Raw genomic sequence first — 238,208 nt, forward strand, 5'->3', positions numbered from 1 at the left:
TCTCAATGGAGGTTTTTCGTAACAAAGGCATTTATGTCTTTGAAACGTCAAACCCAATTCCCTACGCCTCCTCTGAAAAGCATGCCATCTGATAATGCCTCAAAACCTTTGGGGTAAAATACTGCCAAGAAGTGAGATCCAAAAATGAGTCGGATAATAAAAGCAACATAAAAGAACGAAAAAAAATCTGTTCAAACATGATATGAAGAACGTCCCTGCATTCTTTTTCAACGCCAATGCAACAAACACATCCAAGTCAACCCGAACATATTGCAAAATTAACACCAAGCAGGAAGCAAGACCTGGTTCTGTCAGTGTCCCCGAGTCAGGTCTAGTATCAAAGACAATACGATGTGAGTCATCTGTTCCACGGTGAGGCTTTTGTTTGAACTAGACTTAGACAAAGGAAGTGATGGCTGTGAGACAACAACGAGGAGACGGCTCTCTGCGGAGAAACTAATCTTCTTGATGGTATTATCATCCACTCATCAGGGCCGCTATACCAGCATAGGTCGTGCTGCTCGGCTCGCCATGACAGCCGGCGTCTCTAAGTTACGAGCATCTCATTACTGGTGCTGTTTTGCAGCCTTATGATGGGTAAATAGTAAAACTGGGTAGGGGGGGGGGGGGTGTCAAACGCTAGCGCTGACAGCCATTGCATTGCCTCCTGCGTAATCTGGATACGCATGAATGAAAAAAAGGATCATAACCTCAGCATACTGTCATATCTTTTTTTTCATAAAGAAAAGCTGGCTCCATTTTCAATTTCCGATTTGTATAGTTGGAGATTGAGATCGTAATTTGGATTCTGATGTGAGTAGGTAAACAGTTGCAGGTATCGTGGGTAATGTATCGGGGGGGGGTTTTCCCCGCAACTTGATTTGCACCCAATTCAATAGCTGAGCTGAGGAATCAGTGAGTGTAAAAGTTCATCGCCTCTGGCAAAATCCAGGTTGCAATCTGACTGGCCGGATGATCGAATTTTATGGTCGCCGAATTCCAGATGGAATGCATTGTATATGTTGTGGCACTGCTCTTGTAGTCCTTGCGGAGGGTCTGGAAACTCGATCGCTCGTCAATCCATCCTATGAACTTTTTATTTCGACAGAGAGAGTTGAGGTTATTGTGTTTTTGTCCTTTACAAGGCAGTGTGTGGAGGGACTGGACACTAATCAGATTTCAGGAAGAACGCTGATGATACCGAGGGGAGTCCTTTCTCAATGTTTATTTTATATCGGCCAACTTGATACATCTATTGAGAAACGTTTTTCACAAGCAAACATATTTATATTTTATATTCATAATTACCAAATGGATGTTTGCATTTTTATAGGACAAAAGATGGATCTTGCAACAACCTCTTGGGACTTATCAATAAATACACATTTACAAATGAGAGCCAAGAGTTGTATCTAAATGTCTGGCTGTCTTCCTATCTATTTTTTTCAGTTTAATAAACAATATTGTAAACTTTGTGGAGCGGCGTGTCATATGGGCAAAAAGAATAAATGGGTATATTACGTCACAATTTGTCATATTTTGTGTTATTATCAGTAGGGATTGATGAACGTGATTATTTTTTTTTTTAGCCCGAGGCAGATTTTTAACAAAGTACAGATCACAAATTAATTTGCTGATCAATTGAAAAATATAGAATCCATAGAATAATTGCGTCGATTAATCGTATCGGCACATAATTTCGCGTAATTAAATACTCAATTGTCTTTGTGTTCAGCCTGGAAATAAAGAAACGTACATTTAATTGACTGAAAGCATTTTTAATGAAGTATTCTCCAAGTGCATCCAAATTTGAAAGATCCAGTTTGGAAACGCTCTTGTGAATATGTCTGTCTTTTTTGGCAAGTGCGTTTAGGTCAAATCAACCGTGATCTTTTGTACTTTGTTCTTGGCTCAATGACAGAGAGCCCATTTGGAAAGATGCAAATCAGGAGCATTGTCAGCGCTACTAATTCAAGGCTGCTCTTCTTCCAAACCTTTTCTCCATAGAAGAAGTCCTGACAGAGACTAATGTCGCAAACAGTCAGTTCCACTCAATGGTCATTGAGTTAAGTCATACAGTTTCGCTGACTCATCAAGTCTTAAACATGGTTCCTAAATAAAATAAAGCCAATTAACTTGGATTCATGCATGGTAAAAAAATGAATTCTAAAGGAAGAAGCTGTAATTTGAATAGTTTGAAATGAGTACCGTATTTTCCGGACTATAAGGCGCACCTAAAAACCTAAGATTTTCTCAAAAGCCGACAGTGCACCTTATAGTCTGGTGGCGCTTATATATGGACCAAATTCCTAAATTGAAACTGGCCCGAAGCATTGTGTCATGAAATCAATCATAAGTGGCCCGCTGAAGACTATGAATCATGAATCAAAAAGACTATGGATCATTATTTTGTGATTATAAAGTAATTTGTTGCGTCTGAAGTTGAAATAAAAAAGATAAAATGGAGAATGATTTGATTTGGATTAAAAATCTGACAAGATGCATTAATGGTGCGCCTTATAGTCCGGTGCGCCTTATATAAGGACAAAGTTTTAAAATGGGCCATTCATTGAAAGCGCGCTTTATAGTCCGGTGCACCTTATAGTCCGGAAAATACGGTACCTGAATTTTAAAAATATTGTCAAAAGCAATTTCAATATGAACTTAGAGTGACTCAGTCATTCATATCTGGTTCAAGTAAATATTCAAGATGAATTATGTCACAAAATATCCAGGCCAGCAAGAGTAGTGACTAAATCCATGACATGACTAAATCCCTGCCTGCCTTCTAAACGTTGCGCAAATCAGCCATCTTCAAGGCGAGCCACAGGGTTTTAATGGAATTGTCTTTTGGGATTTGTTCACGCCGCCAGTCGTGTTTGAGGCACGGAGCACGTCAAGGGAGAAAAGATCTCTTTGAATGTCGGCTGAAAGAATACACGCTGCCTCAAGGGGGAAACGGCGGGTCCTCTTATTTCCTCCCTTTAAGCGCACATATTGCACATATCACACCTTGAGCTCTTCTGTTGCAGAGTGTATCAAAACAAAGTTTGCAAACGTACAAGGTAAGCTTGTGTGACAAATAGATCAACTTTTTGGAGACTTATTTCAACAACTTTTTACAAAGTACTGTTTGCGGAAATATCTCACAGGTTGTAGCTCGCCGAGTAGCTACAGTGCTTTCAATTCTAAAAAAAGAAGCGTGATGAAAAAAAGCTTCTTTTTTTTCATTACAGAAATGCTAATATTGAAAGACTGCAAGCTGTGACACATTTTATGAATTCATAACTTGATGTCATGAATTTTTATCACTCCAGAACCACTGACTGGCTCATGTTTATAGAAAGACGGCACAAGTGACGAGTCGGCCGTAAAAAGGTAAGATAATTAAAGTTCCTATGAATTGAGACTTTTTACTTGCAAATAAATGGCTAACGTGACATATAAAAAGAGTGCAATAAAAAAAAAATGGTGACACTGTATCGCTTGCCAATTCTTCAACTGTGTCAAAGCAAAGTTGGGCCAGCATCTTCTCATTTGACCCTAAAGCATCACAGCATTGTGCCCCACTTAGCTCTCACTGCAAAGCAATTATACACCACAAGTTCCCGGTGTCAGCGTCAAATCGCTGTAGTTACAAATAGGGCCTTTGGGTCACATATTAAACTGAGGGCAAATTATCGGTAATGAACAGAGTCGTGATTATGATGCCCGACGTCTATTGAGCTGTCACGATGACGTGCGATTATTTTTCTCTCGTTATTAGGAAGGCAAAGCTTATGTTACAAACAAAGCTAGCGTGAAGTCTTCAACTTGTAATTACTATGCCACTCTTATGCTTTGATCTACAAATTTGTGAGCTTTCTTCATGCATGACTTTACAGATAAAACATTTTGCGGGGTAAAGATGGTCCAAGAATGATCATTTTTTGAAGTTCATGCACTAAGAATATAAAAAAAAAAAACTGTAGCACCAAATCCACCCCGCTAAAATAAATAAATAAAACAAATCAAAGAGGCTTCAACAACCTAATGTCATAATCGCTTCCACTTCATCAGAGCGCTGGAACCGCCACCGTGACGGCTCAGCTCGCTTACCCCAGCGCCGAGAACACTCAACCATCCAGCCTCATCAAGCCTATTTATCAGAGTGATCGCCTTTAAAGTCAGCTCTCCGCATGCAGTCGCCCTACTTAAAGCCATGTCGTGTTAGCGCCCGTCGACGCTCTCCCTCAGTCGCTCGGCCACATCGCCGCTGTGCTTATTCTCTCATTACACGAGCATCGACTGGGCCTTGGTCGGGATTAATGGAAGCGGATATTTTGTCAAAATGTATGAACGTCTCCATTTGAGAAAATTCTGTGTCATTGCGTAACTCGCAATTATCAACCAGCACCACTTTTGCTTTCTGCTGGAAAAATGAGGTTAAATGAGGTTTGCTTGAGCATTCAGACACATTTGGAAGCAATGGCTCGTCTCTTGACATGTTTGACTTGATAGGAATAAATACTGTAGAAATTATAAAGGAAAGCTGGCAATTGATGTCACTGAGACCAGAGCGAAGAATAATTTACAACTTGGACAAACTCGAGGGCCCAAAGGACTTCGGTTATAAACAATAATCACACCTCTAGTAAAAGACAAACCCTAAAAATCGCACAAGGTCAAATAATTTATGTGGATGTTTGGATAATCTAGCGTTCATCACCTCTAACCTCAGGGCAAATTGCACACGGGTCATAAAAAAAAGCAATCCGTGTAATAATCAGCAAAATGGAGGTAAAAAGCAATTTACTAAATAGTGATGCGATAACGTCACGGTGAGTATAGGAAGACATCGTAATGATCGAAGAAGCCTCCTCGTGTGTTTGGCTCAAGGTGAGTGTGCTCGAGACGCTTCTTTACAGAACCTTGAAATACCATGTTTTATTCAAATGAACTCTCCACATTAGGATTTACATTTGAATTGCTGTATTTTTCATACTCAAAAGCACGTTGGTTTATAAGAAGCAGACCATTTTGGGAAATGTCCATTTATAAGTTAGAAAGTACACAGAGTAATAGAAAAACATGTTTTCTCAGTACTTTTTTGACTACGTTATTTATATATTTATTTTTATATTTCATATTTATTATTTACTATATTATGTACTTTCATACATATTTATTTATAATTATTTTTATATTTAATATTTATATTCCATTTCCAGATCTATTCACATGAAGCAAATCAAACTGAAAATGCACAAAGCACGGGGCTTAACAATTATAATGACGAGAGAAATAATGATTCAGATGGAAGATTGGTTATTGAACTATCGAACCTCTTCTTAATGCACGTCGCGTCCCGCTGATTGTCACGAAGGATTCCTCAGCATTTCCAAAGGCTGTAATTATTGATGATTTAGTGGGCTCGCAAATGACTATGAATTACATTGATTTCTGGAGGTAAACAAAACTGAAAGTTGCATATTAAATATCTGACAGAATTATTATTTCATTTATAGCGTTTATATTGTTCCATGTTACAACAATGGTCACAAAAGGTTTGGTTACAAGGCCCATGGACATTTCTTTTTTTGTCCACCTGCTTTTCTCATTTTTCATGACACACTTTGCTGTGGGGAACTTCATGCTTCGTAAATGCCGAGTCTTTTAATGGATCCTATAGTGAGCATCCTTCATGCGGTGACGGATGCAGTTGCCTTGGAGCTATTTATGGAACATGTCTTCACAACACGATTATACTGGAACTTCAATAAAGAAACAAAATTGGACAATATTTGCTAAAAATGCAGCAGAAAAGTGCTAATGTAAAAAAAATCGCAAGTTGAATTCCAGTGAATTATGGAAATGAAAGAAAAATGAGGACAATTAAGAGAAGTTGGCCTGTTTCTATGTAGCTCACTGATGCTATGTAAAATACCGTATTTTCCGCACTATAAGGCACACCTAAAAACCTCCAATTTTCTCAAAAGCCGACAGTGCGCCTTATAATCAGTTGCACCTTATATATGGACCAATATTGAGCCACTACAGCAGGCGTGTCCAAAGTCCGGCCCGCGGGCCAAATATATATATGGACAAAGTTTTAAAATGGGCCATTCATTGAAGGTGCGCCTTATAATCCGGTGCGCCTTATATATGGACAAAGTTTTAAAATGGGCCATTCATTGCCTTATAGTGCAGAAAATACGGGACTAAAATTATATTAGCATAGAAGTGCAAACAACCTTTTTTCACTCGACGCCCTCTTTAAGTATGAAGTTCAACAGTGGAGTAACTTATTTTGTATTTCCATTTTCTAATATTGGCTTTTTGAATGTCATAGCAAATGCCACCCTGTCAATTGCATTTAAGTCAATGTATGTGGCCTTAGTGAATATTTTCCATTGACTTGGTCATATGATTTTCCACAGCCGGTGGAAAATATAGACTTCAAGTAAAATGTCGGACTTTTTTTTTTCCATATCGGACAAAAGAAGAGTGCACCGTGGTGGAATATCCTCGAATGACTCCAGCTGGACGTTGTGGATTACTAGACTGTATCGGGACATAAATTGAGTCGTGATGGGACAGTAATATTTTTCAACGTGGGAGGAAACCCTGAACTCTGAGATAAGCCATGAGGGCTTGACATTTGCAAAAGTGTCTTGGGGGAGAACCTATTGCTCTCAGTGTGGAGGCTTGTAGACATCCTTGGCTGCCCTAATGATCCATATTCATCTTTAGCTAGTCAAGCACCGATACACAATGCTCACGTTTTTTTTAGATCCCCGTGGGAGCTGACCTGAAAGGTTAATAAAGCATCAGTTTCTATTTTTTTATCGATGTACAGCTCTGTGGTTATTTCTAGAATTGAGTCAAGTTGGATTTTCGAATTGTTTTATTTTACTTATTAATTGATGGATTTAAAGTTTTGCAATATAAAGCTAGCCACGTATGTAAAATGTGGTTCTCTGAAGATAAATGTATAAATGCATGCATTTATTTTCTATTGGCTCATTGGAAACAGTGGTGAGCTGAATTGTTTGCAATCATCACATGTTGGCTTCTGCAGCTTCTTATTTTGTTTGCAAATCCAAATATACTGCAGCCAATTCATCTTTACCAGTGGGGTGGTAAATTAGACTTCAAAACTTTAGGGATGAGATTTGTTCAATAGTATATTGAATTTGATGTCCACACTAGTCAACAATGTCGAGCACAAATGTACTTGTTTGTTTTTCCAAACACGTGTTTTTCATCATCTCCCCCCCAAGGTGGGAAACAAATGCTGCTTCAGTGCCTCTGAGAAAACAAAGTTGGTCGGTATTGTACAGCATTTTCATTTCCAAGGCAGGATTTTTGTTGTTGTTGTTTTGGCATGAACAATAACAGGCGTAGGGCAACAAAGGGTGAAGGCATTGCACAGGAGATGCAGGAAGGGTGCCAGAGCAAGACTAGACTGCAAATGATCTTTGGTGAAGCATCTCCGAAATCAAAAAGGCCGGGAATGAAAACGCGACTCTGCATACACTCACAGCATGAGCAAGAGAAAAAAACTTGTGTTTCAGTTGCTGCATATGATGAAACATCCTACAAGAAAATGTATTTTAAAAAAAAAACGGTGAAATATAATCACTTTCATTCTTTTCGTTTGTTTCTCACTTCATTCTGCACTGCAAAGTAAAAAGTTAGGCGAACTCAAACTTCCAAGGCAACAAATGATAAACTTTTTAGTTGGGTAATTCAACAAAATATTTTGCGCTTGTATTTTTGCCTACCCTAAAGACAAAACTAAAAACAACTTTTAGGGCAAACAGCTAGCTAATATATTTCAAATCATATCTGACGATTGCAACACACTTGACTAAAAGTATTCATGATGCAAACTGTTTGCCTTCATAAAATAAAAATGGCGTCCAATAGAACTGCGCCGGTTTGGGATGCTTGTTTTCTGTTCCTCCACAAATATATGTGTTTAAAAAACAGTTTCATAGTAGGATGGAGTTGGACTAAATATATGTAAATATTCCACTTGCATCCACTCTCAGAGGAGAAGTTGGAGTGAAAAGGATGGCAGAAGTGGCTGAGCATGATGCAGAGGCCATTAAGCCAGAAGAGCAGCCGACAGCGGGAGTCGAGGGGAGCAGCGATGGCGAAACTCGGCTGCCACTCCTCATGGGAAATGACAAGGGAAGGCGAAGCTGCTTAATTGTATCTCACGCTCCCAATCGATAGCAACCCAAAAACAACCGGCGAGAAATCTGTTTCGGCACGACGGCGGGGCATTAAGGAATCGTGCCACGAAATTGAAATCATCAATGACCGTCAGTGATAGCCTCTACAGGTGATCGGTGTCCACATTCAGCCGCCATGGAGCAATGTAAGAAAGTTAGAAAGGTACTCTGACCATCGAGACCATAAAATATAAATAAAATATAAAATATATAAAAAGATCTATAATATGTATATTATATTATGTGTAAAATTATTTATATAAAATGCAATAGAAAATCTATATATAAAGAATATATAAATTATATATATTGAATATTATATAAAGAAATTAAAGGATTTTAAGTCTGAAAATTAAAGGTACCGTATTTTCTGCACTATAAAGCGCACCGATTATAAGGCGCACCTTCAATGAATGGCCCATTTTAAAACTTTGTCCATATATAAGGCGCACCGGATTATAAGGCGCACCTGCAATGAATGACCCATTTAAAAACGTTGTCCATATATAAGACATATACATCTGGCCCGCGGGCCGGACTTTGGACACACCTGCTGTAGTGGCTCAATATTGGTCCATATATAAGGCGCACCTGACTATAAGGCGCACTGTCAGCTTTTGAGAAAATTGGAGGTTTTTAGGTGTGCCTTATAGTGCGGAAAATACGGTACTGCAAACTATTCAAATCATATAAGATGAACTCGTTTTTTTTTTTTTTTTTTTTCTGAAACGTCTCACCTTAGTCCATAGTGCGGAATATGTATCAAACATGAAATGCAATCTCCCGCCTAAGCTTAGCCGGGCCGCTGGGAAATGCCACGGTGGCCTTTGTACAAACTGTAATGTTTTATTCATCTCCAAAGTAGCCTGTAAATGTGTCTTTTCTATGCCACGGAACAGGGGACCAACGTGTCACCGTGCACTAGCTGATTGAACTTTAAAGGTATGCTCGGGTTTACGGAGCATCTGTTTTAACCCGTCACTTCCGGTGGATAATCAGATGGATAGATTTTGACACAGTCTGAAATGTGTTGTATTTATAGCCCACTGGGCTGCTTTGGACTACAAAGAAATACATGATGGGGTTTGTGATTACTCAAACCGAGTTGGCTGATAGGGGAGATAATGAAAGAAAACATTCGAATTGGCATCGGCATTCGGATGATCCACACATGGAGAGTTCACGTATGAGTTTTAGATTTCACTAGAGAGGCCCACTTAATGGCTTATCCAAAGGAACTCTGGGGCTGTGGAGCCCTTAAAAAAACAAAACAAAAAAATGCCTGAAACTATTAACTAAAACGTGAGCTTCATTTGGCCTGACATTTTGTTATTTCCCCCCCCCCCAGGAATTAAGCTGGACAAGCTTGACACAATGGTTTGAAGACTGTCCACACTCGTACTATTGCAATGATGAATGAAATAAATACAAGTCAGGACAATTTACATGCCTCAGTATTGCCTGACATTTCCTTGGCTCTGTCGTCCATGTTGGAAATAATCAAAATATATCAAAGCAGTTTGTATTGCCACTAAAACTATTGTGATTTATTCCCAAGGATCTGGCTCAAGATTTAAAACGACCCACCCACTATTTATTGAAAATATTTAGATCTTTTCTTATTTTTTGCTGTTTAATTTTGATTTTTCAGAATATGTCTTAGGTCTAGCTCTCAGAAAATGTCCGACTTAAATCTCATTAGGCAATGCTGGCCTGCACACGAGAAAGTGCGGATAGATTTATCGAGCTTTGTTTTTGCATGTCAATAAAGATAACGCAAACCGCATCCAGCGTGCACCTGTGTGCACAAACAAAGCCAGTTATGTGAAGTATAAACACCATAGAGAAGCTTCTATTGGCGTGACTAATTATCTGAAAGCCGAAACACTATATTACTTGCATGATTACTGAGCTATCTATAGTTAATTATACAGCTTGCTCTTGCCTGACCTCTGCCAGCATGATCCATTACTCAACTCCACTGTCCATTCCTTCATTCACCGCCATTATTCTTTTGTTGTCTCATTTAAAGTTGCCTTCAACTCCCTCTGTAAAAAAAAAAAAAAAAAAAAAAAAAAGGTGACCTTTCATGCCTTATCTTAACAAGACAAAAAAAAGAAGCATTTTAGCTCTAAAGCCCCAATTAGCATAACTATTCAAATTGTTAAGTCACTTTGTTCTATGTTTTCTACATGTTTGGTTGCTGTCTAATAGGCCCTTTTTTTTTTAACAATTTAAAGCAGCAAACGGGACACTACAAGATCCCTAAGGAGCTTTTCGTAAGTCTCATCACAACTAGAATCAAATGCATTATTTATTTCAAGCTGAGTCACTGTTATATATATTTTTTCTCTCCCTCCTTTAACCATGTTTGTACATGCACTGTTTGTTAGTTCTTTTGGAGTCTCGAGGCAGTGGCAATTCTTTGAAAATATAATGGCTGTGATCTTCAAGGTCTGCTGAAAAAACATGCGGGATAAAGGGCAACGCTAGCTCGTTTTTTAAAAAGGTTTGGTTGGTTTTACATAGTTGACCGTTTATTGTTCAGTAAAATTGTTTTAATTGTGTTAGCAACACTGAAACACTGATTTGACTAACAAGTTCAGACAGAGGAACAAAATTTGACATTTAGAAGCAGTTCAATGCAGATAGAAATATGTGAAAAAAGGGAAAATTATGTGCTTGTAATAATCAAAAACATTTTAACGTCATCATTTTATCTTTTTTATTTCAACTTCAGATGCAACAAATTACTTTATAACCACAAAATAATGATCCATAGTATTTTTGATTCATAATTCATAGTCTTCAGCGGGCCACTTATGATTGATTTCATAACACAATGCTTCGGGCCAATTTAAATTTAGGAATTTGGTCCATATATAAGGCGCACCAGACTATAAGGCACACTGTCGGCTTTTGAGAAAATTTTAGGTTTTTAGGTGCGCCTTATAGTCCGGAAAATACGGTACTGCTAATGGCGGGAAATGGCAATTAAGCAAATTAAAAATTTTAGAGTAAAAGTACAGGTTGTTGGGTTTGACCGTAACATAAACAAAAAATCTCTTTAGTCCTGTAAACATTCGTCTTCCAAACAACCAAAACACCTGAGGAGTTTGACTTTCATATACTGTGGCTTTTTAACGCTTCCAATCTTCTTCTGCTTTAAAGCCTTCCCAAGCTTAGAAGCTTTGCTTCAGCCTCCGTGCAATTTCATCACATAAGAGGAGCGATTTCATCTTCTAGGTTTCACAGCTCTAAAGGGATAACAAGATAGGAGGAGGAGGAGGAGGAGGAGGAGGAGGAGGATGTGGAAGAGGTACAGAGTGCAGCCGACCACCAGGTAGTGACGGAGCAAAAACCAAAAGCAAATGAGATGACAGTGTTGAGAAGTCAAGGTGAGCATGAAGCTTCAAGGATGACTTCAAACAGGATTGTAGGGACCTCAAACTCTGGGGAAGTCATTAGCTTGGCGGGCTACAGAGATAGACCAAACCTTACAAGTGCAACATAAATAGTGTGGTTTGTTCGCTTTTCACACCTGACCGACAATGAATTACCCTGAATGTGGAGCACAGCATATAGGAAAGCAAAAAAAAAAGTGAAATTGCAGTCGAGGTCCATTGATTGGCAGCGAGACAAAAGACGAAAAGTGCGAAGCGGCGGGAGGTCGGGGTAAGAAGAAAATCTGCTCCAACATGGTAGAAAATGGAATGTTGCAATACTGCTAAAGCTCACGGCCCATTTTGCAGGGTCATTATTGAGCTACACGTCATGCAAAGGGTTTTTATTTGTTTCTTTGATTGCTACAACCAAAACAAAGAAATAAAAAATCCGAGACTATAGAAGCTGTCCAGCTTTGTTTTACCTCTGCTTATACATCTCTGCTATTAATGTTTCATATTATGTACTCTCCTCTTGCTTTTTACTTTTTACACTACCTGGTTGAAAGTGGTGCTTACCTGTTCTATAACACGTGTTGCTTTATTTAACATTGAAGCTTACAGGACAAAAAAAGGACCAAAAGCTATTGAGCATCTTGAGAAATTGCTTTTAAAGACAAGTGGCAGAGGGCCAGAGAGTGTTTTGCGCTATATGCTGATAAATGGAAACTGAATGTAACTTTATGACTTTGACACAAGCCACTGGTTAGCCGTGCTGCAGATCATCCGCAGCACTCAGCTAAAAAATTAATGGCGCTCGTTCCATTCGCGACTCTAATGCGTTCTCTGAAAATGAAGATATAGCGAGTGAATCTTCATCAGTGATTCGGGTTTTTCTTTCTTTATTGTTGTTGTCGCAATAGCTGTGCAAATGAATCCATCTGCTTTTTAATCCCAACAAGAGTATTTTCCGAATGCTTCACCAATAATCAAATCCAACTTCATACACTACATTTCCTTTTACGTTCTCTCGACTTAACTAAACATAGTTACTTCCCCCGACACATATCGAGATTTGAAAGAGTCTCATTTGCTCAGTCAACAGCGCTGATGGCTGTGTGAGATTAAGAGACCCCCTCCATTTTTCCACACTCTTGCTATTTTGAGTGACACCCTAATCCTTTCAATCTTATCAACGATATGTGAGAAACTCAATCGTATGTGGAGGAGATTAGCGGCCAGTTTTGCCCTTCGATATTAACGTTACTATTGTTTTCTTTAAAACTTAGTCGACTGAAAGCAAAGTCTTTATCAATCCTTAACGGGGGACTTATGTTCTTGAGATAGCTCCTCGGCGTCAGATGGCATTGTTTGCCCGTTCTGCTTTCTAAACTCGCATTGTCTCATCCTTCACTCCTCTGAACACCAATAAAAATGAGAATCCAATCTACTGATGCATTTTGAAGCACGGGGACTGACAAATGAAGCCCGATACAGACAGACGAAAGACAAACAAAAGAGCGTAAAGAGGCAAGAGAGCAGCGGAAAGTCGGTAAAGAAAGAAAAGTGGAAGCCGGGGGAGAGATTTATTGCCCAAGCAACGGATGAGCTGAAATGAGACAAAACACAGCGAGCTGAGAAGTGGATTATGGCTGTTCTGATTTCATTTCTATGGCAGATATAATGACGGTTAGTTTTCTATTCATATTTTTTGGATCAGTGGCGGCACAGTAGTCAAATCAGGTTTCAGGGTCTGGCCAGTGGGCATTGACGAGGGCCATTAAAGTGTCATTACCATTTTGTGCCATTACTGAGCTGTTGCGCCAGAGGAATTACCTTGCTAATGAGATCAACCTGAACCCGACGAATGCTTGCGATGAGGATGACGAATTCTACGTAGGCGCAACAAGCCACACAAATACACGTGAGGTGGTCTCGACTTTAAGATTTTGTTATTAATCTGATTGTAGTTTTAGATAAATCCAGGAATAGCCCATCTTATACATACACATTAGGGTTGTGCATCTCTTCACAAGAGACGATTCAAGGACGGTGAGAGTGGAACGATTCAATTCGGTCTGATTCGGCGGGATTACGATTCGATTTGATACGGTGCGGCTTAGCTCGAGAGGCTATGATGCAATACATTTTTGTTGACATTTTATATACATTTACATGAACTTGCCAGTACTGTAAATGTGCAATTTCCTTCTATGATATCTTTCCAATAAAATAGGATTTGATGCGTGTCGTGATATATTTCCAAGTGAAAAGATTTAATTAGATGCTCTATCATTTTTAAAACGAATTTTTCCGATTGGTTTATGTTACAAAAACAATAAAATAATAGTTTTGTCTGTATTTATAGAATAGAACAGAATAGAATAGAATAGAATGCCCTTTATTGTCATTCTACAACTTAGTTGTACAACGAAATTCGGAGAGCTGCTCCCTTCCTAGTGCAAACATTACAAAATTTAAAAAAGTATAAAAGGAAGTCTGAGAATAAAAGTGAAAGATCTTATTTACAGTATAGCTATTATTCTAAGAATGAATTTATTTTGTTATCTTTATAATTTTAATCTATGTGCTGCTGCAGACGCTCTTAAATGCCACACTACCAAAGATGATCCAAATATTATTTGACTAACACATCTTCGTGTCTGTTCACACTTAGTGCTTCTAATTAATGACCCGCCTCGTATTAACAGTGTAGAGAATGCTGAAAAGTGTTGGTTTTTTTTGCACCGAGAGGTAACGTAAAGGCCAATGCCAGTTAACGTCAGGGAGGACACTTGGCTGAGGTACAAAGTGGCAAAAAAAAAAATAGCCATTGGAGTGGAGGAAAAAAAACCGACTTCAATCTTCATTTTTTGACCTCATTCATCAACCTACGAGTGGTATTTGAAATCAATAGGCTTCATACTTTGAGCCATAATTTCTTAAGGAGAAAATAATTGGTGGCACTCTACTAATTAGACTTCGCCCTACAGTGCAATCATATTTAATACATAAACCGAATTTAACATAACCCATCTCTACTGATCAGCATCTCAAAAACGAATGGATGACAACCTAAAATTGCATGTATGTTACTCAAAACATTCCACTTTTGAATAAATAATCCCCACTCTGACCCGGAATCGTGCCTCTTTCACGCAAACAATTCCAATTTCCTCTGTCTCACTTCCAATTCCCCGTGACACTTATTGAGAGATTTACATAGAAAAAAAGCCAAGTGGGGTGCTGCTCTCGATTGGAATGTGGGAAGAGGTTGGGGTGTGCGCAAGTGTCAGCGCAGACAGATCACCAGCCTGTCAGCGGGAAGCCATTCAGCCTGAGAGGTGTCAAGCATGATAATCCCTATGGGAGAGCCGAGTCTGCAATAGCGGCCGCAGATGAGCTTATGTGAAAATATGCCATCACTGTATGCATTTCAGAAATGTAGGTCGAACGATATCGAGTCTTTGTCAAATATGCATGCGTTCTGACTCTAACATCATCCTGTTGCTCCCCATTCCTCCTTTCCAGTTTCTTCTCAACCTTCTCCCAAATTGCAATGTTGTTGCAAAATACACTGCAGGAGTTATCAGGCCGCATAATGACTTCATTCTGTTTTCTCTATGAGTCATTGTTTTTGTTGATAGTCTGGCCCCACAATTGTATCTAATAAATTCATTCAAATGTTTCCAAGCACACTCGCAAACTTGTTCAGCCTCCCGTCGTTTTTTTCCGTATTTATTTTAAATGCACTGTGAGGACAAACATTGTAAGCATTGGATAGAAATGGGATAAAATAATATTCACTGTTATTATAATGGCGAGCGGATGAGAGCAAGCTTGCGCCTGATCCGAGCCAACTGGCCCCTGCGGCGCCCTTCTAATGTCAGAGTCAAGCTGGCAGCGGTGATATGACTGTCACAGAGAGGCAGAAGGAGGAACAATTGACTTGTCAAGTAAGAGTCACTTGACAACTTCTCATAGATCAATTATGGGGAATTTGCTACCTGGGCCAAAATGGAGGAAACCTGGATTTTGCATTTCATATATGGGCTAGCATTGAAGGTTGAGCTCTACGGTAACATCGTTTTATATATCCAGCATTTTCCGCCGATATAATTAAATAATGGCACTAGCCACAAATTAGAAAAGAGGTCTTTGCAGAGAGGATATTCTGTTGGTTGTAAAAGAGCAAATGGTCTGTACAAGAGGGGCCTGGAGGCAAAAACATAAATGAGCAGCGTAAACCTGTTTGCAAAAGCGCTAGACAACGACAATGAGGAAACGGAGGTCACAGTGGAAGGACAGAGGGTTATGGAAACAAGAGGAAAGGCTCGTTGATAGTCCTAATGTGACGTTTTAGAAAAAAAAAAAGTACTGAAGGGATTTATCATCTTTTTTTTTTTTGTAATGACGGCAACTTTATTTTTCTGCACAAATAACGACATTTTGTTTTTGGTTGAAGAACGGGAGAAAGGGCTAAAGAGAAAAGGTATTAATCCATTTAACGCTTGACATTTCAGACTCACCCATCCTGGTCCCATTTTTACACCCCCCAAAACACTTTGAGATTTTTTTCTTTTTTTTTTCAAGAGCCCAGAAAACACTTAGAGTTATTGAAAAAAGTTACGGGCTACAACCCATTTGGAATATTGCATCTAACATCTTTTATTTGCTCCTTTATATTAATTCAAGAGAAGCTAGTTATCGACGCCAATATCTGATTTACCCCTGCTGGGCCTTATGGGCTCAGTCGAAAAGCAAATCTGTTGCTTTAAAGGACTTGTTTGTGCGCATTTTCCAATGACAAATTTTAATTAAAACGATCAATTTGGGACACCATGTGGAGTTTGCAGCTGCCAATGGCATCCAGCAGTGAAGAAGAGGGAAAGGGCTTATTTTGTGTGGTAGGACAAAACATTATTTGGCTGTCATTTCACACACTTGTGTGAAACTGTGATTGCCCTCAGTTTACCAAATAGGGAAAAATATTTGGGAATATGAAACAGTACACATTCAGCATTTACTGTAGATGAGATGGAATTAATTAAAAATAACAACCTTGAGGTCAACAACCAGTAAACATAAATATATTATGTTTATTCCCAAGTATCCGCAACACTTCACGAGTCTTCAGCATCAATAGTTTAACGATTTTTCTCGGCGGGAGTTTAAAGAGATCTTATCATCTCACTTATAAGGTAGCAAAGAGAAAGCAGAGGGCGATCATAAATGTTTTTAATGTCCTTCAAAAACCTTATTTAGTAAAGAATCTTCCCGGTACTAAAGGCAACAATCTCCGGTCCCCAGGTAATTACAGTCTGCATCTCCTGACTATATATTATCGTTTAATGGGAGGCACTCTTCACTCCTCTTGTTTCCCTGAACGGTAATTAATGGGATGGATGACGCCAAGATAAGGAGGATGAAGAAAAGGTAAAAGGAAAGCAGAATGGAAAACTTCTCTTATCTGATGACCGGCCGAGTGACCTTTGAGTTTCCCTTTCAATCTCCCCACCTCCCGCCCTTGTTGCTCTTTTTTCCAGTGTTCTCTTTGACAAGCTGCCAGATCTAATGTCCTCTGTGAAATGTGCCTTGTCAACTCCCATAAACTCTTATATCCATCAAAGTTACCCTCTTTATCCCCCAAAAACACCCTCCATTACAGAGAGTGATTAAAAATGATCGCTAATTATTGGGACGGTCGAAGCTACGGTGAGTTTTAATAAAAGGAATAATGGAATTATTGTTTGCATATTATTACACCGAATGGTAAAAACAGATGTTGACCCACAAATCTGACGTAAGGATATTAGCAAGTATTATTGATTGAATAAAATCAAACTCCAGCTGAAAAGGTATGATGCAGAAAAAAAAAAATTAAGGGAAGCAAAAGCTACCGTATTTTCCGCACTATAAGGCGCACCGGATTATAAGGCGCACCTCCAATGAATGGCCCATTTTAAAACTTTGTCCATATATAAGGTACACCGAATTATAAGGCGCACCTTCAATGAATGGCCCATTTTAAAACTTTGTCCATATATAAGATATATACATTTGGCCCGCGGGCCGGACTTTGGACACACCTGCTGTAGTGGCTCAATATTGGTCCATATATAAGGCGCACCTGATTATAAGGCGCACTGACGGCTTTTGAGAAAATTGGAGGTTTTTAGGTGCGCCTTATAGTGCGGAAAATACGGTAATTAGTACATAAGATTAGAGGTCTTGTTGTGAGCTCTAAAGCGATTTTGGCCAAATACGGCCAACGTAACGTGAAGCTAAAAGGATCGGAGGCATTGCAGAGATGAGAGTGCATGAAAAGATGAGAAAAAGTCATCATCTATTCTGGTAAAGTGCACCATTGGACATCAGACAGAAAGTATGATGAGGTACAAACGCTTCCCCGTGCATATCAAACAGATGATTTTGTGATGCCACCGTGGTGTTATCAACTGTAGTGAGATGGTAATGCAGGCGGATGAAGAAGTAGGTTGGTGAATTTCTTGGACAATGCATACCAAATGAGATCGACAACATTGTTCAGCTTGGCATTTCCTACGCTTGCATCAGTCCATCTTTGTGCCAGTACATTTTTAAATATCTTGTATTCACAATAGTTTGAGAGGAGTTCTGTATGGAAAGTAATTTATTTATTTTAATGAGGAAAGCTAAAGTGATCAGTGAATAGGGGAAAAACAAATGTTGACCTTGGATTAAAAGTTGTAGGAACATCAAGGGGGGGGGTGACAGATTGGTTTTGCTATCCCCTGAGATGTGCCACCAACAGGGTTTGAAATGCCATTTTCTGGCTCCGACATCTCACGTAATGACATTTCCAACTCCAACTTGACTCAATAAAATGGTAGCAGAATACTGGATGTAATCCAGTTACAGTAGTGAAGACACGTGCACACATACTGATTCGTAACATCAACCAATTGTTGAATTGAAACCCGCCAAATGATGCCTTTAATTTTATGGTCAAGGGAAAAAAAAGTAAATTACGATAAAAGCATCCAAAGTTTTTGGCTTTAAACATTCAACTGAGTTCCCTGAAAAGTGGCCTTCCATGTCCTCAGCCTGTGTACTACTTCTTCCTGGAACATCACGACGAAAAATCATAAGAGACTGGCATAGATTTACGAATAAGAGCAAATGGCTGCAAGAAATAAGCGGGGACAGAGTGTAATGTTGCACGCCTATCAAGTAGCAAAGTAGAGAAAATGCGTCAGAGACACAGGATAAATCTGAAATGATATTCCGATTATACAGCAGTGATGTATTTAATTGTTCGACTAATAAATGGGGCGATGCATTGTTTATATTCCGCTAATGATTATCAATGTCTGTACACAGCTAAGGCCGCGACAACGACATGTTAATCAGAGGGTAAAATTATAGCAATTTATTTCATGGCTAAAAAGAAAAAAAATGGTTACCATAGAAACAGAAGTAAATTGGAAACATTTGGTAAAGGCTCAGTTTAGTGCGTGGGGGGGGTACTTGTAAATATTGCAATAGACTACACAGACTGGTGGAGAGTGAATGTGGTCCAGGTTGAATATGTTCAGCCATCCAAATATTCTACATCTGCTTATTTTCAGCTGCTGGATTCGTGACACAAGGTTACGTTCCCAAAATGATGTTTAGTGCTGAGTCACTGACTCCATTTTCTTAACGCTCCCTTCCTCTGTTCTGCTTCTCCGATGGAAAAAGTGCACATGTTCAAACAGCAGACAAGAATCTTTCTGATGCCCACTTGTCAGTTTGAATGAGTTAATTCTCGACACAGCCACAACGCCTGTTATAAGAGGGTGTGCGCATTTGTGCAAAGACAAAAGGCAACATGGGATTTTCTTTTTGTTTATTGATTTTTCTTATTCAGATTGAATCTGAACTAATTGACAAATAACATGCCAACATCACAAGTGACTTCAGTACGTGATCCCCATTATTTCTCAATGAGATGTCATGTTTATAATTGAAAATATTATGTCACGGATCACAGCTGCTTTTGCTATCATCGTAATTACCCCTGTTGTGTCATTTAGATGTTAAATTGGGTGATTGTTAGCCAACATAAAACAATTCATCACATTAATAGCATCCTATGGGATTGAATGTTATTGAAGATTTTTGATGCACGTTCCGTTTCAGCTTGAGCAACAGCGCTGATGCGCAATAATACGGAATGAGACGTTTATGTCAGGGTTCAAAACCGTTTTTTATTTTTGCAATTCTCTTTTCAACTATTGTCCCAAACGTTGTCATGAATATGAATGTTGTCTAGTGAAGGCCACTTGCCAATTTTAGATAGCGGATATTTTCCAAGTGGTACGTGCTAAACAAAAATAGATTGGCAGCCTTTGCCAAGGTTTGTACTCTTTTGTGATTCATTTATATATTTTTGGGTGGAGTGACCTTCAGTAATTTCTTATTGGGATGTCACAGAATCCAGTGAAAATAATAAAAAATAAAATTAGCAGGTTATTATTACCATCATCATCAATATTGATTTTAAGAAGGTGTTGAATGTTTGACAAATGTGTTTATCTGAGCATGTTTGCTAGAAGGAAAGCAAACAACTGGAAAGAAAAAGAAAACAAATTAGAAGAGTGAGCACAATTCCCAACACACACATGCAATCACGCACACACTAAGACAATCCAGGCTAGATAATGAAGAACTGAGGCCTATCGCTTGGGGTGATTAATTATCCATGTCACCAGATTGGAAGATGCACAAACAAAAACTAGTCTGTTTTTCTTTTCCATCGCTAAATGCAGCTTGAGTGAGGATTCGATTGGAGTAATGACAGCTATTTGTTGATGGATGATTGCAGGTGAGCATTTTTGAAAAATACAGGTTGGGGATGTACAGTAAATTCCTGCTGCATATTGGTGAACAGTGTGGCACTAAATGAGCAAAGCAAAAAAGTAATACTATAAACTAAATATAGATTGTGATGACGAAAAATTGTCATCTGTTGTCATTTTCATTTCAAATTGTCGTTTTTCCCAGGTCCCCTGTTAAGTATCTACGCTCGCCCGAATACAAAAGTGAAGATGTGGTATGTATAAAAGAAAAGAGGAAATTGAATTCGGCGAGATGCCGGCAAGAGTGACCTCTTCATCTATCGATTCCTCTCCTGTCTGAATGGATCAGCGTCGGGGTGTGAGGAGAACATTAATTTGGAAAAGTGTGAAGGCAGCTACTTTTGGAAAAACTTTAGACAGGAGCACATTCGTTCACGTTTTGTTATATACATTTTTGCAAGCAATTACCCAAGTTAGTTCCAGATTTTTAAACAGTAAAAAAATAATCACCAGCATAAAATACTCATAGTGATAAAATGCAAATATTTCCAATTTTAAATTTTAACACATTTAGACATTCAATATAACAGTACTCACAGTCATATCTTCTTTATCCTCTGCCAAAAGCTGAGATGTCAATACTGTGGAGTAATTTTTCTTTCCTTGTATCTTAAGGCACCACTGTAACACAAAGCAAATTTGGCCTTTAAATCAAAAGTCAGAGTGTCAGTTTCGCTTCAAGGCAATCAAATAAAAACGTAGACGTGTCACGGTAAAATCAAACGGTGGGTTCGCTTTTTTGTCTGCAATAGTCAATACAACAACAACTTGTCTCTGTTGTCACTTACTGTAGCTGACAAGTTGCTATGAAATGACATTTTGCTCCATTAGCGTCAAGGCCTTGGCTTGCTTTCTGACATCTCAACATAAAGACATGAGTAAAGAAAACAGCCTTTTGTAGCTGTTGCGTCAGAATTTGATTAGCATTCCGAGTGCCGCTAACCCACAGGAGTCCTCGAAAATACGATTTTCAATTTGTGGCATTAAAATGGTAGTACCTTCATCCTCGCATCAATTCCAGACAGGATGTGTGGAATGTTAATAAGATTATGATTTAAACCCCTTTGGCGATGCACCGCATGGTTCAAACGTTGGATAGGTGGCGTGCTGAAATGTTAAATTGTGCAGCCAAGTGTACTTGTGGTTGGGATTTTTAGCATTGTTATTGATTGAAGTACATTAAAAAGATGGATGTAGTGTATACTTTATTATTTATTTTTTATCATTTTTATATTTTATTTATTTTTATTTGTTTTTGTTTATTTTTATTTATTTTTATTGTATTATTATTATTATTATTATCCTTTATTACATTTGTGAATTTGTTGGTATGGTGTTTTTTTTTTTTAATTCCCATAAAGTCAGCAGAAGGAGACAAAAATTAAACAAGGAGAGATAAAAATAAAAAGATCGTTCTGTGAAGTGTAGATCAGGTTTTCGTTATATAAATAAAGCAGCAAGTGGTTGGATTGGGAATCTTCAAGTATGTCAGGAATAAAGAGAATGAACAAATCTGTGATGCAAATGTAAGAAGAAAAAAAAACACTTTTGTCTATTTATAGAATTTGGAGTATGTGATGGGTTCACAAGAGTTCCCGTTTGTCTTTAGCTTTAATAACTCTTCATCTAATAAAAAAAAAACGTCAATGTTTTATTGAGGTCAGACTTGAGCTGTGACAATGGCAGCTGTCATCACTCAATTGTGTGGGATAATCAGTTACGGAACTGTGTGCAAAAGCAACTGCAACGTACTGCTTCACTTACCGTATTTTCCGCACTATATTTCCGCACCTAAAAACCTCCAATTTTCTCAAAAGCCGAAAGTGCGCCTTATAATCAGGTGCGCCTTATATATGGATTCTAATTTACAATTTGATATGAAGAGCAAAGAAAACAATCAAAAAGATCACAATGCTGACAAAGAGCACTCATCAAACTTGCTGATATCCCATCCATACTTTCATGTCATGGTCAAAAATGGAATTGCCGAGTCTCAAAAAGCACAGTAGAGTGACGGCATTGTTATTGACAATATATCGCTCAGCCCTCAAGCGTTTTCCCTGCGAGGGAATTCAGTTTGCATATATTATGTCAATGAAATACAGCATCACAGCAGGTGATATTACCTTGCCCGGCCATGTGTCTCTCCCTTAAGGCCTCCTAAATGCACTGAGTAGTCGTCAAGGGACCCATTTATAGCTGTCCGTTCCATTCGCGTGAATTACATCCCACATAATTTCCATCTTTGTTCATGCACGGCGCTGCCAAGAGCCCGTGTGGTTGACACTGGGATAAATCAAAGCAGTCCGCCATTTGAATTAAGGTTCCCCGAGTTACAAGCTATCATTGGAGTGAGTCATGTCGTCAAGTATGGAAGGCAATGGGCATTTGCGAGAAACCGTGCCAAGAAGGGATAGCGAGGAAGTCGCACAAAGGATGTTTATTATACTAGCCGATTTATGATTTAGCATGTTTGCATCAATCAAGAAGAAAACCGATGCCCTTCAACGGAAGGGGGGGGGGGGGGGGGACACGGTGCATGGCCTCACAGCTTGCCAAGATAAAAAGCTGTGGAGCAAATGTTAACACTATTCGCATTCCAATGAGTGTTTCACTCATGTATCGTGGCTATGACGAAGGAACGAGACACATTTTTCCAAAAGCTTAATTATTGAACAACATCTGTCTCCAAAATCTCCTTACGTTCCATTCTCCTGGCTTTATCTGTCATCCTGTTGATTTCACGAGACACAAAAGCAAGCAAAACAAACAAAGCTCTCCACTCCAGGCTGAAAACAACATATCACAAAGTGACAACAGAGCTATCCAATTTACTTTGACACAAGCTAGACTACCATGAAACCGTTGTATTAAACCTTCAACAGCTGAAATTTCCCAAGGCAAAACTACCACGCAAATATCTCTACTGTACTTTTTTTAAACAATCCAGCTGCTTGATGAGAAATCATTTTTGAATCATCTGGACTGAACAGATTGAAATGACAATGTAGACTTTTGGTGCAGATTTTTGCAATTACCGTATTTTCCACACCATAAAGCGCACCGGATTATAAAGCGCACCTTCAATAAATGGCCCATTTTAAAACCTTGCCCATATATAAGGCGCACCGGATTATAAGGCGCATAGAATAAATAACTCAACGTTGCTCAAACGTTAATGCAATCACAATATAGTAAAACTCGAAATAGTGAAAACAATATATCAATAACTCAACATTGCTCAAACGTTAATATCACACAACACACAAAATAAACACATAAAGCTTACTTTTATAAATTAGTCCTCATCCACGAATCCAAATTGGCCCATATATAAAGCGCACCGGATTATAAGGCGCACTGTCGGCCATTGAGAAAATTGGAGGTTTTTAGGTGTGCCTTATAGTGCGGAAAATACGGTACTTTAAACAAGGTATGAATCCTGAATAAAAAACCCAAGGCCATATATATTGTATTATATTGTTGCTCTGGAAAAACTAAATATATATACTGTGTGTATATTTTTTGTCCTCCAGGCTTGTCTGTGTCTTCATCACTCTGCCTTGTACGCTGCTGATGGCCTCGGAGGCAACACACACTTCTGTGTGAATGCATCACTACTACTTGTCAGGGCAGTTGGAAAAGATTTTGAAGCCAATACGACACGACATATTGCTGGAGGACATGTGAAACCTCAGGCCTAAACTCGAGCTTCACTGGCACGAGAAACCGAGTCCGGACAATTGGACACAACCGCAGGAGAGGGTTTGAGTCTAATCTGCAATATATTCACCTGTTTTGGCTCTTATATGAATTTAAGAAAATCGGAATGTCTCAACGGCATCCATACAAGGCCCACGAACAATTCCGGAAAAATTAAATGATTCTATGTGTGCCTTATGGTCTGAAAAATACAGTAGGTCCATGAAGATAATGAGGGAATTTGGTGTGGCTGAACATCTCTGGTCCTGACCTCAACCTGACCCACTAGAACACCTCTGGGATGAATTACAGTGGAGACTGAAAGCACATCGGTGTGACCTCACAAAGGGTCAAAAATGCCATTAAACAGACACCTAACCCTTGTGGGGAAAGTCTTCCCAGAAAAGTGAAGCTAAAGGGTGGACCACCGTCCAATTGGACTCGATGAATTATGAGGCAGTCAAGTTGAATGTTTCTGTTGGGAGTTGTAGCTTATCTAAGTTTGTTTATAATGATTGCTATTAATAACAAGTTGATCCATTTTTACTGTATTTGTCTCATTCATTTTGGCCCATTTGATGTCAAATGAACCGTGAGTGTCATTCCGAATAACACACTAATTCAATGTAAACTAAATTGTGACAGATTTGTTTCAAATGAGGCATGAATAGAATATGATAAATAAAACCAATGTAATAGTTTAATCCAAAACTGAAATTTATAAACAGTGAGAGTCTACATTAAATTTCAGCTCCAAAGTAAATTTGATTTTATACGAGCATTTTTACGATCTCTTATATTTTTCATGGTGATGACAACGGTGAAGCTTGCCGAGATGAATTGGATTCATTACGAAAATATAAACTACGTGGCACTTTTCCCGTATATTTATATTATTCCAGGATACGACACTGAGCATATATTTACGATGACATTTTGCAAAAATTGTCTCTTTAATCACAGAAAAAAAAACAATTGGCTGTATTTGTAATCTCATTTTAGTTCCTCGCTAGCAATGATTGAATCTAACAATCATAACTAACTTAACAGTCGTTCGGTAATTTACAATTCTGGCCCTGTGTTGCCTGGTGAATCACAAGCAACACAGTGTTGAATTTGACAAAAAGCCAGAAGCACAGACAATTGTTCTCATTAATTTTAAATGACTGACTAAATCCAAGATGGTTTCCTGCAAAACCGCAGTGTTTTCCGCAGTGTTTTCCAATTAGCTAATCGACTTTAGGTGGTAAGCAACAAGGAAGGCCGTTCATATTCAATTAATTGTTTACGCATAGAAATCGAGTACCGCTTGGCTCTAACCAGCCGAGGCACAACTCGACTGCTGAGCAAGAAAGAACACAGAATTATTGAAATAATCCATCGCAAAATAAAAACCAAGCCATTGAATGAATCTGTAATAAATACCAAATGCAAAATCTGCTTGAACCATCCAACTAATATCGCAACCAGTGAGCGAATACTTGAAGATTTGCAAGCATACTTGTACTGCCAAAACTTTCACCTACTAACTAATTCATGTACGTTCTCTATTAATGCTCGGATAACTTCCGTGGGCGTCTGAGGAAGAGTGAGCGAGAATCTTTCTTCGTCCCAGTGCAGATGGTATAGCTGGTCTAAAAAAAAGTGTTGTTAGTGTTGCAGGGGAGCAATGGCCGCAGCAAGTGGACAATCACCGCACTGAGAGATAATTTCACACTCGCTGCTCTGATAAGTGTCTGGACTGCTGCTGGAAGCAAAACTGGCAGAGTGGCCCTGCAAAGAAATCTTCGCACTCCAAGCCCCAATAGAATTAAGAAAACTGTGCAAGCAGTAAAGCCAGCGTGCAGTTGGTGTCATTAATAAAACTTTTTTTTTTTTTTTTTTTTTTTATCAGTCATTCCCATCAAAAATCACCTCTCACTCGTGGTATAATTGAATTTCCAGGCACCACGCTCGACCTTGAGATTTTAATTATTTTTCTTTCAACAGCAAACAAATTGTACATGGACAGAACATTTTTGTTAGAACACTGATATTATTTTGCATTAAAAAATGTGTTTCAGGGCTGAAAATGTGAAAAGCACTTTCTACTTGACAAATCAGAGGTCAGGCTACATCCGCATTGAAATTTGAGAACATAATGTACCGCAAAAATATAAACACACTCAAGTATGAGCTCACACAGCAGGCAGCAAACCAAATGTACAACTTGCAATTACTGCATTCCGCATAATGTTTTCAGCCTTTAACCACCAACTGCCCCAATATCTAAGACAATATCTTTCCTGGTTTCTCCTCTTTGCTTTGCAATATCGGTCTTCGCATGAGGTAAACCGTGTCATTAAAAAGCAATCAATGAATATTTCCAGCATACGTGCAATCCAAACAGGCACAATGGAGCCAACTTTAAAGGTGTAAAGACTTCCTTTGACTGGCAGGAATAAAAATACACGAATTACCATAAGAATAAAAAAAAACTAACCAGTGACAGTTGTTAATCGCTAAAGTAAAACATGTTGACAGGTCGTTCCCTTAATCCATAAATGTGTTTTACAAGATAGCGTGGCGTTATTACTAAGCCTCAAAGTTATTACGCAATCACATATTTTGTATATCTTTTTAGGACAATGTTGCTATTAAGGCGAGTGAGTGGCACACGTTAGTTAACTTCCACGTAATGCACTGCAGATGTTAGCCATTAGCTTCGTAATGATGATAACCTTCACTCTCGCTTTCATTCCTGCTCACACATTAGAGGAGGTTCTGGTAGCATCAAGTGCTTGGTACATCAGGCTTTGGCTAAAATTAGTCTTAATAACCACCTCGGAGTAGGTGATGGATACGGTACGTGCTACCTAGTAATCATCTGGCTTTTTTTTTTCAAACCTAATTGTAGCATGAGGTATATATAGGTACATATGTGCTACTTGTGTATCGATTTAAAGCGAACATGTCGATTTTTGGATTTGCCATAGGAGCTGATGTCTTTTTTTTGTGTTAACTATCAAGACTCTTCTTTGAGGCCTGCGTCTTGTGCATCAAAGTGATTGGAATGGAGTTTTAATTGCTAAATGCAGATATATTTTCTATTAATAAGGCTTTGGATTGCGGGATTATAAAATTTCTGCCGAATTCAAACACTCAAGAACTCAACATGCTACTTTTGTAGGACTGAAGTTACAGCAGTGGGGAGGGTGTCGGATTTTCATTCCTCTTGTGCCACACGTTTAACATGTACATAATCCTTTTGAAGAAATATTTATGCATCATATCTCAATAAGTAGAGTACAAAGGGTTTCTTTGATTCGCAAAAACAAGGCATGTTCCCAAGATGAGATGTTTTATTTTGTTCCCACTCCTGTTTTCCATTTTTTTCTCATCATCATTATCATTATTATTATTATTCCTATTTTATTATCATTATTATTATTTATTAGATAATTATATATGCTTCTACTGTAAAAAAAGAAAGCGAGTAATTTTATGGCGTGTTAATCAAATTTGCAAACATATATTTGGGTCTCGGCGGCTTTCAACTCTCGGGTACGCAGTAAACAAGTGTTGCAGTCGGAACCAGCGGAAAGGAAATAAGCCGTGTTGAGCTTTGAAAAGCACACGGTGGGGTCTACAGACTAACTGCAAACGCACATTTTTCCCCTCTGGTGCCAAAACAAAACAATAAAAACGGAAAAATTCAACTGCTGGAATACATTTGCTTCATTTAAAATTGCATGTCTTTTAACCGCATCACTCTAGTGGTTGGCATTTCACCCATTCAACTGTAGTCAAACACGATAGTCTCATCATAAACCTTTCCTGGCACTTTTGTCAGGACACATTAAGATGCTAAAGATAATCATCCGCAAGCTCTACCAAAAAAAAAAAACTCCAGTGTTAAGAAAACAGTCAACAGACCAAGCACGCTTCTGCCTGCAAACTTAGCACAAGAGCAAATCTAAGGGGAGTGCTCAAGAGACAATTGTGAACACTGATGAGTTACGCAATCAAAGCAGTCAAGGGAATGCTCATTATTGCATTTTTTGGAGCTTTGTTTGTTTGGCTCATTTTTGGGTCTGTTTCTCTCTGTGGAATACGGTTATCCTGTTCGAGAGCTCCTCGTGGCTTGCTGATATTGCAATTCCCTCTATTTGATGTGAGGTGCCTCTCCACAGTGCCAAGACAGTCACGGCAGGATATCAAAGAGGGCTCAGATGTGTGTGTGTGGGGGGGGGGGCTTAGGTTGAGATGGTTGTGATGAAACGTGAAGATGAATTTGATCGTATATATCACAGGTGTCAAACCCAAGGCCCGGGGGGCCAGATACGGCCCGCCACATCATTTTATGTGGCCCGCGAAGACAAATTGTGCATCAAATTCGTGTCATTACGAGAATTGCAAATTGTCTTCACTTTTAATAATATCTGGGTTTTTTTTTTTAATTTGACCAGTTTTTACTGACTTGAAAACGAGTTATTTGTCAGTTTGTTTTGTAGCTTTTACTGTATATAATATGAGGTGCTCATACATTTATTTGGGTTGACAGTCATAATGGTCCTCCGAAAGAAGCTATGACTACAATGCGGCCCGCGAAAAAAATGAGTTTGACACCCCTAGTATATATCCTTATTTACTTTTAACAGCTACAGGATCAAATATTAATATGGTCAGTAAAAAAAAAAGAAAAAAAAAATTGGCATTTGTTACAGTAAAGCGGGCATTGTCTGTATCATATTAAGTTTCTCTCACGGATTAATTTGTCGTTTTTCACTCAAGTATGTTAAGATAAAATCCTGCCAGTCTTTATACACCCTGGTGTATGCATGTGTTACTGTGATCATACTGACCTAGAAAATCACAGTGAGATCGGGGAGTCTCCATGCAGGGAAGGGAGGGGGGGGAGAATCTGAGCTTCACTGAGCCAGCCTGCAGTCTCACGCCGTCAAGAGCATTGTGCCGGGCAGACCGAAGTGGAGCCTGTGAAACCGTAGGGAGGATCGGCATCAATCAAAAGTTCACCAGACCTTCGGGGAATTTTATTTTGGAATAATTTGGAAACAGCTCGCGTCACACTTGTGTTCCGCATCAAGGACAGTTGCTTCTGAGCACCAAATGAAGCACAATCCAAAATTGGCTTTCACTTTGATACAACAACAAAAATGCTCTGTTCAAGCTGTTTCCAGAAGTCTTTGTGGATTTCGGGTGTAGTAGATCAAGTGAGACAAAGCATCACTTATTTCTAGCTTTTAGCATAATTTAAAATAAGTGTTTCTTTATCATCTGTTATCTGCCAAGCACTGGTGGCACCTGCGAACATCTAAGTCACAGGTGTCAAACTCAAGGCCCGGGAGCCAGATACGGCCCGCCACATCATTTTTATGTGGCCCGCGAAGACAAATTGTGCATCAAGTTCCTGTGTCATTACTAGAATTGCAAATAGTCTTCATTTTTAATAATATCTTTTTTTTTTTTTAATATGTTACCAGTTTTTACTCGTCTGATTTGAAAACGAGTTACTTGTCAGTTTGTTTTGTAGCTTTTACTGGATATAATATGAGGTGCCCTCCGAAAGAAGCTATGACTACAATGCGGCCCGTGAAAAAAAGGAGTTTGACACCCCTGATCTAAGTGGTCCAATTGTTGAAACAGTGTCAGTGTGATGACACGTCGCATGAAGACATTTCATTTCAGATGAATGAATGAATAACTCCTTTATAGATTGCATGCGGTAGTAGTCACGCTGACACCGCCGCTCAGTTTGACATGCAGTATGGTGGAAAATGAGGAATCAAGGGATCACATCTGTGATGTATCATGGCAACAGAGACAGACGGTGAGAAGGGCTGTCATTCCAAGGCACACAATAAATTAGTCACAAACATTAAGCAGCATCCATTAAGCTAGGTAGAAATATATTACAGTGGAAAATTAGATTTTTTTTTTTTTTAAAAAGTCAAGAGGGTTGGGAAAAAAAAAAAATGCATTATCCATAGACATGCCCCCACCCTTGTTTTATAGCAAAGCAGAGCTCAGGTGGGGTTTTGTGTTTGAAGGATCATTCAAACAGACATGGCAATCACAGCGAACGTCAACATCCAACCTGACGTCTCCCGGACTCATCCACTTGTAATAATGTCAAGTGCTTTTGCGTGTTTGGACCGCGTAGAGAATGACAGTAAATCTAGACGAGATGTGCATCTGAAGACACGGACATAGAGATATTTATTTTTGGGTCAAGAAGCTTTAAAAAAAATATTTGTGAACGTGTCATGTGATGTTTTCAACTCATCTCTGACAGGAGATTACATTAAATAGCCAATGTCAAATATTAACCAGCCTTGCTATATCTTGGCTCGACTCGGATCAAACTGGCCACCCGACACAAGCTTTATCCATTTGATCCATTTCATCTCCTCTTCACAAACAGGCTTGGCATTCTGCTAATGTTTGCTATGAGGGGGTGAGTTGACATATTTACAATCCAACTCAGCTACGCCAAGCCAACAGAAATTGGAGACAACAAAAACCCAATATACACAAAAAACAGATTGGAAACTCAAAAGTTGAACATAATTATTTTTGGGTGGACTGATTTGACTTTTTTTTTTTTTTTAAACAATAGAATGTTCCAAACAAAAATTTAGCTACTTTGTTTGTTGTTAATTTGGCCCATGATGGTGGTTAGAAATAAAACAGTTATGCTAGCTATTCATCTTTAATGCAGTCAAAGTCCATGCCACAAAACATTCACATGCAAACTTCCATTTACGGGTTTTGTTGTATTTAATTGTCTGGAGGATCTGTAACCTTTGCATACTTGCACTGGGGATGTGACATAAATGCCTACTAAATATGCTGAAGGCATTAATTACTTACAGAAATCTCCACACTTGGGTTCACGTCGTGCTCAAGTGGCTCGAGATTCAGAGAAGATTGTGCCTGTTGAAGTAGAAGAGGAAAAAAAAGCTGAAGATTACATTGTCGCTGTGAGATTTCTTTTTTTTTTTAATTGTGTGGCTCCAATTGTAAATGTCACAAAATACTGTCCTTTTGAAGATATAAAATAAAATGTATGCTACCAAGGAAAATTATTTAAAATTTACCTAACGAGTTAATTTCTTGGCTTTACCAATATGTAATGTTAAGCAAAAGGAATTATTGAGGTCTAAAATGCCAGAAACAAAAATCTTTAGCTTGGTCTCAGGGCTGACTTGGCAACAGTCTCAAGAATTTCTACCCTATCACCTAAGAAAATTCCTTTGAACAGGAGCTTCTCCAATGTGGCACATATACTTAATTCCCAGGCACTCCGGGAAGCATCACACTATCGCCAAGGTGTCCTCCATCCTCAGCCTGGGGCAATTTATAGCAAGACAACCTTAGCCGAATTGGAGCACTTACAGCTCAAGTGTCAGCCGTGGCTAACAGCTGCACACGCAGTTAGCCAAGGTAAGCAAATTATGTCCAAGAAGCACCAGATGTGACACTAATGGAACTACAAAACATTAGTTGTGTAGGGCACGCGTGCAACACAAGCAAAAATAATGCGAGGAGGACCGCAGCGAAGAAAGAGCAAAAGAGCCACACGCCCCCGAGGTCGTAAAAAGTATGTGGCAGAATGATAAATGATCACAATGAAAGCAGAAATGGTTAAACGACAAGATAATGAAGATGAGTGACGTCGAAAGCGCTTGGAAAAAGTTAAAGAACGTGAAAGTCAAAGCACAAAAGTGTCAAATGTAATGAAAGTGACAATGGAAGGGTGGGGGGGGGTCTATCGAAAAGGGAGTGGGAGATGTAATGTCCGTCGTCTGGGCTGCAATGAGCCTGCAGCGGGGCCGCCCGGTATCCCTGACAGAGTCTTATCTCATCTTCACCCTAGAATAAAACCTATTTTCCAACCCCAAGACAATAAAGCACAAGGTTAAAGGATCCCCCCATTTACGACAGACTATTTGGAGAACGGCTTGGACTTAAAAATGCATAACACCATCCTGGTAGGTGGGCACCTCTGCTTAGCTTGCTTTATTTTAGCTTGTAGAGCTGAGACGTGGTCAGGGACAGGCCGGGCAGCGTTCAGGAGTGGTCGGATGGAGTCAGAACAAGTAACAGACGACGACGAACCGAGCAGAAGTGACGGGTTTGCACGGTAAGAGAGTTAACGAGCCCAGAGTAGGTGTGGTGATGAACCGAGCAATCGCCGCTAATTACAGAATAACAGGACGGGAGAGGCAGGAGCAGAGAGAACAAACTGTCCAAAGTGCTGCTCACTGCCAGGCTGGGCTGAAACCAATGTGAGATAGAGCACAACGCTGTCCATGGTGCTGATGCCGCAATTTAGCTGCATTTGAATCCACTTTAGAATAATGGGTGGGTGGTATGGAGGGTCTCTCAACCCAAAGGCTGCGGGTTTGATCCTGAGCACGTAAGTTGACGTTAGAAACATGCAATAAAAGTGACAGCCCATTTCGAATATATTATACTATCCATGTCCGGGCTTCTCACTGTAGCTTTGAGCTCTTTCTTTCAACATGCAACATTCTGTCACGAATGATTTTCATCTCACATTTTGTTCCTAAAGTAGCCAGAAGCTGCTTTGAGATAAAAGGCTGGAAAAAAAAAAAAAAAAACTCACACTATTCACTGACCATTAGGTACCACCAAAACAACTAGGCAAGGACATTGTTTGTTTGTTTTTAGCTAATGTTACAACCACCACAACACCAACAACTGATAAAATATCAGAATTTCTGGGGGAAAAAAAAAAATCACAACTATTCACCCAAGCACAGAAAACAGTACTTTTTATTATTACCGCACTTGTTTCACATTCGCCCTAGCTCATATTTAAGTATCATCTACAGACGTGTTCAGCGACCTCAACCCGCCCGGCGCAGACGATCGATATGAACTTTGCTGATATACTTGATAAAGGGCCTCCAGTTTGTGCAATAAATCTGATGCTAGGCCAAGATAGGAGCTCTCTCGGTCATTAACTGTAGAATTTGACAAACATCTCGCCGTCCCGGAAGAGTACAGTGAACTGAAACTAGCAAAATACTTAAAACTACCTTGTTAAGAGAAAAACCCGAACCGGATCTTGAATGTAAGAAGACAGTCATGTTTAGGATCTAAAGTCGTTTTCTCTGTGATTTCGAGTTGGTTGAAAGCTTCAATCTCTCGTTATTCGCTCCAGCAATATTCTTTTACGGACACTTTAGTGCACATATGGTGACTTGCTGAGTCATTTTGAGGCAAACACAATCACAGCTGGGTTATAAAAGATGACTGCAAAATGGGGGACTAAAAAGATACAAGGAAGCAGGCAACTGAGTTTTATAGGTTCGGAATTTTCGCACAGGCTTAGTGGAAAAAAAAAAAAAACAGTTTGCAACCAACCAAAATAAACTGAAATTAAAAATAAAATTGTTCCCTTTTGTCAAATTACATCTGCGTTAAGATCGAGGAGCGCAGCGTGAGACCGGGCATTTATAACTGCTGTCGAAAAGCTGACATTATTTGTCAAAATCCATTTATGTCACGTTAGCAGCCAAAAAAAAAGTTTGTTGATAAGCCTCATATTCAAATAGGTGAATATTTCAAGCTTCAAGCCTTTCTGAGCTTTTCCATGGACACACAAAGCAGAACCGTAGAGGCTGTAAATTTGTTTTCATGTGGCTTACATGAGAAGAAAAAAAAAAAAAGTAAATATTTTGAACACAAAACAGGAGTCCGGTGAGGTTTAAACTTGGCATGGCTGAATGGAACATGTTCCAAATAGCAAAGTAATTATTCACAAAAATGTCCTCCCTTGCTGAGTAACAAGCCACTAAAGCATTATCCATCACATAGCTCCAATTAAAGTCCCATTAAACCTATTTAGAGGATAACCTTAGTTTATTCTAACTTCTTTTTTCTTTTCTGAATAACAAAAAATGTTAAAATATCTCAGCTCTTTTTACATTTCTTTCTCCAGCAGTCTGCAGCGTCTCTTCGATTCATATTTTCTTCTACATCTATATGAACAGGTGAATTTGTAAACAAGGACAGAAATAGGTTTATATCACATTTATATTTCCATGGGGTTAGCGTCAGCAAAACACGCAGCAGTCACATAGCCTCATGAATATTAATGAAGTATGGTGGCGTAATCTTGCGGCGCACTGTTTTAACTTTAAAAAACAGTCAATTCTCTCTGCTAAGCTTTGGATATTATTATTTTTTTATATGAAATATATTGTACTTGTTGCAAGGAAAAGTTCTTATAGTGCCTGATCTTTACTGCTTTTAATTCTCACTAAAGACAAATGCTATGATGCCTCATTCTTAATATTAGGCCAGGAAACCTTACAAGCTATTTTGATGAAGGGTGTTATTTTTAAAATGTATTTATAAGCGTATTTTCAAAAGAGAAAATGTAACTTTTCTTTCTTTTAAGTCATGACTGAGTCCATTGTTAACCAAAATGTATAAAAATATACGGATGGGTGCGAATAGATCTTGTGAATATATTCAAAGAGCTACCGAGTACGGTTTTTCATATTACAGATGATCCAGCTGCTTATGCAGAACATCCTTTATTTACTTATTTCTTTTTATGGTCTGGACATATCTTTTCCTTCTTGCGGTCGACAGTATAATGGCCAAGAATGGAACATTAGCAGCTCCTAGAGGCAATAGATTGGAATAACTTTCTGCAGATGAATATTTCCATATAAAAAAAAAAAAATGCTGCAATTACACAATAATGTGGTAAATCTTGCTTTGTGACTTCTCTAATAATTAGCCTAGACTTCTTTGCCATTTTAACCATCTCAAATGAAACCCTCGTTCCCATTTCTCTTTTATCATACAATAATGTTCTGTTTTATGAGTTTATCTCCCATTAACTTTGCATGTACTTTAAAATGTTTGATGTCATTCCCTTTTTTTGTGGAACTTTTCCAAAGGGTGTGTCTGCGGTTCAACTGACACCGCAAAGAAACTAAAACAAAACAATGCAAGGAAGGTTGGCACGAATGACATTGACTCAGTTTACATGCAATTTGCATGCTTCGATTTACCTTCCGTCTCTGCGTGCAAATAAAGAATTATGAACAAACTAATAGTGTTCTTTTTAAAGTTTTACCAAATTTCAGTTTAAGTTCAACTCCTAATTTTATTATACGTGATAAAAGTCGTATGCCTTTGAGTAAAGATGTTATTACTTCCCAGGGCTAAACTGAACAACCTTAGTTTACGATAAGAAACTGTGTTGTGTACTTTCCGCAGTGGCATTTACAGTCAAATGCATTTTTATTTCTTCACATTTCTTTTCCAGCGGTATTGTGCTAAAGAAAATTGATGTGTTAAAAAGCCTTACTACCGAAATAAAAATGGTATAATGTTGTCAAATGCAGCAAGTTAGAACAAAATAATTGCTCTAGTTATTTCCTCTGTTAAGTCTCATGATTGTATGGCATTTTGTTGCTGGGCCTAAATGTCATACGATTCAATAAATCAGTCCCATAATAGCCCACAAAGCAGCACATTATTTTTGTGAGTGATTTGTGATTGAACAATGCTTTGTGTCAAAACACAAAAATATTTTTTTTATTATTATGAAACCAAGTGTGTTACAAGTATGAAGTAAAAGTGAAAGGCAATGCTGTTTTTGTTCTTCCTAGTTTGTCACAAAATATATGCTTAAAAAAAAAAAGAAACTACATTTTCTCATTTACGCTTTCACCTTATCTATGTTAATCTCATGTACTAATTATACTGTATATACAAATACATACGACTAAAGAAAAGTTGATTTAGAGGTTTAAGCTCCACCCATGACATCTTCAGGAAGCTCGAGTAGTTATTTATGTTGCCATCGTCAAGGACATTTCATTTGCAACGCTTCCCCTTCAACAAAGGTAAGTTGTCTGTCGACACTATCGTAATGCTACCAAAAATTTACAATGTCTCTCTATTGTGTGTTTAATCCGTTAAAATACTTTAAGCCATATTTAGAATAAACTGTTATGAACATATAAAGTTTAATATTCAGGTAATGCTCTTTTTTGTTCTCTCTTCATTAAACATAATAAATCCATTTTTTGTGGCAAAAAACTGCAATGGGGAGAATTCTAGTGAATATAAAAAAAATATATGTATTAAATAATAAAGGGGACGGTCTGTACATTTCATAGTTATTATTCAGACGTTTTGACCAAAACTATATTTTGTGGTTGCTTGTTTCTTAAAATAATTCCCTTCACATCTTATATATAATAAACAAAAGCATACCATTCAGAAACCAAAAGTCTGGCAAAGCAGACCGCACCTTCGTATCGTTGTGTGTTGAGTTACAGAGAGATACTGCCTTGGTGATGAATAGAAAGAAAAAAAAAAACTTGCTCGACCTGTATGGCAGGTCACTGAGCAATCAATGCGGCGTCATTTTATGTAATAGTAGCTTTAAAAAATTTAAATGTGCCTACTGAGGTGTTTGTGCTGCAGAATGAATTTGTTTATGTATTGAAAAATCAAAAGTCTCACAGGATCAAAAGCCCCCAAATCAGCAGCATATACTCGAACATCATTTTTAAAACATATCACCCCATCACTATTTTTACTTTCTAATTCAGCCAAAGCAATTTTCGAAGTTGAATATATCACACGGAAGCAGAAAAGCAAATGCAAATTAAATGCAAATCCAGTGCAGTTCAATATAACAAAATTTGTTTAGCTCACGATTTACTCCTTCGACATCAACATTGAAATGTGACTCGACTGAATCAGTTGAATAATCCAAATTAAAAAAATAAATAAAAAAAGACGGTCTTTATTTTAAAAAGGGTGGAAAAAGATTTACTTAACCTACTTTCGTTTTCGGCACTCAGGTTCATCCCACGAGAACTTCATCACTTGACTCGTTGAGGTAGCGGCCATGAACTGGTCTGCGTTGGAGAGCCTTCTGAGTGGGGTCAACAAATACTCCACAGCCTTCGGCCGCGTCTGGCTCTCCATGGTCTTCGTTTTCCGGGTGTTGGTGTTTGTAGTGGCGGCTCAGCGAGTGTGGGGGGACGAAAGCAAGGACTTCATTTGCAATACGGCCCAGCCCGGTTGCGCCAACGTTTGCTACGACGCCGTCTTCCCAATTTCTCACATCCGCTTGTGGGCCCTGCAGCTCATCTTTGTAACGTGTCCCTCATTGTTGGTGACGTGTCACGTCAAATATCGTGAAAAGAAAGACCTGGAGTACAGCAACTCGCATAAGGGAGCTCATCGATATGCCAACCCTGGGAAGAAGCGTGGGGGTCTGTGGTGGACCTACTTGGTAAGGACGGGACGCTTTTAATGCTTAAGTCCTGATTTTAGTAATAAAGCAGATTTGTTCTTATTCCAAATTAGGTCAGCCTGATTTTTAAAGCGACCTTTGATGCCGGCTTCCTGTACATCCTCCATTACATCTACGACGGCTTCGACATGCCCCGGGTCTCCAAGTGTTCTCTAGAGCCCTGCCCCAACACGGTGGACTGCTACATTTCCCGGCCTACTGAGAAAAAAATCTTCACCCTCTTCATGGTGGTCTCGTCTTCCATTTGCATTTTAATGTGCCTCAGCGAGATGGTGTACTTCATCAGCAAGCGCATCCTGAAACACAATCGGAAGAAGAGGATGATGTTGGAAAGAGAGTTCGCCGACACTCATGAAATGACACAGCTCTCTGCGCCCAGGTCTGAGATGAGGTCCAGAACTTCCTTTCGACTGGATCCCACCGTCTCTATCCACAACCTCAATAACCTGACACCTGAGAATGAAGACAAAAAAACTAAAAATGATCCGACATTCGAGAACGGCAACCTCGGGCTTGTATAAGGAGCTAAGAATCCCTCAGACTCTATTGACGGCAGCTGTTCCAAAGATACTCATCGATTCACAGATGACTTGTAAATTAACGGAATTTACTTTTTACCAAAGGCATCGTCTGTGCATGCACTTGAAGGACCCCCACTCCCACCACATCATGTTAAACCCAACGGACTGCCCTGCACCAGGTTTGAATAGAAATTCACAAATTGTATTCCAAAACCAAATTTGCATGAAAGCATACAAGCGTGTCAAATATCGGGGAAAAAAAAAAATCGAGTAATCGAGTTAGGGCTTGCTTTTCATTCGTTATTGTTTAGGTGTGGCTATGAGGTCTCTACTTTGTATACAGTAAAGAAGTTCCAGAAAATTCTAGTTCTGGACATTTTTTATTTGGGGTACTAGGACTCGCCTCCTTTGTGTTGACCATCTTTGATAATGCAGTAAACAGCCCTAATGGGTAAATGGGCTTTCACTTGCGGCGCTTTCCCACCTTCAAAGCACTCAAAGCACTTTAAATCTGTCTTAGTTAGAAATGTATGATGCTCAAGGAAACTTCAGCATGGTCAAAAGGGCTCAGTAGTACCTCTTCCAGAGGCGTAGCCAAGCCGGGGCGGCGCCCCGGTTAGGACTTCCTGCGTCCCGGTTGAAAAAAAAATCGAGCTTTTTCGATTCCTCATTTTTATGCCGTTTTTTTCTTTCGGTCTTGCGCGAATGTGCTTGCGCTATTCTATGTGCGCAATGTTATCCATTCACCGTTTGCCTCCCGTACCCGGATGTTGTTTTAGCGATCAGCGAACGGCGTGGGTGATGTTCGATTTTTTTTCCTGTGGGCGTGCGCCCCTACTGGAAAAATTCCTGGCTACGCCTCTGACCTCTTCAAGTCTCATTTTGGCTCAGTCTTGACAATTTCCCTGAAGTAAAAGTCTGTGTAGACATTGCAATATTTTTGTGAGTATTGTTTCCGTTAAAAACATATCTTCATCTATACATATACACATCTTCCCCTTTTTGTTATAATAGTTTAATGGACTTTCACTCTTTTAATCCAGAATTTGGTTTTGCATCTGTGCATGCAAGTTACTAAGAAAATGAATGTAAAGTTAATGTTAAAGGCACTATACATAACATTTTTCGGTTAGTTTTTCTTTAATTTGGGAAAAGGCAATTCACAACAAATTGTCTTGATAAAAACTAACCAATGGAATAAACTACCAATCTGTCCCATTGAGTCAAATTTGTTTTCCAAGGGTTCATTTAAGTATCTGTTATTATGTAAAAAGCAAATGCAAAGGCGTGAAATCTTAATAAAAATAACTTCGATTAAAAAAATGTGGGAATGCTTGGTATTTAATTATTATGTAATATAAATGTTAGCTCTTTCGATGCTGTACTGGATAAATTTACTGTGAACTTTTAAAAATTATTTTCTTTTCTAAAATATTCAGATAATAATAATAATAATAATAAAATCCAAAAGAAACGTCACAAAAGAAGTCAGTTGGAATGACATCTTCATGACGCGACTAATATGATTGTCCAATCAGAATCAAAAACATGAACGGAGAAATGAACCAATCCGCAGCCCTCAAAGCGAGTAGGTCCCGCCTCTTGGTAAAGGAAGTTTAAAAAAATGAGTTACTACAACGGAGCGGTATTATATATTTTTATTCTTTTTGTGGTGTTTGTGAAACTAAATGTGTCTCCCCGAGCACGTTTTTACCTCTACAGTTTAACGTTTTTGTTATATTTGTAATAATTTGTTTGAATGAAATGTTTAACGTAGTTGTTAGCATGCTAAAGCTACGAGTTGAAATTGTTGATACGTCAGACAAACTATGAACTCCGAAAGCTTGCGCCCAGAAGCCGCGTTTTATTGACCGTAAAAGTAGAATAAATGTGAAATTATATTGAGCTTGTCTATTATGTATGTACAGACTGCACGATATGTAACTGCTACATTCGTTTCGTAGTGGATACGTTTCATTCATCAAAATTCTATAAATGACTCCCATGAATTATGTAATGGACTCTTTTAGGGATACCCAGGGGTAAGATACCCAGGGGTAGGACACCCAGGCCCAAATGCCCCCTACAGTGGAGCTGGTGCTCCATATGGATCTGCACCCTCGGCTCCATACGGCGGTCCACCAGGAGGCTACTATGGCCCAGGACAAGGGGGGCACTACGGAACCGGGCCAGGGGCTGCGGGTTACGGGGGGCAACCTCATGGAGCGCCTTATGGCAATCCTCCTCCTTCAGGTACTGCTCCTCCTTTGTTCTCTCTTCACATCGCCTGCAGTAAAATGATGGATGTGAAATGAATGCCACACAGGCAGGTTCACTTTGTAGCCCCCAGAAGGATGAGACAGCTGAAGCCTATGATTAAAGACATCAGGGTACAACTTGAAGTGCCACACGTCCTTCCTCTTCCTCACACATTTCTCTTGGCCCTTATTCTGTCTTTAGGGAACATTCCCCCCGGTGTCAATCCAGAAGCGTACCAGTGGTTCCAAAGCGTCGACACGGACCACAGCGGTTTCATCAACCTGAAGGAGCTGAAACAGGCGCTTGTCAACTCCAACTGGTCCAGTTTTAATGATGAGACTTGCCTCATGATGATCAGTGAGACCTCCACACACACCCACATGAAAATACACTTTTATTTAAAATATACTTGAATTGCCTGTTAGACATGTTTGACAAGACAAAGTCAAGTCGGATGGACCTTTTCGGCTTCTCGGCGCTGTGGGACTTCATGCAAAAGTGGAGAGCGCTCTTTCAGCAATATGACAGGGACCGCTCAGGATCCATCAGTGGTACAGAGCTCCACCAAGGTAACCCTCTTGAGACCTCTAAGCAAGTCCATCGCCCCAATACATTTATCTCATGCTTCTTCTACCCCCTTAGCCCTGTCACAGATGGGCTACAACCTGAGCCCACAGTTTTCCGAGTCGTTGGTGCGGCGCTTCAGCGCGCATCCCGCACGCCCTGGCATTCAGTTGGATCGCTTCATCCAGGTGTGTACCCAACTGCAGAGCATGACGCAGGTCTTCAGGGAGAAAGACACCACCATGACAGGCAACATCCGACTCAACTATGAGGACTTCCTCTCGGGGGCCATCACCAGGCTCATGTGAATGGAATACCACGAGATGGCGGTTTGTATTTGACATATCATATCCGACGACTTTTTGTTAAAAACAACATGAAAGCTAACCTAGAGAGTAATGTTCAGTAACAACTTTCAAAAAACAAATAATGGATTGAATAGATGACAGGAATTGATTGCGTCATCACCACAGATGCCTATCTGTTTACTACTTGTGGTACCATTTTGTTTTAACATCATATATCAAGACGTTTATTAACCCTCAAAGTTGCATATATTTGATAAATACTAACTATCCTTCCCTCACTAAACTATGCAGTATTTTAGATTAGTAAAAAGGTTTATATGGATAGTTAAGTTATTTACATGGATCCAAAAGACATGTTATCAACTACCACCAGAATATTTTGTGATTGTAGGCTTTAGCGTGCCCTCAGAACCCATGCATATGTTTGCACCTTGATACCATTACTTGGCTACAATTGTAAAAAAAAAAAAAAAAAAAAATGTAGATTGAAACAAAACAAGTTTATTCCATTTGCACTTATTTTACATTCCATTGAGGTTTATACTGTTATTAAATGCCAAAATATTTTGTTTTTGTTGCCAAATATTGATGCTTCATTGCTTTTTTTTATGGTATTGTCATGCTATTTTCCTTATTTTCACTGCACCCCACACTTGAAGGGGGTGCACCTGCAATTCTTTAGTCATGCAGCAATCTTTTACTCAAATGACACCGTAACTTTTTGTAACTTCTGTTTATTGGGTTTTGTCTTTGATGCCATCAGGTAAAAAACCTTAAACACATACACGAAATTATACAGTGAAGCATTTCCAGAATCTAACTAGTTTGATTTAGCAGTGTACACAATATGAATCCATTCATTCATTCAACTAAATCATTATCCAAGATACATGTAAAAACTGCCAACGCCAAACCATTATTCATCAATACAGCTACATAATATAATAAATTATACATTGCAGATTGCCCAATAAATAATCAGCAGCGCATACTAGCGCAGCTATATATTACAACAATAATTTTGATTTGTAGATATTAAAACGATCAGACTACAGCTTTATGAATTAAATGGATATTCACACCTACATCATGTTCACAAACGGTGCCATGGCGTCATAAGCGTAAGCAGTGACTTGAGGTAGTTGCGTCCAACAGTGTGATCTCGAGATGTTAATGATCATTATCTTACCGGCTGCCTTTCCACAGATTGTTTGCCGGTGACCAAGCATTTGTTTTAAGTCAATCAAGACGATCGTGGCATAAAACTCACCAGACAACTACTTGTTTTTGTAGTAACCTCCTCGGAGTGTGCAGTCCGGTCCTATAAAGGGTCCGGGTATCCGCGCGTCAGGTAAAATGAAAACCAATCCTACATTGAACATACTTGAATAAATAAATATATCAACGTCCAGAATAGAAAACTTAGATTTAACTTCATTTTGTGTTGTATTGTTTTAGTCCTCTCATTGCCGCTTAACGGTTATTTGCATTGATTTGGCTCACTTTTTAATGTGCTCTTGCCTTGGCTGTGTATTATTTTGAACACTAGATGGTGCAAAAGACAAGCACAAAGAGTCCTCCAACCGCTTGCTTTAAACGAACAAGAGTTTTCAACCAATCACAATGACGCTCAGGAAATGTAAACACTCCCCCGGAAGTTACGTTTACCGACTGCGGCAATAACGAAGCGTTAAAGGTGAGTTAAATGACAAATTCTTCTGAATAAAACAGCTACGGTAATAATAAATAATAGTAAGAGTGGCGTTTGTATGCTGGTGTAATGTTGACGTTGCAAGCTTACATCACTATGACGTGACAATAATAATGAGGATACGTAAGCACAGAATTATACAACAATACGTTTGTACTCCATAATGGGACATTTTTTTCTTGTTGGTTGTCTATGAAACCCCAATTAAAAACTCGTCATGAAAAGAAATGAACGTGAAGATCAATTTTTGGGGGGAACACAAGGGAGAGCCACCTCTCAAGTAATTTAGTTCAATACAGTACAGCGGTTTAATTTAAGAAAACAATTACCCAAGCTATTATTACAATCATATTGTGGCGGACATTAGAACAGGCCTACTACTTTGTGACGTAATGTGTGTTTTTATGTTATGTCGTTCATTACGTGTGTTTCCTACTGCCACGATATCAGTTTGAATTATGCGAGAAATAATTCTGCTTTTTATTATTCCAAAGTATTTAGATCTCAAAAGTCGTGCAGTCATGTGGCCTGTACTTTGGACAGCCATGCGAACCTACTCTGTGTACCTCACCTTCCCCGTGGCCTTTGTGGTGGGAGCGGTGGGCTACCACCTGGAGTGGTTCATCAGGGGGACGCCCAAACCTCACGAAGAAGAGAAGAGCATTCTCGAACTGAGGGAGGAGAGGAAACTGCTGGAACAAGCCGGGATGGACGGCACACAGGTGCTCAGCCTGAAAGACAAACTGGAGTTCACGCCCAAAGCAGCTCTAAACAGGAACCGACCAGAAAAGAGCTAACACCTTCGTCAAATACAGACATTACGGTATTTATCACAATGACTTCTCATCCATCTTATAAGCCTCTATGCATGTAATCATGTGCTTTGGAGAACAATGTCCTCACTCCTATCAGACGTTAGGTAACAGACCTGTCCTGAAATCTTGTAGAAAGGAAGAATCTGCAACTGCCATGCGTCCAAATACTTTTGTCACACAGTGTACTACTTGTGCACAGTATTTTCTTTCCAATCTCCCTCTAATTGTGTCACCAAAGAATAATTTATAAAGGGGAGGGGGGTCGTGAACTTTTTGATGGTACAGGGAATCAACCATCCATCAATATGGGAGGTTACTGAAAGTTGTCATCTCTGCACAGCGAGCCTTTCCTGCTGTGGGTCATGTGAAAGGTGGATGAATAAAGTTTGAATTGTTGAACTCTGACTTCTTGGGAGTTAATCATTCTGGGGCTAGACTCGGATGGAGAGGAAGAGGGAGTGTGTATGTCTACGTCCTTTTGGGAACAATTAGAGGACAGGTAACAATGGAGCAACTCCTCCAAACTAGACAGCATTGTGGGAACGCAACATCGAGGCTCCTGGGAAAGAAAAGGGCGAGGGTGGAGGGGGGTCCATTGTTCCTGCTGGATGATGGTGGATAATGAGTGATGCTGGATGCTCTGTTTTGTTTTTCAGTCCAACATCCTGAGCGGACAATAGGTGGTGCCTGCTTACTGGAATGGCATCCTCCTCATAAACACATAGACTTTCACCTATCCAGGAAGACAGGTACACACATAAACTGGAGATAAACAGTAAGAACAAGTCATTCATCCACTCATGTTTTTGCCTTTGTTGGGTATTCCAACATTGCTCAAAAAACAATGTGACGTTGTTGTCACTCCAATTTACTAGTCTTGTCACACATTTAATTTCAATGGAGCCTGCAATATAGGTCTAACCACAAGGGAGCACTATGTAAAGCGGTAATGCAATGCATTATAGGATATTTATTGTCAAAATTTCCTTTTTTGCATTACAAATAGAGAAGTAAAAGTTCATGTTTTTGTTGTTTTACTCTCACATGTGTGTTGTTGATGTTGAGTTAGTGCACAGTTCACTTGGCTTTTGATGGGCAGCAACTAACAATGCCAACTGCAGCCCCCATTGTCAGCTTGAATGTTCCTCGGGGAGAAACAATGCTGGAAGAGGAAACAGATTCAGACCCACTTCCTGTTCAAAATCTAAATTTAACGATTGGACCTTTTTTTTATCTAAATTCAGGACTGTAGGTTGTTATGATTACAGAGAGTCGTGTGCCAGTATGAAAGTCCAGGAAACAAAAGAACCCTAAAGAACAACAACCACATAATTACTTTCAAATCAGACAATTTGAACTCAGTCACCCCAATGCCGTTCTCCCCGCTAGGTGCTGATATAACCTTTGTGTGCGAGTGACTGTGTGCTCCGTTTGTTCATTCCTTGTTGATGTGCCTTCATTAAAATGATCAGGCGTTACATGGATCCTGGACTACAACTTGTGGCTTATCAACCGAGTGAGGAAATGCATCTGCAATGACCAACAATCTCAGGAAACACAGTCACAATGTTAGTCCATCACAAAAGGCTTTATGTGGGAGGTCACCAACATCTTCCCACACAGTGACAATCTTAGCAAACTAAAATTAGAAGAAGAAAAAACAGCATTACTGGCAACAAACCAAAATTAAAATGAGAGTGCTTGATTTAAAAAAATAAAAATAAAGCTAGCAAACTATTTTTTTACGTTTAGTAAAACTACAATCCAAAGCCACACGGGTCTGAAAGACGTCCATTAAAATCCAATTTCTGTATATAAAAGTCTAGACATAGAAAAAAACCCAATAAAAAATAACATTAAATTAAAATTATGCTCTCAACAAATAATTTTTAAAAAAACAATAAAATAAAAATATTACTAAAAGTAATCAAAACTTCTAAAATGACGTATTTTCGCCCAAAATTAGAATTATAAAAATGAAACACGACTCCCTATTATAACCCTGAGTGACACCCCTAATCTTTTTCACATTAGTTATTTGTGTGACGCATTCTGATTTCACCCGACACTGATGATGGGGAAATTGCCGGTAATGACAATAAAGAATGACGGCACTTCGTCGTCATCACATTTGCCAGGAAAAACGAACGCTCAAGCCGGCTTTGCTTGGCAGCCTGAATGACTACACAGGTTGACCCCCGCAATCTGTTGAATGCCCCTCGTCCCCATCGCCCCCCTTTTGCTTGGTGATAAGACTCTCATGAACAATAAAAAGGTTGCGCCCATGCAGACGGCTGCGCACACACCCACCTGGACTTGGATAATCGACTGCGTAGGGATGCCCGCCAAGTTTTTGTGAATAGACTTGGAAAGGGGCAACTTTGAATTGTTTTGCAGAACAATATCTGCTAATGGATCTTTGACAAAACAAAGATTCCTTTTTGAAGACTGTCTTCCTATCATTGTGTATATCATCTTTACATTGAACTGCAGTGAAATAATGCCATAAAAAAGAAACATACTTCAATGCCACTCAGTTGAGCGTGAACCTTTTACAAAACCAGTTCTGAACAGAACTTAACTGAAAACCTTGAACGTGAAAGGCCTTTTGTTGTTGAAGATGGCAAGGAGGTAATCGAGTCAACATTCATTTGTGACAATACTCCTCAGTACAATAAATAAACAAAACTTTTTACTATAAATACATCGTGAATTTATTTTGCAGCGTTTTTTGAAGAAATCTTAGGATCTGTCTTTTTTTTTTCTTGTTTTGGGGACCCTCTGGGATATCCTTATCCCACCCCCATCCAAGGAAAAATACAGTACGTGCGTACAAGCATGTATCCGCACAGCCGGCCATTATCCCCATGGGAGAAGCACCGAGACCAGAACATTCCATTAAGCGGCCCGAGAGGAGCTCCAAGGATGACGGAGTGGACCTCAAGGGAATATATTTATATGTATCCCACTTTACTGCTCTTTTAACTACTAACATAACATCCGGTGCCCTCAACACAGTATTTTTGTTTTCCCACAAACATATTCAAGATAATATAAGAAAATATCTCGTGACCGTAAAATTTGTGCTCGCCTTGAAGCGCGTTCTACGAATTAGGTTATCAGTCCAATGTTTGAAGTGAATCACTGCCTCTTAGGCGCTTTGCACACAATGCCGCTCTTGTCTTTGATTCCGGCTCCTATTGGCCACCTCTTTTACTCCAGTGTCATGTGCAAACAAACTTTTTCGGAAAATAACAAAACAGCTTTCATTGAGTCTCAGTCAGACATAGTGCTTTTGTTTTGAGACACCCCTGAGGTTGTTCTTTGTCTTTTGTGTATAGTGGTTCCTGGGTGGACGTGATGTATGCATAGCCTCCATGCAGTTGGTATAGCTCGGGAGGACGTAGTTTCCCGCCTCGGCGGGTCCGCAGTCAACCGAAATGGCCGTAGCCTCGTTTGGCAGCGGTAGGCCCCCGTCGTACAATTCCGCCGTCTCCTCTCGGGGTGCCGGAGCGTCCGGCGAGGCCTCCGCCGTCCGCTCAGGCTGCAGTCGGTACATTCGCGCCTGAGAGCGGTAACGCTTCTTCAGCCGATGTGAAATTGCAAGGTGAAGCAGGTGATGGAGCTCGATGAGGTTGAGCAGTAGGGAGATGGCGGCGATGGCCTGAGTGTAGATGGTGAAGATGGTCTTCTCCGTGGGGCGGGAGACGAAGCAGTCCACCCTGTGAGGGCAGGGGAAGCCGACGCACTCGAACTTGGATTCGATTTGGAAGCCGTTGTAAAGGAACCACAGTCCCAAGATGAAGCCCACCTCGAGAAGAACTTTTAGAAGGATGCTGAACGCGTACGCACATAACAGCCTGCCTTTCAGCTTCGGAGCGTCAGGTTGTCTCCTCTTGGCGACGCTCCCCTTGCCGAGCTTTTCTTTATCCTCCGGCATATTTTTGGCATCCCTTTCCGCCATGCCCTTTGTCTGACCTTCTTCCACCTGCTTGCCATCCTCTTCCTTCCGTGAACGTATGGCCACGTATCCAAAGTAGAAGATGGTCGGCGTGGAAACGAAGATGACTTGGAGGACAAAATAGCGAAAGTGGGAGATGGGGAAGGCTCTGTCGTAGCAGACTTCGGTACAGCCCGGCTGTAACGTGTTACAAATAAAGTCCCTTTGCTCGTCGTCCCAGGCCGACTCCACCGCCGTGCCCAGCACCAGCATACGAAACAGGAAGAGAACAGTGAGCCAGACGCGGCCGATGCCCGTTGAATACTCCTGGCCCTCTTCCAGCAGGTGCTCCAGAAAGGTCCAGTCAGCTCTGGACATCCTCTGCTCCTCTGAGGACAAGGAACAGGAAGGTAAAACATGAGAAATAGCTTTTGCACTAACAAAGACTGCCGTTTTGAAGTGTTCATAATGTTCCATTTAAGAGAGCTCAAATAAAATGAACCAGGTCAACCCGAAACAAAAGGCCCTTTCAAAGCAGCCAGTTTTTCTTCCAGTCATTAGAAGAGTCGATAACTACCACCTTTACATCTGCGCTTGACAAAACAACAACACTTAACACCTAACTGCTATTTGATTTCCACGCCGGGCGTTTTAACGAGCACACGGCTAATGCATAAGTGCAATTATGTCGGTTTATTAAAGTCTTGCAAATGGTCGCCCGCCCTGCATTTTGACTAAGGAGCAAGTCTGGCTTTTTCTTCTTCCATGAGCTCAGTCTTGTTACAATGTGCTTTGTTGACATTTCCGATGATTTTTTTTTCTTAGGTACTGGCTTTGTTGCTTTGCTTTGATTTCTTTTAACTTTCACACTTTTCTTTGTGGCGCCGGCCTTTTCTAGAAGTCTATTAAGTTGCGCTAATGTCATGAATATGTCTTTTATATACCCAGCTGCTAGACACCCCAATTTCCCCCCGGGCTCAATAAAGTATCAATTTATCTATCTATCAATTTACTGATTCATTGTGAACCTTCATTTGGGTACAAAATGATTGCTATAATTGCATCACTATTTAATGTTAATGACTCGTTACATTGTCGGGAAGCAACATGCATACACCAACACACGCACACATACATCTGAGTAAACATCCTGTGACGAGGGGGGGTTCTGGGGTACCGCTGTGACCCTTGTTGACGTATTTAGACTACTTGATGTTTTTCTGTTAGTTCAGCCCTTGAACTAACAGAAAAGAAAGATGAAACATCAATGGGGGCAGAATAAATCCAACATATAATCAACACACATCATTGTGATGGGCGACAAGGTGGAATTCTGGATATTCATGACTAAATTCTGGGTGGGACACTCATTCCCACTATCATTTTACATAATATAAACATTAACTAAAATTATAAATATATAATACTGAATAAATAAACTTTCTTGTTACTGTAAAAAGAAAGAAAGCCAACATATCTCAATGCGTTACAAGCAATACAAATTAAAAGGAAATATTAACACTAATAAAACATGTTTAAAATAATTTGTTTAATTTTTAACATTACAGGGAAGCCGATTAAGTCTGACCATAGTATTATTTATTCATCTCAACAAAAGACTTTTATCCATCCCAAAAACGTTTTACCTTTCTCTCTCGCGGAACGTCTCAGTCTCCTGGTCCCTCTCTCAATGCTCCTCTGAGTCGTATTTGCTTTCTTTAAAAAGATTCCGTGTCATCGGAAAAATAGTGCGGAGAACTTTCCCATGCTTCCGAGTTCACTTTGGCCCTCCCTCAGGAACTTTGTCCAGGAAATGGGATGGAGCAAACGTATATGCCCGTCATTGACGCTCCAAATGCATAAGATTTGAGACTTTAATTGGGTCCATAAAAAAACAAAATCCCTTTTTGTCCTCGGCATAATTAAATTTAGCGTAAAACTAATTATTTCTATGTCAAATTCAGAAATCTTCCATGCAGCGACACAATTGTTTGCCCTCAGTAGAAGTTAAAATGATTTGAACAGTTGAGTGTATTTTCCATTGCGCCACAAGGTGGCGACAGTCACCTAAAAACAATACATTGTATCCAATGCGCATTGGATGGCTTGGATCACTGAAGTTTAGAAGCCATTATTTTCTCATTTGTTGTCTAAAAAGAGTAAGTAGACGACATGAGTTTCAATTACAAATTTTAATTATAAAAAAAAAAAAGCCTGTCTCTTTGTCGGTGCCATTTCAGAGGGTCTTAATGCTGTTGGCTTTCTGGAGCAGCTCTACCGGTGACCTAGCTGTGTTTTTGGTGAGTACTGCAAACATTTCCAAGCTCTGTTTGACATTTTTATGTAACTATGCAGGTGCATTATTATAACATGAGCACTTCGAGTTTGTTTGTTGCTCGCTAAAAAAAATCCAGAATAATATCAACAAAGGTGACTTGAGCACGCCCACAAGTTGCGTGGGCAACAAAGTTGGACGAGTGGCAAGTGCCTGAACCTAAGACAAAAAGAGATCTGTAAGTCAAAAGTCAAGTCAACATTTTGTGCAGAAAAAGCCATGAACCTTACCAGTTCAAAAGAAGAGTTCATGGCACCAAGTGTTGCGAGCTGCATGACCAGTTCTTTGCTGCCTGTCAGAAAATAAGGGAAAAAAATAAAGATTGGAACGAAGTTGTCATGATGATTGTGCAATGAGGCGCATACCACTTAAGTGCAAATATGCCTCACTTCTCAGGTTGCCTTGAGATAAGGTTTGCTCTGGCTTCCGCTGTGAGCAGGTACTCGATGGTGCACCACACTGGACACAAAAAGAACAGTCATTGAAATTTTTAAACATTCTGGCTGAATTAAATGTTCCTCTCTTACCAGCAGAGGGCTCGTCTTCAGCCTGCCACAGTTTGGCTTGAGCTACAGGTGCTTCTACTCCACCGCAGGTGAATGAGCTCACAGAATAGAAGCACCCGTGGCTGGCTTTTTCACTTTCTGGACCAGGATTTGTCACCTCTGCCTGTAAAGAAAAAGAACATTGATACAACTCAATCCAAGTTGACTGTTTTTATTTTCAACTGTATACTGGAACCTTCCACTGCAAACTTTGGTCTCGGACAACAGCAGACTGGACGGACACTTCTGCACACAACAAAAGAGGGAAAGTTAAAGCTGTCATCAAGTTTATTTGCATGACAAACTGAAAATGAAGTTTGCCTTGAGGATTGGTTTCTTTGGCCAGCAGGTGGAAGGTCTTTGTGGCAGAGTGGCCGACAGCATTCTAACTGGAAGCTGCCCTGCATGAAGAGGAAAAGAAAATACAGGTAAGTGCTTTTAACATGGCAGATTTTCAGCAAGGTGTCACCTGTTTGACTGGAAGTTGATGCCAAGCTGCAACCAGCACCACCTGGAACAACAAGCAGTCGTTTAGTAAGTCTTTGCAACTGATTCAAACCTCACTGGAACTCTAATTCCCCAGTCAACCCATGCTCCAGGAAGCTTGTACTTTGGCACCACCTAGTGGGAAGAAAACGCACGTGTTTAAATAAATCTTTCAAACAATTTTACCTGTATGAAAAAGTGTTTCACCAGTGAAGAGCGCAGGGCAGTACTGGATTCCTCTCCAACCACAGCTTGCTGGCCTGAAAGACATTGCAACATTGTAGCTAAGCTTTTAAACTTACGAGCTGGTTTGACTTAGGAACGCGACATTTGGTCGACATGTTTAGCAAGAGGAGACCTGCAAACGTCTCACGAAGGACAGCAAGTTGGCCATTTTGGAACCTGCAGACAAAGAAAAAGAAAAAAAAGGACTGGTAAATATTTGATTTTAGTTTCATTGATTTGATTTCTTTCAATTAAACAGAATTTTTGCCTTTTTGCAGTAAACGTGGTTCTTCTGCTGCAGATGCACACCTGTGGACAGAAACGAGACAATTAGATGCAGTCGATTAAAAGGTTGTGATCCTACTTTAATTACGCAGAAAGTCGGCTTGAAGATTCGTACCTGTTGACAGAAATGAGAGAATTAACACGCATGCATCAAAATGTTTGATTCATTCTGTTGTGAGTAAATAGTTTTATCTACTTACCTTCGGCAAAACGGCGTGGTCGCTCAAACTCTGCTAAATGTTCGTGCAAATAATTTGATAGGTCGTGCAAACGTCTCAGCTTGCATGTTAGCAAGGATTATGCACGTCCAAAGTGCAACTTTATGCTGAAAGAAAGCAAAAGCAGTTAGTTTTAAAAGTTTAATAGTGGCCATTGAAAACTCACCTTGTCCAAAGTTTTAAACGCCGTTGCGCGGAGCAGCAGGTGGACCATCTCGACCTGTCAGAAGTGAGCAAGAGAATGATCGTCGTGTTTGTGACGTCTTTTATAGGATTTTTGTGATGACGTCATTAATTGGCAAAAAAAAGAAAAAAAACTTTTCAACACAGAAGTTTAAATAAAGGAGCAAGGTTTAATTTGAGAATATTGGTCAGAGCAGGTCTCGAACCCGGGTCTCCTGCTCACCGGCGCAAATGTTATACCAGCCGCCTACTCTGGCTTGAATACCTCGCGAGTTTTATTGTGTATTTCAGGTATATGCATCCAAAGTAATGGACAAATACAGACACTGAATGTGCGTTTGTAAGAGATCAATTGGTCTTGCGGTTAAAGCTTTTGCCTTGTGTTCAGGAGAACCGAGTTCGAGTCTCACACATTACTTGGTGTAATAAGTAAATGCACAGAGCGGGATCGAACCCTTGTCTCCCGATCACAAGACCAAGTTTTATACCATTACGCCACCGTGCCGTGAAAATTTCGACTTTTTGTATGAGTGTCTTTCGAAATATGGCAAAAGGTTTTGAGTCAGAACTACCCCTAAGCAGCTGCATGAAGAAAAAAACTCTTGGACTTTGAGTCTAAACTTTGTACGCCTCACAAATCATCAACTTTGTCAACTTGGGTTGAAATTGAAGACGCACATGAGACAAAGATTCAAGTGTCGTTTGTTACTTTGCTTTATTGGTGATCATGAGTAAAGTGCTTGAATAAAACACCCAAGTGTCAGAAACAAAACAATACACATCCATAAACTTCTCGATGCTATGATGACAAGGAGAACACTGCTGGAAGGCTGATGGATCGTGGAGGGGCGGAAGAGGGTCTCTCCTGGTCCGGCAGCTCCTGCAAATTTAAAATACAATTTAAAAACAATGTCCATTTTTTTATTGGTTAAGTTGCATTGTATATATTTTTAATGTAATTCTTTTATTCTTTATTATGTTATTTCTGAACAGGGGTACCGACAGTTTTCTAGCGCTCTGTCGCTACCTTCTGGTCACTATGAGAAATGCAGCCAGTAAAACGAGCCTTTATTTTTTTTGTCTCATGCTATATTACATTTTTGTTTGAGAAGTAAAAATTGAAAATCAAATTCTCAATCGAAAGCTGAGTACTTTAATTTTGTTGTTTGACAAATGCAATGGGGCAGCATAGCTCAGTATCATTATGTTTGTCTCCCAACTTAAATGATGTGGGTTCAATTCCCAACCAACACAACTGTGGCAAAGTATTATTATTTTTTTTAATAACAATACCCACTGACCAAGAGACACGAACCATTAAACACCCAGGTTCATCAGAGGTCATCTCCTCAAGGTTCAACCCAATCAACACCCTACCGCCACATCCCAAAATGGAGATTAGAAGGGCAGCAAAGGCAAGGTGCGCTGTCGAAATCTAATTGAAAGTAAATCATCCTGACAGATCACCGTCTTACTATGTTCTGGCCTCATTCCATCAGTAGACGAGCGGGAAAGATAGTGAAGCACTGGTGTAAGTGTTTGCATTCAGAGGATGACTTCTCAATGTTTGCCTCTCTGCGTGCACAGTTTGCAATTAATCTAATTGCCTGGTTCAGCCCAGCCAGTCTCTCACTGCTCATGTTTCTTTTTTTTCACATTCACTTCTCATTACATCATCAATCCAATGAGCACAACATTGTGGATAAAATAAAATATGAGGCTGTTGAATGACTCAAGTAGAAGAAAGAAAAATGTGCCTTCTTAACCTTAGCAGAGATATTTGATTTTTTTTTAGAATACAAGAAGCACTTTTGCAGTTAGAGAAAAAAACCCGACTCGGGTAATTATGCTAACCATTAACACTTTCATGCTCTCAAACATTCATGCCATGCAGCCGTCAAATGGCCACGTCGGCCTATTGTTAGAACGAGCGCTCGCTCTCTCGCTCACTCCATCTCGCTGACCCATTTACAGTGGTGTCTAAGTTAAGTGCTCGGCGTGGCTACTTTGAATGCTGGGAGAAATATCCGGCATGACACCGGGCCGAACCAAATTTCAATGTGCTGAAGACAAAAACAATATTTCCTGTAAATTAAAATTATTCAGTGAGAGTTACAGTCCACTCTGTACATGTCCTGCCCCCCCCCTTTTTTTTATAGCAATTATATTTGTTAAAGATGGAATGAACAAGTCGTCCAATGGGTTGCCTCAAACATGTCTTTGGGGAGCACTTCGTATGAACCACATATGGAGGGTAAGAGCGAGGGAGGAGGGGTGTGTTTGATGGAGGGAGAGCGAGAGAGAGAGGGGGGGGGAGCGTGAGGGAGGATGTAGCACCGCTGCCTTTCGCTGCTGCGTCTCAATCCTTTCCCACACGGTGGTCGGGGGGGGAGCCGCGCCAAGAGCCGGACGTTTTGTGACACCCCGCTGAGCATCTCAAGCATCTGCCGCAAGGTAAGAAGAATCCGAGGTGAAAGTTGCTCATTTGCATGCTCCTCGAGCATCCCTTTGGTGTTTTCCAAACATCTCTCGAGATGGTAAAATGAAATTTGTTGCGGATGGGCTGTTTTGGTGCATCCCAACTGAGTGGTAGCACTGCGTTTATTGCTGTGGCGTGTCCTGCAGCTGTGACAACTTGACAGCTAAGGGAAAAGGGAAAAAAAAAAAGCTGAAGTTGGAGATGACCTTAAACACGCACGTTCCATCCGTGCGTAAATGTTGGCAGAGCGTGAAAGCGCGGCGCTTCTATGCGGCTGTGTTTAAAGTCCAAGGCAGGAGGCGGAGCTAGGACAATTATTTGCACTGCATTGCACTGTGGAAAGGGTTCAAAATCAATCACGTGGAGGCACCTCGGCTATCCTCCAGGGGTAACGGGGAGTGAGATGCAGCATGTATTCATCTCCCTGCTCGCGTGCGGCTAAATGTGTCCACTTATTAAAAAGCGTCCCAACGCAACCTTTAGCGCACATTTGGGTAATGGTGAACACTTTGCCTGCAGCTGATTTTTCTCAATGAGCTCATTGGCTCACTTTTTAATTGGAAGGGAACATTAGATGTGTTCCAGACCCCAATGTGGGCTGCTTTTGTCATAGGAGGTTTGTCGGAAGTGTTTTAAGGCAGGTGTCAGCAAAAAATATATTTCAAATCTGACGATCAAAAAAAAACCCAAATGTGAGTCAGGCCAATTAGAAATTGTAAGAGTTAATGTCAGAAAGATATGAAGTGAAGAATTGAGCATTTTGTTGCAGTGTTAAACTTGTCAATTAGGGCCCTCAAAAACATGTAAATCTGCCTCCTAGTGGCAGTGAGCGGAAAATAGAGCAATCTGGATGCTTTGGAAGCGCTACAATCTTTTTAATCGATGTGATTTTAACTGTTTGCACGACTCCAACTAATTATCCGAAATGAGTATTTTGTTTTTGATATTTGCAGTCATTGCTGTTTCATAAAAAAAAAAAAAAAAAGAATCACGCTTCATTTGATTTGTCGCACATGAAATTAGAAAGGCCCAGTTAGTCATGTGCATGCGTGGGTGGAGCCATTAAGAACTTTGATGTTTTATGCAGAGTGCAGAAAATGGTGCCTTCAAGCCTGAATATTACTTGCAATAGTAATGTGTGACAAATCATCTAAAACACCCCCCCCCCATGGAAGAGCACCTCAATCATACGCAATTTTCTCGATGTCAGATGTGAGAGGGCAGTGTGACGAATCAGCGGGCTCATTGGGTGTAAGTCACGCAAATGTTCTCATGGTGGATGGATTGCTGACGTATGACGTCATGTTGTTTGAATATGTGACCCTTCGGCAAGGGACCGAGCCCCCGAAACTCATCTCGGGGTCCAGCAACTATCAATCTGACATCTCGCTCTACATGCCTGCATTGTGTGTGGTTTGTTTCTCTCTATGGCGTGGAAAGGGAAATATATACAGCAGAGTGCAAATTGAATTCCCCCTTAAGGGATTAAAAATGATTACTAAATTGAATTAAAAGACGCGCCATATAAATCCTGTTAGTTCTTTTGTCAAACACAAAAAGCCGGGTGATGATGTTTTTGTCTCTCGCGGGCTTGCCGGATAAAGTGTCATCTTGGCGACAGTGATCGGGGGCACTTTGGAAGATGTTGAGTTGACAGATGTGATTTGAGGTGTTCATGATTACGTTTTGGATTTTTTTTTTTTTCGCTATTTATTGCCTCAGGCTTACTGTTAGGTATTGAGCTGGTGCTTTGAGCACACCGACGTTACATGCATTCACATTCCGCCTTCCCATGTTTGCCTTGTCAAACAGCAATTTTTGACATTCTAACTTGTACAGTGATCCCTCGCTACTTCGCGTTTCGTTTATCGCGGCTTCACTACATCGCGGATTTTTTTTCCAAATTAAAAAAACATTTACAAGTCAAAATAAAACTTCTAAACTGAGGAAACCTGTGTCTGACCTTTAGGACAATGTAGTATTGCTCCAAATGTTCGTTTAAGAAGTCCGTTTTCGCGTGTTAGCACGATCGCAAATTAGCATCTTTCCGCTAAGTCGTTAGCCTGCCCAGTACTTCTTGTTGGTACTTCGCGGATTTCACTTATCGCGGGTGGTTTTTGGAACCAATTATCCGCGATAAACGAGGGATAACTGTATATTGAGGAATATTTTTTGAAGACTTTGTTAATTGATCGTGATGAGTTTAACTAAACCACATCCACAACTCACTTTAATAGCCAATGCTTTTAGCACCTTGATTCAAAAATAAACATCATCTTTAAAAGATCCAATTTCACACCAATACCTGAAAATGCGAGAGCGTGAACATACGCCACTTTTTTATGTTTTCCGGAAGACGGTTTTTTTCACATCCTTTCATGAGAGAGCTCGAGATGTTGCATCACTCCACCAAATCCCGTCTTACTGAAGTAAGATAAATTAAAAAGCGTGTACAAAAGATAAGGGAAGTGCATGTAAATGGAGCTTCCAGGCGAGCAGTAAGGTTAAAGAGGCGAGGGTAATTTCTGTAACCTATCCGGGCCGGGGTAAAAAAAAAAAAAAAAGTTTGCTTGTGTTCCCAGTGTCCTCCTCTCTGATGCACTTGGGCATGAAATTGTCCCCCTTTCCATCCTAGCAAGCGCCGAGCCTCCAAGTCAATTGGCCATCAGAGCAGGCGGCCTTTCTGCATGCGCCGTTTGTTGGCTCGGGTTCCTATCACGGCCGTTTATTTGTGTTATCAGCTGACTCTGACGAGCGAAACGCGCAAGCGACCATTATGCGCCGGGATCAAGCGAAACTGCAAATGCATGGTGAGATATAGCTGGAGGAAAACATTGCATTGGTTACACTAGGGAGCAATGCGGCGGTTCCCAAAAATCCATACGGTATGAAAAATATGCTGCGTGTTTGCTAAAGTCATGCTACATGCTGGAGCACCCCAGGAGACGCATGTGGATAACTGCTTTGCATTTTCATGGCTAAATCATTGTACACTTTTCCTTCCCATGACTGTTATTTCCATGAAATTAAGCAGTCTGCATCCAAATATGCAAAGCACCCCTCTTCTGATCCGACTGCAATGATTGCGTTTATAAGATTCACAGTATGTGGAAATGCATTAGGATGATTGCGACCCGACTTGAGAAAATCCAGAACTGGATTTTATAGAAAGTGATTTTAAAATCTGCCTGCAGCAGAACAGCTAACTGCTGCTTCACCCTGTTTGTTTTGAACTCTCCAATCATCGACCCAAGTCTCCAAACGTCATAGCTCAGCTCGGTTTATATTCAATTACAATTCCTCAAATGTATTCAGGACCCTAAGGCACTCTACTTGCACTCCTAATTCTCAAAACGAGCTCACACAATGCTCTTCATTCCCCGTCCCTAAAGATACAATGTCATACGAGAAGATTGGTAATATTAGCTCACGCACTCAACAATGTCATTCATTTAAAAATGATGGTGATTTGATTTAAAACACTCTCAGGTCATTAGTGGTTAAATAAAAGGCTTTTCCATTGAATTAGTCGGATATTTTTACAGAATATTTTTCCCTTCATGCCCGCACCACGCGATAGTATATCAAGGTGCTGGTGGGCAGGGGCGAGCTGGAAGATGAGCCCATCCGTTAGAAAGGGGTGGGGGGGGGGTGACGACCTAATAGAGGGGATGAGCAGCTCTGTCGATGAGTCACGATGAAAAGCTGTCATTTGACGGAGGGAGGGCGGGTGGGGATGATTTTAAATGCTAGGCTTCATCACAAGCATGGCAGCCCGTCATTGTCTCCCGGCGTGACGTGCTAGTTTCTTCCTTTGTTTTATCCTCCCACCTCCCCAATTCATTCTCTTGTCACCCGTCCTCCGTCTTCCAGCTCCGTCACTGTCACCGTTAAGGCCTTCATCCACATTGAATGGCACAAGGTTTTTCCAAAAACTCTTTAGAGTGATCGCAACGGAGCAGGTGGTAGAGTGAGGACACACTTCAGTGGGACATGCTGGCGTTTAGATTTAAATAGATAATGGCAGCGTCCGGGCGCTTGTTGGGCCCTGTGAATAATGCAGGAGAGTCCTGAAGCCATTGTTGCTAGGCGTCACTGATGTAGCAGCTCGGAGAGTTTGCAATATTGATACCCAAAAAGAGATGGAGGGATGGCAAAAGTTAAAAAACGGCTGGTTAAATGGATTTTAAAATCAAACACGGGCATACATTTGAAGATACTGACCCTGCAGTCTAATGGTGAGCCTTTTTTTTTTTTTTTTAATTTCTCAGAATCAGGGTTTAATTCTCGGCTCTAAATTGAGAAGTTTGTCTCTAAGTGCCTCGTGGTTATCAAGCAACCAGTCCGGAGTTTTGGACTAGAGTGTTTCTCTTGTCAGCCTGCAGTAGAATTTACAATTGCCATCTTGGCTTTGTCTCAAAAGTGTCGACTCATATTTTAAGGGAATAGAACGCTACTGTATCTTTTGACAACTCCGAATGCCAATGAGCTCATTTATGCCTTCTTACTTGCTATCAGCTCTGATATTTGTCTACGCTAATTTACAGTTGGTCAGTTTAGCTTTAATGTGGTGCATCTGGAAGATGGCCAGAGGCGGCATCTGATGTGTTCAGAAGTGAAGGAAGTGGGGGGGTGTCGGGTTCCACAGCTGTCACACTGTTCTGACCCGCCGGGCAGATGTTCGGGAGGGCTAGACGAACTCTGGCCCGACATGATACTGCGGGGACCGTGACCTTTGTGTTGAATGTGACCGCCAATGAGGGAACAAGAATTGATCACGACCTTCCAAGTAATATTTTCTTGGCCTAATATTTATGGTATTTACACTCCGTATGAATATTGTATGGCGTGATATCTATTTAATGTGCAAATGTTTCGAAGCAATTCAATGAAATAGCATGTATTCCCTTTGATGGAGAAATTGCCCGCAGGCGACGTTGTTGTTCCGTTGATGCGTATTAAGAAATCTCTCGTCAAGTGTGTGAAGCGACATACACAATGGGAAATGATTACCATGTTGTGTGTTTGCTTTGCCGGGCTGTGATTACTCAAGTAGTGACGAGGGGGTTCAGAGCGCCGAGTAAAAAGAAAGGCGTCGTCACGATTCGTGCGTTGGATTTTCACTAGGTCGCACGGACAAAACAAAAATAATTTCTGCTGTTAATCACTTTTTTTTTTTTCACGTACAACCCCAGACTCTCTGCAGCCGCTTTATGACCAAGGTGAGGGTCGAGTGGGGGAAATGGCTGAGTGAGTCGAGGATCTTGGGGGTCAAAGGTCAGCTCTGACGGAGAGCTGGAGAGATGAGGGATGAGGTCACCAGAGAGTATTCGGGATGGAGGTGAAGACACAAAGTGAGTATATAGGAAGAGAGGTGGGGGTGAGGGAGAAGATGATTGAAGTGGAGCAAAAAAAAAAAAAGAAAATGTCCATTAAATTGTAATTTCTTTCATTCTATTCAATTTCGTCTTGGCCTCCGAGACCAAATATCTTTAGTATTCCATACGTCGCCGTATGTGTGTCACATGTCCGCTCGCCCACCCAACGCATTATTGGTGGGCCATGTTGCCTTTGTCGCCACCTTGACCTTCTTTTTTTTTTTTTGCACTCATTCCATATTCAGAGCAGCAATCCAGGTCAGTTCTAATTATCGGGGTCCAATTGGAATTGACTTTTCAATTTTTGACGCCGTAGTGGTGAAAATCACAATGTGCCAAGGCTCCCCGGCGGCGTGACTTAATATGCTTGATACATTCACCCCACTGCGCCAAGGCTTCGCATGTGTGATGTTAGGTGAAAAAAAGAAAAAAAAGACGGGGGGCAATTATTGTAAGTCACTCTAAGGTCAGCCGGGTGATCGGAGAGGTGTGTTTATATGGCAAACAGCTGTGTGAGTCTTTGGGCCAAGAGAATGCGTGTGCAGTCGAGTGTTAAAAAGGTGGGCGTGGCCTCGCTTCTCTGTCTTTGCTCGGGTCCGCAGTGCAGGGGGAAAGATTAGAACCGAAACGCTTCTTTTGAAGTTTGGTATTATAGAAAATGCAACACGCAGAGAGCAACCGTGCCTTGTAAAATGATGGAATATCAATGCGCTCAAACTGCAGTTTAGCATTCATGGGGCTCACACCCCTTTGAAAAATTCAATAGTGTTCTTTATTTAAATGAGGTCGAGGTGATGTAAAAAATAAAGTCCTGAGGTTGCGGGGATTTGTTGGGACGTCAGTGGCTGTCGGTATTTGTGAAATGTGGTAAATAAGATGACTAATTGTCCACTCACAGTAGACTCAGCTCTAATTAATGAAAGTGGCCTTAATAAGAGCCTGATGCAGAAATACCAAGAGGTCATTCCGGGGTAATATTTTAGTCTTGTTAAATGTCAGTGTCACTTAACAAGCTATGGCTCATCGCCTTCTAAAGTCATTTGGAAAATCATAGTTTGGATTCAAAGAGTCAGAGAGTCACGGGGGTTGTTGTCAGGTGACAAACAATATGGATTCTGGATGATGAAGCTTCTATAGAAGGCACAAACAACTTGAACCCAAAACGATATTGCAGTTGAAGGTTGTAATATTTCCCAATTAAAATTCTCTGGAGTCACGCACGCAGCTTTTCCCCTGCTTGACCTAAAATTCCCTTCTGCTGCAGCAAAAACATTACTAACCTTCCTGCGGTTAAGAGAAAAGCTTTCACCACTGAACTTCTCTCAAGGCACTTTGAGCAAAAGCCGCATTTCGCATTCATCGCCATCGTACCTCATCCTGCACACACTCTCAGCATATGCAAGCGTCCCTAATGAAGTGTCTATAGAGTGTCGCGTGTAGTAAAACTGACTTTGTGTGGCGTTGGCTTTGTATCAGCCCCCCAGCAGAACATTGTTACAGATCAACGACATCGACACACACACACGTACGGCACGCCACGCACACACTGGCACACAGTTGGGCTTGTTTACAGTTTAAACAGCAGGTGGCACAGATAACAACCACTTAATCCGCAGCCATTTGGATGATTGAATGTAACACCCAAAACGGGGGCTTTTCTTCTCTTCTTACTGCCGCTGCCAACGAGGAAGCAATGGTGTTTTAATCGTCATCCGTTCCGGCCATCTTTAAACTCCGTCGCAAGTCACGACTCGTGCGGTCATCACGTTTGCCGAAGTCATTGCAAGCCGACGGCCGCTCGGATCCGCACTGAATTGGATTTGGTTTTGCCCCGCTGTGTTTACAGCTGAGCAGCTTGAGCGGCAAGGTCAACTGTCGCTAAATATTTCCTGAGATTGACCGACGACAAGTCCAAGGTGTAGTTTTACACCAGCTGCGATAGGCAGGCGGGTTTTCCCAAGAGGATTTTAACGGTTATTTTTGATGCAAAGGCAAGAAAATGGTCTAAGTTACCGCCACCCTCAAATTTAATGAGAACGTCCTTGGTATTCTACAAAGCTATCAAAACAAAACGGCGCGAATATAATCAAACACAGACAGCGCCGTTCTTGCAATTAAACAAGCAAAGCTACCAGGTAATACCTTGAACTTGAAAAGTTTGATGAGGACTGGTTGGAAATGATCTCAAGGGACTACAGCTAAAAGATGTCGGCGCTAAAAAGAAGACATCTTTTCAATGCATCAAAAACGTCTCTTAAGGTGGCGGATCGGAACGGTCCTGCTTGTCCGAATCAGAAAGCAATACTCAAGTAAAAATCTCTCTCGGGAAATACGGCAACCCAACTTTTCCCGTGACCAAGCAGCTGTTCTTCTAGTAGCTAGCTTTAGCGCCAGCCTTCTTTCTTCCCTTCCCGGTACTACGAGCAGCGATGAAAGCCAGTTGGTAAAATCTGCCTCTCGAGTTGCTCTTTGAAGAGCTTCCAAAACCTCCTTCTCTGTCGCTTGGCCGATAAAGACGACAAACGTTTTGCGAGCGTCGCCATCTTTGGGACAGCTGCCGCTTGCCTCGTCTTTGACGCCGGACAGATGTGCTTTGTCTTCCGTTCGGGCACTGCTTACTGCGCTTCTTGCCAACCCAGCAGGAGCACTTTCAAGGATTTTTTTTTTTCCTGCTAATGGGAGTGGCGTACGCATGTGCATGCACCATCGCACGTCAAGTGTTTATTGGCAAGATATTCTCCCCAAGCATCAGATCACTCATTTGTTGTACGGCCTTTGCCGGTTTTCATCAATGCCTTGTAATTAGAAAGTATAAGGGAGGAAGTGCTGTGACATATGAGAGAGGGGAAATAGAGGGAAATGGCAAGCAATGGAGCTTGAGTAAGGAAAGCCAGCAGGGGAAGGTTCCACTAGTCACCATAGCAACCCTTTATAGGACCCATCACCAATGCAATTAGGATGCCTTTGATGCAGGCACTCCAAGGAGCTTGGATGGAGATAAATAATACCATGAAGGAACATACATCATAAACAGTGCAGGTGAAGGGGCCAAAGTGTGTATTTAAAGATGTGGGATTTAAAAAGCGGATGCTATGTTCTTCGCCTAGCATTTTCTTAAGTCTCAATACGAGAACTTCATTTATGAGCTGACAAAGCGTATATCCAAAATATATGCAGTAGAAGCAAAAATTAGAAAAAATGTCACTACCTAACATAGGTGTCAAACATAAGGCCCAGGGGCCAGATACGACTCGCCAAATCATTTTACGTGGCCCGCCCGCAAAGACAAATTGTGCATCGACTTCATGTGTCAATACTAAAATTACAAATTGTGTTTGCTTGTTGCTCGAAAATTTTATTAGCATTCATCTTTTTAAAATATTGTTATTAGTCTCTAATTTCAAAACTAGTTATTCATCAGTTTGTTGTTCATAATGGCACTCCGAAGGAAACTCTGACTACGATGCGGCCCGCCGCAAAAATAAGTGACACCCCTGAAAGGTCAGATATGTTTCAAATTTGAGTGACTTTAAACATCCGAAACATCCAACTGTGACATTTTTGCTTTCATTGTGGTATGCACATAAGAAATCTATGGCCCATCCAGAATCTTGAATTCTTTTACCGTTATTTGATTTTCCGCTAAAGCGAGCATAACGACAGCATCAAGACAAAGCTCGCTCCCTTTTCCAACGCTAAAGCGGTGAAAGAATTAATGTTGGTGTGAACTCGCCCACCCCGATAAGACCTCCATTCTCTTCTTCTACATGTCATGCGGTGACTCAACCGCTCTTCCATCCATGTGGAAAATGTTAGGACACGAAGCAACGAGGATATCGAGGGCACGTTGATGACTTGTGTTGCACTCGAAGCGCTAGCGAGTGTTTATAATGTAGCATTTGCACTCCACTACCCAGATCCTGCGGCCCCCACGGGAAAATTGATTCCTGCTGCCTTTTCGCATTTCTATCTTTTCCTTCCATACTCGTTAGTCCTCTTAATGTCATCTACTCTTCATCTCTCACGCCAATGTCTTTATAATTCTGGTTCATCTCATCGCTCACTTTGTTTAGTTGCCTCTTCCCTCTGGCTCTCTTGTCATGCCCGTTTTTATTTGATTGGTTCACTACAGTATCTCAACACGGCCACTATTTTTTGTCGCTACATCGTGGCCTCGCCGTCATCTTTTATCTTTTTGCTGCCCTTGTGTATACACCGAGCATCTGTCTAATCACCAATCGCTTTTTCTTGCGTCTCTTTTCCGTATTCCGCCGCGCCCTCCTCATCCTTCTCTGTTTGCGCCACTGCTGCCAAGTGTTATCCCTTCCTCCTCTTCTCCGTCTGTCTCTGTGTACCAGGTCCTGTCTTCAACCCACAGACTGGTTGACAAATAGATTACATCGCCAAAGACGCCACATCGCACATCTTTATTTAAGTACAAACACCTTTAAAAAATAAAAATAAAAGAGTTCGCTTAGAATTCCAAATACCGTATTTTCCGGACTAGAAGGCGCACCTAAAAACCTAAAATTTTCTCAAAAGCCGACAGTGCGCCTTATAGTCCGGTGCGCCTTATATATGGACCAAATTCTTAAATTTAAACTGGCCCGAAGCATTGTGTCATGAAATCAATCATAAGTGGCCCACTGAAGACTATGAATCATGAATCAAAAAGACTATGGATCATTATTTTGTGATTATAAAGTCATTTGTTGCGTCTGAAGTTGAAATAAAAAAGATAATGATTTGATTTGGATTAAAAATCTGACATGATGCAGTAATGGTGCGCCTTATAGTCCGGTGCGCCTTATATAAGGACAAAGTTTTAAAATGGGCCATTCATTGAAGGTGCGCCTTATAGTCCGGTGCGCCTTATGGTGCGCCGGAAAATACGGTAGGTCTTTTGTATGTTGAAAAAAAGTATTTAATCAAGACTAAATGGTACACCTATATTTTAAACAGACCTTGAAATTCGAGGCTTTTTCTCGGTTGATGTTGGCGCTCCCTCCTCGTGCATACAGTAAAGTACGTACTCGCTTGATTTATTATTTGTGAGCCAATGCAACATATGATGTTGATTGCCTCAGTCAAGGTTTGCAATGCGCAAGTGGCCTATGATTATGCAAGTGGAAAGTCGTGCTAAATAGGTAGCGCAAACTGAGATGGCATTAGCGCTGTAAACAAGTCACTATTGGTCACAGATGCTTTTCCGAGACATGACCTCATAACTGTTTGGGATTTCAGTTCTCCAGTGAGCACAATGAAAAATTACTGAGCGTCACTATTCTGTTGTTGTTGTTTTTTTACTATTTATGTTTGATTGCTACGCTTGATTATGCAGCACGCACTGCATACTAAAAAGTCAGCCATGTGCATAATTTTAAATGAGAGGGAACCAAATGTGTCCCATCCACTTTAATTTGGACTATTTGATACTGACGCACAATGTAATAACATCTTTGTGCATCAATTCTCTAAGGTGGGCAGGTATTCATTTAACCTGTCCTCTTTTTTTTTTTCAAATTCTATTTATTTATTCATTTATTTTTGTGTGTGTCTAACATCAGCTGGTTCACGCCATCTCATTTAATTTGTCATTATCGAGCCACATTTCACGGCACGAATGTATCTTTGCCCCTCGGTATTTCGTATCGCACACATTAAGGTAATGGATATCATTTCACTGTGACAAATGCCCCTGAGGGTGTAGTTGAATTTAGAAAATCAGAAGAAAGAAAAAAAAAGTGAAGAAGATGGATGTCAACGTGTGGTGAGGACACTCAATGGAAAATGTGGGAGGGCTTCTTTGTCGCTTTGGCACATAGACACACACCGCTCCGAGTGTGACACATGTGGCCCCGGCGAGCAGGTGCTTCGGCCATAGAGTGAAAGAGAGTATGAAAAATTGATGTGGCCTACTTAGAGCATCTGAGCAGAGACCGTGGCGAGAGAGAGAGAGAGGGCGCTACGGCGGAATGATATTAGATTTTAGAGTCAAGCAAAGCGTATCTTTGCCTCCTTTGTGCATCACATCACATTGTGTGCACGCAGTTTTCTGCAAAAAAGTTGAAGTACTTTTTGCCCGCAGTCCCACATAGCTCTCATTAGCCCATCTCACACTTTTTCAACACTATTTAACCAAGTGCGGACTCTTTAGCTGCCCCCCTCCCCAACTATTGAAAGGCGATGGGGGAGGGGGAGTCAGCACAACGGAAAACGCTGCATGTTAATCAACGCTCGCCGACTCCACGACAAACAGAGGAAGCCTCCTTATCCCGTTTTCTCCGAGGAATATGCTAACGACCAAACAAGGATTTATTTATTAGCGGTTATTGCATGTTGCCGAGCATATCGGTTGCGGGATTCATGCTGTCGTCAGCAGTTGGCTTACTGTAAAATTCACCTTCGCAAAACTTTCCCATTAAGTTGAAAGCAGCGATTCTCACTAATTAAAAACTTTGCGCAGGGATGCAAAATCCGTTCCAGGGTCAGTTTTTATGGGTCGCACATTAGAGTAAAAGGCTTTATGGCAATTTTATTACTCATCAACCAGATACTTATGATCTTGGCAAAGGGATTTTTAATTGATGTTTTTTTTTTTTTTAAATAAATGAATATCTCCTTAATCATCCGATTAAATATGCCGACTTCATGTTGACCCCAGATGTATGTTAACAGATTTGGACCTGAATATTTTATTTAGGGCTTGGGAAAAAAGACGTTTCAGATATTCTGGAAGTAATACCACCATTATTTGGACTTTGAAATATGAAGCTGGAAGTCTTTTGCTCCAAGCCATTTGCCTGCATACTTTATTTTGCTGGAGGATTTAATAACATATACTGACTCAACCTTGAAGTTAACAGAACATGTCGCTAATTATTTTATATTTATCCGCGGACCGTGTGGAAACTATTCAAATCCACGCAAAAACACCTTCATGTTTTAAGACCTAATTGTCACCGTGACCCGGCATTAGCAACAAAGACAATAAGACTTAAGAAAAACCAGCTGACAGATGGTGTTAACTATAAGTACAAGAGGGTGACCTTTAAAAGTTTTCATTGTTGCAAAAGAGCAGAAGAACTTTTGGGATGATGTTGGTGAAATAATGATAATTAAGGTGACTTTTCTTCTGTAGGTGGGTGGGGGGGAGGCACAAGAAATATTCCACTGAAACTTTCAACCAATCCAGCATTTCAGAACGTGAGTCAAATGACAAGAGGATTTGCTCGCATGTCTTGCCCAATCTCTGCTTAAACCAACGTGCCTCTGAGGAAGAAAAGTTCATTTTGACATGAGGCGCAAATCTAACAGATGGAGATGTAGCTTGCGTGCGAATCCGATGGGTGTGGATTTATTTTGCAGTTCCCTAATGAAAGCCAACACACGGGCACAGCTCATTTCTCCAAATATTTCTCATTTCAGTTTTCACCATCCATCTCCCTTAACGATGCAAAAAAGATATTGATAACTCTCAAATGTCGAGCTGTTTCTTTAAATACAAAACATAATAACTCACAAGTAACCAGTTAATCCCCTACTCCAAGTCTTTTCCTTTTTTTCAAGATGCTGTCCCTTTCCTGACTGCCCATTTAAGGATTTAAAAAGAGCTTCTTCAAGGCGTAGAGAAAATAATCCACTGTTTCCATAATCCTGCGTGGATGGATGCACTCAAGCCATCATTTGCACACATATGCATATTCAAATCAGGACACAGGCACGAGTACTTACACACACTTTAAACATGCTGCAGGCCTTCCTGGATAGTGACAAAATGACGTGATGGAGTGGACAGTTTACTTATGATAAACTAACACGGTTTCTAAAACTCCAAGCAGGTAGTGTGAGTACAAACAATTTTTAGCCAATTAGCACACGATTATTTTCCGTTGTTCACGTCTCCCCGTGATCTTCAAGTGTCAAGAATTGCACTTTAAGTGTAAATTCAAGTGGGAAAGGTACGTCGAAATGCTCATGGTGTACGTTTTGGGGTTGTAATATCACACTTGAAGTTGTGATCAGATCGGAGTTGAGGTAGCAGCAAATTGAGTTCAACGAAAGAGAAAAGCACCAAAAGGAATAATACAAAAGTTAAATGAAGCTTCGGAATGATTTGTTGAACCACAGCTAGCTAGCTAGCGTCTTGAATCAAATATCAGTCAAACAAATGGTATTCTGAGGACAACTATTTTGAAGGTTTGAAGATAAACAATAACTCCGCATTACACAAACAAATACCGTATTTTCCGCACTATAAGGCGCACCTAAAAACCTCCAATTTTCTCAAAAGCCGACAGCGTGCTTTATAATCCGGTGCGCCTTATATATGGACCAATATGGATTCGTGGATGAGGACCAATTTATTAAAGTACGTGTTTATTTTGTGTGATATTAACGTTTGAGCAATGTTGAGTTATTGATATATTGTTATTGTTTTCACTATTTCGAGTGTTACTATATTGTGATGTGAACGTTTGAGCAACGTTGAGTTATTTATTCTATGCGCTTTATAATCCGGTTTGCCTTATATATGGACAAAGTTTTCAAATGGGCCATTCATTGAAGGTGCGCTTTATAATCCGGTGCGCCTTATAGTGCGGAAAATACGGTACATCTGAACCACAAAAGGTGTGCGGTTGCCCAACCTAGTTTGCATGTTTTTCTGTGTAGGAGCATTTATGCGCAGGCACAAAAAGGGCAGGAAGGCTCCCTGAAGGAAAGACCTCATTCCGAGGCCTTGCCTGTCGATATTACTGCTACAAATCAGGGCTCGCCACTGCTGAGAGGAGCAAATACTCACACACAAACACACACACGCCGACTCCACTGGACAAGGGAATTATGACCAATCTGCCTGTTACTGCTCCCCTGCCACTTTAAACTACATGAGAGTCGTTGGAAGGCTCTCAGACTTATTGAGCATGTACATTATATGCTGATGCTCGGGTCCGTGTAGCAAACATGGTGCAGGGTGGGGAAACAGATGTGAGCAAATATAGTAAGCAAAATTCGTATGTTATTGCCACTATTCCTTTTTTTGCTTTCAATTACATCATTGCAAGCAGCCACGGAAAAGTAGTGCAAAAATAGTACGTCTAATGTTTTTGTTTCTCCACTGTATTTATAACTCCAGTATGGTTACGTATTAAACTTTAAAGATGTAGTCGAAATGACTTTTGGCAAAACAGAACATTGGCAATTATTTCTGGAAAACTGACAAATGGGGATGTAGGAAGTTAATTTCCATGCTGAAGTAAGAACAGATCTGAAAGTTGAAAGACCAAAGATAACCGAGGCCAAAAATAAACTAGCAGAGGGAGCCGGATTGGAAATGTTTCCCAATCGTCATACTTAATTAGCATCTTGTTTTCTAATCAAGAACCATATCAAGTTACAACTGATAACATCCCTGTGATAACAAAGGTAAAAGAAAAAAAAAAAAGGTTGCAAGCAAGTCTCAAATCTTTTCAGGGACTGCGCCAGAGAAAGTCATTTTAACGCCTTTTGGGAATTTACTTTTCACTTCTCACCGTGATCCCACTGGCGGACCGCAAAGGGCTCAAACTCTCGTAGCGAGATCTTTGTTATCAGCCATCCATCTGTTCCACAAGCGCAAGACCTCTGCTGACATGGGGGAATTGAGTAAGTGGAAGAAACAAAGACGGGTGCGACAGATAGTGAGAGATCAACAGAGTCTTAGCACCAGTGGTGATAATGTGACTGGATGATTGGTTGGGGTGTCAGACGAGTTTGTGTCACAGCCGTGTCCATCTTCACACAAAATCAGACAGCCCCCCAAAACTCAATATTCCGACATGGCTCTATACTTCCTAAGCTTCAATACAGAAGACATCCAAGTGGTCAATCTGGATGATGACATCACAGGAACTGAGTATTATATTCCTCTACTTGACTGAAACGAATACTTTTGGCATTCTCGCAGACTCTACCGCCCTTGGTCATTTTCCGGTCTTTGATTTTTCCCTATGATTAATTCATAACTACGTATTTTCACATACAGAGACACGTAAAACCACTGTTGGCCATCCGCTTTCAAAAACTTTGAATTGTTATGCATGCCCCGTCGTGTTTTGCTTATTGCCACTTCCCACGGTTTAATAAAGGCATCTTTATAAACGGAATAATTCATCGGCCGAAACGGCATCGTTGCCGGTTTGTTGACAGAAGCCTGTGATACCGTCATAAGACCGTGTTCATTACTTTTTAATGAATACGTTATTACTACTTCTCTATTCTGAGTGTGCTACGTGTTTGATAGATTCAAAAAGAAGCACTCCAGAGTCGAAGGCATCAAAAGGAAGAGCGCGGCCAATGCTGACCTCTGGAGAAGCTCACCTTCACCGGGTCAAATCTGACCTTTGTCTTCCTCCTGCTCCAAGAAGGCTTTGATCCGTGGCGAAACGGCCGCGCTGGGCTTTGGTGACGCAACGGTCCTCTTGGAATTGATTTGGTTAAGGAGCCATTTGTTTTAATTAGCTAATGAATGGAGCTGGTTAAATTGGATGGATACTGGGACGAACATACGGATTGGCTGGAAAGCGAGTCAAATTGAAGCTGCCACTGAGTGCGTGTTGTATAATTTCATCTGGAGAAGATTTGGATTCAATTATTTTATTTGAAAATCAACTAATCGAGTTTAAATGCTCTTCAGAAGAGCTATCAGAAGCGTGATTAACAATCATTCCATGACGCGGAACTAGCGAGTTAATGAAGGAGAAGGAGCGGAACAAGAGGAAAGACCAAAGGCACAGCTGGAGAGGCTGAAGATGAACGGCAAGACAAACAGATGGTTTCAGCTTTCTTGCTTCGGGCATTTCATATTCACAGAAATCAGTGGGAGGTTGAAGCGGGGAGATGAAGATGATGAGTTCAAGTTGTGAATCTACATTTGTGTTTGCAAAAATACGAAGGACTGGTACGTCGGAGAGAAAAGTCAAGACTGACATTGGATCATGTCAGAAAATATACGGAAACAGATCTGGAGGTTAAAGGTCACCGCTTTTCCAGACTTGGTTTTTACCAATCCCCTTCTGGCATCATTGTCTTCTACCTGAACAAGAAGTTTCTCACCAATGACAGCAAATGATTCAAACAGAAACATCACTGGCCCGAAATCCTACGATGGAGTAGCGGTAAATATCTGATTGACAGCCTATTTCCCCTCTGGCACTTCACTTGGACACCCGCACACATTGATACTTTGCCAGGTTAAATGGGTAGTGAATGATGGATGCTCGCGCCCATCTGCTCCGACCCGAGAGACAGCGGAGGACTCGTTCGGCTCAGCGAGCTGCGGGTCCGTCGTGACGTTTGAATACAGTCGACGCCTGGACGAGATTTGCGTCTAGAGAGGAGAGCGTGGACTTTATTAAAAAGCCTCGTGACCTCCGCCGAGGTGATCTTCATTCCCGGTATGCTAATGAACGATGTGTATTAGCCGCGGTGCTCCCGAGCTCGAAACGAATCTGTTTTTTTCTCCAGAGCGGGCACCTTGTCATTTTAATTTGTTTTAATTGCCGTGCTTGTGCCCCGATGCAAATGGACAGCTTGATGCTAACTGTAGCCACTCCAAAAACACTTCTACATCATCCAGTGAGACGACTACACTCGATCTGCCTGAGGGAACATGCTAGGATGTTGTGTGACGAAACGGGGAATCTTAGTTCTTATCCTGTTGGTTCTGCCTTGTTGGTACCTGCAAATGCCGCGTCACAGACTCGTCTAATCCGAAAAAGATCCGGATGATGCAATCCGAGCTCGCTCATCTTTTCATCTCTCCTGCTTAAGACGTCCAGAAGGTTAACGGTGGAGTGTTATGCGGCGGATAGCTTTGCCCTTTATAACAAAGAATCGGTGCCAATTAAAGACGATGAGTACGCCGATGGATTGACCTAAGAGTGTGTGTGTGTATGTCGGGCTTTTTTCTCGCCAGGCATCTCACACAAACACACGGTCTGAAAATGTCAGTTATTCATCCGGGGAGGACGCATTTATTCAAATATTTGCCCGTATTGCCGCTTCCTGCTTTTCCTCCTTCTCCCGTCTCGCAAACTATTTATTTTGTGTCATACTATATCCCCAATGTTTCACATGGCAGAGTTCGGTCGCTAAAAAAAAAAAAAAAAAACGTCACAGCCGCTTTGTATTGTTTCCCAACACAAGAAGGAAAATCACTCGGAGCGTTTTATGGAAGATTTATTTTTTTTTTTTGCTAGTTACGGCTGCTGAGGCAATAGACCTTCATTGCTGGTGTTATTAATAACCCTTTTCATGTCGGGAGTGTGCATCGCTACTGCCTCACATTATTCCGAGCTTTACGATTGTTGTCTTCTGGATCGTTACATCGGAAATATACGTCATAAAGATAGATATTAGTCGCTCATCCATGACCGATTTTACAATCTTTGATTGTAACGTTGCAGTTTTCACTCATAACAATTCTTGATTCTTGTGTACATTATTTTCCTACTGCTAAACATAAATTGCACAAAATCATTTTTGAAGTCTCCATTTTTTTTTTCTTGCTTTAGCCCTATTTCAGTTCATATGGAAAAATACATCCAAGGTCACCTTAAGTGGAAATCTGGCTCACTGGATTACAGTTCCCACTGTGTGTTCAGAAACATTTTTATAAATGCCAACAAAGTCATGCTGCTTGAATGATCCTGATATCTCTTTTTTGAAATCGTATCACGCTGCTACCTGGATGCAGACTCCAAAATAGGATTTACTCCCCGGCTTTTTTTTTTTTTTTTAAACTTTTCCAAGCTAACAGTGGCACAACAAAAAAATGGCTTTGAGGTTTTGCGGATTTCTTTTTGTTTGTTTCCTTGGGTTGAAGGCTGAAGCTCATATCTTTATGCACAAAAGTACGCTACAATTGATTTTTTTTTTTCTTTTTAAGATACAAAGGACATTTTGAACCTATAGTAAGCAACGATCCAGCTCCATCCAATCCATTTTGTAACCACTTTTTTTCAGTCTTGGTACTGACTTCATTTCTGCAGTGGAGAGTAAATTCTTGACATCATCTCGAATAAAACATAAGATGAGGACTATTCGGGTATTCTGCCCATTGCTGATATGTGCATTTTTTTTTAAAGCCATGTAGCTCCCACGGGCAGGTTAGAGAGTCTGCTCAACATTTTTCCTCCTCGCAGCAAAACGACACCCGAAGACCCTTAAACAATTGTGTGGGGGAAAAAAAACGACCCTACAAATGAAAATTGTTATTTAAGCTGCCGGCAATGTTGTCGTGCAACAATCAGGGCGGGGACCTTCCTCTCAGAATGTGAGTGCATAGTAAATAGCGGTGTGCACAACTCGCCCTGGCACAACTCCCAAGATATGAAATATTAATGAGACACGAAGAGGAGGGGTATGAACTCGTGACCTCATACTTCATAAAGAACCATATATGCACTATTCGGCTTGCTGTGTTTCTAACCATGTTTGTGTTATGTGAATGTAAGGATGCTGGTGCGGTGATGTTCTCATGTAAAATGCATGTCACTAAGTGCTGTCACAGGACAAGAAGCATGCCAAGGCGGTGAAGCAAAAGCGGGGGAAATGTTATGCAAGGCTGAATCTCATGACATGGACCGTACATTAAGATTTTACTCAACTTTTCCAAAAGTTGTTTTGCCAGCAAAACAACGACGCGAATTTTAAAAGAAGCTTACAGTTGGACACATGAGATCATGTTCCGGCTAGCTTTAGTGAAAAGATAAACACAAGCAGAAATTGAAAGTGTGCAAAAAAATAATACATTTTTCAACAAGATGCAACACTTTCATTTCATCATTTGAATGTCCTGAAGGCAAATTGGGAACAACGCATCAATCGGCTTCAACTAAATACTCAACCGTGATGTTTTACCTCTCGACGAACCCCCTCAATCACATTTTGCAGTTCGGATTCAACGCAAATCTACTCGTTGGGAATGCAAATGAGATTCCGGTTTTGCTGTGTCCACAAGTCAAACCTCTCAGGCAAAATAAGTAGTCTTAAAACATGCCTTGAGTTCATGAAAAAGACTAGCAAGGCATCCAACAGTGCCCATTTCACATCCTCCTTTTGTAATGTGCCATTTGAAGCGCCATTGTCATTTCCCCGCAAACTGTTTGGTAACATTTTGGTAACAACAATCGTTTTTTTTCTCCCCACCCATTGATTCCTGTGACATTGGTGCAAACAGCCTTTCTGTAATGGAGAGAATCCTGTTTGGTAGAGAATACCTTTTCTTTTCATTGCAAGTCTTAATGCACCGAGATGGATTCCATTCGATCAGAGCGGCTCCGTAACAGCGGGGGCTTCACAGACCAAATTCTTTGCTAATCCCTGTATTGCTTGAGGGCTACAAGCGGAAGCGAGGTGGCATAGCGCACTGGTGCCACATTTCGGAAGGAGAGAAAATGAATGTGTCACTTTCCATTTCTACTTCCTGTTTAATTTTTTTTGCTTGTATTATTTGCGACTTTTGCTAGCATGACGATGTGCAGTTGTGCAAGAAAAAAATATTTGTGTGCACACTTGTAACCTTTGCATTGGAACACACACGCAGAACATGCATATGTAATTAGTATGTAAATAATTGGTGGTCAGATTTATATGCGTAATTACGGCGTGGTGTGTATGTGACATGGCCACGTTTTTTATGGTGCGTGCTGGTTAAAGACTGACACACACATTCTGGCATTTACATGCTTGTAATCGTTCAAATTTTTCACGTGTCAACACAGCTTAAGCCAGAGGTGGTTTATTCTGCCGAGGAAGAGAAAGAGTTGGCCTTTTTATCAAAATGAGATTTGGAAAAAAATGTTGAAATAGTAACCATAAATGAAAAAAAAACTTTTTTTTTTACGATGATGACTGATGAAGGAAAATGAGAAGTCTTGGAGGTTGTGTGGAGGTCATCAGAGGAGTTGGCATCGTCACACAGAATAACATAATCACCTCTCTAATGAGGCGGTTGCCCCACGCTGGGGGCCAACGGAGCCCACAGCAGCCCAAAGCTAACAAATCACACACACACTCACACACACACATGCATGACGACATTTAATTAATCAGAGGAATAGAAAAGGGTGAGAGGAGTCCAAACTGCGACATTCTTCCTTGTCAAAAATCAAAGCCGCCGCTGTGCTTTGCACTCTGTCTCCTAATTAGTACCCAGCCATGGCTCGCTTTCTTTTTTCTGCCTTGTGTGCTTGTAGGTGAGTTTTAACATTTACACAGAGTCTCAGCGAAAGGAAGCCTTTTGTCTTGGAGATTGGTCTATGGCAAATGTGAATCCAAAAGCACTTGGCATTTATCAAAGTGGTAAAATCTCATTGAAAAGACATATTGGGTTGGGTTTGTTCTTGTGTTTCGTGGACTAAAAATGTTTTAAAGCAAAACAGCTCTGACAAAGAGAGCACAGTGGTTATTACAGCCCAACTTTAATAAAAGCCAATCTTCTGTGTGTACATGCAACGAATTAACGCAATGTGATGTTTGTGAGTCTGGATGTGTTTGGTTTGCCCATTTCCTGCATTAAAGGTCACCGGAACATTTGCTATTCGGCAACAAAAAAAGATGGAGAAGGCACTGAGTACAAACCTCCACCAAGGCTCAACGATAATGCCAGATGATTGTACAGAAGAAAAGAAATTGGTCCATTTGGGCTAAGAAAAGTAAAGCAAAAAAAAAAACAAGAGTTGTGAATTGGAAGTGTGCTCTTCTGCTCTAATCTTGTTGAGGTGGTGGTCAAAGTGACCATTTGAATCTGGACAAATGAGGAAAATAGTACATTTTCTGTTAAAAAAAAAAAAAAGAAAAAGACCTAAATGTTTAAAATGTTGCTTAGGTGGAAATATAATTTATATTTGAAGCTATTTTTTAAACATAAGTTTCAGTTTATTTATTTATTTAGTTGTTTATCTATCTACTTTATTTATTTATTTATTTATTTATTGTTTACATTTTTCCTCACTGTCCCACACCTTAACAAAATGCCATGTAAACATTTTTCTGCCTTCATTCTAATCCCCACAATCCGACAAGTCTCGATGTAACTCACTTAAATCTCACCGACGCGTGACATACACGTGGAATAATTCCGCTCGTTCCCGTCAATGGATGAGCGGCTGTTTGACAGTGTCCTTTTTTTTTCCGTTAATGTGTCCTTGAACAGTATCTGACCACAAAAGATGCGCGTTTCTTTTTCGCGGCTGAATTTCAAGCTTTTCAATATTGAACTCTATTGCATTAAACCAAGGGGGGGGAGTCTAAAATGTCTGAATCTCTCTGGTGAAACAAAACCACATTTCACTCACTGTGTCACCTTCAAATCAAGTGGCTTGTGCACTAAAAATAGTAAAAAAAAAAAACTAAAAAAAACTCCAAATAAGTTAAAAGGCATCTGAATGCTTCTTACTGGTGCAAATCAGGCGGCAATTAAGGTCCCATTTGTTCTCTTTTAAACACGCACTGCAAAGTATTTTCAAAAGGGACTTTGTGGGGGAGAAAATGTGAACGCGCTTCGGTGAATATTGCAGGTGCAAACACAGTCGAGTGGTAAAAAATGAAATCATGAAGGCTGACTCACTTAAATGAGCAAAAGCAACAGCAAAGGGACAATTTGATATTTATTTCTAGCCCCGGCCTTTCTCCAGCGTGACAGAATTAGCGAGTGGTACTTTAGAAAGGATCTTTTGAAATAAGCACAGATATTTTTTTTTTGGAGTGCTGTTCGGGAACAAAAGGTTTTGATGTAACCATTACAATAAGTCTTCTTAATACAAGCCAAAGAGTGGTTAACTGGAACACGTAAGAGGGAGCATAGAACTCCCATTCTGGCCTCTGTGCACCTCAGAGCTAATTTTAAGATTCCGTTTATTGTCCTCAAATGTCTAAAAGGTCAAGCGACCTTGAGCGAAAGCCTATGACGTGGTCTTGGATGACACCTTAACCTTCGCTGGTGCCACATTACCAATAATCTGCCACTAATGGACATCCTCTTCATTACCTTGAGACAGTCTATTGGGAACGATCTCATTGTTTGAACCCGAAACACAATTACACACACACACATGCACACACAGGGTTAAAAAGAGGATGCATCATTCCGTTTTGTAATCAGTGCTCAGCCAGTATGTTTGTCTAATGATCTGTAATGCATTAGCAAGCAAGGGATTTGGTTTCAGGGGTGAAAGGATCCAGGCATTAAATTATATTCTGGGGATCACACCAGTACGAAGTTTTGAGCGTTTTCTGACACCCACACACGCATGAATCTTTCACAGGTCACACTGCGAGTAATGACAACGCGGATGATTACACGCAACGTGCTCTAGGCGAATCAGTGTGACTTCTGGATTTAACAGCGGTGGCGGACTGAATTCATCATCAGTTTCGTCGTTCTTCAAGTCACCCGCTTGTTAATGGCGACTGACATGGGGCAACATTTTACGCTGTGTGAACTTGTCATGTTGTGCCCTTGTGGGGACACGAATATGTAAAGCGGTCGGTATAATTGCTGGAAAATGCAGATTTGATGAACGAAAGAGAAGATAGTTGACAGCATCCAATACAGATTTAATAGAATACCTCATTACAGAGATAAACCGCATTAAGAACTATATAAATATTTTTCAAGTCAAAATGGAAAAACAAAACTGTGAATTCTGCCTGGCAACAGATCTTGACTGGTGATTGTGACTAGGACATGCTATTTTTCTCCTGTCGGGTTGTTTGACCCTGACTACCGTATTTTCCGGACTATAAGGCACATCTAAAAAACCTAAAATGTTCTCAAAAGCCGACAGTGCGCCTTATAGTCCGGTGCGCCTTATATATGGACCAAATTCCTAAATTTAAACTGGCCCGAAGCATTGTGTCATGAAATCAATCATAAGTGGCCCACTGAAGACTATGAATCATGAATCAAAAAGGCTATGGATCATTATTTTGTGATTATAAAGTAATTTGTTGCGTCTGAAGTTGAAATAAAAAAGATAAAATGGAGAATGATTTGATTTGGATTAAATATGATGCATGATGCATTAATGGTGCGCCTTATAGTCCGGTGCGCCTTATATAAGGACAACGTTTGAAAATGGGGCATTCATTAAAGGTGCGCCTTATAGTCCGGGGAATACGGTATATATTATATACATAACCTCGTGATGAGGAAAGAAGGAAGAAGAGTTTTACTTATATCTATGACTTATGCATGCAGTCCAGTGGCACCTCCTCCTGCAGGCATGCCGTTAGCTAGTACAGTCACTTGATTTGTTTACAGTCAGAACACATAGCTAGTACAGTCACTTGATTTGTTTACAGTCAGAACCCATCAGGATAAGAGATTTTATTTTTAACCAGGTCATGTTAAGGCCAACAGTTGAACATGGAATATCACACACTGAAGGCTGACTCAAAATATTTGTTTTGTGCTCAACAAACACAGCGAACAAGTGCTCCCTGGATGAATAGTCCCTGATCTTAAGATGAGGCACTCATTGTAGGTCAACATGCCAGAAAGCAGATGCACCATAAAGAGGCTTAGCAAAATTAATTAAGGTGACAATGCAAAGTAGGTGACACCAGTGGCATAATAATGTTTTGCTTTAGAACGCTCAGTTGCTAAATTCAGTCTTAATATTACGCCACATGGAAACTCTCAATATATTTTTACGTGATATTAATTTAGTCGGATTTTTTTTTAAAAATGCACAAAAAGTGCCTAATTCAAAAACATTTTTTTTTCTCATGTGTTTGAAAATAAGAAACATCTCCGAGAAGGACATAGAGGGATTTAATTCTAATTTGAGGTTGACTTGATAGAGAATATTTGGGAGTGAGGGAAGAAAATCTTCAAAGACATGACTAATGTGCACACAGGCTACCAGTGAAGCAACTCCACCCTGTGTGATAACACATTAATGCGATTAAAATCCCTCTGTACTAGCTTTGATTGATCGGACGTGCAAGTGTTCGCTATTTTTTCTTTTTTTTAGCTAAAATAAATCTTCTGTGTTCCCTTGAAGCCAGATGAATGCTACCTGACTGCAGTGGTTAGATCAAATCAAACCGGTTCTCTGCTGGTCCTGGTATGATCTGGACAGACTGCTCAGCCCTGTGGGGAATCCTTGGCGCATGTCTGGCCCTAATTAATGCCCCTTCGCTGCAGCGTCTTGTTGGAGTAGGAGATAGAGAGTGAGTCAGTAGAGAAAGAGCCCATTAAATATTGATTTTATTTGTATAAATACCCGCAGCTTTAAGCCCAGCGTGACCCTTCTTGCTGGCTTTGCATCGTTCTGGCTGAAGCAGAGAAAATTGTGTGGATCTCCCGCAATGCGACATCATGCTGACCCCTCCTCCTCCTCTTCCTCAGTCAAACCATCACAAAGGCCAATAGTTGTGACTGTAATTCATACCAATTATTGCCCCATCAGCTAAACGTTGATTGTCTGGGAAGGTACGAGAAGAATAGCTTGGCGCAAGAGGCGAAGTACTGTAGTCTTACTCGGTGATACTCTGGACATGATGACCAAGAGACAGAAAAATAGAGAAGATAATTACTTTCTGCTCTCTCTCTATTTCTCTCCACACTTGGCTGTCTCTTCTTCACGTTGGCTGCAGTCCCGTTTAAGCCGTCAGTCATTTTAGAAAATGCCTAAATCCATGCGAGTTGGCCCTGATGAACTCCACTCATCATGCAGAAGATAACCAAGAATCTATTTACTCCGCAATTATATAAAGTTGTGGTGTATTGAGTTGTCTTGTATTACTGGGAATACCGTGCACTTTGTAGGGTGCAAGGATTTGCGCCTCCACGTTTATTAACGTTGATCTTTTTAATTCATTTATAACTATGCACCTTCCCCAATGCCTTTGTAATGCAAATGTTTCAGTCTGCAAGGGCAAACGTGACAGGATTAAAAAACAATTTTGAATAATATACACTGTCGATTGTCATGGAAACGCCACGTCGCGATATTCGGATTTTTTTTTTCCAGGAATGTTGGGTGAGATCAAATATATATATATGCAACAAGATGATTTGTGTGCTAGCCAAGCTGATCAGTGTCCATTCGGTGGGCTATGTCACAGTTGACCTATATTAGATGAAAGCAGCTGGATCGGTGGCCTGCAGGGACCGCAAAGGAGTTGTGTTCTAATTATCTCTGCAGCTAGCTAGCAACACATCACTCAATCTCTCACATGGCTACACACACAAACTCCGGCGAATCAATGGAAAGCATCTGCCGCGGTCCCGCACGGCCGACATGACGCCTATCAAAGCCCATTTCAAAATCACACGTTCAACCTTTTGACCTCACCGGGGCGCTGCGTTGACTTTGATTCTTCCCGATGCAAGCTAATCACAAGGAGATCACTGATAATTTATTGGGAATTGAGTCATCTTTTTGAACCGGTTATGGTGTGTGTGTATATGGGCCCTTGTTGCCATGGAGATGCAAGCCCTCACTTTCCAAAGGGCGTGTGTCAGAAGCATAGAGATGAAAAAAAGCCCAGAGAACTCAAGGCGGCTGCTTATACCAAAAGACAGCTACAGTATCTCACAAAAGTGAGCCCCCGCCCCCCTTACCTTTCATTTGAAACATCCCATGATTATTATGAAAGAATGTTCACACCATCATTTGCTCTGATCATCCATTCTTTTTATGACTCCTGGAATATGCTACAAGTGAAGCCAAGGCAGTCAAGGAAAAGGGGGCGGAGCTTTTTCAGGTATCACCAGGGACCCATTTACAGGTCAGACTACAAGGGGAAGTGTGCATTTACCATTACAGCGAGCGAGAAATGCTCTGTCGGCACGTATCGGCTTATGTGTAGCTTCTCTGAACTGTCTTTTTTTTCCCCCTCTCTCTCTTATTTTACAGCAGTGGGACTGTGAGTGAATCATAAACCTGGCTGATCCTTCCCCCCCAACAACATGGAGCGCCATTTCTCGATGAGATTGTGGTAAGTAGCCTATATGCACACGCACACCGGCGTTCAAGTGTCATTCCCGCTGCTTGTCGTCACCTAGCACATATAAATCCCTCTTCTGCCTACCGCGTCCTTGAAATTCATCCCCTGGAGGAGTGCGCGAGCGAGCCCGATGGGACCTCTCAAGGATTAACCCGCCGTGTGTGAAGTAGCTCGAAGAAAGTGCACGAAAAATTCACGCTGCTCAGCTTTTAGCGTCTTAGGTGTGAAGCAGAGTTGTTACCCTCTTGCCGTTTTCTGCTCTACAACTGGCCGTATGTCGGTTTCTCCGGGTCAGCGGTCACATAAGCGTTATTCTTGAACGGCCACAGTTGATGGAGAATAGAGAGAAGCATGTCTGACAAGTTGGAGCTGGCACGATAGTAAATTGAAAAATAGCAGGCGGGGCCGACTGGCCCGAGGTTGTACCGCTATTCTTAGCCATAAGTCTACTCAGTTTTTTTTTTTTTTTCTTTCCCTACCCATCACTGCTCCAGAGCCTCACAACATGGAAATCTGGTGCCTGGAAGCACAATGCATCCATCAGCTCGTGTGTAATATAATTCTTTCATTTGGGTTCACCACTGATTCAATCGTACAACCTTTATTTTCATCGTGGATTATATTTGGAAATTGACTGGACGCAAATACAGCAATGATTTCAATTTTTGTGTTGCCATGTCAATCTAATCTACCCAAGGCCTTCAGAATTCCTAGTGGAGGCCAATGTGACAATATTAACAATGGGACAGTTTCTTTGAAAAATCTGATTTTGATGACGTCAGCATTTTTGCAACCTCTGACAGGCTTGGTCAGGGCTAAACTTCAGTTTCTGGGATTTGTTTACTTTTTTATTTGCTCTACCATCTGGTATTTGAATGCTCAAAATTAGTCTTGAATGATCTTACAACAACTAAAAACATGAAACTCTGGTGACTTTAATGCAAGAAGCATCTGTGGCTTTTGTTTTACCTGATTTCTGGGAGGAATTTGAACTATGCATCAGAAGCATCTCATTGGGAGGCACATTAGTATGTTGATTGTTGAAGACAACAATTTTGATGAAGTCAGCCTGCAGTAATAACATTTATCAGTTGTGTTTTCTCCTTTGTTCAGTGCGGCTTATCAGTTGGAGATAAGAGAATTGGTCTGGAAATTGTTTTCTCTGCTACCGCCATCCTGCATGTGTTTATTTTCAACTTCACATAGTATCAATGCTGTTTAAATTTAAAATAATGTTTAGGTTCAAGTCGGGTTTTTGAAGGGTGAAAATGTGCCGCATTCACTTTCGGGCTACTTGTATAAACAATAAATCTATCTTTGTCAAATGCTGTGGTGCTTTTTTTTTTTTTTTGCACTGCGGCAGATACAGTAAAGAGATAGCAAAAAGGCCAGTGTGATAAATGTGTTTGGGATTCTCAAAACCCTCATCTGATATTACATTTTTGCTATGTGGCTGCAAAAACTTTGTAAACAGAAATGGTTTGCACCTATACTCGGAAAACGTTTCAAAGGCTTCCCTTGTTCGCTCGCCACTTTCTACCAGTATATCTGTTTGTCCAAACATTCAGCACTGTCAAAGAGAGAACGTATTGATTTTTTGTTTGGAAGTGAGAGAGGAGACACAGTCCAGGCAGAGTAGAAAACGGCAAAAAACTAACTCTCCAGGAGACATCGAAGAATCAATGTCTTGCTCAAGGGTACTTTAGTTGAGAGGGTACACCCTAACCTCCTCGCAGTTAGCAGTAGCCAAATGAAAAATAACGACTCATCACGATATAAAATCCGCTCTTCGGCTTTGCAATCAAAACTAATTTTCTGTAAACACCAGTCATACTTCTCTCCGCTTGTCCATCTTTTCGGTGTAATTCATTCTCACGGCCCTCTCTTGCGACGTTACGATGATTTATGGCTATGTTTTATCGGCGTCGAAGCGACCGCTCGTCTTTTCTGAACTACTCCGGTCTCACGGCATCGAGCGGGCGCGTAACAAAACGAAGGGCGGGCGGGCGGGGGGTGGTTTGATCGTCTCGGCCTTCATGTGCTTTAATCAAAGCCATCCATCACGTGCGGATAATTAGACAGCGGCATAGATCTCTCGGCCACGTCCCATCACTTACATGTGCGCACCTGCATGAACACTTACTATCCTTTCTGTACAGATGGAGACGGAGAAGCAATCAAAAATGACGAGTCACAGTCATAGCCATAGTGACACCATCCAGTTATAGCCGGTCTGTCACTCCGGCCAATTAAGCGCCGGATTAACAATGCTGATCTGAGAGCTTTGCTTACTTAAAATCACTGCGGCAAATAGCAAATATAAGCCGAGCCTTATTAGAGATGCCTGGTTCCCCCCGGTTTATTTGCTTTGGGATTTTTTTTATTTATACTCTCAAATCACCTTTCCCCATTGAATTGAATGGAAATGCCACAAATCCAACCTTTCTCAGAGTCATCATAATGCCTGTACAGGCAGATGGTTTTATTTTGCTCTCGAATTGGATATTGGTAGTACGATGTGAGACGTGTGTGTCCACTACAAGTTGATGCTTCTGCTGACTAAGACCGCTTGTCCTTTCTCCCCTCACACACTCTGTGATTGATCACGAGCCAGCGGTGAGGACGCGGCATGACTCTGTTCTAGGGAAGGTGAAAACTCCCTCCATCTTTGATTTGTCATTCCCGCAACACCATTTCGCGCACAATCACACACAATGGGCGCCTGAAAACAAGAAAATCACATCCCACCCTCTCGATGTGTCGTAATCGCCTTATCGCTTTTTCCGCTCGCAGTTCTCCTGGCCGCGTTTCATTCCCGCTTGTGACTCAGTCGGTGCAGGTAATGAGACGGTTTGAGTCTAATACACATGGCCTCGGAACAAAAAGATGGTGAAATACAAAAGGTGTTGTTGTGAAACTTGAAAGGTGGGGGAAGACGGACTGTGTGCGTGTGTGTGCATGCTGCTTACGGGATCATGTTCATTTTAAAGTGTGTGTGTCTGTGTGTGCATGTGTGTGTGCTCTGCGTCCAGGGGGAATTGAGGGCAGTTGGAAATTGTGCTAGCCTCTTGCTCCCTGCCATTCACAGCTGAAATAACATGTCCTTGACACACGACCACACAAATATCTTGATGGATGGAATTTTTAACATCCAAAGTGTGTTCGCCAAACTCTTCAATCTCCTATTAGAACAAATATGATTTCATTGCCTGGATATTTCTCCTCGGTATCAACATATAATTGCATTTTTTAGTAAGGAATATTTACTGTATTTTCCGGACTATAAGGCGCACCTAAAAACCTAAAATTTTCTCAAAAGCCGACAGTGCGCCTTATAGTCTGGTGCGCCTTATATATGGACCAAATTCCTAAATTTAAACTAGCCCGAAGCATTGTGTCATGAAATCAATCATAAGTGGCCTGCTGAAGACTATGAATCATGAATCAAAAAGACTATGGATCATTATTTTGTGATTATAAAGTCATTTGTTGCGTCTGAAGTTGAAATAAAAAAGATAAAATGGAGAATGATTTGATTTGGATTAAAAATCTGACATGATGCATTAATGGTGCGCCTTATAGTCCGGTGCGCCTTATATATGGACAAAGTTTTAAAATGGGCCATTCATTGAAGGTACGCCTTCCAGTCCGGTGCGCATTATAGTCCGGAAAATACGGTAATCATATTAAAACTAAGTAGCAGGAAACAATACATATTCAAGCGTGGTAGTGATTTGAGAGTACGAGCAGTGATGTCAGCAAACCTCTAGAGACACTGAGCATGAATACGCACTCAGGCGATCAATTATTAATGATGTTTTCTCACTGGGAAATAACACACTGGCTCGCCGAATGACATAGTAGCTGTGACTGTGATGTAATGGCCAGGCACTATGTGAATTGGCCTAAAGCCATATTGATGGTATGGTTGCCATGGTGAGCATGAAGTGGAAAGCAGAATGATGCAAAGCATCTTCCCTGGGTTAAAAGTAGTCAATTTTAATATTTTCTAGGAGTGTGCAACTGCCTGACAGAAATGTGATGTGTTTTTTGGGGGGGTGGTGAAGAAAAGATCATTTTGTCATATCGCAACTAACACATCACCCAGTGAGCAATATTGCAAAAATTATCATACAAATTAGTTTCTCTGGAGATGAGGCTTCAAGCTTCTTGAATTGTCACTGTTGCTGAGAGCAACTAAGAAGCTTTCACACGCATAGTTTAGCCCCTCTGCCCTCTTGTTTTTAACGGCGCCACATAGTGCCAATACAAAACAAATCGCTCAAGTTAGAGGACTTGCTTGTCAATCGTATCTCAAAGCAGTTTTTCAAAAAATGTAAAACCAAAACACTACCAATTAAAAAGTCTATTTTTAAATAATATTTTTTAATATATATAATAATACATATATTATATATTTATATTTATATTATATATATATTTATAATATATTATATATATAATATATTTGTATATAATTATAAAATAATAATTATATATATATATATAATTTATATATATATATATAATTGTTTATATATTTTTTGTTTATATTTATATATATATAAACATATATATGTTTTTTTAAATATGATTTAAAAACATATTTTTTTAAATAATTTCAAAGTGAGCTGCCTGCCTTCAATGTCACCCCTGTTCTCACGTATTTTACATTTTCCCCCTCCTTTTCACTCGCAAACTTCTCTTCATATCCTCATTCCACCCCTCTTCAGTTCTTATCTCCATTCCCCCGACTGTTCTGAGACACTCCAAAGCTCTTCTTCCCTCATTAACTCTCTTTCATGTGGCTGCAGTTGACAATAACTGGTTTGGAGACAGTAGACAATGGGATCAATGGGATACAAGGATTATCCCTGGCTCATACCCGACGTTGCCGCCACACCCGCTCTGCATTCCGCCCGCCATTTCTTGTCCCCGTCGCTCCCTCCGAGGGTTAGCGTTTGTCCTTTCTTTCCCCAATCTTTTGTTTCATAATTAATTCCGGGTTCTTATTTTAACCTCCATTATTCATTAACTTCCACTTGAGACTGGCGAAAAATCCTTTCTCACGGAGCTAAGAGACGACTTGTGAATTCGGTAATCCTATCAGGATGGCATACCTGGTTCTGCAAAGTGGCGGTGACGTTTGATTAAAGGGCTTGACAAATGTGATGTCAGCTCTTGAGGAAATCAAACTGTGAAGTGCTCGAACGCGGTAGACGGACGATGAGGATATGGACAAGCCTTTTATTTCCCTTGAGAGAAGTCATTTATTCTATTTTTTAAAATGCATCCTCACTTAAATTTGTTCCTTCTTTATCCACCAAAAATCTCCTTCAAGAAGGCGACAAGCAAGCAAAACTTCCAGTCACCCAATTTCACCTCACATAGAAGACCACGGGTATTTTTTTTCTTCCTCTCACTGTTATCCAATCTCCTTGTTTTCCCCTCATCGGTTTCGCCATCTGCTTTCCGCTCATTTCATTTTTGTCCCGAAGTCAGTCCCTTCGCAGTTCCGGCTCAGCCCGCCCTTTCTCTGTCATCTCATCCCTCTAGATAGGACTCTCGGGTTTCGGTTCCAGCACTGTAATTCACTACCAAGTTCACGTCGAGGGAAGGAAACTGTGTGTCGATACGGTTCGAAGGTCATCTGATAAATTGTGCACTCGATCTTTTCATCAAAAAACAAACCTCGGACCATTCCCACATTTTTCCATCACATCCACCTGATCCTCCCTATCAAAGTCCCCAAGCTTCCTTCTCCCCACAGTATGAATAATAGAAGCATCCCATATGTGGTCGCCTGGAAAACTAGAGCACCAACTGTGGGCCCGAGGAAGCTCTCGGGACGACGAGGGCTGCCCCAGGGGCCTCCGGGTCGTCGTGGGCACGGGCTATGCAGACTGCGGCGCGGCAGAATATTTATTGTATATTTTGCATTCTGTCTGTTTATAAGATCATCCACCCATTCATTTTTCAAACTGCTTGTAGCTGGAGTCAATCCCATCTGACTTGGAGTGAATGAATAGAGCAAGAACTGGACAACCATTCGCAATCTATTTTCCTCCTGCAATTAAAAGCCATCGTTCTGTAGACGATTAAAATCTGCCCTGATTTATTATATGCCTAATTTGGCATTAATGTGTATTCCATTATTCACTAGGGCAAGTAGTAGCATGTGTATTTCAAAATCAAAGCGATTGTGACATAATTCTATTCTTCAAATTTAGCACTCTGAATTAATGGCGATGTCTGAGCAAGGTTTGCCTGCCTCTTCGAATCATCCTAGTGTGCTACGATCATAAAAAATGCAGAATACATCAAATAAATGTTTCTCGAACTGCTCCTGGAACAGAAAGGAGGGGAAATAATGGTTGCTAGGCCGGTAAGTCAATTTCAATCATTCAGATCTCAGCTACATGTATCAATAATAATCATGTAAGTAAGCTTCTCAAAGTCATTCAATCTCTTCTTTGGCTTTCTTTTCTATTGATTTCAAAGTCTATGATTTCTTTGCCGTCCGTTATCCGACGTGCCAGGATACCGTCACGGTGCCGGACCTTTCCCTTCGTTAACGCCAAGGTTGCAGGCGAGCTGTTTTGTTTGTAGAGATGTGCTCGGCAATTCAATTTCACAGCTTCATCTCACAAGAGAGCCCGGATGGGCAACCGGATCGAGCTGGACAGTAATTGAAAGGCACTGAGGCTCATCCGGTCTCTTCTCTTTGTGCGCTTCTCGTAGTCATAGGAGCATTTCTGTTGGCACTCTAATTATTGTTGTTAAACGCTACCGTTGGTCACCTATTGTTAGCCGGGGAATATGCCTGCCAGAAAATTAACTTGGATTTGTCATAGTTGTTTTTGGGTCAAACCATTTTGGTTGGCCCTAGATAAAACGTTTTGGGAAAAAAAGCGGGCAGCATTTCGTATCTGTATTTCTCGATATGACTCTTTCAGTAGTGAGCTCGCTTTAGTTTGGCGGCATTACCGTTAATCTCATCTTAAATTAAAAGTCCCAATGATCGTCACACACACACCTGGGTGTGGTGAAATTTGTCCTCTGCATTTAACCCATCCCCGTGTGATTTTAATCCATCCCCTGGGGGAGAGGGGAGCAGTGAGCAGCAGCGGTGCCGCGCTCGGGAATCAGTTGGTGATCTAACCCCCCAATTCCAACCCTTAATGCTGAGTGCCAAGCAGGGAGGCAATGGGTCCCATTTTTATAGTCTTTGGTATGACCCGGCCGGGGTTTGAACCCACAACCTTCCAGTCTCGGGGCGGACACTCTACCACTTTCATCTATGAATTGTAACAAGGTCTGAATGAGTGTTTTGACAGTGACAGTAACATGAGTGGGATTCCTCTCTGCATAATTCCGAGGGAATTGTAGATTATGCGCCATCTGCAGCCATACCCCGGCGGACCTGTCAAAATTGATCCACAACCCTTGGCCTTTTCCGTACCAGCAGCGTTTTGCAGCCATTCTGTCATATTTGCGTGCCAATGTGTTGCTTTGGATAAACAGACAGACTTTCGACTTTCCCTGGTCTCAGGCCAGATTACCTCATCATCATACGAGAGAGTCAAAGGTCTCTGTCGAAACAGCTAATTCTCATCGTAAAGACCGATGAGAACGCCTCTCGGATTTGCAAGTTCCGTCAAAGTGCATCTGAGTAAACTCTCTCCACCACCTCCATAATCACCTTTGGTTATCACATTGAATCACCGTTTTACTGTCTTGCCACAGCTGACTGAAAAGATACGGCCGTTAAAGGTTAGCGTCGATGCGATGAGCCCAAATGGTTCCGCTTTAACGGCGCCCTTGGAGTCGATTGAGGTCGCACTCTCACAGATGCTTACGTTCATATTGCGATTGTCGAGTAAATAAAAAAACAAAAAAACGATATTAAGACCAATGTAAGTGCTCGCTGTACAAGGTCAGGCGGCAATTTCAACCGATTGTAGTTAATTAGATGATGAGAAGTGTGTCATGACAAGCTGCTTAGTCTGATTAGAGAGATCAGCTTCCTATGACAAGCAGAACTTAGCGGGGGCTTGCCAAGCTGTGAACATTCCGGGCCGGTTTATTTCTGATATCACAAAAACGCTGAACTGTGGTGAAAAGACTTATTCCACAAAACACAGAACCTTCCCGAAGATGAGTCACCGTGTCTTCCGGATCTATTGTTTCTCAAGACGTATTTGATTATAGCACCACTTAAGGCAACCAACAGTGAAATTAAGGGAAATTCAGCATGCCATGACCTCATTGATGCAAATTGCCATGAGCTGCTGCTGCACAATATTTGCATATTCCAGTTTCACATTAATTATTGACAGGGATACTGTAAAGTGCAGAGCTGCAAAAGATTTTTTTTTTTTGGTATATAAGCAGTCCACACATTTTACAACACAAGAGCCATTGTGATGTTTGTAAAATTGCAAGCCGGATGTTTCCGGTTTGTTGACAAAGATTGGCCTATTGAATTGGGATGTGAGTCCTTCAGCCCATTTTGCTCGTCTTACATAAGCCTGCTTTGCCCAACAAACTGAAAACAAAAATGACACGAGTGTGTTGGTTGTTCCGGCCGGCATGCAAGGACAATTAAATGACAAACAAGAGCCGCCATCGACATTTTAAGCCTATCTTTGGTACTGTCTTTATATTTTAAAAGGGAGGGCTTAGTCGGACCTCTGCGTTAACGCTTTCCAAGCGTCTCACTCATCTTTTTACCACAGAAAGCTTTTCAGTCACACGCAATTCACCAGAGACCCAAAGTGCCTCAAAAACTTTTGCAAAGATTGTCCCTGTGAGTCTGTTCTTCTTTGATTGCGGATATTTCTCCGAGGGCTCGGTTGTCTGCAGTGAATGGTGACGGACATCCTCCCTAGCTGACTGACACAAGTTTGAGCTCACACATACATACAGCTTGCTTGTGTGGCATAAAAATAATAATAAGTCCCATAGCACACAGCAGCAGATCTCGCGCGGAGATAAAAAAAAAAAAATGTTGATGAAAGGAGAGCGTGATAAAAATGGAAGTGCACTCTCTGTCATCCACTTTGGCAATTTTTTTTCGGTTGGAAACACGCTAATCTGCTTCTATTGTTTTCCATTACCACAAGGGAGACCGGTAATCAAGTGTTTCCATGAGCTCTCTTCTTATTAACACTCATTTGCATTTTCCCCCCATTCTGCTACATCCTTAATCTGTGTGTTGTACACTCCCCCGCTAAATATATTGCTGGAATAGTTTTTCAGTCTTCGGCATGAATGATTTTGAGAGACACCTCGTATGCATATATTGAAGTCGTCTCCCGCTACGACTGGAAAATAATACACGCCAATTTATATCATCTGCAACCAATTGTATTAATTGAACCAGAATGAGCATCATTGTAGTTGGAAATCGGATTTTGTGTGACGGCAAGTGAAGACCTCTCAGCGACAAAGGGGCAACGAGGTGGAGTGTATACGTTTCAACAATGACATGATAAATGAGAGCTTGTAGCAGCAGCGATTAATTAAGTCTTCATTATCTCCTGTTTCCCCCCTTTCGCTTTTCATCCATACTCCGTTCTACGCTCAGTTTTTCCTGCTTAGATTGCATCCATTTTAGTACTTCATAATGGAAACCGGCACAATAGCGACGCCCCCCCCCCCTCCCATGCACACTTTCCATCCTCAGCAATACTTATTCTTTTGTCTGAGGTTTCCAGTGATTGTCTCCTGAATGTCACCAGCTAGTTTTTTTTATTTTTATCTCGTCTTCCTCATTTTCTGCAAGCAATTCTCATTGATTGTGAACGTTGGTTGGAATGAATGAGGAGACCTTTTCTTTTATTGCGCAACTGACTTTTTGGTGTGTCGTATGAAGGTGTATCAACTAAAGCACCAATGTGTTCATTTCAAAACGTCCTTGTGCATTGTGGTTTTTGCTGGGATGATTAATTGATTTGAGCTGGAGTGCTGGAATGCGACATTATATGTACTCTGACTACTCCATTGGATCGTATCTGTTGCACAAATTACCTCCGGTTAATTCTATTTAGATGATATTAGTCTAATAGAGGAACAGAAGATTGTGTGCAGTGCACTGTGTCGAGTATGAATTGAGCAAATATAATTGTACAATCCATAAGGCGCATCGCTGAAACCTTTGGCTGAGCAAGGAGTCTGCTTTACAATTATTATAATTCAATTCCATGTTCTCATCTTTAACAAAATACGATAAGAGCCGTTAATGACAAAAGCACTGGTTAAAATGTTGCTTGACCTCGACGTACATAAACTCAAATTTATTCATAGATATATTTGTCGCTACGTAGCAACCAGAATCAAAGAACCTACACGAGTATTTTGCATTTCAAGCTCACTTCAGTAAAGACACCCACATTTATTTTGCTACTCTACAGACTTTGTCATTCCCCGAGAACACAATTTAAATGTCACTGATCCCAATGGACAGCGATCTTGTCATCTCTCACCCATATAAAATGCATGCAAATGCATTGTAGCGGTAGTAACCTAGTTCACTAAGTAACCTAGCAACAGCAGAATCAGCTTGTTTTAAGTGCACGTCCATGTGGATGTATGCAGTCGGTGACCATATGCAGCATTTGGAAAGGCGTGATGGAAATGTCTGGCTTCAATTAGAGCAATCAGTAACAGCGTTATGAGCTGCTCAGCTTGCAAGCAAAGTGTGACGAGAGGCTTCAGCGAGCAACGTCTACCTTCATCTGTCTTTGATTATCTGTCAGGAGAGCTTGTAATACAACACAACCTAGACCAGAGAGAAGGTGTGGGCTTTTTTTTTTTTTGCAAGAGGCAGAGGGAAGCAACGGTGGATTGAGACCAAAAAGCGAAAGAGAGTTGAAGAGTTCATTTGCTGATCATGAGAAATGGATGCAAGTCAAAAAAATGATCATGATAAAAATAGATACATGTGTTGGTACTGTAGTTTTTGGGATTGTAAGGCACACTTAAGGGCTTTTCATTTTTAATTTAATTGAATTTAAAAACTCCGTAATGTGCAGAAATGCACCGTATAACCCGGTGCACCTTTTAACCAGATGCGTCTTATTTTTAAAAATGTTCAAAAAATAGACTTGTTCATTGAGACGATCCGAAAAATATTTTGCACCGTGAATCATTAATCTAGTTTTGGTCAAGATGAAATGTTTAGAGATTTCAAATGATGAAAGATGAAGTAGGAGGAGTTCTCAATGAAAATGAGCTAAGTGAGAAGCCAAATGAGACGAGAGGCGGGAGCACCTCAAAAAAAGGGAGAGACGATTAAGACAAAGTGAGATACGAGAGTGGGAGTAATAGCCAAATAAGCTGTGTTTATACGCGGGTGGTCCGAGCAGCGAATGCACTCCCGCACAAGACGCGGGCGTCCACCTCTAATGAGCTGAAACTCCAAATAAGCCAGTTATGCTCTTCACTTATTACCTTTCATCTCCCGTTACACGGCCATCTCATGTCCTCAACAACGTCCCCTCGTGTTATCGAGGCGGAGAGCGAGAATGTAAGCCAATTACGAGCAAGCAGCGCCGTCTAAGTGGCGTTGGTATTTTCTTTCTCATTAAGTCACAGTCAGTCGCGTTCGAAGGCGTTTTCTGCACGGTAAACAGTTTGATGATCATGAAAGGGTGCATATTTTGATATATGGTGAATTTCATTCGAATAATGGTGGTCGTTTTTCTCGCATTGTGATTGGACATCCTTGAGGGATGTGGAACAACTGTTATCTCCAAGACGGGCTCATTTATGCTCATTCAGGTCTCAAAGAATGTATTGTGAAGCATAAAAACAGGTGGAATAGATTTAGAAGGATACAAATATGTATTTATGAAAGTTTGTTCTGCTATATATAGAGGACAAATGGTCAAAGCAACGCCTCCAATCTTGCCTTTCAAGGCACCACTGTATCTATTCAAGCACCTCGATCGAAATCAAGTGACTCCTTGAATTTCTCGATGGCAAGAAAAACGACACTTGCTTGAATGTGTGCTCTAGAATTGATGAGAGAAAATGTGTCGAATTGGAAGTGGAAAATCAGGGAAGATGGAAAAAAAGCAGAGCAAGACTTGGAGGAGAGTAAGACAGAAGGAAATAGCCTCAAGGCTCACTTCCATTTTTCAGAATATTTTCCTCATCTCTGTTCCCTCGGTTCAAAAATGAATACGGCACTATGGAGGTTGGATTACTCGAAAGGTATTTTATGAGACAGTAAAATCCAAGTTCGGTTCATACTGGTTTAAAAATTCATGGTGAATCAATTTCATTTGACAAAAAAAATTAAATTAAGCTTTGCATTTGAAGTTCTCTCAGTCTTTTGTTCCACATAAAAAAAATACTTGAAGGCATAATTCAGTTGTCAGCTCTTGGGAAATATTTTTCATGTCCACTGCATTGGGTAGAATGGCTGGAAAGCCCAAGGAGCCGACACGTGACCATCTGCAGTGCCGTCATTTCACTTCTACCATTTCTCCCTTTGAAAGTCCCCAGCTACAAAGTCTTCATCTAAAATAGATATGAAAGCATTTATCCGCCTTGCAGGTGCTTTGCATTTTTTAAAAGCCAAAGACATGACTTCCGTTCCTGTCTTCACATTTCTCCACTTTACCCTCTTGTCGACCTTTTCCTCTGTATGGACAGAAATGACAAGCTTCTCCTCACTTTCAAAATGTTTCCCATTATCTTCACGTCAACCCGGATCTCTGTGTGTGTGTTCGTATGAGAGAAAAATTACATCGCGTTCATTCATTAGTCATCTTTCCCAGAATTCCATTTCGTACCTCAAAAAAATGCAGAGACAGGTGAGACAATTCTATTTTATATCTGCCACGCTTTTCATAATGGCCATGCAGAGATACGATCTACAGTCTCCTATACGTTCCCCTTCCAAGCTAATGAAAAACCCTTTGGCTGCAATTATTTAAACCGCACTCACTCTCAAATATATCGACATATAATATGAGCATGGAAGCTCACGGTCCATTGTGAGGTCCAACTAAGCTCAACAATGCTCTCTGGCATGCAGCATGAGCCATTTTAATGAAGGCCTGGCTTGCGACTATCCGCTATTGTCTTCTTTAAAAAAAAAAAAAAAAAAAAATGAACAGCAGTACAACAATAAAACAAATTCGCTTCGGGCCATTTCGAGTAAAAGTATGGTTATGATGAGCTAGCACCCGCATGCTATTCAGGTTATAGTCTGCCTCTATGTCAGCTTGAATAGTCTGACAACCCCGCTTAGATCATTCAACAATTTCCACCCAGTCCTTCACTCGCAGCAATTAGGCCTTCGGTATCTTTCCCAAGGATACGTCGACGGGTCCTCAAGGTTTCCGCCTGACACTTTCAGAGTGACCACTACTCACTAGAGGGTGGAAGAAATAAATAGGGTAGTCAAGGTCTTGAAGTTATAGTACCGTACATCAGTGATGTGAAGCACCCCTTGACCTGAAGATAGCAAAGAGAGGGCAGATGCAGCTGTTAGCAAAGTGGGTCAGAGCAGCTGGCATGATGGCATGAATATTTAATAATAAGAGCTCCAGAGTAAAGCCTCCGCAACAGTCAGGTTGATGTTAAGCAGTGTTAAACATCAGCGGCATGACAGCGTGTTGTTGACTCCCAACAGTAGATGTTACTTTAAATACAAGGCGAGGACCAATAAAGCTGCATCGTGAACGGATTGGACATACATCCACGGCGTTCTTCTTCCTTAGAGCACTTCGGCTCGAGTTAGTACATGCCAAGACTGGGTAAGATGTTGGTAGTATGCTGCAAGCAATCGGACATCTATTCCTCAAAGTAGAAGATTGTCGATATTGAGGGAGCTTGATGCCAGATCAAATTGTATGCAATTAAGCATTTGCTAAAATGCAGTGAATCAAATATATGAAGGAGAATACTGTGGAATGGGACATCAAGGATGAATGGAAGTAGGTCAGTAGGAAAGACAGAGGAACAGGTACCATGTGGCGAGAAAGAAATTATGGGAATCGCAGCTTTGTCTTCATCGTTGTGTGTTTCGCAATGATTGGCAGTTTGTCATAAAGCCGCAGACTTCTTGATGAACACAACATGGTTTAATTTACTCCTTCAGGCAGAACGGCACTGCGCACTTGTCATCTATTCATAGAGGAACATCCGCAAATAAGGCACACTGCCAATTAGAATTCCAAAAAGTATTTTTGGTCTGGTCCATCTGCTTTTCTCTATTGAGCTGAATACAAACAGGTCAGTCGCTATCTCTCTCTCTCTCTCTCCACGTTTAAATGAGGGTTAACCTTCTTAGTGACACCTCTCATTTAGCAAATCAAGACCACCGGGCCCCACTCCATACTGGATGATTATCTCTCGTGTGTGCACGAGTATGAGTCCCGCGCTGCTGAGCCAATTTAACTCTAACCACTCTTGAAAATGATGCTAGTGTGCGCGAGTTAGGGAGGACAGTGGTAAATAGAAAGGTGATTATATCAAGTCCAGTCAATAAAATCTATTGGATTCCATTTGGAATTTAATCACTGGTTGTTGAGCATTTGAGGACCACTGCAGGGAAACCTCCAAACTTGAACGCAATCATTCGACTTCGAAGCAATGAAAGAATTTTTCCTTACAGCATCCACTGATGCGGAAAAAAGTTGAGTCATGTTGTAGCCGCAGCTTGTTTACATTTATTGATTTCACTTCCTGCAGTTTTGTTTTTCCAACATGATAGCCCAGTTAATTGCAAGGACAGTAAAATGAAGCTATAACAGACTGAAGAGGAAAAAAAAAAATGATGGGAAGAAAAACAGATCCGCATTTGTCGCCTCTGCAGGGTGCAGCTGATCAATAAACATGCTGTTTGCCTCTGCTGTAAATCATGTAGGTGTAAATGTGCCAAGACCCCCGGTGGGCATGGAGGGAGGAATGAGGCAGACAACGCTGGAGTGCAGTGCTGATGAATATAACAATAAAGAAAAGAGGAAGGACGCAAGAATGGGAAGGTGCTGAGGCAGAAAGCAAAGAGGAAAAACTTGATTTATCAGCCTGGCAGCCATTGAGATAAATGAGAAGAAGAACTGCCTATGGTTGCTTGGTGGGGTCTTTTGGATGGATGATCACCATGTGCAATGCATTTGTTTATTTTTCTGGAACGTAATTTCCCACCCAACTAACAATTATTGTTTTTTTCTGTTTCATACTTGACTATCTTCTTTGTGTCCCTGCAGGTGAGACTTTAGCAGCCCTGTCACGCCCACAGCGCCCCCTTTCTGCCCGGACGGCCCACCACGCCCCGGTGCATATGAAAGGGTACCATGTCAGCCGTAGCTTGTCCCAGCATTCCTCTGGTGGTGGCGGAGGAGGCTCCTGTCACTGTCCGCCCGAGGACTGCGATGGCCCAGGGAGAGACTATTATCACGGGCATAACGACGGCCACTACTACCCACCAGGGGGTCCAGCTGAGGCTTTGGCGCTGGAGAGACACCATTCCCACTCCCATTCCCATTCTCACAGCCACTCAGGTGGGGGTACCTTCCCTCGCTCGCACCCCAGCCAGCATCCGCCTCTGCAATCGTTTGACTCGTGTGAGGAATGCTTGTCGTCGGGTCATGGAGCTAAGATGCACCGCATCCCTCCGAACCTCATGGATCAGTTTGATAAGCAGGTACCATTCCACCCCGATGGCTTCCACACACTTCAGTATCAGCGGTCCACTAGCGGAGGTGCCGAGCAGCGCAGTGAGAGTCCCTCACGTATCCGCCACCTGGTAAACTCGGTGCAACGTCTCTTTGCCAAGTCCCATTCCTTGGAAGCCCCTTCCAAACGGGAATACAATGGCACAAGAGGAGGCGGGGACTATCGAGGTGAGAGAGGAGGGGGTCACAGGAGTGGAGGGGAAGACAGTGGGGGTCAGTACTCCGGCCACCAGTCTCGGTCCGCTCGGAGGAACAAGTCTCGAGAACGCAGTAAGAGCGGGGACTCTCGGCACGAGTCAGGCAGACGACACCGCAGCCGGACAGCCGGTTGGTGGAGCTCCGATGACAACCTGGATTCCGACAGCAGCTACCTGGTGAGTGGCGGCAGGAGAGGTTACCCCAGCGGGCACGAGAGCCTGGATGCAGCCATTCAGGAGCTCACCATGAAGCGACCCAAGGAGCGAAGCGATGGGCAAGGCCCTGCGGAATGCATGGCATGTACCACCATTGCGCTGGCCGGAAGCGATGGAGGTGGACACCACGGTCACACAGGTCACCCTGGTCACTCCTTAAAAAGGAGCACGTGGTCTGCCATGACAGTCAGTCAAGCCAGGGAGGTATACCCTTCTCGGGGCGGAGGTGGAGGCTATGACAAAGCTCTGGTGCCCATTGAAAACAAACTGAAGGAGAGGACTCTGCATTATCTGCAGGTGAGCGTATGGAACTGTGAATGAGGCGAAATGTTTTTAGGAATATGAGCTGATTCATTATGTAAAGACAATATCTTTTATGTTTTCAATTTTTTGATTGTGGTAATTCAGTTAAATACACATTCCAAAACGTTTCCCTCCTGCCTTTAACAACGCCTTAAGTTCCTCTATTCTTATCTGGATCTGGCAATAAGGAATGACAAAAACGACATTATATAAAGAAAGAGCGACACAAAGACGGATATAAAGTGTCAGGTACATTGATGGAGGGAAATATACGGGTGCCGAGATAAGAATCAAAATTGAGGGAAGAGATAAAGTGATGGCTGCTACTGGGACATAACGAAATAAAGACAAGAGCATGATGAGAAAATGGACGCGATAGTGAAAGACCAGAGGGGGTTGGCAGATTAGACCCCCAAACATATTTGAAAGGAAGACTTTAAAAATAGACACTCAGGGGTAGGCCAAAGCTACAGCGCTGAATTGTATGTGTACCTTTCATTGCTTATCATTTTTTTGTGTGTCTTATTATTGTCCTCTCCTGATTGTGCGTTTGTTTTCTCATCAGATTCTCATCCGTCTTCTCCACCTATTATTCATCCTTTCTGTTCTTTGTTTCTCACTTTCTCCTCTTTCATTACCTCGTACGTCTGTCCGGGCATGAGCCACCTCCTTCTGTCTTGTCTCTCTACGTTTGTGTCCGTCTTTCGCTCTGCTTGGCTACCTGCCTTTCTTTGTTGCAGTCAGCTTGCGACTGATGCTTCTTTTTTTTTTTTTTCTTTCTCGCGCGTCAAGTGTTTATCCAGCTGTCAGAGTTTCTCTCTTTCTGTAAGTCGCTGTGTCGCAGTCTCTCTTGGTCGCTTTCTCTCTCTTTCGCTTGGGTACATGTGCCGCTTGATCGCAAAGGAATTTAGTGGGATGTCATAAAATCCAAAGAGGTACTCAGGTAATCAGTTGACGTGCTACTCGTTTCATTTTCCTTCAGGAATCGTGATGTTCCCAACATGGTATGATGATAAACTCTGATTACATTTTCTACTAAATTCTCTTGAGATCACGTTGGCATGCATGTTTTTGTGCAGTCATACTTGTGGTGCATATTTTTTTAACTGCATGTCTACTACATTTTGTGTTTTTTTTAACCACAATAACAGAGAGCCAATACTGTTAATTACTCGTGTGACCTTTGTTTAACTTATAAAAAGACCGCCTTGCCCAGTGTCAACAAGCTTGTACTCTACTCACAAGATACAATTGTATTTTCAGAGCCTTTGTAGAGCTATTATTGATTTTCAAGTGAATGTCATTGCATCTCAGGTTCCTTCAGAAGACTGGGGGGGAGGATACGGCGGCACAGACAGTGGAGGTGAGATTCCGTGTCGCCGCATGCGCAGTGGAAGTTATATCAAGGCCATGGGCGATGATGACAGCGGCGATTCAGACAGCAGCCCGAAAGCCTCGCCCAAGTCCACCCTGATCGCTCAGAGGGATGCCTTCAGACGATCCATCAGCATGGATCAAAGGTCAAACTCGGCATACGCGCTGTTTAGCATAATACCGACACAGCACATTCACGCTGCAATCTGTTTAGTCGCCTTGCTGTTTGTTTTTGCTACTCTGTTGTTGCTGAACTCAGTCTGCCATTTGTCTGTGACATTTAATGCGTCTGTCATGTTTCGATAACGTTGAGGATCATCATGATGATAGGCTGAGGATTTTGTCAGCAAGATTCCGTAATAAATCCAAAGATTATATTGCATAAACTATCTCCATGTCCTCTAACTCTGGAATGACTCACGAGTCGGCTGTGTTTGACTTTAGGTATTCATGTAAGCAGTGTACGGACTCCTATCCGAACAGTCGGACGACACCCAAGTCCCATGCGCGCTCACGTAGTTACACTCGCTCGCTGACCAGCTCGCAGGTAACAGTGACTGACCGTGTCGATGATTTTGAGGACATGCTCTATTGAAGCATTGACTTATTCAGATCTCTGCTTCAGTTGGGAGACACCCTGGACAGACAGTTTGAGGCCGTGTGCGAGACCATGTTCGGGGAAGTGGAGTCCCAAGCGGTCGAGGCTCTGGATCTCCCAGGGGTGTTCCGCACGCGTAGCCATAGCTATGTCCGCGCCATCCAGGCTGGCTGTTCCCAGGACGACGACTGTCTCTCTGTATTTTCTATGTCTGGTCCCCAAGGAAGCATCAAGGCAGGAGCTGGTAAGTTTCTGTGCTATTCACTCCAACAGGAGGATTCTTCCGATGATGGTTGGGTGTAAATACTTATTTAAGGGCAGTAATCTTTGAGTTACGGTCGTAACTTAGTTGCAATTTGTCAACGCAATCTTATTTGCAACGCTCAAATATCCCAAGTTAAGCCAAGCAAATCTGACAAAATAAATGAACGCCTGTGCACTGTCAAAAATCATCTCCTTCACCTGACAAACAAAATACAATCTTTGCTTACAACCATGCACGCTCATCAGATTTGAGTGCATCTGTTCAACCAAGCCGTTAAGGTGAATAAGACGGAAGGGAGGGCAAGGGAAGGTTGGAGGGCCTCATTTTAATATCTCCAAGGAAATTGCTTCTTCTAAAGCCTTCAGCTTGCTCATGGGAAGAGTCAAGTCTTGCATATCTTTTAGAATCGTGCGAAAAAAGGTTTATTTATTCACAACACTCATCTTTCTGAGTCATTTCTCACAGATTTTTCCCTCCCTCTAATTTATCGCCCTTCAAATCCTCAATACTCCGTTTCCGTCCCCTAATTCTTCTAGTCTGTCCCTTTTGTAAGTATCCATCCCTGCCCCCTTTTTCTCTCAACAACCCAACTATGCCTCTGTCTCCCTCTCTCCCACTTCTCTGACACTTCAGTCTTTCCTTATCGCAAAGGTGCTCCTCCCCCACTTCCACCTCGCATGTCCAAGTCTTCGCTATCAGTGAGAGCCCAGAGCAGCACCGAGTCCACCCAGGACGCTTACTACCAGAGTAGCCACGGGCGACCCAAACTGCACAGTAACTCAGTGGACCTGGGCTGCGCCGACGGACCTTCGGGACGCTCTTCCAGAGTTGGCTACTACACCGCCACAGGCCCGGGGCGATCCCGGCAGCACAGTAACTCAGCAGAGAGCCTGGATGGAGGGATCAGGGGCTCGCGGGAAATGGTGCCCTATGGAGGAGGTCCAGGAGTTGGCGTGCGGGCCAAACACAGCAGCTCGGCTGATAGTTTGCTAGAGGGACCACCGAGGCCTGCCAGGGAGAGGGAAAGTCGGGTTGGGGGGAGCCTGGGGAAGTCGGTCTCTCTGCCGCAGAACAGCATTGTTTTGAGTAAAGCTGGAGGGCAGGATGATGGATGCAGTGGAAGGAAGTGGAGGCCGTCTATCGCTGTGCAGGTGAGGAACAAATATGTCTTCATGATAGTGTATTACCGGCAACACCGGTTTATTTAAGAGAGAGAAACCGTTGTAAAACATTTTATAGCGGCTGAAGTATTTTTATGGGAGACTCACAATTCCAAAAAAAAAATCTCATTTATCAGTGGATTAGGTAACTAACTCCACTGAATTATTACAAACATGACATGCATGACAGTACTCTCCAAATACAATGACCTCAGACGATAGGGAAACATTCTGTTGCTTTCTTGCCAAGAGAGAAACGAGATGAGTGATTAGATCGGCGTCTGGCTTGGCAGCTGTGTTTGTCATTCCCAGATCGGAATTTACTTATGATGCATACCGAGCACACATTTTTGGCTGACTCATATCCGACCTTTTTTCAGAACATATTTTTCATTAGCATAACACGTGATCACAAAACACCTGGGCCTTTGATGGTGTCCTGTCTTCTATATCATCATCACGCCATGTCAATATACGCGATATTACAAACGAACAACTTGTCATCAGTCAACTAAAGTATATAACATGGTTCGATTCTGCAATAACTGCAATACAAACATAACTACAAAAAATTAGATAAGGTGAAGGCTTTTACATAAAGGGGAAGCGGAGAGTGAATTGGTCTTTCTCCTTTATTCCAGGTGGACAGTTCAGAGACTCTGTCAGATTCAGATGCAGATGGCAAAGCGCTGACAGAGGTTCATTCGATTGGAGTACAGGTGGAAGATGATAAAAGGTAATATTCAATTATTCTTACCGACTGCTTATACGTGACATTTAAATAAGTGCAAACTAAAAATGTACTCAACTATATTTAGTCCCCAAAATATGTATTCATCATAATTTACAAAAGCCTTTAATTTCGTCAGGACCCCCAACAGCGCAAACACCTTTGGTTGATTTCGCCAAAAGATTCTATTTTACATTTCATCAGACGTCACAGCGTGAAGTCTGTAACACCTTTCGTTTTTTCCAACCATTAGCGTGCACCCCTACTGTTATGGTTTCGTGTGTGCCTTGGCCTCGAAGCCTTTGGTCAGATTCACACATAAGCAGCATCTCACATTAGAGACTGAGCGGTGTCCCATTGTCATTGAGTGTCACACCTCAAACTGTCACACAGCATGGACGAGAAAGGGAAATGTAAATTCTATGACAACATCCGTTGACTCGTTTGTCATTTGCCAGATGATTTAACAGGACTTAGTGAGAAAGTCGTATTGAGTTGCAGTGTGATGCTCACCGCATAAATTACCCAGAAGGGATAAGCAAAGAAATGGAGTCGTGCGATGGCAGTGCGTAACGGATAGCTTTTGGGCCTACTGTGACTTCCCCGTGTCACAGACGGGCCCGTTTCAAGCGCTCCAACAGCGTGACGGCGAGCGTGCAGGCCGACCTGGACCCCGAGGGCTTCCCGGGGCTCAGCGTTGCCGTGCCAACGCAGGATAAGAGTCTCCAGTTTGGTTGCTCCTTCCAACGCCATTCATCGGAACCGGAGTCAGCTGGCCAGTACACGGAATGCCAGCGCACCGTCCATACACAGGGACAATGGGCCTATCGAGAGGTATGTGGCCGTTTGGCCAAATTAGGTCACCCCAATGGTCATTTGAGGGGCTTAATGGGATCGTCCCAAAACTGCCCCTGATTGGTGTCATCGTTTCAGGACTTTATCCAGAGTGGCTACACCACAGAAGCTTGTCCAGGAGACCCACGGTCGCACCAGCACCTTCCTCCCCGTTCTCACTCGCCACTCCCCCTCAAATCAGAACGAGCGTGGGCTGGGACACCCTCCTTGGAGGGTCCCCGCAGCCTGCCCGACTCGGGTCGAGTCTCCCCCTGCATGAGGGACGGCGAATTCTTCTTGCGCCTTCTGCAGACGGAAGTGGAGAGGATGGAGGGCTGGTGCCAGAACATGGAGGGAGAGGCGGAGGAGAATGAACTCCCTGAGGAGAGTGAGTTTGCAAAGGAGGGGAGGTTGCTTTTGAGATCAGTGCAATAAACAATTTCTGTCTTCAACTTCTTTTGTTTTTTCCCCAACTATTTCCAGTTCTAGAGTTGATTCGCAACGCAGTTGGCAGTGCACAGATGCTCATGTCTCAGAAGGTTCAGCAGTTCTTCCGCCTCTGCCAACAAAATGTGGTGAGTTTGTGTGATTGCATGAGAAGTCATGACTAAAACATTACAGCGGTGGTTGAACACAAGATGTAGTCTTCTGATTCACATCATTATTATTCTTATAGAGAACTTTTTGAGGGTGGTCTTTCTTCAAAAACAAAAGTCATCACTTGATACTTGCAGAACAATTGAGCAGTACGCTTTATCTAGTGATGCCATCAATGATTTCTTCCATCCGGAATTCATATTTGATGGGTTTGGTTGAACATATGCCTCGAGACTTGCTGACGTTTACGTCTTGCGTAAATATTTAATCCATTTAACATGTATCTTGTCTCCTCACCCACCCCAGGACCCATCTTGTTACCCCCAGCCCACCTCTCAGGACCTAGCAGGCTTGTGGGACCTACTTCAGCTCAACATAGAAGACATCCGGGTCAAGTTTCAAGATCTCCAGAGGCTCAAAGAGTCTGGCTGGAAACTCCCCTCTGAAAAGAAGGTGAGCCAAACAACCATGGGTTCCCTTCAGTTCTCCCCCAGAGCTAAACTGGCTATGTGGCGAAGACTACCGCAGATGTCCTCAATCCCGTCGCATACTGCGAGAATGCAAAATCACAATGAGAACTGAACTGAGTACCAAATGTAGTCTATATAACAGGAGGACATCTTCTCTCGAACATTCCAGGTGCTCATTCACTAAATTCCGCCTCATCCTGACAGAACTAACCATTGTTTCTCTTTTCCTCTTTTTCCTTCTCATTGTCATTGACCATTCATGTTCTTCCCACATTGTTCCTTTTCTTTACCTAATGAATGCACGACCTGAATTCTTTCAATCCATCTCTCACACAACCAAACCAAACGATGTATCCACACCCATTATCACCTTCGTTGGGCTATAGGAGGATAAGAAGCTTCCTCCTCCCTTACCAAAGAAACCAGCTGGCGGGGTGAGTGGCAGCCTCCGTGCGGATAGCGTCGCGGATGGAGGCGGCGGAGGCGGGTCAGGGGGCCTGGTGGTACCTCGCGTAGGGGGGCACACCCTACCGATGAGGGAGAAGTCCCTGGACCTCGTTGAACGTCAGAGGACAGAAGCGAGAAGGAGGCTGCTGCAAACCAAGCGTACCGCCTCCTTCAGGCAGAATTCAGCCACAGAGAGCGCAGACAGTATCGAGATCTACATTCCCGAAGCCCAGACTCGACTCTGAAATCCCCCTGAGCCACGTCACCCTGACCAGCAACCAAGTCCTTGGCAGATCTGGATTATCTCCAGGTCATAACTAAATACTCCGCTTCCTCCTAGACTAGAGCATTTCCATAAATACACTTTCCCATTACTCTTAATTCAGTTCTCAAGCAGTAACAGCCACTCGCGTGTCTTGAAAATTGCACATATTACTGACACAGAGGCCTAAAACAAAAAAAAAGCAGAGGAGCTCGCAGATATAAATTATCGCCTTTTTTCCACATCAAGACTATTTATTTATTTATTTATTTATTTATTTCATTTTGGGGCTGACGACAAGAAACTTTTTTTTCTCGCAATGGTGATTTGCTGAGGCTCTGGCACTAGTTGGTAGCATGCCCGGTCATGTTCACTGAAAAATAAAAGGGCTCAACAGGCACAAAACCTCGACGACAGGAGATGATGAGACTTCACATATTTGAATTCCTGTTGCCACCCCTGAAGGGGAAAACACTCTCCATTTGTGGGGTGTTCCATTCCCAGCTACATGTATCCATTCTCTTCACTGACACTGCCAGTACGGAAAACGAAACACGGTTCGCTCTTATTATACTAAGCAGCCACCATCTTCTTAGAACCAGATCACAAAGCAATTCCTGTTATTTTTTATTTGCTTTATCATCAAATGCATTCATGCAAAAGAGCAATTGGAACACACATGGAAAAAACAACAACAACCGTACAAATATGCTAATTAAGACTTGCAATATTTAAAAATATTTGATAACACTATGATTTTTGGTTTTGGCCCACACCTCTTTGAACGTTCATCGTGAGGTTTTCTTGAATGAACACTTGCTACCCTGTGCACACTCGTTTTTTGCCAAATGAAGCAATTGCAGGGTAGCAGCAGAGCCTGACAGCAAGAGAGGATAAAAATAGTTAAGTTTGATTGGCTGAAGTGGCTTCTCAGGACTCCACTGAGATAAAGGGGGGGGGGGGCATTCAAATGTGAGATTATAGCACCACTAAGTGGTCAATTTAGGATCTAACAGCAGTATGTAGTTTGAATTTAATAAGATGCCCTTATGACACGAACCGATAACGGAATATATTGTTTTTCCGCCACCCAACGTAGTAGCTCTTGGCAAATATTGACTTAACTAAAAGCAAAAATGACATATCTCAATTACGGTGGTCACAAGATGAAAACTCGCAACTACTTGTGAGTGAATTCGATTTATGGATCTTGAGTAGGAAGCGCAGCACTGTAGCATGACTTTTAATAATTGTGTTCACCCACATGAAAAAGAAAAAAAGAAACTGCAACACATTTTTGATTTCAATATTTTACGTGGACGTTTTGTACAAGGCTTTATGTGAATGCGGCGAGAGAAATGATGGAGACCAATGAAATTCAGCCATTCGCATGATTTTCTTTTCTCCTAATATGGCAATGGAATCTGGCAAATATTTTAACAGGAGATGTATATTTTATAATATAATCTACATTTATAGATAGACTATTGAGTACAGTGTACACAAAGGCCTATATCAAAATGTGAAATACCACTGTATTATTATTAATTATTATTATTACATAGACTTGTGTGATGTTACTGCTGTGTGGCACATGTGAAAAGATTTTCTGAGTGCTGAGTCAGGTTCACAGGGTAAAATATATATCTATATATATGTTAGTTGCCAAGTCAAATCCTTTGGAGCTTCAATGACATATACTCTCTCGTCTTATTTCCGCTTTAGAACCAACGACATGTGCCTAACCAGCTATGCGTGGTGGTTACTGTTCAAGTTTACAGCGTGTAACGTTACGTGCGGTGTGTACATAGAATTTCTGAGATTACCTTCAGATAGAGATTTCCGATCCTTCACTTGGACTCTTTCTGAAATACTTTGTGTTGGCACTGCATGTTTTGAAAGAGATGAATTAGCCTGCTGACGGGAGCTAATTTTGTAGCTTTAAAAATCTTTGTACAGAAATGTTTAATTTTGGTGGCAAAAAGCGGGACGTTAAGTTGACAACATCTGAGTGGCTTATCAAACAAAGCACAAAGACCTGCTTTTTTTTTTTTATACTCTTACTGCACTGTGAAGGACTCCTGACTGGTCTTTTCATGGCGAGGATTCAACAAGTATTTATCCACAGTAGCAACTTCTTCAATTCTCAAGTGGCGGAGTTGAGTGACTCACGTATAGCTTTGCATTTTTTTTTTTATGTCGCCTATTCCACTCTGAGTGCAAGGACCCTCGCTATAAATATCACGCAGCAACACACGAGTCACCAGACTGACTGGATGCCACAAAACACCTGTCACCTCTTCCGAAACATGCAAAACATTCAGAGCCAGACGAACAACCCCCGAGTACCTCAGCCTTTGTGACCCGGCCGGGCCTCTGTCCTCAGGGGATTCTCTATACACTGACACAACCGTTCAAAAAAAAAAAAAAATAGAACAAAACACAAGAGAGTACTTTTTAAAATGATGGTACCGGGAGAGCGCCAGAGTAGGCGCAACAAGAGGGAAGACCGCATCTGGTGAACCTGAGGGGTCTTGCAGATTTGAGTTTTAGGTGGACATTTCTAAGAGGCTGCTCTGATTGGTAAGACGTTTTTTTTAGGGTGTGCTGATTTCAATTTACTTTGTTGTCCTTATATTCATTTATAACATATTTTTCAGATTATAAGGCGCATTCAATATCCTTTAATTTCCTCCAAAATTGACAGTGCGCCTTAATACTTGAATACTGTTTTGAAAATTGTCATTTGAATACCAACCAAATTTCAAAACTGGGCTCACAAATGAAGCATTGCTAACAAATAATCGCTACCCCAAAATTGCCTTTTAGTTTAGGTTCCTCATTATTGTATTGATTGCACAATTGGGACACGCAAATATCATTGTGTTCTAATCCACAGAGCAGCCAAGAGACATGTAACTGAAACTCCAATGTGCCTTTAGCACTGAGATATTATCAACACTGTAACGTTGGAACAAAACGATCACACTAACACCCTGCCACTCTTTTGTTTACAAAAAAAAATGTAAATACGTGTTGCCAACGGACATTGCTCTACTCAATATCACATATATTGTTACTACAATATGATTATTAGTTGTAGTGTGGTTATCGCCATTAAAAAGAGGGGAGGGGGGGTAACAATAACCACCGCTGTCATTCTTATGAACTTATTATTCTATATAACGAGGCGTGAGTCTTGTGTACAATAACTAGCTTAATGTGTTAGGACATGTCTTAAAAAGCGCTGCTAGGATGATGGACAACAAAAGGGACAAGAACTCTGGGACGACAAACTGTATTTTCTCTCTGGGATCGACGACGGACACGCCCACCAGGAGATCACAAAAGAGGGACGAGTCGAACATGACTGCGTCCTCTTGTGAATTTAAAGGCGGAGCTTCCCGATGTTAGTCCACTATATAATGTAGCAAAAGCGAAAAATGTCCTCTGCCCTCGTTCCATCATGTCGCCCCGAAACGCCGGACGGGTTTTTTTTTTTTTCCTATTCTTCTGTTGTCATACAGTGCCAAGACAACATAGTGTACATAGAAACATTCTTTTTGTTGTTGTTGTCATTTGAAAAGAAATGACTAGCACATATAGCAATACCATTAAGATATAAATGTCTGAGAGAAGATGGCGAGAGAAGATGCATGCTTGAGAATCACCACGGTGACTTGGTCGGGGATCATGGTTCATGGTTCTGTTTGTTGTGTTGTGAGTCTCATTGTGTACATACCATTTTGTATTATTTACTGTAAAAAAAAAAAAAAATCATGGCTCCGGATGTGTTCAAGGAGCACGTCTGAAAGCCCCAGAGAGATGGCACACTGTGACGTGGTTTACCCCTCAACACAGAATGTAACGCGGTCAAAACATTTTCTAAAGGCTAATATTATTACTATTAATATGATGATTACTATAAAGCTATTTTAGCCAGTTAAACAAGGCTCTTGTGTCTCCTTTGTCTTTATTTAATGTTTTTGTCTTTCTAGTAAAGGGGGAAACAATTTTTTTTTTTTTTTAGGGGGGGTGATTTGTTAATATGCAACAAGGCAAAAATTATTATTAAATTAATATTTGTAATGTGGAGTCAAACATAATATGGCTTTTTGAATGGCTTTAATGTTTTTGTGTTTCTAGTAAAGGGGGAAAACTGCATTTGTTTTGGGGGGAGGGGGGTTTGTTACCATGAACCAAGGCAAAAATTATTATTAAATTATTATTTGTAATGTAGAGCCAAACATAAAATATGGCTTTTTGGATGTCTTTAATGTTTTTGTGTTTCTAGTACAGGGGGAAAACAAAATTGCATTCTTTTTTTTTTTTAAGGGGGGGGGGGATTTGTTACCATGCAACAAGGCACACATTATTATTAAATTATTATTTGTAATGTAAAGTAGAGCCAAATAACAAAATGGCTTTTTGGATGGCTTTAATGCTTTTGTGTTTCTAGTAAAGGGGGAAAACAAAAGTGCATTATTATTTTTTGGGTGGGGGGGGGATTTGTTAACATGCAAGAAGGCAAAAATTATTATTCCATTATTATTTGTAATGTAATGTAGAGCCTAACATAAAATGTCTTTTTAAATCTGTACATTTTAAAGGTTGTACCTTGCAATGTTGAACGTTCACTTGACACCATCAAGTTTGAGGGTCCAGGCTTTTCCTGCCGTGTCAGCGAGTTCAGGTAAAACAATCGTAAGGCCGGCATTTGGTTTGATAGGTGACCAAGATAAAGGCACCGGGTTCCCCAACAACGTCACCTGGTTGACAGTCAACAATGTGCGATTTAAAAAAAGGCTTCTTGTCAAATCTTGAACGTGGCGGACTTTAATATAATACCTTGGTGTTGGCTGATGTTTTGGGTTCCAAAAGCTGCACAGTGGGCTTGGGGGGCTTTCTCGTCAAGATGGCATAAATGCTGTCCCCTTTGGATGTATACCTAAAAACACCAACAAACCGTTACTGCATCAGAAAAAAATCAAGCAGGAGCTTAACAAACAAAAGCATCTAAAATGACCTACCAGACTGGCACGGAGCTGTTTTCCATCTGAACCCTCCAAGGTTCCGAGGAGTAGACAGCCTCCCCATTGACTTCAAGCCAAGCCCCGATTCCCCTCAGCCGCTCCTCAAACACAACTGGGATCATTCCGTCAGGAGTGGGGCCCACATTTAGGAGGTAGTTACCCCCCAGCGCCACAGTGTGAACCAAATCCTGAGCAGCGAACAAATAAAAAAGTCAGTTTTACGACTGATTATTTCTTTGGCTTGAATTAAATCACCTCTATGATGGTAGGCAGGTCCATCAGGTCACTCATCTTCATGTTCCTACGGTAACCCCAAGATAACTTGTCCACAGACGTGCATTTCTCCCACTTATGCGAGGGGAGCTGACCTGGTGTATATTTGTCTTCACAGTTGTAGTAACCTCCATGTTTACATGCACAGCCGGCTCCCCATCTGTCATTGGTCACCACTGTATCCTAAGAAACACACTACATTAGTTGGAGAAGTAAAAAAAATAAAAAAAACAGCAGTTACAGCTTGATAACGGTGCATACTTTAACAGGGCTATCATTGTAGAGCCAGGCAAGGAACTGCGTGGAATTCCAATATGTGTCTGGTGCTTCCCAGTCTCCATCAGACCAGATCACCTCAGGTCTGTACCTGCAAGCAGGATGCTGAAATTTATTAAATCCCTCTGCGTTCATTCATAGCAGATGAAAAGAAAGATGTAAGTCACCTCACAACCATATTATACAACTCCGGTAATAATTTGTGAAGCACAAACTCCTGAGTTTGGAATCCATTCTGCTTGTCCTTCAGGTAAAGAGGGTTGAACCATTCGTAAAGGGAATTGTAGAGTCCAAAGTGCAGCGACCTAAATATGGAAATAATCAACCACATTAAAGGCAAGAATCATAAAAATCTATAAAGTTAGTCTTGAATTTTGTTGAAACACATAGAGCACACACCGGTTCCGCACAGCCTCCCCCAAGTCTCCGACGAGGTCTCTGTGCGGACCGGTATCGACAGAATTCCAGTTCCAAGAGTTGGGAGATTCCCAGTTGGTAAAACCTTCATGATGTTTGGCTGTCAAGACCACATATCTAGATTGAAAATACAATGTGATCAAATTAATCTGGACTGCAAGGAGTCCCTCTTGTGCACAAAAAAAAAAAAACTCACTTTGCTCCAGAAGCATTGAATATATCCGCCCACTCTTCCGGCTTAAAAAACTGAGCATTAAACTGGGGTGCAAATTCCGGGTAGCTGAACCCAGGCGGGTAATTATTGTCCATATAAGCAACACATTTGGGATCAGGAGGTTTTTGACCTTGCCAGTGCCACCAGAACCACTCGCTGTCAAAAGCAGGTACGGAAAAAACTCCCCAGTGGATGAAGATGCCCACTTTTGCCTCATCATACCAGGAGGGGAGAGGACGAGCGTCCAGACTCGTCCAGTCTGCAGTGTAGCGAGCTCCGCACGCGAAAGTGACGAGTAAAAGGACAAAAGTCAACACGATCATGGTGACATTTGTTAAAATATATGCACTTCAAGGATTTAAGACTAACTTAAACGCTTATTGCAGCGTTACATTTGCACGTTGATCATTGTTATGGTTCTGAATCACGCGGTCCCAGGAAGTCATGTGACTTCCTCACTACAATGTCATTCAAAAGGAACGAGCGCCCTCTGGCGAGCTGTAGGACAAAGATTTGCGTTATGCGCTCCTATTAAAATCAATTACAAGCGTCATCAGAAAATACGTAATACTCCTGTAAATACCTTAAGTACAGTAACATTTATTTGCAATTTGTTACTTGCCACCAATGCAATTCACAGATAAATACTGAAATAATTCTATAACTATTTTAAGATACACTTCGCGGATTACATTTCCCAAGTATGAAAACGTTGTACATGCATTGACCAATATTTCTTCTCATGCTTACAATAATTTTCTTTAATCCTTAATGACGTCGGAAATGTATTTGTCGCTATTGTTTATTTCGTTTGCGTCAAACAAATTTCCCCTCATCAGAGATGTAGACAAGTATTTAATCAATCACATTTTATTTTCCATGCGATCAATATTTTATTGTCTGCTGTCAAATCATAAATCGTGTTCTAAAGTAAAAATACATCTCCAGTAGTAGTAGGGGGAAAAAATAGTAACAATAAATAGTTGTCTTCAGTGGTCAGGATGGTCGCAGTTCTCACGAACATCCTGATCCCGTGAGGGTCGCTCCAACGTCTCCATGGAACTCACGGTGGCTCCATCTTGCAAACAATCCTGGACTTGATTACTCGTTTCCGGACTAGTGTTCTTATTGTGGGTCAAATCAGAAGCCCATTTATCCTTCTTTTGAAACAACGAGCCCTCGTCAGAGGCCCTCTTGCCTTTGCCCGTCCGGGACGAGTCTCGTCGGGAAGTCTTCCAAGTGTATCCCAGGCGCTTCAAGACCCGCTGGGTAGTTTTGATCGAAATGGGCTTCACTGCGGTGCAGTTGTACAACCTCTGGATCTCCGTGAGGGAAGCCTGGTTGTTGGCCTCCACCACTCGCTCCATTTGCTTCTCTCCAAGCTCATCAACGAAGGGTTTCCTGCAGCGACCCCGCTCGCTGCAGGTCTTCTTTTTGGAGCACCAGTCCCTGTACACTCGGGACACGGCAGTCTTGGAGAACCCCAGCTGGCTGACCGTTTCTGAGATGCTGCGGCCAGCGCTCCGGACACCAACAATGAGGCCCCGCTCAAAATCGCTTAAGTCCCGCGACTTGCCCATTTGCCGTCTGGGTCCAAATCCTGAACTGGGAGGCACCGTAAGGTCCTCTTTTGCCCACCTTGTCACTCTAGTTTTGATGCAAGTAAGCTGAGCTCTCACTTTTATTTGCAAGAACACACACTATCTTCCTCGATGGTGTAGCTTTGTTGTACTATGGACTCACCGACGCCCTCTTGCGGCAGCTTTAGGTACTACTACACAGATACTGACGTAATCAACGCCTTTTAACACATTTGGAAACATTTTTATTATTATTGGTGTTAGAGGAATCGTGAATAAAAAAAACAATGAAAGTCAATTCAAATAAACTAGACATAAAGAAAATAGTGCAGCAAAGTATGCTATTTATATCCAACTTAAAAACGCTTTAAAGAAGTTCTTCATTAACATCCATGGCTGGGTGTGAGGCAAAATCCAGTCAAGACTTACATTCAGACAGTACTTGTATTTTTTTAAAGGTCTACTCACAAACAAAACGATTGAAATGTACCGCACGCTGCAAACAAATACAATAGTTGTAGCTTGAAAAAAATCATAAATCAAAATCACATCATAATGTGGATGGACATAAAGTGCTTTCTTTCAAGTGACCTCACATTTTTTTAATCAATATATTTTTAATACTGTCATAAATGTGCTAGGGGTGTATGAGTTCAATATTTTAGTAGTGGGGGGACTCAAACCACTCGATGCAAATGCTCCAGAAGACAAATGAGTGCATAAGCAATATAAATAATGCTGCCAGTGAAATAAATGTAAGACACGTGCAAAACAATGGGATTGCATGAAAGTACTAGTGTAAAAATCAACATTGGTGATGGAGAATAGTGCAAGAAAGTGCATGGCCACAGGCACTGGTGGTCTTCGAGGTCCAGGTGGAGCCTCACGAGCATTCTAAGCCCGCTTTGGTTGCTCCAACCACGGGGACAGTCACACTAGCAGTCACGGTTCCTCTGTCTTGACGAGAAGGATGCAGACTTTTCCTACATGCGACCGCTTCTGTGACGCGGTCCGTATGCGAGGGCGAGTTCTCCACGGCGTCGCTCCGGTAGGTGGACCCCCGGGTGTAGCCCAGTCGCTTCAAGACCCGTTGGGTGGTCGTGATGGAGATGGGCTTCTCCACGTTGAAATTGTACAACGTCTGGATCTCCTCTATGGTGGCTTGGTTGTTGGCCTCCACAACTCTCTCCATCCGCTTCTCGCCCGTCTCGTCGACGAGGCGTTTCCTCCCGCAAGCCCTCCGTTCGCTGGAGGTCTTTTTCTTACAGCACCAGTCCTTGTAGACCCGGGACACGGCTGTCTTGGAGAAGCCCAAGCGGTTGACAGTTTGCGAGATGCTGCAACCGGCGCTTCGGGCGCCTACAATCAGGCCTCTCTCATACTCGCTCAAGTCCCGGGACTTGCCCATGAGCCCCCCGTGTGGTGCAACACCCTCGCTGGAGGAAAACGTGACAAAATTCTCTTTTTGAGGCTCTTTGCCTTCTTTGTTTTGATGGAATCGAGCTCAAACCGGAAACATTAGCGAGTGGTAAATAAAGCTCTTCTTCTTTGGTTTGCTTGTTTGGCACATTTCTGCCCTCCTCGGGTAGGTTTTGGTACTACACGTCTATACGGCATTTGGTGCTGAAAAGCAGCATGGCGATTATTATCAGTAAAAATGGTTTAATTTTCCTTCTGTCCTTGACACTTCATTTTGTTTATTAAATAATCACACAATTGTAGATACAAGTAAGTAAAATAGACATTTAATGTACAATAACAAATATTAGGAACATACAGGCATATTGATGTTACCTTGACAGGGGAATGCCACAAATGCATGCAAACCAAAAGACAATGGTGAATTCCATAACATCACTTTCATCATACAGTCAAATTAAATATGTGGTCATATACTTAAAGTGCAAAAAAAAAAAAAAAATTGTAAGCTTGTACAAAACAATTTCAATAGTATTCAATTATCTATGTACGAAAAGATATTTAAGACCATCATGAAGAAGAAAAGAAACATTCAATTGCTCGCAACAGATTTACATGACTGTCTGAGCTCTTTGAGGCCTTGTTAAATATTAAAAGAAAAATACATCAACAAGGGCGTGCACCTTAAATACGACCTGATTAAATAAGGTAAACCTTAACAATTATATGGTCAACAGATTGTATGACACAATTCACTTGATGATTTTCATAATTTTAAAACTGCATGCTTTTTCATTGGGCACCACACAGTCAGTACGCATGGCAAAAGTGTGCTTTTTAGGGAAGTGCTTCAAAATATCTTATTCTAGTATTTTCATTCATTTAGAAGTGTCTTGATGCTTGTCAAAACACAGCATATGACATTTGAACCGAACTTGACGCTTTTTTCAGTCGGAATACGTAATAATAATAAATAATTGCATTAAGTTTTAAGCACAGCGGTGATGTAAATACTGTATATAATGTTAACTGTAGCTGTCATGCTTAATAAATGCACTTTTTTAGGAATAAAGCCTAATTTTTTTATGTACACATAGTCCGACTACTCTACTACTGCATTACAATGTTGATCATGGTAGTGATACTTCTGAAAACCACTGAGATAAGGAGAACTTTGTGTCCAGGGCTTGAAATAAAGAATTCAAAGTAAGGAAAGAGCCACAGGCACTGATGATCCGAAAGCTCCAGGTTCTCACCAACACTGAAATCCCGGGAGAGGTGTCCCGACCCCGGGGAGCGTCTGGTTGCAACTGACCGGAGCGCTCTCGTATGGCAATGTCTCCTGGTTTTTACTACTACCAGTGTCCTGCTCATTGTTGATGCCAACCAAGTCTGGAGATACAGGAGTCTGTTCTTTCTGGACGGGGTCCTGTTGCTTGGTCCGGGGCTGCGTGGTGCGATGAGCCGAGTCGCGCCGGTGCACCGGCTTGCGGCTGTAGCCCAGCCGTTTCAAGGCCCGCTGTGTAGTTTTATGCGAGATGGGCGTCTCGGCGCTGAAGTTGTACAGGGTTTGGATCTCCGTGACAGTAGCCCGACTGTTGGCCTCCACCACACGCTCCATCCGCCTCTCGCCGATCTCGTCGACGAGCCGTTTTCTCCCACCTGTGCCCCGCAGGCTGCTCGTCTTCTTCTTCACGCACCATTCACGGTAGATTCGAGACACCGCCGTCTTGGAGAAGCCCAGCCGGTTGACCGTTTCCGAGATGCTGCAACCCGCGCTTCGAGCGCCGACGATCAGGCCCCGCTCGAACTCGGTCAAGTCCCGCGACTTGCCCATGTTTTGGGCCTGGCGAGTAGCTCCGATTCCCCTTTTTTATTTAACCGAGTGACACCTCTTTTGTTTCAATGGGATCATATTCGGCCTTTAAACAATGGCTGCTTGTGATAGGGGCTCTTCTTTTATGGCTAATTAATTGCTGTCAGGCCCATGGTTGCCCTCTTGCGTTAGATTTGTGGAACTACAAAAACAATAACTATTTAACAGTAATCGAATTAAGTACACAAGTACAGTTGCTAGGTATAAAATAAATATACGCGACTCGCAAAAGTTAGGGGAATTTGGTTTCTACAGGGAATTCAAGGGTGAACGCAGACGTCATTGGGAAATTACAACAATAAAAAAAACATCTGTTGTGAATTTTGTAATTCAATGAAAGAACAGCAAGTAACATTGAACAGTTGGATGTGAGTGCTCAAATCTTTGAAAACAGTCAAACTAAGATTATAGTGCATTTTAGGGTCATTCTCAAATGTCACCAAAAAGCTTTTTTCTTTATGGAATATCACAAATAATTTTTGGACAAAACTGAAAAAAAAGCACACAAACGTTAGCCTCTTTTATTTATTTGGTGCTCATATTGACAAGAGAAAAATTGGCTCTTATGAAGCCATTAAACAAATGTTCCCACAGAATAACAACAATGTGAGATAATAATAAAAAAGCCCACTTAGCTAGTGATAATTGAAAATAAAACATAGGTGGTAAAGTAAAAGTTTGTCAGGAAAATAAATAAGTCAAGTGACCTGAACAATCTTTGTATTTGTACTTTGCTATTTGAGTTCCTTCTACTGCCATTTCATGATTGTACTAACAAAGTAAACAAATTGTAACTTCTTTTTGGGGAAAGAATTGTACTGTAAAAAGGAAGGAAACCAGTTCCATTTGGCTTCCAAAAGCAAAATGGCAAATTAGCATTGCAAGTGTGTCAAGTCACCACTAGAGAGCGGCACTCTGCTTCTCAAATTTGCTCAAGCCATGCACCAGGCATCAAAGGTTATCTATTGATTGAATTTTTAAGATATAAAAATTACACACCAGATATAGAAGGAAAACAACGCTTACACAATTTAATCAACAAAGTCCATCGAACTTAAGCATGGAACACCAATAACCGATAAGAACCGCATTTTTTGATCCAAGAAGCAAAGGCCTGATTGTCCCAGAGCCACAGATATAGGTTAAAGAACATCAATTAATGATGACCAAGGTCAAGTCCTAAAACTTCACAGGGTATGACCTTCATCATCGCACGCGGTCAGCTCCCTTTCCAGCATCGTCTTCCCCACCAAGTCTTCCACTCGACCAACCTCCACCTCGTCCACGTCGTCCATGAAACTGGCCCAGTCGGCGTTTCCGTCTTCACGTTCGGCGGGCTCGGCGTGAGTGGTGGTCACGCAGTTGCAGCTGTCGCAGATGCCGTAGCGTCGGAACCCCGGCGACACGCTGGACCCGTAGAAGATCCGCCTGCAGCTCTTGCATGACATGGGTAAGTCGTGCCGATGGACCTGGTTGGGAGTTCACAGACGATGACAGCAGTTGAGAAACTATTATTAGGGATGGCCATAACAAAGAAGTGCTTTGCTTCAACTCTTACGCTGAGGGCATGGGTACGAAGATGTTCCTGCCTGGTGAACCTCTTTCCGCACATGGGACAAGGGAAAGGCCTCTCGCCTGTGTGACAGCGAAGGTGGCGCTTCATGATTCCCTTCTGCTTGGCCGTGTACGGACAGAAGGGGCACTTGTGGAGCTTGACGGGAACCAGTAAGCTGTCGCCTGCAAAATTAAAAGAAGCAATTCAAATCATCTATCAAGCTCACAAGTGGCCAATCAGGTGTTCAGTTACCCGTGTCCTCTCCGATCCAATCCGACTGGATTTCCATCACGGACGATCCCACGAAACCCAAACTGTCCTCCATTCGGCTCAAGCCTAAAATGCTACCCGGTGGTCTCTGAGTCATGCGCTGGCCTCCTCGGTCCAGCAGTGAGTTGGGGCCTTCACCTCTGGCCAGCATCTCCATCAGCTGCTTGGCACTGAAAGAAGAGCTGCAACCCACAGAGAAGCGCTCCGTGGAAAAACTCGGGGGAAGCGATCTGCTCGGGTGAGGAACAGAAGGTCCAGGATATGACGCTAGGTCTTTATTGTCAGGAGACTCCGAGAGCTCCTCATCCGGGTCATACTCTATCTTGGGGTTCACTAACTCATGAGTCAAAGAGCAGCGCGTCGAGGTAAGGTTTGTCTGATCCGTGTGGGGTTTTGGTTTTTCGCCGCCGGAATGGAAGTCGATGTCCATGTTTTGGCTTGGGCCTGGAGGGGTGCTGCCCGGCATGGGCAAAGGGCTCTTTGGCGGCTTTACAGCTACTCCATCTGCTTCTGCAACCTGTGAGCGAGGCTCTGCAGCCCCAAAACTACTCGACTTGGATGCTGCAGCAGTGCCGCTGTCCGCGGGTCTGTATTGTCCTCCCTGTCCCGGATTTCCCCCCCCTATTACGCCCTCCTTGTCCTTATTGCATATGTCCAAAGAGGAACTGATGTACCTTTTGCAAAGGTTCACCAGGTCAGTCATTTGCAAATAGCTGGCCGCTGACATCACTTCAATGACAGAGTTGCTGCTCAAAGCTAACCGGCCGGAATAGAGAAAGTCCAGGATGATGGAGAAGGCATCAGCTGTAACTATGTCTAAGGATGCTGTGCTTTGGCGCTGGCCACTATCCTGAAATGAGAGACAATTACGAACATTAAATTAGTGTTTCAAATATTTGAATAATTTGCTTTAATAAGGTGCAATGGAAACTCCAAAGGGAGAAAATGTGATTGTTCGAACCAAAATCGGAGGTATCACAGAACAGACTGTGGTCGACCCACCGCACCTGCAAATAGTGAACCAAAAGAGCTCTAAAGTAGCCGCTTCCAGCAAACAGGACATTGCGGTGGGCCTTGAAGACACGGCCCTCGACCAGGATGCTGCAGTCACAAAAGTAGCCTCGCTTCCGCTGCTCATTGAGTTCAAACAGAAGCTTGGGCAGGTAGCAAGGCACCTCCATGACTAAACTTCAGTGGGCTCTGCCAGGAGAGAAGAAAGGACAAATAATGAGCGGAAATGCATGAGTCTAGTTTCCAGTGAGTCATACAATCTGAAAAAAAAAAAACAATGTGGCAGAATTATTGTTTCCTCACTCTCTTTTTACAAGTCAGCATGCAGCTCGAGGGTGTGTGCAATTGAACTGAGATGCTTTAAAGCTAATCTAATTTGCATGTATAAAAAACTGTAGCCAACATATAAGATCTCAATATAGAGCAACTTCATAGCAAAAGAGTTTATTCTGCCTTTGTTTTCAGCCTAGCTACCGTTGCTAAGGCTAAGTACCTAGTTAGAAAATCATATTCGGCTACTCGGAAGCGTCACTTTGAAAAGCACATGTCATATAAAACACAATCAACTAGAATGACTTACTCGCAGAAACCCTGGGGGGGGGGGAATACTTGATGATAATCCTTGATCTTGAAAATATTAGACTGCTAATACCACTGTTTTCTTCTATTTCTGCTACCCAGAAACGCTTCCGGTAACACGAGATTGACGTTTACGTTGAGCCAATCAGAAGTGACGTAGCCCGAGTACGGGCGTTGACTGGACCAATGAAAGAGGGGCGGACAACTTCGATGTTGATTTAAATATAATAATAATAATGATGATGATGATGATGATAATAATAATAATGAATGTAAATAAACCAATACATGATTATATAAATAAATATACTAACAAATAAATAGATAAAAACAAAAATAAATAGATGAACAAAATAAATAATGTGATAAACAAATAAATAAAGAATGTGTGTAAATGAAAATGACTTTTCTTTGAAAATTAATTCATCAGACTAAAATAAGGTAACACCACTGACCATTAAAAGACATTTGACAGACACTGAACTGTAAAGATGTGTGGTTTCATGACAAACGTTTTTGATAATTGCGTTCATGCTATTATGATTGATTTGTGAACATGTTTTTTCTCAATTGTTCATATTGTACTACTGAGCAGCCAACACTTTCCTAAACTACATGACTACATTATTCTTTCCACCCATCAGAAAGCATTAGCTCCAACGTTGTACTGTTTTCCATTTTACAGAGAAAATAATCCGCCTGGTTCCAAGAAAAAACATTAAACTACTTTTCATTTATTTGCCACATCCACACATTTCATCCCACAGTTCTTGACTTCATGATATTTTCCTATGGCGTGCTGTGGGAAAACCACGTTAATGTTATGACAGCCCAATGAAAAATACGACCAAGAATATTAGCACTAAAAACTAATCTTACTCTAATTAAGGGTTTCCCGAACTTTTTTACATCCTTCCTGTGGCATAACACAATCCATCAATTATTGTCATAATATAAAGTACATATGAGCAAAAAAACAGACAGCATTCAACTATTACAGCCTGCTTGATTAATAAAATAGATTTCAATGCACTGTGATATATTTAACAAAGAATCTATTATGTAAGAGACTTTACTAAAAAGTAGACCTCTGTGCCAAGATATCAGTGAAACTATGTGACCATATTTTTAGATTTTGTTTTCTTCCCCCCCCCAAAAGTGGGTGCATTCCCTCAGTGGGTATGTTGACTTCTATCTTAAAACGTCTTCTCTAATTGTTCATTTGTTTTCATGTTACCGAGCATAGAAAAAGACCATACTTGTGATTTACGGCAGACTGATGGCGGCTTGTGATGTCTAAAAAGTCAACAGCCTTCATGGACGCTTTGCATTGTGTGCGTCAGCCGCACTGGCAGCCACAGTCTGGCGCTGAGGGCCCGCAGCGGCACCCCTCGCTCCTTGTGGTCTGACGAACGCTCGGGCCTGCATTTTCCCAGGCTGAGACAACACACCACGGTGGCAGCGCAAGCCACACTGGGAGCCTGATTAAAGACTCGGGACAATGGAAGGACCGCGGTGGCATTTTCCTTTCCTAGCGCCGTCTCCCGAGAGGGTGGGGGTGCCGTGAAACGTTTGAATTATCCCAGAATCTCTGGAATTCCAAGCGAGGTTCCGCGGGAAGGACCCTCGACAGGGGATCAAAAAGACCAGAGCGGAGTGTGGTGGGTTGGTGCAGAAGCAAACAAGAAAAAAAATACTGAAGCATCGGCCTGTGTGGTTGCATTTGGTGGGGTTATTTGTGATTTTTGGCCAATGAGCAACAAGCATGTGGTGCTTATTGTCCTTTTATCTCTCATGTGCAATCACTGGGAGTCTAATACAGCAGGCGCCCCTCTTTATTCGAGAGACACCACTTTCCTCTCTCATTCTCTCTGTAATTATCATTTCATGTCGTGAGACCGACGTCCCGGCACATCTCACGCTCTTCCCATCACCCGCCGGATAGGCCGAAAAGAATTCACGACTGAAATAAATCTGCCGGCCGTTTTTTTGATTTTTTTGATTGTAAATCGAGCACCGCGGAGCCTTCGCACACCGCAAAACTTCCGGTAGCGAACGGCCCCGAAAAACTGATGTCTTTGCCACAGGCGGATTGCCACGATCAAAGCTCGCTTGTGCTATATGCAGTTAGCCAAGAGCCCTCAGACGCTGACCTCAAACATAGCTTATGTCTGAGCGCAACACTGACTGTGTGTTTGCGGTACTTGTGAGGAAGACTGTGTAGCAATGGTTTCGCGGCACACGTGTTGCCTTTCAGCAAGATTTTTTCTCTTTCGTCTGCCTTTCATGTGAGTCCGTCGACACGAGCACTGAGACGTTCAGACTCGGCGTCGACTTGACAAGTCTCGCATGTTATGCTAATCTCTCATTCACCGACAACTAGACGTCAAACTTCAAAATAAAAATGCCTGTTAGTTGCACTCTGGATAATCTCTTCTGGGAAAGTCAAAAGTGTCCCATCAGCCATGGCAGGTTTACGGCCTTTTTTTTTTTTTTTTTTTTCAACTTATGGCTGCTCCTCTGAGATGCCACGGGGGGTGACGTGTGGATGGATGTCTCCCTGATAATCGGAGGTGTTCTGTTATAAGAGGGATTTGTGATACTAAGGGGCTGTCAGAGCACTGCGCCCCAGGGTGTCGGGTGTAAAACAAGGATGATTCACCCTCCCCGTGTCATCTCACAAGCTTGTGAGCAAATGTGTATTTTGGATACATTCCTGACAATTACTGCCGACTCTCCCTTCCATGCAGCTCGCCATGTGAAAAAGAAATCTTTCGGAGTTCTTCAATTTTTGCCAAGTCGTAAAAGAAGCGCAGTCATTCAATTAAGCACAGTTGTTTTCATTTATCACTTTTTTTTTTTTGTTCTGTGTGGCCCATGAAAGATTTTCTTGTATGTGATGTGCTAGTCACAATGAAGTGATTACGGGCCGGCGTGCCTTTGAGACATGGCACTGAGCGGCATTCTTCACGCGCTTAAAAATAGAAACCGTCTGCTTTTTCAATTTCACTCACTGGAGGGACATTTGGGCATCTCCTTTTTTAGAGAGTACAAACATAACAGCATTCTTTCATATGTTCTCCAGCATGGCGCTTTGATTTTACGATAGGAATCGACTCATGTGGGAGCGACGTGGGAAAAGCGACTTTTTCATTCGCCGGGATTTAAAAGGAATCCAAAGTTGAACAAGATGGTGTTCAACTAAAAATTGGTGGAAAAAAATATTTCCCCATCGTCAAAGATCTACAGAAAGGCCAACGGCAAGTTCAGAAACTCACGCAAAGACCATGATGGGGACATCACTCACTCGGCCACGCCCATTAAAGGCACACTTACAACGCTAAAGTTGTTGGGACTCAGCTTTTTGTGTGTTTGTACAATCTAGTGCTTCTTTTTTAATTTAAAAATATACAGTCACGATGAATATTAACTAAACTCCAAAGCACAAGATGTAATAGGTCAAGCTAATGCTATCATAATTAGCATGCAGCGGAAATGATGACAAGCATGAAATCCAAATGTTTGAAGTTCTCAACAAGTGGCACATTATTACTTTCTTGAAAGCCTTTTTTTTTAGTTTTCCTAAAACAAAGAAGTTAAAGATTCCATGATAGCGATAGTCCGAACCTGGAATAAATAAAATTCCGATAAATTCAATTCTGGAGGTCAAACATCATCCCAGTTGTGTTAGACCTGACGTTAACGACGTAAGTGTTTGAGGAAAAAATGTGGAGAACAAAAAAGGACAACATGAGTAAGACGACAGGAGAAGGGGGTGGTGGAAAACAAATGTGGATGGATTGGTGGGCGCAGGCTATTGGGGGGGGGGAATAACACAGATCAGTCAAGGGGGAGGGATGCAAGAGGGGAAACATTCGCTCTTGCCCACATTAAAGCCATAAAAAAAGAAAACAAACAGAAAAACATGTCTGACATAAAGAGACTGGTTTCCGCGGCGACAGCACAATGGCTGCCTGTGGCTCTTCGGGCCCTCGCCATCTCGTCTGGGACCCGGCACCAGCGAAAGTCACCGCAGTCCCATCAGTAAGTGTGTGCGTGTCTACGCGCAACATTGTGAATGTCATCACGCTCAATGCTGTGGGAACGGCCATGAAAGAGACCCCACTCAGAAGCCACAAAAGCTCCTTTCTGAGTCTCCTCGCCGCCTTTTAGCCTCTCTATTTATCTTTACGCGGGGGGGAGCCGGATGAGGAGGGAGCCCGTGACGAGCTGACCGACCCATGACTGACACCTCACTGTCACATTTAGATCTCAAGAGGCTCATATCAGCTCCTGGAATCAACCTTGGGGTGTGTAGACTTTTATGTCCACTTAAAATGGAGCAAACTTACAAAAGTAGCTTCTTGAGTAATAAAAAAAAAATGCTGCTTGCTTTTGATGCCTTAGCATCATCGGATTCCACTAAATGTAATATAAAAATCGTTTAACTTGTCGGACTCAATGTCGGCGAATGAAAACATCTGTTGGCCATTATGACAAGCTGATCAAGTCAAAAGAAGTCAGTCATGATACCAATATAGTTTGAGATCAAGTAAATTACGTCTTATCAAATTCAGTCCAAACAAATGAGGCAAATTAAGTTAGATTTCAAAGATGCTTCCAGAGAGATCAAACAAAACACGAAAAAATCGACCAGAAGATGTTCAAAGTTTTTTTTTTTTTTAAATATAAAGTATTTGTACTCTCGCCACTTCACGTATATTCGAACCTTTAAAAACAAAACTGCATCCGAAGTGATAATTGCGGCTGGGAGCTTGTCCTTATAAATTCCACCCTCATTCGTGTGAGCGCAAATTGCAAAAGCATGAGCCTGTTAATTTCAACGAGGGGACCGCGGCCTTGTTGTGGTTTGGAGGGATGTGGCGGAGCGACGACTTAAAATAGCAGATCAAGACCGGCAGAAATCTCAGCAAATTCCATCTGATGGCTTCTCAGATCTCTGTCTGTCGTCGCCGCGCCCCGATCCCCACACCATCAAACCGCTCTCATATTTAACTCATTTATTTTTTTTCATTCATCTTCTTAATCACTTCTGTCCTTGTGCGTGTTTTCCATGCGGCTTACGTCATTTTGGAACGAGCGCAAATGCGGCCATCTTAAGCTAACGCACATTCCAAAAGCATGCATATATATTTTTTTTTCAATTTTAATTGGGAAGAAAATGAATGACATCTTCTGACATAACACATTTTTCTCACGATGACTTTCTTTTTTCATTTATGCCCTGAAAGACACCATGTAAATCTGTCTGTGGCTTTCAATTGGAATTGTGTCATTTCCAGTGAACACACACAAATGATCATCTCTGTTCCCATTATCTTTTAATAAACAGATTACCAGGGCAAGTTGACTTTGATAAAAGAGCTTGGTGTTCAAACAAAGCAAAAAAAAAAAAAAAAAGAGCATATAATTGACTAGAGACAGAATCTCCGGCGAGATGTTTAGCACCCCCCGAGCCCCAAAACAAACGCTAATACAACATCTTGCACACAATCGTTGTCGTATGTTTAAACGAACACGCCCTTCCAGTCTGCCGAGCAGGAAGAAACACACTCAAGCCGGGCATTGTGTCAAAGGGGGCATGCCACTTGGCCTGGCTCTTTTCACGCAGACACACACGCTGGCGCGCACAAACACACACGGCGCCGGGCTCTCGTGTTTCCATGGCGATGTGCGCCAGCAATCTTCCCACGGTGGCTGTGGAAGCGATGACTGAGTGTTGCACAGAGCCGCATGTGTGAATGAATGGAGCGCCGTTAGTGCATGCGTGTGTGTGTGTGTTGGGGGGGGTGCTAACCTGTCCAGTGAAGAAGCGAGATGTTCAGACACTCACTGGGCCGATAACACCCTTGACCTTCTGGGTACATGGAGCTGGGCCGCTTATCTGTCATGTTTGACACTTAGCACCTGGGCTGCTATCTTCACTGCTGCCTTGTAACTAAGTACAAGTACTTAGTGATTTCAGGTATATGCACTTTAAATGTGCATTTTATTTTTATTTATTTTTTTATCTCTGGGGAACCAAAGAAGCGTTACAATTAATGATGCAACAGATTCAGAGAAGCAAAGGCCTGATTTCAGAGAATCGGTGGTGGTCACGATTGTAACGATTAAAGATTCTCCTTAATCTGATAACCTTTTTTCTGCCCTTTCTTCATACCAACTTGTAAAACTGGTACAAGGACTGATAATAATTACTAACCGGGGTTAAAGCGAGGTTACTCTGAATTCTATTTCAGAGGTTGTTTTTTTTCTTTGCTTTTAAACACAAGCACTTGTACTTCAGTACAGAGTGTGCCTACTTTTGTCACCTCTGCCTATCCTGCAAGATGACAAAGAGCCACTCTGGGACGGAAATCTAAAACCGGTTCTTGTCGAGAACCGGTTTTAGGGATTGTTTGCTTGCACGACAATTTTGAAATGAAGAAATTTTGCAGCAAATTTTTATTCATTCCACCAATGAATCGATGTAAGTGAATTTAGGCTCTCCGAAGAGAAAATAAACACCGATTGACATAAATTTTTCTACCTCGCGTCTTACTCACACCTAAGTGTGATGGTCCAAGTGGAGATGGAATCCAACAAGGTCCATCATTCCCACACTCCTCACCTCTCTGCCACAAATTAGTCAGGCCATTGTTCTACATGAGCACACAATTAAAGGAGCATGAGAAGAACGAAGGAAGGAAGGAGAGCAGGAGGAGACTGCAGGCTAATTGACAGAGGGTGACTGAGCAACGGGTTGCAAGGACAGGGGGGGTGACTCGCCGGGGAAGGGCAAATTAAAGGGAGGGAGGGAGGAGGGACACGAAGAGGAGGCGACCGCCGCCGGGGGGGAGGGCAGAGGAGGGGAGGGGGGGCTGGTGGAGGGATGGAGCCAAAACTGGCAACCCTGCTTCAACTGCCAAACGTTGTCACTGGGTGCTTGTGACAGGGAGAGGACAAATAGAAGCTTGGGAATTCTCGCCGCTTTGTCATGGGCCCTCGGGGGTCGAGCAAGTGCCACCGCCACTAGTCAAGCGGGAGAGGAGGGAAGACAGTGGAAGCAAGCACAAGGCTTCTTATAAGCCACGGGAGGAGACGGAAGAAGAAGGAGAAGAGGCCAAGGGGGCACGAAAGGCAATTTTTAGCTCCTGTCGACCCGGTAAGGCCAAAATGAAGAGACCACACGATTACAGCTCAGAGTCGGACACGGACGAGCTGATTGACGTGGGACAAGAGGACGGTTACTGGTGAGCATCATCGCCGCTCACCTGACGCGAGGGAACGAGAAATAATCGCTAATTTATACCGTAATGAAATATAATATGCATGATATAGCACAGCATGCAACGGTCAGAATTTTACGATTGCTTTTAATTCCTTTAACGCATTCATTGGCAGCTATTTTTAGACCCATGTTTACCTTTCTACCTGAAAAAAACAGTAAAAGATTTAAAAAAAGATTCAGGATTTTAAAAAACGTAAAAAGTACATCCCTGACAATAAATATTAATTGCATTTGTAACATACGTTTTTTAATTATTTAATCCATCCGTTATTAAAATGAATTTCACTTTTTTACACTCTTAACCGTATATCACCTACTTATGAGTTTGAGGCAATCGTTTAAATTAAAATGAAGCAGAAGCTTGAATGATAAACATTGCACCATAATAAAATTTACGGTTACCACTTATGTACAATAAAACTTCTTTTTTAAATTTTAAATTCAAAAGACTCAATGTTTTGTGTCTTTCATTCTCAAAAAATTATAATGTGATATCATTTTTTTTATCCACTCATAAACCGCACATTTTGACTTTAAATAAAGTGGCTGGTACTATAAAATGTATATTTTTTAGTAATAGGTAATTAGTTGCATAATGCAACCACACAAATAAACAGGGAGTTATATCTTTCTGACTCAAAAAATAAATATTTATAAAGACACAAGTTATTAAGTAAAATCTGTTTCATGACAAACTTCCTAAAGTGTCTGAAATTGAAACATATTGTATCGGTAAGTCATTTTCACATATTGAAACTGTCAACATGAGGGTTCAAAGGTTCCAAAAAAAGAGACAGGCGTGATCAGAGCAAAAAAAAAAAAAAAGCTTCTTAAAAACACGTTTAAAAGAAAAAAAACACAAGAGACAAGAACTTTGGTTTGTCACGAACAAACCCATCCCAGCTTATTAGTCAGCGCGTGTTTGTAGTCACAGGAATTCTGACCACGTCAGAAGGCAGTACGTGACACCAAAGACAGCCTCGGGTCAATCGAAATTTCTGCGTGACACTTCCTTTCAAGTGGAAGCCATCAAAAGGCATCTTAAACGAAAACACACGACTGAATTGGCGCCGTTTACAATCGAATAAAAAAAACAGCAATAGGGACAATGTTGGCGCTCCCTCTTGCAGGTCTGTGCACAAATAAACATTGGCGGACGGGCGGGCGGGGTGTAACCATCTCAACTTGTGGCCCGCGGGAGCCAACGCACGGCCTCCTGGCTGTAAAATAATCTTCTGAAACTGCCTTTTGTCAAAACGTAAAGTAAAACAACATGTTATCCTGAATCACGGCCGTTTTTGCAGCAAATGGCGTTCTGCTGCCTCTGTGTTTTATTAAACAATGCTAATGATAACAATATGGAGACTCACCATATATTCTGATACAGCCCAGTCACCGGGTCCATGTCGCCTGGCAGCGCATCACAGATTCTGGCCCGAAAGAAGAGAAGAGGGGTGAGTTGATTGAAAACTGCTATTCTTAAAAATCTTTTTTTTCCATTATTTACTGAAAAATCAAATTACCACTTTGGTAGCACAAGCTAACGCCCAATTATCTTAATAGGAAAGTAGTACATTAGCAAGTTTTGGTTTAGGGTTGTCATGGTGTACTTTTCTAAGATGAGTTTTTTTGTTAATACGTATAGTAAAAATGACTTTATTTTGCCCTCCATAGATAATTGAGAAGAGGCGGAGGGACCGGATCAATCACAGCCTATCGGAGTTAAGGAGACTGGTGCCAAGTGCTTTTGAAAAACAGGTGACAACTCAAGACAAATGGTTGCTAGTTTGGGTAAAATATACGGTATCAGCAGTTTTGGTAAGCTTCTGTGTCCCAAAAAAAAATCTTCCCAAGATTCCAGCCAAATCTGCTCTGTGACTGCATGCCACAAATATTTCAGCTTTGTGGTCTTGCGGATTTCATCCAGATAAATATTGCGGACTTTCTGTTCTGTTCAGGGTTCCTCAAAGTTGGAGAAAGCCGAGATTCTGCAAATGACTGTGGACCATCTCAAATTTCTGCACGCTATGGGAGGAAAAGGTAATTTATTTTTTGTTTCGACTCTGGGAATTTTTTTGTCTTTGACAACTTTCACTTTGTTCCAGGTTACTTTGACGCGAGGGCGCTGGCAGTGGACTACAGGACCCTGGGCTTCAGGGAGTGCGTTGGAGAGGTGGTCCGGTACCTCAGCTCTCTGGAAGGAGAGTCTCCAGACCCGATAGGCGCTCGCCTGGTCACTCATCTTTCCCACTGTGCAAGCGAGCTGGACCCCCTGGTTCTCCAGTCGCACCCAACCTCCGCTTTGCCCTTCCCTCCTTGGCCCTGGGTGTCCTTCCCCCAGATGTCCGCCGCCCTACCGGCCTCATCCTCACCGCCGTTCCCCAGCGGACGACGGGATCTCGCCTTGATGGGGAGCTACCCGCCGGCGGCGGCCCTCCGCCTCGCACCGCTGGCCGGCTGCCAACGGGGGGCGCCACCCCTCCTGGCCCCCTCGGCTCTCGCCCACAGGCTGCCGTCCCCCGCGGCATCCCCATCCTCGGGCCCACCCAGGCTGACGCAGGTCTCCCCTCGCAGCACCTCCAAGAACTCGCCTCTTCCTCCCGCCCCTTCCTCTTCCTCTCCAACCACCGCGCCACCGCTCGTTTCTTTCCGACCATTTGCTCCTTTGGTATCTTCCGCAGTCCAGCGTCGGGGCTTAGTTGGATCGGGCAAATCCGCTCAAGGATGGGCGACTGAAATTGGAGCTTTTTGAGGACTATTTTTTTTTCTTGTTTCAATAAAATCCAAAATGACTTGTGCAAAGGATACAAAACTCCCATGTAGCAAATGACTGCCTCTTTTTCAAAGGACTCTACAAGCCATATCAGACTGAAAGTTTCTGATCCTTGCCAACAAGATCAAGAAACAATGAAGACAACATGTAAGGACGATTTCATTGTCAAATGGAAGAACATCCAAAAGAGCCATATGTTTAACAGAAAGCAATGATTCTTCAGCTGTTATGTATTACTTTCCAAATCAACTATACATAAGATGAGTATTTACGGCAAAGAATGTTTCGGGAAAAAAAAATCTACATAAAAACTAAGTGCCTTTACCTTTTGCCTGTGTATTTTCTTGTCATTCCCGAAAAGTTTCAATGTGGTCTTAATATTCATTCACATGATTAGGATAAATCTAGCAAACCAATTTCCATGAAATGGAACAGTAGGTGATGAGCCAAGGACAAAATCCTGGATTCATTTATTTTGGGGGATTTTAGTCTTATTCCCGTCATGAATATTACATGAATCCACAAAAGATAAATCAGTCAAACTTGCTATTGATCGTCATTGATCAACCATTAATTAGTGGCGGTTGGCCAATACAAGGAAAGCTTATCAAGATTATTCGTATCCCACATAAGTGAGAGCCGTCTCGTTCGCATCGGCACAGGAGAGCATCTTCAACGATCGGACATGGTAATTTTTTGTTTTTTCGAATCCTGCGGTCTACCAAACGGCTATCTTGTCTGCATCGCTGTCTCCTCAACCATGGGCAAGACAATGAAGATGAGGCGGGGGAAGCCACAGGGGGAAAACAATAAAGATCTCAAAGGCTGGGAAGACGGCCGACAAAGCCACGGCGAGATGAGAGGACGACTGACAATCCCAAAGGGGTCGACGAAAAGAGTGATGGATGACGCTCGGGTCGTTTCCCAAGCAGACAAGCGCGATGGTGTCGTGTCGCATGAAAACACTCGCGAGGGGATGAGAGAGACTTGTGTGCTCGCCGGAGAATGCTTTGATCGACTCCAGGATGCAATGTCTGTGGTTTGCGGTCCAAAAATGTGTGTGTTCTGCAACGTGCACTTTGTTTATTCCAGCCAGTGTGCTGGCAGGCCAACGTTGTGCGCTCGTTGCCCCGTCCGTGTTTGCTTCGCCCTCCAGAAGGCTTTTGTTTATGCGGAGCCAAGCGTGTGCGTGTGTTATGCGAGTCTTAGGGGGCTGGCGTCAGGACTGAACCGCTGCGGCGGCACGGCTCTCGTGCAAGGTCGGCCGGCGGTTGCACGGATGGGATTGCGGCGGAATGTTTGTGGAGGACGCGAGTGCACACACATGGGCACACTCTTGCACACACACACACACACGCAGTCTAACTGGCAGCGCTCTGACTGGAGGAGCCAGAGTCACCACCACAGCTTCCAGAGTGCACGACCACAGTCACACTGCACGGAGGTTCCCACGGGGGAGGGGAGTCGGGAAGACGCGGCAATAATTTGCGTGTGTGTCGGGCGTGTCTGTGAGAACGACTTTGAATGCGAAGCTTAGGGGTAGTTAAAAAAAATATATATCTGAGATTGAGAACATTTTTGCTATTGTGCGAAAATAAACCAGTCACATGTTTACTATTTGCGTGTGTGTTAATATTCAAAAACGTTTTGCATCATAGGAACAAAAAAAAAATCCATTGTCTTTGAGTGGCTTATCAAGTTTAAAATCTAACATTATTTATCTCAGCCTGCTCCAACTCCACTATAAGCAATTTATTTAAAATCTTCTGAAAATTAATAAATTAGAAAGAAAATTAATCATTCTAAAACACAAACAAAAAATAATAATGAATCATATTGGGATGTTTGATTTAAAAAGTTGTTTTGCGGAGCAAAAAATAAAAGTCCCAAAATAACAGAAACCAGATTTGTTTTGGAGTTGAGCAACCTCTGCTGCCAAAAGAGAGCACAACCCACTAAACCTGATTGACAACTAAAGTGTTCATGCATAAAAAAATGAAAACCCACACAAGAATAAAAAATAAAACAAATCTCGTCGCAAGGGCTTAATATCAGATATCAAAGAGTAATTTTGAATCATTTATTTTCTTCAAATTTAGATGCACGAGACATATTAGTCAGGATGTTAATGGTTTAAATGCAGTTCCTTTTGGTGAACCCAGACACCACATTGGCCAGTTTGGCAACTTTGGGAGGAGCCGGCATGGTGTTGACGCGTTTGAGATAGCAGTGACGCCTGTCGGAAAGAACTCGTTTATGTATCAATCATAGAGGCAGATGGAAAGCGTCATATTCCGTACCAGAAAGAGGAGTCGCTGAAGTTCTCGTTGACGTATGTGTAGAACTGACAATTTTGATCGATGGAACACGTCTTCTCGCACGTCTCTACGTCGTCCATCAGTTCGAAGCGAATATCCGAACCATAGAAGTCGACTTCCTCAAGAGCTGTCTTTACCCAATCTGTTGAGAAATTGGTCACTGTAAATTTGCAGACCTTATTTTAACAATAGCCCAAACCTATCTTACATTTTTTTCTTTTTTTTTACAAATAGATATTACAACTCCAAACAATTTTTCAATAGGGTCATTAAATTAAGGCAATACCGCAAGAAATCCAGCAGGTGGCGCTAGAGTTAATGTTCTGAATTCCATAGTAAATAAAAATGGTAAGATTAAAGTTGAATAAATAATGAAAATATTGGCTGCATGGTAGCACGCACGGATCTTTCCAAGGCAAATATAATGCTAATATGAGGCTAGCTGCTACTTTAGCAAACCATCTGCATAAAGTCACACAGTTCTTTATTCGAAGTTTTAAAATTTAATTTACACTCACTGGCATCTTGTTGACAGAAGTGTGTTGCGATCCCAGATGTCACACCTTCTCGGGACTTCATCACTACTTGATTGGGATCGTTTTTCAGTTGACAAGTGAGGGAATTGCTGCAAAAATAGAATAAATAAATTATTCTATTATCATTAAGTGGAAATTTGTTATTTGACGACCTTTGGAAGGAGAAGTAAGTACATCGTGGATTTGCAGAGCACAAGGCCAGACATTGCTCTGGCGTACCGGCAGGTTGTGACTCAAACGCGCTCCCCTCGAAGTCCGTGTTCGGGAAAAGTTTCTCGGAACATGCTAAGAAACAACAAAACGGTCAAGAATGTGCATGGAATTACGCTTGCCTTTTTTCTTTTCTTACCTATGTCAGAGGGCTGACTAAATTGGACACTGTGAGAGAAGCCGGACACCACGCCGGGCTTCCTGTTTACGTTTAAGGTCCTTGGTATGGGCCAGCTGAATTTTAGGTGGCATTTATATCTAAAAGAAAAGTTTTAGTTGGTGTTTACGATTGTCACATTTTGGTCAAACAAACAAAAGCAAGTACAGAGATTTGGTTTTTTTTGTTTTTCACTCCAAGTCCATTTTGTTCATTTACCTGATATTCTCAATTGCGAAGTCCTTATTGATGAATGTAAAAAAACGGCAAAAGCGGTCTTTGGTGCACACTCGCTGACACTCCTGGTAGTTGTTCGTGAACAAGGCCCGATAGTCTGCCCCAAAAAAGTCCACATTCTGGTACACGTTAAGCAGACAGGGCACTTGTAGACAGAAAGACAGTTAAAAAAAAATAGCATATTTTAAAATTAGACAAATTTGATGTGAATTGGGGTGGGGGGGGGGGCATACTTGGTTCTGGGTTGCAGGGTTTGAGAGAATATCCAGAGGTGACACCAAGGAGGGGTCTCTGGACGTTGGGCTCTCCGGAGGGCGTTGTCTTGAGGTAGCAGTGGAAGTGCCTGAAAAGAGGTCCAGAACATTTTTATTACTTCCAAAAAGTTTGCATATAGATCAGGATGAACCTTAACAGGTCAACTTTATTGGATCTTCTGTCCAATTGTCCAGTTGATGGTTTGCACAACTTGCATGTAGAACAGCAAATATTGACAACAGGTGCTTGAGTCTTGAATGGAACAATAACATCCCTCCTTCAATATCTTTTTTTAAGCAGACCTCCTCCTTAGTCTGCTCGCATGTTGACGTCACTTCAGTGAATACAGTAATCCCTCGTTTATCGCGGATAATTGGTTCCAAAAACCCCCTGCGATAAGTTAAATCCGCGAAGTACGGTCACCAGCAAGAAGTACTGGGCAGGCTAACAAGTTAGCAGAAAGATGCTAATTTGTGTTCGTGCTAACACGCCAAAACGGACTTCTAAAGGAATGTAAACGAACATTTGGAGCAATACTACATTGTCCTAAAGGTTCGACACTTTTCCTCAATTTATAAGTTTTATTTTGACTTTTAAATGTGTTTTTTTTTATTTGAAAAAAAAATCCGCGATGTAGTGAAGCCGCGATAAACGAAACGCGAAGTAGCGAGGGATCACTGTATTACATAGAAATTTGGCTTGACTAATTTGACTTAATTTTTACCTGTCATCAACGGTCCAGTCTGCACGTACGAATGTAAAGAAGAGACAAGACGGGTGCTGTGTGCATAAATGCTGACAGTGGTGAACATCAGGAGAATACTCGAATTTAATATCCGTTCCCGGAAAGTCAACGTTCTCCAACAATTGTGGTGGGCATTCTAAAGAAACAAGGAAAAAATAAAACTATGTATATAGACAACAAGCCACAGAGAAATACAATTTTACCTTGACTCAAGGAGAGACTTGTAATCGAGAGAATACTTAGAATAAAAAGAGCGTCCATTTCATCAAGTGAGTCCAAGATGCAACTGTCAGGATAACAGGTTCCTGTTTTTTTTTATATGCCGCTCAACCTTTTTGCCGATTGGCTAACGTGGTTGCACAATGTTTGCAGACAAAAGAAATCGTTTGAAACAATACTGGTTGAGAAATTTGTGTCGCAAACATTGCGGTGATGTAACAAATCTGTATTTAGCCAAAAAAATTAAAACATTTTTTTTTCCACAATCGTTTCTGCGCTTCAAACTTGTTGTATTCTATTATTTCACCGCCAGAAGGCACAAAATACCAATATAGAGCGAATTTGGAACAATTCCGCATGGTTTTAACATGTTTTGTGGATGTGGGAAGAAGATTTTGTTTAATTAGTGTCTATCACTTAAATTCTGCCAAAAGAGAACACAACCCACTAAACCTGATTGACAACTAAAGTGTTCATGCATAAAAAAAATGAAAACCCACACAAGAATAAAAAAATAAAAAAATTCTCGTCGCAAGGGCTTAATATCAGATATCAAAGAGTAATTTTGAATCATTTATTTTCTTCAAATTTAGATGCACGAGACGTATTAGTCAGGATGTTAATGGTTTAAATGCAGTTCCTCTTGGTGAACCCAGACACCACATTGGCCAGTTTGGTAATTTTGGGAGGAGCCGGCATGGTGGTGACACGCTTGAGATAGCAGCGACGCCTGTCGGAAAGAACTCGTTTATGTATCAATCATAGAGGCAGATGGAAAGTGTCATATTCCGTACCAGAAAGAGGAGTCGCTGAAGTTCTCGTTGACGTATGTGTAGAACTGACAATTTTGATCGATGGAACACGTCTTCTCGCACGTCTCTACGTCGTCCATCAGTTCGAAGCGAATATCCGAACCTTGGAAGTCGACTCCCTCAAGAGCTGTCTTCACCCAATCTGTTGAGAAATTGATCACTGTAAATTTGCAGACCTTATTTTAACAATAGCCCAAACCTATCTTACATTTTTTTTTTTTTTACAAATAGATATTACAACTCCAAACAATTTTTCAATAGGGTCATTAAATTAAGGCAATACTGCAAGAAATCCAGCAGGTGGTGCTAGAGTTAATGTTCTGAATTCCATAGTAAATAAAAATTGTAAGATTAAAGTGGAATAAACAATGAAAATATTGGCTGCATGGTAGCACGCACGGATCTTTCCAAGGCAAATATAATGCTAATATGAGGCTAGCTGCTACTTTAGCAAACCATCTACATAAAGTCACACAGTTCTTTATTTGAAGTTTTAAAATTTAATTTACACTCACTGGCATCTTGTTGACAGAAGTGTGTTGCTATCCCAGACGTCACACCTTCTCGGGACTTCATCCCTACTTGATTGGGATCGTTTTTCAGTTGACAAGTGAGGGAATTGCTGCAAAAATAGAATAAATAAATGATTCTATTATCATTAAGTGGAAATTTGTTATTTGACTACCTCTGGAAGGAGAAGTAAGTACATCGTGGATTTGCAGAGCACAAGGCCAGACATTGCTCTGGCGTACCGGCAGGTTGTGACTCAAACGCGCTCCCCTCGAAGTCCGTGTTCGGGAAAAGTTTCTCGGAACATGCTAAAAAACAACAAAACGGTCAAGAATGTGCATGGAATTATCTTGCCTTTTTTCTTTTCTTACCTATGTCAGAGGGCTGACTAAGTTGGACACTGTGAGAGAAGCCGGACACCACGCCGGGCTTCCTGTTTACGTTTAAGGTCCTTGGTATGGGCCAGCTGAATTTTAGGTGGCATTTATATCTAAAAGAAAAGTTTTAGTTGGTGTTTACGATTTTGGCCAAACAAACAAAAGCAAGTACAGAGATTTGTTTTTTTTTGTTTTTCACTCCAAGTCCATTTTGTTCATTTACCTGATTTTCTCATTTGCGAAGTCCCTATTGACGAATGTAAAAAAACGGCAAAAGCGGTCTTCGGTGCACACTCGCTGACACTCCTGGTAGCTGTTCGTGAACAAGGTCCGATAGTCTGCCCCCAAAAAGTCTACGTTCTGGTACACGTTAAGCAGACAGGGCACTTGTAGACAGAAAGACAGTTTAAAAAAAAAAAAGCATATTTTAAAATTAGACAAATTTGATGTGAATTGGGGTGGGGGGGGGGCATACTTGGTTCTGGGTTGCAGGGTTTGAGAGAATATCCAGAGGTGACACCAAGGAGGGGGGTCTGGACGTTGGGCTCTCCGGAGGGCGTTGTCTTGAGGTAGCAGTAGAAGTGCCTGAAAAGAGGTCCAGAAAATGTTTATTACTTCCAAAAAGTTTGCATATACGTAGATCAAGATGAACCTTAACAGGTCAACTTTATTGGACCTTCTGTCCAATTGTCCAGTTGATTGTTTGCACAACTTGCATGTAGAACAGCAAATATTGACAACAGGTGCTTGAGTCTTGAATGGAACAATAACATTCCTGCTTCAATATTTTTTTTTTTAAGCAGACCTCTCCAAAACGGACTTCTAAAGGAATGTAAACGAACATTTGGAGCAATACCACATTGTCCTAAAGGTTAGACACGTTTCCTCAATTTATAAGTTTTATTTTGACTTTTAAATGTGTTTTTTTTAATTTGGAAAAAAATCCGCGATGTAGTGAAGCCGCGATAAACGAAACGCGAAGTAGCGAGGGATCACTGTATTACATAGAAATTTGACTTGACTAATTTGACTTAATTTTTACCTGTCATCAACGGTCCAGTCTGCACGTACGAATGTAAAGAAGAGACAAGACGGGTGCTGTGTGCATAAATGCTGACAGTGCTGAACATCAGGAGAATACTCGAATTTAATGTCCGTTCCCGGAAAGTCAATGTTCTCCAACAATTGTGGTGGGCATTCTAAAGAAACAAGGAAAAAATAAAACTATGTATATAGACAACAAGCCACATAGAAATACAATTTTACCTTGACTCAAGGAGAGACTTGTAATCGAGAGAATACTTAGAATAAAAAGAGCGTCCATTTCATCAAGTGAGTCCAAGATGCAACTGTCAGGATAACAGGTTCCTTTTTTTTTTTTTATATATACCGCTCAACCTTTTTGCCGATTGGCTAACGTGGTTGCACAATGTTTGCAGACTAAAAAGAAATCGTTTGAAACAACACTGGTTGAGAAATTTGTGTCGCAAACATTGCGCTTCAAACCTGTATTCTATTATTTCACCGCCAGAGGGCACAAAATACCTGATGTGGGAAGAAGATTTTGTTTAATTAGTGTCTATCACTTAAATTCTGTGCTGGCACTTATAATAGATCAAAAATATTAAGATTAATTTATTTAGTTTTTTTTAGAACATACTGCTTTAGTCATCAAGTGTATTATCTAACCATCTCAATACTTGAAAGACCACAGAGAGACCAACACATTATTTTATTTGAAAGTAAGCTTTTATTGACTTTCATGGCACCAAAGCTGCCGCTTAAACTACAGGAGTAACAGGTTTTAAAGGCATTAAGAGTCATGATTGACATCCAGTGTAGAGAGGGATCATCTAAATGTGATCACACCTCAGTAAAAAAGCTTAGCTAGAATTTTGGATGTCTTTGAACAGGTCTTTTTTCTCTTTCCAGACAGCTGGCCAGGTTTTTTTGATGCTGGGTCGCTCCTTCAGCAAATTGTAATATTTAGCCAAATAAGGGAAACGATGTGGACACAACCTGGAATATAAAGAGACATTTGTTTATTTAATGACTCCCTTTTGGGAAATTATGAACAGGTTTTGCCACACTTACCCCATTTGGAAGGCATAGGCAATGCCGGGGAAAGCCACAACATCAGCCATGGAAAAGTTCTTTCCTGTCAGGTATGGTTCAGTCTTCTGCAAAACAGAAAAGTCCGGTTACAGAATAAACTCAACACCTAGATTGTGCAAAAAAAAAAAATTCAATCAAATGTATTTTTCTGCTTATTGTTTTACCTTCAAGTATCCCTCCCACAGACTGAGCTCGACACCCACAGCCTCTTTGTTCCTGTTCTTTGCAGACTCGAACCTCTCACCTTCCGGAACCTTCCATTCGTAATAGATGACATTACCTGCAAAATGCCAACAAGTCTTTTTAGAAAATCAGATCAAAACAGATTAGTGAGATCTTGTGAGTGCAGACATTTATTTCTGCATTTTATGTTTTAAATTGCAGGGGACTGAACGCAAATATCTTTTTTCCCCCAAAAAATATTTTTAAATAAGAAATAAGTACTGTGAAATTTTGAAAAATTACAGGTTTTACCACAATTCAGTGGACAGCAATTTCTTCCGGTGTATACACCGTGGCCACAAGGGGGCAGTATAATACAAGGAAATAGTGTGGCCCGTCTTAACTTCCACTTCCTAAAAAGAAACCTTTCAATTCCTAAAGTGGCCCAAAACACCTCGTCTTATGATTTGGCTCGCCACTCCTAGCATGTGATCCTTTGTTGGATTAACATCTATGACCTTTTATACATCCCTGGCGCCCTGTTTGCCACGAGTGCGTGCAATTCTCTTGGGGTGGCCTGCAGCTAATGAGCTTCCCTCATTATGGGGGACGAGCATGTGATGATGCCGAGAGCACTGAACTTTGAAACAATGAGCGCTCAAGCGTTAAATCACGAGATGCAATAAATGGTAAACTTGCAGAATGAGTCAGATTTTTTTTTTGCATACTCAGCTTGTCGCCAAGCGGGACGACCTCGAACAAGCGCTGGTACATCAAGGCTTGTTCATTCGGGCAGGTTGGGATCAGCTTGGTTCCTTGCTCCTTGAATTTTGCCTGTAATATGTTTGAAAAAAATGTGCACCCATGTTTAAAAAAAAAAAAAAAGTGCACCCAAATTCCTGAAGTCAGAAAGTAGTAATTTTGCCACTTGTGGTCTTACCTCCAAGTACAAGCAAGCAGCGTAGGACTCACAGATGACGAGAGCCCCATGTTTGAAGGTCGGGAGCTTTAGCAAACAAATAGTTAAAAAAGTTGCGTCACACAATGTTGCATGCAAGCGAACTTACTTGCCCTCTGGGATTCAGGTCGAGCACAGCCTTCGACTTCTGCTCATTCTTCTCAAAGGAGAGAAGATTGCTCTTGTAGTCGGAGAGATTTTTCTCCTCCAGGGTGATCATCACCCTCCAGCACGGAGGAGAACCACTGCCCCAGAAAAGAGTCATATCCTTGGCCATGTTTGCAGCGAAGTCTCAAATCTGCACCTTGCGTCACTTTGCGGATGAGGGAGGGAGTGTGTGGTGGTTAGGGAAATGTCTGTTTATATAACAAAGTGTGGAGGTGTGCCAAATTTTTCGGTTAAACCGGAAAGAGTCCCACAACAAAGACATAGTCACGCCCCCAGATTCGACTTTACTCGATATAATAAAAGTTTGCATATTAATGCAAACACTCCGGTTCACAATATTCACAATTGCATTTAAATGCCTCTGAAATGACATTTTTTTAGGCTATAAGAAACTCAACGCGTCACCTTACCAGATGAGGGAATCATCTTGACTTGTACTTAATCTTTGAGGCTTTCGGTCGTAATATCTAACCATATAAACACCACTTAACCTCGCTCCCATATTTTATCTTCCAATATATTTATGATAGGATTTATTGCAGCTACATGTTTTTTTTTTTAAAAAAATGAAATGTCACGATGACTCAGCACTTTTTCTTGGCATCTTTGCAGCTATCAAGCGTGTGCACAAAAGGCAATCCGTGCAAATCATAAAACTTATAACAAACATGTTTTTTAATCATATTTGATATTATTGCGTCTGGTAATGTTTGCTCTCCATAACTTTAAAACAAATCAATCTACGAGTAAGTACGTGTACGTGTCCATAGCAACATTCCCCTTTTGAAGTGAACCTGATCCACAGTTGAACAAGGCAGATCAGATAAGATCCAATTACCGCAGTTATTCATTATGCAAGCTGTCCTACGATACTTCGGTTTGTAGGCTGACAAGAGCCAATCCAATTTCAACAATTTGAGGATACAAGCAATTAACTCAAACAAAAACCTTTGCACACAAATATTAATTATCAAATTATAGGTAAAAAAAAGCACAAGGTCACCATGACACAGCGAAATGAGGGGCATTAAAAACCTGTTGTGCGACAATTCAGGTGTGACGGCCATGTTTTTGTTTGCACAAAACAAACACAGCAAGATAATTCATTTAAAGTGCATGATTTTATTTTAACTTGCAAGCATAATGCCTTTGAATGATTGAATTATTAGCGTAAAAACGTCAGTTTTACGGACTATTTTTGATACAACGGCAATATAAGATTGCGTCATAAATGCCGATAGTGCAAACGTAATTTTTTTAAGCCTGTGACGTGCATGTCAGATGTCTTTGAGCGTGTCTTGACCCTTGGGGTACTCCAGCCAGTGAGGAGGCCAGCTGGCTTTGATACTGGGTCGATCCTTCAGCAGAGCGTAATACGCGGCCAATTTGGGGTAGCGCTCAGGCGACAACCTGAAAAGAAGACAAAGCTCAGAATTATGCTAACCGATAGCCCAACCACCCAACTCACCCAAATCGGTAAAGATTAGCAACAGTTGGGAACACCATCACATCGGCCAATGTGAAGGAAGAACCGACCAGGTGGGATCCCGTCTGCAAAGCATGTTTGACAGAAAAATAAAATATTTCTTTTGGTGTGTTTTGGGTTTCCATCATGCTCACCTTGTCCAGGTAACCTTCCCAAAGCTGCAGCTCAGTGATGAGATTTTGGCAGTTTCTCTTTATTGCGGAGGCGAGCCTCTCGCCTTCGGGCACGTAATACTCGTGGTAAATAACGGCACCTAAAAATAAGACAAGAAGACAAACAGCTTTACTCAACAACCAAGCCGCTAATTAATTCCATCGGGAATGGTGCCATGTCATCATTTTGAGGGTGATGTTGAAAATGATTGCGTATCTCTTTTCATCCTATTTAAAACTAGTAATGATGAAAAGTTACCAGCAACTCTTTTTCATTTAATTCATTATCTTACCCAATTTGTCATAAAAGGTGAGGCCCTCAAACATGCGCTGGTACATGATGGCTTGTTCAGCGGGGCCATCTGGGATCAGTTTGCTCCCCTGACTCTTGAACTGGTTCTACCGACACAAGTCAACAAGATGCATGTTAAAACATGCTTACTCTTGAGCCTTTGTATTTTTTTTTTTAACTCACCTCCAGATAAAAACAGGCTGCGTAGGATTCATTCAAAATGTTGTCTCCGTGTTTGAAAGAAGGAAGCTGAAAGAATTCATTTATTGAGCATATTTACGCATAATACACAACTTGCATCTACTTACACGTGTCCGTAATAAAAATAATAAATACTTTTGCTCAATGAGACCTGAACTGTTTGGAATGTCCTGTAAACGTCCGTCAGTAGTTAAAAACGATATTGGGGCGCCCTCTAGCGGCACTCGAAAGAATCACTGCCCTGACAGAGCAGTTTGTACTGTGAAGGTTCAGTATTTCATTATTTAGGTTCAGTTTTTATTTAATATTACTTGCATGTGCTACATATAATTTTGTAGTTTTAAAATATTTTTTTTCAAGCACGGTGTTGGTGGTAAAACCGGTCGAATTTTTTAAAAGAACCTTTTATGAATATTGTAATACGTATATTGTGACAACAAAGCAAGCCACTTTGCCTCAAAGTCTTCATTTTGAAGTCCTCTCATTTATTTATTGCAAGTCTTGCAGTGGTCTCTTATTTATTTATTTATTTATTTAAGCTGTATTCTTGTATTTTTTTCATGCATGTTTATGTGCACATTTTTATATTTTGGCGTCCTACAAATAAACTAAACTAACTCAATAGGCCGAATGATAGCTCTGCATTTGCTGATTTTGCACTAACTGTAAAATTACATCGCCGAATTCTCTTTGCTGGCGTGAATGTCAAATATTTAAATATTGTCGTGAATTCTGGCTTTTATCTAATCGCCATCAATGCACATTCCTACCTGTCCCCTGGGGTTGACAGCCAAAACGTCTGGTGACTTGTGTTCCAGTTTTTCGAAGGAGAGCAGCTTTTGCTTGTACCCTTGCAGGTTCTTTTCCTCCAGGGCAATCATCACCCTCCAGCACGGAGCAGAGCCGGAGCCCCAAAAAAGAGTCATATTTTCGGCCATGGCTGAAGGAACTCGCTGCAAAGTAACCGGACACGTAGGTTTATTCTGGTCTTGATAAGATTAACTTCTTCAACGCCGCCTGTATGACACCGTTATATACGATGCTGCCCTCGTGTGGACAAGAGTGTTAATAGCAAGGATTCGTCTTCGTAGGCGCATTATATCTCGAATTATTTGATAAATTTGTCAATAATATTGATATTATATTTGCTGGAAATGCTGGAAGAATTAGGGAATTTTAATTTTACAAAACAATTATGGAAGTACCATGAATGTATTAAATATGAAATTACATGTTGAATGTTGCATGCTTTTTTCTAACCTCACACAATGTTTTTATTTATTTTATTTTCATTCCTGTAGATCATTTACAAACAGCATTTCAAGTGAGACAATTGGACTTCATGGTGATGTTTCCCAGGTTGCGAAGGGCCCTCATTTCCTTCAGCTCGATATATTAAAAAGAAAAGAAAAAAAAAACACGCTTTGAAAGCAAAAGCAGCGAGGAATAACTCCATGAAAATAATACTTCCCTCTATTTGACCAAATCTACAGTTTTATATCTTACAAATTTACTCTTCTGTTAATTCTGCTCCAACTATAATACAACTTTCTACATATATTATAAAATAACTTGAACTGCACTACACAAGCACACCATTAACACCGATGTAACAGGGCAAGTACATGTCACATGCAGTCTTTGCTGCGACTTTAATAATTGTAAAAAAAAAAAAAAAGTCTTTTTACACTTTACAAACAGTTCCTCAAAAATAAAAACTTCCTTTACTGAGAGTGACTTCGTAAGGTGCAAAAAGTTTACAAAATAAGAGTGAGAGCTTTCAAATAAATACTGAGAACATTTTCACCCAAAAAGAAAAAGGAACTGTTTGCAACACTGAGGAAGTTAACAGGAAACAGAAGCAGATGAAGAAAGCAAACAACATTATCCCTTTTTTTCTTTTTTTGGTTGAAAGGCACACAGCCAATTAAAGACCCTCGGTTGCCGGGAGCAACCATTTGTACTTACACAAAATTATCATTTCAGGTTTGCCTTTTCTGTGTTGATTTTAGGTACTTTGGAACTGGGTGAAAGTTCATCTTTGGGTCATCAGTTCACAGCTTAAATAGGAGTAATGGCGTTGTCTTTAAATAACAGATATTCCAATTAACCTGAACGACAGCATCGCTTTTCCTCCTTTCCTTCCTTCCTTCACCGCATTCTCAGGAGGATTGTCATTGTGCAGCACTCCAAAAAAAATAAAACGACAACAACACTGACTTCATCACTCAGACACATCCGGCAAGGTTAGCAGCTGACAGAAACTCGGAGCTTCCGCTTGGTGCAATGAGAAGATTGCGTAGCAAAGGCAAACGGCGACCACGTTAGACCACCATATTACATCTGCGGCTCGCCGGAATCGGTTAAACCCAACGCCAACGCCTCCTCTGGGGTTAAACCGTTTTTCAAGGTCCGCCTCACTGAAAGAAAAAAAAAAGTCACGTCAAGTTGTGTCGGACTGCAAGCATATAATTTTGTTGTAGATCTTACATGATTTCCGGTTGGCCCTTGACCTCCTCCTCTCGCGCGGTTGCGGTCTACTTCCTGGAGCCTGAGTGGCGGACCTCACGATGCGTTCCATGATTTCATCCGCCGCGTCGTCTCCGCACACCTGAGCCTCTTCCACGGCCGGGGTCCGCGTTCGCATGCTGCCACCTAGAGACACACGTTTGTAAATTCAAATTTCCAAATTTAATTTGTCCTATTTCAGTCGCCCTTACCTCCCCGTCCTGGTCGTGATCGAGTGCGCGTCCGCAGGCCCGGTACAGCGCTGCCGTCCTTGTCGCCGCCGCAGCTTAGGCTCGTTCTCAGCACGGCTTTCATGTGCTCGTGTTCCGCCGCGTCTTCTGCGTGGCCCAGACCTTGTGGCCTCTAAAGACAAAGGTCAAAAGTTAGCTTTACCAGACCAGGACAGATAAAATGTCTTTTTTGCAGTTTCCAGATATTATAGAAAGTGGTGATGTCATGCACACACGCAAACACACATGCAGGAGACGGGCACACGTTTAGGTACCTCGCTCTCCTCTTCGTCATCGGACTACACGGGAAAGAAAGATGGAAAGTCAAAGAACACGAAGAGAATCAAGGGAGGAATTTCAAGGAGCGGCACTCCGCTTAGAGGAAGAAGAGCAGGAAAAAGAACCTGAGCTTGTGGCGAAGGGGCCACGGTGGCTTCACAACTCACTGTCGCGTCCATCTCCACGTCCACGATCATCTTCCCTCGCGTTTTGTTCCGTTCGCGGTGGTCGGCTCGTTTCTGTTTCTGCTGCAGCACGCGGTCTCGGGTGGTCCGGTACTCCAGAGCGAACTCGCTGAGGATCTTACTGAACCTGTGCACGCTGACGTCTCTGGCGCTGTACGCCGGGTGGCCCAGAAATAAAAGGAAGGAATGGAACCTGACAAGAAGAGACGTCAATCATTTGGTGTTTTTCCCCTCTATCAACAGATGTAGAATTGTGAGGAGCGCCACCTATTGATGATCCTTCGGTGGACGATCTTGAGGATGATGATTCGCTCGGCGCAGTCTTTGAGGAAATCCGACATCTTCTGCTTGAGCTGCGGTTTCATCTCGTGCTTGGCGATCACCTTCAGGTGGTCCCACGATGCTTTGCAGCGGCGTTCCATCTGACCCAGGTTCTCCTGCAGCAGGTCGAAATCCACCTGGCATCCAAAAAAGGAGAATTATACTTGTACTTTGGTGGAAAAGTTTGTCATCTTTGTATAAAGGCCGACCTTGGCGGAACGTGTGATGGCTCCGATTTCCGAGTAGAGGTCCGTGCTTTGAGGAAAGTTCTCCACCACCACCGAGCAGGCGTGATGTAGCAGAGACTGTTTATGGACCGTGTCCTTTACTTCGGGGACCTTCTGCAAATATGTCAGCTCGAAACCTTTGGCCTGGACGCACAACGTTTATTTGTAGTAATGCAAATTAATCTGCACATGGCTTCAGTCCATCAGTCCAGAAATAAACCCGACTCACGTTGGTTCCATTGAGGAAATTTCCGATTGCGAGCAACGTGGAGAGAATGTAGCGGAGAGTCTTGTTCTTCTCAAGTTGTTCCATCCCCTCCTTCAGATCCTGCAGTGGCTCAGCTACTTCCTGAAGATAAACAAAATAATAATAATAATTTGTATCATTCATTGCTAACAACTTGCAATGCATTGGCCCCGCCAGAAAATTAGTGAATTGAGGTCAGTTGGCCTTGGTTCGAAATATGAGCCTCAAAGGAAATATAAACGAGGACTCCATCTTGTGAGAAGCGCCAAACTTTACAAGACGACACAGTTTATTTGGACTTTAAACTCCGTATGAGCCAAATGCGATGCGCCGGAGGAAGACCGCTAATAAACTCGGTGAGGTAACTGCGTTGATGTTTTGCGGATGTCGACACAGATGCGGCGCACATTGAGATGATAGATGTGCAAAAGTATTGAGACGGAGCTTCATTTGGTGAGGCTTATCTAATAGAAATAGCGCCCTCTTGTGGCATCTATAGGCAATCACAACCCATTCAATCCATACATTTGTGTCAACACATTCTCACCTTTTCAGTTGCCTCGTAGTCCATCTTGAAGGCCCACAGCTGAAGTCGGGCGGAGAGCTCGCTGATGGACGACAAAGTGAGGAGGAACTGCTCGGCCGAACCCAGAGGAGTGTCGGGGTTAGCCAATTGAGCCTCCTGGATCTTCTGCTTCTCCTCCTCAGTCGGGATCATCGTGAGGATTTTCTGTCGGATGAGACAATATTTAATACCGGGCTCCTTTTTATGAAAATCTTTGTGTTCGTACCTCGATGCCTTCCTTGTTGAGCGCGTATTCATCAAAATTGAGGATGGCCGTCTTGATGGTGCGAGGCGGGGGCAGAACGGTTAGCCCGATGTTGATGGCGTTGCTCCTTTTGGAATCCAGCACGATAATCTCCTGGCGCTTACCGTCCGCTGCAGTTTTCTAAAACACGCAAAGGCACCGAGAGGGTCACTGCCGGGTTTCTCACCGAGCCTTGCTTTTCTCAAACCGTGTGGTCCACTTTACGGGCTTTTAAAGATTTACAGCATCATCACGCTGGTTATATTATCTGCAGCTGTGGGGGACTTTCGGTTTGCTCCAAGGACACTTCATTAGGTGCAGAACCCAACGAGTGTGTCAGGATTTGTTTCCAAGAGCCACATGTACATCTTTGAAGACATGGTGGTCCTGAACGTGGAGGATCACCACAGGACCGAGACTATCGTAGCTACAGACCGGCGTTATTTTGTTAAGAGTTTACGTAGATCTCAACTGTTAAGTCCTTGGAAATTCTGTAAAGGCTGAATCTCAGCTCTGCGTGTTTTACTGGACCCTCAAAAATGGAGTTGTTTGATCTGGATCAGAACACACATGACCTGGCTTAACCTTCAATATATTGGAGAGCCACCGAAAGGCTCTCGAGACTTACCTTGGTCACAGGCATTTCTTTTGACTTGGACTCAAACAGATGTTCCAGTTTGACTGTGTCTAATTTCACTGACTCCAGTTTAGTCCAAACGGAGTCTCCATTCCTCTTGTAGTCCCTGCATGGAACTTCTGGACGCACCTGAACACACAGTCGGGATCCAACATTTTACTTTCTGTCACGCTCCCCCAAGTGGATTAGTTTGCTTGAAATTCCACTGCCATCTACTGGAGCGGATGCGCAATTACACTTTATTTTAGTACAGCAAAAAAAGTTGTATACATGTCTTACCTCATTCCAGAATAATCTGATTGTCTTCTTCTTCTTGTTGAAAAGAGGAGGTTCGGGAGGAGGCCCGTGCATTAGGGAGCTGAACGACGGGGGAGGTGGAGGAGGCAGCATCATGTTCGACAAGGGAGGAGGTGGCGGGCAACTGCTGAGGACAGGCGGGGGTGGAGGGAAGGACGCGAAGGAGAGCATAGGAGGCGGAGGCGGAGGAAGGGGAGGGGCAGGGGGAGGCGGCGGCGGCGGTAGGTCGCCGCAGCTGCTCATCAAATTAGCGTCCAGGATATCGACGTCGTCGTCCTCCGTCAGGTCGGTGAAGTTGATGTCGCCGATGCGCAGCTCTCGAGGGCTAGCTAAGAGTTGGTCCCAGATGGTGTCCGACTCCTTTTTGGGAGGAAGAAGCGGCATTAGATCTTCAACTTGGCCGTCCAAGTGCGTGTGGTTCATGTCCTTGATCAAATCTCCGAAACGCTCGGCGAATTGCCGTATGCTCCCCCGCTGATCGTTTTTCTCATCGTGCTCGTTCTGTAACTGTTCATCGCTCGGCTGTTCGTCAACGTCCTTGTGCGTCTCCTCTTTGTCCTCTCCTTCTTCTTTCTCCCTCTCGGCATCCTCCTCTTCCTCGCAGGGCTTCTTGTTTTGCGAGTACAACATGTCCAGCATGAAAAGTTTACTGTTGAGTTTGCTACTTTGTTTGTTTACTTCTTCTTTGAGGTCTGAAAAGGAAAATGCGCGCATGTAAAAATTGATGACGTCTCTGACTCATCAAAGATTTAATTGGAACTAAAAAAATAAATCCACACTGACCATTCTCGCTGTTCCCTCGCTCTTCTCTCTCCAGGGTGCTGCTAGCTGAGGAGATGCTGGAAGCCGAGCAATTGTCCTTCTCGTTCACCTCCTCGTTTTGCCTCTCCTTGTCGCTCAGGATGCCGCTGTCCTCCTCGGCCTCCTCCTGCACCTTCGTCTCTTGAGTCTCCTCCTGCTCGCCTTCCTCCTCGCTTTCGATCTCCGCTTCTTCTTGCACCTCCTTCTCTTCTTCTTGCTCCTCTTGTTCCTCCTCGGTTTTGTTCTCCTCGGGTTCTACGCTGGCCCTCGAGTCGTCGGCTTCTTCTGTCACTGAGAAACACGCTTGTTTATTTTACATCAAAACGTGGTGTAGCACTTTTTTTTTGCAGCGTTCAAGGGGACTTCTATTTGTACAAGGGCGCACGGCTCAACACGCACGCTCGCAAGGAAAACAAACAGTACTTGGCTAACGCCAAACCACATCCCGGGCGCACAAAGCCGGGTTGTGGCCACAACTGAAGAGGAAATGAAGGACCCAGTTCCTGTTTGCATCCAAACACAACTCGGGCTACAGTCGGCGTAGTGATGCCGGCCGAGGTTAGAATAACACGGCGCCGTGAGGCCTAATTGCCAGAAACTGTACACACCCAAAAACAAGACACTTTTTTGACCTTTTACCTACTTTCTCAATTTCTAGTTTTTCATTTGAGGACAGTTTTAAATCTTTCCCCAAAAAAATCATATAAACCTCAGACAAATTCTTACCAGCTTGAGAGGGCGCGTAAGTGCTAACGGGTTGTTCGGCTTCGTCGTCGGCCTCAACGTCCTCCTGCGAGGACGCCGTGATGCTCCGCGTGGACGACGGCCACGTCTCGGAAGGTTCGAAGGTCAGGTCGAGTTCCAGGCGGGTCCTCGGCCCGCGGGGGACGCGTTCCTTCTCGTACTCCTCGGCCGCCAAGCGCTCCACGTTCTTATACCTGAGAGGAATCAATTTCTTGTTTGGTTACTGAATGATCCGAAATCTAAAGATGTTCACGTCCAACCTGCCAGCTGGAAACTGAGAGCACAGAGTGGAACCTCTCCCTCAATATGCTCCTTCCACTAACCCCTCCTCTTTTTCCCATGAATATGTGGCACTTGTGTTCCGACTTCATTAGCATCAGACCACTTCAGAGTTCCTGGATACTGCTTTGTGTGAGTATTAGCTCGGTGCGGAGTGTGGCCAATCCCCCGAAAGAAGCTTTTAATTGGATGTATATAATAAAGTCACCTTTTTTGGTCAACTGAAGGACTGTATGCAAAATATTTCCATGAGGGAAAAAGCCACACCCACACAGACGCATTGTTTCATTGCATGTCAATGAGGCTCTGTGTGGCAGAATAGCAAAACATTTGCATCAGTATGCAAATGTGTTAGGGACATCTTAGTTCCGCATGTTAGCCGAGGCTAATTCTCATGAGAACCCAAAGTGCTGCAGGAAATCGGTCTATTTGGGAGGTTCTTTAAAAGAATTGAAAATTGTTATTTACCTTTCTTCCCGCGCCAACCGGGCCTCCTCCATTTTATCCAAGTAGTCTCGGCTGTGGCACACAGATTATGATTAGATTTTTTATTTTTTTTTCTGCAGTGTCATCCGCTGACCCAGGCCTTACCTGTGTTTGTTCCTCTCCTCTCGTTCGATCCTCTGCAGCCTCTCCTCTCTCTCCATGCGGCGCCGCTCTCGTTCGGCCGCCAACGACTCCTGGTGTTGTCGGTACGAGGAAGATAGGAGACCTCCCAGGGGAGGCCTGAGGGAGCACAAATGAGAATTATAATCATTTTTATATCCCACCGTCATCGACGATGGCATCGCACGATTTAGTCCAATGGGCCAGGTGAGCTCACCTGGGACTGGTGGGCGTCGAGGAGCCGCCGTGAGTGGAGTAGGACCCGGGACCCCCGTTCCTTTGTAGAAGAAAAAAAACAGCGGTGAGACAGCCACTCAAGCTAAAACAATACGTCGACTGACCAGAGGCGAGAAACAATTGGTGCGATATTGTGAATGCTGGAATCAAACTACTTGAAGAGCAGATCCAAGTGCCATAGGGGGAAAGTGCATCAAAGCAAGACCGGTAAAGTGTAAAGAGCCACCACTGTATGCAAATGAAAAAAGTTAGGAAGTGACGAGAAGATCCCGTAGAGGTCCACAGCAGAAGAGTGGAAAAAGGAACGAGGGGGGGAGTGTGATGGGGAACCCAAGTGAAGCCTTTCAGGGCGAGGATTAATAAAATGTGAGCATTCAAAGATTTGATTGTGAAGAAGAAAAGTTGGGAAGGAAGTCTGGGTTTCCCTCTGACCTTGGAGGTGTCGCATTATCTGTCTGCACTTCGGCTTGGATTGGAGATTGAGGTGACGTCTCTTCCTCCATGTCGTAGGAGAAGAGGTGAAAGGGCGAGTGGGGTTTGTATGGGAGTTGCTCGGGGGAGGGATACGAGCCGCCGCGCAATGGCGGGCCGACCTCTTTGCTGGCTGGCACTGTGCTGGTGACCTTCTTCCTGGCCAACAGGGCGGCCAGAAGAGAGGGGGCGCTGAGGGGGGAGGGCATGGGAGGAGGGGACAGGGGAGTCAAGGGGGGGCTTAGGGGGGAGGGCATGGGAGGAGGGGACACGGGGGATGATTCCTTCCAAATCCCGGGATCTCGCTCGTGTATGGGTTTGGATGTGATGGTGATGGATTGGATTGTCCGTTGAATGATGGATGGAAAATGGCGAACCGAGCTAAGGAGAGAGGATTGGAATAAGAAGAATAAACAATAGGAACCCAAAACAGTGTTGCCATGGTTTTCGAAGAGCTCCTGAGATAAGACGCTTTGACCCCATTGTACCTGGAACTATTCTGACTAGTCAAAAAAGCGTCATCGTTTTCATCGGAATCGGATTCGGTCAGGGCGGGCGGATCCTCTTCATACTCCTTTATCACTGCATCCTCATATTCCTCATCTCTACGGAAGGAATCGGGAAGGGGTGATCAGAAAGGAGGCTTGATTACATGCATGGGTGGATGGCAGGAAAATGGATGCAAGGTTATGAAGAAATACAAGAATGACATCACGGAATTGAGAAGTGAATCGAGTATTATTTAGAGGATCACATGATCGTCTTTCACATCATGCAATGATGCTCTCGAGTGGTTATAAGCAGTGGAGGGGATGACGTTGGAGGATTGTTGGAAAATCTCAGGGAACCCAAAAATGCTGAGCACAGTATTTTTGGGAGGGGTGTCGAATAGCATCAATGTTAATTTTACGATTCATAAAATAAAATAAAATAAATTAAAATAAAATATATATAATAGAATCGCATCAATGTTAATTTTACAATTCTCAAAATAAAATAAAATAAAATATATAAAATAAAATACAAGAAGAGTGTTAGTTGAACTCCTGAAAAAAAAAAAACCTTTCCACAATTGTGATGAACCTGTCCAATTTTAAAATGACTTTGGCAAAATATGATGCGAAACTTTGTGCGAGTGAGGGAGGGGCCTGTGCTTGTTTAATAGACACGGCAAAATTTTTTATATTGTGATAAAGTGCTGACTTGGCAAACATCGAGCCTCTATAGTATGGTGGTAAAGTGCATCTTGGTAGTAGTAGTAAAGGACCACAGTGGAGGTCAGAAGCTGATATTTTTCAACTTACATGGATGGAAGGCAACCTGAAAGTGCTCTGGAGCGGAAAGTGTCGATACAAGAGAGTCAAGTTTTTCCTCTCGACTTATTTCAACTAAATCAAGATAAATCCTGCAAGAAGTGATGACTGGCTTTTTGACTCACTCACCTCTCGCTAATTTCCTCAGGCCTTTGCCCGTTCAACGGATGGAAGCCTGCCCTTTGTGGGGACGCGGGGCTGCAGGGGGACGCCTGGCCGGATCGCACCAGAGAAGCCCTGCGGCTCCGCCTCCTTTCCAACCCGCACCGCTTATCCCCGCCCCCGATGCTCGCTCGCCGACGATCCCGTCGACCCGTCGGCGGAGGCTGGCTGTCGTCGTCGCCGTCCTCATGCCGGAGGGTGGACTGGTTGATAAAACATTTATGAGTTCCAATTATCACGGCTACTCTTCTGCTTCTAAAATACAAACCTCGTAGATGTTGAGCTGCTCAACCAAATCCAGATCAGTTCCTTTCCGATTCAGGTGTCTCTGGGTTACCGTCTCCATTCCTTGCTCCTCCAGACCGTCCACCATGTCGTAAAAAGAGTCCTGGTCCGGTAATGCTGCCAGCGTCTGCCGGAACAAGCCCAGAGTTGATACGGAAATTGGTAAAATTTTTCTTTCCGATGAATACCTTGTTGATGAGGGTCATGGCGTAGATCAGGAGCTCTGTGTCCACGCCGTCTTTCTCCTGCAAGATCTCAATAGCATTGGACCACGCTTTGCAACCTAGACACACCGGTTTCAAATATTAAACGGGCAAATGACTTTGTATATCAACAGAAATGCAAATGATGAGTTATAATCCACCTCTTTTGGAATCCACTGTAGCAATGGCTTCTATGAGAAGCGAGGCGTTGGATTCAGAGTACTCCACGAAGACCAGCAAGAGTTTCATTGCTGTTTTAACCACCAGGCGGAACTAGAATAGAGAATTACAATTAGTTGTGCTGAAAAAAAAAATGCTACAAAAATGTCTTTATGGTTTTACCTTTGACCCCACAAGTGTATAAAGCCACTCGATTGTCTCAGTGTGGCTGATGACCCCGTTCATCCCGTCAACGTAAAGCATGATCTGTCCCAGAGCTGTAAAAAAAAGAAAAAAAAAGCCTCATATTGACTTGAAAATTGTGTACTTTTTGCCTGAATTGTTTTATACCTCTTAATATATAGTTCTGGTAGTTCTGGTCCGCTTCGGCGCCCACTTTGATGAGACACGTCAAACCTTCAGCCATCACAAACTCATGGACGAGGTCTTTGTCATCCTGGTGTAAAAATAAAAATAAAAAATAGTAAATTAGTACATTATACATGCACAAAATAATCTTATTTTGCTTTGCTCCCTCCCAGCAGGAGGCAGTAAAGTTCTGTTTTAAACCAAACTATCAACATCAAGTGCAATATGTTCTTTGCTTGAGAACCGTATGACCCAAACTAGCTCAACGGGTTAATGATATAACCAAATCTAAAGAATGCAGCCGGAAACATTTTATGCATTTTGGTCTATATTACCTGAAAAACTTGCTTAAGCGAAAACAGCGCCCTTCTCAAGTCACGTCCATTGGAGTTATACAGTTTTTCTGCAGAGAGAGAAATAGGTGTTATGATTTCATTACGACTATCCGCTTCCTTTCTGGCAGGTCTTGTTTATTCCACAGCTTAGCACATTTTACAAAAAAAAAACTTCACAATGAATCTCAGATGTGGAAAGGTTTGGACAATAAATGGATGGATTTCATCCCACACATTGGTGGCCAGCGCCACCGCACACTTTTACCGTGTCCTCACTGGCCGCACGGCACGTGTACGGCCTCTCGCCCCCGTTTGTCACGCACGGACACACACGCACACACAAACATATGCGCACATGCACACGTTGCACGAGTGATTAGAGTTGTAATGGAATGTTAATGAGACTCTGGCTGGGTTTTAGTCGTGAGGTATTCGGGTCATGACATGGAAAGTACTCGGGACTAAATGCTGGAAGTGCTGATAACGCTGCAATCATACTTAACCTTGTCAATCTTCCAACATAAAAAAAAAAAACATATTTACGACCTTATTAATCATGTTGTATGAAACCTGAATTTACTTGCTGATATGAAAACCTTTGGACCATCTCAAGGAGAAACGGATTTTCTAAAAGTAAGGCTGTGGCGCTGTCTTGTCTGTCTGGAGCTTAGTGGTAACAATCACTGAACCAAATGAGACTAACCCAAGACCAGGGTCACAATCATTATCATTCCACACCATGAATTACTGTCTGTCTCCCCAACGAAGCAACATCCATAAAATATCCGTCCATACATTTAGTTGCACCCAGAAAATGTTATCTTTTTATTACATTTTGCTATCTACTGTTCCTTATGGGAACAATAAAAGGTGGCCTGCACTACTTTTATGGCTTCGTTGACACCATTTTTTTAGTTTCCTTTTAAGTCAAAGCCAAGAACAGTATGTCTGGGCCACAGGATCGTTCTTCAAAGTGACAACGTCACCGAGCTGTGAGCGAAAGCTGTCAGGGTAACCTTTACTGAAACATCTGCTGTCTATCAAAGGCTTGTCAGCAGTTGTGATAAGGTTCAAACTTGGCCCAATTCATTGTGTCCTGCACTTGAGTGTAAAAATAAATCCATGTTACTATTTTCGTGATTATGCTAAAATTACCTATGCACAAAATGAACAAAAATTAAAGCAGTTTCCTGGAAAAAAAAAAAAGTGTCCCATTACTTTTGTCCACGCCGCACTGAATTTACAGGTTTATCAACATACCTGGAGATAAATACTTAATTAGAAAGCAAGTACAGTTTGAGACTGGAATTTCAATAACTCACAAACTAGGCAGGTCTTAACATAGATGAAGACAAATGAGCAACAAAGAAGAAGAAAAAAACAAAACAAAGCGAAGAGTTGGCTGTCCACGTGTCCTACACAGACCAGGCTCTCATTTTTCCCCGGCCACGCGTTTTATTATTGTCATAAGGAAACCTGAAACACTGGCTGGGATGTGTCATTGTGGTTTGTACTTGTATTGGAGCACTGTTTGTGAACGCAGGCGTTGATATGCACACAGCATGTGGATGCAGACTAGATGACACGTTTTCAGTTCAAAAAATTCTTCAGTTTTTTTTGAAAGGACACAAAGTTCTTCACCCTGACCTCACATTGTGGCAGGCTCAGCACATAATTTAATCCCATATACCACCTTAAAATAGATTTTATAAAGGAAAGGAAAAAAAAAAAAAAACCACAATGAGCTGTTTTTGTCGTAATAAGTTTTATTGTAAAAGTCTGCGATTCATTTGTAAGCCCATTTTTTGTCAAATTCTCGGTTTAGGGGGGTATTTAATTTTTTTTTGCTCAACGGTGGAGAGTAAAAAAAATCTATTAGAAGTGAGGAATCCATTTTAGGGGAAGTTTAAAACACAATTCTGCCTTTTCATTATATATATAATGCAATTTATGGTGTCGTTTTACTCCAACCATTCGGCCGATGAAGATAAAACTGCAATGTGTATAAATCAGGGAAACTGCCAAATCTCCAGAAGAAACAATTAACAACCTAACTCGATATCCTTTCACCAGGTAGTCAAGATTTGGATGCATGGAATTTGGTCCCAGATTGGATTAATGAGGATTTGACACCTACAATCGTTTTCCATCTACTCGGAATAGCGAATGAAAATTGCATGGATCAGTGGGAGTGTCCTGGGCACCGAGGGATTCCCCCACAGTGGATTCTTCCTACTAAATCACTCAGGCGTGCTGAGATCCCTCCTTCTCCCACCATAATGAGATTAGCACTGTGACCCTTCAGCTTTGACTAATCCCTCAACATTTTACTTTGCATCTACTCACAGAACTCACACAAGTCAACTGAGGCCGTTTATCAATTTATTAAAATTGTTGGTTCCGAAATGACATGAGCCATGGTGGTAAGTTCACTATCATCTCTGTTTAGCCATATGAATGTCTGGGGAAGATCACCCACTCAAGGTCAACCAAGGATAACATTATTCCGTGGCACAACTGTCAGTGGGTCATACTCGAAAGGAGACCCCGGTTTAAGCTCGATTAAAACCGCTGACTCGTATTTCTTGAGGATTTAATAGTACCCCTAAAAAAAGTTGTGTGGGCCGATCAGTCAGTTGGCTCTTAAACTCGGTCTTCTAAAATAAGGACGTGAGAAGAGCATGATGGCATGCTGGAGGGCTTCATTTAATCTCACAAGTGTCAGTATATCATGCTAAATATAGCCAAGCTGGGTATCACACACGCTGTAACATGGAGAGTCACTTATTTTGTTGTTGCTGCTGTCACGTCGTCAATTGAGGCCCTCTAAAGTTCACACTATCAAGTATGACGCCAACATAATGTGACAGTTCCACAACAGTTAATGTTTCCAAATTGAAAGTTACGCTCCAGTATCCATTCAGGAAGGAGAATATGATCGTATCCAGAGAATGCAATCGTGATAAATGAACATAAATTACTTCACATTTAGATTCTACATATTCATCCAGGTATTGATGTTACTGAAAAAAAAGTTTGTCTTTAAGGAATAAAGTAAAAATACAATGTGTGACTTTCTTACAATATCTAGAATAGAGAATGTTAGTGGGTCACGAAATGAGCCCTGTGGTACACCACAGATAATTACAGGAGATTTTGAAAATGAGAAATTGTTTGACAAAATAATTTGAATGGATGTATGTTTTCGGGAATAAATTCCGCTCACAACTGCACTTTTACTGCCAGTTCAACTTCTTGCGTCAACTCATCTATATTCATTAAAAAATGACAATAACTTCCAATGTTATTGTCAAAAAGGATCAAAGTTTTGGTGTCAAAGTACAGCTAGTACTGCATGTTCTTGAGTGTGTCATTTAGAGAGGGGGGAAAAAATAGCCCATCAATCTCTCGGGGGCTAATAGAGTTTGGATAATGGTCGATTACATTCTCATGTCAAACCGAGGCAGAAAGGAACATTTGGCAGGCCGTGACGACAAAACTGCTGAGGACAACTCTGTTATTTTGCGACTGTCTATTTTCTCTCTGTTAGTCTTGGCCCACTCGGAGGAGCGCTGGAAGCTACTGATGGTGCGGCTGACGATCGAGGGCTCATGAATTTCGTGCGAGTGCAAAGTAAGACCTCCGATGTTTTCTTGTGGGATACATGCAATAAAAAAATTGTGGTTCAAAGGTTGTTTATGCCGAGTGATTAGCTCCATTTTAATTGCAACTCATGGTTGTGGGAAAGTTCAGAGTCTATTACGCACGTGTGAAACAAGCACTCAGTGTTTCGGCTAAAACAACCCCCACCCATTCTTCGTCATTCCCTCTCACGCCCTTTCTCACTTCTCACGCTCAGTGTCATTGTTAATTGACCGGCCTCGGCGTACATGTGCAGTGATGTCGCATGTCGGATAAACAACAGAAAAAACTACTGGGATTAAATCTTTAGATGAAGAATATATAATCCTTTGTAATATGGAGATTGATGTCAACTCAGGACTAGCAAATATTGGATTCTGCTATACTTCAGTAAATTGGCTTGTGCAAGAAATAAATGCACTGCACAAAACTTTGACACAACTGCGGGCATTTGGATTTATGAACTTTCATGAGCTTGCATGAAAACTACATGACACAGCAGCTAGCATGTTTGTATTGGACCCGAATGCAACTTCCTGTTCCATTGGGTCTGCAGCCAGCTGATTCTCTTTTTACCTGGAACGCATCAGATCCTAAACCCATCATCGCTTAAAAAAACAAAAAAAAAACTGACTGGATCGGACCCCAAGCTTGCATTCTCCCGCGCGTGCTGGGCATGTTTAGCTTGTGGTGATCCTAATGTTTTATTGCATTATGTAATGGTTGGAAAATGATTATAACAGATGAGCCAGAGGTTTGCGGAGAAGCGCTCGGTGGCTATAAGCAAAAATGCAGACTTTGCAGTTATACACACACATGGCGTGATATACAGTATTTCTTCCATACAATGTCGATCCTGATTTAAAACGTCCAGTTTGTATCTTTGGCTTTCATTGTCTTAAATCTTGGCTCCAGTGGTGCAAGAGGAATTTTTGTTTTCACAAATATATTTTTAAACCTTGGCATGCAATGACAGTCATCAACTGGGCTAGGGTGTTTTTATAAGGAAAGAATGGTCACCAACCACTTAGGTAATCTTCATACCAGGAAAACTACAGCCCTCCAACATTCTGTGATGTGCTTTTTTGGAATTTCTATTTGTCTTCCCGTGACAAGTTAAATTAAATTTTAGGGATAGTATCTATAGGGCAGGAACGTAGGACAGAATTGTTCACATTCTGTCTCTTGGTTATGTAACATGTTTGTATAGCTACAAATTTTGTCTTGAGGCAGCGTTAATAGGTGCCCCAAAGGGAAATGACAAATATTCCAGACATGGAACAGGCAAAAAGTCAGACACTTAAAGGAAATTACCTGAAAGTACAATGTATCTACTATGCATTAAATACCGTATTTTCCGGACTATAAGGCGCACCGGACTATAAGGTGCACCTTCAATGAATGGCCCATTTGAAAACATTGTCCTTATATAAGGCGCACCGGACTATAAGGCGCACTATAAATGCATCGTGTCAGATTTTTAATCCAAATCAAATCATTCTCCATTTTATCTTTTTTATTTCAACTTCAGACGCAACAAATTACTTTATAATCACAAAATAATGATCCATAGTCTTTTTGATTTATGATTCATAGTCTTCAGCGGGCCACTTATGATTGATTTCATGACACAATGCTTCGGGCCAGTTTAAATTGAGGAATTTGGTCCATATATAAGGCGCACTGTCGGCTTTTGAGAAAATGCTAGGTATTTAGGTGCGCCTTATTGTCCGGAAAATACAGTAAATAAAAAAAAAAGCTTATTTGACTGAGAGGCTGGTTGACCTAACTCAAAGTTGCCACTGAGTCACCCGTTGCGCTTTCCACTTCTTTTAACACAGGCTATTATTTTTCCAGTCGATGTATTGAGGCATCGGAAAGCTCACTCTCGAGCACAACAGTTGCGTCGCGCATGTTTGTCAGCATAAGTGCAGGCTTGGGAAAACCCTGCCACATCCACAGCAAGCAAAACACTTCTGCTGCTGGACACCATTTGACGTTTATTCGCTATGACATTTAAGAAAATCAGCGTTTGATGTCTGTTCCAATTTTTTTTAGTTTACATTGTCTCCTGAATGGTTTTGAGAGAGCTGAAATACACTTTTAGGCTAGCGCGGAATTATTCCGCTACTTCCACCACTTTACACCTCCATCCATAATACCTCAGCAGCTCCCACAGCAGCCATGACTCATGTGGGCTCCGGCGGTGAGGGTAAAGGGGAAACTATGCGAGCGATTTTTCCCTGTATTGCCTTCCTGCTGTGACTGGCGATGAGGGTGTCCTCGATTCTGATTTGTAGGAAAACAGATTGAGAAAAATATCTTTGTTGATAGACACAAGGCATATTTTGAGCCAAAGTCACAGGTGAACAAACGTGTGTATATATTTGGAGGGACAGAAATGGACACCAAAAATTTAAGCTAGCTAGTCAGACTGTTTACGTTTTTCAATAACTTATATCTTCGTGTCCTGTGACACAACGGTGGGGAAATTGCTGGTGTGGCTTGCACGTATTTAAAACTTTTGACAACTGTCCAACAATTTAAGATGTTCCTACCAATTCATTTCACCCCCAGTGACAGTTTGAATGTTTGTGCGAATGGTTGTGTCATTAGTTTTCCTGTAATTGACTGATGACTAGTAAAGGGTGCAGCCGCCCTGGGCCCAAAGTCATTTAGGAGAGACTCAAGTTCCATACACACCTAATGATACTTGAAATCAGCACAGATCTGCCTTGAATTCAATTCATAGTAATCGAGTTCAGCTCAGCCGCGCTACGCATTAGCCGGTAAACCCTTATCTGGGTTGTGTTTGTGTGTGGCCAGATGGTGAAAGCTACGTAAGCTATGCACTTTAAATAGCATCACACCGACATACCCTCGCTCATGATGAGGTACGAGAGAATAGCCAACAAAATGACAACCGTGATTTCCCATGTCAGTCGGTAAACACCGTGTCTTTGGAACCCCGCGATTAGATTACCAAAAATGGTACGGTACAGTTATTTAGCTTTCCCCCAAAATGACATCCGGCATTGAACTGAACTGTTTGACGGAAACAAACCTCTAGAGCACAGGTGTCAAACTCAAGGCCCGGGGGCCAGATACGGCCCGCCACATCATTTTATGTGGCCCGCGAAGACAAATTCTGCATCAAATTCGTGTGTCATTACTAGAATTGCAAATTGTCTTCACTTTTAATATCTTTTTTTTTTTAAATATTTGACCAGTTTTTACTCGTTTGATTTGAAAACGAGTTTGTTTTGTAGCTTTTATTGTATATAATATGAGGTGTTTTTGCCGAGCAGCCTTTCAGCTCGGCCGTAATGTGTCTGGACCTTAATGACTGCAAAGCCACAGATGTCCCGTTCGACGTCCGCCGCCCCCTCCTAGCTTAGCCAATGCCAAACATTATCTCCCTGTCACACCATGCCATCGCCAGGCCTTATCTCCCGTTGCCTGCACAGTAAATCGCTGTTGGAACCAGCTGTTTTCTCTCGTTGCATCTCAAAGCCAGACTGCGCTATACAACTGCTGGCATAGAAACAACCACTTGTCACTTCACCATCATGTCAGGACGGTTCATCGACTGGGACTGTAATTTACAGTACATGAGGATTACTTACAAATAAGTGGATCTATATTTTGTTTCCAAAGACAGATTGAACAGAAGCCAGTTTTGACTCTCATTAGTGTGCCATACCTGTCAAATACCATACCCGCCTCTATTTTTGATCACTGAAACCGAAAGTAATTAGTGCATGTGGGAAGTCCGACCACAAGGAAAACAATGTTGACAATGAAAAATGTCCACCTCCTCAATTAGTTTTAAATGTTTGTGTCATTACTGTGCCGTGAATCAAGGTCTTTTAAGTGACTGACCTTGAGCTAAGAGTGCAACGTTTTATACGGTTGTTCAATGTTGCAGTGGTCTAGTGGATAAATAAAAAAATGGTTAGATTTGAGATAGTTCTAAACAGCAGTATGCTAACCTTCGTCACGTTTCTGCCGTGTCGACACTTTCTAAAGATAACGTCCCGTCTGCCACTGCCCCGCCTCCCATTCCAGAACCATCTCTCTCCACCAGTCTGCTTTTAGTCCTGCAACAGCTAAAATTATCTTTTAATCAGGAGCTTGTGACTCGGACTCTAATGGAAATGCAGACCACGGGATTATCTAAGAGAATTTGGGGAAAAAGGGCCTATAATAGACACCGAGAGACGACGAACTGTGACACGAGTGAGATTAAAAAAGGAATTGATCCTTTCCGGTTGTAATCGTACACAGATCCTTGAGAAACACGGAATATTCAAGGCAATACTCCGTAAGCAATCTCAGTCTTTGATTGAGACAGACGTTTTGTTATTTAGCGGATAGAATGCTGACGACTACTCAAGCGATTTGAAGGGTCAAGACCTCGGAAGGATTAGAGAGCGTTAAAGAAGTAGTGGACAACTGAGACAAAGGGCGGGGCAACTAGTCGGCATGTCTCTAAAGTGAACAGACCACATTACATTGTAGAATTAGAACTGCTACTTCCGAAACAGCTAAATCCTAGCGAGAGGGTGAAACGGTTCTCATAAAGGCTCGGTGTTAACACGCTAGAGACAATTCTAGGAAGCAGTTGTTTATGTCATGCCGAACGACAGCAAACACAATGTTGTTTTTGCTAAAGCCGAGATGTGCAATGTGTAATCCCCCCCCCCCCCCCCGTGAGGGCATGCGCGTTGTCGTGGTGTAAGAAAGGGATTTAGCCAACAACGCCAATCCCTACGCTCAATCAACTCCATCAGCGCCATGTTCACTGAGGCTTTTATATTTTTATTTGCAACGGGTTACAGGTTCCTTATCCATGTTGTTTTGAAGATCCCACACCGGTTATGCATCGCCATCAACTCATTTGACCTTCTCTCATTTTTAATCAATTCTTGCTAGGGACTGATTCTGTCATTCAGAGTTTGCTGCTATCACTGGCACGGACTGTGTTGACGCTGGCTTCGGAAAAGGTCATGAAGGACGACGGTGAGAAGGAAAGAGCAAAGCATAGATAGAGATTAATTTAATGCCTTTGGAAAAGGGGGCAGGAAATGGCAACTAAATACTCTCATGAGATTCCGTGCAAAAAAGATTGAGCCGCTCTGCCGTAATAAGATATTTAAATCGCCCATGTGTTCACGGATATTTCCGTGAGACGGCTAAAATAAACCTTGTTTACTTTATGTGATTTGACTACTGAGAATTTCCTTCGCAGAGTGAGAAAATTAAAACCCATGAAGGGAAATATTAATACTTTGCTGTTATTACATTTTTTCTTTTTTGTGTGGGGAAATGAGTCTTGCATGTTAACAAGTGATCAACTTCGGGACATCATCATGCAAATTATTCTTAATTGTTCCTAAGTGGCTCTGACTGATTTACATTCCATTATTCTGACACATTTGTTTAGAAATAAAAACAACAAAAAATTTACTAAACACTATTTTTCATGACAAACCATCAGGTGACAATAGATCTTCCAAAAGTGGTTAGCTAGCTATACATCCAGAAGTGATCATCATTATCGTCACTCGCAGTGATGTTGTTACCATATTACACTAAGTGCATCGGGAGCTTTCTCACAGCGGGAGGTCTATCATCCCAAATCTGGATGTTCACTATACGGTGCATATTGGATTGCTCATGAATCCGACCATATGGGCGTGCAATTTCATTTGAAGAAATCATACAAATTTGTTTCGGGATACTCACCGATGCAGGCGTGTACGCGGACGGTCAGCTGGGTTCGTAAAACAACACTGTGCTTTTTCCCTCTGGACCTGCGGGAGATAAAAAATACACATGTGAACGTTGTATTATTATATTATTTCTTTTATTCTATTTTCTATTTTATTATTCTATCCAGTGTCACATGTTTTGGGGTCATGTTTTAGTTGCACCTGTTGTGGTCAGTCTTGTTCCTGATCTCTATTGATTAGCTCCCGAAGGCGGGCACTCGTGGCGTGTTCATGTGTGCCTCGTTGTCTCATTAGTTGACTTGTATTTACTAACCTGGTTTTGCAGGGTGTCTGTTTGTTCGTTTCGCAACTCACATTCCACATGTCATGTCATGATTGTTGTCGTGATGACTGTCTTGATTCCTCATGTTTTTTTGTGACTTTGAATGCTGACTGTTTTATGACTTTGCTAATTTTGTACAGTCCCTTGTCTGTCTTGTTTTGGAAATAATTTCCTACCAATTGTGTGGCAGGAGTGGCATTTTAAAATTTGTTTTTGTTATATTCAAAGATGCCACACAATCGTGGGTATTTTTCACATGGATTTTGTATCAAGTTTGACAAACAAAAACCTAGACCCCCTATTTTGATAACCATCTGAGACAAAAAGATGAGACAGCAGGACTGCAGACAAAACACTCATTTTTTAGTCAGAAAAACAAAATGAGTACATGACAGGAAAGCCTGATGGTATTTTGCGCAAACAAATCAAACTCAATGTTTTCATCCAACCTGGTCTTAATCTTTAACTCCCATCATGATAACCGAGAGAAAAACACTCCAGAATATCTTTTCTGGATTCTTGATAACTACCATCCAGCAAAACTTAAAGTGAACCTGCTTGGTTGTTGATGGAAAAACACAAATGTTCTCTCATCGTATTATCCTGGAAAGATACACATAGCTTCTTAAAATATATTTTGACATTTACATTTTAGGTTTTGTTCCACTCTGCAACATTGTTGTGCCCATCTTCTTTCCCTTTGTACACTATCAACTCAGTTGTGACGACAAGCCGCCGGAAGCACTGGAAATTCCGCCTAGATTCTATTTTGCTTGCGGATTAAATAATCAGGATTAGGCAAATAGTCCTTCACTGATAAGAAAAATGTGGAAGAGTGGGGAAATATGTTTTTGGGGGAGTCGTGCATTTCAAATGCCTCAACCAAGTTAAACCCAACCCCACTTTATGACTCATTGACCGATTGTAACCTTTGTTTAAAAAAAACAAAAAAAACAAATCCGCATTGATTGAAAGTCACACTGTTCCAATCCAACCGGTTGCTCCACTTAAAAAAAGTCACGCCTTTATTCACCTGTCTGTTATGTGAAAGCATAGCTGACAAAGCAGACACATGAGCCAAACACCCAAGCACACAGACGCAGGTTTTGTGGTTTTGTCTTTGCTTAGCGAGCTGCCGCCGGCAACTTGACAGATCCGCATACCACAAATCTCTGCTAAGACTTAAATGGTGCCGACTCGAATCTGGCCAAAGTTGATAAAATGGTCTGGAGTACCGTATTTTCCGGACTATAAGGTGCACCTAAAAACCTAAGATTTTCTCAAAATCCGACAGTGCGTCTTATAGTCCGGTACGCCTTATATATGGACCAAATTCCTAAACTTAAACTGGCCCGAAGCATTGTGTCATGAAATCAATCATAAGTGGCCTGCTGAAGACTGAATCGTGAATCAAAAAGACTATGGATCATTATTTTGTGATTATAAAGTAATTTGTTGCGTCTGATTTGATTTGGATTAAAAATCTGACATGATGCATTAATGGTGCGCCTTATAGTCCGGTGCGCCTTACATAAGGACAAAGTTTTAAAATGGGCCATTCATTGAAGGTGCGCCTTATAGTCCGGAAAATACGGTAGGTTATAAGGGTGAAGAAAGCCACCAGCAGGTGACACACATGAACTACTCGGGATTGCTTTATTCATTAAAATGCACAGTTGGTGCAATATGAGTTGTCGGGAAAGAAGGAAGGAAATTAGTACGTGTGTTTCCACAGTGCTTCATACTTTCCATGAACTTCTGCTCCGAAGAAAACCATATCAAGCTGCTTATGATTCTTCCCTGTTATATTAGAATGGGAGCAGTTTGTGTTGCTTGTTTATATAAATGGATGTATTCCCACAGCGTGTGATAAATGATGATATGAAGAAGCCATCTCACCCTGTTTCATCTTGCAGGAAGCCTTCCAGCTCGTCCCTTTGCTCTGCCAAGGAGGACTCCAAGTCCAGATAGGTGCCATTGTGGGAAAGCTGCAGCGCACAATCATCGAGCTATGGAAAATAGAAAGACGTGGTGTTAAAGCTCAATACGACAAAATGCTGAATCATTAAGTCTTGAAAGTTTCTCGCAATTCCTTCGAGTTCTGCTACAATGGCTGGTCTCCACTTCATTGTTGCAGATGTTTCAAAGCGTTTTGGAACATGAGTGAAAACGGCGGGAGGGCTGTTTTTCATGTGGCTTCGTTTTTATGTACTAAGGAATTATCGTTGGCGGTTATAAATAAAATCTGCACAACATAAAACTCAAACAAGAAAGGGAACAAAGAAGGATGGTTTAATTCAACATGTGAACATAAAGAAGTCTAAAGTGTAAAACGTGTGTATGGAAATCAATGTCCTGCTGCTAAAATGCATCGGTGACATCTGCTATTACTTGATCCAGTACATTGTGCGTCAGTCGCTCCATTACATTGTGTAACTGGAAACCCTGCTGTGTTTAAAACCAGGTGCACAAGAATATATCCGTACACCATTGATGTTTATGAGCGCAAGTTGATAGCAGGTGCTAAGAGTATCCCGGTAACAATGCATAATAAGTAACATATGTCATCCCATTTATTTATTTCTGATGAATGAGATCCGAGTCAAAAGTGTTGAATTAGAATTTGACCTGGAATGGTCGCCGGGTGTGATGCCAAACGATTGCCCGGCCGAGGAATATGACGACACACTGTGAGCGCCGGGCGCTGATCACAAGACCCGCCGCGGGCCCTCGAACTCGGAAACAGAGACGGTCCGACTGGCGGCGTAAATATAACCTTGCTATATTTACTTGTGGTTGCGTCCACTCAGGAGCCCAAGGGGAGGTGTGTCTGTGAAGCCTGGGAGTTGTGAGGCTAGTTCTATTATGGAGATTGTCAAATTTAGAAATCATCCAAAAGTATGAACAGGCCACCAAGCAAGGGTGCTGACTTTTTGTCTTGTTCTAGTTCCTCTCTCATTTTAATCTGAGCCAAATCCTAATCCAACAACGGAGGAAAGGCAAAACATGGGACAGTAAATAATCAGACACAACCCTGATTAAAAACGCAGTCGATAAAGCGGATTAAAATGCACTTGGAGTTGCGTTTCCGTGTTTGACGCCGCCGTATTATTAAAACGACAGCCAATTTGCTCATCGAGTTGTTTACCTGATTCTCGGTCATGCTTAAAATCTTTAGCATGCTGCACATAATTGACAATTAAATTGCATGTAAATTAAATTACACAACTTTGCATTATGGTTCGTGCTTTGTGAGTTGTGCTAAAATAGTTTGTATGACCAAATTCGGGGAGGGGGGGGGGGGTGAGAACAAAGGGGTTGTTAATCACGTCCTGCCCTACTGCCCCAATTTGAAGTTGAAATAAGACAAAAGCATTTCTTGCGCCTAATCTGTCCCACATTATTCAGCACATTTAGCGCCGCTTTCATTCCACAAATACCGCGCAGCTACTTTTATCCTAGTCGAGTGTCTCAGTAGACGAGTAAAACTAATAACTGGGGGTCTCATGTTCTCAAAACTCTCCGGTGGGCGGACTGGATGGAGTTCCAGTAGCAACTGTAAGGTCCCAGGCTGTGCCCAAAAACACTTAGTAGCGAGTATTATTTACACTCATTTAATCAAACTCTCCCCCGAAGTGGAGAGTAATTATTTCCATGTTAGAATAACATCGAGCATGGTAACGGCCTCCTTATGTAACTTGGACTTTTAAGAACTTTCTCAAGGCAATCAGAGTTGCATAAGTGAACACAGCCACAATTTTAAGAGGGTGTGCACACTTTTGCAATAATTGCTGCATTTTTTTTTATTTAAATTGTCTTGATTAACAAATCTTTTACAGTAATTGGCATCTGCAACATCGCCAACTAGTGGCCTGGCATGCACAATACAACATTTGAAGTTGTTTTGGAGAATTTCCGTGCTTATGGGATTACTTTGACAACACGTGAAAAAAACATTCTTACTGTTGACGTGTAAACGTACCCGCATTCCACGCCGGTCTTTCCTCGCGTGTGTTTAAGTGTGTACAAACTGGTGCGTGGTCAAAGAGGTAGAGGAAGGAGACAGGGGGGAAGAGGTCAGGAAAACCATGTCACCCAAAGTGAGAAGAACAAAGTGTTGCAGGCATCCGGGCCTGGCCCGCAGGAATTCTGGGACAAGTGACCTATACTTTATGTGTAACCCAGCTGGCCATGCACATAGTCACAACATAATAATACAGTAGGATTTTCTGAGAGAAGGACACAGGAGGTTATTTTGCTTTGACAAAGAGACGCTATCAAATATCACCCCCCTTAAAAAAAAAATAAAAAAAATAAACATTCATTAAGTGTAAAACCGCTGACATTTTTCAACAACATAATCCCAATTAAGTCTCTTAAGCATTAGACGAGGGGAAAAAGTGCAACTTTTCAGTTTCATCCCTATAATCTAAAGTCAGTCTCCGGTTGCCATCGCGCACCAAATTGCAAACACGAACACAAGCCGTTGCCATCTGTCCATGTCAAGGTTGTAATCATAAGCTTTTCTGCGCTGTGGGCCATTTTTCATTTGTTTTGCGGCTTTTAAAATACGGGGGAAGCTCAAGATGGACTGGTCTGGAAAACCACTTTGCTGTCGAAAGTGGGTTTGCTGTCAGAGTTGTGTGCAAGCACTTCAACTCTCTTTAAGGCTCCCCCTTTTTTTTTTTTTTTTAATATACACCTTCAACTTTTTTTTCTTACAGTAAAAACAATGTCACATATCTGGTCGGAACCGACGATGTGAGTGGTTGGAAGGAATGCGGCGCTGTTTGGGAGTTTTCCCTCGGGCTCCTTTTGGACCTTTTCACATGGCCATCAGAAATTGACAGTGACCACTATACACCTGTGTGTCAGGCTATTTGTTGGGCTCGTGTCTAGTTAAATGAAGATGCTGGAGGATAGTTGGACTAATAATGGCTGCCTGTCAACAAAGATTTACAGATCTTTACACGTGCATAATCTTATTTCTAGTCCTCGCCTAAAATATGGCCACCATGGGATTAAATGAGTTGTTTATCATGAGAAAAATGACATTTGTGGTGGAGTTTGTTGCTACTGTAAGCCTGGAGGAAAATATTTGAAATATATTTCACCCCATGAGACTGCTAGTTGATTATGAAGACACCATTTTTACTTTTGCTGATATAGAGCAGTCATTTTTTTAAAGATTATTTACACAAACATCTGAACTTCTAGTACAGTTTATCAGTACTTTTAGAAGTCTTACCTTGTGTGGAGCCTTCAGGAGCCGGTGGATGCCTGCAAGTTGGTTGATGAGGGGGATGTCCTCCCTGAAGGTGTACAGCGGCGGTCGGGTCGGTTCTGGAAAATTAGTGCTGTTGAACGGATCGGTGTCGTCTAAAAACTGAATCCTGCACACAAACGTGGCCATGGTGCATCCATGCAAGTGGTTGCCAGCTTTCCCCGGGCTCCTCAGCTCAATATGCTGGTAACTAAAACAAACAAGCGTCGTCAAGTGGGCAACCCGGGACCCAGGCTTGATCCGATGGACTGCCGGTCACTCGCTATGCTGTCTCTCGTCTTCTGCTGCAGATTTTTTTTTTTTTTTTTTGCACTGCCCTGTTTTATTCTGGGATAGGCAGGTGGCCAATAAAGGGGGACGTAGGCGGACTCCAGCAGCCTGGTGCCGGAGAGTGTCTGTCTGACACTGACAGCCGCTCCACTGTCTGTATGAGAGTAAATCCACCTCCCTCCCCCCCTCTCCTCGTCTCTCATGCGAGCACACACGCACTTGCACTCGAAGTGTGACGCATCAATTGCCCTTATTTTCTGTGTCTCTGTGTTTATATTCCAAAGAAAAAGTATTTGTCCCTCATGTAATTTACATATATGTTCAATATGTGTAACTCAAAAGCTTGTAACTCTTATTTCAGCTCGTGTTGTAGTTGCAGTTATTGTTGGGATTTTATTTAAATATGGGAAAGCTTGCAAGTGGCCTCAATAAATCGACTTTTGACTCGCTGAAAAATATTTCTGGATTTTTAACATTTGTATTTGGTTAATTTCAGGTAGATAGACTGTGGCTCGTCAATAGAGGGCGTTAGTGCACCGTTCACCACGAACATTACTTTCCTCGGAGCTATATAGGTGGATAGAGCATATAATATAAATATTTGTTGATTTTAGATTAGCAAAATATGCATATACAGAGACGGATTAACCAAACAATGTCATAAAAAGCATGCACACTAAAGTTATGCCTTATTAATTGTCCACATTCTGACATTAGGAACCTCTGCTCACCGCGACGTCATATTACAGCGAAGCACACGTCTTTGTTTTTTTTTTTTTTAAATTATTTTTTATCTTTTATTTTATTTTTTACATCTTTGTCAGCTACTAATTTTAAAAAGGTTTGCACTTCCTCAAATTAAGTGTTTATTATTATTATTGTTTTTTATCTTATTTTTTTTATTTTTTTACATCTTTGTCGGCTACTAATTTGAAAAAGGTTTGCACTTCCTCAAAATGTTTATCTGCAAAGTGCATTGTTAACCAATGGCGCCCTCTTAAGGCTCTAACTTTTAAATGCAAGCACCGCGGTGTTAATCATCCATCCACACGCATTGATTTTCTACCACTAATCTGGTTTCGGGTCACTGGTGAGCTGAATCATAAACCAACTCAAGTGCATCTGCCTTAATGTGTTACAATTTCACAAGTGCAGGTGAGATGGCAGGGAATACAGACCAAATGATTTTTGACCCATCTCAGGAATTGAAACACCAGATGTCATAAGATCCAACATTTGGTGACTTGTGTAAATTATTCATCAGAAAACAAATGATAGAAATGAGTCAGATGGTGATCTTCACCGTTACAGCTTGAATTGAAAATTGAACGCTCGACTTTGTCCTTCTCTATTGAAAAGCGGCTTGGGGAAAAAAAAAAAAAAAGGCTACAAATGCCGAGTTTTATGGACAGCGTAAGACGGTTTGTAGGATTGGTAAACTGGCCAATGAATCTCATTTTCTACTAGGGGGTCAGGCTATTGCCCTCAATTGCACACAGTAAAGCGTTTTAAAGCAGTTTGGATAAAAGCCCTATAAAAGTGCAGTCGCTTTATTGCTGGAGCTTCTTGCGTGTGAAAATTGTAAACACCATCTGTGCGTGGAAATCGACCTCAAACACTTGCCACATACTTCAGTTCTGTACAATAAATAAACATTTGAAACATGTATTTTTTTTAAACATATTTTCCAGTTCTATACAAGTGTTTGGTTCCTCATACAAAATCAAAAGAGTGAAGTAAACAGACTTCAACGTGACATGACAATTGTGTCATATCAGCTGATTTATGATTTTACTGCTATCGGCAACACGCACACCTAAACAGACACAAAACAGTGTTGGCGGCGGAATGAACTCTCAACCCTGTGTTGACTCCACCAGCATAATTGTCATCCATAATAATAAAACATAATAAAAACCATCTTTTTCAATATTACAATCATCCTCTATCTTTTTTTTTTTTAGCTGATTACAGAAAAAAAAAGTCCTAATAACCAAGTTATCTTTTTATGTTTACCTTGGTGTGTCCGCTGATTTTTTTTATGATCCTAACTTGTCAACTGCTTGTGACCTTGAGGATTGAGTGATGGGTAATTTGGGCAAAAGATTGTTAGCCTGCTCTCTGAGTAAGCTAATGTTTGAAGGAACATTCGATTAGGTTACCATGGTTACCATGACGTTATTAATCTTTATCCTATATCCAAGTATGAAGTACTTTTCTGGTCGTTTGTGACGACCGAGTTCAAATCAGTCGATGAATCCAGTCGACCTCAACTGAGGTAAAAAATGTCAAGAGACGTAACATGTCATCTTATCAGTGCGTGTAAGTCCCTCGACAAACCGTCCTGTTTATATGATGAACACTTATTTAGTGGATGGGTTTATTACCTCCACTTAGGTAATAAACAGCAAAGACCTTCAAAGATTCACTTGATAGAGTTTTTCCTGTCGCTAAAAACTAAGCTGTCAAATCCTGATGGCCTCATTTATATTTGAATGATACCTAAAACAAAATTGAAAAAGTGAATGAAAAGGACTTTTTCCATTTTACTGTACATATTGTAAGCGAAATTTAAGAAGCAAAGTTACAAGCATCCTTTTTTACTCGAAATAACTCCCCAAGCTGAGTAGCCTGGCTAAATGTTAGCTGCATCATTTCACACAGGATGCATCTGATTTTACAATGTCATTTGTGTATGAAAATACGAGTCAATGTTTAACCTTTAGCGCAAGACATTGTTTTCCTATTTTTTTTTTTTTTTTATGAGACCTCTTAAAACCCTCTTACGTTACAGTAGTAGTTTTTTAATGTTTTTGCGTGACACAATTTCCGCAACCTAGCTATTTGTGTGGCTTGAAGTGATAAATATTGGAATAAAGTTTCAGATTTGAAATTTCCATTTTCAGTGTGTATATAATAAATATAAGAGGGTGACAATAACAAAAAAGAGTTTGACACTCCTACACTAAGCAATACGTAAAATATTTGCACATAACACTCCCACACACGCACGAGACTGTAAAACGTGATTGAAAACAAAGCACGAGCTGCATTATTAGCCAAAGCACGTTTAATGAAAGGGGCGGCCATTATTTAGAAACTACCCCTACCATCGGTTAATGATTGTACAAAATTGATTAGATCTATCCAAGTTGCTGTACACAGAGAAAAAAAAAAATCAAATAAAACCGCACAATGTTTCCGCACTGAAAAGTAACAACAGAACCTTGGCACTGGAGGAAATTAAATGAATAAAGCAATATAATTGTCATAGCATGGTTAGATTAGATAAAAAATCAAGCATGGTTTGATAGTGAATGAGCATGCAAGGACAATCAAATTAAATATATTTAAATTTAAATAATATAAAAATCAATTCATGTTTTTCCCAAAAGTGAATATTGTTTGAGAGCAAACCACATTTGTTTTATTTTTCTTTATAGAGAAATTGTGTTTATATATTATCTTATCATCGCATCGACCCTTCGCCTCACAAAACGATGCGAGTCATATTTCTAGCGTCAGTGCAAAGTGTGGGTGACGACCAATCATGTGATGCATTAACCATTGTCAAGAAGGCGACACCTTTTCCCGCTCGACTTTGCTGACATGACATAATAAACATTTGGACAATGAGCTACTGATAACTGGAGCTCAGGTGCTGCAGGCCACAGTAAATAACTCAACCCCCCTACTGGGAGCACGCAGTGGCGCTTGAAGAACTCGAGAGGGGAGGACGCTCCACACAAGGGAGGAGATTAACGTGCCGTAGCGACTGAGGGAACTCTCGACCGTGACACAATCAACATGAAGCTGAAGCTACCAAACCCGGGACTGGATGATCGGATCCCTTCTCATGGGGAACTGGAGAAGATGGAAATGGATCAGGCGGGGGATAGACCCAAGTGGGACAACAAAGCCCAGTACCTGCTCACCTGTGTGGGCTTCTGTGTAGGTCTGGGCAACGTCTGGAGGTTTCCTTATTTGTGCCAAAGCCATGGAGGAGGTATGCTTGCAAGAAACTGGAATTTTAATTTATGTTGAAATTTGAAACTGATTGCTTCCCTGTGACTAGGTGCATTCATGATCCCCTTCCTACTCCTTGTGGTTCTGGAGGGAATCCCGTTGCTGCACCTTGAGTTTGCCATCGGACAGCGTTTGAGGAAAGGCAACATTGGCGTGTGGAGGTCGATTAACCCGTACTTGACTGGAGTTGGTGGGTAAAAACTACTACTGAATTACCCGTACAATAGTTATTTGCAAGAAATAAAGTTGATAATTGCTCATAAGATGCTTAAAGATGGTGACGAATCACTACTTTTGTCTAAATGAAACTCTCAACTGACTTCAACATAGTTCCTTGGAATAAGTTGGAAGCAAATCACAATTTTTGTCTAAAAGAAGCCACTCAACTCACGTCAACATAGTTCCTAGACACCAAAATATAGCTCCAAAGAAAACTTTAATGCTTGCAGGTATATCATCTTTGATGGTGTCCTTTCTGGTGGGCATGTATTACAACACCATCATGGCTTGGATCATGTGGTACCTCTTCAACTCCTTCCAGGATCCTTTGCCATGGAGCCAGTGTCCGCTCAATGCTAATCTCACAGGTATGACCATTGAGAGGTTCAAAAATGTCATCAAATGAAATAATAATAATTTATATAGGTCTGGTGGACGAGTGTGCACGCAGCAGCACTGTGGATTACTTTTGGTACAGAGAGACCCTGAACACATCAGAGTCCATTGATGAATCTGGAGGTCTGCAGTGGTGGATCGTGCTGTCCCTGGTGGCCGCTTGGACCGTGCTCTATGTCTGCTGCATCCGCGGAATCGAAACCAGCGGAAAGGTCCGAGCGTCCTCACAATCTGAAGCATTTGCGTTCGATGATGTGTTTCGTTGACCTGCGTGAATTTCGTTATCCAGGCTGTGTACATCACGTCTACTCTGCCGTACGTGGTTCTGACTATCTTCCTAATTAGAGGACTCACTCTGAAAGGTTCCTTTGAGGGAATTAAGTTCCTCTTCACACCGGACGTAAGCATTGACGACAATTTATCGTAATATTTCTAATTTGTTTCTTACCCCTGTAATGAGACAAATTGATTCATACAAATACATTTTTCAGTAGATAGTCAGGGATAATTATCATACGCGTATTTGAAAGGAAAAACAGTGCCCTCCGATGGAGCATGTGGGTACTGCACGCTTGAGCACAGTGGAAAGTTTTTTGGATTATGTCTGCAAATAGCAAAAAATATATTATACTATAATTGCACAATGGCTGCTGGAATCAACACCTCACAGGAACATCGTCATAAAACGAATGTCTCTTTCGATTATTACGTTGGCAAGAAATACAATTTATGGAGCTATTCATTTTTATGATTCTGACACCTTAGGGGGATTTCGTTTGAAGCGTATCCTATCAAAGATTACGATCTTGCCATGTGATATTTATGTAATAAATATGAGCACGTTTTTGCTTTGTAATGTTCATGTCATATTTTATTATCAAAGGTGGATGAGTTGATGAATCCTTCAACGTGGTTGGACGCCGGCGCTCAGGTGTTCTACTCCTTCTCGTTGGCGTTTGGAGGCCTCATCTCCTTCTCTAGTTACAATTCTATCCAGTGAGTAAACATCACAGTCGAATGAAACTACATCTCCACTTTTATTGTATTAATATTTGATTTCACGATAGCAACAACTGCGAGCAGGATGCCGTTCTCATTTCCATCATCAACGGCTGCACGTCGGTGTATTCCGCCACCGTCATCTACTCCATCATCGGTTTCAGAGCCACTGAAAAATACGACGACTGCATCGGAGGGTGAGTGATGATGCAATAGTTTTCTTCGATTCCTTAAATCGGATTATAATTTGCTATTATTTTGTTAAGCCACCATGCTAATTCAAAAGGTTTGTTTTCTTTTTGCAGCAACATCCTGAAGCTGACAAACGCCTTCGACTTAAGCGAGAACAACATCACGGAGAGCAACTACGACAACATGCTTATGTACTTCAACCAAACCAGTCCGGATATTGTGAAGGATTTGCAAATCCAAACATGTGACATGCAGTCTTTCCTCAGTCAGGTATGTGGAATGTTTCTGGACATGACAACATGTGTGCTAACGTTTGCCCAAACTTTCCGCAGGGGGTGGAGGGAACAGGTTTGGCCTTTATTGTCTTCACGGAGGCCATCATAAAGATGCCCGTTTCGCCAATCTGGGCCGTGTTGTTCTTCATCATGCTCTTCTGCCTCGGTCTGTCCACTATGTTTGGAAACGTGGAGGGAGTTGTGGTACCCATGCAGGATCTGAATTTATTACCCAAAAAATGGCCCAAAGAAGTTTTCTGCGGTAATTATTTGTTTACATCCGATTGCGGGACACTTCATTAGGTACACCAAATGCATCATTTAGAATAGAACATTTTGTCTTTTAGGTTTGTTCTGCGCTATTTCTCTTGCCTTTGGCATCATTTTCGCCCAGCGCTCGGGGAATTACTGGTTGGCTCTTTTTGACAAATTTGCCGGCTCCATTCCTCTTCTGGTCATCGGGCTTTGCGAGATGATCGCCGTTATCTACATTTATGGCGTAGATAGGTATGTTCCTCCAGGAAGTTAACGCTTTATACAATCATTATCATACCTTTCAATGACATTGTGAGATCTTGTCCTATCTGCCGCACAGATTTAATAAAGATATCGAGTTCATGATTGGACACAAGCCCAACATCTTCTGGCAGGTGACATGGAGGGTGGTCAGCCCGCTCATCATGGTCATCATCCTGGTCTTTTATTTTGTCACGGAAGTCACAAAGTCTCTCACTTATTTGGCCTGGAATCCAGAATCGGTAAGCATCATGGAAATGTTTTATTTTTATTTTTTAAACATTTCCCTGGATCGTTTCACCCCACAGGAGAACTTTCCCACCCTCGAAGAGCGAGAGTACCCGACCTGGATTTCTATTATTGTCTTCATCCTGGCCGGCGTTCCCAGTTTAGTCATCCCAGCCGTGGCCCTCTTCAAATGTTTGCAGAGGAGATGCTGCAAACAATCGGATGTCAGCGATGACAATGTGAAGACTATCTCTGCTGAAATTCACATAAATGACAAAATGAAGTATTAGCCTCGTTCTACTTGGTTTGGGATTTTTCTTTAATCTATTAGTACTCTTTATAGGAGTGTTTATTTTATTTTTTTTGCGGAAACTGCCATGTAAATCTTCCAACGCACATTTGTGTTGTTAATAGTCAATTTGTCATAGTGCTGCTGGATTATTGTGATATTTAATATTGTGTGTACTATTTGTGTAATGTGGAGTTATTATTTGAATTAATCTGTAAATAATACCTATTTTAACAGTGATGGATCAATAAATGTGGCATTTTTTTTATCATACTATTTGGTATTTGTGTGTCTCGCAAAATTTAGAAAAAAAAATCTTTGCTATTCATTATGTACAGACTGAGCCAATTAATAGTTCTAATGAGATAACGTCAAATCTATACGTCTAGTTCTATAAAAGGCATTTTCCTTTTAAATAATCCAAAATTGATTTATAGCATTTAAAAAAAAACAAGGTAAAACGTAGTATTTGACAATTCAATTATGGGTATATAAGGGTAAAAGTGCATAGTGCATTAGCTAATCTACAGCGGCAAAAGATAATAAAGCGATTTCGACATTTGTGCTTTGAACAAGAGGTAATAAACGCTCACTCAAGCGCTTCATCGGCCGGCTGCAGACCACTCCGCCGCTTCAGTTTTTGGACGACATGAAATTGACTCTTCCCAACCCGGGACTGGATCTGCGGATCTCCAGCCTTGAGGATCTGGACAGGATAGAGAAAGAAGAAGCTGATAATAGACCCAAATGGGATAATAAAGCTCAGTACATCCTGACCTGCGTGGGATTTTGTATCGGCCTTGGCAACGTGTGGCGATTCCCTTACTTGTGTCAGAGCCATGGAGGAGGTAAGATGGAGACAATTATTTCCAAGATGATTTGGGACAAAGATCTCAAATTTTTCCTCCGAAATTGGCTCGTCACTTCTTTTAAAAATCACTTTGTGTCCTTTGTGCCAGAGGTCAAACGGCAAGTTGAATACATAACCCATGCGTGACAGCTGAAGTGTAAAATTGCTAACTTTTGTTAATCATTATCGGAGTAGAAGTTTCCCTGAAGAATCCTCAGGCGGTATATTGAGTGACAATTACATAAGAGATGATGTGACTGTTTATCTTGTTTTTTGGGAAGTCCGAAAACGGATTAATTGCATTTCCATTCATTTCAATGAGGAAATATTATTTGACATGTGAATTATTTTTTATCATCATCTTTAAAGTTTGTCAAAATGTGACATTTTCCAGGAGCCTTTTTGATCCCGTACCTGCTCCTGCTGGTATTAGAAGGAATGCCCCTCTTGTTGCTGGAATTTGCCATCGGCCAGCGTCTTCGGAAAGGAAGCGTTGGAGTGTGGCGGGCCATCAGTCCTTACCTGACTGGTGTTGGTACGTTGAATCCTACCAAAAAAAAAAAAAACATACAGTTTTTTATGATGCTGTATGTTTTTTTTCAGGTATTGCCTCCATGCTGGTGTCCTTCTTAGTTGCTTTGTATTACAACAGTTTGATAGCTTGGATCATGTGGTACCTTTTCAATTCCTTCCAAAGTCCACTGCCTTGGACTCAGTGTCCTCTCAATGAGAATGCAACAGGTACCTTCTGTGAGATTTAGATTTTTTTTTGCATGACAACAATTCATTAATTTTCCTTAATAATGGCTGCTAGCTTAATGCAACACAAGCCCACCACTAACGTTTCTGGATTTGCTTAGGTTTTGTAGCCGAATGTCAACAGAGCTCCACCGTGGACTATTTTTTCTACCGGGTGACCCTCAACAGCTCAACGTCCATATCGGACTCTGGGGAGCTCCACTGGCCCATCGTCGTGTGCCTTTGCTGTGCATGGACTGTTGTATGCATTTGCTGCATCAACGGAATAAGCAGCTCGGGCAAGGTTCGTTGTGATGAGATTCTGGAATAAAATGCAAGAGATGTTTTTAACGTGCGCCATTTTTGTTTTGACCACAGGCTGTGTACATCACGGCCATCCTGCCATACATTGTGTTGTCCATATTCCTGATCCGAGGACTAACCCTGAAAGGCGCCTTTAGCGGTATTCAGTTTCTCTTCACCCCAAATGTATGTTTCAAATATCAAGTATACCTAATAAAATGTCTTCGAAATGGATATCAGTAATGGATTTGTTCCAGGTGGAGGAATTGATGAATCCAACAACGTGGCTGGACGCGGGGGCTCAGGTTTTTTACGCTTTTGGTCTGGCATGGGGCGGGCTTATCTCATTCTCCAGCTACAATCCCGTTCAGTGAGGCTCTTATTCATCATTTCCACATGTCTTATGTAGATGATGCTGATGTTTTTTTTTTTTTTCAAGTAACAACTGCGTGCAAGATGCTGTCATCCTGTCGGTTGTCACCGGCTTTACTTCCGTGTTTGCTGCTACTGTTACGTATGCCATCATTGGCTTCAGGGCCACGGAGAAATATGACCTGTGTTGTAGTGAGTGAGTACGCTTCCCTTTATAAATTTCTTTCTTATTATTTATTTAACAGCTACCGTAAATTTCGGACTATAAGCCGCGGCTTTTTTCGCAAATTTTGAACCCGGAATCACGAGTTTTAAATGGTGCGGCTTATAGTCTGGTGCGGCTTATAGTCCGAAAATTACAGTAATTGTGATTTCAAGTTAGCCGTGTTGCACAATTACAATTTGGATTAATTGTTGTTTACTATGCCAGAGGCGGTTCTAGCTCAAATGGTGGCAATGGCCATTTTTGTCCCCCCCCAACCCAAATTGATGATGTCTGAGTTTCAAAAATTCCGAGCTTCTCATTTCTTTTCTTCCCTAGCAACATCCTGTCATTAATAAACGGATTCGATCTTCCTGAGGACAGCATCACTCCAAGCACTTTCGACTTGGCCTTAGAAAATCTCAACAGCTCCTCTCCCGAGGTTGTTCTCGGACTGAACCTTAAAACCTGTGACTTGCAAAAATTCCTCAGTGGGGTAAATTTGTCATATTAGTTGTTGTTTATGACATGTTGTGTCATGTGACTAATGTGGAAAATGTATCCAGGGAGTGGAGGGAACAGGTCTGGCATTTATTGTTTTCACAGAGGCCATCACCAAGATGCCAGCTTCACCAGTTTGGTCTGTTCTCTTCTTCATTATGCTCATCTGCTTGGGGCTTTCTACCCTCTTTGGCAACATTGAGGGAGTGGTGGTCCCCTTGAGAGACTTGGGGGTTTTCCCCAAAAAGTGGCCCCATGAAGCCCTGACTGGTATGGGCCACTGGATAAAATACCCAACTGTTTATTTTCATTTTGAGTTTAATTGCTTTTTTTTGCGTTTCAGGAATAACGTGCCTCGTGTCTTTCGTCATCACCCTCCTCTTCGCTTTGAATTCCGGCAATTATTGGCTTGGACTTTTTGACAAATTTGCCGGATCCATTCCGCTTCTGACGATTGGATTCTTTGAAATGATTTCTGTCGTTTACATATACGGCATTGACAGGTAAACCATAATAATTATAAGTTTGGGCCACTTTCTGAAACTCCGTGAGAACTATCCAAATATTTCAGGTTCAACGAGGACATAGAATTCATGACTGGACGCAAACCAAACATCTTCTGGCAGATTATGTGGAGGTTCATCAGTCCTCTCATTGTCCTGGCCATTTTAATTTTCTACTTGATAATCCAAGCCCATGAAAAACTCACCTATTTAGTCTGGGATCCTGCTTCTGTAAGCATTTCACGTAATCGACTCAGATTCAACATTTTCCTTGTGATGAATAATCTAATAATTATGTTTTATGCCTCAACAGGAAGCGTTTCCGTCTTTGTCATCCAAAGCATATCCGTCTTGGATCAATGGAATGGTTTTTCTCTTGGCGGGGGTTCCGAGTCTAATCGTGCCTCTGTATGCATTGTGTAGGTATATCTTTGTGTGCTGCAGGCGACGAGTAAATTGAATAAGATAAAGCTCATTTTACATTTTTTAAAAATATATAATGTTAAAATGATTTTAGAAAGAGATCATGTTTCTTGGATTACATAACAATAGCCACCGGGTGGCAGTGTAATCCAGGGGTCACTAACCTGTATGAAACTGAGAGCTACTTCTTGATAACCGATTAATACAAAATTCTAGCAGTTTAAGACACACTTTTGAAATTCCTTGTAATTATGTAATCATTATTAATTAATTATATGAATCCATGTGGTCCCCAGGGGGGGACCTGATGCTCGTGGCACCATGTTTCCGTTTTTGAAATCAGTACAGCCCTTATCAGGACTGTCAGGGAAATGTAGCCAAGGTTTTTATGATGTGCAAACAAAATATAAATGTTACAAAATAGAATATCCTCACGATAACTCTCCGGGGCCACGTGAAGAATGCGTGTATTATGTAACTGCTATTGTTGAAAGCCTGATCTAGATTGAGTTGTGATGATTTTCCTGCAAAATGTAAAAGAAATAAACGAATCTCTGTACTTTAATTGATGCTTTGGAAGACTTTAAAAAAAGCAGAACAGTTAAAAATCTGTTGGGGTTAATTAATCACGTCAATTGAGAGAGGTGTGTTGTTCATTCTGAACACGGCTACATAACCAGTTTGGAGGGGTGCACACTTGTGCAACTACATCTCAATTTTTTAGATTTGGACCCATTCTTGGAAAATATTTTTTCTCAATTGCGTTTAAAAATAATTTATCTTGGTCTGATTTTTTTCCGCAAATATCTCGCGTTTGAACAAGGGTGTGTAGATTTTTTATAGATACGATCTACGACCGGGTCTGTGAAAGGATTTTGCTGCATAGCACCACTCTTGTAGTTATGTGTAAAAAGATCTCAGAGATTATGAATATTTCATTAGCGTGCTAATTTCTCACCTCATACTAATGATTCACTTGTGTCACAAATTTTGAAGGAAAAAAAAAAAAGCTTTTGGCCTATTAAAATGAGTATTTAGGTCACACTAAAAGGAAAAAAATCCTAACAAGTTGTGTCTGGTGCAAAGAAAGATAAAAGTCACATCCACGGGCAGGTGACCAACATTTATTTACCATTATCAACTTTACAATAAAACCAGTAACATCTGTCAACATTAGCAAAATAAAGAACAGAAATCAATCCAATTGTATTTACAGAGACAAAGCAGATTCAGGCTCACACACGACAGATAAACAACTCTGCTTCATATCAAACCGCAACAGTGAACATAGCAAGCTGAAGTGTTTTTTTTTTTTTTCCATAGTAATAAAATCAAAACTTGTCTATAGTTTTTTTTTTTAAACAAACAAGACATAGCTTCTTTTAAGATGGTTCTCTATAATACACCACAAAATACTTCAAATTTGGGTTAAAATATAGGAATGTAAAAAGTTGGCGAGTCTCTTCGGATTTATTTCTTGTTTTTTTTTTGTAGCTATTTAACAGTCATTTCAAGTGGTGTTGTCCTCGTTGTTCCTTTTTCGAGCTTCTTTTCTTCACAAAGGAGGCATCTTGTCTTCTTTGTCAAAGTGGGGGGAAAAGATGTGTCCTTTATCAACCTTTCGTCCGCTTGGTGTTGTCGTCTTGCCGCCGCGCCAAAATACCTCAAAAGTCAGTCAAGGTCCAGATGTCGAGCAGGAAGTGACCTAGTGAATCTCGTCTGTCGTCTTGACGAAAAAGTGGCACGTCGAAGGAGTCTCTCACATACATGTGTATATATTTACATATACATATATCCATATACATATGTATACATATACACATATATATATAAATATATATATACTCTTAAATTCTCTCTCGCTCTCTCTCTCTTTCTCTCTCTCTCTCTCTCTCTCTCTCGCTCTCTCTCTCTCTCGCTCTCTCTTTCTTTGAAAAACAGTTCAGCCAGTTCATTGTGAGCTGCACATACAATTACTCCTTCTTTTCAGAGGGGGCGGGGGTCGAGCTGCTCTCCTCTGTGGGTTTCGAGGCCTCAGGGGCTGGAGCAGCTGCCTCCTTGGCCTCCTCCTTGGGGGCGTCCTCTTTGGCTGCCCCCTCCTCAGCTTTCGGGGGCTCGGCCTGGGCCTCCTCCTTCACCTCCTCCTTCTTCTCCTCCGCGGCGGCGGCGGTGGCTCCGTTCTCAGCGGGTTTCTCCTCGGGGGAGGCGGCGGCGGCCGCTGCCGGTTCCTCCTTGACGTTCTCGTTCTTCTTGCCCTTCTTCAGGTTCAGCTTGAAGTTGAAGGATTTCTTCAGGGAGAATTTCTTCTTCTTCTTCTTAGGGGTCTCCTTGGTTGCGGCGTCGCCGGCTGCAGCGGCTGCGGCCTCCCCTTCGGGTTTGGCCGCCTCGCCGTCGGCGGCGGGTGCGGGCTCGATGGCGTCGCCTTCGGCGCTGGCTTCGGGTTCCTTAGCCGCCTCGGCCGAGCCATTAGTGGCGGCGGCATCCCCGTCGGGCTTGGTGGAGACATCACCATTAGTCTTCACGTGTCCGTTCTCCTGCAAAAATAAATAAATAAAATAATTCATAATTTATTTGTGAAAATTAAATCAATAAACAAAAAAAATGACCCCAGGGTCATATTTGGTCCTATTCCAGTCGATTCAAATCACAATTTCTCCTTATTTGACAGAGCATCGTCGTGTTCATCAATCTGCGTCGTCTGGCTGAGGCGACGCCTTGCAGCTCCACAGTGAGCCGATACGCGGCAGTAAAGTCACGCAGAAGACTCGGGGTACCAGACAGCCCCAACAAAGACGCGACTGGAGATACAAGCTTTTACTCATTGTTGATTATATAGGGGGGAAAAAAACGAATGAAGATCATTTTAACTAGTTGAATATTAGTTTTCCTCAATTAAACATTAAATTCAAATGACCAGTTAAATCCCCTTAATGACCTTTCGATTAAGAGCAAAATGTCAAAGGTGCATTTGATACAATAGAGATAGCAGGCTGACTTAAAACAAGGACTGGCGACGTGCGCTCAAGACGCCCCCTCCCCCTCTTTCTCTTTTTTAGAATAAACCTCCTCCAAATGCATTTATGACTACTCCATCTTCAAATTCCTTTTACATGAGCGAGGATGCTGAAAGCCCCACCTGACTCCCCCCTGGGAGGAAAAAAAAAAATCTCCCATTCATAGGGAATCAATTTCGACAACGCATTTGTATTGTTGCGCGTCTATGCAAACTTTTGCGCGACTTCTCATTTGCAAAAAAATGTTTGAATTACCTGGCCGTTGGTTTTGACAGCCGCAGCATCAGCGGCGGCGGCGTTCGCCTCCACGGCCACCTCTCCCTTGGATGACTGAGATCCCATTGTCTTCTTTGTCTGCCTCTTCCCAAAGCAAATGAAAAAGAAAAACTAAAAAAGACTGGCCCGAAGTTAATCCAACCCCAGGTCGAGTCGCGTATCCAGCGGTGAAGCAACGAAAAGTGTATATTTGGGAATTATTGTATTTTTTTTTGAATGATTCCAAGTCCGTCTCTGGTACTAGTCACTCCGGGGGAGAGAGCGCCTCTAAACTCATCAGCGCTTGAACGCAACGCTTCAACATACAACAGGTTTGGGGCGACACCCGGTGGGCGGGCGTTGTGCCGGTTTCAACCAATCAGCGTCCTGTCTGGGGGAAAGTCTAGCAAGCTTTGACCAATCACAGCAGAGGACCCCCAGCAGTGAATTGAAACGGTTCAACTCGTTTTTCTACTGTTTTATATTCATTAAATGAGAAATAAAACAGTATAAAAGCCTTCCTTATGTTTTTTTTACGTTTGTACATAACACATTTGCCATTAATCTAATATCACTTGTAAGATTTACGCTATAAGATAAAAGATATAAGATCATTATCTTAAAAAATATCTCATCTGACTTCAATGTTCCATTTTTACTTCATTACAGTAAAATTGTTTGTACTTTATTACTTCCAACCTCTGAATAGAAATGTGTCAGGGCTACTACGGTAAACTCTACATGTTTTGACCTTTAGGCAAAAACATGTAACCTTTAAATGACTCAAGGACGGGATTTTGATGAGTCAGTAAGGACTTTTCGAATTTCATTACACACACATGCTCGCACTCGCACACACACACAGATGCCATCTTTTTCACTTTCACTCTGACTAGTCCTAAAATAAGGGATTCTTTCGTTTGTGTTGAGCAACTTTTGTTTTTACTCTTAGCAAATGTTTGCCCAGTGTTTATTTAACACACAGTTACACACAAGTCACAACATTTCTTCTTAATTCTGTGGCTATCGATAGAATATTCTACACAGAATTGATAACTGGAGAAGGAATTTGATGTTTTTCAGGATTTCTGTTGCTTGCATCGCAGTAAATGCATCCATACAACAAAAAGAGCCATGGCACTATCACACAATGGTGAATGGAGAGTTCATCTATTGTCTCTATTGTTCAATGTTGTCATATATTTGTTGAGTTAAAGAACAAGATCAGCATTTAGACGAATGGTATATCACGTTGAGTCCTCATGGTTGCATGACTAGATTTGTTGTTCACTTCCGTTGGTCAACAACATACCAGAAGCTACAAAAAAAAAAAAAATCCGTCATTGGGATGATCATGCACATTCCACCTGATCATTTTCTCCCATGTGCATTTCTCGCAACAGCTGTTAAAGCTACAAATCTCAATTACGGGAAGAAAAGAGTCTCAGTGTCCGATGTGACGAACTGATCTTTGCAGCCACCAATCAGGGAAATTGATTTTGTAAAACTTGGGAATATCGGAACGCATGCAAATATGTTATGGACCACCGGGGGCTACTTTCTTATTTTGCAGTCACAGCGAGGTGACGACCTTTTCTCACACACATATCACGCTGTATCTATCTACTTGGCCTTGTAAATGTCATAATAATGTACCCACTGTGTGCTGTGGAATGCCTGGCACGCAGGCGCTCGTGTCTCCTCCAACCGTCTTTTTTCTGTGAATGGGCTTCTTCAGCCCGCTCGAGGTAACATCACGCTTAACATTTACAGATGGAGAAAGATCAAGCGTTTCTTTCTTCTACTTTCTTGAGAAAAAAAACAACAACAAAAAAAAAGAGGCGCTTCGTGGCGGTGATGACGAGGAGGAGGCGGTGATGATGTTTGTAACATGTGCGTCGGTGTGTTATGTGCATATAAGGGAAGCATTGTCATGGGACGACCACTCGAGGGGGGGGGGGCAATTCTTCACCCATGGATCACACATAACGCACACACACATACAAAGCCGGGAGGGCATCAGCTGTGACAGAGTTCATAGAGTACGACCGAGGGTAGGAATGCAGAGAAGAGAAATATGGAGCTCGGGTGATGGCTACGATATAGTCGAGAAGACCTTACATGGAAAAGATGAGAGGAATAAGAAAGCGGTTTTGATGCTGATGTCAAAAGATTGCTTAACCACAAAAGTCACACTTACTGTATGTGTTGGTATGCTTCGATTAACAAAAAGGAAGTGGTGCAAAAATGACAGGAAGTTTATTTTTGACAGCCCCATCAGCAAAAAAAAAAAGAACATCTGTGGAGGAGGTCAAAATCAATTTATCAAGTGCAGCTTAAACGAACCACATACAATGTCAGATTAGTTTTCCAATTTCAAGTGTCCACTTCTTCCTTGAATGACTCAATTTGAGTCTGACATCCAATTGAGCTCATCACTCTTGTTACTTTCTCCATTTCTTGTTGACACCATGTTCCACCTCGGGTTATCCCGCAAATTGTCTCTGCCCTTTGACCCCTCCCTACACACTTTGCTTTGATCACTCGCTGAAGCTTTTCCGCCTGAGGCTTGTCTTGCAACACTGCCCCGACCAGGAATGCTTTTAGTTTTGGTCCAGGAATGCCAGACCCATCTTCACCTGGACCCCGTCATTTATTTCCATATCAGGACTATGTCATCCATTTGAGGTTCTTACCAGCCGTCTCCTTGCCGTCAATGAGGCTTTGTGTGTATATTCGCGGACGTCTGGATCGCATACTACGGGTGAACCCGGTCTCCCAAAGGGGCCCATTGTTCTGCGTCTCATCTCGCTATGGATGAGCATCGGGGTGGGCGGGGGTTGACAAAAGGGAAGCCAAGAGGAAAAGCGACGGAGGAGACAAAGGATTATGGGTATGAAATAAAAAGGGTGCCATGAAAGACCTCAATGTTTGTGGACACCCAAAACAAAGCAGGAATGTCATGTTTAGGGGATGAAGTTAATTATTTTTGTGGGGGGAAAACAGAGCCTGGCTCGGATTATAAACACAATTCTAATCAAAAGCAGCCTTGCTGTGGTCATAGATCCCATATGGCCTCGTGGTGGACCTGACAGATGTCCGTGCTGGACACAAGCAGGAAAAATAATCACGACTATGGAGCTCTGATCTGCCCCGGCGATCTGGGGTCAAGGGGTTGGGGAGTTTGCGGTAAACAAGTCAAGCAGGAAGCAGAAAGGTGCTAGGTTTGGAAAATTATTTTAATTGCAAGCGAGGGAGCAACTGTTTTGTGTTGCTCACGTTTCATTTCACTTTCAGGGTTTACTGATAAGAGGAAATATTTGGGACTTTCCATTGACTGATTTTTGAACAGTCACCAATGTTGCATTATAAAAGCCAATTGTGGTATTTTCCAATTTCGTTATCTGTCCACTTCCTCTTTCTTTATTACAGGGAGGCGGGGTGGGTACTTATATGCCATTGTGTACTTTTACAGCGAAATGCAAAAATTTCCTGAATTTGACCTTTTAAGAACTCGATAACATTTTGTGGTTCCTCTCCAGGAAATTACTCAACTTTACAATACATTGCCAGAATGTTGACATATGATAACGAGCGTAAATAAGAAGAAATATATAATATAATATAATATAATATAATATAATATAATATAATATAATATAATATAATAAGATATGATATGATATGATATGATATGATATAATATAATATAATATAATTTTTTGTTGTCAGTAAATAGGAAATAAATATCCTACATTAAAAGAGAGTAAAAATAGGTTTGGGAATCAGTGATCTAAGAAACGACTAGACTAATTACAATCCATGGCTACTGTAAACACACGTGTACATCTCCCCCCCACCCACACACACCCCAGGCACACGCAGTGCTGGAAATGGTGTCAGTCCAGTATAAATCCCTTTTGACTTATGAGCATGCCTTTGACCTTATTGCCATGACAACGGCTTCTACAGGATAATAACGTTGTGGCAACGCTGACACGCTATGACACAACAACGCAGACGCTCATTGTGTGACGTGTCGCTCAGAGCTTTTTTTAAAATATCTTCTTTCTTTCTCTTGCCTGTCGAGCTTCAGGTGCTTTTTTTTTTTTTTTTTTTTCTTGATGTGACCTAAATTTTTGTGTGCAATGTGCTCAGTAATGTGTGTAAGGGAATTTAGTTAGATGGAAAGGTCTTGGAGCTAGAAAGGAAAAGCATTTGGTAGTTGCTTTCAAAACAAGATTGATAAAAAGGTAGGTCAGGGCTCATTGCTGAGCATGTGCATTGGTGTGTGTGTGTTTCGAATCTGTGTACACCCACGCAAGAGTCCTAAAATAAATGCTTCTCCTTTCATACATGTGAGCACATTCAGCAGTGCTGAACAACACATTCACTCCCTCCCCTCCCCTTTCCTCTTCTTCCTCCTCCTCATCTCCCCTTCACTTTCGAAAATGTCAAAGGACAACAGGGGATGGGGAATTACGAGAAATAGAAAGTGAAACAGAATAAATGTGTATTCAATTATTTCTATCACCTTAACATTATTATTAACTGTAAGCGTGTCACCCAAAGCTGCTCATTTTTTTTGACTTGCGCTAAGAAAAAATATTTTTTTTTTTAGTGTTTTCCGCTCATAGCTAAAAATGCTAATTCCTAACGTATTATGTATCTTAAGCGACTTGCCATGTTTATTAGCAAATCCTTCATAATTAAATGCTGTTCAGGAAAGAAGCTTAGTGAATTACTGGATGTCATAACTACGCCTATTTCCATCCAATCAAAAGACTCAGTTTCAAAAGCGTCCTTTCCAAAATCCAAATCCAGGATTCTCAATGAAAAACACTTTTTGCTCAGGTAGTTTGCAATCACCCTGAGTTTACTACCTTTTGTAAGTCCCGGCTCATTCAGCATTGGTGAGTAACACTCGGCAGTGCCCACTTGACAAAATATAGTGTATGATGCATAAATGGACGGGCGTGAGTCAGAGGGGAGAAACGCTGATGAATGGCTTGATGGCACACTGACCCACTACTTTGCAGCTGCGTCGCCAGTGGCTCCGCTTGGCCTCATGAAACAGACACAGACTGATACACGCAAATTAATAAGGCCTTTTAACTGGACTTAGAAGTCCCTTTGCGCCCCTAACAAGCAAAAGGCCTTTTTATATCCGCTTATTGTCGGGACTTTACACATTCACCATTGTGTTTCTCGTCGGCCGCCGATGATGATTTAAGCACGGAAATGGTTCGTGCCATTTGGGGTAATCACTGAGCGGTCACAAAAGAGGAAGCCATGTAGCGTCTGTATAGGAAGCTTAAAACTGCTTTCACTATTACTTTTTTGTCGACACAGCCTGCGAATCTGGGAAATTTATTTTGGGAAAAGCACGATTGAGTAAGATTGGAGCAAGTTGGTAAAAGTTCGTTAACCTTTTTGAACACGCTTTTATAGGTCATATTAGGAGAACTTGCTAGAAATGATCCTAATGCAGGGGTGTCAAACTCATTTTTGTCGCGGGCCGCATCGTAGTCATAGTTTCCTTCAGAGGGCCATTATGTCAACCCGAATAAATGTACGAACGCCTCATATTATAAACAGTATAAGCTACAAAATAAAACTTGTTTTCAAATTAGACTAGTAAAAACTGTTCAAATATTTGAAAAAGATGATTTTTGAAAGTGAAGACAATTTGCAATTTTAGTAATGACATGAATTTGATGCACAATTTGTCCGCGGGCCACATAAAATGATGCGGTGGGCCGTATCTGGCCCCCAGGCCTTGAGTTTGACACATGTGTCCTAATGTATCATAAAATATGACATTTGATAAATTATACGGAACTCACCGGAGCAAACACACCTCGGCCATTTTAACTAAAGTTAAAAATGAAACACAGACATTGTAATTTTGTTTTTTTAGTTTTTTTGTTGCACCAAAATGTAATTAGTGCTTCTTTGGCATGTTTCCCACTTTGACAAATATTCATGGGAATCTGTTAATTAGTTTTTGTGTAATCCTCCTAAGCAACAAACAAACGTCAATTAAAACAATACATTTTGCCTTCACGCTTGGCAGAGTTCAATTTAATTTAACCTTTATTTATTCAGGTAAAGCAACCGAGAGCTCATTCGCAAAAACTGCTCTTCACCTTATTTAGCTTTAGAGCCATTCCGCGATTGAATATGCAAAAAGCCAGTCATCCAACCATATCATGCTCAACCTAACCCGAATCAGAATCGCACAAGCCGCGGGCAGGTGCTTTTCGAGGAACCCCGTTGAATTTGCATCGCTTGCTTTGCGGCCATTTTGTATCGCGTGCATTCTGCATGTTGCGTTGAGGTGACGAGAAGAGAAAGGGCAGCAAGTGGCCCTTTGCTGAAATATGCCCAGCCTGGAAAGCGAGCGTAGCGGGGTTAGCGTTGGCATCGTCAGCGATAAACACGCAAACATTGGTTGTGTCCTCCCAGCACACCCTCTGGGCTGGCACATGGAGCAAGAGGGGGGGGGGGGGGCGAGCCTGTGTGTGCCCAAGGATGAGACTGAAAAGAGAGCAGGATGTGGCGATGGCAAGATGGCCGCACGGCTTTGAAAAATAAAATCCATTTGGCTCCAGACTACATCTAAAATGCACCGAGCGGAATTATTCCACCGCGTCGTTCAAACACAGTGGCAGAATCCCAAAATGATTCCGTGGTGGCCGTTTTATTTTTTGTCGTCCCTTTTAGAGGGTGGGAAGCGAGGGTAGCGCTAGGGGGGGTGTTATTATATAAATTACTGTAAAAAGGATTGATAGGCAGACAGCGAGATGTGTCGGGAGTGAGCAAAGGCGGAGAAAAGCAAAAAAAAAAGGAGGGCTGTTGTGTGTGTTGACCTAATTCCATGCAAATGGCGGCTCCAGTGGCAGACAAATGTTGGCGCTCCATTCGACGTCGTAATTCCGGAATCTGGCTTTGGGCCAGTCGTGATTCGCACGCATGTCATCTCTATATATACATGCTCCCTAATGATCGATTAATCTACCCAGTTAACAAGGGAAGGGAGAATAATAAGAAAGCGAGCTCTCAAAAAGCAGCCATGCCACGTCCAGCCCAGGTTGCCAAATAAAACCGAGCAGGCTCATCGGTTTATTCTCATGTATTGTTCCACATGGTGAATATATGACGTTTTATACCTGAACTGTGCACGCTGCAATATTGTAATTGCTTTCCTCCCAAGCATCTATAAAGGTGTTTTATTACTACTGTTAAAAGCGGACATTGCCGTGCTATTATCTAAATGCTGCTGAGAGCTGCAGAGTAGTTTCCAACCTGCCCAGGACAAAAAAAACGGATTCATTCTAATCGGACTGTGTTGGGATTGACACGATTAATGATGCCGAATATCGGCGGTGAACATCTGCTGGTAGCAGTTGAAGATAGTGTCAGCGTATTGGGAAAACATTTCAACGCCAGCAAATCTGGGATCCAAATAAGTTTCTTGAATGAGTGCCGGAAATAAAATTCAATATTTGTTGAATGATATTCAGGTCAAATAGTTGAATATATACTAAAGGCATTGGGAGATTCCTCAAGGTTGCTTTATTTTATTTTATTTTATCAAACTTTTTTTTACTTTGTTTGGATTCTATTTATTTTATTCCACATTATTTCACGTTTTTCTGTTTCAACACGCTCATTCACCAACTCGATCCAGCTACTCGTGGCTTGTCCAGGTGTGCCTTATTGTCTCATCTGTTGGTTTGTATTTAGTTCCCTCCTTTCCCTCAGTTCAAGTTTGATTCTGTTGCTTCCATATGATGACATGCATCTCTGTAGTGAGTATTTATTTTTCTTTTTGTTGCAATAATTTTCACTTCTGCTTTTTAGTTTTTGCAAGATTATCCGTGATGTTCCGCAAGTTTGGTCAGTTTAGTCAGGGCAAGGAAACAGAAACTTCTAATTTTTGAACATCCATGAAAAAACTTCACCGGAATGTCCTTGCTTTTATATTCAAATGATCCCGACTACAAATGCTTGTCATTTTCACACACACCCCAAAAATCTAAAACCAAATCGCCGCTTATATGCTTCATGTGATCAACAGAGGGCTGATTACCATTTCCGAAATCTTCCGTCAAATTCAGGAATGATTGGAATTCAATGCACGGCCACGCAATCATCCTTTGCATCTCCTCTCCTCCTCTTCATCAGCTCACAGAACCTTTCTCTTCTTACAACTCGTGGAAGCGCATACACGAGGCCATTGAGTCTACCGCCGCCTCATTTAAAATACAAACACACAGACGCTATCTCTTGCCCCTTTTCTATATCACCGCCCAATCAGCGCAAAATTCCCCTGGCACGGCTAGATAATGAGTCATCATTCACTAACACAAACACACACACACGCGCTCACACTAGCTCCTGTCCCGTAATGTCATTATAAAACCCGCAGCTTTAAATTATACTCAATCAATAGTTCTTGTTTATCTGTACCCTGCGCCTGTGCCTGCAGTTATCCGTACTTGCGAATGCTCCCAGCCTTTCCAAAGTAGCCACATCAATGACGGTATTAGAATCTGATAAACTAATTGACCGCCCGACTGTCTCAATGGAAAACCAATTGAGATGCAGCTCGGCGTCTCCCTCTTCAACAATGAAGGGAATGTTAATGTTTTTTGTTTTTAAGGGGCGGGGGGGGCTGTAAGGTAAACACCTCGAGCGGTCTGGATGCTTATTAGCATTATCACACAGCTGCTACACAATACAGACAGTGATAAACATTCCTGGAATCACAAGGACTTTATTTGGCAGGGTAGTGTCGCTTGAGGCCCGCAGGAAGGGAAAATATATCAGAATTAACACGAGGGAAGGAGTAAACGCCGTATTTCTCTTTTGGTCATAAAAACGTGGAGTTGAAATATTGAATCCATATTGGTTAACACCACGGTTTAATTCCACATGGTTATAAAACACATGTTTACGTGGAACATATGTAGCAGCTAAGCCAATAACGTTCTCGCTCCAGCATGAAAACTATACGTGACATTTCATCGGGATTACCCGCTCGGTCTAATTAGAGGTAGAAGATAAATAACTACAAAAAGTGAGAAACCAGAGTGTGTTGAAAAGAGCAGCAACTAAAATGTAAGAGTGGGAAAACAGTTGAGGCAAAGTGCACGTGGGAGTGTTGCTTGGAATGGAGCCAGCGCGATTGTGACGAGAGCGAGCATGAACGTTTCACGAGACGGGCTTCGAGTCAGCTTGCGCCTTTACTGAAAACGACGCAATGGCGTCCACAATTGTGTGTCTGCAGGTGGATGCTCATCTCAATTGCTTCAAGCTTAATTGATCTGCAACCGGAGGCACCGCTAACCTGATTTGCCTTCCACTCTTTTAATTATAGTCTTTATCAGTCCCCATTTATTTATTTATTTTACAAAAAACTGTAACTGTAGCAGAACTGGAACAACCCGGTTGCTCAATTTGGATGAGCTTTATTACGGTATTTTCCGGACTCTCAAGCGCACCTAAAAACCTAAACATTTTCTCAAAAGCCGACAGTGCGCCTTAGAGTCCGGTGCGCCTTATATATGGACCAAATTCCAACTTTTTTTCCAAATTTAAACTGGCCCGAAGCATTGTGTCATGAAATCAATCATAAGTGGCCCGCTGAAGACTATGAATCATGAATCAAAAAGACTATGGATCATTATTTTGTGATTATAAAGTAATATGTCGCATCTGAAGTTGAAATAAAAAAGATAAAATGGAGAATGATTTGATTTGGATTAAAAATCTGACATGATGCATTAATGGTGCGCCTTATAGTCCGGTGCGCCTCATATAAGGACAAAGTTTTAAAATGGGCCATTCGTTGAAGGTGCGCCTTATAGTCCAGTGCACCTTATAGTCTGGAAAATACGGTACTTTTTTTTATCTTATGTGGCCTTTTTATCATGCAGCTTGAAAATATTTTCATAATATTAGGAATTTTGATCTACTCCCATTTGATCATTATGTTTCATCTGAAAAACATTCCAATCTAGGTGTTGTTGGAATAGACATGAACAGTCTGTCATATAATCAGAAATTCATCTTATAAGACACCCAGACTTAACATCTCTAGCCTGGTTTAAATTTCCAAATCTTTGACAAGCCTATTTTGTGCAGGAAAGGAAATGTCCCACCCGAGAGACGGCAACTTCACCAAGATCCGAATTCTCAGTCTAATCCAGTGTCTACATCTGTTCCCCCACCCTCATCACTCGACTACTGCTGAGCGAGTAAACAGGTGCATTTCGTGTCTGGGTCACTTTCCGGGCCACTTTTTCCCTCGCATCCTCCCGTCTACTGGTAATATCCATCCAACACTCCCTTTTGGCCCCCAGCCCCATCCTTGCTCTACCCCCCGATTATGGGCTGGTAATAAGAGGTCTAGACATGCTTGATTAGGATTAAGGCAGGCACGGCGAGGTCACGCAGCGAGAAGCGGCTTTAACTCGGACACACACTGCTGCGAAGATGGGACGCGCCCCAAGAGGGCCCCGGCCAGAGGTTTTTGAGGAACGGTCAAGGGGTCATGAAGAGAGCGTTAGAGGGGTGTGAATGCAAACAGCTTTCATCGGAGCAGACAGTCACAGTCAGCCTGGTTAGCGCTCACACTTGAAGTGAAAATTACAACGGTGACGAAATGGCTTGGGGTGCTTCCGTGCAATGTTGTCCAACTAGGCGTGGCCAAAAAGATCAAAATAAGAGGATCACATCAGATTTTTGGTCAGAAAATATGATTGCTATAGTCCGGGGATGGGTCATTGGTGAGTGGCATCTTGATCGATAAAAATGGAGCAAACTATGAAAGGAAAAAGTGAAAATTGTAAAAATGAATAAAAAATAGGACACAAAAATCCGTAATTATCCAAACTGAATATGCATAATTTTTAGTTGCAGTATCACCAATCACCACTAGATGGCAGATATGTCTTAATTGTGCTTACACTGTGTCTAATAAAAAAACAAACGTGAGTGCACGACATAATTTTTGGTAGATTTGGAGTACTTCAATAATATTAAAACATATTTAAAGGAACACAAATAAAATTTAGCACACAAACACTATTTTCCGGACTATAAGGCGCACCCAAAAACCTAACATTTTCTCAAAAGCCGACAGTGCGCCTTATAGTCCGGTGCGCCTTATATATGGACCAAATTCCTAAATTTAAACTGTTCCGAAGCATTGTGTCATGAAATCAATCATAAGTGGCCTGCTGAAGACTATGAATCATGAATCAAAAAGACTATGGATCATTATTTTGTGATTATAAAGTCATTTGTTGTGTCTGAAGTTGAAATAAAAAAGATAAAATGGAGAATGATTTGATTTCGATTAAAAATCTGACATGATGCATTAATGGTGCGCCTTATATAAGGACAAAGTTTTAAAATGAGCCATTCATTGAAGGTGCGCCTTACAGTCCGGTGCGCCTTGTAGTCCGGAAAATACGGTAAGTTTCCACTCATCCTCAATAATGTGCAGGCCCCACATGTATACGAAACATCCCCTATAATGAGTGTTGTTAGCAAGTACTGGAGGCTGCGTAGCGTCTGCGACAAACGTGTAAACTTGTTCGCTAACCTCGCTGACAGACGGCGATTGAAAATGTTTCCATTCACACCCGGGCTCCCGTTGGCATCTCACATAGAGACACACATCTGCACTCTGGGGCCACGAACGGAAGATAACAGGGACATGCTAATGTGTGCTAATGATGTCATTATCTCCCGATGAGTGTAAATGGAGCGAGAGATGCAGCAGTGTGGAAGGTGTAAAGTTCTCCCCATCACGTTTGGGCGTGCATGTGTTGGGAAGTTACGCAATCACGACAGAAAAAAAAGTCACACACCGTTTTTTTTCCCATTCTGTTTGATTGGTTGAAATCCAAATTGTTCAACCATTAGAGTTCAGAGGGTTCATTGGATGCCACTCTGGTCTGTTTGAACTTTGACCTTGTCAAGTGAATAATTCATAGTGACGACATAGAGTGGAGTCCGGCACTCCACCATTTGTGTCATTTCATTGTCGGCACAGCTGCGGATGCTAAAGAGTCAGTCTGCTTTTTTTTTTTTTTTTTTTTTTTGTAACCGTTTATCGCACGCAACCACATGTTTCACGAGCTTGCATCATCGACTCCTACATGTGTGGGCCCCTGGCACGCTTGCTCTTCTCCAAAAGCTGCTAGAACATTTGCTTTGTGGTGAGGTAGCAAGGTGCGAGTAAATAATCCCAAACGATAAAATGAAATTTGTCTCCAAGCTTCGCGTTTGTACCTTAACCACTCAATCACAGTGGAATGGTTGCCACATGTTTGCTCACTTGGGAAGGCGCCAAAAATAAACCCAAATCATTTGAGAATTCTTTTTAAATGCAAGATGAGGCAGCAGAATATGAATCGTCTTTTTTTTTTTTTACTGCAACCGAGCTGTCACTCAACCCTGATGACTCTCTTTCTCTTCCCACCCTCCACTTTTATTCTGCCTGATGAGTTTCCAGGCTGTCAGACACTGTATCTCCACTCTCTATTTGCACCCCCCCCTTCCTCTTTCCCACCCCCCATTGGTTGCTACTCTCCCTTTATCATTTATAGAGCGTTTCTTCACTGCTACCCGGGCTTGGGTTTAGTTTTAGGAGGGGGGGTGGCGGCTATTGCGTTTTCAAGCAAACTGAAATATTCATGCATAAGAGCTCTGTGAGAGAGCGACTTCACATGTCCCCCCCCCACCCCCTCTCGAGTTGTGTGCCTCTTCATGATTGCGTAGTATGAAGTAGAGCCGCGGGTAGCCAGCTCGGCATCTTTTGTGTACTTCTCTGTTTGTACTCTTGCTTTTTTTTTTTTTTTTTTTTTCTCCCTTCCTCTATCTTTGCCAGGTGATGCGTGAAGCTGCGGTCGTTTTGATTCGGCTCCCAAAATAACGACTTGGCGCATCTATTAGCAATGAAGTATTCTGCAGGCAGGCACTCACAAGACCAACCCAAGGGGGGAGGTTGGAATTTTGAAGAAGTGTGTAGCTATAGCAATCCATGGAGCTCATGTTTACCTTTAATTAAGCCAAATAGCTGAATTAAAAAAATGCCTGTTTGTATTTCTCTCTATTATTTTCCGACCTCTCTTGCACCTCGACCCCCCCCCACTCTGCATCATCTCGGAGGCAGCAGCCGCTACATGTACACCCAGTTGCTATGTGGGCACCATGACAACCGTCATGAATTCGGCATGGCGCTCACGTATGCAGGCGGATGTAGTGCGTGTGTGTGTGCGTGTGTGTGGATGCAGCATTTCAAATGGCGCTCACGTATGCCGAGGATGAAACCTCTCCTGGGCTTTGGTGTACATTCAGTCGGGTCTTCCTCTTTTGATTTATTCAGCGTTTATGCATGCGGCTTTTTGTGTGGAAGATTCCTGTGGAAAACAAAAAAAGTCAATCAATCCAGATTTTTATTCACACCCCATCCAAAAGGATTTTTTGATGAAACATTTGAAAATGATAAATCCCCCCGCCCTACATGGACATTAAGTAAGCAAACAAAAAAAGACAGAGCAATCCAATTATGTGATGCTATCTAACTCAAAAAGCAACCTCAGTATCCCCAAAATTCCTGTGGGTGTAACAGGAGGATTTTAATTTACTGCCTTCGAGCGCTTAAGGCTTCTTCATTCTTCACGGAAAATGTTGCTGCCTAGACTTCAGGATCCAAAAAAAAAAAAGATTCATTCTCCCTGTGTGTTGGTTGTTTTGTTCACCGTGCACACGGCTCGCTTTGTCTTCACAATGTAGAGGATGCTTGCCCGGAGAAACATTTGTCATGTTGTTTATTATCACCATTTTTAGTTTATTTTTTTATTTGTTTTTTCCTCAAAAAGTTGATCCTACAGCAACTTTTGTAAAAAAAAATAAAAATAAGGGGTTAAATCTAACCTATGAATGTTTTGTAGAAAAACATATCAAAAATGGAAACAAGACTTGATGGGGGGGAAAAAATATTGTTAAATAAGACATGAGATGTTTTTTTTTATGGCTAGAGGAGAAAGAATTCCACCTATGAAGCAGACCGACTTGATTAAATTACCTTAAAGAAGAGCACAAGGGTTCGATTTGGCAAGGTTTAAGAATTTTAACATGATTTGTCAGACATGTTGCTCATACTCCCCTGACTATACATACATATGCACTTTTGTTATATAGATTTTTCACATTCCAGTTGATGCACACAAAAAGGTCATTTTGTTTCTGGAAAAATGTGAGGATCATTGCACACAGAAAGAATTGGGCACCTGTAACTTTGCCAAAGGCGGGATAAACAAGCTTAAGATTTCCAGTAGTTTTCTTGAATGTTGCTATTTAGGCTAATTTATCTGCATGGGCCATGTCCTAAAAAAACAACTTTCATTCTTAAATCTTAATGCTGAACCACATTTTTTTTGCTTTTGGTTCTGATCCATTTAAAAAAAAAAAAAATTAGACTGTATTGAGGGAATAATATGAGTTATTTATCAACATGTGGCAGTAATAATAATCCATCAATGGCGTTGACAGATGACCTCATGAGATCAGAGCTGCAAATTCAAATGTACAGTAGCTCACATTGTCCGCCAAGGCAAACCACTTCGGGGAATATTTCCACATTTCCAGGAACTTTAACGCCAGTCTTTATGTTTAGAGCTTCAGGTCATGTGACCGGTCCAAGTTGAACCTTAAGTTTCTTCTTAGCTGTTTGACAATGACAAATAAACTGAAACACTCCAAGATATTTTAAGATGATAATGTGGATGAGTTACGCTCCAACTTGTGACCAAACGTCTTAATCAAAGCGAAGATGGGAATGCGGATGAAAGGCAAGCAAAGATCCCTTTAGAAAAAACTAGCCAGAGGTCTTTTGTGCCATCTGTGGAAGGAAATACGCCTTAAGAGTATCTATTATTATTTTATTTATTTTTTGGGTTTTTCGCTTTTTAAGGACAACCTAAATATATTTGTAAGGGGGGAAAAAACCCTTTGTGTGAATCTGTCAGCTGATTAATACAAGTTAAAAACATCTTGGGGTGCTTGAGGCGGGATGGCTAATTTGTGAAGACACTCTTGATTGATCTTAATTTCCAGAAAGATTTTTTACAAGCACGTACTGTGCGCTAAGGAAGGTGATCGCCTTACGGCTATTATGTTTAAGGTGTCACAAGACATCGGGGGGAGGCGTGTTTCGATCAATGCGTGTACATTGGATGCAACTCAATGTTGGCAATGTGACAAGTTGCTCATTTGGACTTATACAAAAGAAGCCTTAGAACTTCACTTAACAACCGGCGGAGACGTTACAAATTCTTTTCGTACGAAAGAATTTGGTCACAGTGTGTCTTCGGAGTGGCTGATGCAATGTATGCTCAATTAAATTTGTGTTTTCATGCAGCTTTGACTCAAATCATGAAAGAGGTAAAAGTGGATGCTGAGGGCTCTTGTCGGACTTCAATGCCACGGCAACAAGCACAAATTGGGTCACTGGGAAAAAGCCAGTCTGTTGTCTCCATGGCAACTGCCGTGTGTTGACATAGCTCCTCGTCCGGGCAAATACTCCATCGTGCATTTTCGCTCATATGAAAACCTCTATTGACTTTTTGAGCTTTGTGTTTTGTGGAGCTGAACGGTTGAAGGGACTCCACTTTCGTACGTCAATATTACTCTATCAGCTATTCGATGTGTTTTATTAATGCAGGGGCAGACCCTAACCTTCCATGCAAATGTTCTTTATTGGACTGACTCGATTCTCCATTCTGTCATGAACACCATGCTTACGTTCCTGATTAAAGAAAAAGAAAAAAAAAAGAGATTTTCCCTTCATTAATGCCAGGATGATGTGCGACATGGACATCTCATTGCTGTACAGTGTGTGCGTGTGATGGGGGTCACACAAGAGGTCAGAATCTTGCTGCACTTGATTGGAACAGGCGGGTTAATTTCAGAGCTTCCCACTGAGATTAGTGAGGAGAGATCTGGACGGGAGAAGAAGGGGCTAAAGGTTGAGCGGAGAATGTATGACTTGCCATATGTGAGAGGAGTGGAAACGCTGAGTAATGAACAGAAACAAAAACAGATAGGTGTGGCCGGATCAATTTGAAGGAAAGCGTTCAAAAATGATATAATGCATTAAAAGCACACGAGTGGTGTAAATAGACATCTCTGTTTGTATCCATTGGCATCTTTGTGGTGGGCTGCTAGGTGTCAGTAAACACAAGCTCCCTCCCACCCCTTAGCCCACAGCACTTCTCACCTTGAATCAATGTCCAAAGAAAATGATGGTATCCATGGCAACAGTATCCCCCCCGAGAGTGCAAGAGGCAATTTGGCAAGTTGGATTCGACACATGGTGGCAAAATGATAATTGTCAACGACACCGTGAGCCAAAAATAATACAGTAGATGGGTAAACTAAATTACCCACCCCCGCCCCCCTGGCCACTTAGCTCTGCCCCTGTCAGCGGTAAAATACATTACTACTACTCCTCAAACTAATTTTAATGATACTAACCTAAAAGTGTGTTTATCTCTATTGCTTCAATTTAATGGCCAAGCTGAAATATAGAAATGTCGATACAGGAACCCAACTTCCTGGCGTCAACACACTTTGCGTGCCTATATACTTTTCCAAACTGTTTCGCTGCCTCAGCACTTTTCAGACTCTTTCTCATATTCGCATTACAGTTTTTTGACAGGCCGCTAAATCACATCGATGCAAAACTCACGCCAGGTACCAGTAAATTCCAGTAAAGCTCATAAATACCCAATATGAGCACCAGTCTGGTTAAAAAAACAAAAAGAAGGATTTTAATTCACCATGCACGCCCCCTCCCCTTCCCCAACTAATCGTTTAGTGCAGTCACATGGTATGTGTGTGTCGTGAATTCAAATCCGAGTTTTGCCGTTTTGAATCAAGAGGCTTGTTGATTAGAAGTTGCTAGCTGCACGAAGTTCAACGAGGGTTTAGCAGTGCAAGTCCCTGCAGATGTAATTATGTTTGCACGTGTCTGTATACACATTGTATGTAACGTATTTGAAAATGATAAGGCGATTTCTTGCCACGTTTTTTTTTTTCTTATTCTACACAAATTTTCTGTGTCAAGGCAAAACTGTTGACAGCTGTTTTGATGCACAGCACTGCTCCCGGCTCTTGTCGAAAGATCTAATAGAGCGCATTGCTTCTGGCAAAGTCATGCAAAACAGGAATGCATGCCAAGACAGTTGACATTCTGAAATGTATATTGGTATGGCGATAAGCTATAGCATTAAAAACACCAAAGATCACAACAAGTGCTCTCGGCGACGAGGCTTCTTGCTCGCCTGCCTTTTATGCCCTCCTCCACACTTTGAAAAATTCATGCAAGTTCCCAGCAAAGAGCTTGAAATGATTAAACATTCAGATTCTAAGTCTGAAAATGGAAGCTGAAATCGTGCCCGCCTCCCTCGCTGCACGTGCGCTCGGTCGACAAGTACGGCTAGAATGTTTTTGTACAGGCATCAAACATTCCGACGGAATTTTATTCATTTTTAATGGAAACCAGTGATTACAACATTTCAACACATCTTTTTGTAATGAAAGGGGAGAAGAAAACTATGGTTGCAAAAGTGTGCACACCCTCTTCGGTATTCAGTATAATGGCCATCGGGAAATCCGGACATTTTCTCGAACGGCCGGTTCATTTCACCAAAGTTAGCACACAAATGCTGATTAAGCTCCAATAAACTTCAGATGTTCTCATAGGCTTCCTCAATCGTGTCATAATTTTACCAAAACAGCTCGTCAGTTACGTCTGGTCACAAGTATGAGTACAAATAAAGGTCGGCACCTCCTTTGATGCCTGGAATTGAGCAATAAAAAGCCAATATTTATTTAACTCTACAACTCTACTCTGGAGTTTCCCCACTTCTCGCTCTACCCAAGATCAACTCATTTCAAAAGTGGAGGCGGTCAAATGAGTAACCCGGCCCCAAAAAATCCCCTCCCAGCGTTTGTTTATAGACAACAAAAGTGCCCCAGGATCCAAAAGAGCAAAAGCAACAATGACTTGTGTGTTTTTTGTCATCCTGACCCGGAATTACAGTGTTATTGCAGTCCAACTGAACCGCTCTCAAAAGCCACTTTCATTACCACGGACAAGGCCTCTGTAATTTTATTGGAGCCGCTTCTACACACAACAAAAGCGGCAAATCTTTCTTAAAGGGAAGGCACAAACAACTCTTGTGCGAGTCACACACTGCCCTGCTGTTTTACGACTCTCTGTTTGGGAATTTACGAAATGTAAAAAAAAAAAGTTGTTGATCGAAAGTCCACAAATCCAATAACAACAGAAGGTTGTCATTAAGTCACATTCTTTATTTCACAATAGCAAGAAAGTGAAAATGTTTGTTTCATGTTTAGTCATCCTGGAAAAGCTTAAAAAATAAATGTAACCAAATTTTGCGGCTGCTTATTTCCAACAACCGTCACTCAGTCGTGCTTGAGTGACAAGCAAAAATATTTAGCATACGTCGGATGTGTGAGGATTTGCAAGGAATTGGGTAATCTATTAGCCGGTCGGTGGCGTTGATCGGCGCCGTGTTCAAATCCTGACGTCACACGCTAGCAGCCGCAATCGTCTCAGATTACTGGGAATTAAGACGAGCCTTGAGGATTTTAATCTCTTACAGGTGTTAGACTGTGGATCAGTGGATAAACATTAGCTTTGATATTTGGCAGCGCAATTTGGATTAGCTTGACTTGTTTGTGTTTATTCAAAAAGTCGACAAAAGTATCGGGACACGTTGAATTTGTTCTCAATTTACTCCTTGCATCAATTTTGTATTTATCCATTCTTAAATACCGTATTTTCCGGACTATAAAGCACGCCGGACTATAAGGCGCACCTTCAATGAATGACCCATTTTAAAACGTTGTCCTTATATAAGGCGCACCGGACTATAAGGCGCACCATTAATGCATCATGTCAGATTTTTAATCCAAATCAAATCATTATCTTTTTTATTTCAACTTCAGACGCAACAAATTACTTTATAATCACAAAATAATGATCCATAGTCTTTTTGATTCATGATTCATAGTCTTCAGCGGGCCACTTATGATTGATTTCATGACACAATGCTTCGGGACAGTTTAAATTTAGGAATTTGGTCCATATTTAAGGCGCACCGGACTATAAGGCGCACTGTCGGCTTTTGAGAACATTTTAGGTTCTTCGGTACGCCTTATAGTCCGGAAAATACGGTAGATAAAACTCAAACAGCAGACGTATAACGTATTGGGATAAAAAATAAAAAAATCCACATCAGCCAGAAGAATAACCGCCCTCATCTTTAAACATTATCAACATTACAGCGAAAACCGAGATCTAATATGGCCGTAAAGTAACAAGCCATCAAAGCCTATGAAACGAAAACCCATAATGCCGTAACATGCTCATAAATCAAACGTCCAACAATTGTGCGCCTACAATGTCGTGCCCCCCCTCGAGGTTGCGGCTTATAGAGTAGCGAGCCGCAGCTGAAGGCGTCGTTGAATCGAGCACTGTGGCACGGAGAAAGGCCGCCATTGTTTAACGTTGGCCGTAACAATAGGAGCTCTGTCGGAGCGGATCATCTGTTTTCTTGGCTAGTTGGCCCGCTAATAGGGCTACTTATGCTCTGTAAATGGGCTGGAGCCTGGGCAGAAACAAATAAACACACAAACAGATAAACATGTCGGGCGGTGTGTGTGAGCGGCGGGAGTGGGTGTGTGTTTAATCAGTGGAGGGAGGTTTTTGTATTGATAGGATGTTGTCACACTCATCTGCAGAAAGAGAACATGGATTACGGCTTTCCTAACACTACTCTGCATTTTTTTATCCCCCCCCTAAACCCTAACATGAGCGCTTACGTTTTTCAGAGCTTCCATAAATCATGCGTGAAGCATGTGCTGACAGTCGATATCACCTTTGAAAATTGCCACGGCGATATTTGGGATGAGTAACGTCATTGTGATATTGCTCGGCGCTACTGCTGCCGTGTAAAAGCAGCCGGAATTCTACGAGTGTAATTCGCCGATGCTTTAAAGCGTCTTGCGACAACTCACGATTGACAAGGAATGGTGCGAGGGAGAGATTAAATGGGCGAGACAAAGAGAGGGAGAATGAGCTCACGCCCAACATTTTCCAGGTCAGCCCAAACGCTCGGGGCTAAACTCACGGCCAGTCTGTTACTGTTTTTCTTCTCCCCCATCTCACCCCCACCCCTCCGTTTCCCCTCACTCTAACACTCTCGCCCAGGGGCAAAGTCGAGCTGCAGTAGGATTCAGCCGTTGCCACGGAGACCAAAGAGACATCGCTACCATAGCAACACAGCATCGCTTGCTCAAGCGTAGATCTCCGTCTTCCTCTCATCACGTCCACTCGACCCTCTCAGCTGTAATTTTGTGATCTTTGCCTCTTTTATCGACATATTTTCATCATTTGTTTCTTGTAATTTAATTTGTATTTTGCCGTTTTAGGCCTGGTGATGTAATTAGAGGGCTGCCGCTAGTCAAAAGTGCTGCAATTGAACTGCTTTCACGGGCCAGGCAGACACTCACTCCACATGTCTCTTTTCATGGCGTCAAAAAGAGCAAACGTTCGGATCGAATGGACCAACTTCAATTACGCTCTCAATGGATTGTGGAGTTAAATGCCGCTCAATGCACACTGAAAAGCTATTTAATAGCGTTTCGGAACTCTGCCAAGAAATATCTGGCAATCAGAATAAATTTAGCTAGAATCATTTCTATTACAGTCCATTTATTGCTAATTCTTGAAGAATGAAGATTTTAATCTCAGCAGATATTTTTTTACGTGTTACATTACACTGTGGATCTTTTCATTTTGAATGATTCCTCACAAATCCAAATAAAAATCTGAGGGAAAAAAATATGAATTATTTTTGTGAAAAACTGAAATATACCTGACTTTTCTCCAAATTAATACGATTCATAGATGTAATATTCTCTAACCTAAATACATATATATTTATTATGACAAATAAAATCGGATCCACAAAATTTATAAAAAGGGTTCATATAAATTCTAACTAGGTTTGACCCGAATTTGATCCACGTAATTGCAATTACCTGGAATTTAATTCAATCAAATTTAATTTAATTTAAACCCCCCTGCTATTCATGCTTTTATTGTTTTTGTCAGCTTGTAATAACTGCCAAAGAGGCACAGTTTGATCCTGCTCCTGCAAAATGACTCACTGAAGAGAAAGGCTGTGTGAAATTTTCCCGCACTTGATGCTCCGTCCAAAAAGCAATATGGCGCATTTTCATTCACTCCGAGTTTTTTCTTATAAGCACCTCAAGGTGTGTCGACTTCCCGAGTTGTAGCAGGCGTCCATCACAAGTGGTCAGATGAGGTGTACGCTGATGCGTGTTGCCATGTCGACCGCGGAGCATGACAGTGGACGGAAGCTTGCTCGGAGGGGATGCTGGCGAAAAAAAAACTCACACCAACGGGAGATTGAGTTTATAGATTATTTATATGGCTGTCAAGGACTCTCAGCATCATACGCGGCGGGTCGTGCACATGTATGCGCGACATTTTTAAAAAAAACAGCCCAGGCCGAATAACAAACCAAGAATGAATTTTCTTTCCCATCATGCCGTGCACGAGCGTACAAATAAATGACAACGCACAAGCTCCCCGACCCCCTGGCAAGGCATCTAAATAAAAATCCGCCAACCATACCGGATGTGCATCATTGGTTGTTATGGCCACCGGGGAATATTCTTAAGGGTTGCCAAGGTAACAGCTTGGGGAACGCTTTGCCAGCTTGTCACTGACTGGTCTGAGGATAGAAAAAGTGCCAGTGATTTTTTTGTGAGCCTGTGTGACGAAATGCATATGCGCATGATTAGTCGAGGTGTTGTTGTGATTTATGATGCCTGATGGGAGTTAGCTGCAGTGGAAACATGTTTACATACCGTGGCCATATTGGCGTGTGTGTGCGTGGGAGGAAGAAATTGATGTGCTGGTATGCGTGATGGTCGTCCGAGTAGGAGAGATGCGAGACTATTGTGATTCCGATCAAAGCGTCTGCCATTCATGCCAACAGACAGGGGGGATGAGGGAAAAAGAGGAACCAGTTGCCATGGTAACGCAATCAGAAATCTCCGTCCAAGCTGGTCTCGGCCTCTGTGGACGTTTCGGTCTCCCCGTGCAACATACCAACACACGTACGATTGGGGTGTCGTATTTTTTCGTTTGTCTCTGTTTTTTCCGTTTCACTCTCTCACGCTCTCCTCATTTCTCCTGCCCTATATTCATACTCTAATCTGGTCCAGTCTGTCTTCTTGTCTGACTCCAGTAATCTTGTCAGGACAGATGGCACACACACAGCAGCAGCAGCAGCATCTGTCATGAACTTTAGATTACATCTTTGAATGAAAAACATTCCAGAAAATAAATGAAGTGGAAACACAAATGTGAATAAGGGAATGTTGCTACAATCCAAAATATTTTTGATTAGCAAAATCACAATGAGCCCTAGTGGATACATTTGAACAGGGGTGTGTAGACTTTTTATATCCACCGAAAATAAATCCTGGTACTCAAATTACATTCTATAGAATTTTATTTTTTGCCTTATAAGACAAAACAAAAACACCTGACGTTCATTTTTCAGACATATGCCATGTTTATTGGACTTAAACAAAATATGCTTCAAAGCAAATAAATCCCACGGCTAGCGTCAGGCTGGGCATCATAAAACAACGGGACGTTAAGCCTTAATCACCGTGACTGTGGCTCAGATGTAAAAAAAAAAAAATCATAAAATGAATGATGGTCGCATTCCATTTTGCTGGTTGAGAGAGAGAAAGCACAGCTGTGGATTACGATGTCCGCCGTTGTCAAAGTTTACAAAGGGTGAGTCATCGTAAGTTGTGTCATCATTGGACACAATACACACGCGTAACATCCCACTTCATCGCCTTTCTGTGACACTTCCAGTCTCGTTCCATCGCTGATACAAAGCTGCTACTGTGCTGCTCTAAATGCACTTTTTAAGATATTGTAAATTATCGGCTCGGGAACCGCAGGTTGAGAACCGCCGATGCCTTTTTGACCGTTCTGACCTCTGCGGACTGGCAAATGGGGTCCATCTGTTGCGCCATAATGGCAACTAGCAGTGCAATTATCGCCCAAAGCAGGCCGCCGGTTCGATACCCATTGACGGGTGATGGATAGATGGATAAATGGAGAGGTGGAAGGATCGACAGCAATGCGGGCAGCGGTAACACGGAGCGAGACGAAGGGGCGAGTTCATATTGGGGAGGAGGGGGGTGTCGGCGGCGGGGGGGCAGGAGACGAGGCTACATGACGTTTGTTTCCATGGTGATGGTCTCTCTGTCTCCAGCACGTAGAGAGACGGTATTTAAAATGCGCCTGTGCATTTGTGTTTGTCTAATGGCATTTTCGTCAATAAAGAATCATTTCCAGTTTAGTTTTTGACAGAACTGTAAATAAAGGCGGCTGCGATTGATCCGGGGTTTAGTGGTGTATTTTATATATATATTTTTTTTTGCAGCCGGGGGGGCTCTGGGTGGGGTTGTCAGCATGCAGACGTCAATGAGTGCATTTCAAGTCTTGATCCTGTCACGACGTTCACAGCCGACACAAATATGAATTTCACTTTTCATTTGGTCTAACATGACCGATTTGTTTTGCGCTTGAGGACCGTGATACCGCCATTAAGATCTCCCTCACTGATGACTGTTATAATGGTTAAAAATAGTTTTGTGTGGGCTCATCTCTCTCCAATGGCCTCGCAAACACAGCAATTTGATTGAAGGGTGGGGGGGGGCATAAAATGTAAGAAGCTGCAGCTTGTTGGAGGCCCCATTGATGGACTCGTACTGTGTGTGAGTATATGATTGACACTACAATGTATGCTCCTGCTTACGTAATGGCGTGTGCACACCAGGTTGTCTTTGTGGAGAAAGAGGCTGATATCTGTGTGGGGCGTGACCGGCATGGCGAGAAGATACTGACTGTCGCGCCAGACCCACTGAGCTTGGAAGAGGAGGATGAGGAGGGGGGAGGGGGGGCATGGCTGGGGAGTAGGGATGGATTTAGAAGACTACACTGCTCTCTGGTGTTAGAATTGATAGTGTTCACGTCTGTGTCACAGGATGCTCGCTCAGTAACTTTCCTCAGCCACACCCATTTCATCACTGTCACCTGCTCTCTCTTGTTACCTCATGTATTTGTTCATCTTCCCCCCCCCCCTCCCTTCCCTTCAATAAATCCTGGTCCAAGCTGAATTTGGTCAACCTGCTCCACTCATTCCATGACAATAGTAGGTATTGCCCCCATACACTTATTTAAATAGGCTGTTTATTCTTTGAGTTTGGCTCATGAAAATTGGTAACAAAAACAAAATTGATGCTTTTAAATTTTTGTTCAGTATATTATGGAAAATTAAATGCATTTAGATACAGCTAGTGTGATCTGTGGAGTGTCTGGTTTTGAATTACTGGTGGTGAATAAAAATATGTAAAAAAAAAAAAGTAGATTAAATTCGAATTTTTCTCCAAGTATAATAATAATCATTTAATTAATTCACTTAAATATCCTATTATTGTGTTAATAAAGGTTTTAATTGTTCAATTTAGAATCTGGTTGCAGTTTTAATATCTGGTCGCTAGAGAGCACCCTCGCTTCGTTTTTCAGTCAAAACTGATTTGCGCCACCAGCAGTTTTATGTGTGTATGAAGGCGCTCCCTCATTAGTGTGGCTGGCATCATGCAAGGGTGAAAGGTCACACCTGTGGCTGGAGGCTGAAGCTCAGTTGAAGGTCATCAACAAGTCTGCAATTCTCTTTTGAAATCCTATTAAAGCATCACAGTTAGTCTTTCATAACAGCTGCCTGATTTTTTATTTTTTTTTGCATTATACCTAGTGCAGCTGTGTAAAATGTGAGGATACAAATATATATATTTAAAAAATGTACATAAATTGGCCAAGCTGTTGTCATGCAAAGTAGTTTTTGCATGTATATGAACAGCTCTGTCCTTTCTATGACATTGCGGAGACGTTTCCAATCCAATCCCTGCTGTTGTAATTAGTGAAAAGAGATGGAAGGGCGCAGAAGGGCGCACGTCACGTGGTTCACCTGTCAAACAGGACATCTGGTTGGCACAGGCAATCCTGCCTCCCACCGAGTGAAGCCCGACATCTTGTGTTTGCCAATTAGCCTCAATCGCTAAATGTATTCAGACAAAAGACAAAATGGAACTTATATTTCCATAAAATAACAATTCTCCCCTCTGCATGAATCCGATTGTTTTGGTTTATTCTCACTGCCCTGAGGAATCAAAAATAAAAACTCTCTCTTGATGTGAGTTCTCAATTGACTCCTGGTGGGTGATGATTATTTCCAAATAAAAATGACATTTTCTCCTGAAACATAAACGTTCCTCATAATCGCAGCTCTTGAGTCGAGCCATCAAATGATGTTTGGAAGACGGGGGGTGGTCATTTTTGCACATTTGAGTTCAAATGGAGTCATAAAACTGTCAACAGGAAAGACGAGACATAACAGTGCTGGTCTGGAATCGCTCTAAGGGTGAAGAAGAGAGTATCTGCTTTCTTTCCTCTCCTTGAGGCCATCAAAGAGACTTTCAGATGTGATAGGTTCGGAATATTAATCATATAACAACTCACGGAATTTATTTTTGAGATTCTTTTTATACTATACGTTCTGGGCACTCCTCCTCCTCCGCCTCCTCCTCCTCTTCCTCAGAATCATCATCATCATCACTATTCCTCTCCTCCTGCGGCGAGCCTTCAGTCGACGTCTCCGCCGCAAAAAAACAAGGAGCTCAGGATGATGCGCGCGTCCCACGGGGGATACTCTAAATGGGCCACGCAGCGTGGAAAGACACGCTAGAAGAGGAGGACGAAGAAGAAGCGGGAGGGATGTTTGGGTCTTTGTGGCGCTCTGCCGTCCTTCTCGGCTTCCTGTGCATGTCCCCCGTTCGAGCTGGTGAGTGGAACAAGGTCCTCGCATGCAGACGTTCGTGCAGTTCTACAACACGTGTTGCTCGAGGGAGCACATGCTCATGGCTTGAAATAGATTTTTGTGAAGGTGTGTGAACGTCTTATATTGGAATCATGAAGCCAAAGTGAGTGATACGCTATGTGCTGTTTTTAAATCTCACATTGAGCATCACCTTGGTGCATATGATCCAATTCCCCTCCAAAAAAAAAATTGTAAAATGAGAAATATGAAGGGGAATTGCAGCAATTCCGAGATACAATGCAAATATGCCCCCGATCGGTTGTAAACAGTCGGAATCATAAAACTGGAATGGGCAGTTAGAGCTTTGCTAGGAATGCCGCATCTAGTGTCATCTAATGCTGTTGGGGGGGGGGGGCAAGAATTAAAGGAAAGTCATAAAGAGAATACTCATACGTTTTCAAAAATAAGTCCATTTTAATATTGTGAGTCTCCAAACCCCGGAAAAATTCAATTCCGTCCGTGTTAGGTCATCTAGTTTTCCTCTCACACCACGTTGATGGTGTTAGTATTGAACAGAGAAATCAACTGTGAGACAGTCTGTGTATCTTTGCAGAATAGCATTAGTGGAGATTCTTATGCTGATTTTTTTTAAAAAATTTTCATACCAGACAGCCCACTGTCAGCTCCTCTCAATGTGACCATTAAGGAGATCGAGGTCAACTCGGCCGTGGTCACGTGGGAGACTCCAGAGGGAGACCCAGTGATTGGATTCGCCATCACTCAACAGGTGAGTCCGGTTCCAGTTTTGCATGTCAACAGTTATTCCGCATTTGTGTTCTTCTCCTCAGAAAAAGGACGTGCGCATGCTACGCTTCATCCAGGAGGTGAACACCACCACTCGCTCGTGTGCCTTGTGGGGATTGGACGAGGACACCGAGTACATCGTTCACGTGCAGAGCATAAGCATGGGAGGCAGCAGTCCCCCAAGTGAGCCCGTTCTCTTCCGAACCCCCAAAGAATCCGAGAAGCTGGCGTCCAAGACTCCGGGTGAGGCATGGAAAATAACACCATAAAAGGAACGCTTCCATTTTTTTTTTATCAGGGCTGACCCAGTTAGAACGTCAAGAGCGGTGGCTTCAGAGGGACCTTGCAAATATTAAACGCTCATCACCAGCGGGGGTGATAAGAGTGGGAAGTGGGGAGCGACATATCTCAAAGAGACATGCCCGAGGGAGGAGAACAGTTTAAATTTCAAATCTACTTAAAAGGCTGTGCATAAATACAGGCAGCATCCTTTTTGGCGTCCCAATACTTTTGTCTGTATAACATCCTCAAGGAGGGCAACGTGTAGGACTTTGGAGGTCATCACTTTATGTTCTTTCCCCAGATGAGCTCACACTGGAAGAAATGGGCGAGGCCGCTCAACTCCGAGCTGGCGAGGTCATCATCATCGCAGTGGTTCTTGTCATGTGGGCAGGTAACTAGAGCAAATTAGCTTAATGCTAACAAACAATGCAAAACACTATTGCCAGGCTAACAAATACTCTCCGCACACCTTTGCTGTTTTCATAATCTCGCCTCTCTGTCTGCATGGGTAACTCCGCCTCCCTTGCGTCCCAGGCGTGATCGCCCTGTTCTGTCGTCAATATGACATCATCAAAGACAACGAGCCCAATAACAATAAAGACAAGGCCAAGAACTCGTCGGAGTGCAGCACTCCCGAACATCCGCAGGGAGGGCTCCTGCGTAGTAATGTTTAACGCCATCTGCCCAACCTTGCAATAACTTCACCCCCCCCTCCAACATCAGGACAGGTGAGGCCTTTTTCATCTCATCAGTTATATATAAAAAAAAAATACAAATACCAGTTATTGGGCCAATATTTTAAGGTATCGGGTACTAACGGAGGCGGTCGATACTAGCCACGATACTGTATATAAGAATCTGGCAGCCACTACATAGCACCTGCACCTTAATATAGGATAAATTCTGCAAACACTTTTGTTTGGATCTGTAATGAATTTTATTCTCCTCCCGTTTGGTGTGAATCCATTTTGGGTGTTAAATCTGCTAACAAGCCAACGGGGAGGGAAACAATCTCCTCGGCTGAAGTAATACAATCCTTCACTGTCGACGTAATAAATATTCCAGACTTATTTTAGCAAGCAGGATTAATGGTGAACCGTTGAATAGGCTTAAGGGGAAAAAGAGAGAGAAAAAGATAAGGCATCAAAAAGATGATTATAAAATCGCTTCCAGTGCGTTTTTCTTCTGTTTCAGAGCCTGAGAGCCATTCTGTAGCCAAACATGCTGCGACACAGATTCAACGATCAACTCCTCATGGCACAATGAACAATTGTTGGAATAACATCTGAGTAAGTGGACTCAAACGCTTCCAACAGGGAAACAATAGAGAATAAATCACATTTTTGTTGTGATCAAAAAAACATACATTTGGACTTTCATCCAAAATCCGGATTGTCCCATGTGTTAGTTTTTGTAGCTCTCGATTGGCTTTCGTGCCACTTCTTTGGGCGATCCATCTCGTCGCCGTCTTTCCGGCTTGTGGGCGCCCTTGACATTTCAGGAATATAATGCAACAAGATTTTTTTTTTTTTTTCAGCACAGCGTATATATTGATTGTTACTTTCACTCTTTTTCAAATGATGTCTTGCTTATACTATCAGCGAAAAAAAAAACACCCCACTTATGTTGACATGTTATTTATTAGAAAGCAAATACAACGTAAAAAATAGTAGCTTTTCATTATTCTACTTGTGCACTTGTGTTAGTCTTCTAGGGCACTCTAGTAGAATAATTAATATTTTAAAAAGTGACTAGTAAGGCAGGAAGTCCTACTAGGGCAGTTTTAAGATACTGTATGAAAATTTTGCATGCAAATAGAATGACTCGGTCGCACAAAGAGCACATTGCTACATAGCTCCTGCTCGACTTTGTCTTGTGTCCTTATGAGTCACCGTTCTCCAATCTCGAGCCATACAGCCACACTTCCTCCCTCCCCGTTTCTCATTATGGCGACTTCCATTAAGCCGCCTACTCCGGCCTTCACATCAGCGTTTTTCCGCCTCGTATCCCCTCGTCGCCAAAGTTCTTTTTCGTTGTTTGTCGTGCTTGAGCAACAGGCGATTTTTTGGTAAACAAAATCTGCTGAGGAAAAAGTTGTTGCGGTGGGGCATTACAATCAAGCGTTCGATTAATAGATCCTTACGATTGTTTTATCCTTTGAGGCAAATAAGCATCTGAACGTAAAACATCATCATAAAATAGTTTTTGATGAATTGTTAATTTTCTCCATTGTCCAGTGAGGAAATGAAGTCAATGGCCCATCCTATTTTCCGAGAAAATGTGAATGTTCCAGTATGTACTCTACTACATGATCAAAAAATAAATATTTTCAATGAAGTAAATTTGAGCGACTAGAACTTTCTCATGAGTGCTTGTGTGTGTTTTGTAACGTCACGGTTTTATTTTGGGTGTGCGAGAATTGTTTGCAGGTGCATGTTTAAGGTGTGAAACGCAAATATTATTTTTTGTCCTTTAGAATGCCAAAAAGGATCTAGACAGGCATCAAATGTCAATGTTGTCAGCAAACCAAAACACTGGGAGGCACAGAAGTGCTTGGGTTCTCTTTTTAAACACATTTCTCACTTGACCTTTGAGTCCTCAGCAGCTTATTGACATTTAAATGCACTGCACAGTTAGGGTCATAAGCATTTGTCCGTACTCTTGAAAGAAAAAGTGCACTTTAGGTCGTTCTGCTTCTTTTTTGTATGCCTGCCTGCATGCTTCTATTAAACCAAGCGTGAGGGAGGCATGTTTAATAATGCAGGTGGTTAAGTAAGAAGGGCGGGACAGGATGTCCCTCACATATTGACTTGCTCAGACTGAGGGGCATAGATCACATGACTTTCAGCCTCCCATCATAATATTCATAATAATCAATCCTAATAATAAAATGTTACAAAGTAAATGGACCTTTATTATTATTATTATTATTGTTATTATTATTATTAGCAGTAGTAGTAGTGTTATGTTTGTCCGACTTTTGAATGCAAGTCATTTCGAGGTGGCGAAAAGTACATGATTTCACCATTTCGTATTGCAACACTGCCACCTGCCGGATTTTAAGTGAACTACGTTATCTACATTATGCAGACCGCAAATACACTACTGTCAATAACAATAAAAATAATAATGATAATGATTATTATAGTACTCAATAAGAATATTAATAATTATTATTTATTATTGTTCTTGACATATGTAGTGTACATATAACAATAATAATAATAATAGTGATAATAATAATAATTTAAAAAAGTAAAAAAAAAAAAAATAGTCCCAATGATCGTCACACATTATTATAATAATAATTATTATTATTATTACGATTGTTATTATGATTGTTATTGACAGTAGTGTATTTGCGGACTGTGTAGTGTAGATGACAATGTAGTTCACTTAAAATCCGGCAGATGGCAGTGTTTCAATAGGAAATGGTGAAATCATGTTATTTTCGCTACCTCGAAATGACTTGCCTTCAAAAGTCGGAAAGTATTAATACTAATACTAATACTAATACTAGTACTGATAAATTTACGTTAGTTATTGACATCAGTAGTGTATTTGCGGACTGTATAATGTAATGATAATGTAGTTCACTTAAAATCCGGCAGATGGCAGTATTTCAATAGGAAATGGTGAAATCATGTACTTTTCGCTACCTCGAAATGACTTCTTCAAATGTCTACTGGCTGAACTAAACTGTTTTCAGAATTCATTTATGGTTTCATCTTAACGTCCATGTACTCATTAGCAGACTGTTATCAAGCCTGACAAGAAAAGCCATTTTAGGCCGTGCTCATCACTGATTTGTAAAAATAACTATATTAATAAATCTAATTTTGCATATTTTCAATTTTCTGCAGTTTATCTGAAATTCCACAAGGGACAAAAATCTCCTCTAGTTGTCAATATTAAGTCTTCAGATTATAAAACCACTATGGCACAAAAATCACACAGAGTTGCTTTCACTGCCTCCAGCAAGTCTTTAATAGTGATGGGCAAACTGAAAAGTGTGACATCGTCACTTGAAGTAAAAATGAGATGTGGGGGAAATGGAGCACAAAAGAACACAAATCACTTTTACCTCCCACACTTTTTCCCCTCCCTCACAATGTTAACTGAATGTACGAAGCCACAACAACAGTGTTCCAGGTAGGTCACATGATAGCACAAACATGATCAAAATGATTCACATTCACAAAATCCTACCTGGTTGGAAAAATAAGAGCAAAAATAGAAAAATACTGTCATTAAATCCACAAATAAATACATGAAGGAAGAACACAATCAAAGTGACAACCTGCCGTTTCATCACAATTGGCCTTGTAAACTCTACACCATTGATACGTTCTAATGACACAAAAAAAAAACAATTAAACAGCACCCGTTTATAAAACAAAAATGCTAATTACATCAATTGGAGTAAAAATGGAAAAAACACACACCACACTTGGCACTTAACTAAACAAAGCAACATTCCTCTGTAAGTTAATGTACATTTCTGTAAACAAAGAGACGCCTTTTTTTTTTTAGGCATAAGGAGACAATCAGTTTGGTTGTTGTTTGGCACACCAACACTGTGTCACTAGGAAAATGTGAGTTTCCCTTTCGGAGAAAACTCAGGCTATCAGATTAAATTTGGGTAATTGCAAAACAAATTCTTGATGGAGCTGGTGACACTTAAATGTATTTTGCCTTTAGATACGAAAAACAGCCAAAAGAATGCGGCTGCGGCGTTTCGAAAATTTAATTCAAAGGCACTGAAATATCGGGGGAAAAAAAAAAAAAAAAAACTGTAACGACCTGTTACTGAGACATCATTAAATTCGTTGAAGGACATTTATGTTGGAATTTGGTCCACGTGAAAAAGTATTTGCAGCAAACAAAATAATACTCCGTATATTTTGGCAGTGCCGTGATTACAGCATTTAAATAATCGATTAATCGAGTGAAAATGATACTTTCACCATTGCTTAACGTTAGCAGAGATCTAAAAGCATGAATACTTATACATTCATGTATATTTTAGGTGCCTTTAAGTGAAAAATGATAAATTAAAGCCCAAGTTGACTCATGAGAAACAGTAGAGGAAAAACAAAAATGAACAATGTTTCTTTCTTCATTTGGCTAACACATGATTCCTCTTCCCACCCGTTAATTTGAATAATTAAACCAGCAGAACAAAAAAATACTCCTTTCAAATGTAGATATGTTGTGTCCCTCAGTGCAACATCTGTCAGAGGCTTGTAAACTCAGAATGACCCGAACAGAAACAAAGAGATTTTTTTAAAAAAACAGTCCAGTCATTTTTTGAGGGGCTGGTAAACTGAGGCATTGGGGTCCAGGGAGGAGGAACTATTGTCCATAAACTTGGAGGAGTAGTGCGGGGTCACCGGGTTCAAGTTGCTGCTGTCTGACGAGTACGAGAGAGTGGGCATCACTGCCATCACTTCTGCTATCTTCTGCTTCAGCTCGGCGATCTCTTGCTCCCTCTGGTGGATCTGGCCTGAATAACCAGGAAGTGACAGAACCGTGAGGAACAAAAGCTGGGGAGCCACGCACTCCAACTTCCTACCTTGTGCGATCTCCAGCTGCCTCTTGGCATCGCCCAGCGCCGAGAACAGATCCAGCTTGATCCGGGTCTCGGCGCTCAGGCTGTTCTCCAGGTGCTGCGTCTTCTCCTGCATGGCTGACAGCGCCGACATCAGCACCTCCGTGTCCTTCTCGTTCTCTTTGTACTTGCGCAACTCCTGCAGACGAGATCCTCCGGTTGGAATCGATATGAAACGGGAAAGGGTGTGTACTTCTCGAACCTACCTGGCACCTGCCCTCCAGATCCCGAATCTGCTCCTCTTTGACTTTTATGTCCATGCTGAGCTTCTTGCACTCCGTCTCCAGCTCTCTGATACGACCGCGCAAGGAATCATTCGACTCCACTCTGGAAGACCAAAGAAGAATCTTAGCGATCTTTTGTGTGTTCCTGCCTGCTTCGATTTTCTGTACCTGGTGGCCGCGGCTAACGCCACCGCTCTTGCGGCCGTGGCCTCCTCCATCTTTTTCCTCTTCCTCTCCTCGGCCAGCTGTTTTTCCGCCAGGACCCGCGCCTCCTGCTCGGCTTTTAGCCTCTTCTCCAGCTGGGAGATGGTCTGCTTGTCCTTCTGCTTGGCTTGGACGGAGCTGTGGAGCCTGCCGGTAGTGGATCAGAACATTAAATCCTTGACAAAGACATTTGCGGTGTATAAGATGATGGATCGCTCGGGTCTCCTACTTGTTCTGGAGCAGTTCATTGTCCTGCTGGAGCTGGCCCAGTTCCGAGCGAAGGCTGCGGTCTTGGCTGCTCAGAGAGGACAGCTGACTCCGCAAATCCGACTCCACCTGCCTGTTGGCTTGCAAGTCCGCCTTGAGGCGCTTCACGTCCTGCTCCATCCTTTCCGTATCGTTCCGGATCAAATGATGTCATGATCAATTTGAGCACAGTAAGTACTTTTCTTTTATCCGACGTTCATCTCTTACCGTACTAAAGCGTCCATCTTCCCCAGCTGGTTGTTGGGGATGCAGTTTTCCAACGGGTCCTTTGGACTTTTCCCACCCCCCTTCTGCTTTCTGTCATTCTTACTCGACGCCGTGGGAATGTTGCCGTTACTAAAAGTGTGATTCCGCGGCGATGAGTTACAGACTCCGCCTCCTGAGGCGTTTTTGTAGTTTTTCCCACTCGCCGCCACTTCTTCTTTAACAGCGGTCAGGGCGTTGGAGTCGCCGTGCGCATTCTCCGCCCCCGCCACGTCGTTGCTCAGTTTCTTTACCCTGATATAGTTCTCGATATATTCCGTCTCCTGTAGTTTGGAGTCCATTGAGTGTATAATGTTGTTATTATTGATTCCAATTGTGTTTTGTTTTTTGCCTTCACGCTCTTTTGCAGAACCGTCCTTCCCTTTTTCCCTGTACTCCAGTTCCGGTAATGGGACTGAAGTGTTTTTCTTATTCGGGGGTCCTCCGTTTTGAGACCCGACGGAAGGTTCTGTTTCTGAAATCCCTTTTGCTGAAACAGAAGGACGAACAGAGACTCACATTAGAAGAATTTTTTGCATCTTTCTTCTGGACAAAAGTGAATTTGTGTGTGCACATCTCACCCTCCTCTGCCTCCCTCTCTTGTCGTTGCAGCATCTGCTGCTCAGGTGGAAGAGCCTGTTGCAGCAGCTCCATGTAGAACTCGTTCTCCTTTTGCACCTCCTTCTGTTTCCTTAGCCGCATCTTGTAGCTCACGTAGCTCTTAAAGCCAAAGCCCAGAGTTACCACTGGGTAGCCAATACTGTCAAGGAAGACAAATATGGATAAATAATTGCAACACTGCTGGACGGCATTTAGATACACTTTACCAGTGAGCAGCAAAAGGTCGACACAGGTCAACATGAAAGTTCTTCAGGTCTTTGAACCGGATGGCGGCTTCGATGTACACAAACAGGATCCACAACGACACAGTTGGGAGACACACTCCTCTTTCTGCGTGCAACACACATGCACACAAAGTAAATTGCAGATGATTTATTTTTTCAGGTCAGAACTTTATTGCAAATAAAGCTAACCTGTGTGCCACACATATTGGACCCATACATAGGTGCTGGCAGCAAAGAAGAGCCACTGGACAGGGATGAAGAGGAGGCAAATGATGTCTGACGTGAGGGCCACAAACACAAAGAAGAATGAGAAGGCCTGAAACAGAGATGGGAAAAGAAAATGTTAATCAGGCTATAAAACGCGCAGCTATAAATAAGCACTTTCCATGCAAACCTCATAAGACAGGAGGGAGTGATTAGGGGATTTTAATCTTTGTCATTAAAACAACAAAGAAACACACCCTTACCAGACCCTGATATCTGTAGGAATCGTAGACGCTGCGGATGAAAAGCCAGAATGGCCACAGGTACTCAAACCTGAACTCCAACACAAAGTCAGCAAGTAGAACTAACACCCACACCACCAGAAACTTCAGATATAGGAATGTACTGCAGGGAGAGGAAGACAAAAGACACAATGGAGATAATTATGCTTCAAATTGTTGGGTGCATATTTATATTACATGGCAATTTTGCAATATTTGCAATTGAACATTTATTCATCTTGTGATGGAAAATACATAAATTGTAAAGAAAAAAACAAGATTAAGCTGTTGCATATTGGTTTGTGTAATAATTTGTAATTATAGGCTAATTATGCAACAATAATATTTGTGAAAAGTGTGATTTATAAGAACATGTTTACAACACGTCATAAGCTTTTTTCCGCTCAAAATGTTGTAAAATAAGACTCTGCATTTCAAAATATTTACATTTTGACATTATTATGCACTGCCAACTAAATCAATTTGAAATGATGATAATAAAAAATGTCCATCATACGGATGAGTCACACTGAGCAAACATTTAAATGCGGAGCCAGTTTTGAATGTTAGCTAGCCAGGAACAAAATAATGCACGCAAAATGAAGAAGAACGATCATTTTGCTGTTTGCATGGCTCATAATGTACAGAATGGTAAAAGATGATTTAGGCACAGCGTGCAAAAAGCTATGTTGCAAAATTGAGAGAGGCGCCATTGTTATACAATAGCGTCCCTCCGATCCATTTTTTTTTTTTCTGTACCTGCTATATATACCCTCGGTGATTCGGTTCCGTTTTAACGGCCGTCTGAGTTTGCTGCAGTCCGCATTGCGCCGCTTCATCCTCCCCCAGATGATTTTGCCGATGTGTCGGTGTAGCAACAGGAGCACGGGACTGTCATTCGCTCACGCGAAATATTCACACGTCGTGAATTAGCCACCGTTGTTATTGTTTAATACACATGAAACAAAGAAATAAATAATAACAGTGCGCGGACTTGCCCCTCCCCTTTTCACGACACGCCGCGTTCCCTTTCGCGACGTAAGGCGTGATGACGACATCAGAGGCGTGGCCGCGTCAAACATGGCCGCCCCCGTTGCGTGTGTCGTTTTCGCCTCACGTTGAGAGTGTATTATTGCCTGTTAATTACGGTAAGGCTTGCAATAGTTAGACGTGATTTCATCGCTTTGTATTGTTTTTAGCGTGTTGATAATTTGCCGTTTAAGATGCTTATTGAAGCAACTTTGTTCAACTCCGCCCGGCAAAACGTGTTTAACGCCACCACGTTGATTCTGTCGGCACATAACGTAGCTTTCAGAAATGTTTATTATAAAAACAATTATGGAAAAACAATCGTGCTGGAAAATACATTGCAGGATGTCATTATGTAGTAAATGTGTTCATTTTTAACAGATCGACTTGGAGAAAATGGCATCATATATTGAGGATAAGGAAAAGGAAGATGTAGAAAAAGAGTCAGACAATGAAGATGGAGACAACAAAGAGGAGGAGAGCGTGACAATGGAAGCAGAAGGAGAAACAGAAGATGCCAGAGAAGAGGATAAAAATGGAGGAGACTCAGAAAAAGAAGACTACAATGATGATGATGAAGAAGACGAGTCAGAACAACCCGAAGTCGAAACGGAGAAAAAGCCAGACCAAGTAAAAACGCAGCCGGTTGTCCTGAACTTGAACAATGAGGTGGTGTTAATGAGAAAAGAGGTGAAGCGAGTGAGGGCACTGCTCAGCAGGAAGATCATTCGACAAATTGCTCAGCTGAAGAAAAAGAAGGGGACTGAAGTGGCTGTTGAGAAGAATCAGAAGAAAGCCGCCAGATTACTGGAGGAGATCCACGCAATGAAATCTCTCCAACCGGACCTTGTATGTAAATACGTTTTACTCCTAGAATTGCAAAAAGCGTAATTTAACCAGTCTCACTGTGATTCCTCCGTAGGTCACCAAAATCGCCTTGCAGAAGGATCTCAATTTCAATGAAGTGTGCAAGAACCCAAAGTCCACCATGTCCGACAGAGCCGTAGCTCGCATCGCCTGCCACCCGCAGTTCAAGAAAAAGATCGAGGACATTCGGGCGGCCGTGAAGGCGTTCAGCGAGCAGAGGAAAAAGAAGCAGGTGCAACAGAAGGAGAAAAATGACCAAGTAACGGTAGCTGTGGAATCACCCGTAACGGTAGCTGTGCAATCACCGGGCGGTAAGCCTAAAAAGGTCAACAAGTGGAAGACAGTGATGCGAGAAAAACGTTCCAAAAAAGTGAAGAAAATCACTAAAGGTGACGACAAAGACACCAAAGATCAAACTACTTCTGAACCTGATGGGGAAAAAATGGAATCCACTCAAGATGCTCCTGCTGTTGAGAAGAAACTAATAGTGGAGCCTAATATTGTGCAACCAGCATCGGTCAAAAAGAGTGAGCCAAAAGAACGAGTAACGAAGAAACCGCCAGCTCAGGCTCAGGAGAAGAAACCCGAGAAAATCACGAAAGATGATGACCAAGACACACAAGATAAAAATACTTCTTCTGAACCTGATGAGGAAAAAATGGAATCCACTCAAGATGCTCCTGCTGTAGAAAAGAAACCAATAGCGGATTCTAAAATTGTCCAACCGGCATCGGTCAAAGAGAGCGAGCCAAAAGAACAGGTAAACAAGAAACAGGCTCAGGAGAAGAAACCCGAGAAAATCACTAAAGATGACGACAAAGACACAAAAGATAAAACTACTTCTGAACCTGATGGGGACAAAATGGAATCGACTCAAGATTCAGCTCCCATTGTTGAAAAGAAACTAACAGCGGAGCCTAAAATTGTCCAACCGGCATCGGTCAAAAAGAGCGAGCCAAAAGAACAGGTAAAGAAGAAACCCGAGAAAATCACCAAAGATGACGGCAAAGACACAAAAGATAAAACTACTTCTTCTGAACCTGATCTGGAAAGAATGGAATCCACTCAAGATGCTCCTGATGTTGAAAAGAAATTAACAGCAGAGCCTAAAATTGTCCAACCAGCATCGGTCAAAAAGAGCCAGCCAAAAGAGCAGGTAAAGAAGAAACCGCCAGCTCAGACTCAGGAGAAGAAACCCGAGGTGGTGTCCAAGCCGACGAAACAAGAAGAAAGCGAATCCGATCTCTCTGACGACGAGGGCAAACCGTACTTTGATGACAGTACTGAGGAACGATTCCGCAAGCGGTCGTCCCAGGAGGAGAGCGACAATGACTTTTTTGTTGGCAAAGTGAGCAAATTTAAGAAAAAGAAAAGCAAAAACACAGACGGCGACAAGACTGAAGAGGATTTCGGCGGAAAATCAAAGACTACCGACAAGCTTGAGTGTGAACTCGGCGAGCTTGAGTCGCGCTTAAAATCGAAAGCGCCCAAATTTCAGACTGTCTTCTGCTCTTTGTCTGAAACGAGACCCGGTCGGGGCGGAAGGGGGAAGCCGTTTAGGGGTCAAGGGAGACCGACGGGCATGGGCCGTGCCGATTTTGATAAAAACAAAAGGTTCCACAAAGAAGACGGAGACCAAACCAGGAACCCAAGGTTCAACAGACGTTTTGATTCAGAGAGACCAAACTTTCGAGGGCGTGGCCGAGGCGATGCTGCGAGGCAGCAGGACCGGCGTGGCCCGGGCGCCGTTGCCCAGCAGGAACCACAACAGGCCCTGCATCCATCATGGGAGGCCAGTAAGAAGAGAAAAGAGCAGCAAGGAAAAATTATGGCTTTCCAAGGGAAGAAGATCAAGTTTGATGATGATGACTGAGCCATATATTGCAATCAAGTGTTTTTTTTTTTTTTTGCGCCTTTCTGGGTGTCTTCTTTCAGATCATTTATGGTAAAAATGTTAGACAAACCTAAAAATTGCTTATATTTACAGGTCATGTTAATAAAATACCTTTTTATATGTTGTTTTTGATTTGTTTATTTGATGTTTAGAGAGGCTTATTAAAAAAAAAAAGTGACATTAAGACTACAATATTTCTGTTAAATCGTGACAACTTTTAAGGACGGAGTACTTTTTTGCCAAAATCACAAAGCTTTATTACATTTTTTTAAGTCTTTGACTTAGGCGTATCTTGGAGATTTGAAAACAAAAGTCACATGTCTACAAAGCTCACTGCTCATTGGTTGGTAGTTTTATTGCGTCACGGCGGAACACCTCAGGCTGCTAGCTAGGTTAGCAATCATCGGTCGTTAACTCCTGCAGAAAGAAGGTCATTATTTTACCTAAAAGTAGCTGTTAACACTCCGCGTTACTTTTTATGCAAAAAGTAACGCGGTGCAAATACATTTGCATGTGCGTGCGTTGATAATCCCATTGTAATGTTCAAGGCAGTGTCTACGTGTGTGCTAGCGAGGCACGTTAACTGCTAGCATAATAAGAGCTGCAACATTTCTGGACATGCTCGGCGACGCAATGATTACAAGTGGGACATCCGAAGTTCCCTGCAGCAATAAACAAGAGTCACCGAAGTCCCTCGACGAGACGCAGCGGGCGCCGCCGCAACAGACCGCACCAAAGTTGGTTTTGATCTGGCCCAATCCAAGTTCTCATCAGCCTGCCAAGGTATTGACTATGTTCTTCTAAATCACTATCGATGATAATAATAATCATGATCGAGAGCCAAACAAAACATTGTCATGTAATATGTGCAAGATCAGTGTGAGCCAGACCCATCTACAAACTGCAGCATATTGAGTTATATTTTTGCCAGAATATTTTATTGCATTTCGAAATGTGCATTTTTTTGTATTGCAAAAGGAGGAGGAGTTGGAAGATGTTGATGATCCAAGTCAGGATGATGGGATGTTGTTATCTGTCTCCGACCACAGCGCACTAAACCTATCTACAGGAGAAGAAAGTAACACATCTTTACAAAAACAAAATACCCAAAAGCAATAATTGAATGTATTTATTTATACTGTTTCATTAATACTTGGTCATGATTTATTTCCTCCCCAGCCGCTCTCTATTTCAATCCAGATTACACCAGAAAGTCTCGGAACGACACATCGCTTGTTCTCTTGACAAGAAAGTTTTTGAACTTGCTGCAGAGTTCAAAAGATGGCATTTTGGATCTTAACCTCGTGAGCCAGGAGATCAACTCCTCCAAGAGACGCATCTACGATGTCACAAACGTCTTGGAGGGGATCAACTTGATCAAAAAAATATATAAGAATCATATACAGTGGATGTAAGTAGACGTACAGTTGGGGAAAAAAAGTTGATGGCATTTTCACATTGTTGTAATGCTATTTTTTTTTTTTATGTGTCCACAGGGGTGGCAGTCCCAGTAAGGACACCATCCAAATAATAAATGATCTCGCCGAAGAAGAGAAAAAGCTGGACGAGCTGATCGAAAGCTGCACAGGGGATCTCCACGCGATGTGTGTGGACGAGGAGAACAGCAAATATCCTTTGCCATTGCCATGCTTTTTTTTTTTTTTTGTATTCTGCTATCAATTTGCCCCCTTGACAATATACTTCACGTTTGCCTACGTGACCTATGAGGACATTCAAACCATCCCCACACTGAGTGAGCAAACTCTACTCGTCATCAAAGGCCCCGAAGACACAATCCTGAATGTCACGCACCCAAAAGAAGTACGTTCCCTTCGTTGTGTGTACTTGTATGCAAATCAGAACATGCTCTGTTCTTGTCCTCAGAGCTTCCAAGTCCACATGAAGAGCACTCAGGGTCCCATCGACGTGTTGATCTGCTCAGACGAGCCTCTTCCGATGGAAGTCACGGGCGGTCACGTGGACGGCGACGCCAATAGCGATCACAACTCTGCTAATGACTCGTACACTTCATTTGTTCAGATGCCCCTGAAAAGCGAACCTTGTTATTAACACTGTCAAAGAAAAGCCTGTTCTCCAAATACAACACCAAACTCCCTCCAAAGATTGCTAATGTTTTTGCAAATTGAAAAAGGAGCCATTTATTTACCTCTGTGACACTGAATGTACCTGAAATGTTGTCATTGCTTTGACTGGCATTCGTAAGTAGTTGCTTGCATCACAAATTGTTTTACACATCAGATGCTTTATTCATAGTCTTGTCTCCCATGTGATGACATTTTCCGAAAGGTTTTTGTAGTTGTACGAGAGTATACAATGTTACCCTTGAAGCGCTGTTCATGTCAACAAATAATAAAATTGAGACACTACCTTGAATTCGGACCGCAAACTGTATCATCATAAGTCCAAATGTTTCAATTGTGTAAACTGATGTGCTAATCACGCAATGCTTGATTGTGGAAGGATTTTAAATCAACTTTTTTTTTCCTCAAGAGATTGATTTCCATTTTAGTTTCATTTTGCTGTGGTCACTATTGTGAATATCTTGTGTCTGTTAAGAGTGTGAGCTTACACCTGTTTGAAATAAAGTGCCTTTTAAAAATTCATTGTTTTTTATAAATTATAAGTGAACCATTATTATTAATAATAGTTTTTCTAACAAATAAAACTTAACTTTTAATCAGGCGTGGGGGAAAAGAATGCGCTTCGACTTTCTTCAATGTTTCCATTTACGTCACGATGACGTCATGATGTCAACTGGCTTCACCTGCAGTTTGCAAGTTTGCAAGCGTGTGCATGACGTGAAGACAATGACGAGAGAGCTGCAAATATTGCAAAATACGCTGTTGTAGTGTATAATTTGCACATTTTAAACAATGTCGTCGAATATCAACAAAATGATGACGCGTTGAACAGGTGAGTGTGGCTCATTTTTCTTGAAAACTGTCAAATGTTTGAGCGTGCTGTGTTAGCAGGCAACCCGAGAGGCTAAACTTTACATGCAAAAGGTAACTAAAAAGTTAATTTCCTCATCTCTGACTAGTTGTAATATTTTACCTTTGGAGCGCCATGACGCACAAATATGTGCGGTTGTTTATTTTATTAAAAGTAAATTGAAGCCTGCACGTGTCTCTGTTGCCACTAGATGTCAGAATAATCCTACAAACTACTTGACCCAACGCATAATCTAAAAAAAAATGCGGTATTTTGAAAATAAAGTATAATAACCACCATCTCCTCTTCCACATGCAGAACTTGCTAGAAGCTGCAGAAGTTCTCACCAGCATTTTGAGGATGGATCGACCCTTTCTTTATGTTGCAGCCATGATCAACACAGGGTGAGTTTCTGCAAGTGAGAAATCACATTGCAATGCATGAACGCTTAGATTTCAAAAGCACTACTTGATAAATCACAAAATAATGCTTGGGAAATGAAATGTAATGTTGGTTGAGTCAGAAAACAATTCAAAACACAAATATCACAAAATCCTGTTTTAATTTCTAAATATTTTTTTCCCAATACTTCTCCTATACATTTTTTTGCACCCATGTAAATTTAGAATATCCACGAGTAAAACATAAATGTTTGAAATCCAAACATCTCTGTTCCTGCTTCTCTTTGTGTGAACTGGAACGTCAACATAATAAAAGCAACCTCAACCTGATGATGTAATCCATTGGGAAATTTGGGTACCCACTCTCATGCATAGATGGCAGTATTGCTCCTCCAAACTCTCATAAACCCAATCAACCCAGTTCCCCATAAACAGAGTTCACAGAGTCACTGGATCACTGCAGTGATTGATTTATGTGTTTCAATTTTTTTGTCTTGCTTTGCGTGCTGTAAAGATCTTACACATGAGAGGTGGAGTGAGGAGGGGAGGGAGGGGGGGTGCAAAACAAAACTGTGAATATTGAACTCGGTCGTATTGAATCAAACCTGACATCAGCCTCGCCCTCTGTCTCGAGAGGACCCGGTTAAAGATCATTCATTAAAGCTGTCAATCACCTGATCGATCTGTCGATGGAGTTTCATTTTTAGAGTGCATCGCCTTGTCGCTAACGAATAAACTGCAAAGAGGGGGGAAAAATATACATAGAAGGGGAATGGGATGACTTAGGCCGCTCCTCGAGGGGGGGGGGGTTCGAAATGCAGTAGCTTGTCCCCGTTGTCCAAAAACTGTCACATTAAGGTCGAAGCGGACTTCTGCCCAAAGTTAGCTCGTTGTTTCGACTTCTGCGAGACTGCAGAGACTGAAACAAAAAACTGTGTGTTAAAAAGGCAGCCCGAAAGTAAGAGAGAGCGAGAGAGAGAGAGAGTGGGAGAGAACGCGGTACTCGCCTCGAATTGGCTACAAAGAGCGCATCGTATTTTTGCGTCGGGTGACGCTGACCAATCGGCTGCCTCCCAAATATTTTGGGCTTATGAATGAAGCGAAAAAGTGAGGGAGCAAGACGGGTGTAGTTTGATGCATCAAGCCTGAGTACACCAAAGAAATATGTGCTCAGTGAAGACCCTCTGGAGGGCCTCGGTGCCTAGCTCAGCAATGTGACGCTTCAAAACAAACCTGTTTTCGGATTTTTTCCGATAGACAACTTCAAGACACTAGTCGATGCATCGACTAGCGCTGTCCAAAAATAATTATAGCTTGAAGGCCTTTCTTTCTTTTCAATCTCAAAGGAAATGAAAGAGAAAGTGTTGCGGCCTTCTCGGAATTGAAGATAAGTCGCGTTCGTAATGTAATGTACTTAGCGGGAGCGGCGGTTCATTTACTTTCCACCCCAGTGGAGGCTTGAAAGAGGGGATCAATGAAGTGCACAGATCCATACTGTAGGTGGATGCGCGGATCATTAGAGGAAGTGATTTTCCACCTTGTCACGTGCTCTTTAGAGGTTTGACCTCCTCGCAAAAGTATTTGGCTCGTGTCAACTTTCTACGGAAGCCATTTTGGAGACTCGTTCCTCCTTGTTCCTCATTGTTCCTCAAAGGCCTGTCAGGAACTTTCAGCCACCACCTCGGAGTGGGCGTGGACTTTCTTGGCTTCCGCTTGGACGCCTCCGATATTGGCATTGACAGAAGCAGGCGTGAACTCCAACCCAAAGGCTGCCAGCCTTCAGCCAATGGAAGAAAGCTGCTCATTTGCATGTCATTTGCATATCACCCCCCCATGTGACTGTTTGCAATGTCGGGAGGGCAAATTAAGCAGTGTTCTGTTTTCGCGCCATTTGCATCTCATTTGCATTGGTTACTTAATGAGGGTGACTTCCATGGCCCGACCCTGGCGGAAACGCCTTACCTAGCGTAGCCCCCCGCAGACGGCGAGACGGGCTAATTTCATTAAGGGAAACAGCCGTTTGACAATGAGAGTGCCTTTGGATGAAATCGTTAAAAGGGACGACGGCTCGCAAGCTGTTTGTAATCAGCCACTTTTTTTTTTGCATTCATATGGACATTGTGCCATATTTATTGTAAGGATGAAAGATTAGCCATAGAGAGGCTAGCAGGCTGCATCAATCTCCATCAGCGTCTTCGGGGCAGGCGCATTAATCATCTCATCTATGGAAAATCGTCTTCATCGGACCGTTGGGGGCGGCGCGTGCAAATTTGGATGGCGAAAAGGACAGAAGGGAAGTTAGTGGCCGAGCGAGCCGGGAGAGCACCAGCCAATACTTCTTCATTGACCCGAGGAACTCGACTTGGCTGTTAGACAGTGTTCTGTCCTGTTAATGTTCGCCTGGGCTGAATAGTTTAGCTAGGCCTACTTTTTTTTTCTTCTTTTTTTTTCATTTATAGCAGGCAAAGAAAGCTCCATGAATTGCCTCACATAGCTGCATTTTCGCTTTGTGCTGCTTTTGTAGCTTTCAAAGAATTGCACATCCTGGAAAAAAATCAGTCAAATGGAATGTTGTTCCTTTTGCTCAAGGATTTTTGTTGTTGAGGACTCTTATTGATGCATTCATGCCGTGTAGAAAATATAAGCCGATGCCAACTAACCAGCACTCACCCACTCATTACCAGGTTTTGTGTGAGGTGCTTAACCATGGACATGGACTTGCACATGTGTGCTTATGTGTTCGCTGGCGAACACACACACACGCTCACGATGAGCCTGGTGGTAGGTCTAATGAGAAAGAAGGCCTTGAATGGTCCTCATGCTTTGAAGCATTAAAGCTTAATAACCTGTCCTTTCAGCTGCCTCGAAAGAACATGCGCCATGCTGATAATTGGAAAGATACTGGCCGTTTTCTATCGCTTTCCCATGTCTCTTTTGTCTAATGGCTGCATTTTGCTTCGGCCGGAACTATTACTTGGCCATGAAAGATTATTTTCCTGTTTCCCCCCTCCAATCATAATTTGGCTATTTAGTAGCGCTTACTCGATGGACTTCTTGTTGTGCCTTTTCTAATATCTGCCACGAGGGAGGAAATAAATGGAAGGAACAAAGTAAAAAACAAAAACAAAAAAAGGCGGCGACAATTTGATGTCATTACGTTTATGGAGCAAATCTAAAAATATAAAAGCGAGCCTGCCATTTTTTCGGCTAATTAATCATCACGTACTGTGTATCATATTTGATACCACACCCGACTCTGTTTTTACACCTTTGGCGATTTTCCTGAGACAGTCAGTCCGCCTGTCAGATGTAGGTCCTCGCCCCCTCCCACTCCCTATATGCCGTGGATTAGAGTAAAGGGCAACTTTATGTGTTGATCCCCAGAGCAGTGTTTGTATGGCTTCCAGTAAGTAGCTAATGTGCGGTCACAGTTGGAGGAGGCCTGTCCACATTGCCGTGTCGCCACGGGGACGACGACGACAGTTCACCGCGCTCGCCTGTTTAATGCGCCCTGACCCAGAAACTACCCGTCTGACCTCTTTAGCTTCTGCTTATAGAAAAGCTCCTTCACATTCCTCTCTCTCGCCCGCTTTCCCTCTGTTGTCCTTATGTCCTCTCCACGTGACGCCGCATGGCCCGTCCAATCCACCGTCCAAACTGTCAAAAGTTTCTTTCAAGAGACTTTGCAATGCAAATAACATTTTCTTGGGTCGCGCCGTGAGATTTTGTTGTCTTTATTTCCTCTTCTCGAACTTTGCCAACATTCTGAGTGATGATCTTTTGGATTATTTGTGTTCATCCGCAACATCCAAACCATCTGTTTTTGATCCTTTTTTTGGGGCAGGCCTTTAAGATTTGGCTGCTGTAGCCAGAAAGTTAAACATTTGAAGCAAAAAGTTAGATGTGCATCTACCATGTTTCTAATTTGACATGTCGCTGGAAAGCAAAGCGTGGAGAGTCTCTGTCACACAAATTAACTTCTCCCTTAGCAACCGCGCCATGTTTTTGTGATTCTTCTAATTTTGTTCCAGAAAGTAAAGAAAAGCAACTTGACTACATAACCTGTTTTTTTTTAAAAAAAAAGGAAAAAAAACCACACTCCCTACCGCCACCCCACCCCCGTTATTGTGACTTATATAAGCTGTGTTACTGTCTCTGCTTGACCTCTCACTGCGGTGACAGTTGGTGCTGCGAGAACACCGCCCAATCCCATTCGATCAGGCTCAAGAGATATGCGTGTGTTTGTTTTGTGTTTTTTGTTTGCCGTGAAACCTTCAGCTCAAATCGAGCATATCCCACCTTGATAAACTCCGAGTTGACCCCAAGCGCCTCTCCCTGCAAACAATCTCGCATTTCAAGGAAAGCAGCAAAACTGTGTGACCATCTGAACTTCTTGCCTGCTTTGTCGACCCCCCGAAAAAAAATAAACCCGGCTAAGTATATAAAGCCTATAAAATTGAATAATTAATCCAAAGACATTTATGTATGCTCACATCAGAATGCATTTGTCACCAGTGAGGACCCCCTCCCAATTGGCCTATCCCAAATGTCACCCCCCTTCATCCTCTCCTCTATGAATAGCACAGTAGATGTTACGCAACCCCCCCCCCCTCCCCTCCCTCCCTCTCCTTTTTCGACTACCAAAGACATCAGCATGTCAACAAAGGCTGCCTGCCGGCTGCAGATGGGCCTGTTGTTTTTGTTATCTTCCTCTCCGGTACTGTGAATCTACATTATCAAGTTAATGATATGATATGACGTGACACGCACCGCTTGGTGAGAAAATGCAAGAGGAGGGTTGGGGGGGGTGCACATTTTTGCACGGCGATGACAAACAAGTCCAAGAAGTCGGCGACACGACAGATGTCTCGACAGCGCGGCGGTTCTCGTCGAGCCGTCACATGCGACGGGGGCCGTTCTTCTCGCCGTCCCGTTCTCTTCTGCGCTGTAATCGGTGGCCCGGTTGTTGAGTTCTTCTGCACCGAGTTCACCTCTCCTTCTCCCTGCATGAGTCATCACAAGGATAATCAGGCCCAGAGCCGTACAAGGATAACTCAGGCTGACAGCGCAGACACGCTCTAACGACCATCGCCATCCCGTCGAAAGAATTTTAAAAAGCAATCGCCACAAAAAGTGGCTGCCGAGGAAAGGGAGAGAGATTGATTGGGAGAATGGAATGAGTTTATTTCCCCCTCATATATATACAATATTTCCTTTCTCCTTCACTGACTTTGGATGTGCTCGACATGGACGTGTGTTTCCTCCCCTGCTGGGTTTAGTAGGTCATCGGGTGCAGTGAGTTGGCACATCAGGGTTTTCCCCAGGTTAGTGTCAAGGCCAGTGCCCAGGATAATTATGCTTTTTTTTTTTTTTTTCTGTTTACTTTAGCAGAACATTCTCCTTTTCCTCCCATTCCCCTTCATATTCCCGCTTTCGACTCTTTCTGGAGCCCAGTGGTGCCATCTGTCAGATGTATGTGTTTGTACACGCTGAGCTCAAGAAAGAGAAAGTATATTATGCAAATGAGGGGAGAAGAGAGGTTGGGGCTTAGGGTGGCAGTGAGCAGAAGGGTGGAGAAGAGGGAGAAGTGAAATGGAAATGATTGCGCGCACGTGTTGGAAAAGGGAGCGTGTGCGCACAAATGGGCGTTTGTGTGTTTGAACGTCTGCCCGAGAGCTGCAAAGTCAGCCATTAATATGACCTCTTCCTGGCAATGTGTGTGTGTGTGTGTGTATACTTGAAAGCAGCTGTTTTTTTTTTACCAGCAGCATGCTGTGATTTTGGATATCTAATTTATTTGAATCTCCGGTGAATATGATGTCATTTAAATAAAAATTTGACTTGCTTTTAGATACGTTTATTTAATGGCCACGCTTCCAGAGAACCACCCATACGTCCTGGCTACTCAAACAATATCCACAAAGTTGCATTGAGATTTACGATTATCATCCATCTGTTGAGTCTAGAAGATATATATATTTTTCCCATTGTTTCCAAGCTAAAAGGCCTCTGAGGTCAACCAGCGTCCTGGAACTGATTATGTTGGGCCGTAATCTTTCTACCAGCCCCTTGTTAGCGGCTCATTTGGAAGGTATTTCAGGGTAAACCCTTTAAGTAATGGGATTACAATATGTTGCTAGTCTACAGGGACCCCTCCTCCTTTATTCTAAAGAAGAAAAAGATTTAGAATGACAGTTTAAAACTCCACCAGGTGGATATGAGTGATTTTCACCTTCCACGGGTAAATAAACAAAATGGCCGCCAATGATGGCAAGAAGTTTGAAAGGGCAAAGCCGGATTTTTCTTGTTTATTAACTATAGTGGTCCAACTCCCCCGTATAATAAAGTCGTTTCATCACTTCCTGACACTTTGTTGTTACGAACCGAGTTTCATACGCCGCTTTGCTCATCATTAGCGCCAGTCAGTGTCACAAGCAAAAGGCCAAGAACAAACGACACCATGTATAGACGGGAAAACGGTGAAAGGAAGGTTTGAAAGATAAAAGTGACACTGATGAACGCAAGGTCATTGATAATTAAAAAGATAATTACGTGGCGGCTTCGCTAAAGACACGAGAGCTCATCTCAAAGGTTAGCTCGCGTTTAACATCATCAGCAACCTCGGATGGTTTGATCTAAAGTTGTAAATGGAGCTTCTTTAGAAAGATGTGAATCGTACGTTCGGTCACAACAGAGCAAAAAAATACGGCACAATAGGACAGTAAAATTGGCGGAAAGGATGTCAACCCCCAAGGACATCATTAGATGAGATTAACAGCAGGGGGGCTGGGGTATTTTGGCCCCGGGTTCAAAGTTATCATTTTACTGGCCTATGACCCCGACGAGCTCCTTGGGCAGGGCTTATTAACTCGGACTTTGCGTGTATATCTCCAAAGGCTTCTTTCTTTTTCCGCCGCAACAAAAAAGGCCCATTACGGGGGCTTCGGACATTCCTCGGCACGCAAGGTTTGTGTAGGAGTCGGCCTTGCACGGCAAGCAAGCCCTTTGTCATTTTCTACTTGAGGAAGAAGAAAAAAAAAGAAAAAGTTTTTTTCTTTGATGAGTTTCACTTCTTGCATGGCTTCATGGTTGAAGAAAGCAAAGTGTCCTTTTTATTTATGAAAGTCGATATTTAAAGACGACACCACAGAAAAGAGGTGTGGAAGATTGACAGCTTGCGTTTTTCCCAAAGGATTGTTGCCCCCACCCCTCCCTCCCAGTTTTAGCCCATTGGAGGAGGTGAACCGGCGAACAGGCCTGTAATTGTGGTAAACATGGACATGCAATATTCACGCCAGGACTGTTCTGTCAGCTTAATGGACAACTTCTGTCATCTGTCACACGCTTGATCCCCCCCCTTTTATTCGTGACTTTCTGTGTTTTTTAACACTCTTGTCACACACTAAATTCTCGAGATTACCGACCAATCAGACGCGAGCGCTGACAGGTTTAGGATGAAAAATTAATTCGACAGTGATTTTCTAAATCTTCTAAGAATGATAATGTACGTTTAATCTGCTTGGGAGGGGAGAGATAACTTGGTATATTTAAGTGGTCATTTAAAATGCTCAAATTTTTTTGTGTGTGTGCTGTTTATCTACATTATACAGTCCGCAAATACACTCCTGATAATAATAATAAAATAATAATGATAATAATAATAAAAGATAATAATAATGATGAAAAAAATAAAGAAAAATAAAAACCACCTGAACAGATGTCCAAGATGTGCCGCTGCCCGTTATTTTATCCTTTTATCCTTTTGAGCCGAGCACTTGAGCCATCAAGTCTTATTATTGAAATGACTTGTTTGGGTGTCCAATTTAAGGTACGCTGCAAGAAAATTGCCTGAGATTTGGTTAGGTCGCCGCCAGTCGAGAAGCAGTTCTTGCAATGAAACTAACAAAGACTTCAAAACTTGATCCTAACTGCGATACCAGACTGCACATTTATTATAAGCTTTTTTTTTTTTTTTTAAACAAGTCCCCCCCACACACACACATCCCACAATATCTCATCTTTTCTCTTCGCAATTAAAAGAGTTAGCCTTGCGAGAAGACCGCCGAGCATCATTTGGTTAGTCTGCCCCATCGCACAATGGCACTTCTCAGTCACTTTGGCACCACACAATTGAGACAAAAGACAAAGTGAGACAAAGCGGCATAAGTTTGTATCAACACAGAGACTTGCAGAGGCAGAGCGCTTCTTGCAAAGCGCTCCGTCTTCATCATATCTGATGCAGACAGTCAACTTAGAAGAAAGGTGTGTAGGCGTGGGGCTCCATCGTCTACACCCCCTCCTCCCCTTGCCCCAAACTAATGACTGATTCCGATCACCGCCCCACCATTGTCTTACAGCTGCCTCTCGAGAAATAAAGCAGGAAAGACAGAAAAAAAAATCACAGCGCAGAAAGAGGAATCCTAATTAATTGTATGAATATGCAGATTGGGTGGAATCCTCTGGATAGCCGATTCTTTTCACCTCGATCCGCTTCAATATTTAGACAGAGCTCGCAGGGACAAAGCCGAGAGTATAGGCGGAGCGTTCAATCAGCCTCGATTCAAGTCAAACTTTTTCGGTGCGTGTGTCTATGGATAGAGGGCCTCGATTTTTATTTTTTATTTTGTCTCACTCATCCATAACATCAGGCCAGCATTTTAAGCCTACCCAGTTTCAAAATCAGTTTGTCAGGCTGTTTTAGCAGATACATATATTGTTGTTTGTTATGTGTGTGTGTGTCTGTACTCTCTGCATGCTCGTGACTGCAGTAAAGAATGACTCATGTTAATGTCTGGAAGTCGTGTCGCGATCTCAAAACAACTAGCCGGGCAAAAACAGTTGGTCATCTGGTGTGCATTGAGATATCGCAGTTATCGACTGTTAAACGTGTGTGTGTGTGTGTTTGTCCCTCTGTGTGTGCGAGAGTGTGAGAGACCTTGAAGTGAGACACTGTGAAGCATTTTGTCCCCCCCCACCCCTGAGGACCAAAAAGTCTTAAAGTAATAAGACAGTTTTTTCTAATTTGTTAAACGGCAAATGCGCCAAATCACCCTTTTTAGCCAAAACATTTAAGATGCCTTTAATAGCTTTTCCGAAACAATATTGTACTTGAAACGGGATGCTGCAAGGATTCAAATTAAACATCCAGCTGTGTAAAAAAAAGTTGTTAATGTGAGAGCAACCTGAGATTTGGGTGCAATTGTTTTTTTTCTCTCCCCCCCCCTCTGCCTTGCAATCTGTTTTTCATCATCATTATGCTTTTCAGTAATGAGCCACAGGAAAACAGGCGAGTCCAACATAATGGAATATTTAACAGTGTTGTGTGTCCTTGGATGGGTACGTTCTCCTGGAAAGAGTGAATACCGGAGTGTTTGTGTGAGAGGGCGAGATAAGACACAGCAGGGGGTTAAGACTCGAGATGGGCTGAGTCTTGTTTTCCTCGCTGAATTATTTAGTGCCAGCTCGCCCGGGCTTTTGTAGGAAGACCTCAAATCGGAGGCATATTCTCCGGATGGGTGCTCTTTTATCCACGACCTGATTTTGAAAAAAAAAAAATAAAACATTCTGAAAGTGATCAGAAAAACTGGAGTGCAATTGTCCAAAAGCTGCTTTGGCCACTGCATGGATGTGCGATGGTCTCTGCTTAAAGCCTCTTAACAGCGCTGCGGGTTTCTAACCCCGTGTCAAGTGATTTCAGCTTTTGTGTCTATGCATGTTTGATCTCTCTTAAATGACCTGAAAAGTATCGACGGATCATCCCGCTCTTAATGTTTTTCCCCATTTGTTGAAAGTCATGCCTTCGATTTAGACTTAAAGGATTTCAGGTTCTGGATACCGACATGAATAATCTTGTGTACCTAATGTATTGTCCAGGAGGCCACACCCAGATTTAAAAACATATTCAGACCTCACAGATTTTTTTTTTTTTGTCCTTCTGCCCAGTTCCTCGCAACCGTCCCATCAACACGTTGGCACACACACACTCAGTGTTTTTAGAAAGCAAAAACAACACAGGGAGGACGACTAAAATATGGACCCGCTTAATCTCTGCGGGTGGATGAGTATCAAATCCGAAACATTGAGGAAGAGAGAGAGAGAGAGAGAGAGAGAGAGAGAGAGCGAGAGAGGCTGGAGGAACACTGTGTTCATTTTGCCAAGGCCAGATGGTGAGGGCAGCTTTAGTGTTGCACAGCCTCTCTGTCCGTTAGGCCTTCACACACACACAAACACACACAACCGCAGCCACGTCTGTTTATACAGCAGTGTTCTTCTGTATGTGCTGGCCTGAGTGAGTCAGACTTATTAGATTAATCTTTTATTTGTCTCTACGTTGTTATCGCTGTTTTTCATCTAACCGTGTTGCCGGGATTAAGTGGCAGGGTCTGTTTTGCATTGCTTGTGGTTGGATAGTTTGTAAATCTTTTTCGTCTTATATGTGTGTATGTAGATAAATATGTGTACCGTATTTTCCAGGCTATAAGGTGCACCGGACTATAGGGCGCACCTTCAATGAATGGCCCATTTTAAAACTTTGTCCTTATATAAGGCGCACCGGACTATAAGGCGCACCATTAATGCATCATGTCAGATTTTTAATCCAAATAAATCATTCTCCATTTTATCTTTTTTATTTCAACTTCAGACGCAACAAATGACTTTATAATCACAAAATAATGATCCATAGTCTGTTTGATTCATGATTCAAAGTCTTCAGCGGGCCACTTATGATTGATTTCATGACACAATGCTTCGGGCCAGTTTAAATTTAGGAATTTGGTCCATATATAAGGCGCACCAGACTATAAGGCGCACTGTCGGCTTTTGAGAAATCTTTAGGTTTTTAGGTGCGCCTTATAGTCCGGAAAATACGGGATTTGTTTTTAAACCTTTCCAAACCTTAGGGAAGCCCCTTTTTATAATTGGTGCAAAGGGCCATTCTTTGTGAAATGTTATTTATTTATTTAATGATGCAGAGAGAGCTGTGGCTGAAAACATCTCATCCATGTGATATATTTGGAAAGTTCTCATCCGTTCTGACTCATTCCTCCTTGTTGCCGCCGTGTTTAATCAACACTTTGCTACCCGGTTGGAAAACAGATTTTTCTCCCTCTTGTCTGTCACTAATGCAGTTTTAAAACCTTTGGATAAAAGCATGAGAGGTATTTTAGTGCAGAACGTCTCCAAGCGGGGGCCGGAGGTCGAACAGTAAATGTATAACGCTTGAAAGAAAATAGTCGGGCTCATTGTCATTCCAGCAAAATATGTTTCGGCCTCGCAGAACCGTTGTGTCAACTCAGGATATACACTCCTTTCCTTCGCGTGACCTCACATTGACCTCTAGAGTTTTATTGCCATGAGGGAAAATATGTTGTTTGTGCTGCATAGCATGAATTGTGCTGCACTAATCATTTGTTTATGCATGACCTTTTTTTTTTTTTTTTTAGGGTTGTTTGCTTTGGTTGAACGCCCTCAGCCTGACTTGGTTGAATGCAAACGGTTGCGTTATTGTTAGCCTCATTTACTTCAATGCATTGATTTCGTTATGCCAGGAATTAAAAGTCGGCTTGTTTGCCTTAATATGCGACGTACAGTCGAAAAAATACATTTCAGCAGTCCTTCATGTTTCAATTCAGTTTGAACTGCCTTGATTAACAATTAATGAAAATGGAGCATTCATAAAATACCCACCTGTAATTCTCATGTTCCATCCCCGGTGATTTTTTTATTTTATTTTTTTCCACCTACCGTCTTGCAGCCTGTCAATGCACCGACAGAATACTAATTGCAAATTTAGCCGTTGATATCCCACAGCCCCCGCTCAAATTGAAGATTAAATTAGCCAAAAGTATAACGGGCAGGACTTGTATATTCTAAGCAAGCCTTTGATTTCAAATTCCGGATTGATTGAACATCGCCTCAGGTCTATGCCTGGGCATGGCATAAATGTTATGTTTAATTCAAAGTTGTTGTTTTTTTACACTGGATGGGAACCAAACGGATCACGACTTGTTTACATTTTCCAGGCCCGAGCAAGTCCTGGCCTACTTTCCTAAGACTTGCTTGCACTTTAAACTGACTTAAGTGCATGTTTGTGCTAGGGACTGTCCTCGACATATGGACGCAAATTAGCTTTGCATGTATAATGCAGAACTCCTCGGATATAGATCCATATACAGTCCTATCTTTAGCCGAGCGTTCCCGCCGCCTTCGTGTGAGTGACGGGTTACATTTGTTCCTGTATACAGAAGATGTATGGCCGCTGCAGCGTGACCCCGTTTGGTTGTAAGATCTCCATCACTCAAAACGACTTGGAACTTGACGCAGATAAAATGCAGCCAGGCACTTGACGGCTTATAAAATAGGACGATAACAAGCCGGTTCACATTCAAGATGTTGGGCTTTTGTGCTCAAACAGACTTTATCAGTCTTTATGAAATCATCTGTTCTCTGTTAAAAGTGCGATTATATAACCATATAGAAAAGTGTATAGCCGAGTGAAAATCAGTCGGCCCATCTGTTTCAGGGAACGTCTTACTCCATCAGTCAAGCGGCGATGTCTGGCTCGCTTGCGTGGCTATTTAACCAGATTTAAACGTGTAGAATTGTGGAGTGAAAATTCTCGTGGGTGTGTGCGTCAGCGTGTCCCTGACAGCTCTGTGTAACCACACGGCCCGTAGCCGAGCAGATACCAAGTCGAGATTAGGATGTAATTACACGCCACTTTCTGCGCCGTCTATCTGCCCAGGAGAAGAAGGAAAAAAAAAAAAAGACAGGGGAAGATGTGAGGAGGAAGGTTGGGGTCACATATGTCGCCTCAAATGTGCCGATGAATTTAAAAAAAAAAAGAAAAAAGAAAATCACCTGCCCTACCTGCTTTTCTGTGGGCATCAAATGTTTTGACTGGAAAGCTGTCCCACCCTCCCCTCCTGCTGTGCTTGCTCTCTGGCTGTCTGTTGCCACGGCAACGTAATGAGCCATCCCAACCCATCCGCAGGATGGTGCGCGTGCCTTCGGCATCAAACATTTGGATAATCTTCACTCTCATTTATATGCAAAGTCAGCATAAGAAAAAGTGGCAAAAAAAAAGATGTAGACGTGTGGGAGGGGCCGTGAAAAGAAATCCTGTTTTTCTTCCCCGAACATGTATCCCATGTGCACACTAGGAAGATAATTTGCAAAAAAAACCATAAATGGAAGCATCTTTCTTTTTTTTTTTTTTTGCCCTGACTCCCTTTTCCTTAAATCTCTTCATGTCTTGTTCTCATTACAGTTTTGCCCTCTTTTTTTCCTGTGGTGACATTTTTAGGTCACCCCTCGCTCACTTTCATCATCTCGACGCCGCCACACTGTATGCAGCAAAGGTGAAGACGGTGGGATGCGGGAAGAATTTCCCCTCGGGGGGGGGGGGGGGAAAGAAAAAAAAAGCGGTGCTCTTCCGGCACGTTCCCCGCTTCTCGCCGGCTGCCGTTTGAAGACGGCGATGCTGCCGTTGTATGAGACAGCTGTCACAAACGAATGAATACCTATAAGCGCCACGCGGCATCCTCACATGCTGTCACCGTCTTTTAAGGGAAGAAATTCCCCCCAATCAGTAGCTGTGTTGATATGAGCAAGTTTTAATCCCACTTTTGGGTGTGTCGGGGGGGGGGGGGACCACATTCATGCCGGATCAAAAGCTTTAAAGGGATTTTGGAGATGGAGTCTGTGAGTGTGTGTGTTTTATTTTTATGAAAAGGAGTTTGGGGGGGGCTTTGACACAGATGTGATTGAATATTGAAAAACAAATACGATGCACGTCACCACGTATACTGTAAACACACAGCCAGCCTGCAAATACAGTACATTTTATTTTATCCTGTGTGAATAAAAAGTCTCCACACACCCCCGTTCAAAAAAATAGTTGTTTGATCAATATTAAATAATTAGATAAATAATTCCCCCAAAAATTCCAAAATAAAAAGATACCTGCAAGTACAGTACATTTTAGTTTATCCTGAGTGAGTAAAAAGTCTAAAATAAAAATTGTTGTTTTAATTTGATCAATACTAAATAATCAGATAAATAATTCCCCCCCAAAATTCCACAATAAAAAAAATACAACAAATATTTCTTCCTGTTTTTTTTGTTTGTTTTGGTTTTCATGGAGGATATAAACAAACAAAAAACCAAATTCCTCACAGAAGGTTGTAATCAACAATGGCTTGACTATCCATTAATGCTTTGTGCCACTGGCAAAGTAGCAAATCTGCACTGTTAATCCCTCGCACCAATGTTTTCTGTGTAATCCTGCTCAAATTATTAAAGTAATTGGCGTTCAAATGCGGGAAAATGTAATTATTGTGACAATTCAATAATAAAAATGAAAGGCCTGGCTGTGTAGCCCCAGGTCGGATCC

At 41.9% G+C, this 238,208-nt stretch overlaps 20 protein-coding genes and 1 long non-coding RNA gene across 48 annotated transcripts; 11 read left to right on the forward strand and 10 right to left on the reverse strand.

The window, feature by feature from the left end:
* The first annotated feature begins 36,030 nt into the window (after nucleotides 1-36,030).
* Nucleotides 36,031-38,291, forward strand: gjb9b (gap junction protein beta 9b). 3 transcript variants are annotated; one of them, XM_037264818.1, is made up of 4 exons: nucleotides 36,068-36,089; nucleotides 36,905-36,957; nucleotides 37,059-37,495; nucleotides 37,570-38,291. In XM_037264818.1, exons 3-4 carry the CDS (start codon nucleotides 37,106-37,108, stop codon nucleotides 38,035-38,037), a joined length of 858 nt encoding a protein of 285 aa, XP_037120713.1. In that variant the 5' UTR covers nucleotides 36,068-36,089; nucleotides 36,905-36,957; nucleotides 37,059-37,105; the 3' UTR covers nucleotides 38,038-38,291. The 3 variants fall into 3 exon arrangements, with proteins under 3 accessions (XP_037120712.1, XP_037120713.1, XP_037120711.1); XM_037264817.1 differs by lacking the exon at nucleotides 36,905-36,957 and having other exon boundaries at nucleotides 36,031-36,089; XM_037264816.1 differs by lacking the exon at nucleotides 36,068-36,089 and having other exon boundaries at nucleotides 36,489-37,495.
* Nucleotides 38,292-39,582: 1,291 nt separating this feature from the next.
* Nucleotides 39,583-41,753, forward strand: pef1 (penta-EF-hand domain containing 1). The gene is made up of 5 exons (XM_037264820.1): nucleotides 39,583-39,682; nucleotides 40,068-40,290; nucleotides 40,498-40,653; nucleotides 40,722-40,865; nucleotides 40,939-41,753. Exons 1-5 carry the CDS (start codon nucleotides 39,662-39,664, stop codon nucleotides 41,166-41,168), a joined length of 774 nt encoding a protein of 257 aa, XP_037120715.1. The 5' UTR covers nucleotides 39,583-39,661; the 3' UTR covers nucleotides 41,169-41,753.
* Nucleotides 41,754-42,698: 945 nt separating this feature from the next.
* Nucleotides 42,699-50,043, forward strand: smim12 (small integral membrane protein 12). 4 transcript variants are annotated; one of them, XR_005099525.1, is made up of 4 exons: nucleotides 42,708-42,864; nucleotides 43,374-43,702; nucleotides 44,351-44,443; nucleotides 49,875-50,043. XR_005099525.1 is itself a non-coding variant. In XM_037264832.1 (3 exons), the coding sequence occupies exon 2, from the start codon at nucleotides 43,401-43,403 to the stop codon at nucleotides 43,674-43,676; it is 276 nt and encodes a 91-aa protein (XP_037120727.1). In that variant the 5' UTR covers nucleotides 42,699-42,864; nucleotides 43,399-43,400; the 3' UTR covers nucleotides 43,677-43,702; nucleotides 44,351-44,715. The 4 variants fall into 4 exon arrangements, 2 of the variants coding, with proteins under 2 accessions (XP_037120727.1, XP_037120726.1); XR_005099524.1 differs by lacking the exon at nucleotides 49,875-50,043 and adding an exon at nucleotides 47,036-47,140; XM_037264832.1 differs by lacking the exon at nucleotides 49,875-50,043 and having other exon boundaries at nucleotides 42,699-42,864; nucleotides 43,399-43,702; nucleotides 44,351-44,715.
* On the reverse strand, nucleotides 46,299-49,396 carry gja4 (gap junction protein alpha 4). Its single transcript, XM_037264814.1, has 2 exons — nucleotides 49,281-49,396; nucleotides 46,299-48,023 (listed from the first exon to the last, which is right to left on the reverse strand). Exon 2 carries the CDS (start codon nucleotides 48,010-48,012, stop codon nucleotides 46,975-46,977), a length of 1,038 nt encoding a protein of 345 aa, XP_037120709.1. The 5' UTR covers nucleotides 48,013-48,023; nucleotides 49,281-49,396; the 3' UTR covers nucleotides 46,299-46,974.
* A 209-nt stretch (nucleotides 50,044-50,252) lies between the features above and the next one.
* On the forward strand, nucleotides 50,253-51,408 carry LOC119130861. The gene is made up of 3 exons (XR_005099541.1): nucleotides 50,253-50,408; nucleotides 50,500-50,942; nucleotides 51,348-51,408. It is a non-coding gene; the product is annotated as an uncharacterized LOC119130861 (long non-coding RNA).
* Nucleotides 51,409-52,609: 1,201 nt separating this feature from the next.
* On the reverse strand, nucleotides 52,610-110,595 carry LOC119130840 (tissue alpha-L-fucosidase-like). 2 transcript variants are annotated; one of them, XM_037264803.1, is made up of 9 exons: nucleotides 110,115-110,594; nucleotides 109,901-110,035; nucleotides 109,669-109,806; nucleotides 109,487-109,592; nucleotides 109,208-109,408; nucleotides 108,950-109,140; nucleotides 108,768-108,867; nucleotides 108,537-108,688; nucleotides 52,610-52,791 (listed from the first exon to the last, which is right to left on the reverse strand). In XM_037264803.1, the coding sequence occupies exons 1-8, from the start codon at nucleotides 110,453-110,455 to the stop codon at nucleotides 108,554-108,556; spliced, it is 1,347 nt and encodes a 448-aa protein (XP_037120698.1). In that variant the 5' UTR covers nucleotides 110,456-110,594; the 3' UTR covers nucleotides 52,610-52,791; nucleotides 108,537-108,553. The 2 variants fall into 2 exon arrangements, with proteins under 2 accessions (XP_037120698.1, XP_037120699.1); XM_037264804.1 differs by lacking the exon at nucleotides 52,610-52,791 and adding an exon at nucleotides 106,116-107,677 and having other exon boundaries at nucleotides 110,115-110,595.
* Nucleotides 54,234-106,341, forward strand: dlgap3 (discs, large (Drosophila) homolog-associated protein 3). Of its 3 annotated transcripts, none has more exons than XM_037264771.1 (13): nucleotides 54,235-54,365; nucleotides 80,681-80,762; nucleotides 95,999-97,176; nucleotides 98,497-98,702; nucleotides 99,001-99,103; nucleotides 99,182-99,398; nucleotides 100,053-100,570; nucleotides 101,221-101,315; nucleotides 101,924-102,143; nucleotides 102,243-102,531; nucleotides 102,627-102,718; nucleotides 103,047-103,193; nucleotides 103,597-106,341. In XM_037264771.1, the coding sequence occupies exons 3-13, from the start codon at nucleotides 96,073-96,075 to the stop codon at nucleotides 103,900-103,902; spliced, it is 3,297 nt and encodes a 1,098-aa protein (XP_037120666.1). In that variant the 5' UTR covers nucleotides 54,235-54,365; nucleotides 80,681-80,762; nucleotides 95,999-96,072; the 3' UTR covers nucleotides 103,903-106,341. The 3 variants fall into 3 exon arrangements, with proteins under 3 accessions (XP_037120668.1, XP_037120666.1, XP_037120667.1); XM_037264772.1 differs by having other exon boundaries at nucleotides 100,071-100,570; XM_037264773.1 differs by having other exon boundaries at nucleotides 54,234-54,365; nucleotides 103,047-103,689.
* A 4,905-nt stretch (nucleotides 110,596-115,500) lies between the features above and the next one.
* On the reverse strand, nucleotides 115,501-127,167 carry zbtb8b (zinc finger and BTB domain containing 8B). Of its 6 annotated transcripts, none has more exons than XM_037264798.1 (5): nucleotides 127,084-127,167; nucleotides 117,840-118,032; nucleotides 116,815-117,682; nucleotides 116,566-116,744; nucleotides 116,195-116,476 (listed from the first exon to the last, which is right to left on the reverse strand). In XM_037264798.1, the coding sequence occupies exons 2-5, from the start codon at nucleotides 118,011-118,013 to the stop codon at nucleotides 116,195-116,197; spliced, it is 1,503 nt and encodes a 500-aa protein (XP_037120693.1). In that variant the 5' UTR covers nucleotides 118,014-118,032; nucleotides 127,084-127,167. The 6 variants fall into 6 exon arrangements, with proteins under 6 accessions (XP_037120694.1, XP_037120695.1, XP_037120693.1 ...); XM_037264797.1 differs by lacking the exon at nucleotides 127,084-127,167 and adding an exon at nucleotides 118,434-118,561; XM_037264796.1 differs by lacking the exon at nucleotides 127,084-127,167 and adding an exon at nucleotides 118,428-118,561.
* On the forward strand, nucleotides 125,300-128,815 carry heyl (hes related family bHLH transcription factor with YRPW motif like). The gene is made up of 5 exons (XM_037264815.1): nucleotides 125,300-125,675; nucleotides 127,101-127,167; nucleotides 127,388-127,471; nucleotides 127,672-127,753; nucleotides 127,819-128,815. Exons 1-5 carry the CDS (start codon nucleotides 125,599-125,601, stop codon nucleotides 128,463-128,465), a joined length of 957 nt encoding a protein of 318 aa, XP_037120710.1. The 5' UTR covers nucleotides 125,300-125,598; the 3' UTR covers nucleotides 128,466-128,815.
* Nucleotides 128,816-130,552: 1,737 nt separating this feature from the next.
* LOC119130844 (coagulation factor XI-like) lies at nucleotides 130,553-133,558 on the reverse strand. Its single transcript, XM_037264811.1, has 9 exons — nucleotides 133,148-133,558; nucleotides 132,924-133,080; nucleotides 132,178-132,287; nucleotides 131,927-132,089; nucleotides 131,690-131,808; nucleotides 131,493-131,625; nucleotides 131,323-131,429; nucleotides 130,787-130,946; nucleotides 130,553-130,722 (listed from the first exon to the last, which is right to left on the reverse strand). Exons 1-9 carry the CDS (start codon nucleotides 133,203-133,205, stop codon nucleotides 130,620-130,622), a joined length of 1,110 nt encoding a protein of 369 aa, XP_037120706.1. The 5' UTR covers nucleotides 133,206-133,558; the 3' UTR covers nucleotides 130,553-130,619.
* A 165-nt stretch (nucleotides 133,559-133,723) lies between these two features.
* Nucleotides 133,724-136,250, reverse strand: LOC119130843 (plasma kallikrein-like). The gene is made up of 9 exons (XM_037264810.1): nucleotides 136,129-136,250; nucleotides 135,905-136,061; nucleotides 135,338-135,447; nucleotides 135,086-135,248; nucleotides 134,857-134,975; nucleotides 134,661-134,793; nucleotides 134,491-134,597; nucleotides 133,958-134,117; nucleotides 133,724-133,893 (listed from the first exon to the last, which is right to left on the reverse strand). Exons 1-9 carry the CDS (start codon nucleotides 136,184-136,186, stop codon nucleotides 133,791-133,793), a joined length of 1,110 nt encoding a protein of 369 aa, XP_037120705.1. The 5' UTR covers nucleotides 136,187-136,250; the 3' UTR covers nucleotides 133,724-133,790.
* A 342-nt stretch (nucleotides 136,251-136,592) lies between these two features.
* On the reverse strand, nucleotides 136,593-138,491 carry LOC119130852 (glutathione S-transferase A-like). The gene is made up of 6 exons (XM_037264824.1): nucleotides 138,207-138,491; nucleotides 138,080-138,145; nucleotides 137,868-137,973; nucleotides 137,142-137,257; nucleotides 136,957-137,042; nucleotides 136,593-136,881 (listed from the first exon to the last, which is right to left on the reverse strand). The coding sequence occupies exons 1-6, from the start codon at nucleotides 138,372-138,374 to the stop codon at nucleotides 136,746-136,748; spliced, it is 678 nt and encodes a 225-aa protein (XP_037120719.1). The 5' UTR covers nucleotides 138,375-138,491; the 3' UTR covers nucleotides 136,593-136,745.
* An 876-nt stretch (nucleotides 138,492-139,367) lies between these two features.
* Nucleotides 139,368-141,402, reverse strand: LOC119130851 (glutathione S-transferase A-like). Of its 2 annotated transcripts, XM_037264823.1 has the most exons (6): nucleotides 141,167-141,398; nucleotides 140,379-140,444; nucleotides 140,197-140,302; nucleotides 139,886-140,004; nucleotides 139,734-139,816; nucleotides 139,368-139,675 (listed from the first exon to the last, which is right to left on the reverse strand). In XM_037264823.1, exons 1-6 carry the CDS (start codon nucleotides 141,332-141,334, stop codon nucleotides 139,543-139,545), a joined length of 675 nt encoding a protein of 224 aa, XP_037120718.1. In that variant the 5' UTR covers nucleotides 141,335-141,398; the 3' UTR covers nucleotides 139,368-139,542. The 2 variants fall into 2 exon arrangements, with proteins under 2 accessions (XP_037120718.1, XP_037120717.1); XM_037264822.1 differs by having other exon boundaries at nucleotides 139,734-140,004; nucleotides 141,167-141,402.
* A 263-nt stretch (nucleotides 141,403-141,665) lies between these two features.
* On the reverse strand, nucleotides 141,666-167,508 carry LOC119130827 (FH1/FH2 domain-containing protein 3-like). 5 transcript variants are annotated; one of them, XM_037264767.1, is made up of 30 exons: nucleotides 167,347-167,506; nucleotides 167,048-167,273; nucleotides 163,699-163,808; nucleotides 161,491-161,558; nucleotides 152,101-152,168; nucleotides 151,748-151,853; nucleotides 151,580-151,674; nucleotides 151,399-151,510; nucleotides 151,223-151,317; nucleotides 151,018-151,161; nucleotides 150,717-150,952; nucleotides 149,763-149,879; nucleotides 149,236-149,655; nucleotides 148,784-148,843; nucleotides 148,552-148,686; nucleotides 148,429-148,479; nucleotides 147,664-147,875; nucleotides 146,920-147,228; nucleotides 146,119-146,828; nucleotides 145,831-145,968; nucleotides 145,185-145,343; nucleotides 144,941-145,123; nucleotides 144,376-144,495; nucleotides 144,129-144,290; nucleotides 143,866-144,056; nucleotides 143,539-143,791; nucleotides 143,410-143,433; nucleotides 143,117-143,267; nucleotides 142,887-143,051; nucleotides 141,666-142,816 (listed from the first exon to the last, which is right to left on the reverse strand). In XM_037264767.1, the coding sequence occupies exons 2-30, from the start codon at nucleotides 167,210-167,212 to the stop codon at nucleotides 142,734-142,736; spliced, it is 4,842 nt and encodes a 1,613-aa protein (XP_037120662.1). In that variant the 5' UTR covers nucleotides 167,213-167,273; nucleotides 167,347-167,506; the 3' UTR covers nucleotides 141,666-142,733. The 5 variants fall into 5 exon arrangements, with proteins under 5 accessions (XP_037120662.1, XP_037120661.1, XP_037120664.1 ...); XM_037264766.1 differs by having other exon boundaries at nucleotides 167,048-167,508; XM_037264769.1 differs by lacking the exon at nucleotides 149,763-149,879 and having other exon boundaries at nucleotides 167,048-167,508.
* A 3,465-nt stretch (nucleotides 167,509-170,973) lies between these two features.
* Nucleotides 170,974-174,766, forward strand: LOC119130835 (sodium-dependent neutral amino acid transporter B(0)AT1-like). Its single transcript, XM_037264791.1, has 12 exons — nucleotides 170,974-171,359; nucleotides 171,429-171,569; nucleotides 171,829-171,966; nucleotides 172,025-172,206; nucleotides 172,284-172,394; nucleotides 172,878-172,990; nucleotides 173,062-173,190; nucleotides 173,299-173,455; nucleotides 173,518-173,722; nucleotides 173,808-173,967; nucleotides 174,056-174,218; nucleotides 174,285-174,766. The coding sequence occupies exons 1-12, from the start codon at nucleotides 171,161-171,163 to the stop codon at nucleotides 174,492-174,494; spliced, it is 1,908 nt and encodes a 635-aa protein (XP_037120686.1). The 5' UTR covers nucleotides 170,974-171,160; the 3' UTR covers nucleotides 174,495-174,766.
* Nucleotides 174,767-175,075: 309 nt separating this feature from the next.
* Nucleotides 175,076-178,811, forward strand: LOC119130836 (sodium-dependent neutral amino acid transporter B(0)AT1-like). The gene is made up of 12 exons (XM_037264793.1): nucleotides 175,076-175,341; nucleotides 175,738-175,878; nucleotides 175,947-176,084; nucleotides 176,204-176,385; nucleotides 176,460-176,570; nucleotides 176,642-176,754; nucleotides 176,824-176,952; nucleotides 177,298-177,454; nucleotides 177,525-177,729; nucleotides 177,803-177,962; nucleotides 178,031-178,193; nucleotides 178,276-178,811. Exons 1-12 carry the CDS (start codon nucleotides 175,143-175,145, stop codon nucleotides 178,420-178,422), a joined length of 1,845 nt encoding a protein of 614 aa, XP_037120688.1. The 5' UTR covers nucleotides 175,076-175,142; the 3' UTR covers nucleotides 178,423-178,811.
* A 678-nt stretch (nucleotides 178,812-179,489) lies between these two features.
* On the reverse strand, nucleotides 179,490-181,961 carry marcksl1b (MARCKS-like 1b). Its single transcript, XM_037264826.1, has 2 exons — nucleotides 181,655-181,961; nucleotides 179,490-180,919 (listed from the first exon to the last, which is right to left on the reverse strand). The coding sequence occupies exons 1-2, from the start codon at nucleotides 181,739-181,741 to the stop codon at nucleotides 180,359-180,361; spliced, it is 648 nt and encodes a 215-aa protein (XP_037120721.1). The 5' UTR covers nucleotides 181,742-181,961; the 3' UTR covers nucleotides 179,490-180,358.
* A 25,518-nt stretch (nucleotides 181,962-207,479) lies between these two features.
* Nucleotides 207,480-211,152, forward strand: fndc5b (fibronectin type III domain containing 5b). Its single transcript, XM_037264825.1, has 6 exons — nucleotides 207,480-207,729; nucleotides 208,374-208,492; nucleotides 208,554-208,752; nucleotides 209,093-209,182; nucleotides 209,326-209,519; nucleotides 209,986-211,152. Exons 1-5 carry the CDS (start codon nucleotides 207,603-207,605, stop codon nucleotides 209,463-209,465), a joined length of 675 nt encoding a protein of 224 aa, XP_037120720.1. The 5' UTR covers nucleotides 207,480-207,602; the 3' UTR covers nucleotides 209,466-209,519; nucleotides 209,986-211,152.
* A 1,600-nt stretch (nucleotides 211,153-212,752) lies between these two features.
* LOC119130834 (macoilin-like) lies at nucleotides 212,753-217,672 on the reverse strand. Its single transcript, XM_037264790.1, has 11 exons — nucleotides 217,430-217,672; nucleotides 216,653-216,794; nucleotides 216,375-216,501; nucleotides 216,168-216,291; nucleotides 215,922-216,100; nucleotides 215,305-215,830; nucleotides 215,060-215,218; nucleotides 214,795-214,977; nucleotides 214,609-214,729; nucleotides 214,367-214,541; nucleotides 212,753-214,297 (listed from the first exon to the last, which is right to left on the reverse strand). The coding sequence occupies exons 1-11, from the start codon at nucleotides 217,507-217,509 to the stop codon at nucleotides 214,095-214,097; spliced, it is 2,019 nt and encodes a 672-aa protein (XP_037120685.1). The 5' UTR covers nucleotides 217,510-217,672; the 3' UTR covers nucleotides 212,753-214,094.
* A 56-nt stretch (nucleotides 217,673-217,728) lies between these two features.
* On the forward strand, nucleotides 217,729-220,585 carry srfbp1 (serum response factor binding protein 1). Of its 10 annotated transcripts, none has more exons than XM_037264786.1 (5): nucleotides 217,729-217,818; nucleotides 218,081-218,548; nucleotides 218,622-219,018; nucleotides 219,130-219,236; nucleotides 219,339-220,585. In XM_037264786.1, the coding sequence occupies exons 2-5, from the start codon at nucleotides 218,096-218,098 to the stop codon at nucleotides 220,437-220,439; spliced, it is 2,058 nt and encodes a 685-aa protein (XP_037120681.1). In that variant the 5' UTR covers nucleotides 217,729-217,818; nucleotides 218,081-218,095; the 3' UTR covers nucleotides 220,440-220,585. The 10 variants fall into 10 exon arrangements, with proteins under 10 accessions (XP_037120681.1, XP_037120684.1, XP_037120679.1 ...); XM_037264789.1 differs by lacking the exon at nucleotides 219,130-219,236 and having other exon boundaries at nucleotides 218,622-218,955; nucleotides 219,376-219,446; nucleotides 219,531-220,585; XM_037264784.1 differs by having other exon boundaries at nucleotides 218,622-219,533; nucleotides 219,723-220,585.
* A 231-nt stretch (nucleotides 220,586-220,816) lies between these two features.
* e2f3 (E2F transcription factor 3) lies at nucleotides 220,817-222,530 on the forward strand. The gene is made up of 5 exons (XM_037264742.1): nucleotides 220,817-221,243; nucleotides 221,433-221,538; nucleotides 221,640-221,871; nucleotides 221,957-222,088; nucleotides 222,167-222,530. The coding sequence occupies exons 1-5, from the start codon at nucleotides 221,079-221,081 to the stop codon at nucleotides 222,528-222,530; spliced, it is 999 nt and encodes a 332-aa protein (XP_037120637.1). The 5' UTR covers nucleotides 220,817-221,078.
* Nucleotides 222,531-238,208: the final 15,678 nt, after the last annotated feature.

The sequence above is a fragment of the Syngnathus acus genome, chromosome 11, assembly GCF_901709675.1.
Source record: "Syngnathus acus chromosome 11, fSynAcu1.2, whole genome shotgun sequence".
In the NCBI taxonomy this organism is placed as follows: Eukaryota; Metazoa; Chordata; class Actinopteri; order Syngnathiformes; family Syngnathidae; genus Syngnathus; species Syngnathus acus.

What these genes read in the sequence shown, in the direction of transcription:
- gjb9b (XM_037264817.1), top strand. Translation starts at nt 37,106, where the DNA reads ATGAACTGGTCTGCGTTGGAGAGCCTTCTGAGTGGGGTCAACAAATAC. An exon ending in GTCTGTGGTGGACCTACTTG is followed by an intron (nt 37,496 to 37,569) that starts GTAAGGACGGGA and finishes ATTCCAAATTAG; the next exon opens with GTCAGCCTGATTTTTAAAGC.
- pef1 (XM_037264820.1), top strand. Translation starts at nt 39,662, where the DNA reads ATGAGTTACTACAACGGAGCG. An exon ending in GACTTGCCTCATGATGATCA is followed by an intron (nt 40,654 to 40,721) that starts GTGAGACCTCCA and finishes ATTGCCTGTTAG; the next exon opens with ACATGTTTGACAAGACAAAG. An exon ending in TGGTACAGAGCTCCACCAAG is followed by an intron (nt 40,866 to 40,938) that starts GTAACCCTCTTG and finishes CTACCCCCTTAG; the next exon opens with CCCTGTCACAGATGGGCTAC.
- smim12 (XM_037264832.1), top strand. Translation starts at nt 43,401, where the DNA reads ATGTGGCCTGTACTTTGGACAGCCATGCGAACCTACTCTGTGTACCTC.
- gja4 (XM_037264814.1), bottom strand. Translation starts at nt 48,012, where the DNA reads ATGTCCAGAGCTGACTGGACCTTTCTGGAGCACCTGCTGGAAGAGGGC.
- dlgap3 (XM_037264771.1), top strand. Translation starts at nt 96,073, where the DNA reads ATGAAAGGGTACCATGTCAGCCGTAGCTTGTCCCAGCATTCCTCTGGT. An exon ending in GGCCGTCTATCGCTGTGCAG is followed by an intron (nt 100,571 to 101,220) that starts GTGAGGAACAAA and finishes CCTTTATTCCAG; the next exon opens with GTGGACAGTTCAGAGACTCT. An exon ending in GAATGAACTCCCTGAGGAGA is followed by an intron (nt 102,532 to 102,626) that starts GTGAGTTTGCAA and finishes AACTATTTCCAG; the next exon opens with TTCTAGAGTTGATTCGCAAC.
- LOC119130840 (XM_037264803.1), bottom strand. Translation starts at nt 110,455, where the DNA reads ATGATCGTGTTGACTTTTGTCCTTTTACTCGTCACTTTCGCGTGCGGA. An exon ending in GGGGAGGCTGTGCGGAACCG is followed by an intron (nt 109,807 to 109,900) that starts GTGTGTGCTCTA and finishes TTCCATATTTAG; the next exon opens with GTCGCTGCACTTTGGACTCT. An exon ending in ACCTGCCTACCATCATAGAG is followed by an intron (nt 109,141 to 109,207) that starts GTGATTTAATTC and finishes TTCGCTGCTCAG; the next exon opens with GATTTGGTTCACACTGTGGC.
- zbtb8b (XM_037264799.1), bottom strand. Translation starts at nt 118,013, where the DNA reads ATGGAGGTGCCTTGCTACCTGCCCAAGCTTCTGTTTGAACTCAATGAG. An exon ending in TTTTGGTTCACTATTTGCAG is followed by an intron (nt 117,683 to 117,839) that starts GTGCGGTGGGTC and finishes CTCTCATTTCAG; the next exon opens with GATAGTGGCCAGCGCCAAAG. An exon ending in TTCGTACCCATGCCCTCAGC is followed by an intron (nt 116,477 to 116,565) that starts GTAAGAGTTGAA and finishes ACTCCCAACCAG; the next exon opens with GTCCATCGGCACGACTTACC.
- heyl (XM_037264815.1), top strand. Translation starts at nt 125,599, where the DNA reads ATGAAGAGACCACACGATTACAGCTCAGAGTCGGACACGGACGAGCTG. An exon ending in GGACAAGAGGACGGTTACTG is followed by an intron (nt 125,676 to 127,100) that starts GTGAGCATCATC and finishes ATTCTGATACAG; the next exon opens with CCCAGTCACCGGGTCCATGT. An exon ending in CCCGAAAGAAGAGAAGAGGG is followed by an intron (nt 127,168 to 127,387) that starts GTGAGTTGATTG and finishes TGCCCTCCATAG; the next exon opens with ATAATTGAGAAGAGGCGGAG.
- LOC119130844 (XM_037264811.1), bottom strand. Translation starts at nt 133,205, where the DNA reads ATGGACGCTCTTTTTATTCTAAGTATTCTCTCGATTACAAGTCTCTCC. An exon ending in ACCCTGCAACCCAGAACCAA is followed by an intron (nt 132,090 to 132,177) that starts GTATGCCCCCCC and finishes TCTGTCTACAAG; the next exon opens with TGCCCTGTCTGCTTAACGTG. An exon ending in ACTTACTTCTCCTTCCAAAG is followed by an intron (nt 131,430 to 131,492) that starts GTCGTCAAATAA and finishes CTATTTTTGCAG; the next exon opens with CAATTCCCTCACTTGTCAAC.
- LOC119130843 (XM_037264810.1), bottom strand. Translation starts at nt 136,186, where the DNA reads ATGGACGCTCTTTTTATTCTAAGTATTCTCTCGATTACAAGTCTCTCC. An exon ending in GACTGGACCGTTGATGACAG is followed by an intron (nt 135,448 to 135,904) that starts GTAAAAATTAAG and finishes ACCTCTTTTCAG; the next exon opens with GCACTTCTACTGCTACCTCA. An exon ending in CTTCTGTCAACAAGATGCCA is followed by an intron (nt 134,118 to 134,490) that starts GTGAGTGTAAAT and finishes ATTTCTCAACAG; the next exon opens with ATTGGGTGAAGACAGCTCTT.
- LOC119130852 (XM_037264824.1), bottom strand. Translation starts at nt 138,374, where the DNA reads ATGGCCAAGGATATGACTCTTTTCTGGGGCAGTGGTTCTCCTCCGTGC. An exon ending in CCCGCTTGGCGACAAGCTGA is followed by an intron (nt 137,258 to 137,867) that starts GTATGCAAAAAA and finishes GGCATTTTGCAG; the next exon opens with GTAATGTCATCTATTACGAA. An exon ending in TGTGGGAGGGATACTTGAAG is followed by an intron (nt 137,043 to 137,141) that starts GTAAAACAATAA and finishes TCTGTTTTGCAG; the next exon opens with AAGACTGAACCATACCTGAC.
- LOC119130851 (XM_037264822.1), bottom strand. Translation starts at nt 141,334, where the DNA reads ATGGCCGAAAATATGACTCTTTTTTGGGGCTCCGGCTCTGCTCCGTGC. An exon ending in CAGCCTGTTTTTATCTGGAG is followed by an intron (nt 140,303 to 140,378) that starts GTGAGTTAAAAA and finishes TTGTGTCGGTAG; the next exon opens with AACCAGTTCAAGAGTCAGGG. An exon ending in GCTAATCTTTACCGATTTGG is followed by an intron (nt 139,676 to 139,733) that starts GTGAGTTGGGTG and finishes TCTTCTTTTCAG; the next exon opens with GTTGTCGCCTGAGCGCTACC.
- LOC119130827 (XM_037264766.1), bottom strand. Translation starts at nt 167,212, where the DNA reads ATGGCCACGTTTGTGTGCAGGATTCAGTTTTTAGACGACACCGATCCG. An exon ending in TACAGTGGATTCCAAAAGAG is followed by an intron (nt 151,318 to 151,398) that starts GTGGATTATAAC and finishes CGGTGTGTCTAG; the next exon opens with GTTGCAAAGCGTGGTCCAAT. An exon ending in ATCACGACCAGGACGGGGAG is followed by an intron (nt 143,052 to 143,116) that starts GTAAGGGCGACT and finishes GTGTGTCTCTAG; the next exon opens with GTGGCAGCATGCGAACGCGG.
- LOC119130835 (XM_037264791.1), top strand. Translation starts at nt 171,161, where the DNA reads ATGAAGCTGAAGCTACCAAACCCGGGACTGGATGATCGGATCCCTTCT. An exon ending in AGTTCCTCTTCACACCGGAC is followed by an intron (nt 172,395 to 172,877) that starts GTAAGCATTGAC and finishes TTATTATCAAAG; the next exon opens with GTGGATGAGTTGATGAATCC. An exon ending in TCTAGTTACAATTCTATCCA is followed by an intron (nt 172,991 to 173,061) that starts GTGAGTAAACAT and finishes ATTTCACGATAG; the next exon opens with CAACAACTGCGAGCAGGATG.
- LOC119130836 (XM_037264793.1), top strand. Translation starts at nt 175,143, where the DNA reads ATGAAATTGACTCTTCCCAACCCGGGACTGGATCTGCGGATCTCCAGC. An exon ending in TCCTTACCTGACTGGTGTTG is followed by an intron (nt 175,879 to 175,946) that starts GTACGTTGAATC and finishes GTTTTTTTTCAG; the next exon opens with GTATTGCCTCCATGCTGGTG. An exon ending in GCCCCATGAAGCCCTGACTG is followed by an intron (nt 177,730 to 177,802) that starts GTATGGGCCACT and finishes TTTGCGTTTCAG; the next exon opens with GAATAACGTGCCTCGTGTCT.
- marcksl1b (XM_037264826.1), bottom strand. Translation starts at nt 181,741, where the DNA reads ATGGGATCTCAGTCATCCAAGGGAGAGGTGGCCGTGGAGGCGAACGCC. An exon ending in CTGTCAAAACCAACGGCCAG is followed by an intron (nt 180,920 to 181,654) that starts GTAATTCAAACA and finishes TTATTTTTGCAG; the next exon opens with GAGAACGGACACGTGAAGAC.
- fndc5b (XM_037264825.1), top strand. Translation starts at nt 207,603, where the DNA reads ATGGGCCACGCAGCGTGGAAAGACACGCTAGAAGAGGAGGACGAAGAA. An exon ending in GATTCGCCATCACTCAACAG is followed by an intron (nt 208,493 to 208,553) that starts GTGAGTCCGGTT and finishes TCTTCTCCTCAG; the next exon opens with AAAAAGGACGTGCGCATGCT. An exon ending in GCTGGCGTCCAAGACTCCGG is followed by an intron (nt 208,753 to 209,092) that starts GTGAGGCATGGA and finishes TTCTTTCCCCAG; the next exon opens with ATGAGCTCACACTGGAAGAA.
- LOC119130834 (XM_037264790.1), bottom strand. Translation starts at nt 217,509, where the DNA reads ATGAAGCGGCGCAATGCGGACTGCAGCAAACTCAGACGGCCGTTAAAA. An exon ending in GCGTTAGCCGCGGCCACCAG is followed by an intron (nt 214,730 to 214,794) that starts GTACAGAAAATC and finishes TTGGTCTTCCAG; the next exon opens with AGTGGAGTCGAATGATTCCT. An exon ending in GCAGCTGGAGATCGCACAAG is followed by an intron (nt 214,298 to 214,366) that starts GTAGGAAGTTGG and finishes CTGGTTATTCAG; the next exon opens with GCCAGATCCACCAGAGGGAG.
- srfbp1 (XM_037264779.1), top strand. Translation starts at nt 218,096, where the DNA reads ATGGCATCATATATTGAGGATAAGGAAAAGGAAGATGTAGAAAAAGAG. An exon ending in AATCTCTCCAACCGGACCTT is followed by an intron (nt 218,549 to 218,621) that starts GTATGTAAATAC and finishes ATTCCTCCGTAG; the next exon opens with GTCACCAAAATCGCCTTGCA.
- e2f3 (XM_037264742.1), top strand. Translation starts at nt 221,079, where the DNA reads ATGCTCGGCGACGCAATGATTACAAGTGGGACATCCGAAGTTCCCTGC. An exon ending in CCTATCTACAGGAGAAGAAA is followed by an intron (nt 221,539 to 221,639) that starts GTAACACATCTT and finishes TTTCCTCCCCAG; the next exon opens with CCGCTCTCTATTTCAATCCA. An exon ending in AAGAATCATATACAGTGGAT is followed by an intron (nt 221,872 to 221,956) that starts GTAAGTAGACGT and finishes ATGTGTCCACAG; the next exon opens with GGGTGGCAGTCCCAGTAAGG.